The following is a 288,358-nucleotide window of genomic DNA, read 5'->3' as shown; positions in this document are numbered from 1 at the left end:
GACAGCAGTGAGTTTCAAATCATGGCCCACATCTAAGCCACAAAACAAGCAACACAATTAGCTCACCAATCTATTCAAAGGCCCCCTTACCAAGGGAACTGACATCCCAGTTATGGCTCTAAATGAAACAATGTATGACAATATTTATTTATTAATTAGCATTCTGCAATATCCTGACATCATTGTGAATAAATCTTTTTCCATTCCATGGACCAGGAGTCAGGAACCGTTCAATTTTGACTGCAAATATCATTATGACAATACACCTGCCCACATCATGATGGAATAAATCATACTGTAGGTGAGCAAGGCTATTATAATTTACCAGATTGGCATGCACCAAAAAACTGGAGCTGGTGTGTCTAATTCCTCACAGACCTAAGTACAATGTGAAACCATGACTGGAATGAATATAAGTCAATGAGAGATAAACTGCATTTGAATCACAAATGAGGCCACAGAACATCACAAAATAACAAAATACATTTTGTTCACCAACTCTTTCAAATTTACAATGTCGATGTTCAGCCATAATATCAGATAAACTAAAAGCTAAAGGAATGACAAGTGGTGTCAACTTCATATAAAGCACACACTGATTTCTTGTTATTAAATTAGAACAACTTTTGAAGTTCTTTGTGTCTCTATCAAAATGGTGTGCATATCTGTTTCAAAGACACGTGCATAGTAAATTCACCAGTCAATTATTCTAAAATATAATAGAGGGATTTGCTCAAAATTGTATACAGAAAATGAATGCATGCCCATATCACAAAATTCTGTGCTCTCATTTAATGTGGCCTTCAGTTACAGTCCACTTTGGTCTATTTGAACTGGTTCAATTCACCTGTCATCTATGCAAGAAACTGCAACTTGGATTCTAGCAGAAAAAAGTGTATAAAAAATCCTCTGGAGGGACAGTCTGAGTGATGTGTGCATGTTCGTCTTTGTCCACACCTTAGGGTTATTTATATCCTTGTCTTTTCTGCTGTAAAGTCATCTGTTATTTTTTTAATATAATAAATGTACAAATCCGGTCACAAAGAAAAAGAATCCTGGCTTTGGATTCACATACAGAGCATGTCGTCCTTCCAAGTATGCCTATTGGTACTGCATATTTGCTGCCACTAATTATCTCCACATATTGCAATTATATTTGTTCCTGGGCTCACGTGCGCATAAATAAATAATGTATACTATTTTATTATCAGTGTTATTTAAGATTATTATTCCGACAACATTAATTTTATCGAATGCATTGCTTCAGTAGTTAACTGATAGCGCTAACACACGATGATACAAAAGAAACACAAACCAAATCCAAGCCATGCAGTTAAGCAAAGCATAAGGAAAATATAAAGTAACAATATTTTAGCACTTATCCAAAGATCTTGGAGGAAGTGAGCTATAAAAAATAATAAAACGAATGGCTGAAATAAACTTATAAACTCATTAATACTTTATTCGACTGTCATAATTCAAGATACAGGGTTAGGTTCATCCATCGGAGCACCGTATTTCATGATATGTCCAACAACACGCAATACTTCACTTTTGCGTCTCGGACTTAACGCGGTTTGAAACTAAAAAGTGCATGGTTTGCTACGTAGCCGTAGGCTATTGCTAGCTTTCATTTCACGCGCGTCAAGAGAACAAAAGCGATGGTTTAATTTCATTTGTTACTAAACCTTACCTCAACAACTTGTCCACTTACTCACGTAGGAACAGAAGATTCTTCTCACAAGAAATACTGTCGCAGACAATGCAAAAAGCCAAAAGATTCCGGGCTTATATCGTTATCCACCAGAGTTCAGCTCGCTATTGTGCCTTTCGAGAGCCCCGTGTGTAGTTACCTACCCCAAGCCAAGCCAACGCAGTGCAGGATCAATTGTTCAGCTATATGCTTGTACGGTCCTTCGTCCCAGCTTGGTGTTTTTTAATTACATTACAATAAAACGAATACCCCTTGTTCCACTTCTGAAAGAACTGATAGGCAAAATGAGAATCATTCCTCTGATGCGGTTAGGTTATATAAATTGCTCTCTCCAACAGCAGACAGTTTGGAAACTGTTGTTTGTCAGCGGTAGTCGCGAGTGACTCGATCCTATAGTCAGTTCTTTCCAAATAATTATTAATGCATTTCCTCATTTTCAATGCTCGATGGCCAGGCACGGGACTCCACGAATGTCAACCTAGCTCCTATCAATTCAAATGTCTTTTCTTCTAGCGCCCAGACTCGTCCTCCAGTCTCGTTTTCGTTCTCGAGTATCACTGTCGCTTACATCGCTTACCGTTTTGGTAAAGGAACCCTTTTTGTGTTCGATATTTATGATCAAACAAGCAGATTTACAACTTGAGGGTTCTGGTCCAATTGAAAAAAGCAGGGAAGTCTGATTGTTTACTTTGTACATATGTTTACCTTTAACTGTAAACGAAGTTGAAATTGCTCGTTTTTTAATACAAATGTAAATCAGTAGCCTAGTCCACATGGTGAAAATGACACAGTATAAGCTACATCCAGAATAACAGCGCCATGTGTGTTGTAGGGTATATGCATATGAATAATTCTCACTACAAAACAGACACCGATCAGCAGTGGTAGTGTATTGGAGTCCTGCACGAAGAATTTAAACGACTTGTGTAGGCTATTGCTCAACAAAAAATGTACGGTTAAGTTAAATTTGTTTTTTAGGGGGTATCGATTTTGTATCCTTGCAGCTGCAAGTCCTCAGGTAACCTTTTGTTTTAGAAGGAATTTGGAAGTATGGATCATTTTAATTTGTGGTGGCAGTTTTTTAAATTATTTTTCTTTGGGGGGGTCAGACCAAATGAAACCAAAACAAAATTAAGGAAGTTACTACCAAAGACCTTGCATCCATACTGGGTGAATATTTGACAAATATTACTGAATTGCTGATGTTTTTAATTGATGGGGGTGTTTTGTCTTTGCCCCTGCCAGATGTACATAAAGTTTGCTACAGTAATGTGATCATCCAGGATAACCAAAGAGGTCTTGCCCAGCTGACTTGGATAACCTTAGCAGGCCCTTGGCAATCTCATTTTTCGAATCTCAGATTAAATCTGAATTTTGATACAATGACAGAAAAAAAAGTCCCATCCAGTTTAACACCTGTGTATTTAAAAATATATTTTGCTATGTAATCATGGCAGAGTTGCTGTGGAACCATCCCATAATAGCATCTGATTGACTGGTTATGTATTTTTGTTCAATATTTGTTTTGGCAATCATAGCAGCAATGGTGTTCTGTATATTGAAGTGATAGTGGTGAAGAACCTGTGTATGCTGAATGCATTTATTCAGCCTGGTACGGTTTATGTTAGCCATTTTGCTTTGTGTATGTTTCTTTGTTGCTGTTCAGCAAGTGTCTAGCTGTTCCTTTGTCAATGGATTGAGTTTCCAGTGATTAATTCCACTGGAAACTCAATTAATGACTCCAGATCAAATGTTAGGTCAACTAAATTACATAAAATTCAATCTTCTCAAAGAGGTACAATTAAAATGTCAAGTATGGAGAGTATGGATAATTGATGCCAGGCCGAGATATATATTTTAGAAGTTTAAGATAAAATCAATTTTATCATTTCATAAATTTCAGTAAAATTTACAATCTTTGTCTGTGGATAATTCAGATGCAGCTCTCATTGTAGGACTTTCTGCAGTATGAATTCTTAATGAATATCCACAGCGTGGTTTCGCATGACCTTAATATATTAATAGTTTCCAAAATTTTGTTATTGAGGTCAGATCTGAGCCTAGTTTAGCATGCCATGACTATTACCCGGGCAGTATTCACCCATCAGACCAATTACATGAGCACTGTGTGCATATGGCACACATCCTGTCAGCTGATACCATCTTACTGACAAGTGCATTGTTAAAATGAGATTAGAAGAAGCACTGCATGAGAATGTCCTCAGATGTAATGCTAAGATGCATTAAACAGATTGTGGAACTCTGTGCAACATCCATATTCAAGGAGGTACATTACAGCAATCTGCTTCTGACTGAAGGGGAAAATGAGTTGTCTGCCTTAAAGGTGATTATGTCCCTATGGCATGCGAGATGAGCATGGATCCTCACTGTAACACAGTTATTGCCATAACGGTACAAAGGGATCAATTCAGTCAATCTTGCGACGAAGATACTTTTGAGATATGTGTAAACAATCATAATTTACATACTAGCAGCTCTGAATCAAAGATGTGAAGATGTGGCCTGAATTCAGTCAACATTTATCCTTAACTCTGACGTTAGCATTAAGTTTAATTTCATTCTTCACTAAGTTGGGTGAATTAACTTGGGTAATTAATGAACTCGCCAAACTGTATCTGTGAAGAATGAAATGAACACTTGCATTCCATCATAAATCAAAGTTAATGACAAGTGTTTTGTTGTCACAACCCAAATCAACCTTTGTGCTTAACTTTGCAAACTGCAGCTGTCTTCTCTGTATTCCTGGAACATTGTGTTCCTTTTCAAAAACAATTGATGGAGACTAGTACTCTACAGCATACAAACCACGAGACAAGAGGAGGCAGTAAGCTTGAGAAAAAGGAGACAAACTAAAAGATGGCCTTTACCCTACAATTTTCTGTATGGCAATATGTATCAGGAGAATTGCATTTAAAATCCCTTATGTAATAATGGTAGGCCTAATCAGGTGACTAGAAAGATGTTCTTGCATATACAGTACCTATGTACCTTACATGCATATGAATTGTCACTGATTTCAGGCTGTGTAAAAGCCCCCAGGGATGCATTTCTCTCAGTGTGGGATTTACTGCTTAAGTAATGCTGCTCTGATTAGGAAGCAGTACCATCTGGTTGTCTCCAAGGGGAGACTACTGTCACACACACACACACACACACACACACACAAATTGGGGGGGGGGGGTACTCTTTCAAGAAGCTGTAGATGGTTCTAATCAAATCATGACACAGCTTTTCCATTTGGACCAACCAGCATTACTGGGACACAACTGCTTACAGTATGTATCCCTCTTACTTAATGTTTTCTGCACCAGTTAATTAAAACAAGAAAGAAAAATTCTGTGCTGCAGTTGAAATTTAAGTATGTCTGATGTTTTGTACCAGTCAGGTTTCAGTCTGGACACACCATCTTTTATGCATGATATGTTATAGAAAAGACCAGACTTACCTGTCAAAATAAGATTTTTAAAGTTGTTGCTTGGCAACAGTATGTGGCTTAAACAGTAGATGTTTCTTCTCGTGCACCTGGTTTCTATACTTTATCACACATTACCATCATTGACTTTATTATAAAATCACAAGTTACTGTACAACTCCATGTTATGCAACCAACATCACTTGCTTAAAAGAGAGTGTGGGTGTGATAACTCGTTTGTCACTAAATTTTTTTTAAAGCCTATATTGTTATCCCTCAGGATATAATTACCCTTTCTTTCTTAATAAATGTGCTTCCCAACTTGGGGTTGTGCACGTGGAACCACCCCCCCCCCCCCCCCCCCCCCCGCACACACATACATACACACACACACACAATTTGGAATATCAAACTGTGTGCAACCATAGCTGCGTTCATGCGCAAAGCCCACTGCCAATTCATTAAAGTGTAAACAACCGCGATACAATACATTTCTTAAGTATATCATATATTTCCCACAACAACTGTCCTCAGCCTGAAATTAGATTGAATTTTTCTGCTTCTTCATCTTCTCACATCCAAATATAGACATATAAAATGTACAAATATCTCTGCAGGAGCTGCCAACACACAGAGGACAGCCATAAAACAGAGCACACATTCATCTACAGAAAACACCACACCACATGTTTCTGAATGAGGCTTTTTTTTGTTGTTGCCATTTTTCTCCCCAATTTAGTCGTTATACCAATTCCCCGTGTGTATCACGGTCCCGGTTGATGTGCTATCCTCTGTCGGTCTGGGGAGGGTGTAGACTACCACATGCCTCCTCCGATACATGTAGAGTCGCCAGCCGCTTCTTTTCACCTGACAGCGAGGAGTTTCACTGGGAGGGAGGAGTTTCACGTGCTGTATCACGCTATATCCCCTAGATCCCCTCTCTGCTGAACAGGTGCCCCGACCAACCAGTCCATCAGGACTCATACCCTCACCAGCTTCCCACCCACAAACCCTGGCAATTGTGTTCGTAGGAACGTCTGACCAAGCCGGAAGTACCGCTGCCGGGGATTGAACCCGGGTCTCTGCGATGGTAGGCGAGTTTTATGAGTGGGTCTGGATTCTATAATATGTAAAGCGTACTGTACAGTTCATGTGCTCCCCCTGAACTCTTGGATCATTATTGATCCTTCTGGGCTCAATAAACAACACATAAATTGGAAGCAGGTGGCCCTCAAACCTTAATGAGAGAATTTATTATTGTAATTACATGTCTGATTTTCACATAAAGCAATGAAGGAGGTCTCAGTTCCATTATTAATTACAACGGCAAGGCATGATTAGATCAATGTAGGTGAGTAATGAATGTTTGAAAGTTCCATATGGGGATGGCGTGCAAGGGGTTCTCTTCATTAATGGGAGGAAGATTGTGGAGAGTCTGTCTTTCATAGATTGTCTGCAGACGTCCATCTTAAAACCTGAGTATCTGTTCATTATAACTCCATCAGAGGCACTCAGAAGAGACTACTGTATAATGGGTTTAGTTCTTAGTGTCTTAGCTGGCCAAAGTAAATTCAGTGTTAGTCAATCTCATAAACCGAGTCAGCATAAAAATGTAAGAAGCTCACAATAATAAGCTCTATCCTGACACTGAATTTATCTCAGCTGGAAATTGCCATCATTATACTAGCACAAAATATATTCCACAGTTTAATTATGAACTACAGTATTCAGTAATAATTTCTGGCAATTGTTGCATTTAACATTAGATTTGGATAAAGCAAAGATTTGGATTGGCACAATGGCAGAAAAATGGCCCAGGCCTTTGTCTCACTGGAATCAATTTCAAGGAGCAAATCCCAGAAGAAAAAAAACCTCGCTGTTTTTTAAATGCATTAATTTACAAATGCATTAATAAGGGCGACAGTGTAGTATAATGGTTTGATTCCCAGGTAGGACACTGGGTGTTGTAACCTTGAACAAGATACTTGCATTGCTTCAGTAAATATCCAGCTATATGAATGGACACTATGTTAAAATGCAAAAGCTGCGCAAATCATGCTGGATAAGAGCGTCTGTTAAATACCTGTACTGTAAATATAGTATGAGCAATGTTCGGAGACCTGGTGAACAAGACCAGCTAGTATAGATTCAATATCACTAAAGCACTAGTGCAAATTAACTATGGTAACCAAAAACTAGAACACACATGCAAACAGATTACATCCATAACAAGACCTACTGTAAGAAGAGAAATATAAACCAAAAACCATAAAATTCTATATCCCAAACGCATACTATTGCAGACCTATTGGGTGGGAATGGGAGGGGATCCAAGATGCAGTCTGAATAGGTGGGTCTTCAGTTTGTGTTGGAAGATGACCTGCAGTTCTGCTGTCCTGACCGCAGAAGTTGTGGCAAAAATTCTGCCTGGGAGAAGCGAAACAAGTTTGTGGAACAGAAAGATCTGGCTGGAATGTAGAAATTTATCGTTGACTGGTTCTATGCTGGAGCTGATCCGTGCACTGCCTTATAGATTAGTATCAAGGTTTTTAACTTTAAGGGAGCTGGCTAGTGACATATACAGGCTTGGAATGATTTTTGACAAGTCATGTCACTAAGTTTTGTATTAGGTGCAGGGGTTTAGTGGTACAAGCTGGGAGACAAGGAGGCAAGGAGGGAACTACAATAGCCCAGGCCTGAGAGTAGCAGGGCATGGACAAGGCACTGAGTAGAATATGTGTTGAAGATTCTTTGGATATTGCAATGACAGAAGCTACCTATCCAACTGCCACATACACAGAGAGACAGCTGGTCATCTAGGGTGGCCCCCAGACTCTTTTTGCAGTAGAATAACTCTGAGTGATTTCTCCTGTAACATCTACACTTATGGAGAGATCTTGCAGTGGTGAGGACTTAGAGGGAATGTACAGCACCCCAGTCTTATGTGTATTTGTGTGTGTGAGTGTGTGTGTGTGTGTGCCCGCATGTGTAGGCCCACTAGCTAAAAGCAAATAGAAAATCAAAATAAAACGGAAATGTGTCTGTACTTCACCAAAACAAAGGAAAACAGAAGTATTTGGGTTACGCTTTTGATTTTGCACAAACACAGAAATGTCAGGGGTATTTCAAGAAACGGATATGAAGTGTCAAGTTGCCTTGACAGCATTTAATAGGAACCAACATAAACACAAGGTCGCTTTGAGACTTCCTGGAGAACAGTTTGGTGTCATTAAGCACACAGTGGGGCTCTTTATCTGTGGGCTGAGAAGAGGCCTCTGAGAATAATGAGAAAAACATGTCCATATAATGTGCTAGTGGAAAGTTCTGACTTTAACCAGGCTGAGCAGTACACAACACTGCACAAGCCACACTATATCAATCCCTCTCCCTGTGCAGGCACACCTTGTATTACTTTTATTTTTCCCTTCAACAAAATACTTTGTGATGTAATGGCAGATGTGGATTGCTTCACAGCACTGATTTATAGTTTCATTTGACCAACACCATGGAGGCACTAAATGTTTTCTACAGTGGTTCTGAAGGTCAGCCTTTAAAATGTGTGTAAGCTCCCAGGTATTGGTATTAGAGTTATGTGTGCAGTCTCTCTTCCCTCCATGGACCACACCCCTGGGCCCCTAAGCAGCCCGAGCTGCAGTTGCAGAGTGAACAAGACAGACCGGGAGGCGTGCAGTGGCTTACCCACCATCATTCTCAAGGACAGGTCTCTAAAGACATGCCTTAGACCAGAAGAGATGAGTGCTCTTCAACTTCCTGACCTGGGAGGACACACAGAGATTATGATCATTACACAAAATACTGCAGCTCCCAATGTTTATACAAAATGGTGACAGCTTCTCCTTAGGGCCCTGTAGATACAGCGGAAGGCTGAGGAACTGTTCTCTTTAAATAAAGTTCTCCACGTAGCTACACGCTCACATGCTTCTTCAAACAAACAGATGCTCCAGCTTCATCAACAACTTCCTACACCTGCTGTGAGGATGGCCTTAGTGCCACAAATGAAATTATAATGAGAGGAGGAGATTACATTAGTATTCAGAGGAAACCGCATCCCAGTCCCAGGCCTGGTGACATTATGGTGACACTGTTGTCTCCAGAGAGATGTGTAACAAAGCGAAAGGGAGACCAGGGGAAATCCAGGCCAGGTTTGACATAATAGACTGAAGTGGGCATTTAACACTTCTCTAAATGAGAAGCTTGATGAATCTTTTTTGGGAGTCAATAACTAGCAAAGATTTATGCCAAAGTCAGACTGGGCTTTCTGAATCTCTTGTGTAGATTGATAGCTAGCTGATGAAATATTCCAGCAAAGTAACATAGAGAGGAAAATAAAGCTGCAGTGTTACGAGGAGAAAAACAATTTCAGTTGTCTTTGATGCAATTTCATGTTTGTTTAAAACAGTCATCAACCTTTCAAAGAGATTACCCAGAGTGAAACACGCAAGGAATTAAACATGTTTATTAAATAATAGAATGACGTTTCGACTTTGTGTTTTCCTCAGAGTCAACACATTCTGGGTAGTCCCTTTGTGCAGGCCAGGTATCGTTACATGCACTGTCTCAAACTGAGAGAACCATCTCTCTTTCATAAGATTAGACTGAAGCGTTATGCCAATTCCCCAGGTGTATCACAGTCCTGGTTGATGCGCTATCCTCTGTCGGTCTGGGGAGGGTGTAGACTACCACATGCCAGCCTCCAATACATGTGGAGTCGCCAGCTGCTTTCACCTGACAGCGAGGAGTTTCACTGGGAGAGTGTAACACGTGCGGAGGTTCACGCTATCTCCCCCAGATCCCCTCCCTGCTGAACAGGCGCCCCGACCAACCAGTAGGAGTCGCTAATGCAACAATCAGGACTCATACCCTCACCGGCTTCCTCCCGCGAACACTGCCAATTGTGTTCGTAGGAACATCTGACCAAACTGGAAGTACCGCTGCCGGGGATTGAACCTGACTCTCTGCGGTGGTAGGCGAGTGCTTATACCTCTACACTACCCAGACGGCCCCAGACTTTCCCATTTTTATGCGTTACAGATTCGACAGAGAGAAACAAAATTGAAGACTGATATGTCGAGATTCACACTTCATGTTTAGCTGTAGTTTCATTTTAAAAAGAGAATTTTAAAACATTTTTTTTAAAGCCCAATATCAATATCTAGGCCTACCTTGTGAACCAAAACGGATAAGACAAGACCAGGTCAAAACCTAGTATATGGCTGGACTGAACCGGCCGACCAATGGTGTCACTTCATCACTCAGTCACTTAGTCACAGACATGCGCGTTGTAACTGCATCACTCAGTCACTCAGTCAGTCACAGACATTCGTGTTTATAGGGCTGGCCCCACTGTTGCGGTCCAGCCAAAAAGACTTGTGAGTGCTGCAAGCTACTAAAACAGATAATACAATTGCAGGCCCATCCGCCAAACCTTCCTACCATTAACATCCACCTTTCTCCTTCTGATTGGTCCCTGAGGGCTGTCTGATCCATTAAAAGGGCCACCCTGCCATAAACACCCAGCCTTGCAGGGACCTGCATGTCCAATCTCTCACTCCCTCAGAAACCCAGGTCACTCAGTTTAAAAGTCATGGCCACTCTGGTTTACACTCTGATCTATACAAATAATGCATTCTTCTTTGGAGAAAAGATCTTTCTAGATACATCCACAGTAATGTTCATATGATTGTATTCTAAAAGCAAGGTTGAATAGAAAATGAGATTTACATTTAAGAAAAAAATGAAAAATAATCTGATGACTAAGGGGACAACACAATAGAACAAACTATTGAGAGAGAAAAACTGTGCATGTAATACTGATTCTCTATGTTGTGAAATTTGTATCCACTTTTTTGTGGAAATCTTCCTTCCCTCAAGCATTATTTAATTAACATTCTCTTTTATCTGCCACAGTCAGATATTAAACAAGACTGATATTTTACACACCAATAAATAATCCATCTCTAGCTTGTACAGTGCATGTATTTTCATCAGCATATGGGCATTGAGCCAGGATAACAGCTGAGTAAAGGAATCAGCTATAGTCAAGTTAAGGGTGGTCTTTACAGCACTGGGGCTGTGGGGTACATTAGAAAGTCAGGCAAGCTTGGTAACTCTCTCTGCCTCCACGCTCCTACTCATGAGCATAAAGTTCTGTGGGGAGGATTGGCAGACTTACTCACATTCTCTCTGTGTGGAGGTTATGAAACAGTCATACTCTTACCAGGAAGCACAGCTACCCTTCTCAGGCTGGGCTTCTCAACAACATCTGGGACTCTATCCATCACTCTTAAAGATCTGAAATATTGATGAAAGGTCCATCAGAAGTCTGTTCACATCTGCAGCTCTTTGCAGAATGTAAGCATACACGTGTAAGAACTACTGCCATTGGTCGGGAGCCAAACAATATTAAACTATCTGGCTACTGTCTGATCATTCAAGACTGCTGATAATTCATTCCCGTACCTTTTAGCTGCAACGATACCACTTATTATAGAGAATGGATACACTTAGCTGCACTTAACATACTCTCATAAAAGTCCACAAATTTGATTTCATTTGAACTCTGTGGATTCTCTATCCCGAGTTCCAGTTTCAGCCATATGTTGTTATATTTGTCATTTATATTTTTGTGTTGTTTCTGGTAGTGATAACTGTAATTTTGTGATTTAGTGAATAGTGACAGCAACCTGAATAATACAAGGTTGTGGCACACTGCATCAGTGGGTGCTCCTGAAAGGGGGGGGGGGGGGGTGTGGAGAGAGAAGGGGAGCTTTCTCTTCTAAATTGGTCAGTTTGACAGGCAGGACCCCACTGCTTGTCTTCATCTCCCCCCTCAGAGTCTGGACCAGAAAGTGAACCCAGGCTTTCAGCACAGTTCCAGGGCCTGAACCACACTGTGAGCAATGGCTATCAGCACATGCAGAATCAGGAGGAGATAGATGAGGCTGTAGGAGGAATGATGTAGTCTACATACACGCCTGGCATTTATCCCAGATCTGTTACTGAATTAGCATGGATGAGAAAATTGGGTGGTCAATAGTGGGTTTGTGTTTAAAGAGACTTTTTATTTTGTCCATAAACGAATATTTTGTGTTGTTTACAGTGTATTAGGGCTGATTGTTTTCCAATTAACAGCGGCAGCATCTGCTGAAACAAGCTATTCTTTAATTGGGTAATACGTTTTTTAATATGATACAGACAGGAACTATCCAGAAATTTGATCTGATTGATCTGATTTTGCATTCAACAAACTTGTAAACCTTAACTTTCAAAATGTGCTCCCCACACAGCCTCACTTTCCCATCTACACAAATGAAATAACAGCCCTGGGATAAATCCCAGACCTGTACATGAACTAGATGATTGAATTACTAGGCGGGCAATTCGATCCCTCAGGTGCACCAGACTGCCCATACTCCTTAGCCCAGCCTCTGATTATGGCTCGATTGCTGTCACTTCGAATCACACGAGACAACACCCCACTGTTGCTGACCTATTTCAGAATCATGCTGTGTATTTGGTAACATTGCTGGTGTGTCAGTGATTTGACCGTCTCATCCCTTGAAGCTCCTAGCAGTTGCTTTGTGTGAATCCCCGATCCAGGAATGACCTCCCCCAACCAAACAGGAAGGCAGATTTATTGGCTGCCAGGAGAGCCTGCATGACTTGCAGCCAAGCCCACAAGAGTACAGCAGCACCAAATGACTTTCACCATGACACATGAAGTAATCATTCTCATTGCCTCCTGTGCACTTTCAGAATCGTTTTTAAGATACTTTTACTGCTTTTTAAGTCGATCCATGGACTTGATTTGCAGTATTTAAATATTTTACTCAGGTATATCCATGGTAGAGAACTCAGATCATCTAACTCCATTCTTTTAGCTGTCCCTACTTCACAGATGAAACATGGTGAATATTTTTTCAGCTCACATGGTCCAAGACTCTGGAATTCCCTTCCATTGAATCTCTGGGCAACAGAATCTGAGAATTTTTGGAGCAAGGCTTAAGACTTACCTTTTTAATCTTGCTTTTGAATATGCTGTACTCAGGAATCTCATAGAGGACTCAGGAGTGGCATATTTAGAATAAAATTGAAGTTTATTCTAAAAATAATACAAAAATCACAAATATGAGCTGGCTGTGTAGAGTTGGTTATTATCTTATTAGACAATATGGCAGCCAGCTGAAAATGAACATAGCTCAAACTTATAAATGCCAGCACTACTCATGGATCATCGAGCAATACTCATTTTGCAGGCTATACAAGATGAAAAACATTAGTATGCCTATGCTATTTGATTATTTACACCTATAGTGACGACAATAAGAAATTCTAAATAACAAGTAACATAGACCATAACAGTTTCGACATAACCCGCATTTGGCTGTGACAGAGGAATAACCATATTTAAATTTAAGAAAAATGGGTCGCAGTTTGAAAATTTAAAAACACTTGCTTGATAGGGCACCACAGAGTAAAGGCCACTTGCCCAAATCCTCTTTTTACCGGCTGATTGTTAGAGTCAATCCTTGAGCATAAATACATTCTGAAAACTGGCATGCATAAATATGACTGTGGACACAATGACTTAAAAATGATTGTTCCTTCCAAAATCATTCCCTATTTATAATGCTCTTTTGCCAGTTTTAGCTGTAGCAACAATTATGAAGGGCTGGGAGAAAGTCAAAAATTTTACAGCACAAGAAAATTGAAAGCTTAAGCTGTATTGATGGCCGCTCTGCTGGTGGTGAGCAGGGAGTCATGATTAAATGGTGAATGTGAGGTATAACGCACAAACTATCTACATAATTACAACCTCACTCATGGTTCAAAGTCTGCAAGGAGCTCCCATAACCTTTGTGACAGGAACCTTAAGCGAGAGTACGTTTTACAACCCATTTTTACTGAACGTCTATTTCTGACCAAAGTAGTTCAGATCTCAGCAGTCTGTCTCCCCAAAGAGAGCCTGCGTGTTTCATTTGGATTCTAACTTATCAGCCTGAATGATGATCTAATTAAGGCTGGGGTGGCATGCCACACATTACAAAAACCTTAAGGTCATGTCTGATAACAGCAATAATGTCCCCCTACATTTCTCGTCTGTGGAAGAGTACAAGGATAGCCTTGAGAAGAACTAAATACGATGCCTGGAGCTATGATTTAATTGTATACCTTGTTTCAAAAAGCATAGCTAAGATTCCTTATTGTTCTCAAAACAATACCTTGGTACATTTAGTAATTTTATGCTTCCGTTATTACCGAGAGTGTTGCTGAAAGCTTCTTATTTGAAAACAGTCCTGATCTAGACCTCCAGTGCACAGGTTTTTTCAGGACTTTAAATAGTACTTTTCCTTCACCTGGTGAATATTACTGTAGATTTGTGAATGTCAACGGCATGAAACATCGACTCATCACACGTCTGTGAGAAAAACATACAGCACCAGCCTTTTTTATGAAGCATTTTACTTTCCACAAGCATTCTCCCTTTCACTCTCTTATTCTCCCTTTGTCAGTGTGCCACAGTGTCAAGTGGGGCTACGGCATAGAGTAGAGCTTAAGCAGGAACATGCACAAGTTCGGAATAATGCAATGACCCACCAAAGTTTAATTCTCAACAACTACAGTTGACATTCTAAAAAGGGGGGGGGGGAAATAGAACAGGAAAATAAGTCACTCTTCACTAAAGGCACAGCCTGGTATGGGGAGACAATGAGCAAATCACAAATCAGGTGTGTATGCTGCAGAATAGGACGTTGCTGCTGTCCAAGGTACTGCAGAACTCAAAACTTGGCAGGTAGAGGAATGTAAATCTCTTTGGACAGCAGACAATTTTGTCACACATTAACAAAATTTAAAAAATCATCAAAATCATACACTGCTATAAGTAAATAGCGTTATTATGCAATTATGACAGGAGGCCAATTGTGAGGAAGGCATTTGATGCCCCTGCTGTAAAACCAACTCTAAGTTAATATGCTGGGCTGTGGATCCCTGCTGGTGATTTTGAAAGCAATAAAGGGGATTCTTCTCTTGACTGCTGTTATGAGACATGCTGAATAATGTAACAAGTAATGTTGCTTTTTTATGTTTCTTTTCTCTTTTATAGGACTCTTCAAAGCTGAAGAAAATCACTGAGACACCATACTCTGCATGGTGTTAAGCTATATGAGCAGTTGAATAAACAACAGTACCGTCTTCAAAATGAAACTGAGATGCGAGATCTTCTGTAATGAGAGACGATTGTGCTTTGCTCAAGGATTATTAAAACTGAATCTTGCATCCTCCTGCAGAAAATAACAATTTTACAATGAACCTCATTAGTGTCTTGCACGACAGCATTCCCTGCTAACACCTCTTGCTTGGAGTCTATTGCAAATGCCTCACTGAATTTCTGTCTAATTATGACATGTTATGTCCCAGGTGATTATAATATGATTAGGTAGGAAGTCATGTCAGCAGCTCAATCTCCTTACCTGCCCAGTAATCCTTTTATATACACCTGTCAGAACAATAGGGCTGATAGAGCATCCTTTGTTTAAGCTCGGTGTGCTTTCTGTTAGGTCGGTGTTGTTGGGAGAGAAAGGCGAACAGCGTCAACAGAGAAACAGTCTCACATGTTGGTTGACAAGTGATGTGCAGTATGGGTTCCTGGTTCAAGGCTCTTGGCAAAAAGAACATGGCTGAGGCGTGGGAAATGACGGGGTTACTACCCCTTTGCTCACTGGATGTAGGCCTATCCCCGGGAGCTACGGAATAAAGAGCCGCTGTTTGCACATCTACCTTAATCTATGCAATATTTGCACATTTAACTTAATCTGCTTTTTTCAATGTAGTCTTTTATTTGAAATATTCATGCCAGAAAGCTGCTTCTTTTCACATAGCAGCCACGAGCCGCACACTTGCAGAGCAGGGGCAGAGAAGACGCAATCATACGCGCGTGCAGAGAGCAAGCTGCGGGCACCCGGGTGACCAAATCCCTCCCATATAACCTTTGGGTGAGGTGAAGCCACTTGTGTGCCGCTCTTGCCGGCCACAGTCAGGAGAGACATGGGTCGGATTCAATAATAATTTAAAAAACAAATAGTTCCTCATTTTCATTATGACCTACTGTATGCTATGAACTCCTAATAACTTAATAATCAACAGAATGTAAGGTTAATGTGTTTTGTTGCTTTTTGTTTGTTATTATGTTTTCTCCCGTCTTTGTTGAAGCCCCACTTTACCTGTATGCTGTTTTAGTTTGGGTACATCTACCTTAATCTGTGCAATATTTGCACATTTAACTTAATCTGCTTTTTTCAATGTAGTCTTTTATTTGGATTTATGTGGTTGCCCTGCACACTTTACCAGCCACCCCAGTTTGCAGTACCTGGTTCAATATCTGTACCAATCTGCTGCTTCAATACACACAGTAGACACCGTAGGCTAATAGTGGGGTATTGCCCTGTTGATTTCAAAGCTTTTAATTCTACTCTAATGTCTGTCTTTAAATTTAAAATTTTGTTAGTAAAGTTGCCTCCCCTTTTTGTAATACTGAATGGGCACCCTATCAATTGGGAGGGACCTGCATGGCAACTTTGTAGTGCACTTTGCTTCCATGTTACATAATCTCACGATATCACTCGATGTTAACTGCACTGCAACAGGACATTGTCCAACTGTTTCCCTTTTACCAGGGTGATGCATTTCCCCATATTTATTTTGCTACCCCCAAAGTTTATTTGCATTGTTTACCTTTTTCCGCAGGTATTCAGTGTAACTATCTCTCATTTGAGATTGTATATAATGCCAGCTTTTCAGTGAGCATTGTCCTGAATATTTTTGGGGGGTCCCCCCACCCCCACACAGCACCGGTGTTAGGGTCTATTTTTAAATGTATTCAAACAATAACAGTTACATGCTCTTGCAGTGCCCCTGGGTTGTTGTGAATATATAATTCCTCCTGCATGTATTTTGTTTCTAATGCAGACTTCTGCTATTCAGTATGGTTCCTTCTTGCTCTAATTGTTCACACCACTGGCATAGGCATGGGTGGGCCTGGGTGGGCAGCCTAAATAGGCCCAACTATACTAATATGTCTGGCTATGCTGCTGGCTCACACTGCTGCACAGTGCCTTTGATCGAACCCCCATACTGTTTTGACTTAAAAATATTTTTCTTCACCAACACGGTTTTATTTTTTCTCTTCCATCCCACTGTTTTGTTTGTCTTACAATCTCTGATACTCCCCCAAGTCCCTTGATATCAGTTCCTATTGGCAGACTCCTGCTTCCATTTCTTTCCTTCTTCTTGCACATTTCCATAACATCTCCTTTCTTTTCCCTAGTTGCACAGTGGTAGAATAAATAACCACACAACCCAAGAGGAGAATTTTCTGAATACTTACCGCATTTGAATTCAACTGGAGTTCCAGTTATCACCACTTTTTGAAAGGTTGATGCCACACTGAAAGCTTCTTCGGTGACTGTAATGACAGCAACAATTCCTCCCTGATTCCAACCTTCCTCGCTTGCATTTGATTCAAGAAATAAAAATGTAATGCTCGTTTCATGAAATATTTTAATATTTTTATTTTGGTTAAAAAAATAATAAAGAGCAGACGTCATCCTGCAGACTAAAACCTCTCTCAGAGAAACACTGAGGCCAAATGCATCAGTTCATCAGTTCCCTTCTCAACAATCTTCACTGGCGCATTTTTTTCCCCCATTCACGACATATGGGACAACATTTCACAATGCACGAAACACAAGCATCCCATCCTAACATCCCAAACATCCCAAATTTGTAATGTCAAATTTGCGATCTATGAACAAGCGTACTCGTATACGACCCCAGTTGCCTCCTCAGGACAATGAAGCCAACACGGTTCTTCTCTGAAAGATTCATGCCAGAAAGCTGCTTCTTTTCACATAGCAGCCACGAGCTGCACACTTGCAGAGCAGGGGCAGAGGAAACACAATCATACGCGCGTGCAGAGAGCAAGCTGCGGACACCCGGGTGGCCAAATCCCTCCCATGTAACCTTTGGGTGAGGTGAAGCCACTTGTGTGCCGCTCTTGCTGGCCACAGTCAGGAGTGACATAGGTCGGATTCAATAATAATTTAAAAAACAAAGTTCCTCATTTTCATTATGACCTACTGTATGCTATGAACTCCTAATAACTTAATAATCAAAAAAATGTTTTCTCCCCTCTTTGTTGAAGCCCCACTTTACCTGTATGTTTGATTTGCATAAGCTTAATTAAAGAATAAATTGAAAAGCATCCCTGGGTGTAATACATGATCAGCTATTATGCTCTTACTCATACTTCCCCAAGTTGTATTTTGTGAAGACAAGCTCCTGCAGATGAGCTGAGGGCAGTCTAGAGTGATGGGGAGTCACTACATCCCCTGCTATACCAAAAATTTGCTAGGCACTTGTTGGGGAACAGGTCAGATGCTTTAGAGCCACATGAGCCAGTGCTGGGTGTGTCATTAGCCAACAATCTGTGTCCGTAATGTTTTAACTGTAGAAACGCCATGTTTTTTACTACCTACTATTGCCACGCTAATGTCCAGAGGCATCAGACGTATCTAGCATTAAGCCGAATGACCAAATTTCATAAAGATTGCAAAACCATACATTGCAAATATATATTTTTTAAATAAAGGACACGACTGAATCAATTTCAACATTTGTATTTCTAAATTACTGTATAGCAATTTTGTTACGCAGGCTAAGGGAAAATGTATCAAGGCAAATTACAGGATCACTGATTAAAAACACTAAAATATGCATGACAAAGCACAAAATTGAAAAAGTAGATGAAATACAAAGTGCAATATTAGTAATTTCTTCAGTCATAATGAATTCAGCATATTTCTCCCTCCCTTCTCCTTGGAGTACGCTTTTATACATAGCATATGCATGGTTACTTTCCTCTCATCAATTCCACGGAGAATGCACAGCTTTGGTGGTTTGCTGGGACTGCACATACACAAATCATTTACATTTCATGCTCTTTTCATGTAGCTGATCTATTCAGTTTATCCAAAGTCTAAGTTTCAGTTTCAAAACTGAAAATCTGTCAGTGGTGTTCTCAGCCTATAATTTCTGTAACTACAGCAATTATTCGTTCCCACCCTAAATGCTTCATCAACTTCATCACACGATTGCAGTGAATAAATTTTGTGTGATTATATATGCAAAAATAATTTTGATAGCTCTTGTTTGGGAAATTAGCATCAAAGTGCCGGTCATTCAGTCACTGAATAATGTGTTGGGGTAGACAGTGATGCGTTCGCACCTGGGTAAAAGCACCTGTTGGTTATTGTCTGGTGGAGTTTTGAGGCATTTGGTTGGATCTATGCAAATGTTTCTTTAGTTAAGAATTCATATAGCTACCACATCATCAATGAAAACAAGTGAGCCAGTTCCAGTGGCAGCTAGATATGCGCCCCCCCACCCCCCCACCCCCATGTCTAGGGGGGTGCTTTGGATCATAATCAGTTCCTTTCTTTCTCCCCATTTTCCTCTTTCCATGACTTTAGTACAGGCTAATATTTGTCCAATATGTACATAAGACTTCTCCAGAACTTGACAGTTTTTGTAATGTACTTTTTAGAAAACTCAAATCTGTTTGATTGCATTTTGAGGTTAACCCTCCGAGGTTATGCTGGTGTATTTGACACATCTATGCATATATCCTGATCTGTCTGACAGTTGAAAAGGTGTTTTTCATCACAATTGAAAGTACTCTTCATTGATCATCCACTACATTGGTCTTCCATGGAATACCAGGTTCTTAGCTATTGCTGAGCTCACCAGTATGTTCTTGCTAACTATGTATCAAACTGTTGACATGCCCTGTCATGGTTCTGTGTTTTCCTGTCTGTGTTTCCCTTGTTGGGCCGCCAGATGGCGGCACTTCTGTTTTGTGTCCTGCTCCCCCCTGTTAATTGTATTATTGTTGTCTCTTTATTGTATCATTGTTCCCACCTGTGTCTTGTTATCCCCTCCTTTTCTGGGTTGATTGTTTTTTGAGTTCACCTGTGTCTTGTTACCCCCTGTCTATTTAAGTTCTTTGTTCCCTTGACTCGGGTGCTGGTTCCTTGTGTTTGTTTCCGACTTGTGTTTCAGACCGTATGTACCTGCCTGTGTTTTTGACCTGTTTGTGTTTCTGACTTTGTTTCCGCCTGTGTGTTTCTGTGCGTTTCTGCTGTTTGTTTTCTGTACTGGTGTAGTTCTGTTTTCTTGTATTTTTTTAGTTTTCGTTTTATGCCCCTCGTGGCTCTTTGTTTGTTCTGCTTTTTTTTTTTTAGTAAAGTCTTGTTTGTATCAACTTTTTTGAGTTCCGTGTTTTTTCCCACTCTGCGCCTGGGTCCCACCCCCCGTACCGTGACATGCCCAATGTTTTAGCTATGTCTCTGATCTATTTATTCTGATTTTTCAGCCTCATGATAGCCTGCTTTACTGGAGTAGATATTTATTTGGTCCTTATGTTGAAAGACAACAGCAACAGGCTTCAAATGCAAATGGAAAATTCCATATCTAAAATCAACTCCAGATCTTGTTAGCTTTCTTGTGCATCAAATAATAATGGAAAGGCACACAGCTGGCCAATAAATGGCTGAGCAGCCAATTGTCCAATTACTTTTACTCCCCTAAAATGCAATTTCTACACAGCTCACCCAATATGGATGTAAATACCCTAAAATTAACACTGATGCTATAACCTCATATTCAATGCTTTATTCCAAAAGTTTTGTCATTGTCCTGATACCTTTGCATTTAGCTGCGTATTATATATCTAAACACAATATACTGGAACATAATACATGGTTCACTAAGATTTCAACTTCCATTTTATAATTTCTGTCTTCATTGTTCCACTTTATAGTTTTGCAATTATGGGAGGCTACATTCACAGTGACAAACCTTTTCTGTTTGGACAGAATTATGCAGCTCTCTTATCTTAATTTTACACCACTGCACTGTCTGCTTTCCTTCCGTCTTTGTTCTGAGTAGCTAGCGGTAGAAAGATGGAGAGCATTTGTCTCCAGAAGAAACACAAACTATCAGCTGTCTACTGAGGCACTGCCTGTTATTTTAAGTGAAAAGAGACATTTCAAATCTTGCACAATTGAGTCGATAAAATTGGCAATAAATACTTTATTTTACCCACAAAAATATATGATCATCTTTATGTACACTCTCACAAAGTATTCACCATAGACAAACCAGTGCAAACCTCTTTAGTCATTAAATCCATTTTAAATCTGTCCTCGCTATTTCTATTTCACATTGATCAACTGATTTCAATACAAAATAGCACACAGAAAATAAATGGCGCACTGTTTGAAGAAACCAAATTTGCAAATATAGGACATTTGAAAAAGAAAAAACAGACATTTAGGTTTTAGCATTTTTCTCCATGCAAATTATTTTAAAGCACGCTTCCAATACGATCTGTGTCCTGGTAACAATGAGCATCATGTCTCATTAATCAACAGGAGTGTGCGGACTGCAGCAGAAATCAGCCTTTGTAACATTACCCAACATCTGCTTGTCTTTTACAGATCAGTCTACTAAAAGCACTAACCCACACCCCTGTTTAAGCTTTGCTTACCTTTCAACACAGCATAAAGTGCCATATGGGTGTCAGAATTCCTCTTAACACACATGGGCTACATTCCTTTATCTGAAAGATGCACAATGACAGGCTTGTGCAGCCCTTCAGTCAGACAGTGAGACACAGTTCAGAATGGAGATCCGACATGTGGCCTCTGTAGCCACAGTAAGACCAACTCAGCGCCTCGGACCCAGTTCAGAACCTTTCAGACCTGGAGGGACTCCACTCCACTCCGCTCCTTTGCTTTGGCCTGCTGGGACTTCCTGGACGCAGTTCGGAACTGTGGCACGTACAGTGGAGGGCCCTTAGCTGCTGCGTCAGTCCGGTCCAATCTGGGATCCCAACGACCAAGCAGGGGGCTGGACTCCAGAGGGAGCTCTTGAGCATCCTCTCCTGGGTACCTCGCCCCTACCTCATCCTCCTCCTCCTCCTCTTCATCCTCACCTTGCTTTTCATCTTCTTCTTCTTCACTTTGCGAGGTCATGCCCAGGTAGTAGAGTTCTTTTCCTGCACCTGTTCCATCCAAGACTTCGTCCTCCTGATCTGAAGTTTCAGAGAACTCCTCAGCAGAGTTGTAGCAGCAGGAGTGTCGGGGATCGGAGTCATTGGACGGGGGATTCTCCAGCTCCCACAAGCCCCCAGGAAAGGAGCCAGAGATATCAGAGTTGTTGGCGGAGAAGTTTCCCTCATCAGAGGAGCTGCTCAGGCTCTCCTGCTGCTTGTACAGGAGGCCAGGTGTCCCTGGGAACAGAACCATGGCGTAGCTGATTCTGGACTGGGCTGAGTCATCCGGGGAACCGGGGGAAAGGGATGTCTCCTGGACCGGGGGCTCCTCAGCGTTTCCACAGGGGGGCAGAGAGGAGGCCGTCTCCCCCTGTCCGGCTTTGCCCAGGACTTGATCCCTCTCATTGTTTTGGGCCGCAGGGCTTGTCTTTTCCACAATTACAGCCTCAGATATAGTCTCCGACTCCAGGAGCAGAGGGCAGGATATCAGTCGCTCAGGGTGTCGGAAAAGGCTTTCGATGGTCTCTGCCTTGAAACAGTAAAGAAAATACAGTCAGTCTTGTGACCAGCATACACAAATATTTGCTGCTTTTGACAGATGGAGCCCTGCAGAGCCTTCAATAACTGCACTTATTGAGTATGTGTCAGTTGAGTACACTCACAGTGAGAACTGATTGCTTCGGTAAATTCCCCTTCTAATCTTAAGAAGACCAAATAAGTCAATACTCCCACCAACTTACCCTTGTAAATATATTGTGGCACCACTATTTATTAACCATGTGTGTAATATTTTATGTGCAGATACAGAAGCTTTAATTGAGTAACATGAACAGACCTGATTGTCATACCCCAAAACATAACCCTAACAATCCCAACCCCAGCCCTAAACTGAACTCCTGAGTAAACCTTACCCCTTTATGTACAGTATGTCAAGAATGATTTGTAACAATGCAGACTTCCACAGCAGCTACACATTACTTTCTTGCTGTTACACAATCATTTCTTGTTCAACTACCGTGTCATCACATTACCGTGTCATCACATAAGCATACCGACAACTTAATTTCTTTGTATCTTCACATTAAAGGCATTCCATAATGCCAACCACATGTTTTCAGGACTTACTGTACATTTGACATCGCTGGTCTCATTCAATATTGATTCTCCTCGGAGGCCCCCTACCAAAGCTATGCCTACAACATGCCTGTACTGTCCTCATGATTTATGGAGGAGTCGCCTTCATAGATTCATAGTTTATTTATGTTATAATAGCAGAGCCTGTCAGTAATCATGATTCAGTCACTTCAGGCTTAATAGAGATCAACTAGTAAATTTATTAAGAATCATGTGAAAGTATGTCAAGCCACATCTGGCAAAAGCTTGTTCAATTATGGGGTTCACATGACACTGTCAGTATGATTTAAATGATCCCTCTATGTCTTATAACCTTTGAGATATTCCCTTGAAACCAGACATGGGTCAAATACATAACTGAATGCCATAGCTCCTTAGATGCTAGCAAATTTAAACACTCTTTCAGAGTGAAGCACTTTCAATGAGACAGGTCAGTGACAAAAATCTGCAATCTGAATGCTAGTTCAGTCATTTCTTTTAAAATTGTCAGTGCTTTGCAGCAGCTGGTGTCTAAAGGGCTTAAATGATTTCAAATAATTATTGGACCCAGGTCTGTCTACAAGTGAAATGTTTTAAAATAATGATTCAAACAGCCAAAACGTACAAGACGCAGATTGTAACCCTGACATGCCCCGAATTCTTGATTCTTGCCCCAAAGCAAAAGTCTTCTCACCTTCCTAAAATCCACCCCCTGGGCCCAGGAGCAGTTGTTGGGGTTGGGAACATCTTTCCACACCAGCTTCCTCATTCTGTGAAAAATGAAGGAAATGGTCAAACTCGGAGAAAGTCTGCTTGCAGGTAACAGATATTAACTGATCTCACGTCTGTATTCAGGACTATATGGAGTGCCTGTCCTTCAGGTCTGTAAGCTTCCTACTCACCCTTCCCCTGTTCCTTTCTCACTGGGTTACAAGACCAGGCCACTGAATAATTTAACTCGTGTGGGCTTTCTCTTTGTGTAAATGTCATCCTTCAGCAGCTTTTTAGTGACAATTAACTCAGTGAGAGGGATCAATATTTATTACCCCCCGTCAGTGGTGTAAAAAGAGTAAGTTTGCACAGCTGAATATTTCAAAGTCCAAAAAAGCGGATCATATAATTTTGGACAGCAGATATCATTTTGGTCATATTATCTTAATTTTATGATAAAATTTGGAAGAAAAAATAAGTTTAAGGTAAAACAGTGTGGGGCTCTCCAGCGTTCATGCGATCAACATTTTGTATTTAAAAATTTCAATTTTTGGGGACTGCAATGACATTTCTGCTGATATATCTAGACAAATACTATTTTTGAAGAGCTAATATGCAGATATCAATCAAGGAGTATATAATTTCAATGTTCTCAAGACCTATTTTCAAAATTCACCATCCTGTTTGTGGATAAATTATTCAGACAGGTTTCCCACAGCGCAAATAACACATTTACATGATGAAATAATATTTATGTAAGTTTCTAATGGATACCCAAACAGAAATCATCCTCTCCCTATTCGTGTAAGTTTCCCACAGTAAATCTGCGTGTACTTTATCACTGCAGATAAACTTTGCATACCTGCACTAGTCTAAAATCCTTTGCTTGCTTCCTGAAAATTTAGTTTTTTAGCATTAACTAATTAGTAGTTATCTGGACATAGTACTATACTGTGTAATTCTTCCATTTTAAGATCTCTTCTCTGTTTAAGATCACGGTGGCATATTATATTTCAATTTCAAATATTGGTGGAATAAGGGGTATACTCTCAAAAGCCAAGAAAAAGTTCGTACTGATTCTGGGAGACGGCGAGTGTCACAAACAAGACCACTGACAGGAAGGTGATAATCAGCAGGAGCATGTAGGCCGCATGGTCTCCCCTGGGGCGCCCCCTGTCTTCTGGTGGAAAAAGTCAACAGTCAGCGAGTGAAAAAATAAACCTGCTAAAGTGTTCTTTAGTCAGAAAACTAGTCTCAAACAACCAGGCTTGCCTTTGGCGTAGATGGGCTCTCCTTCGGTATTCTCAAATATTGGATACAAAATAAACTGGTATTCCTCTGAGGCAAAGAAGGTTTCTGTGGAAGATTCCAAAGAAATGTCAAATGAATCGCAGGAATACACAGACATCAATTGCACCATTCATCTTACACTCAGTATGACACCATGTCCTGAATGAAAAAGGTTTTAATATTTCTTCATCAAGCAATAAATGGACAGCAAGGTTCTGTCTCATTTTATTTTATTTTTATTTTTTTTAGCATTTTACAGGGCACACTCTTTTCCACTAGAGGGGGCTCAAAAGCTGAGAACAACATATAACGTTCCAGCTTGAGATGACTGTGGAGCGCCGACAAATGCAGCCAAGAAGCCAATAGCATCTTGCTTTCACACTGTATCTAAGCACACAGGCAGAAAGCAAGTCTCATCACTTCTGAGAGTACTGTGTCATAGAGTGTCATAAACATAGAGTGAATGGGGCATATCTCTTCACATCAGCCCTTTCTGTTTTACCACTGGTTTACCCAGATGCTTAACTGTTAATTCTATCTTCCGTAGGAAAGAAGACTTGTCATCCAATGTAACATTCCAAATAATGCCGTTTGCTCAGACAAGAGATTAAATTAAAACTCAAACTGTACTGTACTTACAGTAAGAAAGGCATATGTGCAACATTTCCCACTGACAAATGCTGTTTGCTATTTTACACTCTCAGAACTGCTAAAATATTGATTAAGGCTTTGTCATCTAACATTAACCACATCTACATCACCCTATCATCATTGCATACTATTATTATTTATAAATATGAATGGCCATTTTATTAGAATGATAACAATTTCTCATTCTCCTAGAAGCATTTGGCCCATTTTAAGGCACATACAATTAAACACAATCAAATTAGACTAAAATCTGTGGTGCCCAGGCTGGAGGTGGGAGCTTTTTAAAGAGCAAGTGAACGTACTAAAGATTGTAAATAGTTTAAAAATAGTTTATATTTGCAATAGGAAAAATATATGTAACCAAACTGTTTAAATAGCGCTTTTGGGTCTGTTCATAACTGAATAACATTGTGCCTCTCCAAATCAACAACCTTATTTGCATGGGTCCTCATAGAGGTATGCTGTTACAAAACACACTGCTGGAAGAAACTGCATTTATAAACATTTGGCAAAATTTGTAAGCAACACAAGTGAAGTTGGACATTTTTACGCATTTGTATGTAATGAAAAACAATTAAAATTAACTTCATATTTAAAAAATACATACATTTGAATACCTGGTTATCTTTAAGTTGCAACAGTCTATTTCCCACTACTTAATAAAAATTTCTGAAAAACACTTAACTGTGCATGCTTTAAAATATGCAACCCAAAAGGTGGGCATTTTATTTTCATATCAATAAGTGTCAATGTCTCCATGAAATCTAATTTCCATTCGGTACAAACCTCCTGCTTTGCCATATTGAGACAGTGTAAGCAAAGTAGCCTTTATTGAGGTAAGGCACTGGATTAATCCAGAGGCTTTCACTGAATTGTTCAGGGTCTAAGTGCATTTGACTGAATCCTGCCCATTGCTGTCTCATTTTTCATCCATATTCTTCTTTATTCCCTCAGCCTCTGTTACTCTACAGCTCTTCTAGATCTCAAGGAAATAGCCTTGAGCGCCAAGTTGGTTTGTGTGATTTGACAAAGTATCGTTCCTCATATTTTACTTATAGTGAAGAATTTGTGCTCTATGTGCACATGCTGAAATGTACACATCGGCAGATGCATTATATTTCACACTGTTATGCAAGGTGCTAAAGATGCATTTTTGTTTTGCAAGATGCTAAAGACCTTACTCCTTAGTGATAATGAATTTCAGAAAATGTTTCCACTGTGCAATATAAACTAGAGCAAGAAAACACAATTTAAATAAACTTAGGGTCATCCTATTACAATGATGTACTGAATGCTTAATTGACTTGGAGTGATTTATCTCAGTTGCAGTTAGTATTTCTAGTTTGTATTGAACTCAGTTGACTGCAATACAGTTCATATTCAACAGACGCTGAATATCTACAAGACCATGACTGATGACAGTTGACATGCGGTATACTGTAACACAGTACGAGAGCAGGCCTACCATGTAGGTGAAAGGCACGGTTGTTGGGGGGAACCCGCACCCACTTCACTCTCCCCCCCTGCTTGTCCTGCTGCCTGCTCCTGCTTTGGCCGCTCCACTGGATTACAAATGAGGACGGAGCAGAACTGTTTGGGAACAGGGTCCAGGAGAGTGCCACACAGCTGCTGTTTACCATCATTGAGCTAAACGAGTGGACGGATTGCGCTGGACACAGAGAAAAATTGAGCAAATTTATCCATGCAGATTTAATAGCAGTGACAGCACACTGAAACTGAGGAACAAGTAGAAATCTCACCCTCTGTTGGTTGAGAGGTGTCTTACACACTGTTTTATGAACTGCAGCTCCTATTGTATATTTAACCCTCCTGTTCTGTTCATTTTTTAGGTACAGCAAAAATGTTCCCGGGTCAATCCCCATACAGGGGGGGTTTGCAAATACATGAAATGAACCATTTTCATTTAAAATGTTGATTACACTAATTAAGGCCAGTAGAAGAAGTTTCATACTGAAAAAATAATTTTAAGTATTTTTCCTAGATTTTCAAACTTTAAAAAGGGTCAATTTGACCCGCAACATAACAGGAGGGTTAAGCTATATCACATGAGAATATCACCATATTGATATCATATTATGCTGATATACAGTATAATAGCACAACTTCGAGTATGACATTGCTATTATACAACAGTTCTACTAGCCTATAAATGATCAATCAGTAATGATTGAGACAACAAATAAGGATTTTTTCATTTATTTGGCTCTGCCAACAACTATAGTTCTTTCATAATTCCATTTAAAAAAAAGAATATTTCAACCATGTAAATAAAGCAGAGTGATATGTTACAGTAAAAAGTTCCAGTGCTTTTGTACTGTATATCAGCACTCATGGAATGCCTTTTCTCCAATCGAATTACTTGATCAGAACTAATTGCAATATAATGTTACACATTATTTAATTGCACGTTGAATCACACCATACAAATAACAGCATGCCATTGTGATCTGGAACAAATATGTGTCTATATGTTGAATACACTGGTAATGCTGTTTAACACTTCTTCCTACTGAGACTGTAAAGAACTGTACCACAAAACTAATTTGATACACATTTAATCGAGTTTCCTTTTGGTAAGGAAATTACTAGCAAGGAATAGTAATTTCTCAAAGTACTACAGTGGCATGTGCCAAACGTAACAGATTATGTCCTTATCTAAGGTACTGAAATAACATGAACCTGTAGGCCTTTTTGCTTGGATTTTGCTCACATTTGGTGTGTCTGGTCAGTGTCATGTTGCTGTTCTTGGTTGAAGATCCAAGGGCATTGTGGGCCAGGACAGTGACAGTGTGGACATCTTCAGTCCAGGAAAAGGAGTAGGTGGAGACACGGCCTAAATTCTCCGACCAAACAGAGCCCCTGGAGGTCTGGTGCTTAACTGTAAGTCCCTCCACGCAACAGAAGGGGCCCTCGCTCTGCGAAAGCTGGGGAAGGAGAAAAACTGTTATGTGTTTGCTCCACGTACTCTTACACAACGCAGCAGTGTGGAATTAGCTTCACATGCCGTTTTGACAGGAAGACTCAAGGGAAAGATACACCTACCGTGAAGAGAAGAGTGACATGTGTCTGATTCTGTTTGGGATATTCCTGAAGTACTCTCCAGAAATCAGGTCCCTGTTCAGGTGCTGGAATAGCAGATGTGACGTTTAGGTTCATTCATACTCTCTCAAAAAATTATCTGAAGCATACGGCACCTGCCGTAACTTCTGGCATACTATACGTCTGCTTTCAGAATCAGTCCAATGTATCATGGGAGATGCTCAAAACATGATATTTATGTCAAGTTTAAAGCCTGGCAGGATTTTATGGCAGGATTTTAAGTTGACAGATCCTTAACAGCCTCAGGGTATGATAATGGGTGATTATTACATACCACTCTCTCTTAGTGACAAAAAACTAGACTACTGTTATTAATGACATTTGTCATACACAATAGTTTTTTTTTTTAAAAGCACACTGTTACCTCACAGGCATTTAGCAGATGCTCTTATCCAGAGTAACTTACACAGCCTTTGTATTCTTACAGTTTTTCTGAATTATCTGAAAGTGCGAATACAGCCCACTTCAGGAATTTGCAAGTAGTCCTCACATGCGCAGTACCAGATAACCAGCAGGTAATTAACTTCAGTAATTAATGTAGTGATGACATCATATCCACGTCAAAGTAGGATTTTATGAATAACTACTTAGTCATGGTTTTCTGCGTAAGCTACTATTTAAGATACAATTTAATCATAAGACCATTTTATGAGGCCCCAGTTCCGTAGCCATTATATTACATTTCCACCCACATGCAAAAGTAGCTAAGGTTATCCAGATTACCTTTGATATTATTAATGGTGGTATAGTAGGGGCTGCTCCAATCACTCCAGAATCCAGGTCCAGCAAGCCGCTTGCAGCGTACCTGAATGGTGTACACCACACACGGATCCACAATCGGGACCACGGCTGACTGATTGGACACGGACCTGATTACCTGTAAAGAGGAACAAACGAGAAAGGGAAGGGCTGTTCATCACATCCATCCGCTTTAAACTACAAAAATGTCATTCACAGCCCCTCAAGCAATTCTGCTGGAAGTTAAACAGAAGAATTAATTACCCAGATAATGGATCAAAAAGTGCTGCCTCGGCGGTTTGTTATTCACTAAAATTATGAAGCCCTTTCAGTGAAAAGGCAAATTGATCGTCGGCTCCCAGCCATGCTGAAGTGCATTGATGATTTCTCTCATAAAATGTAAGCAATGTTCAGGGAAGATAGAACAGAAATACTTCAGATCACGGGCAATACTACAAATTCTAATTCTGTTCACCCCTGCAGCTGAAGGCTGAAAATCCAGAAAGAAAGCTACCTTTTGCAGCGTGTCATCTTTGTCCACTGAGTACCGGACCTCAAACTGGAGCTCATAGACAGGCAGTTCAGGCCTCTTCCACCAGATACTTAGATGAGCATCCGGCAGAAAGGTGGCTCCCAGATCAAATGGAGGATGGGGCTTCACTGGAGAGGGGGTCGAGAGGGAGCCAAAGAGAACACTCGCTAATTTTGCACGGCCTCATTGCAATACATGCTTCTTAGAATCGCTGCAGTTGCTAACAGAAATCATCAATGTCCATGGAAAGAGTAGCACACAGCAGGGTCAAGAATTCTTGGTCTGTGCACTCATTGAAAATGTAGCTGATACAGTTTGTTCACCTCCAGGTAAATATAATATACACTGCATCAAACAAGCTATTTCTATCTCGTACTATGTGCAAATTATTTTAGCCAAAAGGTGTATCAGTTTAGTACCTTTGCCCTTCACATGTACAGGAGGCAAGGTGTCTGGTAATGTTTATTCTGGCCCTGCCAACTGGCAGTGAATGCCTGCCCTTGACAACTGACCATGAATTGTATCAAATCAAGGAGTCACACCTTTGTATGTAAGTAAAAAAAAGTCAATAACAAAATAGTGGCCAGTGGCTTTTAGGTTCCGCAATGAAAAACATGCAACATGAAATTACAAGAACAACAAAAAAAGTTAATTTAAATATTTGTAAAGGGTGCAGCATTGCAGCCTTCATCAGAATGGATTATTTAACTTCCAAGATAACTAAAAAACAGGACTTGAGAAATATATTTTCTTGACACAGAAGACAAAATGTAGCCACAAGAAATGTATTGGGAAAAAGCCACTGGACTCACCCAAGTCCATGGGCAGGATATAGATAGGGTGGGACTTGACCGTGCCCTCCTGCTCCCTTCCTTCTACCCACATTATGTAGCAAGAGGTCAGGAATAGGGGCTCAAGTCTACAACTCTTTGCCCCCAACACAGGACACTCCACAGCAGGAGGCAATTCCATCTCCTCTTCACAGGGAAGCATATGCCTTCTGTACACACACACACACATCACAGCAGATTTTAGTATAAAGAGCTACTATGCTAGCTCTGCCTAATGTCAGTACAAAGAAATGTATTACAGCAAAGACATTTTTTTAAATTAAAAAATAAATGGTCCTGTTCACTTACTGATAGAGACACCTGACCTCAGCCCATTGGCTGGTATTCCAGGTGCAGGTCATGGCTGTGAGATCGCCATCGACTTCACAGGATATGGCAACGCTGATATCTGTTCAAAACAACCACGTCGGGACACCCTCTTTTAACATCCAACAGAACACAGCTATATCAACAGTTAAAACTTCTCACTTATTAATATATATATTAATGTGATTTAAATTGGTAATTAAAATATCAATTCAAAGATTGTCAAAGATATCAATTATCAAATAAATCACCAAATTTGTTGATAGGCAAAAAAAATCTTTATCAAAATATACAACTCACAACCAGAAAAAAATGACCTAGCCTAAAGCAAAGGTCAACAATTGTATTTTCCATGTAACAAAACCAAATCGCACGGTGTTGGTTTCCACTGGAACTGTTTCAAAAAATGTCATTTCAACTGTCAGGCCTCAACAAACATTAGCTATGTAGACATTAAAATCAATCAAGGATTTCAATTAAATGTTACAGATTGCATTCAAACTTCAAATCAAAGAAACATGATCCTTGCAGCATTCTCTGGCCACCCCATAATTTGGGGGTTCAGTGTTTCCTCCAGAAGGTAATAAGAAATAGAGTAAATATTTTAAAATAAAGAGTTCGGAGTGCAACCTAAAAGGGTTAGACTTCCCAAGATGGACACCAAGAAGGTATAGGAACACAGCCCAGACATAGCTTACCCTTAACGTAAATCTGGGCATAGGGGAAGCTGCACAGTGACTTCTCTCCCTCTCGTTGGCAGCAGTGGAGGATGTCATATCCTCGTTGTTTCAGTGGTTTCACGTTCAGCAAAGTGACACTGCTCACATGGTCACTGATAATGGTGTACTGGCTCTCTGGAACTTTCTGGTAGCTCAGCCACCAAACTGCATTTTTAGCACTGTGGCTTCGGTTGTTAAAAATGCAGTAAATTGTGACGTTGGACCCCGTGCTGGTGAATAATCTTTCAGGGATATAACTCACTTCTGCAATAAACATGACACAGCAAAAGAAAAGGCTGTCATTTTAAGGTTTATGATCTGGAACAATGAGGATTCTGAGAACACAGCAAGCAATGCATACGATAACAGTTCTGTAAAAAAAAAAAAAAAAAAAAAAAAACAATTCCAGTTAGATTTACGGACAGATTAAGCCCGGGGATGTTTTCAATTGGCTGCATTGGACTGTCCTTTGGGTTTGTAATTAGTTTCTATAGCAACTGGCTAAAACAAGGACCCACAGAAAGCACTTAAGGTGCCTCCTACCCCTGAGAGAAAAATAAACAATTAATTAACAGTGGCCAAGCCAACTGCATAACTTTCTCTTTCCATTTCTGAAAAGCTATATATTTGTATACAAAGAGCACATTCCGCAAAGGTCCCCGCCAACAGAATCAGTATACTGATTTTTTTTCTTTCAAAACCACAACAGACTGTAAATGGAGGCATGCATTCATGAAAAGGGCATTGTGAATGACTTCTGCCCCCACATTCACTGGTGATGACACAGGCAGCACACAGTATACATACACTGAGACCACTGACTCATGCCTGTTGTTGAGAGACAGCATACTAGTGTGATATTAAGTAGGATATAAAGAAAGTTTTAGGGTGTCATTCACTGTTAAAAAATTAAAGGCTTGCCAAATAAAATGGTTTGATCATACTTAGCACAGCTGAGCAATGCAGCGTCATGCTCAGCAGTCATTCATACAATCAATGTGATGAAATTTCATCCAATGAGTATAACTCAGCGAGAGACAGTCATCTCCACTCCCTGTCTGTATTGTGGGACAAAATGGCCATGGAGACCCTACTAGATGCACATAACATAAGCCATTAAGGGCAAAATTAGATGCAGGTCTCTTGCCGTGAGAGACCTGTTCGTTATGTGGTTGTTGTTCTTGTGAAGAAAACATCAATGAGCAGTGATAATGTTTTTGTCTTTAACTGCAATTTAGGCTCCAGGGCTAGTTGCACATACATATGGAGAACACAAATGAATGAGAAGCAGTAAAAGTCAAAAGTTTTTGGCTGATGCATCCCTTATCGATACAATATGACATAATGGAAGCTAGTCATTCACTCAGACCAACCTGATGTCAAAGAAAAGCCTGTCTGCTTCCAATGGCATTGTCAAAAGCTATTTCTAGCCCAGCGCAAACACTGAGGCATTCATAGAAAAGTCATGTAAAAGCATCAGTATATTGTCACTTGAGAGCAGTTTTTTAAGAAACCCCTTAGAAACTTAAAACCCCTTAAAAATCCAGAAGGTTTGCCTTTCACAACAAATTACAAAAATACAAAACTGGAACCAATGGTGTTGTATCAAGAGAAAAGCACTGCAACTTTATGATGGCAGTTAACATGACGCCCAATGCTAGATAAACATCATGATGGCAGACAATAACATGATGATGGGGATTCAGCCAACATCATCTAAACCTCTTTATAACTTTGGGGCCCTTGCAGTAAATAGCCCCATGAACAAATAAGTGCCCACTTTAGCACTTAAGTTATATTTGCATAAACGTATATTTCCTTGATACGGCTAATAAGCATCAGGAGCTTAATGCTCTGCCAATCATCAACAAAGCAGTATATGCTTCTGAGTCAATTCAGGTTAGGAGTCACAAAGCTGAAGTGTTAGACCTTATCCAAGTACTCTTCCCTCAACTCCATTCTGCCACAATAGCAACACCTAATATAAATTGAGACAGTAAGAAACCTCCCCCCCACCCCGCTCACCGTTTAGGTAGACATAAAGGGGGCGGCTCCAGTCACTCCACACGCCTTGGTTGCCTGGGGTCTTGCAGCGCACCTGGACAGTGTAGTTAAGCCCTACACTAAGCCCCTTAAGGGAGGCACCAGGAGCACCCTCTGCACTCATGCGCTGTGGAGACCAACACACTGCTGTCATCAGACAGTACACTTGACAGTTTTAGACCTCTCTCATTTCAGACCTGAGCAGCTCATTCCGGCTGCAAGAAAATATGGCATCTTTCGCTTGTGACTAATACTACAATACAAAGGTTGTATCAAAGGTCTACATTAACACAGTTAGCATCTTAAAATTCCAACGACCTTAACCAACATTTGTAGGGTTTACTAGTAAAGCTGTGAAATAAAGGTCAATTGTATGAAACCAAATTTTACTGCATACATGATATGTAATATTCACTTTCCCATGTCATTTTTTACACTGTATCTGCTATAGATATTGTGAGCATCAAAAAAGTGAATATGTTCTGTTGGGTCGTACCATCCAGGAGTGCAAGGAGCTGGAGGAGTAGCGGATGTCGTAGACAAAGCGTTCAGCGCTGGGTAGAGCATGGGTCCAGCTCAATCTCAGCTCCCCTTCTATAGTCATGTGATACTGCAGGTTCAATGGGGGATCTGGTTTCACTGGAGAACACAGAGTACAGCACAAACAGATACAATTGTGAGCAATGAGAGAAACATAGACCAGGCTGAGGAGTTACTGATAATTGATTTTCCAGAATAGAAACATTGCCAATTTTAATAAAGATCACCCATTAAGTGCTGATTCCTCTGATTGTCCCTAATATGGTAGATAACCTTTGTGCACTGAACGTTAAATGCTTTTAGTTACAGATGAGAGAGATGTGTACACTGAATAGCGACTGTATACTACATTAGATCTAAGTTTATTTTTAGAATCCATTTTTGAAAGTGCAGAACAGCGGAGTGACCACACAAGTTACTAAAAAACAGGTAGGTAATTTAAAAAATCAGCCACAAATTACTGTTCTGAGAATTATTGAAATAAGCATGCTTGTTAATTCTGCAAAGCCATAAAAAATAGGGTCAGGACAATGACTAATATCACACCTCCAAATTTCACTTGATCTGTTTCCATTTGTGCAAGTACTTTAGTTCAAAAAAGTAGTGCTTTGGCCTAGAGCGTGTCTCAGTATGAACAATGTGAAGCACCATAAAACAATCAATTCCATTTGATTCTGACTGCAAGATCTGACAAAGTTAAATTCATGCATTTGTGTATGCTAATATGCACAACAAGGGATTGATCAAATGCATTGACATTAACTTCAACATAACATAGTGACACTTGAGAAACTATATCCTGCACCACAAGTCTAGCAGTCCTAGTCTAAACCAACACCACAGCCTGGGTATTACAGTAGAATATCTAAACAAAAAGATAAGAAACTGATCAGTAACTGTTCAGTCATCCACAATTGTCCTTTTAAGGCAGATCTCATTACCTCTTCAAAATGTCACTATGCTTTTCACAACAAGTTCATACATTTCGAAGTATACACATACAATGTGCATATTATGTAACTGAAACCACATTTTCAATTCACAATCCCACAATGCGATGCAACAGGATCAAGGTCTGACATGCAAGACCTGCAATGCAACAGGACATCATATACACACACACACACACACACACACATATATATATACACATATATATATATATATATATATATATATATATATATATATTTAATGCTGTAATGTACAATTTAATGCTGGTAGCATTTTCTCCATGGGTGGTAGTGCTTACAGTATGTGTTACTACTTGCTAGCCCCGGCATTAAAAACAGAGCGATGTTGCAACTCTCAAATCCACCATGTAGCTTCAGGCCACATAAGAGGTCAATTCATCGCAAACATCGCTCCTAGTTTTTAAGCATCCGGAGATCTGGAACGCATCGCCATGGTTTTGGGAGTTGTGCAAACACCTGTGCCTGCTTGTTTCTAAGTTCATAATGTCTGAGTACATTTACGAGTGGCCATGTCTCATCATCCAGAGTGAGGGATGCATTGATCTGTGTACAATAGGCGTACCCAGCTAACACTGCACTCTGCTTCAATAAGAGCATGATGCTATATGTCATTTAACCACATTCAATGTATTCTTTCTCTGTATATCACAAATGCAGTGATAAGCATTCTCTAATAGCCTACATATCATTCATTCCTAGTTCCATTTTTAATTTGATCTGCTGTAATTTTAACGAGTTACCATACCAACACAAGAAAAATTACCAAGAAATAATGAGACATGAAAACTATAAAAACTGAAGCAGAAATAACCTGAAATGAGAATGACATTGAGGAATTTTATTTATTTGTTTGTTTGTTTGTTCGTTTGCCAATACATAAAGAAATGACATAAAATTAAAGGCAAATGTGTAAGTTCTATGTTTAATTGTGAGTCAAAGCTAAGGATGTTGTGTAAATACAGATCAAAATCCAGAGCTTTTGCCAGCACTAATGTAATGCAACTGATTTTATTTCTCAAAAACAAATTTTTTATATCAAGTCATTTTTCAAATGATAAATTTCATGCCTCATCTAAATCATCAAACTCCAGCGAAATATAAATTAATCTGTCCATTTTCCATGGCGTTTACTACCATAAGGGAAAATAAAGTGCTATTGTTCTATTGTGATCCAGTGGCATTTTACATTTGTTTGCATTCCATCATAAATCCATATGTAACAACGTCTGAAGTGAAGGAAATGGGTTTGTGTAGACAGCATTCATCAAGGTCAATAAAATCATTCAACAGGATTTAATTTTCAACATTCATTGATTTGCTAGCTTTGGCAACAAGAATCTTTCAAAATGTGGTATTTCTCAGTAAGCTAAATGGTTAAAAAAATCACATTCACTTGGATTTGAAATATTTCAATAAAATACCAATAGCAATTTTTGTGAAAAAGGAATTGGAAAATAAAGATATTTGCTTTGAATTTGGACACCAGCTTTTTGGAAACAGGCAATATCTAACAACAGAAAGTCTGATCCACCAAAGAATAAAGAAATAAAATATGCACAAATACATCAATATACAGTTCAACACATTTGCGAGACAACCATCTAGATCGTAAACAGCCAAGCAGATTTGTGGGACTTACAGAAACTTAGTGGGACAATGTCCATTACTGGTGACTGCACAGAGCTGGAACCATCGGAAATGGAAATCATCAGAGACACTGTGCTGTTGACTGAATGGAGGGCAACAGAACATGTCCGGACATCTTGTCCCTCACATTTGCTGTGTGCTCCACTGTCTGTCACATTGTCTGAACCAAACTGTGACCTAGAACAGACAATGAAGAATTGGAATTTAAAAGAAATAAAAATGAAAGAATTAAAGTCTAGTATGTCAGAGCCAGGGGAGAGAGAAGAGCTGTATTTCTTTGTACTTATTAGTCAGGTCCCTGGTAATATTTGTATACCCTTTCTGTGACAAGGCTAGTAGCAACAAGTGTCAATTTGACATGCAGTACTCAGATGTGTCTTTGAAGCTCAGTTGAATGACCAGTGGGCCAATCTGTGATGATCGTATTCTTCACAACACAATAACCACAGTTCACTCCAGAGCATCAAATGTATACACATAGTAGCCCTCAACCTAATCTTTTGTGCTGCAGAGATGAAAAGAAAGAAAATCACTGCCCATTAATAGCGGGGCTACGGTATATGTGTCCTCTGAACCAGTATTATACTGGTCATTGAGGCAGACGTATAACAATCCCGATAAAAAAGAAATGCTAATCATCCAGGCGGGTAACTTGGTACTCACGGCAAACGCTGCAAGCTAATTGCAATGGGCCTGCTGGTGTCTGACAGTCCGACGTAAAGCTTTAGATTACAAATGACATTTTCCAGGTTCCCATCAACCCAGCACAGGATGTTCAAACAGACAACTGGAAAGAGATTCAATTAACACGTAAGCTCCAACACCATCTCCAGCCAAATGCAATTAAGACTGTCTACAGTAATGGGGCTGATTGGGAGACTGTTGATGCAGATTCATAAGGTCAAAAACAACGCTAAACCTCCTTCACCGCTATTCTGACCTCCTTCACTGCTTATACAGATACACTCACACAGTACACCAAATGCACAGAGAAATATCACACAGTACACCAAATACACAGAGAAAATATGAAAAAAAGGTGTTAACTTAGTGAACGGTTTTTATTTTAACACCAGCTTAGCTGACATCTGCATTTTAATTATAATAATTTGACTTATTCTGTGTGTAAAATCATGTCTAGCAAGTTATAAGTAGCAAATGACATGCATAATAATGTCTTTTCATGTATATAATGAAAAGAGTTTTGCCACAACCTTTCGCCGTGAACTGCCATACATTTGCCATAGTGACATACTCTGCAAAACAAGCTTTTAAAGCACAAGACTCCCCTCAATTATATAAAGATATTTCATTTTCAAATTCAAGAGTTCAGCTAGAGCAGCTAAAAGGTCTCATACTGTTGTGGATAGTGATGTTTATTTTTAACGGGTGAATGATGGACTTTCAGTGTGGGTACATCAGAATCGTGCATCAACAAATCATCGGTCTGTGCACTACCTCCTCTGCTGGGAAGATGATTGAGAGATGCCAGAGAGCTGCTGTGGGGGCTTATGTGGCAGCGGGGCGAGCGTGCCTGTTCCGCCAGGTCACAGCACAGCGCTGCTGCCCACGGAGTGCCCAGGAGCCTGCCATCTGAAAGCGTCACGCCCACCACGCCTCGAGGACAAGATCAGGAGAGGAACAGGTCAGTATTCTTCACTAAACTGCAAACACATGCACTCTCCTTCAAATGCCTTGTATATCAAAAGGCTTATTGTCACAACTGCCCTTCATCCAGTCAAAAATAAAAAGATAATCCGCATTATTCATTTTCTTGTTCGCGTACAGTGAGGAAATTCCTTGTCTCAAATTGCATATATTATTGGAATCAGCAATGAATAGCAGCTGTAGCTAATCAAGAAATGTCTGGGTTTAACTGAAACCCCTTCACTATTCAAGGGCACTGGCATCACATTGTTAACTGAAAAACTAAAATAATCATTTTGTTCCAAAGCAATATCCACTTATTCAGTCAGACTAGATCTGAATCATTTGCAATGTTTACAAAATAGCAAACCGGCTATAAAGCAGAAACTGAATATGTTGCTGGTGATTCACATAATATACTAGAGATGGGCACGGGTATTCATTCAAGAGTTCCAGTACGCAGCATTCAAAATAAATGAGCAAATCCCATTAAAATCCCAATTAAAATCCCAGTGAAATCACAGTTTTATCTGCATCATTTGCTTTTAAATAACAGATTAGCAGTTTGTTTTTTTGTGGGTAAAAGTGTTGACTTCTAGAATCCTTGCTCTGCAGTCTCCATTTCAGCAGCAGTAAATCCAAAGGGCAATAGAGTTCTCAACAACGTTGGTGTTGTCAAGGATACAGGCAATGACGCTCAAGTCCCATTCGATTCTAGGGTGCTGTTTGTTAGAATTTGAATCAACATGGCAGCGTGAACAGGATCTATAATGAAATAATGGATATAAAGCAGCATTTCAAACTCAATTTAAATTGAGTATTTTTAAATGGTCATAAATGGTAATTCAAAGATGTGGCTCGGCAAAGACATAGGTTTCATTTCAACTTTGAGGGGGACGCACAACTGGACCACCTACAGTAAATCTAGCATAATAAAAACATCAAGTCTCACAAGCACACTAGCCAGAACCCAAGAATTATAGGTTGGAAGAGCAGGCATTGACCCTCCACACCAGAGCATTAGCATTAGCACAGTTACAAATACCAAGTTCGCTAATATTTTGCTCAAGGTTCACTAAAAAACTTGGTTCAAAAGTTGAGAGGTTGTAAGAGGTTCATTTGAGAGGTTGCTATTACTGAGTTGTCTTTGCTGTAGTTGTACAATTTTGAAACTGTTCTTGTGTGTATTCTCACATTAATTTACAGATCTGTGAATCCATTCTATAGATTTGTGAAACCATGAATAGATTTGTGACACAAGCCCCTTCTGTAGTTATATTATAAAAATGAGTGTTTGTGCATGGCCATACTCCAGGCGGTAAGCGCTGCTCGGGATAATTGCCATAAACAATAAAATTTGACTCAAGGTGAGAACTTGATATTGCTTGATGATTCACATGCAAACAACATAAAACGGAAAATAGTCTTGCTTGATATAACCTTTTCAATGCCTGAGTCGCCCCAGCATCAGAGGGCAGGGAGGTCGAGAGTGCTGAGTAGGAGCAGGAGACAGAGGAAGAGAATATGTACCAAGGCAATAACTCCTGCCTGCCTGGGCGGGACTTGTTGTAGGCTGGCCTGGCGACGGGTCCCCGGCAATTATCTGGATTTAGCACCTTTCAACCTGGTGCTTTCCACTTTTGAAGAAAGGCCCTGCACAAACACTCATTCAAAAAATATATATAGATAGGGCTAGTGTCATTATAGAGCTGAAGGCAAAGATAGCTAGGTAGTTTGAACCACAGCTTGACACACACTAACATTAGCTTGCTAGCTACTGCTGGCTAAATAACTACGTCAGCAAGATGTCATTTGCTGTATTTCACTGTGGGAAAAACTCAATACGTGTGAAAATTAGCAAGCTAACTAGTTAACTTAAATATAAAAAGTTTTAACAAGCAAACTGCAGACTGTTATTCAGGATGAAATTCATATATTTCACATCTTTCACATCTATGTTCACCATCTGATTGGCTGGACTAGACTAGTGGATGTATTTTCAAATCATTGCTGCGAGAACCGTCTAAAAAGTCCACAAATAAATGCAAGCGATTCCAGATTTGTTTGGAAGTGCAAAAAAATATTTGTGATATATCATTTTTATTTGTGAACAGGCTACATTTATTTGTCAATCAGCTGCAATTATTTGTGGATCGGCAACATTTACTTGTCGATCAGTTACATTTATTTGTGAACCAAATAAATATTTTTATGAAATACAAAAAATATTTGTGAATCATGTTTTGTTTGTGGAATGTTCATGCTATTTTATATATATTTGAGACAATAACAAAATACCAAATAATTCACTTAAATGCTATTGTGAGGCCACTTTAGCCTTACCTTTTCTGAAGAATGATTCAAATTCATGAAAGTTCATGATATTTTTTTCAACTGCGTATCAATCATAGCCTAATCACAAAAACTTGAGTAGGAAATTAAGGTCAGATTTTTAGGCCTACATACAAGTGAAAACTGTATGTTTCACGCAACCCCGTGAAAATCTCTCAGATTTTCAAATTGTAATTGTCTAGCTCCGTTTGACCCTGACAGCCCATCTGTGCTCTTTTTTTCCCTGAAGTTGACGAATGATATTCGGAAGATATTGAGATCAGCGTAAAAGCGAGCGTTAAACGCAAATTGAAACACTGGCCATTAGTTGCGCACAATAAAACAGTCTAAATGCATTTCTCAACACTGCACATCAAATGCGTCAACAGATAAGCTCCCCGATCGACAGTTCATCGTCAGCACCCCGCAGATACAGAGCATTGTGTTTACAGAATCCCTACCAACATTCCGTTACCAACAAACCAACCTACCAACAAACATTATCGAGCCTTAGAGTAGGCTAGCCTATCTAACGTAATTCTGGTGTAGTGCAGCAATAAAATCATCAAAATGCCCCTCCTTATAAAATACCAATCTCTGGTGACTATAATAATTTTAGAATTGTATCTCTCATCTTTTGCTCTTTTGTTTTAGCTATGTCTTAAATGATCACTCATTAAAAATCACTCTGAGACTGCGTGGCATTTAGTGCTTCCTGTTTTCGTGTTTTTATCCATTATCAGTGGGCAGAAGAACAGTCTGCCATTTGAATTCTCAGGTGTGTGAACAGCCGAACAGGAGTAGGTGGCTTTTGGTGGTAAATCAGATGACTGGACACTGTCGGCAGTAGTTTCCCTATCTTCCCTCTGAGGAGGCAGACCTCCGCAGCCTCCTACAGAGTGTGATTCACCCTCACAGTGCTCTCAGCATGCAGGATTAGAGTTGGATCACAGAGGAGATACCACAAACCCTGTTTGCGCTGCCATGATACTAAAATACACACCCTTCTTCAGTGAGTTCGTCACGGTTGAGCAGAGATAATATCCTCTCTGTGCGTCAAGCTCAATATGTAAACTCCGCCGAGAGCAGAGTTTGTGAGGCATTATGAGAATTCACTGCTCGTGCAGTACTTTGGGGTGCAGGATTACAGCCTTGAGTACCTGGCAGGTCAGATACTGAAAGTAGGTAACCCCCCAAAGACAACCTGGGTTCATTTTCTACCACATGCCACATATAACAATTTGTTCTTCCATTTTAGACCCAAGTGGGTAGAACTTTAGCAGTAGCTACGGCAGATACACACCTGCCACAGACTCAGAAAAGGAGCTGGAGATGCATAGGAACAGTGGTTTAATGTTAGACACTGATGAAATAGGAACACATACTGTGTAAAGCCAGGATAAGACACAGGAGAAACATCCCCATTGTAGAGAAAGACCTGCAGAAGAGCCACAGCATGTTAGACTATTGAAGGCATATTTGCTTTGCAGAAGAACACAAGACCATTCAACATTAAGTAAGCACTGTTGGGTATTCAGTCATTTGCCATGCAAGATACTTTTTAAAACCAGCTTAATCTTCATTTTAGCATCCATTTGACACAGTTTGTCAAGTGTTATCTAACATGAAAAAGGTCTCTACCATTGTATAAGCTTGTCAGCTTTCGTAGCACTACAAATGTATAATTTTCATCAGAATTATAACTTGATCGAAATGCGAGAATTACAACCAGATTGTTTTTTTACATACTGTACACCCAGTTATCTAACTCAGGATAAGAAAATGCAATTGTATAACACATTAAATGTAATGCATCAAAAATCAATGAAGAAGATGTAGTACTTACATCTCATATGTAATTCAGCATGGCCCTCAGCTGGATAGTAGATTTCACTGATTAAAAAGCAAAGTGAAATATGTTAGACGAAGTACAGTGGAAAATTATTGCATGAAATGATCGGACTGTTCTTGCAACATTTGCATCAGTTCTACACAGGGAGGAAACCATGATACAGCGACCTTGTTTTTCATTAAAAGTAACAACCCATAAAACCACTTTAAAGCTTGAATGATTTCTCCAACATATATAACAATACAATTACATTTGCTCACACTGGGTAAATTTGCTCTTATTTCTGTTTTAAATTATCAAGGATTTAATTCAAACAGACCTTTTAATTTTAATTTTGAAAAGTAGATTAAATTTCAAATCTGTAAATGTACTCTTTTCTGTCACAGTATCAAAGTTGTCACTCTTACCCATAAACCCTGCAAAAACATAAATAAGGAAAAATGTATCACTCTGTTATCATAATCAGATTACTGATTCATTATATCAGGAAGGGGTCCCCAAAATATGGCCCAGGGAGGGAACCCTTAGGTCTGAGGCTACGGTTACACTAGTCTTTTCATGTGATTTCTGGAATCGAAATTTGAACATCCGATCACACCAGGCCACATTTGAGTTGTGGCCACATTTGACAGTTCAATGCAAGCTCTTGTGATCAGATCTCAGTTCGGATTTCATTATCCCGCACAATATGTAAAAAAAAACCAGAAAAGACATTCCAATGGCTTTCGGTATTCGTGAGATCATGTTCTTTTTAATTATATTTAAACAATCGAGTAGTCGAAGTAGGGCCCGCACCAGGCGTGCACTGATCAGGAGGCAGCAGCGGGGGCGTGCTGTTAGTGCGAGTATTATGCTACTGTTTGCATCCACTGTGTAGGTCGAGAGGAGGGTACGCGGACATAGCCAGCACTGGTGGAACCACATTGTCCACAACTTCACAGATTCCGCCTGGGTTGTCAATTTCCGTATGCGAAAGCACACATTCGACCATATTTGTCATCAGCTGCAGCCTCGTCTCCACCGTCAGCACACTCATCTCCGTGCCCCCGTGTCTGTGTGCTAACGAGTGGCTATTGCGCTCTGGTGGCTTGCCACAGGGCATTGCTACCATGCCATCGCTCATTTGTTTGGTATGTGCAAAACATCAGTTGGACATATAGGGCATGATTTCATGACGTTTTTCCGGTGAAAGCCTTTTGAGATGCCTGATTATGTCCAGACTACAAGCAATCCCGATCACAATGTGTGCTAGACCACCATGCCAAGTGGTTTGTCAGATCCGAACCCAATGCGAGCGATATCCGATTTGTGCGCATCCACACCTGTCACTTAATGCAGCCTCGCCTGATCGGATATTAAAAAACGCATAGAAATCGGATTTAAAAAAGTAATGTAACCGCAGCCTAAGCCTCTTCATTTGTTTATTTGTTCCCTTGATATCCTGACATATCAACCCGTCTGGTGCATCACTGCACTGTGCAAACTTTGGTTCATTCTAGTAATAAACCTTAGAGCATATAAACTTGCTGTGCTGTTTGGAAGCTTGCCTCCTGGCTTTTAGTGTGCATTGATGTTCTGGCTACTCTGCGAGTTTCTGATTATTGAAATGAGGGGACTTTTAGACCATAACATTGGTCCAGCATTTAAAATATGGTGCTTTATTTGTGTTATCATTATTTATTAGCCGGCTGGATAAACTATCCATCAATGTGCACCCAAGCTAATCGAAATTCTTTCTAAGAAACTGGCCAGTCAACTGAATTCTCATTTACCAAATATTCAGCTGGACTTAGGAGCCCAGAGCACAAGCACTTGGATTTATGATTTGTCCACCCCTGAGCATTCATCTTGTACTTCAAAGAACTCTGATACAAGAAACAGTAATTTTGTTCTTTATTTGTTAGTTACTTTTATAGTGCCATGAAAAAGTATTTTCCCCCCTTCCTGATTTCTTCTATTATTGCATATTTGTCACATGGAATGGTTTCAGATCTTTAGACAAAATGTAATATTAGATAAAGGGAAACTGAGTGAACAGAAAAAACATTTTTCAAGTATTAGTTATTTAAATAAAAGGCTTATCAAACATCCATATCACCCATGTGGAAAATGTAATTGCCCCCTTAGTTAATCAATCAACCAATGAATCACATTTAATTTATAATAAGGTCCAGCAGACTGAACACAGCCAGTCTTGATTGCAGCAAGCCCTGTTGAATCTAAACCTCACTAATATTGAACCTTGCCATCAGAGTGAATAAGTTACCTCTAAGTTTCTACGAACAGACTATTTCAAATCAAAGTAAATTCCACAAGAGATGAGAAAAAAAGTTGTTGAAATCTATCAGTCTGGAAAGGGTTTCAAAGGTGTTTCAAGGCTCTTTCTAAGGCTCTGGGGCACCACCAAACCACAGGGAGGTGTCCAAATGGAGAATAATTGGAACAGAAGTGTATCTTCCCAGGTGTGGCTGGTCTGCCAAAATTTTGGCAACAACTCATCCAGAAAGTCACAAAAGATCCCAGAAGAACATCCAAAGAACTGCAGGCCTCTTTAGCCTCAGCTAAGATCTGTGCGCATGACTCCACAATAAGAAAGAGACTGGGAAAAAATGGGATTTTGATGGCACACGTCCCATACGTCTGGTGTAAAGCAAATACAGCATTTCACAGCAAGAACGTCATACCAACAGTCAAACATTTTGGTGATAGTGTGATGGTGTGGGGACGCTTTGCTGGGACCTGGACAACTTGCCAATATTGAAGGAACCATGAATTCTGATCTGTACCAGAAAAATCTTAAGGAGAATGTCTGGTCATCTGTCCATGAGCTGAAGCTGCAGCTTAATTTGGTCATGCAGCAAGACAATAATCCAGGCAAGACGTGAAACGAGCAGTTAAAAACCTACCAATTTGTCTAAATTAAAGCAGTTCCACAAAGAAGGGTGGGCTATAATTCCTTCGCAGCAATGTTACTGTTTCGTATCGTTTTGTCTGTTTGTTTGATTTTATGTCTCACTATATAATCTTGTATGTATTATATGTATTTTATGTTCAGACCCCAGGAAGATTAGCTGCACACTGTGTATCGCTAATGGAGATCGTAAATAAATAAATAAATAAATAAATAAATGTGAAAGACAAATATCAAATCATAGGAAGTGTTTGGTTGCAGTTCTTGCAGCTAAAGGGGCTATTAATTTTTAACATGGGTGATATAGGTGCTTGGTAACTGTTTTCATTAAATAAATAAAACAATAATTTAAAAATGTGTTTTGTGTTTACTCAGGTTCTCTTTGTCTAATATCACATTTTTCTAAAGATCTGAAACATTGACAAATATGCAATAATAGGGGAAATCTAGGAAGGGGGCAAATCATTTTCATGACACTGTACATCATATTCAATGACTGACAAATGAATGATTCAGTTTGAAAGACAAAAAAAAGTTGTTCATGTACTTGGATCACCTTTAATCAGAACTACTAATCCCAGCATGCAATTTGGTGCCATGTACCATCTGGAGCCACTGTTCATCAAAATAAAATGCTTCATGCAGACTTGTATAAAATAGTGATCAAAATAATGACTAGGCAAGAGTGCCAGGCAAGTGGCTATTCACACCAGTTGAGTATTTTCCAGGAAGGCCCTTACCAACACACAAAAACATTTCATATTGAAGTCAAATTGCGTGTCAAATATCAAAACAAGTCCAATTGTACTCTCGCTGTGACAAAAACAAAGTGCCTGATTGTTATCTAATGACTAAATTAATAGCAATGTCATGAATGTGAATCAAACAAATGTCCAGTTGAATAAACTGGTAAGTCATGTGTGGATTTGCTCATCGATGCACTCCACACGTTTAACTGCAAAACACTGGGCAGGTTTACCCTTAATGTATTACGCAGTTATTTGCAAAATATCATGGTTATTTTGCGATGTTTAATTTGGAAATAAGAACATACATAACTATTTTCAAATCCAGAGCAATGCATTTTACTGAGCTCCTGAAGCTGATACTGAATCATTATACCTCTTGAATATTCACCCACATCCACACTAAAAGCCTTAATCTTAACATTAAGAGGCATCACAGAAATGAACTTTTTGTTTTCACAAAGGCTGAATGCATCCCTTATGGATAAATGTATTTGGTGCTTGAGTGTATGGAGAGTGAAGGAAAACAAAAATTCAATGACCAGATAGAGAAAAAAATCCCTTTTCCCTCCAGCAAAACTCAGCATAATAATTAAAAACCTATTTTTGAGAAATAGTGTGTTCTGCTAGTAAGACCAGGCCAAACAACACATTTAAACCATTTGATGACTCTTTAAATGGATGCCATCATAATTACATATGAACCCTTCACAAAGCACAATTTAATAATAAAATGCAGACCATAAAAAATCGGAGAATGCATTACAAAACAGATCAGTTCCCTTCAAATATTGTAAAATAAAAACGAAGTTAATTAGAATATCCATACATACGCCAAGAAAGTGAGAGTGAAATAAACCACAACGATAAAAAGTGCGGAAAAGCAAAAACTAATGAGAAGACCGCCGTAAGTTATTTTCATATTCTTCCTAGTTTTTCAGAAAGCGATTTATGCGTGCGTGTTATGCGAAGCATTTATAAGGGAAAAACACATCGTTCCTTAACTCATGCATTAACCCCTATATTTTCCGGATGATTATTCCCATTTCTGGATTCATTTATAAAATGAACTTACAGTAAGCGAAATCCCATACCAAATATGTTTTCCTTACCTTGATAGTTATCTTTTCTTCCTTTCGTCGCGTGTTTGCCCGACTAGAATCAAAGACAACTATTCCTCTGTAAAGAGCTAAATGGAAAAGACGCGTGTCAGAGGGAAGGACTAAATGATCACAGTGAGCTAACATCGTCACAGTTTCATTATCGATTCATGAGCGGGGAAAAAATCCGCCTCCCCGTCTCAAGTAGAATATGCGAGTTCATTAACGATTGCGTCTAATTTACTCAGTGTTTCGGAGTGGTGTGGAAATGCTACAAATATACTGTGGTTTAACACTTGCTGCATCTATTAAACTGCACTACCGTTTGTTTCTCATTAAAATAAATTCTGAATATTACATTTCAAAACAGGACACAGACTATTCTATTTTATTTTGCCGGAGCTCCCTTTAAATGTTACGTCAGCCGAATGTACAGTTAAATGGTATATGCCCCCCCCCCCCCCCCCCCCCCCCCCCCCCAATCCTTATCCAAACTAGGAAAAGCTACTCCATGAAGAATGCACAGTATATTTGACAGTAAAATCAAATTCCTTAAAGCCACCATGCATGGTGACCAATTTTATCTGACTGTTGTTCTCGGTACAAGCGAATGTGATTTTACTGTCAAAATTCATGCTGTGCATTTTTCAAGGAACACATTAATCCACATAGCAAATGGCTCTGGGGGCAGATCCGGTTTCAGACCAGGAGATCTGCATAGCAGTCATACCAGTTTGCACCTCCACACCAGTTTCAGTCAGGCGGTACAAAACAAATATGAACACTGCCCCAGGTAAAACAAATTTGCTGGACATAAGACTAGATTGGATCTGATCTAACTCCACCCCAGCATTGGCCCTGTGTGCAAAAGTGTCTGGGTCACACCTGTTACAGGTCTGGCCCCGATGCTGAGATATGCTACAGCCATATCTGGACCAGGCCACTATTGTTATCCATGATGCCAGCAGATAGTAATCGAGAGGGTTACAGATACAGTCGAGATCAGAGTACAGAGCACCATGGAGGGCAATCGGGACCCTGCCGCAAGGGGGTATTCGTATATGGATTGAGGGTCAGCTGCCCGAACCATGCCACATGGTCTCCCTCTGTGCTTTCGAATGGTAAATGACTTTATATGAAAATAAAAAACAAGATTGTGCATACATACAAGATATTTACAGTGAATATTGAAAATAATTTTCTTTCCAAGGGCATTGTTCAGCATCTTGTGCTCCAGCGAACGAGCTGTACTGCGTCATCACAATAAAGTAATTTCATGACCAAACAACACAGGGGTTGAAGGCAACAAGAAGGATTATTATTGTGACTAAAATAGCATGTGTGGAGCACATCTCACTCTGAGGCACAGCACCACAGAAAATAACATATTTAGACTTTTTTAGTGGATAGCGGGGTCCCTGAGTTGAGTTGGAATTAACCCAATGTTGCCCATAGCTTGTTCATGGGGGCCCAGTGCCTGATGTCAAAATGCCTGTAAAGTGATTTAAGACACTGGTCCTTTGTGAAAAGCACTGCACAGCGAAAACTGAATTGAATTATGGAAGCAAGCAACAATGGTTTAAAGATGAATTGCTTTGATTGCGGTTATCATTGATATTGTGTGCTTGCAGGAGAGACTATTGTTGGTGAATGACTTCGACATCCAACAGTCTGCCCTGTGCATCTGTTTTGCCTTTCCCTGACTGCATGCCTGTGTCACTCAATAAAAGGCATGAACACAGAAATGTCAGCTCATGTTTGTTGTAAACAGCAGCAATGGAGGAAGATTGACATCCAGAGGCTTTCCTCCTACTTTCTCTGGAGTCCCCTGCAACAAGTTTGCAACTGCTTGTGCAGGCAGTCAGGGTAAGTCACCAAAAATGAATGACTTTCTATGGAGCCAGTGATTAAAATTAACTTAATAATTAATCCACCAAGACAAATACCCTCTCTCCTTCATGTGCAATTAAGATACCAGTTTGCGGCATTGTATGGTGTCTGAGAAACCTTGAAATCTAGTTCGTTTGCTCGCAACATTCAAAGTACTACAAACAGTGCCCTGTTCCACTGAAGGTGTTAGCTATAGATTGTATAGATAACCCTTTGGCTTTACTGCCATTGACCAGGGTTTGTAGCGCACAGGTGAGTACTCAAGCCTCCCCCAATCATACATTTTGCACATGCAAAACAAGCAGATTGTGTTTTGACTCTGGTAATATGACATTAAAATATATCTTATCTTTGGAATTGCTTAGTTTTCCATTGCAAACCCCCTCCCCAGCCTTGTTAGCAACAGTCAGAGTGCATTTAGAACAGTAAAATGTGAAGGCATAAAGGAAACAGAAGGGCAATACTGTCAGTATGAACGTGAGCCAAAATGAACAGGAGAACATCCATGAGCCAACAAAGTCAAACTAAGGATGACATCGTTATCAGACCTGGCAGAATGACTCAATTCACAAGGCATGTCACTATCTCAGGAGCTCCGTCACACGGTTTTTGGCCCTAGATATTCATGGATTTCCTTGTGACTAAATCACATCACTGGCACATTTATAACAAGAAGGGCAATAATCTACATCACTAATAAAAAGGCACTGGCCATGAATATGCTAATTGGGCCATGTTGATTTATCTGTCTGTCTGGTGGCTCTGTCTCTCTCCTCCCTAGTCAGCAAACAGAGACCACTGTTGGAACAAGTATAAGGCCACTTCTCTTTATTGTGGCCAAGATGTAAAATGGGGCTGTTTGCACAGTATGGAGGACAAAAGGAGATTTATTCGCTTTGATGGCTGCAAGTGTTCCCAAGAATACGGGAGTTAGAGCACATGCACTGATAAATCTAAAAATTGTAGCTGTTTTTCTATCTGAATTGAAAGATCTAATCAGGATGTGCAGGAGATTTACTGCACTGCTGATCAGTAATGTCATCCAGGAGTGGAAGCACAGGATTTCTCATTTCACCCACAGAGGTCTCATACCAAACTGTTCCTCTCCTGGAGTTGAGCACCAAGCACAGCCAAAAAAAAACTTACTTGTAAACGAATCTCCCCCCTCTTGCACTTCAAATCTGCGAAAAGGTCAAATAACAGATTTAGTTCTTTAATTTTAGAAATTAAATGGTATCCCATTGATTACTCACGAACAGCCTTTGGCCTGGTTCAGACACATCTCCAATTAGCCCCACAGGTCCATTAGCATAAAGAAAATTAATTGGTCATCATTGAGCTTTTTAATATGTCAACTCTGGTGTATAAATACAAAGAGCTGTTTAAATGTAAGCCTTGAGACAAAATAATTCTAAGCATTAAAGGTATTATGTCAAGGTATGTTTGTTTATAAAATAAAGGGCCAGTAATTCTCAAGTTCTTGTTCTTGGGGTAGTGGGAAGTGCTTTTTTAATGGCTGTTCTCAGTCATATGCCTGTGTTCAGGCTCTGCTTTTTTCTTCGTATTCTTTAGCCATGTGTGTGCTCCTCCAGTCATAAATAAACATTTGTTCTCTACCATCTGCAAAGTATACAGCATGTCAATAATGAATATTCATCAAAGCAAAAAAATTAAGCAAAATAAATACATTATTCAAAAATGCTCCTGTGCTGTTTGGGGAAAACAAAAGGACTGTAATATGAGCTCCAACCAAACTTACTTGTGTATATTTTTATTGTACATTTATTGTAAATTTCTTCTTCTGTCTTTATTAAACTAATTCAGTGACTCATGGAATATGAATTGGGTGTATTATATAGTTGCATAATGATATAATAATTTTCAGCAGTATAGCGGAGTACACATATAAACTGTATAAATATACAAGACTAACATGAATTAGGTATATTAATTTAGGTAATGTGCATTGGGTGCCTTACAGTGGGGTTATGTACGTTTGGTTCCTTGCAGCTTGGTGATGTGCATTGGGTGTATTTAAATGGATAGTGTGCATTGGAACATTATAGCAGGGTAATATGCATTGGGCACATTATGGTGGGGTAATATGCATTGGGCACATTATGAACAGCCTCCACTCTCCTCGGAAGGTTTTCCAGCAGATTTTGATACATGTCTACAGGGATTCACTTCCATTCAGCCATAACAGCATTGATGAGGTATGGCACAGATGTTGGGCATAAGGCCTGGCTAGCATTCTAACAGAAAAGTAAATGCTACTGCTACTGCCAATGCTTGTCAATGGAGATAGCTGTGGTATCAGAACTCCATGGCTAACCAAGCGCACTACCTCAATGAAGAATGGATAGGGGTGAAATGGCATTCACCAAGAGAGCCAGGTGGGTGTTTGCTGCATAGAGATTACTGTGCTGGGATTACTCACAGGTCTACCTCACCTAAGTGTAGTCTCTGGAACCTCACTGTTAATGTGCTGACTGGAGAGATCGCAATCTGAGCTTGTCTCAGTTCTCTTTCTCTCATCCTGTGCTCCCAGCCTAAATCTGTCCTGGGAGCTCCAGGGATGAAAAATGTAATGTCATCCCAGGAGCTCACTCTGCTGGCAGGATGCCATCACAACCCCCCCCCCCCCCCCCCCCCCCCCCCCCCAGAGAAGTCAGGGTGGGTGTTACGGCTTCAGTGAATTTGCGTCATTCAATTTTATTGTTTTTTCAGTTAGCCATCCTGAAACAGCACGAATGTAATTACAGGACGTCCCTCATTTGGCAAGGACAATGCAGCATCTTTTATTTTATTATTTTATTTATTGCTCACATAATTTTTCATTCCAATGTTAAGACCCAATGAGAAGTTAAATATCAGTAATTCAAAAAAGTCTAAGCTGTGTTTCTTTCAGACTTTTTCAATACTGGTGACTGACATGGTCACTAATTTATAATGAAAAACAATAGTCAACTTCAGGAGCACAGAAACACAGTGTTGACCAAATTGTGGAAAACTACAACATTAGTGAGGCTATCATGTTTATATAACATTTTCATTGAATCCATTTTGCAGAGGCTCTTAATCAGAGTGACGCAGTCACTCAGTCAGTCACATTAGTCTAATAGGTCACGGTATCTTTGCTGAATTGGCGCACACCAGTTCAGAGTGCACTCCAGAGAAACAAGGCAAATTGTAACTGACTTAATTATACTTTCCTATGTTAAATGGCTGGGATTCAAAGTATGGACAATCAATATTTGTCGTTAGCGGTGACTAACAATCAAAAGCAAAAATTATGTTTTTCCGTTTTTTTTAATTATGTTCGGCAAGTTCAGTAATCACGAAAAAACTACCTCGCCAAAGTGAGTTTGAGAATATAGACTGCAATGCTTGCATTAGCATTTAGGTAAAAGTTAAGAATTGAATAGGTCAATGTTTTTGCTGGACCCTGAGAGCCAGCTGATAACAGTGAATATTGCTTACTGAGGGGCTGGTCGCTGACTCCTTATTGTTGAACTGAACGTGAGTGTCACGTGCAGTTCGTGGCAGTATTAATCATAAACGACTAGTGAAAGCAGATGAGTACAATCATTTTGAAGGACAGAAAAAACAGCACAACTGTGGATGTGAAATGGTGTTCCCGTTGTAAGTAGCTAGCTAGTACAAGGAGCTAACATTTGCTGATGTGCTGAAAGCTTACATATATGGGGCCCCTGTGTGCCACCTTCTCAAACAGTAAAATCTACATTCACACAATTAAATGTCCACAAATAAATATAGTTTAAATATTTATATATATTTTCTCTGTACTTAAAGTATTTGTTATATTTAATATTTTGCTCACAAATAAGATTTATTATTTTATTTTTTATATTTATTTAATTTCACCACTTTTTAAATTTTCCATTTACATCCTTTGTGTTGATTTATTCATTACGTCAAATATGTTTATTCATTGTATTTCTATTTAGTATTTTCCTTCTTCTATTTCCTATTTTTTGCTCCAATATTATATTTGAGAATGTGGCACATTCGGGCCACGATATTATAGTGATACTATAACTATACTTAGTTAACATCCATTTAATAGCAACGCTAGCTTAGATGGCTACCAATAGCCAGAGACCTTGGCAAGGTATGGCACTCAGCAAACCTTGGACTCAAAAAATGATTTTAAATAATTTTTTATTTATTAAAATATCTGAATAAAAAGTTGTATAATTTTGACTTTAAATAAAGAGAAAGTATCATCTGGGACCTATGTGCAAAGAGTAGCCTACTGTTTATGGACAAAAATTCATGGGTCAAAGGTTCCATTTCCTGAGAGACAATGTTCCCCACAGGCTGTATCCAGGGTCCGGCTTAACTAGGCTTGCCGAGTCTTGTTAGAATGGAAACATGGCACATGCTTATGCCTAGTAAGGTATGAAATGTGATATTCACTCGAGAGGACCAAAACCAACAAAAATCCTTTTTTTTTTTAAGTCAGTTAACTTGCTCTGAAGGGTACATGAAACAAAAATAAATATTGAGAGAACTAAGCAAGCTAACCTGAAAAGAAAATTCAGCGCAGAGTACATAATACCAGTGCATAACAACATGAGCATTGGGCATGTGCCATAGGCTTCCATAAAACTACATAGTAAATGTTCAATGTTAAATCAACTCTTACAGAGTACATATGGTCCCTGTTGGACTCTTACTGTATGTACTCCTGTTAAAGTGAAATTAACACCTGACATTTTACTGTGTAGCTTCCATTCATAGCATGCAGTCCTGTCACTGTCCTGCACAAAAGACAGGCTTTGCAGCAATTGACTAACAAAAAAATATTCCAGTGAACTGATTGACAACAAGAAGCAGTAAAAGATCACAAACTTAAAGTAAACGTTTTCCACCACCAATGATGCAGTTGTTGCATGGACTATAATGTTTACGTGGATACATGTATTTATATGATGGAAGTCAAGGAGCATGAACAAACAAACAAACTGCAGGAGACCCATCTATAGTCCTTCCCCCGATTTCTTTGGGCGGGGGACAAAAATCCATCCAAATTCCCTGACAGTGACGAGAACCATACAGAGACATGATACTGGTGGTATTGCTTATATTGTCTCTTTGCTGATACATTTTTTCCAGACTGTTTGTGCTTATGACAGTACAATCCTACTTATTGATTAGCAGCAATTCTTTCATACAGACAACAAAACAGAGACTGCCCACTGTCAGAAATGTAATTAATTTAGAACATTTTACTTAATGTACATGTAACAGGTCAAAAGCACACGTCCGAGGTGAGACTTGAACCCTGGCCTTTTGCTCCAAAGACAAACGTACTACCAGTCCTACAAAAACACTCCTAGCTATGGGCGATGTTGTTATTTTGCACCATCATTATTTTAACCATTTCCATTAATATTTATTACCGCTTGGCCTTTCCAGGCCTGTATCACGTTCAGTTAATCAGGATGTTGCAAACGCGCACAGTGCCCAGGACATGAATTAAGGTTTTTTAATGAGTCACTATGGTCATAGGAAGGGTCATAAGGCATCAGCTCATTTCTTTGCATTAGCCATTACATTGATTTAACATCCTTTCAGCATGATTCAGAATTCTACATTAAGTGCTAGGCCTATATCACAGGGCTTACAGAAATTAGCTCAACAAAACACTCATTCAAATTCTTGATTCTTGAATAAACCCAAAACTCCAATCAGTGCACCATTATCTGAATAAATTGAGGACACGGTCCTATAAAAAATGTATTGGCATCTTTATATTGCAGTAGCTTACTTTGGTTCTGAACTGATGTACATATGAAATCTCCAAAAGTATGACCAAAATCACCAAAAGTATCTGGACACCCCTTGGTCTAGGGGTGTTTTTCATGGTTTGGGCTGGGCCCCTTGATTCCAGTGAAGGCAGATCGTAATGCTACAGCATACAATCACATTCTAGATGATTCTGAGCTTCCTTAATAGTTTGAGGAAGGCCCTTTCCTGTTTCAGCATGACAATGCCCACAGGCACACAGCATGATCCATATATAAATGGTTTTATCGAGAACGGTGTAGAAGAACTTGAACTGGCCTGCACACAACCCTGACCTCAACCCCATCCTACAACTTTGGGATCAATTGGAAAGCCAACTGCGAGCCAGGCCTAATCGCCCAATCAGTCAGTATGTTTACATGCACAGTTGAAATCGAGCTATATTAATAGCTCGATTTGGCCAAAGATGAGATTTAATTGGATTATTGTCGTTGTCCCAATATACATGACTCGGAAAGAATCAAATTATTGACCGAGATGCGTCTGACTAAGGCTTCTTATAAATCCGGCTTCCTCCAATTTTGTCGCAACTTTTTTTCATAGTTCGTCATTCCGTGTTTTTCTTCCATCCATGTATTTTAGGATATTTAACTCCTTTAGTTGTGATAGCATGAAGTTGGTCTCCTTGTCCATCCAGAAATGTATTTCGTTCGCTATGATACTAGGGAGGGCAAAACGCAGCTTTAGAATGTCGCCAGCAGTGTATGCGCGTGAGCTCGACAATGCATTTCTCACAGAAGGTCATTTGTCGCCTATTTATTTAGTTCATTACAGTGGTGATAGAAGCAACAAAAATTAAGTGGTACTGTGCTGTTAGCCTTTATTGCTTGCTGTACAAGGTTAATGTGAAGTACAATCGGACAGCGCTAACCCATAAAAATGTACTTTGAATGGCAGGCTACTTGCTCAATCGAACGGTAAATGTGAAAAACATTCGATTATAGTCAGCGGCACCAAAATTTTCAGTCACACCCTCAATAAACGGCAAAAGTCACAGTAGAAGATTGAATTAAATCTTTTAAAGTTAAATATTTTCTGAAACATTATCGATTCCGCTTGGCCACTGTGAGCGTAAAGTTGCTATGTAAATTACAAAACATGCGCAGAAGACCTAGGCCAATTGTAGTCTGATTGAAGCGTATACATGCTGTAGTAAATCGACCCCGAACCGCATTAACTAGGTATGTTAGTCCGACTTTGAAAAATTTGACTGTGCGATTTCAGTCGGACTACGATGTTTACGTGATTTTTAAAAGTCCAGTTTTAGCCGGACTAATACAATAAATCGACTTTTTCAAACATCAAGTAAACCCACTGAATGCCCAACCGCACTGATGCTCTTCTGGCTGAATGGAAGCAAATCTCTGCAGCAATGCTCCAACACCTGGCATAAAGCCTTCCCAGAAGAGTGGAGGTTGTTATAGCAGACAAGGGTGGACTAACTCCATATTAAGGCCCATAATCTTGGATGAGATGTTGGATATCAGGTGTCCTCATACTTTTGGCTACAGTGTATGTAATGTCAATGTGCACATTAAAGAAGCAGCTGCCCCATTATTATAAATGTGCTAATACACTGCCCCCCCAACCCCCTCTGCCACCTATAGACACAAAGACATGCACTCAAGTCAAAAAATAACAAACCTGGTTAAATGTTGAACTACTAATTGACCATTAGAATAAATCAGCATACATTTTCCTGGAATTGTCATACAATCATGGCACAAAGCAGAGGGCCAACAACAACAACAACGTTCCTCATTGCCCTGTTGTCATTAGTGTGGGAGATGAGAGCTCTGCCCACAGATGGTTTGACCCTTTCTCATTCAGCTCTTTGCAAGCTGCACTGGACCAACCACCACATGCCCTTTGAAACCTCAGAGTCCGCACTGATGGCAGAAAGAACTGGTGCTGTTAAAGAAGAACTCAGAACATTCTGTGCCCTGAATTTCACTTTGCTGCCATGGGCTACAGAACTGGAGCACCAATCCCAGGCTGATGACTAGCTCTCTCATTAAGACACAGACGACAAAAAAGCCGGCCCTGTGACCAGGTGGGATAACAGCAACGTTCACCGTAAATAACCCTCATGTCCTGAGTTCCATTAGATCTACTGAACCTCATGTTTTTTCAACAGAGAAATGATACAGGTGCATGGTCTCTAAAACCCACAAGGCACACATACTATCAGCACAGCACACCAGTGATTAAACCCATGTGACCTGAAACAATTATGTCCACAAATTTGCATTCTTCAGAAAAGTGGAATAAAACTAAAATGCTGTTGAAATGAACAAAAACATGTCCTTCACAGTCTGAGTATTCAGCAGACTTGCTCTCCCACATAAGTGAAATCCAAATGGGGGCTCTGATAATTCCTGCCATTTGTCCAAAACCAGTCCACCAGATTTCAAACACACCTATTGGCAATCAGAGATTTCTGAATAAAGAGATTTAGAATCTAGGCAGATACAGATGGCTCTTTGAATAACAACCAAAACACTAGACAAACCCCCAATTTCTACAAATTGTACAATTAAACATACTCATATACACAACCACGTGTGAGTATGCACAAACACATTGCAGACATGCAGTGGTTCAAAGTTGAAGTACTGCAGGAAACTTTCTCTTCGGTAAAATATAGGACATACAATATAGCAAAATTCTGCTAATTAAAGAGTGCTTTGCTGCTTCTGTTTTATTTTCTATTTGAAATAGAAATCTATCAGCGTCTACTACTTTAACCACAGGAGACTGATAACGTTCCATCTTCAGATGACTCAGATTAAACATTCATACCACAAAATGCTGAATCTTACTTCTGTGTCATAAATATGTACTTCTCAGAAGAATGAGGAAAAATTATTCCCATTTAGAAATATTCAAGTGGGAAAAATTGGTTTGAGTAAGATACATTTTAGGGTACTGACTAATAGCAGAGCAGGAGACTCACCAAAAGCTGAATATGATGTCCTTGTGAGCAGGTCAGTCAAAAGCAATCAAAGCGGTATTTGCATTGAAGGCAACTGAGCTGTGGTGTTCTGGCCTTATCAACTTGCATTTTAGCTGCTGCCCGTGGTCTCTGGGCAAACATGTTGCTATTCTGAGAGCCCTCCAGGAATACACACCAATCATCTGAACTGTGTCCGGAGCAGAGAAAACACGGATGTGTGTGCCTACTGCGCTCAGTATGGAAGGCCTGAGGAGAGGGGCTGTGGTGCTAAGCAACCAGCAAACTTTCCCCGTGTCACGGAGGATTGGCGCGGAATGCTGAATGAAAAAAGAGCTGGGCTAGCCTCTCCACATGGCAATTTACCAAGACCTTCCGACTTATAAACACCAGCCACAGGCCAGGGTCCTGCTGCCTGCTGCTCCAGCTCTTTTGTGGGTGACTGTTGCCAGTCTGATCCCAGCCAAACGTCTGCACTAAAATAAAGAAAATGGACCTTCCTCGTGTGTACTGAAACACCAGTTTTATTGATATACGCCAGACCCTGCACTAAGCTAAAGAACACGATAGATTACTTTTTGTATGTGCGAATGGACCCAGGCTCGACGACCGAATAAAGGGAAATCTGAAGGAATCTTGAAATCTTTATCTCATGCGCTTTATTATGACATTTAAAAAACTGCAGGTCTGTGCGTCACGCCGTTTTTGTTGGGGTGTTTGTTCGTTCTTTCATATAGTAACCTACTAATTTAGTTCAGCTGCTAGTTTATCTTTAGTCCTATTCGCACATGTTTTTTACGCGAGGAGGTCCTGCAATGTCGTGTTTATCATGTGGCTACTGTCAGCAAAAAAGACTTGCTTTTTCACAGCCTTGTCCCGGATGTGAATGGCAAAGGTTGACAGCAATACTTTCATGCACATTGTCATTAGCCAGTAGCCACCTCGTTTCTTAGCATCAACATAAGAACCCGGACTCATTGCAGTCGCTTATTTTTTTATATTGTAATTAGAGTATACAAATGTGCAGACATACAGGGCCATGGTATCGTCCGTACGTAAACAACCAAGCATATTACAATGAATGCACGCAGCTCACAAATAGCAGAGAATACAAAGATTCTCTTCCAAGCACATTACAATTAATGCACGCAGTTCACAGATAGCTCAGGATACAAAGATAACAGTAAAGTAAAAATGAAAGTAAAATAAATACAGAAAAAATGAGAACACAGTAAACTACGTCACAGGTAGGGAACAAGAATGTTGTTCTTAGCCAGCTGGAGGCTTTTTGCATATTTTCATAGGCTATTCTAGAGCTGTAAAATAATAATAATAATCATTTAAAAATAAATAATTGAGCAGTTTCTTTTGAAAATTTTAAACGTTTAAACGAAGTCTTTAAGCATCTTGCTTTGTGGTTAAAATTGTATGTGGATAAAATTGTGAAATTGTATGGCCATTCCTAAACAATGGGCATCCATATATATGGAGTTGGTTCCACCTTTGCTGCTATTACAGCCTCCACTCTTCTGGGAATCTGTTCCAATAGATTTTGGAATGTGGCTGCTGGAATTCACTTCCATTCAGCCACAAAAGCGTTAGTGAGGTCAGGCACTGATGTGTGGCAATAAGATCTAGCTTGCAGATGGTGTTCCAGTTCATCTCAAAGGTGTTTGATGGGGTAGAGGCCAGGGCTCAATGCAGGCCAGTTAAGTTGCTGAAACAGGAAAGGGCCTTCCCCAAACTGTTGCCACAAAGTTGGAAGCCCACAGTAGAAGGTCATTGTATGTTGAAGATTTCCCTTCATTCTGTATAATAAGGAATGGATCGCAATCCTACCATACCTGTCTGAGCCAGAATCGGATCCCGAAGTTGAAGGCATGGAGCAGACACTGGAACCTGTTCAACAACCAAGAGCCTTGCAGGAAGTGTCAGAATGGTAACATTTTTATATCTAACCACAAACTATTGGCTACCTATTGCACATTGAGAGCTTATGTCCAAGCTTTTAAAGGTGTACCTGATTTTAATTGTAGCAGTCCTTCAAAGTGATTATCCTCTAAATCAAAAGTGCATGTCACAATTATGTGACAAAATTGATTTGTCTGTGAATCTCAGCAGGTGGAACTGAGGCAATTGTTCAAGAATGACCATTGAACCCCAGAATATTGCAGAGAGTGTTTATGCAAAGCCATAACTATCAGATCTGGAGCCAGATCTAACTTGCTTTTTTGTGCAGTAATCATTAAAGCACTCAAATGTAGAGTTGAATACAGGAGCTGGAGGTGAGTGAGTGAACAGAGATTTATTTGGACAAAAACAGCAAACAGGAGAAACCACAAGAGAGTGACCAAGAACTGAACTAGACAAGCAATAACTGGCAGCTGGTAGAACCTGCAAACACTAAGACCAAGTGACAACTAAATAAAAACAAGTGACTTAAATACACTAAAGAACTGAACGCACTAATGAAATATGGGTGCAAACAATAATCAAACCAATAATATACCATAATGGCGCAAAAAATCTAAATGGAGACCGCACCAAGAAAAAAACTACGGTCAGGGAACTAGTAGCCTCTGGTGGTCAGAAATGGGAACTGTGACTTTTTTTCTGGGAGCAAATGTGGCAAAATGTCATGTTTTACAGATTTCATATTCTACCAGCTTAATTGGGACATGTTAGACAACACAAACAATCATGCATTTAATTTAATTTGAAACAAATAAGCAGGGGCCTGCTACTTAATTTATGTGATAAATGGAGCGGGAGCGGGGAGAGGGGCTCAACTCAAAAGGTAAACTTTATTCATGTACATGTCCAGTAAAGATGCACAGTTTAAGAGACTTTATGAATCCCAGTAGGTCAATAAGTTGCCTTGTGGAGGACAGGTGTGGCTCCATAGCTCAATAGAAAAAGCAGGGCTTCTAAATATGAGCTTACATAGGACAGTCAAACACCCAGAAAATTGTACTGATTGTTCCTCAAAAACATTGAATTAATTTATTTCCACTTTTTATTTTTACAGGGACAGTGTACATTTATAAACATCACTGGAAATGTGGCAGCGGTACCCAAAAGGCTACATTTCATCTGTTGTCCCTGGTTGCTGTTTGGTACAATAATCACACCACAGAGGAACTTGATTAATCAAACAAATTATAACCTGCTAGCAGAGGGATAGCCTGGTACCTGCTCATGTACTTTAGGAGCACGCTTTACCACAAAGCACTCTGCCCTGATGGGTGTTGCCTCCCAAAGTGACACTCATTGTTTACCTGTCATCTGAGTTATGATGTGGCAGTTGTCTGTTTTCCTTGGGTGTGTTCTTTTTAAACAATAAAAGAGAGTGCAAGAGAAGGTAGGGCTCCATAGCTCAGTGGTTAGAGCACTGGTCTTGTAAACCAGGGGTCGCGAGTTCGATCCTCGCTGGGGCCTGAAGGTCAAGGGCATGCTTTTGGACAAATTGGTAGCATGTCATCTCACGAATGGCAGCAGTCCTGATCCCGGGCTCTCTATATAAACAGTTCATGGAACCTTTATCAAATAACTGTCAATTAAAAAGTTTCTGGATTAGTTCTACAGTGTCCTTTATGTCCGATTCAGTCTGTACCATCATGAAGGTCATGTTGAAGAGGGCAACTCTGATATGCCGCTCTGTTTGATTTGTGAGCAGCTGCGACAAACTAGTGAAGAGAGATGAGCTCATCCAAGAAATAATTATTTATTAAAAAAAGATTAAGTCGTTATCCATTTGAAAAGTAATTTCACAAGTGTTTTTAAAAACACAAAAGAGTATAGTTTTGAACTGCATGCTGCCACAAGGACGAGAACACACAAGACAAAGGTTTGTAATCACGCCTCCATGGATTTCACACAAGCATTAATGATCAAGTTATTAACAAGATAAAGCATTTAAATTACAAACACAAAAATCAATATAAAATGTGAGGAAATGACAGTTTGTGGACTATAGGTACAACTGAATATGTTCCACAATGAAATAAAGTCAAAAGAATTACTCATGGAAATGAGTGACCTTGCATGGAACTGCATCATTTTGGGCTTTGAAGTACTGCAGTTTCTTTCATAAAGACAAAAAACAAAAGTTTGTTTTTTGTAAATATTAATAAGAACATATTGGTTTTATATTTACTGTCAACATCATATTACGTAAAACATATGCAAATAAAAAAGGTTGATGATCATTACAGAAGGAGCAGTTTACATCATTGTGAAATGTTACAGAAAGTTCTTGTCTTTTTAGCATCCACTGACATCACAGCTGACCTGAATCAGGGACTTGGGATCACTGCTCTTGCTGCAAGCAGAGTTTTGATTAGTGTTCCTGTTTTCTCTTTAGTCTCACAAATATACCAAGTGCTTAGGCCGTACTTGCTTGCAATATAAAACTGCATGCTAATGAATTGTATTATCCTGGCTGCAAGGCCATAAATACAACATCACTTCCGGGTTTGTAGTTTTTGAATGGTGCACGATTAATGACTTTACAAAATCAAGTCCAGTTGTCATTGTAAGCGTCAATTTTCTAAATGTCTGTCATCCAATCGCTACACAATTTTCCCGCACATTATTTCACGTGGGATGATAAGTTAGAAGTTGCACAATAGATATATTATCTGGATGTGTGAGACGTGATGTGACTTTGTAGGCTCATTTATCATTTATTTTGTGTACTTGCTCTGTTTACTTTCTTATTTAGCAGTAGTAAGAAACAATGTTGATGTCTTAGCGAAGTCGAGTGAGCATAATTGATATGACCATGTCAGAGATTTGTTCCAACAAATATTGGAACAACCAGGAATGTTACTAGGTTTAGATCACTAAAAAAATAAGTAAATTACACAGTTCTGTGGTTTTGAGCTGCAAATTGCAGTTGCATCTTTTCCAAAAGATGAATTTAGTTCTCATTCACACATGATCTGCAAACAGTGTTGCCAGGTCTGAGGTCACCTTCTTCACAGTCCGGCACCTACTTCTTACTTCCAAGGTGCTTAGTAAAACAACGCAACTACTGCTAACTGAGAGCAGCCGCTGAGGGGAATGATGAAATAAATCAGCTGAAAACAAAGGATTTTGAATATGAAAGCATGCATCCATTACATTACAATAATTTAGCAGATGCTCTTACCTAGAGCGGAAAACAGTAATGGAGGGCATACATTTTCCCGGCCCCTGTGAAAGGAAGAAATGCATGACACACTGGCCACCATTTTCCTAGTTTGCACAGCAACAATGCATATACAGTTACACATCAATTTCCCAGAGAGCTTTGTTGTATTTCCAGAGCAGCAGCTGTACAACTCTGATCCTGCGCAAGGATTCCCACAAGTCCCGAGCAGACCATGCCATCTATATTTAAGCTTCCTGTATGGTGGGTAATAGGTATTTCTGCCCTGGATCAATGTTACAGCTATAATAGTACAATCTAGCAAATGGAAAACAAACAGGTGAAATATTTACTGGTAATTTGACAAGTTGTTGTAACAAAAAAGGTGAAAATTACACCTACAATTACAGCTTCCATCCATATCAACAAAGCCAGATTGTATCTGATATCTGATTTTTAATATAAAAAGAAAGGGAAGCAAATAACTGCAAGAAAGTATGAACTCAGTATATTATATTACTGTATGCACAAGTGAGATGAGGCTGTCCACAAAAAACACCATGCTTGCAATGTCAGACTGACAGCCAGAAAATAACCATGCGTTCATTAGCCTTGTCTGTCAGGCCAGCGCTGACAGAGTCCAATCTGCACCAAAGAGGCCCTTCTCGGATATTATTTTGTGCACCAATGATGTCAAAACAGAGAGACAAAAGATGGCTCTCGGGATCAGAAACAGGAACTGAATTGCCATCATTTCTGAACAAGAAGTGATTGGTTAGTGGCGGATGAAACAAAACACAATTACTAGGGCCACACACTATAATAGGTCAGTGGTCAAAAAATAAAAACACAGTTTATTGTTTATTAAATAGTATGGAAAGACTGACTCTCAAATTACTTGATGAATTTGATTGGGGCAGTGGACTGCAAAAAGCTCCATTCCTATCTCAAACTATCAGCTCTCTCATAGAAAACAACTTAATCAAATTTACCTTATTCTCAGAGAAAATTATTCCTCGAATATCAAAAGTGCACATATACGCAACAGGCTGAAATGGAAAAAAGGCTAAAAGGGCAAATTAAATATATGAATGGTAAAATACCCACTTTGTTATAATCAAATATTACTTGAGGTGGTTTACAATGGGAAAACAAACAGAGAAGGAATAGATTATGCATTCCAAACATGCAAAAAAGTTCCATTACTTCCAGAAAAATACGTCATTGTTGAAATGAGCTTTTGTAAGTCCAAAGAGAGTAAATAAACATAACACAAAAAATGTAATTCTGTTGTCTAAAAACATAGTCTGCACTGTGCATTTCTAAAAATTAATTTAAATGTGTCCATAAAGTCCCAATGTATACAAATCAACAGTTCTAACCATTTACCATATAATATTGATGTTATTGTCATCAGGGTAAAATAATATGTCAGAGTAAAAATCGTAGAGAATCCAAAAGTGAGAAAACAGACACAAAAACAGGTCACACCTTTTCAACATTTTCATTTATTTGTGCATTGCACATGTTATATGTACAGGATGGAATGGCCAACAGAAACAACATCACAGAAACATAATTAACATGTCAGTAATACTTTTACAGCAGACAAGCAAACACATAATTGTATCCAAAAGTCACCACTTTCTCATGACGGTTTAAGGGGTGCATGTACACTGTATGAAGGTTAGCTTCAACATTGTTTTAGAGTCCAGATCTCTTCACTTTTCAGGCTTTTCAGGGGGAGTTTCCTTTCAGATGTCACCTCAAGCCAGATTTTCATGATTCAGTGAGTCACAGTTTGAGGATGTGTACTGCTAAAACACCCGGGTAGTCCATACAGTATGCCTGGGAAGCTGGATGATGGGTGAAGATGGATATTTTTGAACTGCCATACTCTATTTTGTGTAAAATTGAAGAGGACTGGAGATGCCTCTGAGTAAACTTACACAGCAGATATGCCATCCTTTTCTCTCATATACTGTAAGGCAATGAGTGCTATTCTCCAATGGCTGAAAAACACCCCAGAGGTAACTGCAATGGAACACTGCTAATGTAGCCATTTGCAGGTTATGGTTTTAAATGTCAAGTTTGTATAACTTAACACATAACCAGTGACTGCACTAAGACAGGTATCAGAATGGTTTTAAGTATAAAGCATTCTTTCGTATTCCCATGGCTGTGTTAGCATAAAAAAGATCATGATAGCCATATATGCTTTAATCTGTATTACACTGACAATGGAACCATGCACACAGAACATGTGCAAGATAAATTTGGAAAATGGTAGCCTCTCTTGGATCAACAATTATGCATGTTCTGGACATTCATTAAGACTTACACATACCAACTGTTATTACATAATGTGATTAAAATTCTGGGAATATGAGGCCTACGTACAGATTTATATTGAAATGTGTAGGTAAAAGGAAGAAGGAAATGTGGGAGGAGGTATAACGTGTTACAAAGTTTGTATTATGATATTTGTCAGTCCAGTTGTCAAAATACATATCACTAACAAATTGACAATAACTTTCCTGCAATGAAAACAGGCACTGCACTTTCAGCACATGAACACCCACCCAGTTTCTGTCAGCAGTTGTGAATGCTTTCAAGTTTGGTTTTAAAAAATCAATATTTATTTAACGTAAATACTACAAAGAATTATTTTTTAAATAAAATATATATTTTTTAGATAAAATTATTATTAGGATTTTAAAATAAATTATACAATATGTCCTTGGTGAACATTGTATGCTAAAACAAACATAAATCAACACACATCAGCTAATGTCACTGCGGAGCATTAAGAGAAACATTTAAAAAATATGACTTCCCTTTCACAGGAAAGGTTTGACCAGGTTGCACTGACACTCCCAAGGATGCTTCAGTTACTGGCGTGGGGTGATTCCTGTCAGTAAATGTATTAGTCACACATTGCCAGAGAACAGCAGTGCAGAGAAAACACAAACAATAGTTGTTTTACTTACATACCAGAGCTGCGACTACTGTTCATTATGTGATTGTGCAGTCAATGAAAGTAAAGGGGAAAAAAACCTGTAGCACACTGAACCACTTCTCCATAGTGGGCAGCACTGTGTCTCCATATAACATTGTATCCCAGAATGGTATTGTGCTGTATTTTCCTCAATGCAAAACTTTTATGAATAACCATGGGTTTTAAAATAGGGGTACCGGAGCCATTTTTAAATAGCACCCAGTTAACAGACAATATCCATCCATGCCGTTTTCTACACTGCTTATTCCTCGTAACGGTAAGGGGGTCGGGGGTAGGGGGGCTGGAGCCTATCCCAGCAGCATGCAGTGGGCAAGAGGCAGGAATGCACCCTGGACAGGTCACCCATCCATCACTGGGCCCACTCATAAATCACTTACACACATTTAGAGCCTCCAATTAGCCTACTCCACGTTTGTGGACTGTAGGAGGGTACTGGAGTACCCGTCAGTAATAATGGATAATATTTCCACGGGAATTAAGGAAACCCATGCACAAATATGACACACAACAGGTAAAAAATAATAAAACAGAGAAATGATCAACATTTTAAAATTAACATTACAACAAACCCTATCGGATGCAGGCGCTAATTTTACCTGCACTTCTCCAATATACATCAAAGTATTGAAATTGTACTTTCATTAGCCTGATATTGAGAATGCACATTAGATTTTGTAATATTATATGTAATGTTACTAAGTGTAACACTGTATTCAGAATGAATTTTAAACCTATAAATTAAACAAGATTTTTCTGCAGCCTTCCATTAATACATCACATACACAGAAGCTAAACGTAAAAAGAACACTTCGCTTTTCAATAATGATAAGCCCCATTGTGACCGTTAAAAGCAAATATGGAAGTTGGCACAAAAATGCCACAATGTTCTGGAGAACACAGTATGAGAGTTGTTTCCAAACTGAGGATTGGTATTGTGGAGAAAGAAATAAGAGCAAGACAAGGCAAATTTGAGTCTTTCTGAGATTAATCTCTGCACCCTGCCAAATCTCATACCACTTTTGTAGTGTTTTTTGGAAAGCCGTGGGAAGAGCTCTCTCTTCATCTAGTTTCTGTACACATTGACTTGTTTAGCAGTGGCGAGAGAAACGGGCTGTAGGGAACACAGAGTCTCCGCTGTACAGTACACAATGTACCGAGTGAGCTGAGTCCTGTGTCACCTGCAAAGTCCTCATTCACTTGTGATAGGAATGGTGGAAACAGACTCTACAGGGGGCTAACTGCTGTAATTACCATGGATACCTCAGATACAAGGAACTCCACTAGGTATACAATCACACATTTGACAGGGCAAATCTGTAAACCGAACAGAAGACACATACAGTACAGGAAACAAGACGGCCATCTCATGGGGGGCAATCCTTGTCAAATCAAATGCATGATATACAACACTTTGTCAGATTCAAGTTACCACAGGTCTCTATTCCTGACCAGAAATTAACTTCACAAACTGCCATGGCGATTTGCTCAATATCTAACAGTACCCAGTCAACCTGGAAACCCTGTAGTATCACGACTATTCATCAAATGCTGTTTGCAACCTTTCCCTGATGTAAAATTTACAGTAGGACCCTAGAGCTATAAACAACTTAGGAACATTGAGAAGTGGTTATGAAAAATTTGCAACATACTGTAAGTACAGTAAATTATTATTATTTATTGTTAGTGTACTATTCGTAAGTACTTTCTGAGCTATTTCAAAAGCTCAAAAAGTGGTTGATTACCAAAAGGAGAGGGGTATCAACTTATCAAAAGGCAAATGATCTGGATGTGGGTGAAAGATTCAGTTGCAGCTAGAAACATATCCTTGTGTGGGGATTATGTGAATGCAGCACAGATGTGAAAGTCAGTTCTAACCTTCATCAAATTCCAGCTGATTTGCCCTTAAAATAAGGACCTACTGCAAATCCAACCCTTCTGTAGTTTATTTTAGTTCTGAATAATTATACTACCCTTAGAAGGTGCTTGCTAAAATGGTGGGTGGACCTCAAGAGATCATCTGCACCATTCTTCTTTGCTTGCCAGTGTTGAAAAGATTGCTGAACATGTAACACAATTTCTGCATCTCTCAGTGGACAGTATGTGTACCAGGTATATATGCAAGACTTATGCTTACACACCTACACAAGTTAATTTGTAAATTAAAACCTCTATGGGAGAGAGTCCTTGCAGTGGTGACAGTAGGAGAAGGAACGGTGGACCACAGTTCAGATTGATTGGGAAGTCAAAATGGGGGCGGGGGGGGTGCAGTAGTAAATTTTTCATGTTTCAGTACAACGGTTTTTGTCCTTGACTTTCAAATTCTGACCAGGCATCATTCAGTTCCATAAAAATCATCTTGGCGTATTGTTCATAGGGTTCCCCGGTGGCCTTGAAAAAAGCAACAAGAGAAAGTTTGTTGGATGTTTTTAAAACTGAATTTACAAAGACAATTCAAAGAGAAGATCTTTTCCATGTTTGTTAAATATTAAGGTCTACATTTTCATTTACAAAGACAATTCAAAGAAAGGACACTTAAAGCTGTCATTTTGCCAGGTATAATGTATTGTACCATTATATCTTTAATGCCAGTCAGAAGGCCAGACGTAATTGTTATTATGTTTCCAACGTGCTGCAGTAACACCTGTTCAACAGCACTATATAATCTGTTGTCTCATATCACCATTTCCAATGCTGTTTTTAGAGTAAGCTTGTATTCTTCTTCTAACCAAGATTTCTTGTTCTTATTTTTTTTACCTTGCTGGGCATCTACTGTAACATGAAGTTACGCAAATCACTTCATAATTTATGCACAAGAACTTCTCAGGAATAAGATTATCAGTGCTTATGCAACAGAGAGACTTATGTGTAACACAGGCAATGAACAGAAACAGTCAATGAACAGAAACAGGTAATCAATAGCAAGAATTTCAAATACTTCTTTTTACAAAAAACTGCCGTGCTATATTCATTCTGATGTGACTGATCGGACCCCTCAGTAAGAACACGATTCATATTCCTTGCTGCATGCATGTATGCAGTATATAGGCATACAGCATAAGCCCTACACCAGGTGTTGTACAGCACAAGACTCACTTTGTCAGGGTGGACCACCAGCACGGCCTTGCGGTACACCCTCTTGACCTGGTCCGGGGTGACCAGGTCGGCCATGCCCACGGGCTTCCACCGGCTCTCCCCCTCCCATAGGACCGTGTGCATGGTGGACAGCAGGGCGCGGATGTTCCTCTCCTTCCCCTCGATCCAGTCCAGGATCTGACAGGAAGAGAGCAGAGTCAGGCCTCCGCTCTCCTCTCCTTCCTATTCCCCCGTGTTCACACACATTCTGACCCACCTTAATTTTCTCAGGGTCCAGCTCCTTGGCCATCTCCTCCTTTCTCATCTCCGCTATTGTCTTTGGCCCTCTCTTGTCCTTACCGCCAGCGAAGCCTTGTCCAGACAGCAGGTCATCAAAGTTAGCGTCTGCTACTTTGGGCTTGGTCCCTGCACAAAACGAAAGATCAGAAGGAACCATGTTTTAGTTATCAGTGCGGTCTCACAATGTGCCGAAGAGTATTACTTAACCTCAGAAATGATGGTCTCTGAAGACCATCTGATAAGTACATTTAATGCACTTTGTCAGAAGAGACAGTTCAGAGAGAAACTCGCAGTGCAGAAAACTATGTGTTAGCTGCGCTGTTCGCTGTTTTCTTCCCTGAATTTGAAATGCGCAGTTGTATTCGTAAGCCGAGGTCACGGCTGTAACACCACCTGCATCTGGAAATGCAGTCAGTTTGCCCTGCTCTGTGAGACTTACCAAAAGACTGCGGCAGCTTCCCAGAGGCATTGGGGGCAGCCCCTCCCATGCCAGAAAAGCTGACGTTGTAATTGGGGCGGTTCTGCGGGGATGCGTGGGGCATGGGCGGGGGGCCCGTTTTGGCCTGCTGTTGCTGGGGCTGCCACTGTGTGCCCCCGCCCTGCTGCCACGGGGTAAAGCCCGTACTGGGCTGCCAGCCCCCGCCCGCCATGTGCTGGGGAGAGGGCCGCTGCGGAGACCCCATCGGGGGGAACGCTCCCCCTGAGCCGGTGGGGGTGCTTGGCTTGCTGGAGAAACCTGATCCACCTGGAGGAATGCCAGGAGCACAATATTCCTTTTTGTGTTTCGTATTTTGTTTCAATTGTATCACAGAGAATAACTGTAAAATACAATCTGCTAAATCAGTGCTTCTCAAACTCGGTCCTGAGGACACCTGTGCATGCTGGTTTTCGTTACAACCACAACTGCAATCCTAGAATTTTATTATGCTCTTAATGTTTTCCACGTTTTAATTTTTCTTAATTAGGCTTGTACAGTAGAGGGACTGTACAGTAGAAATTGCTTTCATGCCACGAAGAATAAAATATCTATGCTAACTGATGAAGCTGACACAATAAAACAATTTAAATAAATAAGCATTTCATCGACTGTAACTGATTTTCTAAAGGAGGGAAACAAACAGACACTATAATGACTGTGCAGTTTCTACAGGGAGAGAAACAGGAGGTGGACTGCCCCTCACCTCCCAGATTTGTCCCCAGAGCACCAAGGTCAGCGAAGGGGTCCAGCGTGTTGGGCTTAGGCTGATGTGTGGGAGTGCTGTGGATGGAGCCAGTGGGGCTGGTGCTGGCTGATCTGCTGCCCATTCCAAAGCCTCCTATGAGAAAAACCCACAATGCGGTTCGATCGCTGCCATGTAATGCCTGTGGCTACAGCTCTCTGGAGAAAGGGCCCAGAAATAAGCACCGCTACACTGAAGATATGCAACACAAACTATGACATCATGTATTTCACAGTCATTGCAGAGGCAAAGACAAAAGTAGACCCAAATATTTTTGAGGTACTCACCAATGGAGTACAGCAAAAAAAAAAAAAATATATAAACTATCCAAAAAGGTTTTTTTCCTTTTAGCCAATCATTTCAACATTAAACCCATGCCACTTTCATATTTAACAGCACTCAGTCTGCTATTTATGTGCCATTTCCTGTTTGAGGCCTGCACCACAAGAGGTCACTGTTGAGCTGAATCCCGATGAACAGTGATGTCACAGCAGCCCCTTCATGTAATCTGTTAGTTCTGATGCAAAATCAGGATAAACAGGCAGGATATCATGCATTACCGGAAGCTGCAGGTTTGTTCCACTCCCATCCCCCCTTTGTGTTCTGCTGCTGAATATTGACAGAAGGGGTGGTGGGATGAACTGGGGAATTACGTCCTGGATGGAGGAGAACATAATTTAGTGGCAGGTTTAACCCAGACAGGTGAAAGGCAAATCTCATGCACTCATAGCTTACTGGATGCACTGCTGGGGCTGTAATGTGGTTCTCAAACCACACGTGAAAGAGCAAGCGGCGCATGCACACACATCCTCCCTGCATACATCACAAACCAGAACTGCGACAATGCACACACTGTAGGAAGCCACATTCACGCATGATGCATGTTGGTTAGCAGCAAGCTCCACAGCTGCATGCCTTACCCATGCCTGTATTCTGCACAGTGGGTGATGGTGACCGTGCCACATGCAGGAAAGGGTCCGACTGCCTCACATTACCTGGCCCTAAAAACGAGCCCATAAACTCCTGCGGTTTGGGGCTGGATCCCGACCCGAAAGGATCGAAACCTGCAGAAATAAATGAGAGGAGGTCCCGCTTGTGTCTGAGCGCATCCCAGAAGCACCCGTCTCCCACGGCCACGGAGAAAAGCGGCGGACTTACTGTCTGCAGAGCGGGGCGAGGGGCAGGGCGAAGAGGAGGAGGGCGCCGTTCTTCGCGGGGTGGACTGGGCAGAGGCAGGACCGCTGTCTGGGTGGGGGCGGGCTCCAAACAGGTCGCCGAGCAGGTCGGTGTTGGTGGGGGGTTGGGGGGAGGAGCAAGCCAGGCCCCCCGCGTCCCCGTCCAACTCCAGCAGGTCCACGTCCTCGGCGGGGGGCGGGGCTGGGGGGGACTGGACCTCGGGCTTCGCGGCGCCTTTGGGCGTGGCCTGTGCGCCGCCGGGCTTCTCGCTGCTGGTGTTGCTCTGCTGGCTGGACAGGGACAGCATTTCGTCGTCGGAGGGCTCGCTCTCCTGGGTGGTCTGCCCGGGGCGGCCGTCCCTGCCGGGGTCTGTGGAGCGCCAGGAGTCACATCTCAGCATATCGGACACAAGACCAGCACGGAACCTCTGGAGAATGACGCCCCCGCTTCTAAGCATTGCTTCCTGTCGTCTTTGTGTCAGCACATGAACGCCATTTTCAACCAAAACATGTTTGATTTGCCAGAAAAGCAAGATCGCACAGTAGACGGCTGTTTATACAGAGAGGTGTCAACTATTTCAAACAGACCAGAAGCCAGAGGCAGCACTGGAACATGACATTTCACTTTGTGGATGGCTGTTTCAGTTCCTCATGACTGCAACTGGAAGGTTTCAGCTGTACTTCCTTGTGGTTGGCAGCATTATATAATACAACAATCTGTATTTTATGGAATTTAACTGTCATAAATTATTCAACTGGCATTTGCAAAAACCCAGCTACGGCCCCCTTACTCTTACGGTTACTAAGTCTGACAAGCTTTACTCAAGGACAGGCTCTACTACAGATAAAATCACAGACTAAAATATATTATTGGTTTATAATATAATCTGTGGTACTAATCCATGATTCCTCTAAACACATTCCTGCATGAACTGAGTGGCAACCCGACTGCCAAAACTGGCTCCAATATCAAAATCAAGAAGCTTGTCTGTTTGTTAAATACGATTGCCAGGCATGAATTGATTAGTGAATCACTATGTCGATCAAGATGTCAAACTTCAAATTTCAAACAGGCAATTGTGTCTGTCCAATTGGGATTCTGGGATTCAAAATCTTATTGCACGTGACTGATTCACCTCTTTGATGAAAAGCAGCCATCATCTGTGCCAGATGACTAGCTGGACAATCTCTACAGTACACAATCCTAGCAAATCTGCCACAAAAAAACTGCACATTTAATGGGGCTATGCTATGGGTCTTCAGGGGTCATTTCTATGCTACACCTTACCTTCCAGATCCAGTCCCTCCATTTGTTCTTTATGGGAGAGAACGAAACTGCATTATGCTGAGTTAATTACAGCAATGATCCTGATACCTATTCAGTAAAATATTTTCTGGGGAAATATATTTTCATACTTGATTTGAATAAAGTCTTGAGTCCCAATGGCAACTATATAGCAATCATGAAAAAATATTTAAATCATAATTCCTAGGTAAAGAAAGTGCTTAAAGCAAAGGTACAGTACAAATGGTGAAGTTATAACTTGAGCTTGCGTGGTAAAAGCTGCTGTAAATCTGCCTGCTGTGTACAGATAATGTGCAGGAGCAGCTGTAAATCTGCCTGCTGTGTACAGATAATGTGCAGTAGCAGCTGTAAATCTGCCTGCTGTGTACAGATAATGTGCAGGAGCAGCTGTAAATCTGCCTGCTGTGTACAGATAATGTGCAGTAGCAGCTGTAAATCTGCCTGCTGTGTACAGATAATGTGCAGTAGCAGCTGTAACCCCACCACCAAAATGAATATTATGAGACCGCTCCCCACAGCTGGGTGTCAGTGTTCTCTACCTGCAATGGCCAGAGCATCCTGGTGCTCCTGCTGGCAGGAGAAGAGGACATTTGGAATCAGGTCCTTGTTGGGGAACTGCTCCCAGGGTGGGGTCAAGTCCTTCTGCTTGTCCGCACTCTCCACCTCAATCTCCAGCACCACGTGGAAGAGCTGGGGGTACTTCTCCGGTGAGTCACAGGCATCCAGCTCGGGCCTACACGTACATGCATACACACGCATGCACGCACGCACATACACACACGCACACACACACACACACACACACATACACGCGCACAATAAATAAACACATACACATACCCACATGCATATAAAAAACAAACATACAGATATATACAGCACATGTGGACAGACACACATACCGTGTGTGTGTGTGTGTGTGTGTGTGTTAACCAGGTGATATAAGGCCACAGGAAGGAGTTGGGACTTACTTTGTAAACTTTAATATTGTGGTGCCTGGAGCAATGAACCCAGTGTGGAATTGTATTTGGAATATTTGTGTGTTTGTCACCTGCAAAACAAAATGAAACGAGCAGTCTGATAAAGCTGTGATATGCTTGTGTGCAATCAAAAAAATCATTTAGTTTGTTAGCAACTATGAATTCTGAATGAAAGTTATGGTTTACTCTCACTTCTGTGCCCAATGGCAACTGAGGACGCGAAAGCACGCTCTGCTTCTCCATACCTTGGCTTGTAGCCGGCCTCCAATGGTAGATCTCATGTGAAAGACGGAGACCACCACGTCTCCATGAACACTCACACCCAGAGGAAACACAACCTTTCCTTCCTGCACCTTGTGCTCTCTGGAGGAAGAGATGCCAGACAAAGACACCAAATATTAATAATCAGGTTGATAATCAGGTTTAGTTTCCATGCAGTTTACCTACTAACTAGTTTACCTGCATTGCTCTGTGCCTTCCATGGCACATTTTAAAACCACAAACGGTTCTGTAATTACAGAGTGATATTTAAGTAAAGTTCAGTTGTTATTAAAGTTATTTATTAGTATATATATTTTACTGGATTACTTTGTGACAAACTCCAGTAAGTTTCCCCTGTGAATAACAAAGGATTACACATAGTCATTAGTCATCTGTTTGTCTCCACTTTTATTATCCTCTGAACAAAAGCTGATTTTACGACAATCAGTTAAAGGAGATTTACTGCACCCACCAAAAATGTCTGTGTGTGTGCGTAGGTGTGTGTGTGTGTGTGTGTGTGTGCGTGAGGGTGTGTGTCTGTCTCTCTGTCTGTTGTCAGAGAAACAAAGTGCTATTCTACCTCATTCTCTCATAGTCCTGTGCTGTTGAAAAGATCTTAGTTTCACCGATAAGGATGTCGCAGAAGGGCCGGCAGCCACTGCGCTGTTTGTTGAAGCAGGGGACAGGGCTCATAGTGGCCGCTTTGATGACCAGAGGCTTGGAGTGCGGTAGCGTTGGCTTCTCAGACACCATGCTGCAGACATAGCCAATATACCTGGGCACAGGAAACAAAAACTCAGACAAATAACCTGCAGTGAGCGCATACAGTACTTCACAAAAGGAGCTTTCGTACATCCCATGTGTTATCATTTAATAGTCAAATTAACTTTCTTGTCCAACAGGTTTCTTTTACATCCATATTTGTCCCTTGTTTTTCTGTAGACCCATTCCACTGCTGCAAAATCCCCAGACAAGACATGAGCCGAGCTTTTTGGCTGAGCGGGGACCAGCTCGTACCCCCGCTGCAGCTACGAGCCACCACTTCTGTCCATCCTGCAATGCGCCAGCTGAGCTGTGCAGCCTTGCACCAGAGAGCTGCATCTGACTGACCACCACCTGCTCCTGTGCCATGAGGCAGAGGGGAAACCCTCCCTCCCCGCACTTAGGCCAATCATGCATCACCCCAAGGGATTCCCGTCCAGTTGGAATAATTATGGTTTGATTCTGGACCAAGGGATGAGTCACTGAACCAAGGGCTAGCACTTTATCTGTACAAACCAGGGATATATTACCACAAGTGCAAAGCTCATTTACACAATTAGCACAATGTTCTCTTGTGTGTCTACATTGTAATCTAAATTTAACAAACAGAAAAGCTTGTCATTTCTTTTGTTTTTCCACTTGTAATGCATTCCTGCTGCTGATTCATTTGTATAAAAAAAAAAAACTTTCAACAAGCTTAAATTTTTCCTTTTTATATAATCGGTCATGTGTGTAAACAAATATGGCTACAACCTTTTACAGAGAGGCTGAACAATATGGTACATCTGATCCATTGTCATACTGTAGACATTTCTTTTGAAATTCCAGACTTGTTTGCACAAAACATATCAGATTGAGTCACAATCACAGATTCTGAATATTTCCTTTTCTTTACCAGTTCATTAATGAATGGAATTTTCTGCTGGCCAAAATGTGACACAAGTTTACAAGCTGGCAATCATTTTTAAGGCTTTTATACAGCCTATGTTTGGTTTTGTTCATGAAACTCAATAGTTCTCCCTCAAAACTCTGTTTGCCAAAAAAGACCTATAACATTGTCAGCAGTCGCTTTGTGTTCTAATTGCAGTCCACACACTCAATGCAGGTACCAAGTCACCACTCTGCATTCTGTAAGAGAAACACTGGCAACATGCATTAAACCCAGCCCGGCACTTCCTGATAAACCACTGACTCACTCTCCGTGTACAGTAATTTTATTCCCAGAGCATGACGCACAATTGGTTGCAATGTTGACTAGGGAGGGAAGGTTTCAGTAGGCACAGTAACCCTTGTCTGACTGCGTAAGGTACACTACTCTGGTAGTTCTGGGACTTGCAGTCTGCCTGCGCAAGCTGCACATGAAGAGTACTCCACTGAACAGTGAGAAGAAGCAGTGAGATGACTGGCAGGACACAAGCGCTTGTCAGTCCTCTCCAGAACTGAATGGATGACATCACAATGATGGGCCTGCAAATACACCTGGGCATTCCACATGAGGAAAAAAGGATAAAAATGAAGGACATGTGAGTGATAACTTCCTACCTTACTTGCACTTAAGGGGGGAGGAGGGTATTTATGCCGAATAGCTTAGAATCTCAAGACAATAAGCCATTGTTTTGAGATGTCCTGCATCTAGAATTCCCATATCATAATATTCTTTTGTGGTGCATGTTTGTTTCAACAAATTCCTGGAAAAGTTATTTCATGTGTTCAGGCATTGCATAGAAAAAAGACACAAGAAAGATCTCCCATGTGGGTAACTCATATTGTAGCCAAATGAGTGAAGTGGGTCTGAGACAGTGGTAATGGAGGGCAGCCATTTGGCTCACCAGTACAGCACAGAGTGTGGCCCTACCTCCTGTGCGAGGGCCAGAGGCCGGATCCGGGTCTCTTGGCGCTGAGCAGCTGCATGGCAGGGACCGGGTTGTAGAAGAGGTGACAGAAGCAGAACATGGCGCACACCAGAACTCCTGAGGGGGCTCGGCCATCCTTATACAACAGGGCACAGGAGACAGCAAATTAAAGATAGATTAACCAGCTTCATTTCTTAAAATAAAACTAAGAAATTGTGAATTCAAAGTGCATGGGAATAAACAAGAGATGATACATTATGCACTGCAATTAACTGAAAACAAACTACTTGATTGAAGCCCATCATATTCCCCATTCACAGTTAAATTATTATGTACACACAGCTAGACCCGCCTAGTTTTGAGATAATGCCAACTTCTGCAATTTTGTTGTACACTTACATCTGCAGAATTAAAATGTGAAATTGGACCAGGCAGAATTTCCATCAATGGATCCTTTGAGCAGTTTTTGTAGAATAAATATTTCCACAGTTATACACAGCCCATTTGAAGGTTATATGAGGATATAGTCTACATGGGATTTCCTTCCATTGCAGCATTGCTGTGTTACTGAAGAAAGCTTGTTTATAACAGCTTTGGGGGCAAAATTCTAACTACAGGAGAACTACAGGCACTTCATGCCCCTTAATTATGACCTTGGTTTAGCCAGAAATGTACATAATGGCGTCAAGAGTTAAAAAAGGCAGTTTGACAAAAAAAAAATCCACAATGCTCTATTTTGACTGGAATTGAGTGCAGCATGTGTTTTTACTTACCCCTTGATTTGCCAGTAAAATAATGGTCCGAAAAGTGAAGTCTAACCTCAAGAAATGGAAAACAGGCATGCAGCAAACTATGCTTTGCTTGGAACACATCATATTCTACAAATCGTTCATGCAGTGAAAGATTTCACATACAGGGTAGGAGACAGAGAGTGAGAGCAGAGAGACATGCCTCGCCTTCCTCTCCTCTTACCGTGCAGGTGATCACACAGACATTCTTGGGGTTCTGTCGGAGCCAGTTGTGCATATTTTTGCAGACAGCAAACAGGTTATGGAGGCTGGGGGCCTGACGGGCAGGCCAGTTACATTCTGACACCTGGCGAGAAGAGAGTGGGCACGGGTCACATGACACTGGCACATCAAACAGCTTCACTCTCCTGTGGGCAGACTGAGGTGCCATGATGGGTACAGCAGAGAACATTATAAGCTCCTTCATAAAAGAAAAAACACTAGTCAACAAAGGCTTTAAACATTGTGCTTGAGAGAAACAATAAGAGCAGACTCCATGATGATGCGTGCTTCTTGTTACTGGTGCTGTCTGAATGGGGATCAAGAGCAACTAACAAAGCTCTTACCCAAATGTGTGACATACAGTAACTTGTCGTAGCAGACTCGCACACACACAATGTTATTCACAACTCTCCTTGTCCAAACGTCTGCAGTAAGCTCAGCCAACAAATGTGCATCAAATTACACTGGCTTAATCCTGGAAGTGGAGTAACACCAGTGGATAGACTAAGGATCAAATGCATGAGCTCTGTAACCACATGGTAGAGCTCTCTAATGGTTTACAGCAGCTCACTGCACCAAACACTCAGGTTTCTTAAAAGGGTATCTAATAAAGCTTCAATCGTGGCTCTGGCTCTAGACACATACACGCTGCACTGGGATACACAAGCACAGACATGCAGAACAGCAAAATACAACAGCAGCACTGTCAGGGACAATAGTCAGGGAGGAAAACCTGACTACACTTGAAGGATAGAACCCATTAGTGTTTTGGAATAATTCATCATCCTTAGAGGCATACCATTAGACAGAACAGCTGCAGGCTAAAGCAGTGATGCAATGTGTGAGTGTGTGTATGTGTGTGTGTTTGTGGGTGTGTGGGTGTGTGTGTGTGTGTGAGTGTGTGTGCATAGATTTCGAAATAAATACAGCATATATGTAGATAAGCACACATATATACATGTGCTATATTCACGTGAACGCACATACACACACAAACACACACACACACACAGACGCACACACATACACACACACTTTTAATTCCCTATTTTACTTTTTCTCCCAAATCTGGAATGTCTAAATTAAAACTGGAGGCATGTCTCTTCAGTGCAACATCGTCCATCAATTCAGGAGGGTGCACATTAAGACATGCATCCTCCAAAAGATGCACAGCCCAGCACCATCTTTATTCACTCTGCAATCCATCCGTTGAGCTGCGCACTTGTGCTGGAGGACACAGCACCCCCAGAAGAGTACCAGCTGCACAACAACTCAGGTAATACCCTGCTCAGACCAAGCCAGCAGACCCATAATAATGACCCAAATTTGTAAAAAAGAAACAAAAAAGAAAGGGTCACTCAGAAAATGCTGAGACAATGAAGATATTGATGTACATGGTGTAGATGAGCAGATGCCCGTTGAGACAGAATGACACATTCCCAGTGCACAACCAGAAAGATATGGCCCCTCCCAGGAGCAAAGCACTCAGAGTATCAGACTCACCATGGTAAGTCACTTAATTACAGAGTGGAGCAGAGCGCAACATACAAAACAAAAGAGAACCAAACATAGTGCACTGGTTGCTGGTGCTTAATTGACCCAGCCGGAGGAAATTTATAAGCACAGACGAAAATAGAAACACCTGAGGATGGGAAAACTTTTAAACAGGTCAGAGAAACTTTCATTTTCTTACTTTAGTAATTGTACACAATCAAGGCCCCTGTATCCTATAACAATAATTTGGAGGAACAAGCCAATAACCTACAGTACTTCATTTCATAAGGTTTTTAAATTGAAGCCATATTCTTTTTTTATTGGTGTCTTCCATAGGCCCAGGACTAACTCTCACCCACGACCATCCATATCCAGGTTAGCCAACACGTCCCGATAGGCTGCTCTCACCCTGTTGGAGAATTTTGCGCCACGGTAGTTTCTCTGGGATAGGTTGAAGACTGTATAGTGGTCCATGTGCCGGGAGTCCAGGAAGGAGCGAACATCCTCGATCTCCACAGCGTCGGCTGGGTATGACATCACTGTCAGGGAAAAGAGAGGATCTTTGTCACCACAGCAGTAAATGATCCCAGCCTCTGATGACGATGGAGTCAGTGGAGCACGGCTACTGCATTGTGTAAAATTTCTACGCACAGGAGCTCACTGTTTGTGCCTCCACAATATTCATATCAATAGGATGAAAGAAGTAGTATTACAGTAAAATAATAGACAAGGGCCTCCTTTGTGAACCCTTAACCGTGATCCCTGGCTTGTCTGACAACATAAAGGTGCAAGTTCAGGATATGAAGAGAATGATGAGAGAAATCAGGCTCATGTGAGTAGGAGGAGGAGCCAACATCCCATAAGACCCCGAATGTGCCACCGCGGAAGGGTACTTTGATAACCATGTACTGGTAAATGGAGGTAAAGAAGGCTGTATAGATCAAACTTTGATGATGTAAGTCACTGGTGCGTCACATTACAGCCGCAGCTCCCAGAATGCCACAGGACTACAGTGGCTACCCTACAGACCTCTGCACAGCCAGGTGTGGCAGGGGATTCCAGCCCCAGTTAAACTGCCTCCTCCTGAGTAGTGTGCTTATTCCAAATAAAGACACTTAGAGCACACCCAGATCGGAAGGTACCAGACTAAAAACAGGGGGAAAGATTGACGCTAAGCACAGAATTGTTAAAAACTGATTTGCATATTGAGGCAAGCTAGTCAATTCTAACTGACTAAGCGACAAGCTCATTCCATAAACCAACGCCTTCTTTATCAATGGAAAACAACAATTACCACAAGGACCATTTCTCTACGCTCAGAAGCTGGGCCAGTGATCAATTCGGACAACTTACCCAAGCAAGAGAGCAGCCAAGCAGTAAATCGAAAGCATTATCAAATATCCAACACTTTACTGCAAACCTCAGGAGAGCCTAAGGGATCAAGCCTATACTTACCGATGATTCGAGAGGTGATATAGGCAATGTCCAGCTCTCCTTTTGTATAACTGTAATGAAAGCAGTTGTACATCCTGTTTAGTAAATGGCAGACATTTGTACTCTTCAGTCATATCATACTAGATATGCTTGGTGTCATAAAATAATAACGTGTGAGAGACCATCAACAAGCCAGTCCTACATTCTGCTCATGAATTGTTTAGTTCAAACAGAATACTTTGTTTTGACAATGGATTTCTCCAGTCACTAAAGTGAGGACGATGTAACTTGTAAGATGTTGCGATTTTGGAAGAAGTATAAGGTGAGTTATGTGTCTGTGTGTTTCTCAGTCTGCTGTAAAGGCAGTGAGCCTTGAATCTCTAAGGCGATCTTATGTTTCATTATGCAACAGATAAATCAGCTTGGTTAAGCTGTTAAGGATTGGTAAGACAGCAACAGTAAGCAATCTTCAGAAGGTGATCACTGGAAAACAGTGTTCTATTTTAAGGATTGATCACGGATGCTTTTTACAATGGAAAGGTGTCACATTTTAATGCCAGCAAATTTCAAATGCAGTATTAGCACAAGTTCCTGACCTTCAATCATAGCCCTTTGCTGGCTGCCTTCATTCACATGACACTAATAGACTTGGTGCTAAGAGGCTTGATGTACTGGTTTGCATAGGTCTGCCTCCACGGCATGGTTGGGATGCACTACAATAAAATCAAGACTCTCCCTCCCTGATACAGTATCCTTTGAGCGTATCTACAAAGCTTTGAGCATTCACTTAGGCAGCCACATGGCAGACAGTGGATATGCGTTTTACATGCACGTGGGCATTACGGGATCCCTTCAAAGCCGCCTTTTCATTGGGCCGGTCTGCTATTTTTAATCCCTCTCAGTGTCAGTAAGCTACCCCAGGTTGACCGAAATAACCCACACGCTCCACTCTGCTGGACTGAGCAGAGGCACAATCCACCACAAATCCAGTCAGTGTTTAGCTCCTCTGACTCCTCCCACTTCCTGTGTGTAATATCTGTCATGACACGAATCCCTGAGGCATGAGGTGAAAGGTGTGACACAATACACATGCCTCCTTCACACATACACACACGGATAAATCCAGGTGGAATAATACATTATGGATGGACGTCTGACGTAAAACATTTGTAATAATAGGCTTGACAGTACTTTCTATTGAGAAATTTTAAGCTAGAGTGTAAAAGTGAAACGCAAGTTATGACAAAATAACATAGCTCCTAAAAAAACCTTTGTATCCTCAAAAAATGTTGACACTTCACACCTCATATGAACTCCTTACACCTCTTTAATTAAAATGCAAATGTATGCATGTATGTACACGTATGATGCATATCTCTTTCTCTTTACACACACACACACACACACCCTCATGCCCACCCACACAGGAATAACAGGAATATGAGCAGGAAGTGAGTGTATATTGTAGCTACAAGAAAACCCATTTATTATGAGTTCTGACTAATTACAGTCAGAACTAACAGACAGTACCAAGTACATTTTCTAAGCTATCCACCCACTGTGTATGAGACAAGGGAATATTATGAATATGTAAAGTTACTGTAGGAGACTTAATTTGCTACAGCATGCACTTGCTGGCAAGTGATGGGAGCGTGCATACTAATGCATAACTTCTTGTCACATTTTTAAGCGGAAGTGTGTCACTGATATTTCTGGCTGCAAGTCTGAACACCTCACCATAGTTTCACTTTTTTAAATACTGTCTAACAGCAGGTGCAAGAGACTTTGCAGCAGGGTGGCAGAATTAACTGAACATAAACACAGGGACACGGTGCTGTCGGTTACACTTCCCGCACAGTGTTAAAACAAATTCCCTTATATCATGCGGGAGATATTTGCCATGAGATGTCATCATAAATGCATGCATGGGAACGCGGTGCCTCTCAGTGAAGTGACACGCTGGGACTCTGTTGCTGGGTTCTTGCCCTGACGGCTAGCTGTTCTGATGGACGTTGAGGGACAGGAGAGACTTCTGGAGGCCTGCTTGCTGTCAGGCCCACACAGACGCTTCTTTGCATGGCCAGAGACGACAGCGAAGAACAGCCCTCCGCAACCAGGAATTAGTTAGACCTTCTGTCGTCTCTCCCCCCTGGCTTTCTATAAAGTCTCTGCCTTTCATCATTAGTCTTTTTATTAAGTCTATAAATCTTTAATGCATGGATATTTTGAAACAGGTCACATCTTCAACCATAAGTGCACATTTATAAATCTGATTTATAAATCTCAGTTTCACTTATAAATCCTCTTTGATCTGTCCTGTGAAGCCTGGATAAATATAAAATATTAATATAAACACTGATATCATGGCATAGTAATGATGGCTCTCAACTAGTTTGGTTCCTACCTCGACTATCTCACTAACCAGGTTGCATACGTCGATGCAGTTTTGAGACCTCAGGAATGCTTAGCAGTTATCCCTCAGGGCTCAGTCCTTGGCCCTCACCTTTTTCTCTCTATGCCAAGTCTCCTGGCTCTGTCGTCTCCTCCCACGGCCTGGCTTATCATTCCTATGCTGACGACACATGACTCTTTCCCTCTCCTCTCGAATACACTGGTCTCGGCATGCACAACAGCTTGCTGAAAAGACATCTCAAGTTGGATTTTAAACCTTGAGATGAATGTGGCAGGGCTTGGTTTGGGACATTTTGGTGCCGAAACCCGGGAATATTCCGGTCTTTATTAAGCAAATTAAGAGAGAGAGAGAGAATGCACTCACTAAAAACAAACAAAACAGCTTCGCCCTTCACCCTCATGGGATCTGGGTAAAAACAATAAAGCAACAGAACAAACTAAAATAACAAAGACAAAATAACAAAAACTACAAAACACTTTCCAGCCTGTTTCGTGCTGGCACGTACCACTCTCTCTCTCTCTCTCTCTCGGTTTGTGTCTTCCTCGGTCACAGCCGCCTACTGGGAAGAAAGAACACTTTAAATACCTGGATTAATTACTGATGCACTCCAGGTGTGTGTGCCTACTTAACCAGTAGGCGTGGTCCTCAGACTGCCCTGAACCTCTCCCACAAACCGAGCCCTGCCACAATGAGATTTCCACTGCAGTCAGAACAACAGAAGCCCTGTCATATTCCAACGCAGACTGAAGACTAACCTCTTCAGATTGCACCCTAGCTCCTCTGATCACCTTAACCTGCCTCTTAGTAACTTAACTGGGCAAAGATATGTCAGTGTAGTGTTACTTTCGTAGTAAGTAACAATACTAATTTTTGTTTGTTAGGTAAACATTACACCTATTGATTATGTAAGGTGCAATTTACACGGTTGGGGCCACAAACAACAGTGACTATGAAGTTAGGAGGACAAACAATGCAACCATCAGGACCCAGAACAGTCTTGCAAACTTTTTATGGGAACAAGATGACCCCTACCAACACCACTCAGACTGGACAAGCCAGAACCCAGGATATTTCATTGGGAAAACAGATGGCCAGTACAAGGTCAGTTCACATTTTGTTAAAAACCCCCACCACAGGCACCCTTGGGTCAGGTAGTAATCGGACTGAAACAAATATTTGGACTGAAGAAAGGCATCATATGTGCATGTAAATAGCTGGGGAAACAGCAGGAACTTACGTTGACACTTGGTGCATGACTTTGGTGGAGGTGTCTTTTAGGGTATCTTTGATGTTGTCCTTAAAGTTGCTGAAAAACTTGCCGGCTCCCCCCTTCACCATGTCCAACAGGCCCCCGCCATAGTTGGCGTCCATATCTGGAGATGAAGCACCTTCAAGTGATCAGATTTCAGTCTTATAAAATACACAAAACATGGACAACCGCAAACACACTAACACAGAACATGCGCATTCTGATTCTAATTCTACAGACAGTCAAGCATTTATCACTGCAATACATTCATTCTTCATGTCGGAAAACCAAATATGTTCCTTGAAAACAGTGCCTACATGGGACATAGTCCCAGCCCTGATCAGGGCTTCTCCACGCTACACTAATGCTGAACACACAAAGATAAGTTCCTCTCATTGTCTGAGGGCTAACAGTCTGAGTGAATGGAACAGTGTTCCAGAAGGAGCTGACACAACATAGAACCACGCAGCTGGATTCTCATGTGATAAGAGATGCCTGCAGCCTGACCATCTCTGCCCTAGTAGTGCTGCAGCAGTACATTAAGAGAGTATGCTACAAAGTATCTGACAGACTCAGTTGAGGCTCCTGCATCAGCAGGTTTTCCTTCTTGAGTCCCTCCCTATGTGAAGTGTCATCCTTCAGAGGAACGGCCCACTAAAACCCCACTGAAGAGAAACTTCTCATTATCATGCGTCTTCCCTGTCAACAAGCGTCACAAATCAAAGTGATGGCCACACAAGGAGGTTGAAGCCAGCCCATTAGGCTCATTGCACTCTGTGTTTGGGTTGTGGTGTGCTGGGAGGTGGGAAAGTGAACCAGGGGAATAAAATCTTTGAGATAAAGTGTGTGCTGTATTGTAGTGTTTGAGAAATGGTTAAGCCTATGTCTGTACAGGTAGACAACTGGATGCATGTACTGGGTGCATCCAGTGGTCACAAACCACGACATGATTCACTGACACTTGTGGCTGCAGTTTAAGCAATGACAGCACATCAGGGGTTATGCTACACTGATTCCTGTTGTTTGAAGCTGCCAGCTGAACAAAGCAAGGTCATCAGATTAGGATGCCAGTCACAGTCAAACCATCGCTACTGTTGTTCTTCCGCATGGTTCAGCCAGGACATCTCAATCACAATGTTATTCTGTCAATCAACAGTTGATAGGGAAGGGAAGACACACACCAAAAAAGCATCAAGGTGTAAAGGAGGGAGAGCAATCATGGGCAAGCAATCACGAAACAAAAATAATTTCCCTATAAAATAATTTCCCAATGTTTATTTACTGTTGATTGACAAAAAAATAAAAGGAAAAAGACAGTCACACACTCTCTTATGCTCCCAAGAAATTTATTATAAAAAAACCTGAAATGCCTCTCTACATTTTTTGTCATAAATTACTTGGGAGCTTAACAGTGTGCAACTATGCATTTCCTTTTATTTTTTGTTTATCAACATTAAATAAACTAGAAATTTAATATATTAAATGTTAGAAATTCACCCAAGATACATGATTGGATACCACCCTGCAAGTAGAACGCAGTAGGGTGGTATCCAATCATTTGTTATTTGAAATGACTATATAGCTAATCAGAGCTTGAGGTTATATTTGAACATTTTTTTTCAAGTCAATTGCATCAAAATGTCAAGCCAACAATTAATTAAAACAAATTCCACTAAAAGTGTTTATTTGGACTTATCAAGTATATCGCCTGAAAGTATACCAACAAATGTTTGGTGCAGTACATTCAAAAATGAACGTTTCCTGGATTTTACTGCGTAACAGAAGAGCACAAGGTATTTTTCAAGAGCTCTGGCACCCTTTAAATAGTGCCTGGGTGAGAATTAAAAGCAACAGCAACAGCAACAGCCATGGAAATAAATAGTGTGGCCTTCTTTTGGATCCGGCATTGGTAAACTTCAAAGCCCCCAGTGTTAAAATTCTCATGGTTACTGCTCTGAACTTACCAAACCCTTTTCATCCTCACAGCAGAGACATCTCTGATGCCTTTGTGAAGCCAAGAGCCCTGCTCCCTGCCAGACCCTGCCAGCTGACTTCAATAAGCCATCAGAATACAAATGACATAAAAGTTCCAAGAATAAACATTGCGGCTGGCCTGCTCTCTTACTTCCGATTGTAGAATTTTCTTGCTTAGAGATGCATGAAAAGCCATGAAACCACAGCATGCTGATTGACAATCTTCAAATGAGATTAACTCTGAAATTAACTATTCATAATTTGAAAAATAGTATTAATGCTTCAAGAAAACGATATTCAGGATATTGAAAACATTTTCACATGGTTTTGGGTATTCTTGTTTAAGGGAACACAAGCATACACAAAGGATCAATTTCTGTCCATTCAGCATGGAAACGCTATTTTTGATCAGATTGTTTCTGACAGCCAAAACTATTATCCAGCCATTTAACCCCTGAGGACAACAGCTTGACCCAGACTCAGAAATACCTTATTTCCTTCTGGGAAGCAGTCCTACAATTTTGTCTCATGTACCGGAACAATTTACATCCACAATCATACAGTCATTTTTTCTGTGTATTTTGGGTTGGTGCATTAAGCCGAAATAACATCTGTGGAATCAAAAAACTTTTCTAGAAAACACTTAAATTAAAATACAACCTGTCCTAAGCATTGCTTTTACAGTGATGAGGATTGTTTCTAAAGTCATATGATAGTGATGAAGAGAACGTGCTTCACATTATGCAGGTCTCAGAAGAGTATGATGAGACTGAGGTGCAGCTGCATTTCTTTTGCTCAGACTGCCTGCTAGTGTTGCAGAGTCTAGACTGTCAGCAGATCTCTGGGCACTCAGCACTGAACTGTGAACGCCCTGGCCCCACTGCTGTAGGGTTACAATAAAGAGCCCAGGCAGATTTAAAATATTTGCAGCAGTGTTCAAAGGGACAGAAGATATCAAATGAACCCTTTACATTTCCCAAAACATCTCCCTCCACCTCCCACCTCCATTTCTTGCAGTGCCGGAGGTTTTCTCACTTTTCAGTGCAACACAGTGAGAACAGCTCACATCATCACCCTATCAAGCTTTGGTAGTAAACTGTCCTCCACCTGCACCAGTCCCAAAGGCCGAGCCAACCACTCTATAACATCTTCAACACGGAACCAGCACAGGCGTTCAACTATCACCTATGAATTGTACAGCAATTCAAGAAATGCTAGTAGGCCACTAGCCATGACTAATACTTAAATGAACAGAAAAAGTGTAGTTGTATAATTATTTTAAGTATACTAATATATCATTGTATTATACCGATATAGAGTGGAAAACTGTACGCTGCATTTGCTGTTGTTTTACAACATCAGACAGCGTCTTAACATGCTTTTCACATTACATTTAGAACTTGTAAACAATACGTGCTGACGCATAGTCTACTCAGCGTAATTCGTACGATTAAAATAAAATAAATGAACGTCAAAAACGTTGAAGCATTTATCCAAGAAGGACTGGTCGCTAATGTAGCAACAGCACATCGAGGCCACTGATGCATGAAGCACCCCCATGCAGCGATACACCCTGATAGTGAGACAATGCTTCTTCTTATGTTCGAAGACTTACCTGAGCTGTCCATGGTGCTGTAGTCGTCCGGTGTCACTGGGCCTGCCCTAGCTGCTAGGTTTGCTGGTATCGAGCTGCCGCTTCTCTCTCGGTTATTGAAGTCACCGCTGCTATCGACCAACTGCAAAGATTCGTATCCATCGTAATTGGTCTTTTTCTTATAGCCACCCAACAGGCTCATGAGACCGGCGCCAACGTTTGTCAATCACTTACAAAAAATAACATCAACAATACATATCCTTTCCGACCGATTTAAAAAAATAATCCTCTCAACTCTGGCTGCTATGTTTCACCGTTTCCTTCTACCAATGAAAGGAGCCGTCATTAGAACCGCATTCACAACCCAGCACAGGGAAGGCAGGCAGTCTCTGTGCGGAGTTAATGGGTCCTTTCAGGCTTTCTCCTGGCTCCAGGCCAATCCGGACAATACTATGTCGGCAATAGGTGACTAAAGATTGCCTGTTTCTGTAGTTTCCCGTTATTTTTATGTCCTTTAACAATCGTTTATTATGCGATAAAATAATTATTTTATTCAACAGAGAAATATATTTCACGATGTTTCCCACATATTTCTTTGTAAACTCATTACATTGGATATTACACTTGCTTATCATAGACAATCAGGTACATAACTGCACTGTGATTACTCTAGATAGAATACATTGGCTATAATGTTACCTCTAATGACTAAACAGAGTCGCAGTTACAATGTATTTTTAATTATGCAGATTAAGGAATGCTTCATTCCCTTTGCTCTTCCCAGCTGGAATATTTTGTGAACAGTAATAAACAAATGCTCAGTCAGGCTGTCTGCAATACAAATGGAATAAACTGTGAAATAGTGAAAACACAACAAAGCAGATTCACACTTATTCTTGGTGGTAATAATGAAAATAGAAAATAGTCTGAAATACATACACAAATGTATTAAGTCCAGTCTAATCTATACTATACAGTGACTGTCATAATTTTTGGGACAAAGACTTTTTTTTCTTCTTCTAGATTTGGCTGTGTAGGCTTACTCCATGGCTCTGTGACCCATAGACATCACCAATTGCCAAGTATCTTCTCTTGTGATATTCTGCTTGGCCTGTACTGCAGTCATCTTCAGCTCACACCTGTTTTGGGGGCTAGTTGCCTTATGATCTCTCTTCAGCTTATGAAACGTGTTCAATTGGATTCAGATCCAGTGAAGTGACTAGGCCAGTCAAGAATTTTCCCATTTTTGGCTTTGAAAAACTTTTTTTGCTTTAGCAGTATGTTTGGGATCATTGTCTTGCTGTTGGATGAAGTAGTGTCCAATGAGTTCGGAGGAATTTTGTAGAACTGGAGCAGATTAGATACTTCTACACACTTCTGAATTTATTTTGCTGCTGCTCTCAGCAGTTACCTCATCATCATCTACACAAAAATAAGAATAGGAGTAAGCGATAAGAATAAAAATGACCGTATGGATAAACGTGCTATTGTGGGACTATTATTATAAAATAAAGTCAAATAAAATCATTTGGAATTAAGCAGTTTTATGCACTATATTGACCCAGAAGACATTTGTAGTTGGATTGAGCTGAGTGGGAATAAGTAAGCATGGACCCTACAGCACAGTACAGAACATGCAAACAACAGCATCCTCACAAGTTTCACAACATTCATCTCCGTAGCAAAGAATACAGCAGTGATGGGCTGGACACAGCTCCATGGAAACCATGGCAGTTGACTCCAGCATCCAGCACAGGATTTCTGGATGTCAGGGATGCCTCTCCTTTCTATTTTTTAAATAAGCACTCCAAAACTATTACTAATGCGGACTAGAATCGTAGGCTACTTAACACATGTTCATGCTCAGAGTAGAAATAATTTAGCCGACTATGTCATTTTTAAACATTGCTGACACAGTGGTTTCTGGACAATATACTAGTCTGAACGGCGTACAAAATCAGAAATGACCCAACCATATGGCAAACAACAACTTTAGTTTTTGGGCTAATAACTCAGAGGCATTGCAAGAGGATTTCAAATAACCAAAAATAACACCCATCTAACAAAATATTGCTAAACTCATGTTTAAATCATGAAATGTTTAAATCAAACTTAGGTTCCGTAAACAGAAATCATAAAGGCTAACCTATGAAAAACAAATGGCAGCAGATGTATGTTATGTAATATTAAACCAGAGGGAAAGGCGTAGCAGTGTTTTTTTTGGACAATGTCATGCAGTAGCGTTTGTATGGAGAAACATCTATTGTTGCACATGTAAGGGTTTTTCGTTCCATACCCTGGGCACATTCCAATCATTTATTTTTACCTCCTTGCATCCTTTCCTCAAGTTCGTTCCTCACTCCTTAGCTGCACCCATCAAAGGATGCAAACAAAGGAAGCGAGGAAAGGACGTGAGGACAGAGGAATTGAGGAAATGTGTATTAGGCAAATGGAACGTCCTTGTTCAGTCAAGCACTGGTCTGAAGCCACGTTAATTACATATGTGGTCGATGGGGAGAGGTAGATCCACAGGTTGATTATTTAAATGTCAGGCGTTCTGAAAAAAGTGTTTCCTTGCTCAAGCATCCTTTGTCAGTCTCATAAATCCTTCAACACAGTGAAATGTCCAGTGGTATTTCAACTCTAACTATGTTAATTTCATTAACATTCTAGAGTGGGACGAAATCGGTTAAGAGTAGAAATAACACTGTGAGAGTTGAAATAATACTGGACGTTTCACTGTGAAGGAGAATTTAACGATTTGGAATTGCCTTGAAGATGACAGACTAATTTTTTGGGGGGGTCAGGTGAGAACCAAGGAACAAGGACAGATAAAATAAGCGATTGGAATGATTGCACTCCTTCATTTGCCTCACTTGTGCGCTGTCTTCTGATTTCAGAAATGGTTGTCTGATTTCAGAAATGCTCACCTTTGATTCGTCATCAAAGGTCAGAGATTTGCAAAATGCCTGCACAAAGTTTTTGGTAAATGGCACAGTATTGTACAGTATTTTGGGCAGTATGATGCTGTGAAATCATTTTACTGCTTATTATTGTGAATGGCAATTCATTATGGGCAACCATTTTGTATGCATGGCATGGGATAGAGTACTATTGATTGTACTGTGAAAACAAGAAATGTTTAGACTGCAAAAAACTGACCAATAATTTATTTAAATTAATAAAAAGACTTTACATGTTCCTCAGAGTATTACACATGCTTTGGTGAAAAGCTATGGAAATGGCAGTGTAGCATAATGAGTAAGGAACTGGTCTTTTAACCTAAAAAAGGTCACAGGTTCTATTCTAGGGGAGGATGCTGCCGTTGTACCATTGAGCAAGGTACCTAACCTGCATTGCTTCAGTATATATCCAGCTGTATAAATGGATGCAATGTAAATGCTGTGTAAAAGCTGTGTATGTCGCTCTGGATAAGAGCATCTGCTAAATGCCTGTAATGTAACACAGTCTGCACACCATGGATGTTTAATGTTTGTTTTTGAAACACAGCTTTTCAAAATTCAGAATTTTTGAGAATGCTTAAAAACAAACATAAAGCTTTCAGTTCTCTTGTGAATAATGTTCAGCATTTACTTCTATAAGGTACACTATGTAGGATTTTGTATTTGAAAATATGATAAAATAACTATGCTAGGGCATATCTACGATGCAATGGCAATCTATGCCTTTACACACTTTAGCCAAATTCCTGCACCTTTCACCTCTTTTTTTAGTCTATTCCAGATTTGGGTAGGGTTTCGAGTTTTACTCAGTGCAGTTATCCTGCTAACTCAGTAACCCTGCTTTGTAAAACAGGGCCCAGAAATAGCTGCACTACGGAGTAGCTACCATACGATGTTCCTGCGGACTAAGGGGTGCACTCAGTGTAAAGATATAACACTGCCTAATTACTGTTACCACCTATATGGAATCATTCATGTTGCTAAAAATTCTCTTTTCAATATCTCATCTTACCTCTTTGCTTGATATTCTGGTTGCAGCGCTAGAAGGTGTGTCCGAAACAGAGGTGTGGGTGGGGTTGAGGATGAAGGAGGTGTGAGTGGGGTTTTAAATCTTTATTTACCCAGGGTAGGTTCGCTGAGCACAGATGCTCTTTTGCTACAACACCCTGCTTCACACTCATCTGAAAGACGGCATCTCCTACAGCACAGTGTCCCCGTCACTGCACTGGGGCATTGGGGTTTATTTGTCCAGAGGGAAGATTGCCCCCTGCTGGCCCACCAACACCACTTCCAGCAGCAACTCAGTATTGCCTGGTGGTCTCCCATCCAAGTACTAACCGAGCCCACACTTGCTTAGCTTCCGCCAGTCGGCAGGAGCAGAGTGCGTGGTGGTATGGCTGCTGGCTTTACAAACACAGTGTCTATAAGGGCCACAAAATCCTACATAGTATACCTTTAATACTATAATACTATGGCGTTTGGTGGTGTTGAAATTCCAGTGATAGGTCTATATAGGCAAATGGCCGGTGGGGCAGCGGAGAAAGGGGAGGAGAGGGCATCATGAATTTTGAAACAGCCCCCCCCTGGGCCATGTAATGTTTCTGACCACACATATGTACAAACATGGTATGAAAATATTCAGAGCCCAATAATTTGAGAAAATAATTTTATTTATTTTTTGGAATGCAGTAGGATGGCAAAATAATTTCATAAGAAAACTTGAAAACAAATGATTATAGCATTGCACATGATAGAGGCCTATGGAAACTATTCATAAAAATGCTAACTATTCGTCTATGAGGATGTAATATCTTTTCCTCCTATCACCTAAGTGCTGAATGAACACAAAACATTTTTATAACCTGCACAGGAGAGACATTTGTGTACTACATTCCACTATATATAATAGCTTTCCAGTTGTGTCAGAGATAATAGTCCACACAACTCTCAACAAAACTGCACTTGGGAAATGAACAGCTGTCATAAGGAATACAGAAACCAACAAATAAGCTTTTGCTCTCTTCTCTAATATGTATTTAATTACCCAATTTAGTGTGCAAATAAATTCAACACTACTTTTTTATACTATACGTTCATACATACAATTTCCTAAAACCAGCATTCCATTTGTAATGTTCATCTTCAGCTTTAATCTTAATAATTTTTTAAAATATCAATAATATGCCATTGCTCTCATTTCAATTATCAAATGTGTCTGATTACTTAATTTACAATAGGGAACCTACACAAATATTTTAAAATGTACACAACAAAAGAGCATTCTTAGTATTCCATATTACCATACTGTCAGCACAAAAAACTTTCAAATGTTCTACACATATGTAAGGTCCAGGAAACTGAAATCTGTGAATTCTTTGCTGATGTGTTTCAATATTTTTCTGCATTCACAAATGGCCAAGAAATACTTTTTATGATTCTTGCAACAAAAAACAAAACAAAAAACAAAAAAACACAGTAAAGCCTGTGCGAAATTGGCTTGCCTCCCCCCTTAACTAAACGCCTGGGGGTTTCAGTGGGCGGCGGTTAGCTGGGTACAATGTATAACACTAAAATGCTAAGACCGGTGAAATTCTTTCTACTTCTAAATTGTAATATGTGAACGATCCTTTTGCCACACTTTTTACCACAAGCCAATTTGGAAATGCAACGATTCTTAGACTCTTCTTTTTTCTGGTTCAAAAATGAAGAGACCCATAAGAAATGGGTTTCATTTCTGGAGGCCCACAGGTACTGCAATATTGCAACAACCCCAACAGTTAATATTTGTAGTGTCCATTTTCACAAGAATTTCACCAACTATTTACAAAACAATATGGCTTTGTTACAAAGCTACTTCTGTCCCTTCACCTCCATCCGAATAGTTGCTGCTAGTGATACTTCTGGTTGTCGCAGAACAAAAGTGTGATGGATCGGTAAGTAGGCCTACCTTTAGCTAGTGATAATTAAATTGCTTTCAAGTGTAGATATGTGAAATCAAAGCCTTGCTTTATCTAGGTATAATGCTCAGAGTTTGAGACTGTTGTCAACTGGGTACAGTAGCTATGGGTTATTACATACTGAATGATCTGCAGGTTTAACTATAAGATAGCTAATGTTGAATTTGAATCAGTTTCCTGGACCTTTAAGGCTCTCGTCCAACCCTGTTTACTATGTCTTATAACTCTACAAATAATTAAGTTGGAGTTGAAAACCCAAATGCTATGTCATAATGTTATATTAGTAAACATGACAACTTTTTTGATGTTCCTTATAATTCAATGTTTTGTAGTTTTGTTTTGACAATGACAACATGTTCAGTGTTTTTTTCATAAAACATATCACACATAAATGCCTCTCCCACAAAATAATGTTATCTTCCTTGTCCAGAATATAATCTTTGGTCAGCATTTGCAACATTTTCCAAAGAATTCTCTGAACTCAATTCTCTGAACTTTTCAATATCCTGCTTAAAATTAAAGCACAAAAGAACAATATTTGAAAGACCACAGACATCCATTCTCCACAATCAGACTCGAAGTGCACTCTTGCCAAACATTTATAGTTTAACCTTTTCAGCACAAATGGCCCCACTACCAATTTTATTGTAGGCTATATAGCAGACAAAGTTGTGCATTTTGAAATGTCCTCTCTAAAATTCATAATGAAAGGAATTACTATTTACATGGTTGAAAAGGTGGCATGTATGTGTTTGTGTGTGTGTGAGAGAGAGAGAAACAGAGGGAGGAAGAAGGGGGAAATCTGCTAACTTTTTGAACATTAACTTGTTCTTACTCTGTGTAAGGATTTAAAATACTATGATACTTGACTGGATAGTACCCTTAGAGACTTAAAATGCATGGTTCCAAATTAACTGAACACTACAATCCATAAAGTGTATGCTTCTAGATTCTGAATACATGTAAAGCTGTCAGAGGATGATGGCTTTGAATTGAACTGAGCGGACAGTCCTCTCCATGCTTCCACATAGCGAGCCTCCTTCATGGAACACATCCTTGCAGAATACCTTCAGCCCTGGTGGGTGTGCAGTGGCTTGGTCTGTGCACTGGCCTGGACCGCAGGGACCTTAGTACTGACCAGAGAGCTGATGTAGGGCCATATCTTATCAGTCTCTGTCCCCGAGAAAGAGTGTAAAATGCCTTTCTTCCTGTTAACAAAAATAAGTGGCTGATATCAGGATTCAATACAAGTGAGCCACATAAACTGACTTCCATACCAAATACGAATGAGGCCTCCAGATGAGTTTTTAAACCAACAAACGGCTTGACCTTATGCTGAAAGTTGTTTTGAACAAGTGCCCCATCCACAAAACCCACTAACCTTCTCCTGTCAAACAGGCAAGGCTAAGCTGGACGAGTCTTGATTAATACTTACTGTACATGGATCGACAGCTTAAATTATTTCTGACAGTAGTGAATCCTCTATTTGTTGACAAGGTAAATAGTGACTGGTTGTGACAAATGCCTACACTGTTTATTTCTATTTGTTTATGCTTTATTCAAACCAGCAATAAAATCCCACTGAGATCAATTTAAAGGGGCAGCCTTACAAAACACATTTGTAACGTCAAGAATCAATTCGAGAATAACACACATTGTGTTGTAGGATGTACAATCTTTTGCATAATACTCTAAATCTGACATCCTGTCTCACTGTCATCATCAAGAGATCCAATCACAATTATCACAATGAGGTGCCATTTATTTTAGTCTTAGGTTTCTGTAAAAACGCCTAATTGCACTCTCAATCTCAGCCTCAATATAAGGCAGGAAAACACAGCTGTATCTACAGCTACAATGACTATTAGGTCCCCTATGTACAAAAAGGGCTGTAATTCCAACATGGACCATCCTATGCGGATTTAAATACCCTTAAATGACCCCATATTCACTGTTTCATGTCAAACGCAATGTGCTGGAGGACAGAGCCAAAACAATAAAAATTGTGTCACTGTCCAAATACTTACAGACTGCACTGCATGTTAATTTTTTTGTTTTGTTTGTATTTGTTTAATATGAATTAAAGACAAATGTCTATTTTTATTTTTTGCTTTTGCACCAATAACAACAACATATGAGGATGCAAATATTGCATCCAAAGGAAACCAACTACATTCATCTCAGGGTGGTACATACATATGAATAAAGAGAACACAATGCGTTCAGCACTTCACAAATCCTGTTTCAACAAGCACAGAAATTGTTCTTCTGTACTTGCACACACAAGGCACTCAAAATATAGCTTGACTATAGCTTGAGCTTGAACTAAAATTTATGCACACACACACACACACAAACGTATGATCAATTTTTTAAAATATCTACCTATAAAGGCATTTGTTCAGAGTGTGAACTACTAGCAACTACAAGTAACGCATAGTGTAAGCTAATGACCTTTACTCTCACTAGTTCAAATAACAAAGCAAGAGAAATCTGATAAATGTCAGACTGGAAAGGACCATATAAATCTTTGATGTCAGCAAGTGACCACAGGGCGTAACTTCAAAGTTTATACCTAAAATGCCAAAATAGACCTGCTGTTTTATAAAGGGGTGACAACCAGTGGGGGGCAAAAAACAAGTGTTAAGGGCCATTTGATATACATACATGGCTTGAAGCAGTACTTTTATATTACATGCAGTAGATTTTCTTACTCACATCCCAGACATACTGCAGGTTTTCACATCACACGCAGGCACACACACATGCACAGACACAGCTACAGAGTTACACTGGGACAAAACCTACACAACATTTGTTATTAAATAACCAAATCAAAGCAGTGAGAATAAGGTACAAGGTCTCCTGACAGTTGACATGCCTTTAGTTCTGTATTATTTTCACTCTTTTGATATATTTTAGGTGGAGCCTGCATTGTATTGGCTATAAGTTTAAACTGATCATTAAACAATGAAAATAGGCTGGGACTGTTCTTTCAGAAGCCTGAGAATCATATAAATTTGTGCAGCAGCCAAAATATTAACATTCACGCACATTCAATGACAGAATATGCAAATCATGAGCTAAAGCAAATTGTGGCACAGACCAAAAAAATTAAATAAAGACAGAAGCATGGAGTCAGAGTGAAATATAGAAAATTTTGTGTAAATAAAACAGCATCAGTTACCAACATTTCCAAGGAACACAGCAGATCAAAATAAGTGCCAAAACTGAAAACAAGGCCATGCCCAAGTTTATGCGATTATAGTACACGCAAACACAAACACCCAAAGCAGATATTGTATACCTGATTATGAAATTAGAATTCAAACAGATCTTCAGGCATCCTTGAGATAATGTGGTAGTAAAGTACACTATGATATATAGATGTGTGGACATGAACTTGTGGTTGTCTCGTGAAAAGCAGTTCTGTAAATCGCTTTGGCCAAAAGCGCTTGCTAAACAACTAAATTGTAAATTGTGAATAAATATAACATATAAATATAAGTGTCTAGTCTTATGTTAGAGAGAACAGTTTAGTATAAATGCTGTACAAATATGTGTTGAAAAACCAGCATAATATCCATGCATGCATTCATGTGACATTTTGGTGTTAACTTGTGTTTCGCTTTTAAATCTGCATTAAGAATAATAAGAAGAGTTCTGTTAGTAATCTATAAAGGTATATTCAATCAGTTTCAGGAGTTCAATAAGCTTCCTTGAAAAACTAGTACATCAAACACAGTTATAACAAAGCACTTGTCACTTCCAGACGTAAAACTTTCCCAAGCACGAAGGACTCATCTTGTAATGAACTTTGCTGAAATAATATGTTAGCAGGACTAAAAAGTGTTCCATCTCCTGTAGCAAGTCAAAAAGCTTAATTTTTAAGCTTTGTGCGTACTTAGTAAGTTGAGCCAGACTGGGCTTTGGACTTATGACCAGAATTGAAGGCCTTAAAGAAACATTGTGCTGAACCTTATATCACCCTTTGTTAAAATAAATCAACCCAGAACAAGTTCAAGACGTAAAATGTGAAAGATATACTTACACAGATAGACTCATCTACTAAGGAGGTTGTATTGAGAAGCCTGGATATACAGCAGCCTTAAAACTCACTTGTAAAAGTCTATAACGGGCTTGGCGATGTCTTTGTAGCGTCGCAGTTTGCTCAGCACTGCCTCTGGCTTGTCGCCATCACTTTGGACCAGGGGCTCCCCAGTGATGTCATCCACACCCTGATAAGACATGAGACAAATTTAGCAAAAACTCAACATCGTTCCAATTTTACATCCACAAGACATGAACAAGCAAGTCATTTACTATGAGGGAGTGAGGTGCATTAGCAAAAGTACCCCAGGACATAAATGTTCAGTGTTGGCAGTTATGAGGAACCATTTGGGTAGCACTTTTGGTATTTGTTTATGAATTATCATCTACACTTTGCTTTATTTCAATTACAGATGTAATCACATGACATTCCGGCAGCTTCCTCTGCAGTCCACACAGCAGTCACTGGCAGATGACAGTGTCTGATCAATCAGAACAGTCACTAATGCTAACTAAAACCAGCCCTGACTCCTAACACAATGGCAAATTACACATCATCTGGCAGAAAAGTCAGCACTAATGTTTTTGGTGTTTTTCTGAACGCACAAAGGAAGGAAGAAGCTCACCTGGACACGAGGTGGGTTGAACCCCATGTTGTACACTCTCCCGCTGGCTGGATGAACCCACCGTTCGCTTAGTCTCTCCTTCAGTGTCTCAAAGGGAATATTCAGACTGATAGCTATGTCCAACTCACACACACTCTCCAGGGCAGTGGCTTGCGCTAGTGTTCGCGGAAACCCTGGATGGGCACAGCAGGAACAGACATGTACCATTTAAAATATCTTAATTACAGACAATTACATGGGGTGTTTCATTACATTACAGGCATTTAGCAGATGCTCTTATCCACAGCGGCTTACACAACTTTTTATATTGCAGCTGGATATATACTGAAGCAATGCGGGTTAAGTACCTTGCTCAAGGGTACAACGGCAGTGTCCTACCAGGGAATTGAACCTGTGACCTTCAGGTTATAAGACCAGCTCCTTACCCATATACTACACTGCTACCCAGTAAAATTTCAGCCCTGCTTTGGAGATGCGGACTGCCTTGTTATTTCTTTTGTTATCTCTAGTGGTTTTAACAATTGAAACGTTTTTTTTTTTTATATAAAAGTGCGAAGAGTCTAAGGTTTAAAAAGGTATACGCGTTATAACACTGCACCTTGAATGACCGATAAAAGAAATAATTTCAGACAATGTCCTTTTAGATGCTGGCATCTAATTTCATAGCCATTGGGTTATAAGGGGTTTAATATACAATGGATACTGACTGAGTATTTAAACATGCATTTCTGACATCTTTTAAAAATAAAAATGCTAATGCAATGTGCCCTAAAGCAGTATTTCTCAATACCAGTTCACAGGGCCCACTGTGTGCTGCTGGTTTTTGTTCTAACAATAATAACCAGCTTTGGATTGTAATGCGCTGCTACTTGTTTTAAATTAGGCGCTTTTACGGTATATTGAATGGAGTTTACTGACAGCAAATGGCAGCAAGCCAAACCTACAATGTGTTAAGACAAGTTTAACCAATCCACACTATTGCGGAAGAAAAACATGTGTTCAGCAGCCTTAATTCATCAAGAGATTAGATATTGATAGCCACTGCCCTAAAGTTATTTCATAACTGCTCTCAGGTTCACAACTTAAGAACTTAAGTTGTGAACCCATGCTTGTTTTAATCTGTTCTTAAGGCCCAGGGAGTAGTTTCCCCAACAATGTTTCATCAGATCATGCTTGGTTTTACGTAATAACTACATTTACGAGGCATGCCTTTCCGGTTAGCATTTTTAGGAAGTTAGAGCTAACAGATGTTGTGGAAAACAATTATCCATTTTAAGGAAGAAATGTGCACATGTGAAACTACACCAGTACCAAAACGGAAGTGTACATATTTTACCTAAGCAAAGATGAAAAAAGATCTATCACTCTGATTGCATTGTAAGCTAAAATTAATGCAATCAGAGTGACAGTTATTTTTTCATCTTTGCTTAGCTAAAATAGCCTATTCCTATTCCAGTTCCATTTTGGTTCCATAAATCTTTTAAGCCCAAACCCAGCTTGTACCTGAGGTCTTGAGACCTGACCCGACTAAGCCAAACTGGTACAGCCAAATTTAAAAACCGAACCTAACCCAAAACCAAAAAATCGCTCACAAACAGATTTGCTCAGCTGCTATATGCTTGAGTTATAGCAATAATTATCATACTACAACTGGCTATGTTTTATTTCCATATGTGATAGTAAACAGCAGCTACATTGCTCCGCAAGGCACGGTGACCCATCAGCAGAGCAGTGTGATAGGCTAATGAACTGCCGGTTAGTAGTGATCAAGCACTGTACAGTACACATCCAGTTTTTGTCAGCTGATTTACCACACCAGTTTCCTTTAGCCAACATATATCACAAGTGCCTTCGCTGCCAGTAAATTTTCTGCTATTTCTTGGACGATATCTCTAAATTCAGTGAGGTCAGACTTGCCATCATAGGTCAAAACAGCATTGCAATCCCTACACTGCACGTGACTAGTGAGTAGCTTATCTGTTGTCACAAAGAGCTCATAATATTTACACAACAAAGTCGTTCCCGACTCATTTTAAGAAGTTGAAGTTCTCTCTTCGCAAATTTTCATTTAGCCTAATTTCATCCACTGCAAAGTTGACATGTACTAGAAAGAGAGTGCGCGTGTGCCAAACATCCATCCATCCATAATCTATACCTGCTTATCCTGAGCACGGTCGTGGGGGGTGCTGGACCCTATCCCAGAGTGCATTGGGCGAGACGCAGGAATACACCCTGGACAGGCCACCAATCTATCACAGGGCACACACACCATTCACTCACACACTCATACCTATGGGCAATTTAGGGTCTCCAATCGGCCTACCTGCATGTCTTTGGATTATGGGAGGAAGCCAGAGTACCCAGAGGAAACCCACACAGACACAAGGAGAACATGCAAACTCCACACAGAAAGGCCCCAAGTCGAGATTCGAACACACAACCTTCTTGCTGTGAGGCGACAGTGCTACCCACTGCCCCACTGTGCTGCCCATGTGCAAAACAAATTTTATTTTATCAAATACAAATGCATTTAAAATGTATAATAATAATGAATTTTCACTTAATAGAAAACAAAACCGAACCTGAATGAAGCCCGAAGTTGTATGTGAAAAAAACGACCCAAACCTCGGCCTGAAACCAGACAGACAGAGTGTTGGATCCCGTTGGGTTCGGGTCAGGTTGCAGACCTCTAATATGGGGCTATTTTAAAATGAAGGAGTGTGTGCATCTGAGAAAATTTCTCACACATAAACTTGCCCTGGGGTAAAGTATTTCTCCTCCCATGTACAGTACATAGTATGAATAATAATAATAAGAAGAAGAACTTTGTGGGGAATAAATTTCAATCATGAGATTTTCCCCCCTTTAATCCCTGGGAGTCGTAGCGAGAAATGTTGATGCACATTCACAATTAGGTGTGTGGAGAAGCAGGAGAGTGGGTGTGTGTCTCTGGACAGAGCCAACAGGTGTTGTGATTTTCAAGATGCTTTCTCAACATTGCTACCGTTGAGAAAGTTCCCTACAGCAAACTTCTTAATATTATTTTCGTTCCGCCTTAATTTTCTGCACAGTACAACTCCCACAGCTTTTAAACTAGACATGCCATTTTAGCTTTATAATATTCACCTTGGCTCAGAGTAGATTGCTTGTATAAAGCTTTATTTTGAGTGGCCTGCCATTTCATAAGGTTATGCTAAAGTTTTAAGATGCTAAGCTCTCTTACTTTTTTATCTAGGTAACTGTGGCATGGAAACTAAATCTTTGTGTTAATTTAAAAGAAATCAACAGAACTGAGGCAAAATATATGCATCGTTTGAATGCAGTTACACTATTTTTTTAAATGCTGAGACACTTCTGTAAGTCTGTCTTGTGCAATGCTGTGCATAGAGGATGACTTGTCATTGACTTACCATCCAGAAGCCAGCTGTGTCCGATCATCTGCTCCAGCCGCGGTAGCACGACATGTGTCATGACGTGATCAGGAACCAAAAGGCCCTTCTCAATGCATGCCTTCGCCATAACACCAGCCTCTATAGGCAGGGGGAGAAAGACATCATATATACACATGTGTGTGTGGATAAGTAAACACACACAAATAGTGAGAGACAGGGAGGGTAGCAGGATGAGAATGGATGGCACAGAGGGGGGAGCTACTCAACAGTGAAATACAGTGCAGTACAGTATCCATGGTCACCAGCTGAGAACCGTCAAGCATTCCCCTGCTTTCTCTAAATGGGTCAGCTTTAACTAATCTTCACACAATCCAAAACCAAGTGATCAATAATTACCTTATTCATGTCACAGAATACAAGAACATGTGCTCTTCTAGGAATGGTAGAAACGGCATGCATGTTAAACAACTGAACACACAAAGAAAAGTGCATTTGTTATAGCTATATACATTCTATAATGTTCACTATTTTACATATAAATTTACAGGGTGTCACAGAATACTAATAAACCTTAACCTGTTTTTGCAATAATAAGCACCAAGCAGGACTTTAGATACACTGAATCATGGTTTCAGTCAATGACTGTTCCCTGAAATCGGAGGAGCGCAGTCCCTATTTAATATTGTAAACATTGCCATGTGTTTTTGCTTATCGCTCGAAGAGAAGTTACCAAGAATAAATTAATCACAGTCTAACATACAAATGATAGCCATGCCTTTGTTTACGTGTAAAACTGAACACGTTTTAAGGCATCGTTCTTTCACACGGCAGACAAGTCGAAGCGAGAAAAAACGTTTATACGAGTTTATATTCTTAAAAGGTAAATTTGCAAACTAACACTGCGTAACATTGTGGCTCACTAGCACATTAAAAAACATCCCTTGTATATCACACAATTCGCAGTAAGCGTGATCGCTACCCCATCTGAACCCTCGGATAGTTATTGGCCATTTTTTTTAAATGCCTGCTTGCAACTCATTGAGCTACACTTTTCAGATTTCGCCCAGGACCTGTTACCCGGATGGCTAGATAACATCAAACCAGGATGGGCGTCCATTAAATCTTAAAGAAATGTTCAGTTCAGCTAGCTCATTTTTAAATTTTATTTATTTATTTTGCATTTCACAGCTACATAACTCAAATGCAAAGCCTACGGTATTCACGCGCTTTTGTCCTTTGGCCAGTTAGGCGAATTGCAAGCTATTAATTACATGGAAGAGCCTAAGTAGCTGGATTGATTGGGAAATAGTTTAACCAGCACATCAAAGAAAAAAATGTAAGCTTTATATTGTGACGTTACATTAAAGCCGCGTGCAGAAATGGATTTTATGAACGGATGAAAAGCACCGACTGAAGCAGCCAATTGAGAACAGACATACCGGTGTTTGCAGCAATGCTATCCCGTAGGAAGTCGCCACTGGACAGATGTTTGAGGCCAAAACTCTGCGCAATTCTCTCCGAGATAGTTCCTTTTCCTGAGCCTGGAGGACCCATTATGACGGCTCGCAATAATCGGTTTGCCATTTCCTTTTGAATCAGCCTGAGAATATTATTTAAACATTTTCGAAAACAGACAAGAACAAACAGCGTATTAGGCTAGCTGGCTAAAACTTTGACATAATTTGTTTCACTAACTTGCATGGCATTCATTTAACTTGGCAAGTTAGCTACCCATTTAAAGCCACAGCACGTAACTACGTATTTTGCCAGCCTGCTGGAATTTTATTCTCTTAGTATTAAAAAGACGAACAAATACAAAGCTAAGACATATTATATAATTTTACCTAGAGATAGATAATTATGTCCGACACTGGCTAGATTGTAGAACCACTAAAATTAAAATTAGTCGGCTAGCAACTGTTAACTTTTAGATCTTACATACGTTATCTAACTAGATAAAGCTCTTAAGTATTTTTTAAGGTCTTGCTAACCTGCAAGGGAAGAACAAGACCAAACCTGAGCTCACCTCCGTTCTGGTTTGTTCGACAAAATGGTGTTTAATTTCACATAGGCTACGGACCAAGTTAGCAAAAGATTACTCTCCGCCCACGGAATTACTGTCTCACTGTATCTTTAAGAAAGTATTTTGTTTGCAAAATGAATGGGGGACCAGTCCCAACGCCCAACATACACCCCCTTACACATCATCAGGCAAGAATGCGGAGTGTGGTGCGCATGCATGTATTCTGAAATAACGCTCAGAATTGTGGTAGATGGTGTTTTTTTCTCTCGTGTCCCTTGTTTATGCTGTAAATAAAATTACTCCCAAGAGATAATGCTTCCACGTTGAGCAGTCTGAAGTTACAAACTACAAAACTAGAGGGATGGAACAGTCTTGAGTATTGAACCTGAGACATTGGACATCAGGAGTTACGAAGACATTTTGCAAGTTTCCACAAGATTTGACTTTTCATCACGTCGTAGTCTGCTTGTAAGAATCGACACGTAAACATGAAACATCTCATTCTAAAATGCTTAATTAGTTAGTTCATCATTTGTATTCCTGTTCGAAGCAATGGCCTATTGGTGCTTCCTAAAATATAAACTGTATGAGACACGCTGTGTCCTCTTGCTTTGCACATTTGCTCATGAGATTAGAAAAGGCGATTCAGAAAGTAGGCTACAATTATAGCCGTTTTCATTTCACAATTGACAAACAAATCTAGAAATTAAGATTCACATTTTAATAATCATTGGTCTTGCTTTTGTCCCCTTAATAAATATGTTCTTCGCTATCGCCTTATTTTAAACCATACACTTCTGGGAGTTGAAGGCCTATAGTTGTATTGGACCATTTCAATCAGCACTGATTAGAACAATCCCGCATACGCACATCCCCCAGAAACATTCCGTCAAAGGAATGGACAAACATGGGCCTATACACAGAGTAGGCTACTAACGCCAATCCAAAACTAATCATAATCAACACAAAAACAACAGCAATAATAATAATAGGCTACATGGAAACAACGTTTTTATCGAAATAGGTTTCTCGTTTTATTCTCCTCTTCAACATTTGAGCTCTATTCTGTCTAATCAAGCGCTTTCACACTTGTTGGCAGCAACGACCGTGCAGCATATAACTGTCAAAATAACAGCGCATCTACTCTCCAAGCAGTGGATCTTCCAGCGTACTAGCGCTAGTTTACTGAAGCCACAAGCTGTCTCGGCTCGGCTGTTTTGCGGTCCTAATGTTTGAGTAGAATATGGGAGCATGTCGGTGTCGGATTGTTACAGAGCATGGTGCACACGTTTAATTATATATGCGTTCTGAAAATGCTATTTTAAAGAAAGACCTCTAAGAAAAAAAATGTAGGTAGTAGATTTTTTTACATAGCTATAACTAGTGCTGTACCCGGAAGCTTGGTTTTTTATTTTGTCACATGGCTAAGGGATTTCAATAACAACAAAAAATGGCGACAATCACGTTGTTCAATGTGGTCTTGCTGCGTCATTAAAAACATTCATGTAAACAGGGAGAAGAAACAGAAAATCTGCGGGTAAGGTGTGCTTATACGTGTCGCATATATGTGCTTGTTAGCTAATAAAGAAAGCGCGTTTAAAGAATCTTCCTGCGGGTCTAGACATGTTTGTTTTAGCCTTGAAAGGGGTGTGTGTCGTGCTGGGCGTTAGCTTTTGGGTTCTTGAAAACAAGACTTGCAAATGCATTGCTACGGACTGAAAGCTGACTGTTTCGAAATGCAGTACCGCACGAAATTGACCATATTCTATGGCAGGTTTAAGGCATTTGCAAATAGCCTAAACAGTTATTTTATATATTACGGTCTGTTATTTTTTTGAGATTGTAACTCGCGTTTGTTAACACTGATAAGTCTCCCAACTACATTAGGCTACTATCTAACATTATTTCCAAACATTTAAGGTAGGCAGAAATAACACTTTATTTATGTAGCTGGTTGGCTATCGCGTTAGTATGTGGTTTGTTAAGGAACGTAGCATACATCCAAGGCATTGGAATTCTTTAAAATAAGTCTTTGCGCATTATTTGCACACAAATGATAAATGCGGTTTAATGCAACAAAGTGTTACATTTGGTGTCATTCTGTCAGTTTACGAACGTTGCGCAGACGTTATTTTTTATTAAATTTGGCATCAGTCCCCACAGATAGCAAATAGAACTAATCAAGTTGTTTACATGAAGCAGTCAGAACGGAGGGCGGGGCGGTGATGGGAGGAGCTTACTTTAGCTGGCTACGCGACTGGATTGCTGGACAAGAATCAGCGTTGAGGGTGGAGTCACGAGAATCGCAAGTCTGACGTGTGTATTTGGTGGATTGTAAATGATGCATCCTTTCCATTTTCGTATAACAAATAGCGTGTTCATATGTAAGATAACGTAAAAATAGATGGCACTGAATTGAAAAACAATTGGTTAACGGTTGGAGAAATATTAACCAGTGGGACTTATTGAGAACAATAACCACGTAGTAAATCAGTGGAAGTTTTGTGGAAATTGGATGAATGATGGTGAATGAGTTATGACCATTAACATGATAGGACATAATGAATTTCAGATTGGGTGTCTCATTGTCCAATATAGCTGGTTTATACGTAGTTATAAGTATGCTTAGGTAGGTTACACTAATACTATGTGCCACATTTCGTGCAAATCGGTCAAGAAACAAAAAAGCCTTAGCAAAAAGCAATTTCACATATTATACTAATTAGCAAAAAAAATCCAATATGGCATACTTTCATGATCTTTGGCATTAATGCACAAGTGCCTCCAGGGAATACTCACACCACGAATGGAGTGATTTGGACAAAGCATCTGGGAGTTATGACCTTTAAAAGGGGTATAATTTAGAACTTTAATTATAGCACCCCATGTGGCCGACTGTAGTGATATTCCAGGTTGTCTTGATTTCACACATTTGTGATGAGTGCCAAGTTTCAAGTCTTCAAGATTAATACCCATCTTACGGAAAATTGCGCAAATGCACGGAGAAAAAATAAATATTAAATCATAGGAAAACAAATAGGGGTTTAGCACTACAGGCTTAAAATAATAATAATAATAATGGCATTATTATATTGTTTTGGGAAAGTAGTATATATTTGAGAAATCAGTGAAAAAGATGGGGGAACAACATTAAAACCTACAAGCATGCAATTAGTAAAACCCTCATGGAAAGTGGAAGCCAGTATCATATTTTTACAATATAAGCATGGTTGTTCTGTAGTTTACCGAAGCAGCTATTATTGTATCATATGTCATTTGCTATATCTGTATGAAATACAGTCCCTGATATTTAAGGTAGACCATACAATCATTTGCTCTCTCAGTCATGACCAGTCTAATGAAACCTTCTTGTTAAAAATAAAATAATGTAAACTGGTATGTTGCATAATATCCTGTTTAATTATACAGATTTTAATATAGATTTTAAAATCATGCCAGAATCATGCCAGAAATGGCATTGGCATTTTCAGTAAATGAATAAATGACACTTGTTAACTTCCATGTACTTGTTTAGTGAAAGTAACACCAACTACTTTTCTAACTTGCCAGGTTGTTCACAGTATTAATGTCTTGGATCGTGTTTCTCATAGGTCTGCTGACCTGTCATGAAGATGGATGGTACGAGAAGCTGGTGTTGAGTTGCCAAATTGCAGAGGAGCTGAAGCACTGCTTGATGTGACAGGCTGCCCTGGTTCAGTTATCACAGTGCTGATGCTGTCCATCTTAAAGGTACAGTACTGTGATAACTGAAGGATGGCAGCCATCTTGACAGCACAGGTGCTTGTATCCTAGACCTCTCTGGTAAAATGTCAAAATATGGGAAAGGTTCTTTTTTTCAACTTCTACAGTGATAGGTGTGTAAGGTCCCTACAGGCATATCTGCAAAAGCACAAAACCATTCTGTCATAACTGTCAAATACATCTTAGTGTTTTGTTACTTCTGTTTTTTATTACATTTATTTCAGTTTAAAATAAAAAGTTGCAATGTAATATGTGCTCAAACTTGTCATTGAAATGTATGGCCAGTACATTTTATTATATGACTGTGTGATTCCACTGTTGTAAAATGTCTGCCTATTAAAAGCCGCTATACTGAAAAATATCCTTCCTGTATTCTCTCATCATGTGACAATTATAAATGCATAAAAAAGCAGAGGGCAGGTAATTCTGTATTTTTTATGAATAAAACTCATTTCTTATAAAATACTTTTATTAGACAATGAAATACAAGACAAAATATTCTAGAGACTCCACCAGAGGGGAAAAATATTATGTGGGACTTGGTTAAAATAAATGAATGGGGTCCATTTTAATTGTGATTCACTGCCAAATCCTGAGACAGGCATTTTATTGCAGTTACCTGAGAACAGTTGTTTGCACAAGCATTTTGAGTGTCTTGTCACTTATGCTTCCGTCTTACTATGTTGGTTATGGGATCCTCTTGTATAAACCAAATGATGTGTAGAGCATTCAATTCTCTGGCTCAGATTTGCAAATTGCAATGTTTTTCTGATTTCCAACAGAGCTACCTCTTCATTCTCAATTGTTTTAGAAGAAAAACAGAATATTTATCTACAGAAAAAATAAAATGATATTGTATACTCTCCTGTAGTTTTTTTTTAAACTAGTTTTTAAGTGGTCCATTTTTTAAAAAGTACTTTTCAATTAAGCAAAAATAAAAAGCAGAGGGTAAAAAGTCATACTGTTTTGTACGACTGGGAACTAAGCATTTGTTCTAAGTGAACAGTTCTGCTTCCCTTTTTAAAAATAGGAGACCAATCCCCTTTATTATGTCCTGTTAGATCTCTTTTGACTGAAGCCACATAGTTATTCAAACACACAAGAACCGTTTATTCGATAAAGCGGAAGTTTAGTGCACCACTTTCCCTTCTGTTTTTTTCCCTGTTTTTTTATACTTGTAACAGAACCAGCAACATAGCACCTGTGCAGCAGCATCTATTTTCATTAGGAATTGACTTTGTTTGCATTGCTATCACTTAGAAAAGGACTGCTATATTTAAACCACTCTCTCCTTGTGCCAACTGGACTCATTAGCCAGTAATAACAGTAATTAAACAGATTAAATTTATAATCATTCTAATACTCATTCTCAGCTTTTTATAATAGTGCCAAACATCACAGTAGCAGAAAAAACGAATTATGTTAATGTTTGTTATTAGCATAAGAAAATACATTTATTTAGGTTGTATCTTAATATCAAGCACCAGAGGGAGCTATTTATCTTCACAGTGTACACCAATGACAAATGCAGATTTTTACTGTATTACTATGCCATAACATGAAGTGCAAGTGGGAGCTGTATGTTGTACACTGATAGTTTGCAAGAGAGTCATTTTGCTATAAGGCAATAATAGACATTTTTAGACAAATTTACTGTAGAAATTTCAGGCCACTGTTTCTGGCAGTGTAATGTTACTGACTCATTGGTTTCAGGTGAAGGGAAGTCCCTCCAGGAAGGTAAAATAATCGTGCAGTATGTGGTGGCATAATGGACAAAAGAAACTGACGTGTTGACATTTTGATCAGTAGTTCAGCTGTTTTTTTCATTTCTGTATGTACTAGAACAGGCACATCTGCTTCATCAGAACACTCATCCAAAGAGCTTCCTGTCTTATACTGTTATGCATAATATTATTGAGAACTTGTTCACTAAATCAATCAAGACTGACATTTTAATTACAAAAGACTGTTATAACATGAAAACAGTATAATGATAAACAGTCAGTTCTAAATCGAGGTGCGTACATTTGGAACCAGCCAAAATTTTTACAAATTCCATATGCATATGTACCTCATTAACTGAAGTTTGCATTCCTTGTCTACCTTGCAAGGAATGCAAGGTAGCATTTGCCATTTCTTGTCTACCTTGTTGTCAGGTTTATTTATATACTGTATTTGCATTCTGTTATCTGATGGCTATGTTGGCTTTAAGGGCAGAGAGGCATGTGGCTTCTGCCAATCAGGTATCCTTGAACACTTAGATGTGTACTGAATAAAAATAATTATTTGAAATAAAATCCAACAAACATAAATGTGTGATAACATTTTTAAAAGTTGATCCTAAACTTAAGGATATATGGCTTCCTGTTTCACTGGGGAAAACACTTATACTTATAAAATCCACATCATCCACCACCATCAGGCAAAGAACTCTCAGAAGAAACATGAAAAAAGGGTTAGTGATTTTAGTGAACCAAGAGTTGGTTGCAAACAAACAAAAATTCCTACATTACAGTAGGTTTTTTAGAGGGGTTTCCAGAAAAAAAACTTCTATTGGGAGCAATCAAAAAAAATAAATAACCTGAAGTATGCTAAATGGCACGGGAACCTTGTTCTCTCTGCCAGGAAACTCAAACTTGGCCAGAAATGCAGCAAGACAATGTTCACAAGCATACCTCAAAATCAAATAAGAAATGGTTATCTGACTACCAATTACTGTTTTGCAATGACTGTCTCCAGACATGACCCCAACTGAAAAATTTGTGGTTTGAATTGAAGAGGGGGGTCCACAAGTGGAGACCAAATGATCTGAAGGAGCTTGAAAGGTCCCGAATGAGGAACGGTCAAAGATTCCCTTCAATATGTTCACCAATCCATAGAACACTATAGAACATTACTCACTTGTGTTATCCTCACAAAAGAAGGGGGCACAAAGTACTAAACACAGGGATGTGAATATTATTTTTTTTTGGGGGGGGGGGGGGGGGGGGGGGGAATAAATATATTATAATTTGTTATTAAAGTGGTATTTTGATTAATTCCATTCAGTCATTGTTAAAGTATAACATTTTATAGTTCTTTTTTTTTTATTTTTTTTTTTTAAATCAAGGCTGGATCATTTTAGAGGGCACTGTGTTACTGCTATTTGTGAAATGAACAGATTCCAGGTGAGGTATGTGTTGAAGGCAAGCCTAAATAATGAATCAAAGTTCACACAAATCACACTTTTCTGGTAATCATTTAAAATGCCCATTGACATGTGCCATGAGTGCTACTTGAAGGTATAAGTTAAATATAAAACTTGACTAAGTTCGTACAAATTTAGAACTGAGAACATCTTCAAAAGGGTTGGAAGGCTCTTTTTATATCTGATATAATAATCAACTAAAGAAGCAATATATCTTCAAATATATCAAATTATGTATATATAAAATAAATAAACAAGTGCACTTGTTGAAGCAAATTAGTATTTTCTGGATGTATTCAGAATATGATACATTTATTGTATCTTTCTCATTGATATCAACAATGTTGCTTCAGATCACTCTGGCATATAATGTGTGCCATTCTGCACCAGGGAGTTCAACAGAGTTCAAAAAGTGTAAGATTTAGACATTACATAACATTGATATTGACATTGCATTAATCATTCCCCCATGGAAGAGAAGTAGCTCAAAATATCAAAGTTTTTGTTCACCTCCAACACATGGCCCTAATATTAGTTATTTTTAAAGTCACTGAATAACTTGAAAATTATAAAATGAAAACGGGATCTTTTTTGTTTGTGTTTACAGTTAAATCTGAAGCCTATTCCCAATCTTAACAAATAAATCTCATATACATGGAGGGAGATGCCACTTTGTATCTGTATCTGTATTTGTTCAACCAACAAAATTATTTATTTTATTTGGACAAAAACCAGAAGTGGGTGAAGCATAAACTAGAAGTGGGGGGAGTTTAACACAGAAGCTGTATTAAATGCCAAAAATCCCAGATTTTTACCATTATAATCACTGGCACTGCTACTGTTGAGAGACTAAAGCATTAAAGTCATGCTTTTACAATGACATCAATAATAATCCAGTTTAACAACAGGTTATTTGCTCTTAAAAGAAGTATTCAACAAACAAAGACCAATATGTTATATAGCCATGATAGGCTTTTGTAACACTGAGGTACAGTCAAATCACGTTTCAAGCATAAGCAAAAAGTTTTTATAAATCAAAACATAGTTGCTTATTCTTACTCTGAAATGCACAGCATCAACTGCATGAACCCTACCACCACACCTACCTGAAGGACACTGAAGTCAATTATGAACTGAAAAAATGCTTTCATAATTAAAAAAGTACTACCTAATCTTCATTAATGAATGAACTATATGCAATTGAACCCCTAATTAAATAAGAAAATACAGAATGTGAGGCTAAAATGTTCTGTTGTTTTTTTTGTTTGTTAATACTTTTTCTTTCCTCTTTGTTGAAGTCCCACTTTACTAGTATGTTTGATTTGCATAAGCGTAGGTAAATTAAAGAAAAATTTGGAAATCTTCCCTGGGTGGAATACAACTTTGGCTATTATGCTTTACTCAAACTTCCCCAAGTTGTATTTTGTAAAGACAAGCTCCTGCACATAAGCTAGGAGCAGTTTGCAATGGGGAGACTCAACATCCCTTGCTATAGTGAAAAGTTGCTTGGAGGAAACACTGATTAGGGGGAAAGGTCAGATATAAGAGTCACATGAGCCACTGCTGGGTGTCATTAGCCACTGCTGGGTGTGTCATTAGCCAACAAGGCTGTGTCTTAATCTTTCAACTCTAGAAAGCCCGCAGTTTGTAGAAAGGCCGCAGCCAGCCGTGTCAGACATATCCAGCATTACAGCATCAATTTCTGTACCAGCAGCGACCTAATGTCAGAAGATAACAAAACCATATATAGCAAAACTATTTTCACACACTATATGACCAAACGTATCTGGACACCACTTGGTCTGTGGCTGTTTTTCATGGTTTAGGCTAGGCCCCTTAGTTCCAGTGAAAGCACATCTGAATACAACAGCATCCTAGATGATTCTGTGTTTCCCCAACAGTTTGGGAAGGCCCTTTCCTATTGCCAATGCCCCCGGGCACACAGCAAGGTCCATGTAGAAATGGTTTTGTTGAGAAGAGTGTGGAAGAACTTGAATGGCCTGCACAGAGCCCTGATCTCAACCCCATTCAACACCTTAATTAATTGGAAAGCCAATTGTGAGTGCACAACCGCACTAATAGTCTTCTGGCTGAATGGAAATAAATCTCAGCAGCAATGCTCCAACATCTAGTATAAATTAACTTTTGAGTGAATCAATAGGTTGGATTTTACATTTAAATCAATACTGGATCAAAGTCACAAAGCCACAATAAACATTTCTGCACAACTGTGAGAATTGTACAGTTATTTCTAGTAGTGTTAAACAAAAGTAAGAACCATGAAACACATACATAACACATACACAACAAAACCAAGTATTTGTATGACCATGCAAGAATCCTGTTCACGTCTCCCAGCCCTGCATGTTTCATTCCATTGCAGCTGATTTCGCCATTCCCTGGCTACATCTGTGTATAACTTGATATGCATCAGAAAGTTTTTAATGGAGAGTCGATTAGTCGAACTACTAAATGAATGTAATTAATGAAAACATTACAACGCAATTGCCTGAAAGTAGAGGACTAACAGCGAGAAGCTCGCGGTTCAAGGGTTAACAAAGCAAACAAACCCTGAAGGGTTAAAACGATTGGTACGGTTAGACTGAAGGCTAAAAGAACCAATCATAAACGTTGTCAAAGACAAAGCCATGTTCTCTTCTTTCGGGAATAGAAGCTTGCTTTTGACAGAGAACACACGCTGTGAGAAAATCCGAACAGCTTTAGCTTTTAGGTATATATTACTAACTGTCAGGTGCCCGGTGGATCTACAGCCTATGGGTGGATCTGAATACTGAAATATTCATAATTTCTGTCCAACGAATCATTATTAGAATCGCGAACGGTTCCTTGGGATATGGTAGTTGTCGATGAACAACTACGGAAGTAGTTAGCTAGCTGGCTTGCTAACTTGCTTGGTAAGTTGCTTTTATATGTTCTTGATAGCGATTGATCTGTGGTAACCAACGTTACAGCTATCAACACACTCTTAACGGCGACGGCTAATGTGGTCCAGGCAGCCTGCTGTGTTACTTATGGAATCTATACTGTGTTAGCCAGGCCTTGGAGCTGACAGAAGCGAGTTAGCCAGCATTGCTACTAGTCATTTACGTAAAGCTAGCTAGTAACATTCATAGAAAACTTCAGTTTTCTAACTAGGAATATATACAGCGAGTTTAACCAATCAGTGCCCTGCCTACTGTCCAAATAGTCCCATTTGCTGTGGTGAATAGTCGGAAAGGCTTTTATTAGCCCAAGTATGAATGCCACGTTTGTTTTGGTGTCATGCCATGTATAAAAGGTAATGTGTTTGTGCAACGGGAGTGTTTCAGGTATTTGCTACTTTTTTCATCCACAATAAACACGTTTTTAAATGCCCAACATAAATTTGATAAGTGGTCAAATACAAGACCTTAGCTGAATCAATTCCATTTTGAAGCTGGTCTCTGTATGTTGGGGTGCTGTGCTCATCTGTTGTTTTATTTTCCTTCTGGGGATTTTCTCTATGTGATGAAGACTTTGACATGAAAGCAAATCACCTGACTCAAAGCTTTGATCAAATCAAAGGCATCCTTTGTGTGTTTGAGGGAGATATATTGTGTGTACTGAAATAGTAAATGGGAAGTGGCTGAACTAACATGCAACCCCCCCCAACTTATTTTAATGCAATGTTAGTTTGGCTTGTGGCCACTTGCTTATGTCTTCAATATATAGGACCCTGCATGATTTCAACTGTCAGTATAGTGTCATAAGGTGGGTTGGACCTAGTAGGATATAAGTAGCTCTGGATTTCCCACCTGTCAAAAGCAGAACCCAATCACACAATTCAGCATCACAACGTCGAGAGTGGACAGTTCTGCATACTTGAGCCTGTGTTGATAGAGAAATCACATTTTCATGCATGCATGCATGTGAGTACTGCTCTCAACTCCTGCAGAATGGGACAAACTCTTTATATTGCCTGAAAATTTAATTCTTTGAGCTAGTGGAATTTGTGCTGAAGAAATGTTATTGTTTAACATTTTGGGTGTCTAGAAGCATTAATGTTTTGTAATTAAGCCTGTTAATAACACTCAAAAATATAGATGATATTTCAGTTTCGCTGAGAGACAAACTTCTTAGCTGTATGAATGTATAGTGTTACTGTGGATTTCTAGGGAATGTTTAATCTCTTCCATTATCTCTAGAATTGCATGGGAGCCATAGATTTTACTAGTTTGGCTCTTTGTTTCCAGAAATGTGGAGGAGTATTGTTTAACTGGATGACACTGTAAAAATAATAGCTGAATTTCCTTACGCAATAATAATCATCATATCAGATTTGCTTAATCTTTTCTTCTTAACTGATCATACCTCATACAGGGTGCCAAATGTAACTTAAAATTTTGTGCATAAAATGCATTTCACGCCCCAAACTGAATAAACAACATACTGTATTTCATGCATGAAAAGTAAAACATGCTTTGTATTTCGTGTACAAAATGTATAATAGATTTTGCATTTCCTAGACAAAATTCTCAGTTTTCATTAGCTGCAACCACAGCTCTATAGCTCTGTCTGTCTGTCGGTCGGTCGGTCGGTCGGTTCACAAAAGTGTCCCACCCTGTAGCAGCCACAATTTTCGCCCCAGGAGGCTGAAATTTGGCATGGACATTGACGTTGGTCATGACTGGAAGGTACAGCTGAGTAACTTTCAGGCCGATTGACCAAGAGGGGGCGTGGCGATGGGTGTGGCCCATCACAAAAAGGCGCATAACTTCCGAATGGATTCACTGATTTGCACAAGATTTTGTGGAAAGGTTGGCCATGAGCCAAAGAAGAGGTCACATGTTTGTGTGAGGGTATGCATGTGGATGCATGCACACATGGATGCATGCGCTTGTGCGGTCGTAGCTATTGTGGATTCGCGCTTGTTTATGGCAATTCTGCTTTGCATTTTGTGCAAGCAGTGCAAAATATATTTTGAATGATTATGGCAGAAATATAATTAGCACATTAGACTAATTACAACTACAAGCATTTCATGGCCTCAAAATGTTGGCCTACTATTGTGACACTTGGCAAATATTTCATAGTATGAAATGCATTTTGTGGCCACAGAATGCACTTGTGAGACACTTGGCCAGCATTTTATGGCCGCAAAATTTCCGGTTTCGGTGTCATTGTGCTGTATCGACCCCTTATTGGAGACAACGCGATCACATGATTGTGCGCTTTGAAACTTGTGCACTTGTGTGTTTATTAATGTAATTTATTGCTGGCTAAAGAAGGTATGTTAGCACATAAGATTTTAGCATGTGTTTTTTTCTGCTGGGTGCTGAAATAAAAATTAGGTCACTAGATAACAAGCTAACTAATAGCTTGCCTTCTAGCTTTTGGAATTTACTGAGAAACTGTTAGGTTATGTGTGTCCACCTAGCTAGTTAAAGTTATTTATCCATTTCACAATTGCTAGCTAGCTAGTTAAGTAGTCTTCTTAGCTACTAGCTCACAGGCTTGCTCGGTAACATACTTTAACTAACATTAGCCATCTAGTGTAATTCACAAAATTTATTTAGCATTATTATCCATATTTGCAAAATTTGAGCAGAATTTGCTAAATTTAGAAAATACAGCTCCAAGACAACTATAATTAAAGTTAATTACTTTAGAGTTAATTAAGATAATAGAAATATTTCTGCCCTGGTACTTCTAGACCTTAGTGCTGCATTTGACATTGTGGACCATGAAGTCATTATTTTCAGGTTGAGTGAGTTTTAACTTGATTCAGATGGCATCTACTGGGTCGTGATCTATTATGTCTCCCTTGATGATTTTTCCTCAAAGAGATTTGGCATTACATGTGGTGTCCCCAGGGCTCAATCCTAGGTGTAGTTTATAAATGCTCTCGTTAGGGACTATTTATCTGCAAACAGCATACATTTCCACAGATTATTTTTACAATTTTTTGCCATGTACCATGTTTGCTGTCATAATTACAGTGCGACCAGAAGTCTCCTATGAATGAATGAATGAATTCTTTAATTAATGTCCTGCCAACATTCCTTACAGAATTATAACACCTACTAGGCTAAGATGAAACGTGTAGCTTCAATTCAATCTGTTGCTTGGGAATGGGACGACATTACTATTATGATCATTCCAATTGAAATTGTTACCGTTATCTAGCACATAGTCAGCATACTGTAAATTCGAGTGTGTATTTCCCATGCCATTTCTACGGTGGCTCTGAAGTGCAAAATACAAAAACAAAAAGAAAACGCAAAAACAAAAACTTTCGGCCCTAAGGTGCAGATGCAACCTACAAAAACAAAAAGGAGTGGTCCTGAGGTGCAGATGCAACATACAAAAACAAAAAGGAACAGCCCCGAGGTGCAAATGTTTTGCACCTCAAGACCACTCCTTGTTTTTGTATGTTGCATCTGCACCTCAGGACCACTCCTTTTTGTTTTTGTATGTTGCATCTGCACCTTAGGGCCGAAAGTTTTTGCGTTTTCTTTTTGTTTTTGTGTTTTGCACTTCAGAGCCACCGTACATTTCCATTCCAGTAGCCTCCAATACAAATGTGCTGAGCATAATTAGTAAAGGCTAACAGATGTAGCTTACGACCAATGCAAATATGGCAATATCAAAAATATGACAATGTAAATAATTTAAATGTTACAAACCGTAATATGTATATGTTTGTATATATCCTAGCTAGACTTCATGATTCCTGTTTTTCTGACTCACTCCCCAAAGAGTTTGCATGAGCCTTACTGATGAGTTGGCAAAATGAATAAAATCTTCCAAAAATCGAAGGAAAGAAACAATTACGCCGCGACGATTGCTTGTATATTACTGCGTAATGTTAAGGTTGAAAGCACAAAGGCATGTTGAAAAAAATTCAGATGGATACACGGAGCTCTCACGCTTTGTAATAAAATTCAAATGAAACATTCCATATACCATTAGAAAGCTTGTACTGTCCTCTGCAATCAGATCATAACGAACTGATAGGAGTTTCAGCCGCATGGATTTTATGACAGCACAATTATTGATTTTCTGAAAGTGACCGATGATTTCTGCATATTGAGAAATGGAGTCTGTTATCCACATTAATGGTCATTATTCAGTAACATTTACCATAGAATGTCTGAAGTGACCGATTAAAATCGAGTATTCAACAAAGCCATATAATAAAAATAATGAACTGTTGCTCAGTTATTCAGAATTTCTCTCTTCTTTTCAAATACCTATTTTATACCGATGTTATAAATGCTCCTTAAAGAAATTTAAAAGGAAACCTATTGATTTTTTTAAAGAGTTCATTCAGAGACAGTTTTAGTAATCAAACAATCACTGGTTCAGTCTAGCTGAAACTCCAATGGTCGCATATGCGTCCCATCTACAAAGAATTAAAAAAGAAAATCACAAGAGATATATACGTCCATTATTTCAGAAAGATATTGTTAGTATTCCGTGTACTGTTGCTTATTTGTCCAACTATGTGGAAAAATGCTTGCAATTTACCTTTCCAATTAAATATCTGATACCTGATAGAAATTTGTTACAAAATCATCCATAGATATTACCCTGTTAACCACTTCCTTGTAAAATTTAAGGAAGATATTAACATTAATTGGTCCCTTTGTGTGATGCTCATGCAGAAACTCTCCTTCACTTATTCTGTGATTGTATTCATGCCAGACTATGAAATTTTGGAAAGATTTTTGCTAATTTATTTTAGACAATATAAACTCTGATTCCTCTCTTTGTTTGGAAAATGTATTGTTTGCTATCATTAACTATAAGAAATTGAAAGAAAATGATATTACTCACTTAATGTTAATTATCCAAAAGTCACATTCACGAGATTAAATTGAACAAATCCAAACCCTTATGCGTAAATTTTTAAAATGACTCCATGCACTACCTAAATTTTATACTTACCTCAACAAACAAGATAGCGATAAAGACTGAGAATATGCAGAAAAAACTGAATTTGTCAGTCACCCATGTACACATCATTTACATAGCCTAACTAAAAGCAAGTGACAACTTTTAAGTTGCCATGTTTATTCATTCCGAATTTGATAGGAGACCTACTTCATAGATAGTACCACTTGCAGACCTGTTAGCTTTCTTTTGCGGTAAAGTTATTAGCAATAGGTAGCGATTAGCCTAGCTGACTAACTAGACTAGTTATTATCCGCATTCTGTCTTTGTGCCGAACGGGAGTGAATTTGACGGGGGAACGCCTGTTCCGGTTCAATTTTTTCCCGTAAACCTCTTTAAATTAAAAAATACTCACAGCGCAGCACTGTTGCGAAGTCACAACGCTTAAGTCTCAAGCTGTGGTCATAAACGTAAACTCACGTGGTTTTGAATGCACAAGCCGCAGCAGCCAATGATTAGTATTTCATTGATTAGTTGGCAAATTCAAGTCATTTGCTAATTGAATGCACACCTGCCGACTCAGCCAATGATTAGTATTTGAGTGATTAGTCGGCAAATTCAAATCATTCGCTAATTCAGTTATAAGTCTTACATTATTATCTAAATTAGACAGCGGAACAAACAAGTTTCTTTCACTTGCGAAATGTTAGGCAAGTCATTCTGGTACAAGATTGTGCCATTTCATTTTGGCTTATGGTCTATTTCTTGGTGAAGTGGCCAGCCGCTTTGAGCTCTGGCGGCTGCGCCAGCAGCGCCACTGCAGTCGCCTGCCGTGTTTTGCTCACAGTGGCATTATCGATTGGATGTCGAGATCTAAATCTTAATATGTATAGGCCTCATACTTTCGAAGAGCAAAATGCGTTGTTCGCATCCTAATGTGCAATTAAATAATACTTTAATGTCATAAAGTCTCCTTTTCCTTCTTTTTGAGTGTGCTGTTCAGGTTGTTTATCTTTCTGGAACAGCACCTCGTAAGGACATGCTGTGAACACGCTGTTTCTCCTTTTTTCATTCATATTTATTTATTTATTTTAAATCGGCTCTAGGCGTAGAGTTCGTCGATCCCTCATGACGATCGCCGATCACTCGATGTATAGTTGATGGGCGCAACCTTAGCCACAATACACAGCGGTGCGTCATGCTTACTCTGACACCTAAGAAAGGAACCACTCTGTACTCAGCGAATAGAGCTGGTTCTTCTTGCTCAACAACATGGAGCTACAGTGTGTGGTAATATGCATTACCTTCAACCAGAGGACATTAAAATGGTAAATTATTGAGGAAGAGCATGCATTATCTTCTGCAGCCTCTTCCTTTCATGACTGTCTTTGTGAAAAAAAGGAAGTAGCACCAGAGATGTCTTCTTCTTTGTGGTTTTTAAAAGAAAAAACCACAGAGACACACTGTGTACCTTTCTCAGTCTTTAAAGGCCATGTTATTTTACTTGGGGAAAGCCCATCTTAAAGGCTTGCAGTAGCTAATTTGCTGATCTCGCAGCCAGAACATATATTAACCGTGAATAAAAAGCTGTATTTACCTAATGCCTAATGGAAATGACTATACTTGAATATGAATAAAACTGCCCTATCCACATTTATTAAGAGTATAAGGCTAATTCCACCTGTACTGCACACTACAGTCTTGTGTATCTGGGAGTGAGGGGGATTTTAAGATCACTGATGAATTGCCAGGAGTGGGAAAACCTTTTTATTGTGAAACTATGAGTCACACGAGTGCATTTGAATGATAAAATTGTTTTAGGTGGGACACGTTTCCCTTTCCCTTTTGCTTTCCTGTTTAACGTTTACATACAGACAAACGAAAGCTAGCATTTAAAGTGAATAACTACTAAATAGCCTACGTTACGTTCGATGACTACAATATGGATGAGCCGAAGAACGTGGGATTTAGGCTATTACTAATACAAAAATATAACTTTTAGGCAGTCTGTCTAGAAATCTGCAAGCCTATTTAACATAAAACATAAAAGTTTAACATTAGAAGACAAAATGGTCTCTACTGTTTTGTGAGATTATTCTCGTGTGGATGATTATTTGTTCGGTTTGGCTGGATGTAGTTCCTGTGTGGGTGATGACAGAACATTTAGCCATGCACATTTATTCAGTGTGATTTGGCTCTCTGTGTGCTCTTCTACCATCATCATATCGGTGTGCTGGTGGTGTTGATGGCCCTATGCATTGGCATTTTATTTACTGACTGCAGTGAAGCGTCAGAATATCCCCTCTTCAGAAGCTCTCATTCCGACATCTGAAATGGATGATTTAGGTTCACGTACTGCGTCATACTATAACCCGGCGGCCAACCTCTTGATTACTTACGCGCAGTGTAGCCACCGGCATATTGCAATTGCACTTAGATGATTGTTTCTGTCAGTGCCGCTGTGAAAGATCATTGCAAGATGAAATTGCTGCGTCTGAATTTAAGAGGTATTGCACCGTTACCTTGCAGTGGTGCTACATCATGTACATATGAAATAGGGGCCGACTTCTGTTTAGCTCATCCTCTAATCACAGCCATAAACGAGTGTATGTATATATATATATATATACTATTAAGAATACCAATTCTTCAGGCGTTAAGTGCTGCACAAAAAATATGTCCAGCAGAAAGATCTGTCGTAAAGACCAAATTGGGTGTACCGTAGCGACACACGTTGGCTAGAGGACGACTTTGTGCTGGCTCATTCTAAAAAAGAATCTTTCTCTTTTCCTCTCTTTCTCTCCCTCTCCAGCGTCCGGATGTCTGGACAAACTGGGATGAAACTTGGCAGGCAACTGTGTCAAAAAATGAGGTTGAGCAACAAGAACGATCCCGCCGTCCCGACCATGGCGAGGGGACTGGAGATCCACTTCTACCTGTCCGGCATGCAGCAGCTGGAGTACCTGAAGGACAGCCACTCTGCGGAGGACCTGTGCATACAGGCGGCGCAGAAGTGCAGTGAGTCGCAGCATCGCAGCGTCTGTCCAAAACCGTCGCCTGAGCAACGGCCTGGCCTGAGCCCGGACAGGAAAACACCCTAGCGCTCGCTCTCCGGGGATCTGGGGAATTTAGGCTTTTTTAGGAATTAAATGGGTCAGCAGGGTTCACACTGTTGCGTCACTGTTGAAATACCCTGGAAATGCTGCCGTATTTCTGTAGAAGAGAGGGTCACAATGTACCAGTACAGTGAGCACTCATCCTGAAACTGAGAGAAGAGAGGAAGAGAGGAAGAGAGGACGTATAGACAGATAGGACATGGCCACAGTGAGGACGTATAGACAGATAGGACATGGCCACAGTGAGGACGTATAGACAGATAGGACATGGCCACAGTGAGGACGTATAGACAGATAGGACATGGCCACAGTGAGGACATATAGACAGACAGGACATGGCCACAGTGAGAACGTATAGACAGATAGGACATGGCCACAGTGAGGACGTATAGACAGATAGGACATGGCCACAGTGAGGACGTATAGACAGATAGGACATGGCCACAGTGAGGACGTATAGACAGATAGGACATGGCCACAGTGAGGACATATAGACAGACAGGACATGGCCACAGTGAGAACGTATAGACAGATAGGACATGGCCACAGTGAGGACGTATAGACAGATAGGACATGGCCACAGTGAGGACATATAGACAGACAGGACATGGCCACAGTGAGAACGTATAGACAGACAGGACATGGCCACAGTGGTCATGCTTGCCAAGGGAATGCTGTGTCTTTGGAACACATTTCAAAATCTGCGTTTTGTACTAATTTGCACTAACTTGCATTCTGATAAAAAATGTTTTTGCCATAATATCCCAACTCAAAATAACAACACATTAAATGTATGTTGACAGAATTGTATTATGACACTTGTGTAGCAGAAGTGGGGTGAGATAGTGGGATTAGCAGGATTAAATAAGATACAAATAATGATTTGGAGTTATGATCAAAACAAACACAGGCCCATAATATTTAAAAAACCCAATGAGTGATTTTGATTTTTCATTCAAAAAGTGCTTTCTCTTTGGAACTTGCAATGTTATCAACAGCTATGAAAATATGATCAATAAACAACACAAATGTCAGACATTGAAAGAGGATTGGCTCAACTAAACAGGAGTAATTATTTTGTTGTGGTCAAGTCTGTGGTCAAAAATGAAGGGATTTGTTTGTGGTACAACAGTAACACATTTAAATGCACCAGTTTGTAGAGTGCTTTACTGTACATTGTCTGGCAAGAGCTGTGTTTCTGCTGGCCTCTGTACAGCACATCTGAATGCTGGCAGAGCAGGACTGGACAGAGAGCACTGTGCATTCTTCAGGGATCTGGGAAACGTCAGATTACCGAAAAAAAAGCAAGTTATCAGATGCAACTCATTTACCCTGCTTTTTCTCATAATAAGGCCATAAAATATTAACAGGGAGCTTCCTTTACTGCATGCAGTGTGTATTTGTGGACTGCTCCGATTCCTCTTTCCAGAGCCTGTAGTAAAGGAGCCCGGGTGTGTTTGGCCTGTGCTTGGCTGGCCACACTGACGGTCATAAAAGGAAAGCGAGCAGGCCTGCGGAACACTCGTAGGCAGTTTAAGAACTGGCAGCCATGTTGAGCTCTCTCCAAATAAGCGCAATGTCAGTGAGGATAGTTTCAGGAGTGCTCCTCGCGGCCATCAGGACTAAGGGCAGTCTGGTGAAGCTCTCAGATCTTATCTGACCTACACGAGAAACATTAAAAATCACATAAACTATTTCAGCAACATTGGCTGAAATATGGCTGTGCAGTGCTGGAACGTATTTGAATGTTTCATGCAAAAATTCTGTTTGATCTGAGAGAAAGGAAAGGGGAGTGTGGGGCCTTTGTAATAGTTGAATATTTGTTGGATAGTATTGATTGGAAAAACTGAGCTTCTCACAGGATACTAAATAAAGTAGGTAATAAAGTAGTTCTTCATTGTCTGTGTGTTTCACATGCGGTTTTCTCCTCCAGGCATTTCTCCTCTTTGCCACAACCTGTTTGCACTATATGATGAGAGCGAAGATATCTGGTACCCACCCAATCACGTGTTCAAAGTGGACGACTACATGTCCACAAAGCTGCATTACCGCATGAGGTAAGTCTGACTGGGAGCCATTGTGGAGTCTCACAAACAGAGACATGAAAAGACAACCCATCAGTTCTGTTTGCATAAAAGGTGCATACCTCTCCACGGCCTCTTCATCATAACATGTTCAACCATGCATGAGTTGATAAACAGGAGGGATGAGCTAGAGCACAATTATGTGGCATCTCCCTGGAACCGAGAGAGTGGCGACTACATCAAAACATCGGCAGTTTCGGAATGGCTAAACTCTTGCGCAAGGTATTGAATATTTTGAATATACGGCGGGCGTTAAACAGCGTTCAGAGTCTGGTGAGTGTCTGCAGGACGAGCTCATTCAAATGACGTGCTCACGATAGGCGATTGAGGTGCGCCGCCAGGTTGAGTTGTCCCTAGGCCAGGCGGCTCAGACGGCACGCACTCAGCGCCGGGCGGGGCAGCGTGATCAGACAACCATCGCGCCTTATCTCCAACATCAGCTCCCAGCTGCCAGCTGCGGCCGTCTCTGTTGTGTACAGTGTTTAAAACGTCAGCAAGATGCTACCTGCGGACCTTGTTGTATTTGTTTGTCTTGTTCGTTCAGTTGACAGCCTTTGTATGTACAGACTTAGTTGTTTATTCTGTGTGCGTGCGTGTGTGTGGGGGGGGGGGGGAGAAGATGGAATAGCATATGTCTACTCCGTAATTACAGACTTTCATGTGGTGCTGATTGAATGTGAATAGACAGACTGGCTGTTGAAAGCATATGATTGGCATGATTTTATGTTTAATTCAGTATATAGAATATGCAGCAGAAGAGGGGCTTAGGGGCATTTCTCTCATTGTTCATATTGCATTCCCCTCCCCAGAAGTTACACATCCAGCAGATTCACTGCATCTGTGCTTCATTAACATATGCTTACAAATATTTGTTTATGAATGTGAGTATGAACTTATTAATGCTTCCCTGCTCTTAAATATTGAAGCATCACCGTAAGCATGAATTCTCCAAATCCATGAGTTTCTATCAGTGTTGGACAATGGTCATGTTTTGGTGGCATTGCCTAAGAATACAATGTGGAGAAAATGAGCAATGGGCCTCATTCACCAACCGTTCTTAAGAAGAATTTTCTTATTAAAACCCACTTACGCAGTTTTCACGAAGATTCTGACATTCACCAATGTTTTCTTATTTGGGATTTGTTCTTAGGTAAGAACAGAATCTACGCACATTCAAGAGCACATTTGAGTGCTGACATGTTTGTGCAAAATAATTGGTTATTGCATTTTCTTCAATTCTGCAGTTGTATAATATTATAGGATTTAAATTACAATAATATTTTTATCATTTATAATATTTTTGTTATAATTATTTTCATTATTTTACAAAGCATTAAGGTGCCAGGTTCCGCCTCAGAGGGTAGTTGCCTCAGCGGGAGTTCATCTGTAAATAAATGATAAAAAACAAACCATTGTAGTGACCTTTTATTTTTGGGGGTTTCAATTATGCAATGTTTGGTCTATACTACAAAACCAAATGTTTAAATTTTGAATACAAACTAAGCACTTAGGTAACACTTTTTAAACACATGGACACGTTGAAAAAAGAGAACACTTATTCAGAGGCGTCACTAGGGGGGTGACACCAAAATGACTGGCAATACATTTTTTGTGCAGTGTTTTGTGCAGCAACGGGTTTATCCCGATGCCGTTTACTGCCGGTTGATTTAATTTGCGGTATTAATGTGACGAAAAGCGCTTTGTCGTTTGAATGCATAACACGCAATTCCTTATTTTTACAAACCATCTTATTTTTACTTCATCAGTTGTGCGCCCTTCTCCGGATAAAGCGTTCACTGAACGAGTAATAGCATCCCATGCATCTTTTTTTGTGTTATTTTATATCCACAACTGACGCTACTAAATATTACAGGTCGTTTGCTGTTCACTTCCCGCAGCAATACCTCCACTTCAGAACTACTTAAGTTTTTCTTACGTTTGGAGTCCGGTGCTCCATCCTCTTTAGATTTTCGTTTGGGCATTGACTTTGTTCGCCCTCAATTTTTCTTTTCGATTTGTGTGTGTGCACACGGCCCTGCTGTCTCATGCCATTTTATGGGGATTGGCGGGGCGTGTACCTATGCTAATTAGGAACAACTGGCACGCGCTTTACATTTACGAGGACGATGGGATTCATCATTTTAAGAACACGTGCGAACAATTCTGCGGTTTAAGAACACCTCGTCAATCTGACGTAGATTTTTCTTAGGACCTTTCTTAAGAACAAATTTAAGAAAAAACTTATTGGTGAATGAGGCCCAATGTTTCCTATAAAGAGCCAGAAGATCAGTTAACCAAATGCAGTGCTAGTGGTTTACTGAAACTGATGTTATTCATTGATATTAATAAATAATACTAATAACATTAAAATAAGATGTAATTATTAAAATAAGTATATAAAACAAAATGAGAACCGATTATTTAAAAATAAAGCTTACACAGTGCAACATTTCTAATGCAATTAAGAATTCAAGTAAAAATGGTGCATTTTTATTTCGCGTTCAAGTGTACTAACATTTTAGGATTTTGAACAACAAGTGTTTTTTTTATCTCTTGGGTTCTACTGTGCGTGTGTGTGTGACTGTGTGCATGCATTATTCATTGGCATCCTAGTTTCATAATATTGCATCTGTTGTGTCAACAAAAACATTCTAGTTATCCTTCCTGAATACATGCTCTATTTTGGTAAAGGAAACATATATAGGTGATGAAGAACTTCCTGTTTACGACTGGCTGCAGTAACAGCAATGAGGTGGTGTGGTGTGGTGTCAACTACACACAACAATGTCAACTACACACAACTGCTCAGACCGTCTCAATTAGTCTCACCTAAACCTCAACTCCAGACCATCTTCCGAAAGTGGTGCTGACACAAGAAACATTTCAGTTTCTTACGTTTTTAAAGTTGAGCGTCAATTTCACTCTTCTTTGTGGCAGGCTATAAGAGTGGTTAATCCGTCTTCAGTCTCTCCTCTGTTCTGACATGCACATTGAACAGAGGGCACATGCACGTAAACGCACACACACACACACACACACACGCACACACACACACGGGCTCCTTGTGTGTGCAAACTGTGAGTGATGGGCCCTGATTGGTTTTCCGTTCTCAGGTTCTACTTCACCAACTGGCACGGCACAAACGACAGCGAGTCGCCTGTTTGGAGGCACTCCATCAACAAGCAGAGAAACGGGGTGAGCCCAGAGAGGGCCCTGGAGGGAACCCCGCTGCTGGACGCCCCCTCCCTGGAGTACCTGTTTGCACAGGTGATGAATACCACGCAGGATTACTAGGCAAACCATATCACAGTAGCTTTACAGCAGTTATTTAGGAAATGCACAGAGAATTACAGTACAATTGTCAGAATTAAAGAGGTGAGATTTTATTTTTATGTGCCATCAGGAGATGGCTCTTGATGTTCAGAACATTTCAGTTTGTACACAAGAGAATGCTGATGACACCAGACAGAGTAATACATTTAAACACAAGTTATGCCAAAAGATATGTTTTTGTCTATGAACGACGTGCATTTAGATAGCGATAGCATTCTTTCTACTCCAAGGGAGGTTAAAAACAACCGGTATGTTTTTAACCAGTATGTTTTTATACAATCTATGGCAGCAATGCACTACCTGTGCCTAGTCTGCCGGAAATTAAAAGAAGAAGAAGAAGAAGTGTGCAAAGACCTTGGTGTGCGGCTAAAATTAAAAAAAACAGACTGGGTCTATTCCTTGGCGTGTTCCAGGCAAACCAAGTCGCTCAATATGTTTGACGCACTCGTAATATGTCTCTGTGCGCTTTTTGAACCAAAATGATACAGTTATACCTGCTTCTGTTTTGCTCCAGAAAACGATGTTAGATAGGTCTATCAGCAAACATATGGCTTAGCTATGCCCAGAAGTCCTCAATAATAATAGTATTTTCCAAGAAATTATGAAAAATCGTTGACAACGTTTCTTTAGGTGCAGCGTCTTTTACTGCTACCACAGAGTGAATGTGTCAGTGAATGCGATGATAAGAATATTTTTGGTTATGTTGACCTATAAAACGCTATTCCAAAAGCAGAATTAGACATGTTATACATTGTTAGAAAGCTTATACTCTCACCTACTGAATAAATGAATTGTCAATCAAGCCAGACTGTACTAAAAAGGGCGACAACACCATAAACAACACGTGGTATTACGCACAGCTATTTTGGAAGGTACCCAGGCATCACAAATGTGCGTATATTTCACAAACGGATTGTCCAAGACAATATATGACCGCTCAGTCTCAAAAGGGACATCTCTACGCGTAAAACCAATGGTAAGGTTGTATATTTATTCAATATTTAGTCCCAGATATTGACTGTAGAATGACATGGTATCATTTTTTAAACTTCGTCTCATTTATTTCGTTATTCAGTGTGGCTTCTTCTTGTTGTTTTGCACTTTAATATGACGCCATTGGCGCGCGAATGAGTACGTACTTCCGCTTAGGCAGAGGATGTCAGTTGAGAGGCGGTCCTTCAATGTGGCCCAGGACGCATTCGTGTACACACTGCTAAAAGAATATGGCCATATGCGACGCAGACCACCTCCGAATGTGCTCTGAGTGATCGGATCTCAATGCGTCCTGGGTGCATTCACACCTGTAGTTAGAGCTGTCCACTTGTGATTGGATCGCCCAAGACGCATTTTAATGCCAGGTCTGAACAGAGCCCAAGACTCTAAATAATAAAATAATATGACTATGGCCATTTTAGACTGTTTCCCTATCTCTGTCTAAAACCTGGAAACAGCAAAATGTAACAGTGCCAGTGAGTGTAGACTTCCAGCTCCAAGTTGATCTTTATCACCTCTTCAAGCAAGCTGGTTTGCTTCTCTGTGAATGTGTTTTGTGTGTGTGTGTGCGCTTGCTGCAGGGCCAGCATGACTTTCTGAAGGGCTGGGCACCTGTGCGGAGCGCGCAGACCGAGGCGGAGGCCCACGAGATTGAGAACGAGTGTCTGGGAATGGCCGTGCTGGCCATCTCGCACTACACCATCAGCGGGCAGCTGCCCCTGGCAGGGACCACGGGGGAGATCAGGTACCTGCCTACGCTGCATTGTCAGCACCGTCTCCCCAAAGCTGCTGCCTGGCAGACAAAGCGCATGGTTAATAACAGAACTGCAAGGCCTGACAAATGGCGCTCTTATGATTTCTGGCCTTTAAACGTGCCCTGTGCTGACTTGTTTGACTGGTGAGCGTTCGGCCTATTTTAATCAGATCGAGCCCAAATGGCCGTGTAGGAACCATCCATTTGTCAAACTCCTGCCCTGCGCGCTTTTGTAGATGAAAAGCGATTAACCCGCTCCGTTTGTCGACTCGCTCAGCTATAAGAAGCACATTCCGGAAAGCCTGAACAAAGCCATCAAGAAGCGCAGCATCCTGACCCGAATCCGCATCAACAACGTCTTCAAGAACTTCCTCAACGAGTTCAAGAGCAAGACCATCCAAGACAGCCATGACAGTGTGACGGCGCACGACCTGAAGGTGAAGTACCTGGCCACGCTGGAGACCCTGACCACGAGCTTCGGCTGCGAGGTCTACGAGCCCGACGACCTGCAGGTCTCCTACGAGACCGAGACGTCGCAGAAGTCCCTCAAGTCTGACAGAACGGAGGACCCTCAGTCCTACCAGGTGCTGGTGTCCGGGAATGCTGGGATCGCCTATCGGAAGAAGCCAGTCAATGTGAGATTCGTTCAGCGGCGGTACAGCTCAATTGTGCAGATTTGCAGATCTCAGCTAGTAATATTATGCACATGTTTATTTGTTAGCAACAAATTACAATGCAGACCTAAATAATGGCTTTCTTGTATTTTTATAATGAGATTAGTGTCCATGTTTCAATAGGAAATTGATGCTGGTTCAAAGGAGCAAAGGGCATTAATTTTGATCATTTATTAGATCTAATTAGAACTGGACAGACTGAATCCAGTATTTTTTAGTGTTTACTATGCTATATCATTACACTGCACAGCCTTTCTCAGACCTGATCACTGTCTCTTGATGTATTTTGCATTCATCACCATTTGACTACACCATCTTCTCTATGCGCCCAGAACACCGTGGTGATCAAAGAGAATAACAAGTCCAAGAAAAACAAGATGGAGGCAAACAAACGGAAGGATGCCAGCGATGGCCGGGCACCGTTCTGCGACTTCCACGAGATCACACATATCGTCATCAAGGAGTCTACAGTTACCATCTCCAAACAAGACAATAAAAAATTGGTATGAGCCTTTTCACTCTCACTGCTTTTAAATGTAGAACCCAAATCATTAACATGCTAAAATGTAGGAAAATTTGGAGATGTTATTTTATAATCAAAGACGCTTTGTTTCTCAAAATCTTGTTTTGCTTTTCAAAGAGATGATAAACTTTGTTGAGTGTACCTTACGAACTGTAGTATTTAAATTCAGATGGAGTAAAAAGGGAGTGCAGGCAGTCTGTATTTGCATAAGGAGAGCACGTTTGCATACGCACACTGTGAGAGCTGATGTAGACTGGACACAGCTGGAGACTCCTGCCTGCGCTACAAAAGAGCCATCCCTGGGTCTGAGTGGAGGCAGTTGATAACACACAGAGTAGCCATTGTGTTGTGTGCCAGACGCCTGACTCCCTGTGAACGGACTGCAGATGCGGTAATGGTGAGATTCAAAGCGCGACTGGACGCAGGGCAGTTTTGCTGACTGTTTGTGATGTAACGCCCCACGACCCCGCCCCCGTCTGCTCTCGCAGGAAGTGAAGCTGCCGTCCCGGGGCAAGGCGCTGTCCTTCGCCGCCCTGGTGGACGGCTACTTTCGGCTGACGGTGGACGCCCACCACTACCTGTGCACCGAGGTGGCGCCCTCCTCTGTGGTGCAGAACCTGCAGAACAGCTGCCATGGCCCCATCTGGTCAGTCCTGACCCCTCCTTGACCTCCTCTTTCCATAACGCGACACCGCGCTCACCTGCAGTAACATTCTCACACCCTGCATTACATTACATTTCATTACAGCCAATTAGCAGACGCTCCTATCCAGGGTGACTTACAGTTTTTCCACACAGCATTTACATTTGCATCCATTTATATATATGCCGAAGCAATGCAGGTTAAGTACCTTGTTCAAGGGAACAACGGCAGTGTTCTAACTGGGAATCCAACCTGTGACCTTTAAGTTACAAGACCAGGTCCTTAGCCATTATACGGCACCACCACACCGAGATAGCAACAGCCAGTGTATAGAGAGCAGTGAAGGCGACTCCGCCTGCCCGGTGCCGTGACTGCACCGCACCCCATTTCCCGCATGGAGGTTACAGTGTGACGCGCTGCAGGCTGCAGCCAGGTTGCTGAGCAGTCACTTTGTGTGGGCCCATGTCTGACTGAGGCACTGCCGTCTCTTCACTCTTCACTGAATTCTCCCCCCAGCACGGACTACGCCATCCAGAAGCTCCGGCAGGAGGGCAACGAGGAGGGCATGTATGTGCTGCGCTGGAGTTGCACAGACTACAGCCACATCCTCATGACCGTCACCTGCAACGAGGTACCTGCACTCGGCCTGTGTGTGTCCCAGTGGAGGGGATTGGGGCCCATATGGTCATACGTACTGGGTGACTTTTCTCTTGGCTATTTGGGCTTGTAGTTCTATGCTAAAGCTTAAAACAAATAACACAATTTTTTTTAGCCAGTAGCCCTAATTAAAACACTACATGTGTTCTATGTGGACAGACAAGCCATGTTCAAATACTGACTAAATAATGTGGAGGAACTTCTTTCTCTAATACTCTTGTTAAATAAACAAAGGCTACCAGTTTGTACAGTTAATGGACAAAAGGCTTCCTTATTAAACACCCTTTTTAAATAACGTTAAGATTAGATAAATAGAGCCTGTACTGTAAACAAGCTCAGTAAATTTAAGCTGCCCACGTACGGTATTATCTCAATACACTGAATTGGAATTGGAAGGCAACTCAAAGTGTGGAATAACCAGCTGATAAGAACAGCCTTTGCAAGTTTTGTAACGCTCTAAAAGTCAACAGTCTCACGCCTAAGTGAAAAACTTTAATATTATTTGTTGTTGCCAATATTTACAGTACTTTAAAAACATACCTAATTCAGATTCAGATATGAGTAACTTGCCATAATTTTACTAGTACGGAACTATTACTTGCAGACCTGCCAACCTGCACGCATTTTGTGTACCAACCACGCAATTCTTGGTCAAAATACGCAGGTACGAAATGCCAGCTGAAACTACGCAAAAAAATAAAATAAAATAAATATATATATTATTGTAATTTAATTACGGAAAACAACCAATTAATACAAAACAATACCGTACATTTATTCGGTATTTAATCTACATCCCTCGGATTGAACCAGATGCTACGACCTTGTGCTTGTGGTTCTGTAACCCCTCCCCGACCCACTCAACATCCACTGATACGCAGCGGTACTTTATTATCCATCGAGGCGTAACGCTGCATTGCTGAGGTAAAATGGGAAGTGGGGAGTAATAATCAAGCACAAAAATGTGACCGTAATGTTAACATATAAAACGGTGAAACATGTTCGGTAACTTTACAAGATGATGCATTTCAAGGGGTATAATGAGATAAATTTGTGTATATAGTTAGCCGTAGTAGTAGCTCGCATGCTATTTAGCCTCGTTACGAGACGTGTGAATAACTGATGGAGTAATTTAGCTGCAGTAACTCAAACGCTAGAGACTTCCTGTACAAACTTTGAATCGCGCACGCTCTGTTGGAGCAAAGTGACCATTGCAAAGGTGTTTGACTATTGACTGCTAACGTAGCAAATAATTAATTATAATGAAATATTAATCATGAAAAAATTGTTTTAAACAGGTGTACTCAAACTTTTGACTTGAAAGTATATCATAATATAGCCCAGTGCAGTGCAAGTGATATTTTAGAATCAGGTCAAATTATACAATTTTGCCTGATCACTTTAACAGTCAAAACTAGAATTATGAAGAAAGGCTTGTGTGTGCGTGCAAAGCGAAGTGGTGTGAAAGCATGCGAACTAAGCGTTACACTGACTATTGTGGTACTCAAAATATTTTCCTAAGGTTGGCAGGTCTGTACTTGTAAGACTCAGAGGCAGTGAGAATTTTGGATAAGAGCAAACGACGGTCATATTGAATCTGGCCCCTCTCATATGATTAGGACTTTGCCTGGCTGTAATTTTCAGGAAGCTGCACTTTAATTAGTGACCGTTCTCTCTCTCCCCTCTCCTGCCCTCTGTCAGGCGAATGGGGGCCAGCCCAGGCAGAACTGGCAGTATAAGAACTTCCAGATCGAGGTGGGGGCGCTGGGCTACCGGCTGTGCGGGACGGAGACCCACTGGCCCTCGCTGAAGGACCTGATGGGACACCTGGCAGGGCAGGTCCTGCGCACCGACCACGTCAGCTTCCACCTGAGGAGGTGCTGCCCGCCCCAACCCCGAGGTACGCCCCGCAGGCGCTCGGTGTCACACTGGTCGCCCTCAATCTCCGCCCCTCCCCGCCCCGCCCCGCCCCGCCCCAGCGACCTCTGAAAAACGCCTTAATGTAGACTATTGCATGAGGATGTGTGATAATTTCTTGAACTTGAACTCCATACAACAGTGTGCCAGTTTCTGTGCTAGACTTGAATTTATGAGATGACATGCACACCTGGATCTGTTAAGGCAGATGTTATTGCCTCCATAACTTGATTTGTTTTGGTTATGGTGGATGTTGGATGGTAAACAGTCGTATAAGCCAGACCATCACGCATAGAAACGCCATTTCAGTGTCAATTCTCAGGCGGAGAAAGCTTTGTTTAAGAGAATCGCTTCCACAGCTGGTGATGTTATTCAATTCTTATAAACAGAAAGCTGAAGCATTTGGAAACAGCCATGTCAGGGAGAAATGAGTTGAGTGTGTAGGTTTCACAGACATTTTAGTTATTGCCTAACTGACTATTTGAACTTACTGTAAGGACCTATTGCTCACACATTTTGGTTGATTCAGGGCACGTATTCTGGTAAAATAAACTTCTGTTGTACTTCTGTTGTTTAATGGAGCTAGTTCTGCTTTTGGGTTTTGAGTATCTCTTAATGTCTCATTGAATTTTCAAGACAATACAGATTTATCCAACAGACAGCAGTTAGTGTTTCTGTTGGACTCAACATCGGTTCTAAATCGCCATTGAAATACTAATCCGGATATTTATTTACTCTAGAGTTAAGTGAAACAGAGGCAGTGCCTTAGCGCACGAGCGTATCGCGCGCGAGCGTTTCTCCAGGGATCAGTGCGTGCGGAGGGGGTGCTGAGCGGCGCACACAGCGGGTTGAGGAGTGTGGGGGAATAGCCGCTCCGAGCGGGCTCTGACCTTTGCGATGCGTACGTGAGACCAGCTGGAACGCAGCTTGTTTGTTTGTCTTTTTCCAGCCCGGCTCAGTTTGGCATCCCCGGGAGGACGGGGCGATTCAAAGCACTGCCCTCCAAATACGGCGCCAGCGCCTCCGGCCTGGGCGCACGGGCTCAGATAGAAGCAGCTGGCTCTCTCGGGCAGGAAGCGCATGTAGTAAATGTGGTTTTCCGGTGACAGGCGTTTCATGTCTGTTTACTTCACAGGTAGTGTTGTGAAATAGTCCACTTCGAGATAAGTCGGCAAGTAGCTTTGAGTTACTGTTTTGTACTTATTTATTTGTTTATTTTGAAGTGCCTCTGATCGAACGCTGCAGTTCCACCGCACAAAGTTGAAATATTTCCTGCGCTGGGAAAGAATGTGGGGGGGAGGGAGGGGGTTGAGCGAGGCCGTGGCGCTCATGGCGGTTCATGGCGTATGCGTGCTCTCACGGTGTCCAAGCTGCGCAGTGACACATTTTGAAAACCACAGTATCCTCCCGTGCTACACTTCCTCATCCCCTAGCGTGCACGCAACACTGTTCTAAAACCCTGCATATGCGTGCGCACGCAAAGCTGCTGCAGCTGCCATACAGGAACAAAGGCAGTTCTGCTCTTAAGCTGCTTGACCTGCGTTAAGGTACATTATAAGGTGTACACATAAGGTGTTTTCAGGGACTTGATATTTACCCTGCATTGTTTCCTGTCCCATTCGGTTCCCTCAGGACATAGTTTTTCAGAAATTATTTTTCAAACACCCTCTGGATTCATTTTTTACCTTGTATCTTTCTCTTGTATCCCCTCATACCTTCTTGCAATAAAATCTGCTGATTCGGCCATAACTTTCCTCTAGGCCTGCCCTCCGCCATTTTTTCAAACGAATAAGGAGGGAGGAGGGAGCGGCAAAGGAGTGAGCATAGCGCCTACGTCACTTAGCCAGCTGTCCAGTGTGGTGCTGGCACACTCCATGCCAACTAACCCCATCCACACTCAAATTTAGGCGTCAGTACCTGAATTTTTCAGGGTGCGAGTTCCTTTGTAGGATACAGTCGTCGCTCCCCTTCATAACCGAACTGTGAACGTGACAAGATTAAGCGCTCCAATGACGAGTCGCAAATGTGTTTATCTGCCTGCGTTGTGTGTGTGTGTATGTGTGTGTGTGTGTGGCCTGTATGCATTGAGCTGTGAATACTGGGCTCTGCCTCATCTTTACAGAATAGGAATTCCTCATATTGCTGTGGAGCACTACGGTGTGGCTGACTATCGCTGTGAAGAACATAAAGATAAAGGCATGCGGTGGAAGTGGCTAGCATTAAATATAAAAATAGTTGTTTTTGGGTAAACTTACAGTTAAAGGAATTTAATGAGTTTTTTAAGTACTTTTCAGCCCTATACCTGACACAGCTGTAAATGCAATCACCAATAATTAAAATATTACTATGGCCCGTACCCCAGACTCATCCAGTCTCAAACATCAGACCCTGAGCAGTGCACACAGCCAGGCCTGATAACCGCAGGCAGATTTGCATCGCTTGCATTGTGCCATAAATGCAATTTTACCTGAAACTACCTGACTGTGGATGTATTGGCTGACATGCAAGCAGTGCACAGTTCCTCACCCGATTGTACCACAAATTTACCATATAATTTAGAATACAATTTCTGTTTGTTGTTTTGCTGGTGAGTTCCATTTTTGTTCGGACATGTTGAGGATCTCGGCCAATCACAAGCCTCCTCTGTTTCAGAGATCTCCAACCTCTTAGTGGTGACGAAGAACAGAGTTCCTGACACACAGACTCCCCTGCAAGTCAGTCAGCTCAGCTTTCACAGGATTCTCAAAGAGGAAATACAGCAGGTAGAGTGTCTGTGTCTGTGTGTGTCTGTATCTGTGTCTGTGGTGTGTGTGCGTGTGCACGTATGTGTCTCTGTCTGTGGTGTGTGCATGTGTCTGTGTGTATGCGTGTGTGCGGTGTTTGTGTGTGTCTCTGTGCATGTGTGCAGTGTGTGCGGTGTGTACGTGTGTGTGGTGTGTATATGTGCGGTGTGTGTGTGTGTGGTGTGTATATGTGCGGAGTGCGTGTGTGTGTGTGTGTGCTCTGGCTCATGACTCGCCGTTGTCTTCCCTGGTCTCAGGGGGAGCACCTCGGTAAAGGCACCAGAACCAACATCTACGCGGGCGTGCTCAAGATGAGCAGCGAGGACGACAAGGACGAGGGCGACGCCTCGCAGGAGGTGAAGGTGGTCCTGAAGGTGCTGGGGTCCGGCCACAGAGACATCTCCCTGGTGAGAGCCCAGACCACGGTGCCTTTCGGCCCTGCCCGAACGCCCCGGGCCCCTCTGAACCCCTCTCCCTCTCCCCACAGGCCTTCTTTGAGACGGCCAGCATGATGCGGCAGGTCTCCCACAAGCACATCTCCCTGCTCTACGGCATCTGTGTCCGCGACCTGGAGTGTGAGTTTGGCCTGACCCTACATGCCCCTTCTCTAACACCTCATATTTATCGGTCTCTATCCCACTCCAGCATTACACATTTATCTGTCTTTATTGTAGAACTATATTTTTCTGACTCAGCGCTAGGCTAACACTATTTATCCGGCTTTGCTATAGCGCTACGTATTGATTTGTCCCTACCCTACTGTAACCCTCCATATTTTTATGTCTTTACTGTCTTTTCTCCACTCTAACCCTTCCATCTTTTCTCTGCTCCAGCACATTACATTTATTGATCTTTTCTGGATCCTTCCATAATTCTCTGCCTTTATTATAACTCTTCATGTCTGTGTGATTACCCCGCCACTGATAACATCCGTATCTGTGCCTTTTTATTAACCCAATTCAGCAGACACTTATGTTACCTTAAAACCTTGTCATAATGAGAGACAAATTGAATTTCTAAAAGGGATTAACAAAGTGAACGAAAATAATTTTCACATTTGCATGTTGTCAGGAAAACAGAGAAGGTTATGTGGAGATTACAGTAGTTAACTGTAAATTCGGCACTTATATCATTGATCTCTTCAGAGCGATCATGAAGTAAGCATTAAAAATGTCTAAGGAGGGGAGATTTACCCTCTTAAAGCCACATTATGTTAAAGTCATTTTCTGTGATTTGCTGTGGGAAACAATTTTTCAAAGAGCTTACATTTATAATTGATGATGTTCAATTTATGGACGTAGAGCTGAAATCAGTCCTAAATGCTAAAAGTCTGGACACCTGATTGCTGGAACCAATCCATTTGTAAAAAAATAAGTTCAAAGACGTAGCAATTGATATAAACCCGTGCTGTGTTAAAATCTGTTTAAACACAAAGTTATGGAATGACTCAAATGTGTTTTCAGTAACCTTAGTCGATCTACATTGGCTGGAATGAAAATCAGCAGACAGGGGCCCTCAGGACCAGGTTTGGGAACCCCCCGCTCTCCTAGATAGGTTGAGTGGCCTATTCTTGTCATCATGTAGTCTTATCTTCTTATTTTTTGACATGGGGACAACTTGTTGACCTTAGCTGATGTAACGGTTCAGATAGTTGGAGTGTCAGAGAACGTTGTTGTACCCTCCTGGCTTTGTAATAATTGAGGCACAGATTTGAGTGTGAATATTTACCTCCCTCCTCCTTCATCACTTTCAACTTCCACTGGTTACCTTCCATATCCTACTGACCAAACTTTTTCATTATTTCGCATGGTCCTAAACCACTATTTGCTAACCATACTACCATCTGCATAATATCTGTCTGACACTATAGTTACCTTCCATCTCTACATGACTGATCCTGTATGGCTATTACCTTTCATCTATATTAAGCCTGTCCAACAGTACAGTGACCTTCCGCCTATATCAGACATGTCCTACATGACCATTACCTTCAATCCATATCATACATGCCTCTCTTGCTGTAGTTAGCTTCCATCCATATCAGTCCTGTCTGACACAACAGTGACTTTCCCTCTGTAGCATACTAATCCTCCACCGCTGCACTGACCCCACCCAGCTGTACCAGACTGATGTTCTTGCGTTGTGCTCCTGCTCAGACATCATTGTGGAGGAGCTTGTGCAGCTGGGCCCCCTTGACCTCTTCCTGCAGAGGAACCGCACGCACCTCACCACGCCCTGGAAGTTCCAGGTGGCCAAACAGCTGGCTGGGGCCCTCAGCTACCTGGTAAGACAAAGATACGGGTTAATGACACTGATGCGACGATAGTTGTTCACTGGTTGCCATGCTGTAACATCATGAGATTCCCTGTGAAATAGTCTCGTCCTATTTTATCTTCAGTATAAGCACTACAGTGTGAAACTTGAGATGAGAAGCAGCATTGGGACTCTGTTTGCCTCTGGTGCAGAATCAGACACAGCAGAGACAAGTAGTTTGAGTATTTATGCGGTTTGCTTTCAGTTTGGCGAGTGATCACTGGAAAGGGGCGCCCTGTCCTAAAATAAATGCCTGCAGCTATATCAGGTCCGTGTCAGGTGTGCTTCTCACTCATAGCTGATGGCTGTGGTTCCCCTCCTAGGAGGATAAGAAGCTGGTCCACGGGTACGTTTGCGCCAAGAACATCCTGTTGGCGAGGGACGGGTGTGACAACGAGGGCGGCCCGTTTATCAAACTGAGCGACCCGGGCATCCCAGTGACCGTACTCACCAGAGAGGGTAAGGGGCTACACACCATACAATGACTGAGCTCACAGAGAGGGTAAGGGGCTACACACCATACAATGACTGAGCTCCCAGAGAGGGTAAGGGGCTACACACCATACAATGACTGAGCTCACAGAGAGGGTAAGGGGCTACACACCATACAATGACTGAGCTCACAGAGAGGGTAAGGGGCTACACACCATACAATGACTGAGCTCACAGAGAGGGTAAGGGGCTACACACCATACAATGACTGAGCTCACAGAGAGGGTAAGCGGCTACACACCATACAATGACTGAGCTCCCAGAGAGGGTAAGGGGCTACACTCCATACAATGACTGAGCTCACAGAGAGGGTAAGGGGCTACACACCATACAATGACTGAGCTCCCAGAGACGGTAAGGGGCTACACACCATACAATGACTGAGCTCCCAGAGAGGGTAAGGGGCTACACACCATACAATGACTGAGCTCCCAGAGAGGGTAAGGGGCTACACACCATACAATGACTGAGCTCCCAGAGAGGGTAAGGGGCTACACTCCATACAATGACTGAGCTCCCAGAGAGGGTAAGGGGCTACACTCCATACAATGACTGAGCTCACAGAGAGGGTAAGGGGCTACACTCCATACAATGACTGAGCTCACAGAGAGGGTAAGGGGCTACACACCATACAATGACTGAGCTCACAGAGAGGGTAAAGGGCTACACTCCATACAATGACTGAGCTCACAGAGAGGGTAAGGGGCTACACACCATACAATGACTGAGCTCACAGAGAGGGTAAAGGGCTACACACCATACAATGACTGAGCTCCCAGAGAGGGTAAGGGGCTACACTCCATACAATGACTGAGCTCACAGAGAGGGTAAGGGGCTACACTCCATACAATGACTGAGCTCACAGAGAGGGTAAGGGGCTACACACCATACAATGACTGAGCTCCCAGAGAGGGTAAGGGGCTACACACCATACAATGACTGAGCTCCCAGAGAGGGTAAGGGGCTACACACCATACAATGACTGAGCTCCCAGAGAGGGTAAGGGGCTACACACCATACAATGACTGAGCTCACAGAGAGGGTAAGGGGGTACACACCATACAATGACTGAGCTCACAGAGAGGGTAAGGGGCTACACACCATACAATGACTGAGCTCACAGAGAGGGTAAGGGGCTACACACCATACAATGACTGAGCTCACAGAGAGGGTAAGGGGCTACACACCATACAATGACTGAGCTCACAGAGAGGGTAAGGGGCTACACACCATACAATGACTGAGCTCACAGAGAGGGTAAGGGGCTACACACCATACAATGACTGAGCTCACAGAGAGGGTAAGGGGTCTGTGTGTTCTGTGTGTGCACAGGATCTTCTGTAACTGACAGCTGTGTGTTTCCTCAGAGTGTGTGGACCGAATCCCTTGGATCGCCCCAGAATGTGTGAAGACCACCAAGGCCCTGAGCGTTGCGGCCGACAAGTGGAGTTTTGGCACCGCCCTGTGGGAAATCTACTATGACGGAGAGGTGCCCCTCAAAGACAAGACGCTCACTGAGGTAACCGCTCTTACACCTGCAACGCTAAGGGCTCAACTTCCTCTCTGAAACGACCTGTTTCCAGAACATTCTGTCCTCTCTCATTTAAATATCTCAGTAGAAAACATTGTTTACAATTTGAATTCAGTGTTATTTTCAGACTCAAGTCGACTGCTTTCTCTGCTAACTGCCAACTGCCTCTTCTCTAAGTTTCAGTTTGACAAGACAAGTAGAAATGGTTGGAATAGGTTTTTGGTTTATTAAGTTGGCCAAAAGGGGCGATAACGCTTTTAGTCGAAGGAATGGCTGTTGCAGATTTTTTGTTTAAGAAATCAGCAGAAGCGGCTGCTGCAGGCTTTCTTTGAGCCTGAGACAGACTGCTCTTGGCCTCTTGGTGTGACTGTGACTCAAGCGGAGTTGGTCTGGTCTCTGTGAGCAGAAAGAGCGCTTCTACATGCGGGAGTGCATGCTGCCCACGCCAGACTGCAAGGAGCTGGCGGACCTTATGACCGACTGCATGAGCTACGACCCCCACAAGAGGCCCTTCTTCAGAGCCATCGTGAGGGACATCGACATGCTGGAGGAGCAGAGTAAGCCTGCTTCCCCACACTCTCCTCCCCAATCAGGAGCACAACACCTTTTTCAAGTATTTCTATCACTTATAAATGGAGATTTGGTATGTTGTTGGTTACACCCCTGAAATCTCCCCGTTTTTTTCTGTTTTTGTTTTGCTTCCTTTCTTCTAATTCTGCCACCTTGTGGATTGGAAAAATACTGCAGTTCTACCAATGCTCAATTTTTGTGCCATTTTTATACATAGAAAGAACAGGTTCCCATTAATAACCCTTCACCTGACTGGGCCTGGGTGCCTTTGTAACCTGCCCTTATGATGCTGGGCTCAGTAAATGGGCTGTACTCCGCCCGCTTGTAGAGTAACACTGTCATGCTCTCACACAGACCCCTCCATCAAACCCATGCCCACTCAGGAGGTGGACCCCACCGTGTTTGAAAAGAGATTCCTCAAGAAGATTCGAGATCTAGGGGAGGTAATGTATGATGATACTGTGTATCTAGTGTGCATGCTGAGTGATGGCGTTTTGTGAGTTTGATTGTGGTATTGTGAAGATGGCTGTACGGAGTAAGGATGCTGATTGAGTGTGTGTGTGTGTTAGGCCTGTGTGTGGACAGTGCTGAGAAGGTGTGTGTGTTAGCCCTGTGTGTGGACAGTGCTGAGAGAGTGTGTGTTAGCCCTGTGTGTGGACAGTGCTGAGAGGGTGTGTGTGTTAGCCCTGCGTGTGGACAGTGCTGAGAGAGTGTGTGTGTTAGCCCTGTGTGTGGACAGTGCTGAGAGAGTGTGTGTGTTAGCCCTGTGTGTGGACAGTGCTGAGAGAGTGTGTGTGTTAGGCCTGCGTGTATACAGTGCTGAGAGAGTGTGTGTGTTAGCCCTGCGTGTATACAGTGCTGAGAGTGTGTGTGTGTTAGCCCTGCGTGTATACAGTGCTGAGAGAGTGTGTGTGTTAGCCCTGCGTGTATACAGCGCTGAGAGGGTGTGTGTGTTAGCCCTGCGTGTATACAGTGCTGAGAGTGTGTGTGTGTTAGCCCTGCGTGTATACAGTGCTGAGAGAGTGTGTGTGTTAGCCCTGCGTGTATACAGTGCTGAGAGTGTGTGTGTGTTAGCCCTGCGTGTGGACAGTGCTGAGAGGGTGTGTGTGTTAGCCCTGCGTGTATACAGTGCTGAGAGAGTGTGTGTGTTAGCCCTGCGTGTATACAGTGCTGAGAGAGTGTGTGTTAGCCCTGTGTGTGGACAGTGCTGAGAGGGTGTGTGTGTTAGCCCTGCGTGTGGACAGTGCTGAGAGTGTGTGTGTTAGCCCTGCGTGTATACAGTGCTGAGAGAGTGTGTGTGTTAGCCCTGCGTGTATACAGTGCTGAGAGGGTGTGTGTGTTAGCCCTGCGTGTATACAGTGCTGAGAGAGTGTGTGTGTTAGCCCTGCGTGTGGACAGTGCTGAGAGAGTGTGTGTGTTAGCCCTGCGTGTATACAGTGCTGAGAGAGTGTGTGTGTTAGCCCTGTGTGTGGACAGTGCTGAGAGAGTGTGTATGTTAGCCCTGCATGTGGACAGTTCTGAGAGGGTGTGTGTGTTAGCCCTGCGTGTGGACAGTGCTGAGAGGGTGTGTGTGTTAGCCCTGTTTGTATACAGTGCTGAGAGTGTGTGTGTGTTAGCCCTGCGTGTGGACAGTGCTGAGAGGGTGTGTGTGTTAGCCCTGTTTGTATACAGTGCTGAGAGTGTGTGTGTGTTAGCCCTGCGTGTGGGCAGTGCTGAGAGTGTGTATGTTAGCCCTGTGTGTGGACAGTGCTGAGAGAGTGTGTGTGTTAGCCCTGTGTGTGGACAGTGCTGAGAGAGTGTGTGTGTTAACCCTGCGTGTATACAGTGCTGAGAGGGTGTGTGTGTTAGCCCTGCGTGTATACAGTGCTGAGAGAGTGTGTGTGTTAGCCCTGCGTGTATACAGTGCTGAGAGAGTGTGTGTGTTAGCCCTGCGTGTATACAGTGCTGAGAGAGTGTGTGTGTTAGCCCTGCGTGTGGACAGTGCTGAGAGGGTGTGTGTGTGTTAGCCCTGCGTGTATACAGTGCTGAGAGTGTGTGTGTTAGCCCTGCGTGTGGACAGTGCTGAGAGGGTGTGTGTGTTAGCCCTGCGTGTATACAGTGCTGAGAGAGTGTGTGTGTTAGCCCTGCGTGTATACAGTGCTGAGAGAGTGTGTGTGTTAGCCCTGCGTGTGGACAGTGCTGAGAGGGTGTGTGTGTGTTAGCCCTGCGTGGCGCTGAGAGGGTGTGTGTGTTAGCCCTGCGTGTATACAGTGCTGAGAGAGTGTGTGTGTTAGCCCTGCGTGTATACAGTGCTGAGAGAGTGTGTGTGTTAGCCCTGCGTGTATACAGTGCTGAGAGAGTGTGTGTGTTAGCCCTGCGTGTGGACAGTGCTGAGAGGGTGTGTGTGTGTTAGCCCTGCGTGTATACAGCGCTGAGAGGGTGTGTGTGTTAGCCCTGCGTGTATACAGTGCTGAGAGAGTGTGTGTGTTAGCCCTGCGTGTATACAGTGCTGAGAGAGTGTGTGTGTTAGCCCTGCGTGTATACAGTGCTGAGAGGGTGTGTGTGTTAGCCCTGCGTGTGGACAGTGCTGAGAGTGTGTGTGTTAGCCCTGTGTGTGGACAGTGCTGAGTGTGTGTGTTAGCCCTGCGTGTGGACAGTGCTGAGAGTGTGTGTGTGTGTGTGTTAGCCCTGCGTGTGGACAGTGCTGAGAGTGTGTGTGTTAGCCCTGCGTGTATACAGTGCTGAGAGGGTGTGTGTGTTAGCCCTGCGTGTATACAGTGCTGAGAGTGTGTGTGTGTTAGCCCTGCGTGTATACAGTGCTGAGAGAGTGTGTGTGTTAGCCCTGCGTGTATACAGTGCTGAGAGTGTGTGTGTGTTAGCCCTGCGTGTATACAGTGCTGAGAGAGTGTGTGTGTTAGCCCTGCGTGTGGACAGTGCTGAGAGGGTGTGTGTGTTAGCCCTGCGTGTATACAGTGCTGAGAGTGTGTGTGTGTTAGCCCTGCGTGTATACAGTGCTGAGAGTGTGTGTGTGTTAGCCCTGCGTGTATACAGTGCTGAGAGTGTGTGTGTGTTAGCCCTGCGTGTGGACAGTGCTGAGAGGGTGTGTGTTAGTCCTGTGTATGGACATGCTGAGAGAGTGTGTGTGTTAGCCCTGCGTGTATACAGCACTGAGAGAGTGTGTGTGTTAGCCCTGCGTGTATACAGTGCGTTAGCGGCTGGTGGTGGCGTACGTACGTGGGTGAAGGGGGCGAGCCTGACGGGCTTGCGGCTGCCCCGCGCAGGGTCACTTCGGGAAGGTGGAGCTGTGCCGCTACGACCCCCGGGAGGACCGCACGGGCGAGCTGGTGGCGGTCAAGTCCCTGAAGCCGGAGAACAGGGAGGTGCAGAGCGGCAACCTGTGGTGCGAGATCGACATCCTGCGGAAGCTGTACCACGAGAACATCGTCCGGTACAAGGGCATCTGCCGAGAGGAGGGTGAGGAGAACCGCTCGCGCCTGCGCCATTTCAGAGCGACACATACCCCCCCCACTTACGGTGCTGTCGCCGTCTTCCTTCACTGGGTCTGGTTGGAGCGCTGTGCATTAAAATAACGGATTTAAGAATCGGCGTCACTCCGTGTCACTGCGATTGCCCGGCCGGTCGTCATAGTAACGGCGCTCTGCAACTCGACGCTGAGCCTCGCTCGTCCCTGAACCCGTTTGCGGCGGCTCTCTCTCTTGCGTGCGGCCCAGACCCGCTCCGGTCTGACGTGCCCCGCCCCCCTGTTCTCCTTCAGGAGGAAGAGCCATCAAGCTGATCATGGAGTACCTGCCTGCCGGGAGCCTGAAAGAGTACCTGCCCCGCAACAAGGCCAACATCGACCTGAGGATGCTGCTCAGATACGCCGTTCAGATATGCGAGGTATGCCCGCCGCCCCCTGCTGGCCGCACCGCGCAGCAGCAGCCCCGAGGACGTGCTGCAGGGGCGGGAGTGTTGGCTCTGCTAGTTTGCTGGTAGTGTAACAGATTGAAACGGAGTACACATTCCGCCACAATATCACACTCACACGATCGCCCTCTCTGTCACTGTACCTGCAGCGTTCTGTGTCCGAGCACTCGGTTCAGGCCCGTTTCTGTTTTTAAAAAGATGTTTACGTGACATGTTGGTGCCGTTGAATGCACCCCAGGGCTGATGTAGTATGAGTCCTGTGTTAGGAGAACTCCGTGTGCAATGCTATGTGAGGACAGAGGCGGAAATGGTGGGCGTGCACAAGCCTACACATTTGACCGTTTTTGAGAACAAATGTATGTTTTTCAGAATAGGAGGGAAATCGTAGCATCTTCTACATGAACGCCTGTGCTTTTTCCATCCAGGGAATGGACTACCTGGGATCCCAGAACTACATCCACCGGGACCTGGCCGCTCGGAACGTCTTGGTGGAGAACGAGAACACGGTCAAGATCGGAGACTTTGGTCTGACCAAGAGCATCAAAGACAACGAGGGCTACTACACGGTGAAGGACGACCTGGACAGCCCGGTGTTCTGGTGAGGGACTGGAGCACAGGACGGGTCTGGAGCTGCCTCTAGTACAGGCCGGTGGCTGCAGCTGCCTCTGGTACAGGGCCGGTGGCTGCAGCTGCCTCTGGTACAGGGCCGGTGGCTGCAGCTGCCTCTGGTACAGGGCCGGTGGCTGCAGCTGCCTCTGGTACAGGCCGGTGGCTACAGCTGCTTCTAGTACCGGCCGGTAGCTGCAGCTGCCTCTGGTACAGGGCCGGTGGCTGCAGCTGCCTCTGGTACAGGGCCGGTGGCTGCAGCTGCCTCTGGTACAGGGCCGGTGGCTGCAGCTGCCTCTGGTACAGGGCCGGTGGCTGCAGCTGCCTCTGGTACAGGGCCGGTGGCTGCAGCTGACCTTGAGAAGCACTCGCAGGCAGATACAGGAACAGGAGTGTGTTGAGCGTAATCGTGACCGATCTTCTCCATTAATTTGCCCACCGGCTCTCCTTACCCAAGGTGACCTCTATAGATTACATCTGCCATGTCTCCGTGCAGTAGATCTTTCCTATTGGACCAGTTGCCGTAAAACGTCTTAAACACCCTCTGCAGTATCTCACTGCAGACGTCACGCTTTATACGTAGTGCAACTCTGCGGTTTCTCCTTGCCTGAACGAGCACACACAATGAGGTTTCAAAGACGGGGTTTCAAAGAGTTGCACGCACTGAGACGGATCGGACTCAGTCTGAAAGCGCTTGCGAGGAATGATTTCACTTACTGGGGTCGTCTGCCCTTGTTGCGTGTGCGCCACTCTGCGGTAGCCTAAAACGCTAAAGCAGAACGGCGTTTGTGTGCGCGAGCAGGATGGGGCCCCTTCTCTTCGGAGCGAGAGCCTGACCACGTGTCCGTTCCCCCAGGTACGCCCCCGAGTGCCTGGTCCACTGCAAGTTCTACCGGGCGTCGGACGTGTGGTCCTTCGGCGTGACCATGTACGAGCTGCTGACGTACTGCGAGACCGGCTGCAGCCCCATGGCGGTGAGTTCCCGACCCGCGCGCTCGGGCTCAGAACAGGCACAGAACGCGGCCTCCGTCGCCTGGCAGATGGCACCCGAACGTGCCCATGGTGACAGATGACTCACCCGGAGCCCCGCCCCCTGCCCTCTCCCTTATTGGACTGAAAACTGCAGCAATATGGCCTCCTACATCAGCATTCCAGTAATTTAGCCTGCTGGCGTGGAGCTCCCCTGGTTTAGCCTTTTGAGACAGCGTGGGTGATGTGCGTTATGTACGCGTACGCGGCGTTCTCTCGCCGTGTTTGACCGCTCCTCTGCACCGCTCAGGAGTTCCTGCGGATGATCGGGCCGAGCCACGGCCAGATGACGGTGACCAAGCTGGTGAAAGCCCTGGTGGAGGGCAGGCGGCTGCCCTGTCCGGCTCACTGCCCACAGACGGTAGGCCCTGCCGCGTGCGGATGCACTGCTGCCCTGTCAGCACACACACAGTTCACACGCATCTCACACAGGGGCCTCTCAAATGCGTCTTTCTGAGGCAAACGCAGTCGTAGGTTTCGGTTCTCTTCCTGTTAGCATGTTATGGTTTTTGTACCCCCCCCCCGCTGCAGGTGTACGCCCAGATGAAGAAGTGCTGGGAGAGCGCTCCAGAGGAGAGGATCGACTTTAAAGGGCTGATCACCGTGTTCCAGCACATGCTGGCAGAGAACGTGTGACCAGAGGAACCTGCTTTAAAGACCTAAAGACTTTGCAATCAATCACAGCGGGAGGAATTAAAAGAAGAGAAAAAAAAAAAACATTCTTCAAGTCTGCCGCAGAAGGTGACTTTTCCCGGATTTCTCGTACGATCCCTTTCATTATTTGCACTGGCAGGACGTTATTTTAAGGCATCATGTGGCTTCAGTGATTCTGAATGTGAGCTTGTGTCGGCAGCCAAATTAGTCTTGGTCTTGGATCGCAGCTTAATTGTACATAGACCCACGCAAATGTTACTTTTACGCCAAGTCCTCAGCGCAGTCACCGGTGGCATTAATTTTCCATTTTGTTTCGCTTAAACTGTAAACTCATATTTTTGTTAAATAAATGAACAATATTTGTATGATTGTTATTGTGGAAAATAAAATGAAGAGATTGGGGGGGGGGGGGGCAGGGGAGGCACTCAAATGTGTGAAATGATCTGGGCACCCTGTGGAGAGGTGGCTCAGTGCTGCTGAGGCATATAGGCAGACACAGCTCGTGCATTTCAGACACATCTGAGTCATGTTCTTATACATATTAAACTGTAGGCCAGGAAGGGGGTGTATGCATGCGTGAAGCAGGCAGTCACATAACAGTGCTCCGTGTCAGTGTCGGTGTGGCGTGGCCGTTTCTGCTGTCATCTACAGGTAAACCCAGGGCTGGAAGCCCTGTCCAGTTAAAGGGGAGGTACTCACATTGCCTTGCTGCAGACAAAACCGCTTTCCCGCGTTTTTCAGCCAGAACCTGGTTGGCTTCCTCCAGTACACGGCTAGCAGAAAGCAAAATGCATCACAAACCATGAGTGGCTGGTGAAGTCATTTAAAAGCCTGCCAGACATGAGAGCTACAAGCTTGTGAAAAGATGGTGGGAAAACCAAGGTGGACACTAGAGGGCACTGTAGCCTATGATTTGGAGTGCTGTAAAACTTGCTCTGCTCAGATATCAAAATAGCTCTGGCCTTATATTTCAAAGGACAAATACATGCTTGTATGGGAATAAATATGTTCATGTATTATATTACAAAAACAGAATGGTCAGGTCGAACGATGCACAGGACATCAGCGCCTAGATTATCAGAACAATATTTACGAGAGGTCAGTGACGTCAGTGATGAAGCCTGAATGCAGCTGCCCTGGAAGAGAGCGTTACACACTCAGCCATCAGGGTACAAAGTCACACAGCGTCACAGGACACGGGAAAGAAAGGACAACAGGAATAAATGTGCTTGGGGATATCAGTCAATGTTTATTCTGGAATGTAAAAGCGACAATTCCTTCATTTCAAAAAAAAGAAGAAAAAAAAGATTTTTCGTAGGAATCAGACAAGGAAGAGGATGACTGAGGGGAAAATGTACATAAATAAACATTGAATCAAAATAAATAAAATCAAACGTTTTGTGTCAAAATCAAAAGCGTCATACTCAATATCAACTATTGAAAACATTCTTAGAACTTATATATTACACCTGTAAGTATGCATGCTAAAATCCAATTGTTCCTAAAAATTGCCTGTTCACAGTAAAACAATATCAACTTATTTAAAATATAAAATATTGCAAAAACTAATTTTAGGTCAGAAAATCTAGACAAATACTTTCAAATGAAAGCTTGCAAAAATGTTTTTTATTTTTTTTTAAGTACATGTACAAAAGAAAGAAGCTTATATATTCTGATCTATTCTACAGACACTAGAACTTTCTTCGCGGTCATCAAAAATTGCTTGAATATTGAAAAGCACATAAAGGAGAGAGATCAGCCTTTTCAGTTTGTATTGGGGGCTCTGGAGCTCCAGGCCACATTAACCCTGCAGTGAGTCAGCACTGTCAGTCACCTGACCAGTGACATAAACCCTTTCCGTGATGACGCTTGTAAAGTTCAGGGGAAAGCCGCCTTGTGTTAATCAGTATGAAGGATATGCCTGGTTGGCAACATGCAGAATTAGGCACAACAGCAACAGTTGGGAACCCCCCCCTTCCTGTTACCCCAGCTGGGGGGAGGGGGGGTGGGGTGGGGTCACTACGCAACACCAAAGAGACGAGGGTCTTGCGAAGCCACCTTTCATTTCCACACACTTTACGACGTCCTCACCACCGAAGACAAATTAAGGGCAAAGGGGAGCTACCAGCTCTTCAACACCAACTGGGCTAAAAAGGTGTACCCATGAAAAACCGCTGAGCTACAAGGATTCAGGTAAATCCCCGCACAGCCTTACTAAAGCTCACACACTGGAACACGTCTTGCCTTAAACAAAGGGTTCCCCACGGAGAGAAACATGGATGCGTACAGCTAGCAGCACTGGAAAAACAGCGAGAGGAAACAGCACATCGATACAGCATTTCGTAATCAAGCTGGGATGACGACGCCGCCGAATAAAACTAGTCAGGGTAACAGCTGGCTGCTGCTCGTTTGTCTTCATTCACCCCCATGAAAGTGCTGGTTCAGTGTGGGCTTCGAAAGCCCAAATTCCCCAGTAGCCGACACCGCAGCCCTATCCGGGCGTGGAGGCTAACGCTAATGGAACGCACGACTCTGAGTGCAGTGCAGGAACATGCGCTAATGGCTATGACCTGGGAAAGGGTAGGGAGAGAAGATATTACAATCACCTGAACGGCATTAAAACAGCCTTCTTGAAATTCCTGAATAAATGCAAAACAACAGTCTGCATTTAAAAATAAAAAGGAAAAAAAAACAAGCAAAAAAAAAAATTTTTTTTCACTATTACAGAGATCAAAGTTTCACTCTAAAGTATTGCCTTTGTAAGGCTTGGAGTAAAGCGATCAGCCATTAAATTAAATATCCAGCTGAACACAGTACACCCTGAAATAAAGAAAAAGGACTGGCTTCCGGCCAGTCTAACTTAATGCTAGAAAAACGTCAGTAAGTCACGATTGTACAGGAACATTGATTAAACATTCTGTGCTAGTAAAAGCATGGCTTTAGAGTCCGTCAGTCGCCTGACTGGAACAGTGAGTGGACTGTGACTTTGAACCCTCCTGCTGGAAACTGCAGGAGGTCATCAGCCATTTCACCACTGACTACAGAGAAGAGCGGGAGGAGGAGGAGGACGAGGAGGAGGAGGAGGAGGAGGTTCGACGCAGCACAGCTGAGCGCTAATACTAGCGCACTGGCGTCGTGTGGTGATTAATATTGCCTGGGTGTGAAAATAGCGAGGTCCGAGCTATCAGCCAAGACTCAAAGCAGTCTCCCCCCCCCCCCCCCCCCCCCCCCCCCCCCCCCCCCGCATTGTCGTTTTCCAGGCGAGAAAACGTCAAAAAATATTTACAGGAGAGACGTCCGACAGCCTGACGTCGCTCTCCAAAAGAAATCCGTTTTCCTGAAATGGCAGTAGGAAAAACGTCCCTATTCAAGGTCCTTACAATCAAGCCCTAGTAGTTTTGAACAACCTGAAAGTCCACTTCACTTAAAAACAGGCAGCAAAAGCTTCTATTCCGACAGTATTGTTTACAGAGTCGAGTCAAGCACTACTGTGCCTTATTGCAGTTACTATGAAACGAGGCCTTGCGCCTAAAGGGAAGGCCGCCATCCTTGCGGATGAAGAGCTTTGTGTAGGACCTGGGTCCCTGTCTCCACACGCCCCAGCAGCGTCAGAGTCTCCTGCTAACAGCTGGACACTCCGACACTTACGAAACGAGAGCACAAATATACAGAGCCAAAATGTCACCTTGAGGTTTCCTTAACGAGAGAGAACCGAGATGCGACACGAAAAAACCCTCAGAACAAAAGAAATAATCACTTCTCCGAGACTAGAAAGTGTTACCTTCTTCCAAGGGACACCGTTTGTCCCTATAACGAGGGGGAAAAGGTTTCTACAGAAATAATGGTTACCGGACGACGACACACGTCCCACAGGAAGGCCTGTGTTACTGCAAATACAAAATCATACATTATAAAAAATGTACAGGAAACCTTTTAACACCGACTGAGTAGAGTTCAAAGTTAAGGCATGGACAACATCGGCGACAGAGGGGCGGGGGGGTACCGAGAGCACGGAGGACAGGACTGCAGGGGCTGGGGCGGGGCTGGGGGCGCCGGAGGGGGGCGCCTAGATCCTCTTCTTTTTGTAGTAGTCTGCGTACTGGCCGCCCAGGCCCTGGGAATGCTGGCCCACGTAGGCCCCGTCGGGCCCGGCGTCCTGCAGGGGCAGCTGGGAGTACTCGCGCTTCTGCCCCCTCGCCTGGTTCTGCAGAGAGAGAGAGAGAGAGAGAGAGGGAGAGAGAGAGAGAAAGGGAGGGAGAGAGAGAGACAGAGGGAGAGAGAGAGAGAGGAGAGAGAAAGGGAGAGAGAGAGAGAGACAGAGGGAGAGAGAGAGAGAGAGAGAGGGAGAGAGAGGGAGAGAGAGAGAGAAAGGGAGAGAGAGACAGAGAGGGAGAGAGAGAGAGAGAGAGAGAGAAAGGGAGAGAGAGACAGACAGAGAGCGAGAGAGAAAGGGAGAGAGAGAGCGAGAGACAGAGAGAGAAAGAGAGAGAGAGCCCGTGAACGATGCCGCTTGCGTCCGAGACGTTCACAGCAGGCTAAGCTCACGGTTCTCCCGCCCCCTCCCTCCCGCCGCCCGGGGGGGTCACTCACGTAGTAATACTGGTTCCACTCGGCGGCGGCGGCGGCGGCGGCGGCGGCCTGCCCGCTCTGGGGGTGCGGCGCGGGGCCGGGCGGGGCCTGCTGCACCCCTATGTACCCCGGGAGAACGGGCACGGGGCCGTAGCCGGGCACCAGGCTGTGGGCGCTGCCGTTGCTGGCCGGGTGGAGGGCGCCCGCCGGGGGGGCCTTGGTCGCCTCGGGCTCCTGCGCGGGACAACAGCCAAACGGAGAGTGAGTCGCCCGCCGCGCCCAGGACGGAACACGCCCCCGACCGAAAGCGCTCCTGCAGGCGACGGCCAATCAGCTCTCGGCGGGCTACGCCACACGGACGCTCTGAGCGGGCGCGGGTGCGAGAGAAGCGCTGTCGTGCAGGGGCGTGGCCGGGGGGGAGGGGTAAGGAGGGAGGGGGGGAGAGGGGGTGGAGAGAGAGGCCGGAGGGGGCGCGGTACCTTGCTCGCGTCTCTGTGCTGATAGGCCTGAGCAGCTGCCTGGGACATCTGCGTCTGAGAGTAGTACTGATTGACAGCCTGCATGTAGGTGCTGTAGTCCCCGTAGGACGTGGTGCCGGCTCCCTGTGAACACGGCGTTCAGTTACACAGAGCCATGAGCACCGCACACAGCATCAACTGCACTGAGCACCTAGAAGTGTGAGTGTGACATACGTGTAAAGGATTCACACACGTTTGACATACATCGGATATACATGCACACAAAAACTTACACACACACAATACAGTGTTATTGAATGAGGAACAAAAGCAGAAGGGCAGAAAATGCTGGAATGTGGAAATGAAGAATGGCGCATGTTTCTGGGGGTTGGTGTGCTCACCTGGGTGAAACACATCTTAGAGGAGCTGGGCTGAGTGAAGACAGATATCTTCAACAGAGGAGAGGCAGTGTTAGAGAAGACACTCGACGCGGACTGCACGTGTGTGTGTGTGTGTGTGCGTGTGCGTGTGTGCGTGCGTGCGTGTGTGCATGCGTGCATACCCACCTGGGCCTGCTCTTTCCCATACTCAGCTCCTGTGGTCTCTGGAGGGGCGGTGCTGTAGCTCTGTGCCTGGTAGTGCTGGTACCACTGCTGCATGGCTTCCTACAGAACGTCAAGAGTCAGAGAGAGGTTCTGTGTGCCCCACTGTCTGTCTGTCCACTGCATTTCTACTCACTCACACACACACACACACACGCACACGCACACGCACACACACACAGACACAGACACAGACACAGACACACACACACACACACAGACACATACACACGTACACACACACACACACACACACGTACACGTACACACACACACACACACACACAAACAAACACATAGACACAAAGCCATCTCACTCACTGCTCATCATCTGTAGTTTCACACGGACTCATCCACCCACACCCTGCTCACCCAATCAATGGCTCTCTATTCACACACACACATGCACACGCGCACACGCTCAATCACCCATACACACACACATGCGCACACACATACTTTATCTCTCTCCTAACAAACCTACTCACACACCCACACTATGCTCACCCAATCCATGGATGTCTATTCACACAAACACACACACACACACACACTTATTCCATTCACTCACACACATAGTCACTCACACATACATGCACACACACACACACACACACTTACTCATTCACTCACACGCATACTCTCAGAAATACATACACACATTATCTCTGTACTCACAAACTCACTCACCCACCCACACTGCAGTGCCTAAATCACACTCACTCTACCCAGCACTTCATCTTTTGTTTATTAACTCAATCAGTTCTCTGCTCCTTCACTCTTTCCCTTCTTCTGATCCTTAATCACTCACTCCCCTCACTCCTCCTCTCTCTCTCCACCTCCCCCCTCTCAGCTCCATCACTCACTGTGGAGTGTTGCTCTAGTCTGTTATTCTCTCCTCACTCCCCCCCTCGCTCGCTCTCTCTCCTTCTGTCTCCCCCCCCTCCCTCTCTCCCCCTCCCCGGGCTGTGCGCGGACACTCTCAGCTGCAGCGGCCGAGCGCTTGGCGGGAACGAGCCGTGCATCAGACCCCTGGAGGTGGTGGAGTGCGGGGGAGTGGGGGACCAGATGGGACGGAACACCCGGAGCCAAGCGCGCTCGCTCGGCCCAGCCTCAGCGAGAGATACTCCACACAGAGCACCTCCACCAGAGAGGCTCACACTGTGACAAAGCCCAGCCTCAGCGAGAGATACTCCACACAGAGCACCTCCACCAGAGAGGCTCACACTGTGACAAAGCCCAGCCTCAGCGAGAGATACTCCACACAGAGCACCTCCACCAGAGAGGCTCACACTGTGACAAAGCCCAGCCTCAGCGAGAGATACTCCACACAGAGCACCTCCACCAGAGAGGCTCGCACTGTGACAAAGCCCAGCCTCAGCGAGAGATACTCCACACAGAGCACCTCCACCAGAGAGGCTCACACTGTGACAAAGCCCAGCCTCAGCGAGAGATACTCCACACAGAGCACCTCCACCAGAGAGGCTCACACTGTGACAAAGCCCAGCCTCAGCGAGAGATACTCCACACAGAGCACCTCCACCAGAGAGGCTCGCACTGTGACAAAGCCCAGCCACAGCGAGAGATACTCCACACAGGGCACCTCCACCAGAGAGGCTCGCACTGTGACAAAGCCCAGCCTCAGCGAGAGATACTCCACACAGAGCACCTCCACCAGAGAGGCTCGCACTGTGACAAAGCCCAGCCACAGCGAGAGATACTCCACACAGGGCACCTCCACCAGAGAGGCTCGCACTGTGACAAAGCCCAGCCTCAGCGAGAGATACTCCACACAGAGCACCTCCACCAGAGAGGCTCACACTGTGACAAAGCCCAGCCTCAGCGGCTACATTAGGAGAGATACTCCACACAGAGCACCTCCACCAGAGAGGCTCGCACTGTGACAAAGCCCAGCCTCAGCGGCTACATTAGGAGAGATACTCCACACAGGGCACCTCCACCAGAGAGACTCACACTGTGACAAAGCCCAGCCTCAGCGAGAGATACTCCACACAGAGCACCTCCACCAGAGAGGCTCGCACTGTGACAAAGCCCAGCCTCAGCGAGAGATACTCCACACAGGGCACCTCCACCAGAGAGGCTCGCACTGTGACAAAGCCCAGCCTCAGCGAGAGATACTCCACACAGGGCACCTCCACCAGAGAGGCTCGCACTGTGACAAAGCCCAGCCTCAGCGAGAGATACTCCACACAGAGCACCTCCACCAGAGAGGCTCGCACTGTGACAAAGCCCAGCCTCAGCGGCTACATTAGGAGAGATACTCCACACAGAGCACCTCCACCAGAGAGGCTCGCACTGTGACAAAGCCCAGCCTCAGCGAGAGATACTCCACACAGGGCACCTCCACCAGAGAGGCTCGCACTGTGACAAAGCCCAGCCTCAGCGAGAGATACTCCACACAGAGCACCTCCACCAGAGAGGCACGCACTGTGACAAAGCCCAGCCTCAGCGAGAGATACTCCACACAGAGCACCTCCACCAGAGAGGCTCGCACTGTGACAAAGCCCAGCCTCAGCGACTACATTAGGAGAGATTCTCCACACAGAGCACCTCCACCAGAGAGGCTCACACTGTGACAAAGCCCAGCCTCAGCGGCTACATTAGGAGAGATACTCCACACAGAGCACCTCCACCAGAGAGACTCACACTGTGACAAAGCCCAGCCTCAGCGGCTACATTAGGAGAGATACTCCACACAGAGCACCTCCACCAGAGAGGCTCACACTGTGACAAAGCCCAGCCTCAGCGAGAGATACTCCACACAGAGCACCTCCACCAGAGAGGCTCACACTGTGACAAAGCCCAGCCTCAGCGGCTACATTAGGAGAGATACTCCACACAGAGCACCTCCACCAGAGAGACTCACACTGTGACAAAGCCCAGCCTCAGCGAGAGATACTCCACACAGAGCACCTCCACCAGAGAGGCTCACACTGTGACAAAGCCCAGCCTCAGCGAGAGATACTCCACACAGAGCACCTCCACCAGAGAGGCTCACACTGTGACAAAGCCCAGCCTCAGCGGCTACATTAGGAGAGATACTCCACACAGAGCACCTCCACCAGAGAGGCTCGCACTGTGACAAAGCCCAGCCACAGCGAGAGATACTCCACACAGAGCACCTCCACCAGAGAGGCTCACACTGTGACAAAGCCCAGCCTCAGCGAGAGATACTCCACACAGAGCACCTCCACCAGAGAGGCTCGCACTGTGACAAAGCCCAGCCTCAGCGGCTACATTAGGAGAGATACTCCACACAGGGCACCTCCACCAGAGAGACTCACACTGTGACAAAGCCCAGCCACCTTTGTTCCACTGAGCAAGACGTGGGGAATGCTGCTGGGAGGGGGGCATGCCGTTCTTACCCTTAGTAAACTACTCTCACACACACTTAATCAAAACAACCTTTTCCTTTCAGACCTTATTTACACATTTCATTCAGTGAGCAGTTCTTTCCATTTCAGCTAAGATCATCCAAGACTAATGGAGACTGCTGTCCAGAGTAGAGCTGAGGAATCACAAATACACCCTAATGAGGGAGGACTGAAGTAACTGTTTACCTGTGTGACGGTATGTTTAGCAGCGTAGGTGTCGTTTACCTGTGAGTACTGCTGGCTGTACTGCTGTGTGTAGTCTGTGGAGGTATCAGAGCCGTACTGGGCAGCAGCCTGTGTGGGGGGCTGTGAGGCAGGAGCCAGCACGCTGCTGTACACCGCACTGTGTGGAGCCACACTCTGCGCTTTACTGCAGGCAGGAGCTGGGGACACAGACACAGCAGCGTTACTCAGCACATACAGCCTCACCTGACGTTACCGTTTCCTGTCTCAGTTCATGTCCCGTATTAGCATTGACAGTCGGGGGAGTGTCAGGACCAGAACACCCCATTTAAATACGCTAGAAATGTACAGATTGAAGCGTAAATATGTTTCTTCCAGGAGCTGACTAACAATAGTCGGACTACTGCCCTTTTCATTTGGGAACTTGCGGACATCGCCATTCTAGCACAGAAAAGAGCCAGTGGTCTGCACAGAAAGCGAGCATTTAACGCTTTCCTATGACACACAACGGAATGTTTAGTCCATTTTAAAAACAGCATGTTCCAAAGAAATAGCATAATGGGAAAAAAATGACGGTCGTTTCTTGCGCTCCATAAAGCAGGCTTTAACGCATTTAGATACGCGTTGGCAGACGCGTTTGCGAACAGGGCTGGAAGCCGCCTCAGTGTCCGTGGTCCACTGGTCCCCTCTGTCTGTCCCCTCGATGTCACCCTTGCTTTTAACGGGACGGCAGAACCCATCCATCGCACGCTCGGCACTTGCAGTCACGGTTCACCCCACACGTCCTTAAAGCGTTTTGTTTTTTTGGCTAATAGCTTTCAGTTCCTTGGTAATCGACATATATAGGCTACATTCGCGATGGCATTAGTTTAGCCAACCGTTGGCAATGTTTTCATTTTTGAGAATTCGGGAAGGGTAGCATTTTTTTTTGGTAGCAGGTTGCAATTGACAGGTTATTATGCTGCATTTTTCTAAAACCGACAAAGAAAAAAAAAATGCTCTCAAGAGAACCTGCTTCCAGCTTGTTTGATCATTAGTTATTAACTTATAAAACAATTCAGGGCTAAAATGAAAGCTTTTTCAAAAACGTAAGGCTAGTGTAATGCAAGACACCTTTCCAATAAATGATTCAAATTTATTAGAATGGTTCTACCACTAGCGCTACTCAGATGAAACATATTGTAAAATATAGCTGTTTATGGCAGCTAATCATAAAGAACATCATAAAGAAAGTGTTGTCTGTAAAATACAGCTTTAAAAGAAATGAGCTGTTATATTTAATGATTAATGATACGTAAGCATTACATCACAAGCTTGTCGCTTTGAATACAAAACAATTTTAATGCCAATTTTCATCAGGTTATAAAACTGCCATTTTCTCTTGTTTATACAATCTCTGGTATTAGCCATGCCCATGTCCAGTTTTCTATGCAAAAACAGACATGGATCAGACAGTCACCGATAGTGTCATCTCTATACCCCCCTATTTGCAGCGTTCAAAAGCTTTTCATGCACAGTCACCTCTGACATTGATTGCAGTAGAACTTCTGAGATGTTAGTGCATTGGGAATGGAGGTCAGTCAGTGTTAATGAGCTTGAAAGGTGCAACTGCATATGCTACTTGTTTTTATATACTTGGTTTTATTTTGTATTCGGCTGACTGGTCAGTGCATAACTCTGTATGGTCTACATGCATAGTGCCAGTGTAAGAGTATGCTTACAGCGTATATGTTTACAGCGTTTTTGTGTGTCTGTGCATTTGTGCTTGTTTCAGTAAATGTGAGATGTGTATGTGTTGTGAGGCAGGTGTTTGTAGTGTGTGGCGTGAGGCAGGCATGTGCAGTTGCCTGTGTGGGATGACGTAGATGTGTGTGGTGTCTGTTGTGTGAGGTAAGTGTATAAAGTATACATGCTGCGTGTGTAGTGTGTTTTGTGTGAGGTAAGTGTATAAAGTATGCATTGTGTGTGTAGTGTGTGTTGTGTGAGGTAAGTGTATAAAGTATCCATGTTGTGTGTAGTGTGTGTTGTGTGAGGTAAGTGTATAAAGTATCCATGTCGTGTGCAGTGTGTTGTGTGAGGTAAGTGTATAAAGTATCCATGTTGTGTGTAGTGTGTGAGGTAAGTGTATAAAGTATCCATGTAGTGTGTGTTGTGTGAGGTAAGTGTATAATGTATCCATGTCGTGTGTAGTGTGTGTTGTGTGAGGTAAGTGTATAAATTATCCATGCTGTGTGTGTAGTGTGTGCTGTGTGAGGTAAGTGTAGTGCCCGTTTGCTCTGAGCCAGGCGTGTGCGGTGTCTCCGGCACGTGCGGTACCTTGCAGGACCATGCCCGGCAGCACGCTGGCCAGGTTCAGGTAGGGGTTCGACGGCAGCTTCAGCTCCTTGGGTGGCTCTCCCAGCAGTGAGGTCTGAGGGCTGCCCTGAGCCTGCAGTCAGGACAGACACGACAGTCAGCGCCGCTACACACACCCCCCTCCCTGTGTGATGGAGACCAGCATCGAGCACCCATAGGATTCCATTCTCCATTAATTAAACGACCCTGCTGGGAGTTGAGAATTGCCATTATTACCTGTATGTTCCCCAAAGAGTCACTCCAGTGCTCAATTATGGCACTCGAATTTTTAATGAAACTCATTATATTGGGAAGGGAACAATGAAGATGACTAAACTATGCGGCTGACTAAACCTCTTTGTCTCTGAACAATGGAAATATATATATACGTTGAAAGCTATTCCTTACTAAGCGATCTGAAATCAAAGGCGGCCAGAGAAAAGCCTCTTTAGCGAATCCGACTGCAGCAGAGCCGGGGGCCACTGGAACATCGCCTCTCTGCCATTGGGCGCGAGTTCAGGCTCAGCGAGCGATCAAGCCTTTCTACACTTCAGAGCTAATTCAGGCTGGAGCCCCAAGGTCTACAGGGCACATTTCAAAAACCAATCAAAGTCAAAACAACATCTAAATTCAGCACACTGTGGGGCGTTCTCTCAGACAGAGAGAGGGGGGGAGAGAGAGGGAAAGTGAGCTTTATAAGATGTGAAAGAGGAAGGGGGGAACAAGAGAGGGAGGACAGTAAGGAGGACAGAGCGAGAAGTGAAGAGAGTGAGAAGACGAAGAAATACGAAGGGTACGGGAGATAAGAGAGACAGCATTAGAGAGGAGATGGAGAGAGGGAGAGGGAAAGTTAAGTTTATAAGAGAAGGGAGGACAGTAAGGAGGACAGAGTGAGAAGTGAGTGAGGAGAGGACGAAATACGGAGGGTAAGAGGGTGAGAATGGGAGAGCTGGCATTAGAGAGAGGAGGGAGTCTGAGGGTGGAGATGGAGAGGGAGATGGAGTGTGAGATGGAGAGGGACGTGGCGTGACGGGCTCGCTGAGAGTACCATGCCCGCGGCGGCGGCGCTGTCCCCGGCGCACTGCAGGCCCTGTTGTGCTTTGGGGGCCGCCCCGGGGGGCAGCAGGGCGCCCATGACGGGGCCGCCCATGCCCTGCAGGAAGCTCTGCGCCAGGGGCCCCGAGGCGGCCGAGGTAGCGGGCGGCGGCGGCGGCGGCGGCTGCTTGTCGCTGGCGGAGGCCCCGTTCTGCTCGCCGCCGCCCGGGGCGCCCAGGTGCTGCCGGCCCGGCATGTAGGGCATCATCCCGCCGGCCGCGCCCGGGCCCTGAGCCGGGGCCGTCTGCAGAGGGTCCTGGGATACTTCTGTGGGGGACGCACAGGGCCGGCCGTTAGGGACCCTCCTACAGCCTGCAGATTCACTTCAGGCTTAATGACTCAATACATAAACTACATACAGTCTTACCCAGGGCCACTCGCACAAACACATAAAAAAGACTGGAAGCAACAATAAGCTACCGCCAAGTCATCAGGGTAACAAAGGAGTAGCTGCCATTAATACATCATTTACTCTGAAGTAGCAAATGCGTAGCACTATAACAAAGTTATATACTGCAACTGGCGCAAGAGGGCAAAAATGTAGTGTTTTCAATAGCATAGGATAGATGATAGACAGAGCGACTATATCCATGAAAACTGTTCAGATTACAGCATTAGGTGAGCTCAGATCAGAGGAGGGCAAGGAGGGCGATGTCTCTTTCTGGTTTTCATTTTCTCCCAACTTCTGCCCTAAATGACTTAGCCCTAACATTCACGCTATCCGACATTTCAGCTACATTTCTTTAAAAGGACATGAATGACAGCTAAAGACTCTTTCTCTTGTCCCTGAATGAAACGCTTTACTGTGATCGAATCTACGAGAGAACCAGTGCTGGTGTTTGTACACAGCCAATTATCTCCTTCAGCCAGGGGTAATTGGTGGAAACAAAAACCTGCACACACACCGGCCCTCCAGGACCAGAATAAGGCAGCCCCTGGTTTAGATGCGTTCCACCTATTTCCACCACAAGGAGGCCAGAGTACAGAGAAGGGAAGGGAAGGTAAGGTAAGGCAAACAGACGACGCAAAGCAGACCGGACTACAGGCTAGGGGCTACAGATTTAAGGTCTCCTGAGCTCCACCGCTGGCAGCCAGAGGAAGGAGACGAGGAGAGGACCGGCAGATTACAGGAGGAGACGAGAGCAGCGCTCTGAAGGAGCAGGAGCGGCCGGAGGGCACACGGTCCTACAAGTGGAGAGCTGCAGAGGTCCAGCTGGGACAGCATAAGGGCCTGGGCCATCAACTGGGGAGCACACGGTGTAAGGAAAGGAGGGTTCTGAGTACTTCGCAGAGGAAAAAACAACTCCAGCTCCGAAGCGGTTTCTACAATACTCTCAGTGAAAAACATCTTATTATCCAGGACTACACGAAGGCTCTTGGCAGTCTGGGATGCAGACGCCGTTGAGTCGTTAAGGGTGATGGACAGATTCTCGCAGGGGAGGGAAGATGTAGCTACTAGGTAGAGCACTTCCGTTTTGGCAAGACTGAGTCTGAGATGGCAACTGATCATCCAGCCCAAAATGTCCTTGAGACGAGCTTTGATGCGTGAAGCAATATATTCCTCCGGGGGTGGGAAGGAAAGAAACAGCTGTGCTCTTCGTCAGCATAGCAACGGTAGGAGAAGCAATGGGAGAATATCACTGAGCCAAGAGTTCGACTGTATTAAGAAAGCTGAAGGGGGCCAAAAACCGAATCCTGAGTGAATACTGTGTACCATGCTAAGGCTATGGCCTTTGGGCCACGGCAGGTAAGCTGACAGGAGTGGGAAAGGTACAACATAACCATGTGTGTGTGTGTGTGTGAGAGAGAGAGAGAGAGAGAGAGAGAGAGAGAGAGAGAGAGAGAGAGTGTGAGAGTGAGAGAGAGAGTGAGAGAGAGAGCGAGAAAGAGAGAGTGAGAGAGTGAGTGAGTGAGAGAGAGAGAGTGAGAGAAAGAGAGTGTGAGAGAGTGAGTAAGAGAGAGAGCGAGAAAGAGAGAGAGTGAGTGAGTGAGTGAGAGAGAGAGAGAGAGCATTCACTTGCTATGAATGCGTCCTAGAAAAAGATTTAGACGCTTCAGAAGCGAATGTGTTTCCACACTACGAGCCACATCAATTTACTCCCAGAGATCGCCACCGCTTTTGCCACCTCGTACCCCCTGGGATGTCAGTTATTATGAATTCCATTATTCAACTGATGAATGTTCTTCTATTTAGAGCCAAGGAGAGCCATTCCGTTTCAGCGGTCTCAAAACGGGCAAGGTAAACTGAGGGACAAAAGTAATCAAACACCAGACACAAACTGGAAGGTGATGAGTGCGCATGAGGTGTGGAAATTCGAGGTTGATCTGCATTGTAATGACATTTCCTGGAACAGCGCTGGCAGCCTGCAGGCAGTGTATGGACGTGGGAGCGACTGTGCTCACCGTTAGGGGAGTCCCCTAGCAGGCCCTTGCCTAGGGGCATGGGGGCTGTGGTCCTGAGGCCCATGGCCTTCTGCAGCAGCAGTCTGGAAGGATCGCCCAGCAGGCTGGGAACCTGCAGGGAGGAAGCGCACGGTCACAACACGGTCACACGACGGCCTACAGCACTTACACAAGAGACACAGCACAGTCACAGCACTTACACAAGAGACACAGCACAGTCACAGCACTTACACAAGAGACACAGCACAGTCACAGCACAGCTACAGCACTTACACAAGAGACACAGCACAGTCACAGCACTCACACAAGAGGCACAGCACAGCTACAGCACTTACACAAGAGACACAGCACAGTCACAGCACTTACACAAGAGGCATAGCACAGTCACAGCACAGCTACAGCACTTACACAAGAGACACAGCACAGTCACAGCACTCACACAAGAGGCACAGCACAGCTACAGCACTTACACAAGAGACACAGCACAGTCACAGCACTTACACAAGAGGCATAGCACAGTCACAGCACAGCTACAGCACTTACACAAGAGACACAGCACAGTCACAGCACTTACACAAGAGGCATAGCATAGTCACAGCACAGTCAGATCACTTACACAAGAGGCATAGCACAGTCACAGCACTTACACAAGAGGCATAGCACAGTCACAGCACTCACACAAGAGGCATAGCACAGAAAAAGCACAACCACAGATACAGCATGGAAACAGCACAGGCACATGGCACAGCCACAGTACAGACAGAACGGTCACAGCACAGACACATCAGACACAGCACAGAAACACAGCACAGCCACAGCGCAGACAAAGCACAGCCGCAGAACGGTCACACCATAGTCACACAGCACAGACAAAACAGTCACAGCACAGGCAAAGCGCAGACACAGATACAGCATGGAAACAGCACAGGCACACAGCACAGACATGACACATATATAGACTGTCATAGCATGGTCACAGCAGAGTACAGAGGCAGTACAGACATAGCACAGTCACAGCACAGGTGCACGGCACAAACACAGATACAGCACAGGCACATAGCACAACCGAAGCACAGACACAGCAGAATCACAGCAGAGCACAGACGCAGCATGAATACAGCACAGGCACACAGCACAGACACAGGTAACTGTCCCACTGCCAGAGATATTTATGAGCACTGTGCCGGGGACGATTGATGAGGCTAATACACAATTTGGCAGCGCTGTTCCTTATTAAAGAAATTTGTCTTCCCTTCTGAGCGAAATGAAAAATCGGATTAGTTTCTGTTGGCATTATGTATATATATAACAGGGGGTGGGGACGGGGGGGGGGGGGGCGTGCGACAATTCTCTACAGCAAATTGGCTTTTTCAAAACCGCATCATACGCAAATGGAAAATAAACAAAATGACTGATGATTATTAAAAGTAAAGCTATGTTTTTTTCATAATTTTCCAATAAGTAAGGCAAAATAAGCAGTTCCACAATGAGAGACTTAATTCCTCTGGACTCCAGTTTATAATATTAAAAAAAGCTTCCGGCTTGAAAAACGGTGTAGAAAAGGCCTTCGGAAGGTCCTCGTTTCAGACCAGCCCTCCACCTAAAGCGCCGAAATGGCCACAGGCTGGAGGAGCGTCCCCCGCCCTCGTGTCTTTAACACTGCGAGCTCTTTGCTCTCTCACACTCCTGCTCCGCTCTCTGCACAGTGACGGATTAAAGCCTGAGGCCTCCCAAGTCCATATACGGCTCTGATGAAGACCAACGCTGCCCTGGACTCCGTGAGGAGTCCTTAAAATGGATCCATACCAAGGCTGAGGACGCGTTACGCAAGAGACGCGATAAAATCCAAGGCTGGCATTCTCGCGTTAGCTTCATACACCCCAGCAGCAGGGCTGTTTTGGAAGGCACGTAGGCACCGGAGAGAACAGACGCGAGGATCTGAAAGAAGATGTCTAAAATCACAGAGACGCGCACACACACACACACACACACACACTTGCGCACACGCGTGCATACGCACACGCTCACTCTCACACACACACACACCCACCCACCGACACACACACACACACACACACACACACACACACTCGCACACACGCACACGCTCACGCTCACGCACACACACACACACACTCGTGCTCATGCACACACACACGCTCACGCTCACGCACACACACACACACACACACACACACGCACACGCACACGCTCACGCACACGCACACGCACACGCTCACACTCACGCACACACTCACGCACACACACAATGCTCACATTGCTTATGTGTTTGTCCTTGATTTGGAGGAGCTGTTGCTGGGCCAGCTGCATCTGCAGGAGGTTCTGTAGCACCAAGCCGTTCCCAAGCAGGGCATTCTGGAACAGACAGACACCTTCTCTTACTCACCACCAACACCACAGCCGTCTCAACACTCATACTGCACACCCCTACAACTACACCCGTCTCAACACTCATACTGCACACCCCTATAACTACACCCGTCTCAACACTTACACTGCACACCCCTACAACTACACCCGTCTCAACACTCATACTGCACACCCCTACAACTACACCCCTCTAACACTTATACAGCACACCCCTACAACTACACCCCTCTAACACTTACACTGCACACCCCTACAACGACACCCCTCTAACACTTATACTGCACACCCCTACAACTACACCCGTCTCAACACTTACACTGCACACCCCTACAACGACACCCCTCTAACACTTATACTGCACACCCCTACAACTACACCCGTCTCAACACTCATACTGCACACCCCTACAACTACACCCGTCTCAACACTTATACTGCACACCCCTACAACTACACCCGTCTCAACACTCATACTGCACACCCCTACAACTACACCCGTCTCAACACTTATACTGCACACCCCTACAACTACACCCGTCTCAACACTCATACTGCACATCCCTACAACTACACCCGTCTCAACACTTACACTGCACACCCCTACAACTACACCCCTCTAACACTTACACTGCACACCCCTACAACTACACCCATCTCAACACTTATACTGCACATCCCTACAACTACACCCGTCTCAACACTCATACTGCACACCCCTACAACTACACCCGTCTCAACACTCATACTGCACACCCCTACAACTACACCCGTCTCAACACTTATACTGCACACTCCCATAACGACACCCCTCTAACACTTATACTGCACACTCCCACAACTACACCCATCTCAACACTTATACTGCACACTCCCATAACGACACCCCTCTAACACTTATACTGCACACTCCCATAACGACACCCCTCTAACACTTATACTGCATACTCCCACAACACCTGTCTCAACACTTATACTGCACACTCCCACAACACCTGTCTCAACACTTATACTGCACACTCCCACAACGACACCCCTCTAACACTTACAGTATACAGCACACTCCTACAACTACACCCGTCTCAACACTTATACTGCACACTCCTACAATTACACCCGTCTCAACACTCATACTGCACACCCCAACAACTACACCCCTCTAACACTTACAGTATACAGCACACTCCTACAACTACACCCCTCTCAACACTTATACTGCACACCCCTACAACTACACCCCTCTAACACTTATACTGCACACTCCCATAACGACGCCCCTCTAACACTTATACTGCACTCTCCTACAACTACACCCCTCTCACCACTTATACTCCACTCTCCTATAAGTACACACATCTCAACATGTATACTCCTCTCCAACAACTACACCCATCTCAATACTTCTACTCCACTCTCCTACAACTGCACCCATCTCTCACCACTGCACTCTCCTACGACTACACCCCTCACAACACATATATTCCACTCTCCAACAACATCTGCAACAACAACAGACACTGAGGGAACGAGCCATCATTTACAATGGTGCTGAGATTACAAAATACAATTAAACAAACAGTAATCAAAAAAAAATTAATTAATTTAAAAAAAATAAATAAATAATAATAATAATAATAAAATAATAAAATAAAAATATATACATATATATAACAGTAATAATACATACATATAAAATAAATACCATAAATAGTAAAAGTTCACAAAGACAAACATTAAAACAAAATTCTAAAAACCTAATTACACACCATTGTAACGAAGGTTGAGGACAAAGACTTAAAATGACCAAGTGTTAAAACAGTGTCAAGTTTCAGTTCCTTGTGCAATACATTCACGGTTTGTGGGGCATGACATTTAAAAGCACTTTTACCCAAATTAGAACAAATCTGAGGAACTTAAAACACTATCTTGGAAATGTGTCTGATAAGGCATGTCTTTCGAGACTAAAAGTGAAGTGAGGTAAAAGGGCTTTATAAATAAACAGATACAAATGGTGATCTCATCTTACTGAGAGAGAGGGCCACCCAACTTTTTCATACAGGACACAGTGATGAGTATCATAATTCACCCCAGTAATAATTCTAAGCGCAGAATGATGAACAGCATGTGAATAAATTACATCCCTGAAATCAAGGACAGAAAGAAAAGTGGATGCAATTAACTTCTTTCTGGTAAACACAGGGAAGAAAGTTCTGTTCCTATATACAGTAAGAAGCCAAGTCACCCACAGCTTTCTTACCAGATTGTTTATGTGAAACTTTAAAGTGAATCTATCATCAATCCAGCTGCCCAAGTATTTATAATGGGGGACTCTTTCAATAGCAGTGCCATCTTGGGTTCATATCTGGAGATTGTCATTGTCTATCATGATCACCAGTGTAGGGCTCTCCTGCTCCATGCCTGCTGTGATGCTTAATGAGGCTCTTACCTGCTGCACCTTCCCCAGCTGGAGCAGGGCTGCAGTGAGAGGGGGGCGCAGGAAGGGCAAGCCCTGTGGCCGCCCAAATTTCCCTGGGGGGGGCAAAGCAAAGAGTCAGAGTTCCAACACGCTCACTCACCCACAGGCTCTACATAATTCATGCTTGCACCTGCAATTAACAGAAATTTGCAGGAGGACAGGCGGAAAAGTTGAGCGTTTCATAACGCACTCATTTTAGCTTCTGCTTGTGTGTCCCCTTAGAAAGAGCCTGGCCCAGTGGCATTCCTGAGCTCATTTGTCCTCTGTGTATGCAGAGTTCATTTGAATATAGGATTAGGCATTCATCAAAAAGCATTGACAACTCCTCATAATAAAAAATAAAAAAACAGGAGTTTTTGTCAATGGGCACACACTTACAGCTGAATGTAATGAGGACAGATGTTGATATGTTGGATTATGCTGTAGTGATGGTTCTCCCACTGCACCTTTAATGGCTGTGATGATCATATCCATATTTTTGGCTCTCAAATTCAATTCCTGCAGTTAAGCATCGATCAACTTAAACACTAACAAATATTTGTGATAAATAAATCTATGATTGATGCAGCTGAATTAATTTTGGCAGTATGTACCAGACCTGGGTCAAATATGTATTTGTTTCGGATTCAAATATTTTTCTGTGCTCTACTGATCTTGCCTGGCGTAATTGAACCTGCCAATATGACCAGAAGGTGGGGTTTGCACTTTTTGAGAGTATTTCATTTGTTCCAATACGCCAGACAAGATCAGTAAAGCGTAGAAAAGTATTTGAATCCAAAACAAATACGTATTTGACCCAGGTCTGGCATGTACTAATATGTTTGCATTTATGTGTGTTTTGTATGTGTTCATGTGTACATGTTATGCATGTGTGTGAGTGTGTGTTTATGTGTATGTTTTGTATGTGTGTGTTTATGCATGTGTTTATGTGTGTGTTTTGTATGTGTGTGTTTATGTGTATGTGTTTTGTATGTGTGTGTTTATGTGTATGTGTTTTTTGTGCATGTAAGTGTTGACTTGTTTGTGTTTATGTGTTTGTGTGTGTTTATGTGTATGTGTTTTGTGTGCGTGTTTGTGTGTGTTTATGTTTATGTGTGTGCTTATGTGTGTGTGTTTGTGTTTATGTGTGTGTGTGTGTGTGTTTATGTGAGAGTCTTTATGTGTGTGTGTGTGTGTTTATGTTTATGTGTGTGCTTATGTGTGTGTGTGTGTGTGTATGTGTTTATGTGAGAGTCTTTATGTGTGTGTGTGTGTGTGTGTGTTTATGTTTGTGTGTGTAGGCGGGCGCTCACCTCCTCGTTTGCCTCCGGCCGCCTGGTACGGCCTCATCAGCACCTGCAGGGCTGCAGGATTACTCATGCTGCTCAGCAGCTGGGCCAGGCTGGGCTCCGGCAGCAGGCCCTTCTTGTTACTCGACATCTGCCAGGGCGACACGAATCTTATAGTACAAATGTGTATAGATATTTACACACACACACACACACACAGGCACACACACATCCCTACACTGCAGACTCACTCAACCCAAAACAGGATGGGTGTATTAGACACAAACTAACTAACACAACATAACAAGCTTTTATTCAGCATGGACAGATCCAAATGCAATTTCACCCTCAAATGGCACTGGACTTTAACAGACATCTTGCCCGTGTGACTCAAACTAGATTGTCGTTCTGATTGGTCAAAGGCAATTATATGAAAGCAGCCCCTTTTGGAAGCCCAGATCCCCTCATTAGGGCGTTCCTGATGTCCCTCCAAGACAAGCTGCTTGTTTACAGCCAAATGGAGGGGAGCGATCCACCAGAGCCGGGGGGAGGAATTCTCCCCGTGCCCCACATACCGCGGCCGCGGGGCACGGACGCAGGGAGGGTCACTGAAAACAGGCCACCAGCTCCCAAGATCCTCTTCTGTCCTGATCCTGCCTGACAGCCACAACTGACAGAGCGAACCTTCGCCCCACTTCAGCGTGCCAACGCTAGCAGGTGTCAGTCAGGCAAGGATGCCGCAGATTAAGACAGTGGCGACAGCTGAAACGGCTAGGAACAAAAAAAAAAAACACAAAGGAAAAAAACAACGAAATATGGGAGGGACCGGAGCGCCCGTGCCCACAAACCGGGCCGCCGTGTTAGCGGGCTAGCGCGGAGTACGCCGGGGGGTAGTAGCGAGAACTCTCGCCGTCGGCTTCGTTCTGTTGGCTCGGCTGCTGGTTCCCCCCAGCTACCAGCGCTACAGAGCGGGGAGGGAGCAGGGAGAGGGGTCCATCTGCTCCTCCGCTCAGGCTCGCTCCGAATGAAGAGGGCACTTCACGGGCCAATGGGAAAGGCCCTCCGCAGGTTCTGCAGCTGCCGCCGCCGAAGCTAACGGCGCTGGGGGTTCATGCGCTAACGCGCTAATCCAATCTAATGACTTTCGATTGTGTAAATCTGTCAGAATTGTACTGGCTTTAACCAACGGCCAACGCTGTGCATTCCTTTGTGGGGAAACGGCACGTGCAGACACCCCTCCCCAGGGAGCTGGGACCTGATGTTAAAGGTTGGGATGCACAGTAACATCAGGGTTCTAGCAGTATCAGCAGACAGGAGCTCAAAAGCAAACATATGGCTATCGGTACGAGTACTGCCAACACGCTCACATAGGGCGATATGATGATGCAGCAGACACGCGCCAGAGAGGCCATGCATTCGATGCGCAGCGGATGCTGTAAATTTAAAAAGTAGATCAAAGCCATCTGAACCTCTTATTTATTTTTCATTGATCACGTTTACGAGGCAAACTCACAAGCAAAGCTACGCAGAGACTCAGCAGAACAGAAGCTCAGACTCATTCTCAGTGTTTAATAATAAAGGTCAAATATTTAGTTACACAAATCAAATTTGTTTCATTTTTATTCATAAATTGATCTCTTTGCTCATCTGCTTCTTCCACATAAATGCGGAGCCCTGGTTGCAGACAGAGCCTGTGCTACACTGTAAAACAGGGAGGTATTAGCCATTAGCTGATATAGCCACTCAAATAATGATACTTAACAGAATTTCCACATTGTGCACCCCTAGTCAAATGATATTATTTCAAATAATTACTGATCACGCAATTGCTACTGCATAGCTCGTACAGAGCCAGACCTGTTGCTAAGAGACTAGCTCAAAATGCAGAAAGAGACATGAAAGGGTGAAAGTGGCAGAGAAGATATTGTAGCCTGTGTTTTCAATCTGGAGATATGACACAACTTAGTAAAGCTTGAAGTGAGAAAAATATTAAAGAACAACAGAATCTGCCTGGGGATTCCCATCTGTCAGGGATGCGAGCTCAAATCTTATAAGAGCACCTGAACACTGCACACAAAACAGGAACATTGCTCAGGATTCATCTCGGACAACAGAGCTGAAGCAAATGCAAACGCAATTTAGCTGGTAAGAACCAAGCCGAGTCAAAATTACTTGAGGGAAAAAGTACAGTGGATAAACTCTTTATTTTATGAATTCCTATCTGATCTCAAGAAGAACTGGTTCCTTTTTGTTCACTCCAAAACGACTGCTTTCTTGACGAACGTTTTAAGAAAACTTTGATCCGTCACACTGGTGTAACCCAGCTGGCCGTGATTATGCTAATTCATTAGCCAATACTTAAAGCTGCGACTCAAGGGAATCTCAACAGAAATCTAGCACAGAGCTTCACCTTCTATTAACAGTTGAAGCTTACTAGGATAGTTGCCAACTGGAAACATTGCCAACAGAAAGAAATATGGTAGTGTGCATTACATAACATCAATCCCTGTTAATACATTAAATTAAGTTCAAAATGTCTGCTGCACTGGAAACGTCCATGCATGAAACATACAACTGGGCACATACACAATATCTACTGAGCACTGAACTGCATGAAATAAAATGCACTGAAATACTGTTCTTTTGAAACACTGAGTGGAATATGTGTATGTACACTGATTTTGTGACCACCACAACTGCATGTCAATAAATAGGAATACCCTCAAGATATTTCTTTTATGTTGAGTAATATGTATGGATATCATATACAAATTTCTGTGTATTTTGAAGTAGAGTGCACATATAGATAGAATTTAATCGAACAATAGCCACAAAGCTGAATGCTGTAACCTTGCTTTCACTAATGCCAAGGCACTCCTGAGTAATACCATACTATACGCTGTACCACTATTCTGGACTCACCAAGCCATTGTTAAAGTAAACATCCAATCTGATCATTTTCTGGTGCTGGGGAGCTCTAACTGATATCCCCTTGCCATATATAATTTCTGCACCAACAGGCAAAAATAACAGCATCCCTGAGGGGGAAATATTTCAAACGCTGTAGGACTTATTTTTATCTGGGGAACCACACAAGTGGGCTCAGTCTGAGGCAGCGCAGTCTTGTGAATACTGTAATTAATCTGCCAGTGTTCAGGCTCATTCTGCGCGTGTGTGTGTGTGTGTGAGCGTGTGTGTGTGTGTGATTGTGTGTGTGTGTGAGCGTGTGTGTATGTGCGTGTGATTGTGTGTGTGTATGTGTGTGTTTGTGTGTGTGTGTGAGCGTATGGACACTCACCACCCCCTGAGCAGCGATCAGGGCGGCCAGCGTGCTCCTCCCTGAGGTCCCGGGGGAGCAGAGGGACACGCGTATCTCCTGGCCCCCGATCAGCTGCCTGTCCATCTCCGTCAGCATGGCCTCCGCCTGCTCCGCCGTCTCGTACTCCACCACGGCGAAGCCGCGCACGTGGCTGTCCTCGTCCTGGGCCAGCTGGGGGGGGTCACACAACACACACAATTAGGATTTACTCCCAACACAATGTTCCATCACACTTCAGCAGTCACTGTATAACACATCCCTCTGGAAATGACCGCTTCGCATTTCCTCCATGCTCTACGTCAGCGGACGCACTTCTGGGGAATTCACGCTTCTGTGACCGCGAAAGGCAAAGTGCGGTGGTGGAGGAGCCTAATTTAGCTGCTCATTTTCTGCTTTTATTAAACAACACTTAAGACGGCGAGCGCGAGCTCCCTGTCCCCCCGCGCACCTGCACACGGCCCCCGGCGCTCCTGCACGCCCGCTCGCAGGAAGCCATTACACACCAACGCACGCAGGCCGCAATTACCCCGCCATCTTTCTCTGCGGTCTGACATCAGTCAGAGCGGGCCCGATGCTGCTGATACTGTTCATCCCTGCAACTGATTCTGATTACGCACCAAATGAGCAGGAAGGGCCTCAGCTAGCTGGCTCTGTAATCTAATCTACTCTAACCCTAACCCTACCTGGCTCTGTAATCTAATCTAACTCTAACCCTACCTGGCTCTGTAATCTAATCTAACCCTAACCCTAACCCCACCTGGCTCTGTAATCTAATCTCACCCTAACCCTACCTGGCTCTGTAATCTAATCTAATCTAACCCTAACCCTACCTGGCTCTGTAATCTAATCTAATCTAACCCTAACCCTACCTGGCTCTGTAATCTAATCTAATCTAACCCTAACCCTACCTGGCTCTGTAATCTAATCTAATCTAACCCTAACCCTACCTGGCTCTGTAATCTAATCTAATATAACCCTAACCCTACCTGGCTCTGTAATCTAATCTAATCTAACCCTAACCCCACCTGGCTCTGTAATCTAATCTAATCTAACCCTAACCCTACCTGGCTCTGTAATCTAATCTAACCCTAACCCTACCTGGCTCTGTAATCTAATCTAACCCTAACCCCACCTGGCTCTGTAATCTAATCGAATCTAACCCTAACCCTACCTGGCTCTGTAATCTAATCTAATCTAACCCTAACCCCACCTGGCTCTGTAATCTAATCTAATCTAACCCTAACCCTACCTGGCTCTGTAATCTAATCTAACCCTAACCCTACCTGGCTCTGTAATCTAATCTAACCCTAACCCTACCTGACTCTGTAATGTAATCTAACCCTAACCCTACCTGGCTCTGTAATCTAATCTAACCCTAACCCCACCTGGCTCTGTAATCTAATCTAACCCTAACCCTACCTGGCTCTGTAATCTAATCTAACCCTAACCCTACCTGGCTCTGTAATCTAATCTAACCCTAACCCTACCTGGCTCTGTAATCTAATCTAACCCTAACCCTACCTGACTCTCTAATCTAATCTCACCCTAACCCTACCTGGCTCTGTAATCTAATCTAACCCTAACCCTACCTGGCTCTGTAATCTAATCTAACCCTAACCCTACCTGGCTCTGTAATCTAATCTAACCCTAACCCTACCTGGCTCTGTAATCTAATCTAACCCTAACCCTACCTGGCTCTGTAATCTAATCTAACCCTAACCCTACCTGACTCTCTAATCTAATCTCACCCTAACCCTACCTGGCTCTGTAATCTAATCTAACCCTAACCCTACCTGGCTCTGTAATCTAATCTAACCCTAACCCTACCTGGCTCTGTAATCTAATCTAACCCTAACCCTACTTGGCTCTGTCAGCAGGCCGGCTGACTGGCAGCTGTCTGATCTGATGCAGTCCTTCCTTCTGCCTCTGGAACAGCCTTGAAGGCTGGAATGGAAATGGGCTAGCAGGACCGAATGCCAACTGCGTGTCACTACAGATACCTCGAACGTAGCAGAATCAGGCCAATTTTTTGATATACCTATGATATAGGCTATATATATGTCTTTATAACCTGACCCCTTCCTTCTTGTGCTTCTAAACGTGCGTAAAAGTGAGGTTGCCTGCGTAAAAGTGGTCTTCAGCATTTCATCCACAGAATCGAATGCAAATAAGACGCATGTTTCTCGGATCAGTCCCTTTCTTTGTCTCAGTCACGAAGCGCTTTTTCTCTCTTTTAGTCACAGATGAAATCACTGGCAGTGTTCGCACGCTGGCAGCCTCGCTCTCTCTCTCTCTCTCTCCCACCCACAGCAGCCCCAGCCTTGGGCCGAGCGGTGGGGGTCCGCTGGCCACCAGCAGGAGAAAATCGCATGTAAACCCCCCCACCCCCCCATCCCACCCCACCCCACCCTTCAGAGGAAACACTCTCCGGAGGCTGCTGAAGCGGGTGGGAACGCACAGACCGTCTCTGCATGCTAATGCAATCAGAATATCGACACACCATCCACAGAAGCAGGGCTAGCGCAGAGCCTGGGGAGGGAAGGTCAGATAATGCTGTTTTTATGGCGAGGAGGTCGTGCGCCCAGCTAACCATCTCTTCCCAGAAAGGCTCTTATAAAACCAGATTGCTTCTGCTTTGCCTCAGACAGGTCGCGCCGCTGAAGGCAGCCGCTCAGGGCCGAAGGCAGGCATTTCATTTCCGCACCAAACACAATGCAACTTCAGTCCACAAATGCCTCTACGATGTTTAATACCTTTTCATATATATATATATATATATATATATATATATATCATGGAAAAGGTATTAAACTGCGTGCTGAGAGGTATAGCGGGAACTCGTGCAGCCGGACCCTGAGAAGAAGGCGGGTCGCAGCCTAACGGGGTGTACACAGTAGTCCTTAAGTTTCTTACGCAGTAGCACGCACTCCCACACACGCACGCGCGCGGAGGTGAGCGGGACAGGTTATCCCAAACAAGTTCAGAACCACAGGCCAACGGAGGCTGCTCACGCAAGGCATAACGAGCGGAGCACCGCTGTCATCCAACCGTTAAGGTGTAGTGTGTGTGCGCGGGGACGCCCGGGCAGGCTGGACGGTCGCTCATCCCCCGCTGAGCGGGCGTCGGCCCAGGACAGGCATTATGGCACCAAAGGACACGCTTCTCCTCCTCCGTCTCCATTTCACCCACACAGTGCAATGTTCTTCAGGCAGAGCGTTCGCATGCGTGCGTGTGCATCTGTGTGTTTGCATGTGTGTGTGTGTGTGAGTGTGTGTGTGTGTGTGTGCGTGTGCATCTGCGTGCTTTTCTGTGTATATGCCTGCGGTAGCGCCTGTGTGCTTGCATGTGTATGTGTGCGTGTGTGGGTGTGAGTGTGAGTGTGAGTGTGTGTGTGTGTGTGTGTGTGTGTGTGCATCTGCGTGCTTTTCTGTGTATATGCTTGCGGTAGCGCCTGTGTGCTTGCATGTGTGTGTGCGTGCCTGTGTGCGTTGCATGCGAATGTGCGTGTGCGTTTGCATTCACATTTGCATGTGTGGGCGTGTGTATAGGCCTGTGTGTGCAGCTGTGTTTGCATGTATGTGTGTGTGTTTGCATGTATATGCAGTGTTTCCCATTCATTGTTACCCCTGCTCAAAAAGATGTTTTGTATTTAGTTATTTCTGTAAGAAACTCCACTAATCGCAGGCCCCCACGTCAACAGTTTCTAATTTACTGCAATGCAAATGCGGTCCAAAACAAAAACGCATGTGTACAACAAAGGTTCACTTTACCATAGCATTTTCCTCTGAAGACTGTTTTACATTCCAGTCAATTTAAAGGCTAATTCAGACCAAAAGGTTTCCATGCAACAAGCTGCATCTGGCGACCTTGGAACACCTGTGGTTTGCATCATTCTAAAACTGACCCATTCCGTTCACATCAAAGCAACGAGATGAGGCATCGCTTGCGGATACCGCAGCAACGATACTATCCTCTTCCTTGTTTATAGTTAGTTCATTTACGGTTGAAATGCTCGTCTGGCAAATATCTATTGGTCAATGTAGCGAAAATGGACGAAAGCAACAGCAATAGTGAGATGGTTGCTGTAGCAGCAGTACTGCTAATAAAAGCAAGGCTTAGTAAAAGCCGAACATCCAGTACTTGGAGGCGGCCGTGTGTGCCTCGGCACCTGGTACGCAGAGCGTACGAGCAGCTGCGCAAAGATCCAGATTTACCGTCGTTTCCTAAATTCACCAGTCATTTGCCTGAGCAGTATGATCACCGAAGAGCTGGAGTCACCATTGACTTGGGACGAGGCTACTTAATCTGGATAATTTAAGTAGCTAATCTGGGTGCTCCTTACTCAATTAGCACAGTGAATTTGAAAAAAAATGTACGTTCTCACTAGTGCAAGCACCACTACTCCCCACGTGCATCTCTCACCAATTCCCCCCCTCCCCCCCCTTTGCATCGACACCACCGCCCACTAATAAAAATTTTCTGTGGGAAACAATGTTTATGTGCATGTGGGTTCGCATGTGTGCGTTTGCATGCGTGTGCTCACATGAGTATGTGCATTTGTGTGTGCGTGTGTCTTTGCATGTGTGTGCGTGTGTGTGTATGTGTGGACGCCTGTGTTTGTGTATGTTTGCATGTGTGTGTGCACTCATGTGTTTGCATGTGCATGTGTGTATTTGTATGTGTCTTTGCATGTGTGTGTGTGTGTTTGCATGTGTGTTTGTATATGCATGTGTATGTGCATGCTTGAAGGTGCATGCGTATGTGTGTGTGCATGTGTTTGCATGTGTACGGGCGTGTTTTTATGTGCATGCGTTTGTGTGTGTGTTTGTATGCGTGTGCGCGTGTGTGTATGTGTGTGTGCATGTGCATGTTTTTGTGTATTTGTTCTTCAGGCACTTAGGAAGTGCACAATTGGACCGCCTCCCTCAGGCTGGCAGACCTCCGTGTGTGATGGATGGATCTGCATGCAGAAGACAGACAGACAGACAGACAGGCAGATAGACAGGCAGGCAGGCAGGCAGGCAGCTCGGCGCGGTTCTGTGTGGGAGTATGAAGAGCCCTTAAAAGCAGTGGAGAGCATGACTAACAGCACCGCGCTCATCAGAGACGGGGCCTGAAGCTGCCTCGCACCGACATGTTAACTCCAAAGCGATCAATACCGCTACCGCATCTCACCATGAACCGCCCAGCTGTCCTCCTACGGTAAGCCCGCACCAGAAAGCTCTCTACAGCGACTGACTGATAAACATTCTCATCCTGTCTTCTTCCAGCCAGAGAGATTTCAGCCCCTTTCGGCCAATGGGGAAGCGCAGACAAGCGCGGAGTTCTCTGGAGGAGAGAGAGAACAGAAAGCGAACCGGCTCCAGGCCAGCCCCACTGCCTCCAGCACACGCTGACTCAGGAACGATGTCGCCGGTGTTTACGGCGCTCACGCTCGGCGGAGGCTCGCCCGCGCAGACGGACGGTCAGGCACCGTCGGGCGGACGCATCGCAGGGAAAGACACCGGCCCCCTGCACATGAGCCCGTCATGCAGCACAGTGGTAGAATGATGGAACCCAATTCATTAAGTCCTGCTTATGGCCCTCTGCAGCAGCAAGCAGCATCATTAGACACTCCTGAGCGATCACAGTGGAAGCTGCCATTAGATTATTTTCTACTCAGTTGTTCTGCCTGTTATCTTCCCGTTTGTCCCGATCCCCCCCCAACTCCCCAGTGCTCTGAGGAGTCTTTGTAAGTGACAGGCAGTGACAGTTCCCATCACCTCAGACGCAGAGAGATGCCAAGCCACAGGACGCCCTTTGACCTCAGAGAGCGGGAAGGGCCCCTCTGTTTGAGACACACGCCCCTTTGGGACACGACTGTGGCAGACGACCGCGTCATCAGAACAGGCCGTCCAGCGCAGCAGATTTAGGGCAGCGTGCCGAAACCTGGCAGGGGGGGTTGGGGGGGGGGGGGGTGGGTTGGTGGTGAGGGCAGGGGGGCGGAGCGGCCATCCTGCCAGAAGGGCAGTGTCAGGAGGCCCGGACGACACCCTGCTACTCACAACCACTTCTGTTCTGCATCTCGCGCATGTAACGTTCTTAAAATATTTTAGCGGTGCAAAAAAAAAACATGAATTCCTTCCAACACCCTAAAAAGCATACCACCCGCAGATAAAAATACTACAATGTAAAAAAATATCACAATAAATAAACACATCACCGAACTGCTATAAGCTTAGACATGTACTTAGGTATGTAAATAATGATTCAATATAGAAACAATTAAGGATTTGCATAATTGAAACACAAACTGGTTAATTACCATTAAAAGTGGACTTGAGGCTCTGTTTCCATAGGGTCTAGCTTTAATGCCTTGATGCAGTTTACAGCACCAATGAACATCTTTATATATGGTCTCTTGGAATATTTTTTAAATTTTAAATGTGGAAAGAAAATCATTTTTTGTTTTAATTAATTAACTTCTATCGAAGAGAAACAGAATCTGAAAACAGCCGCAGGTGCTGTCCGGTCTATTACTAATGGTGTCCATTAAGAGCCCAGGTGTCAAACTGCAGTCCCAGAGGGCAGCAGTGCCTGCGGGTTTTCTGGATGTTCTCGCCACCAGTGATTCATTTAAGTCACTGACTGGCTAAATAATTCACACACCTTGTTCCCAGCGCCTTAATTGGCAGCAGATTGAAAGGAAACCAAAAAAACCCGCAGACACTGCGGCCCCCTGAGACTGCAGTTTGACACCGCCGATTTAGAGTATGACACCAGCACGTGTTTATCTGTAGTTCCGGCCTTTAGAACACTGTTGTCAGGTAAATTGGAAATTATTCATGCATTAGACAATCCAAGTCGCAATTCAGCGCAGAAACGTTACTGAAATTTTACGTTAGGTGTCAATAATGACAGGCTGCTCAGTTCTCTTCGTAAACAGTCTTTTTTGTGGAGCGGGGGTGTAATGCTATACACGGTCCAAGAAAGATATTGCCATAAGCAAACAGCTCAAGCTCAAAGTAAGATCGACCACTTTCATCAATAATACTTATCACAGTTCTGTGCATTTCTTAGACTAAAACCAGAATATAAAATTTAAAAGGTTCCAAAATTGCCTTTAATTTTAATTCTAGAATTTTCTGATGAGCAGGGACTTGTGGGTCTCACGCTGCACAGAGAGGTCCTGCACTGACGCACAGCCCGCTGAACATTAAATTGATGCTATGCAGTACCCTACAAGCCTAATTTCACTATTTAAAGGACAACAGAGGGGGAAAAATGCATGTTTCACTGCACTCCTTTCACCCAAACATGGAAATGGCAACATAGTAATGGAAAACGTAGTGTAGCTAGATAACTATCCGCATCAGTAAGGCAATGGCAACCAAGTGCACTTTTTTATTAAATGTGTTGAGTGCTGATCCATAGAGAGCCAAACACCTCACCATTAATTACAATGATAGTCCTGTTTCAAATTGTTTTTTCATAATTGCCATGCTTTCCAATTTAAGTCCAATCAATTAGCAACAGATCCATTCAATTCTGAATGCATCATTTACTTGATCATTAATCCGTAGTGTTAAAAGAAGAGCAGTCAAGGAACTAAGTTAGAGCCTCTGCTTTAGAACAAATTGAAAACAGTAATGGAATGACTCCTGCTTTCCATCAGCCAGCTGACATTAAACCGTTCTGTCACTATGACAGCTGTTGTCACAGTAACGCAGTGTTTTCACTGACCAGACTTGTTTATCTGTCCAAAGCCATGACCGCTCAGAGCCATTAAAATTTTCCGAAAAGGCCGTTTACATTTGATGTAGCCTATTTACATACGTACATTGAACTAGAATACGAGGTCAAGCGGCCGTCGGGCTGCTGGCATATCCCAGATGGTAATACTGCACGCGAAAACCGCGACGACATTTTCGAGATGTGTATTTGTGCGCGAGCGAAAAACATATGGACACTGAAGGAGGTCGTAATTGTTATGCTGCTAGTCTAGACAATTTTGCGTGTACACCTGTCTGCTGTTTTCGCTTTATTGGTTAGTGCTGTCAAGCTGAAATTTCGCTAAATGAAACGCAATTCGTGTGCCAGCGTAGTTAAGTGTCTATTGTTCAATTTAGCGTCCCAGGCTGCGCGAGTGTCGAGTCCCTCTCACCGGTCTCCAGCTTCAGAGTTTCAGCAGCGTGCGCACACAGAACAGCCGATTCAATCTGCCCTACACATACAGCATGTGAACGACACTACTTATTATGGGTGTACTCGCAAAGTTGAGGAAGCACTTACGATACGATTTATGAGGCCGTATGACAATTATACAACAGCTTACCTGGACATTTTTGGCTGTACTGCAACAGCGGGGCCAGCCCTATAAACGCGAATGTCTGTGACTGAGTGATGAAGTTACAACATTGGTCGGCCGAGTTTTCGCACACCCATACACGGTCCAGCCATATGCTAGATTTGACCTGGTCTTGTTAATTGACAGTCAGGCAGAGTCACAAAATACGCAGATATCCCTGTGCCCCACGTTAGCTCACAGGAAGCGCTTGCTTTTGAATATGAAGCAAAAACCTACGAGTGTTCCATTCCATGTCATGACATACAATAACTTCCAGTTCAAACAACAGTTAGCGCGGTTGACCTGGAAACCGCCCCCGGCCCAGGTATCCATGGACATAATGTAAAATGGGCAAATAAAACAAAAAACAACCAAAAAAAAACATTTACCCTCAAGATTAGCTATAACAAGGCTAACGTAAACAAAACATAAGTCAAAGTCTGTTAAGCATGGAATTTGTAACTGTGTTTTGAGTAACCATTTAAAACTTTGAGCTCGCTTGTTTTTAGGTGACCTTACATGCATTTGCCCATAAACCATGCTTAACGTGTGCATATTAAAACCATTAGAACACCTTTCAACTAATCATGATTCATTATTTATCCAAAGTCTGTTAAAGGTTGTTACGACCTTGACAAAATGCTACATCAAACATACAAATTCAGTCAAGTGGAGGCTGACTTTGCTTATCTAACAATATAAGTATACCAGCTGCCAATCACAGCAGCTTATCTGTCTGCCAACAATTCTGCCTCTCAGCAAAAGGGAAGTGGACCACAACCAGGAGTTCAAACGAAATTAGGAGATTATGATACTCAGCACGACAGTCAAACATTCTAATGGTAGCTTTAACTTTCTAGAGGCAGCACCTCCCCTTTACACCGTAAGAGCAGAAATTCTGCCAAAGCTAAGAAAACTTCAAAACAAAGAAAATGCAGGAGAGTCACTGAGGTGGTACAGTTTGACACGGAGCGAAGCGTGCGTCAGTGCGTATGATGCGTAGAGCCTTAAAGCGCCCAAGGCCCTGGGGCTTGTCTGATGGAGTGCAGTCTCAGAGGCACTAGGGGGAGAGGTCAGGCTCGCCAGAGCGCGGAAACACAAGACATGCTGACGGCGGGGGGGGGGGCTGTGTGACACAAAAAAAACCCTGGCTTATGCAACGCAGACGCCCGCTGTGGAGAATCCAGACTGAACGCAGCGAGCGAGCGCACCGGAACCATGAGAGGGGAAAAACATGTTGATTTAGTGGCCTTCACACTCCACAATTCAGTGGCAATGATTCTGCTCGGTTGCCATTGGTTACTCAACTTCTCAAACTCCAGACTTTCCCCCCCCCCCACAAAGGACGTGCTTCAAACACTCGCAGGTGACTCATTCAGCGTGTTAAACGTTTCTGAAACCCACTGCGTCGGCAGCCTCTTTGCACAAAACAAGGGGCATTCCCTGTTGCATTTCTGAGAGGGTAATCGAGGACTAACCTTGCGAACCCTTTCTCCGTCTCCTTGCCACTTACACGCTCGTAAGACTTTCAGGGGTCCCCGATTATGGAGAATTGCTCACTGATAGGAATGACTCAACGCTGGCGTTCCGTAGCCATGGGAACAGGAAAAGGGGACTCGGACGTTTTGACAGGTACTTGAACTGGGCGCTCGGTGCTGAAGAGAGCAGTCTCAGACACGAAACACCGCCGCGCCGACTGCACAAACTTTCCCCACAGGAATTCACAGCCTGGGGGTCAGAGTCGGCAATCTGTTCCAACCGAGCCCGCTTCCCTCTCCCGCAAAGCATCATGGGAGGTTTTATCGATCCCTGTCCTCTCTGCCGGCAAACGCGCTGGAAATAATGCGCGGAGGAAAGACGAGAGGCTGGGAGCGCCGGCTCCGGGCTGGCGGCGCCGCGACCGACCCGTGCGCCTCGCATTTACCGCCAGCGGAGGGATCGGCCGATACCCGCCCCGCGCCGCGAACGCCGCTTGACCCTGGCGCCCCCCCCTACTGGGGGCCCGGGAACTGAAGGGGAAGCACGTTTTCTCATGTGGTGGGAAAACCGCTCAAAACTGAGCACCCCCCCCCACCCCCCCACCCCCCCCCGACTGGCTGCGGGGCTCTGGGACTCACCTGGCAGAAGACAGGCTTGTACCTGCTGGAGAAAATGTGTGCAAGTTGGTCGGTGTCGCAGAAGTCCAGGGGAAGCTTGTCGACACAAAGGCACTTGGAGTGGAGGTGTTCGGCGGTCAGCTGGTTGACGTCGGTCCACTGCACCATGAGGGCGCGGTCGCCCTGCGGCTTGCCCAGCAGTTCCGTGCGGGCCCGGGAGGCCGAGTCCTTCTTCATGTACTCCACGAAGCCGTAGCCCTTGGAGTGGCCCGTCAGCTCGCTGTACACCAGGAAGCAGCGCTCGATGTTGCCGTAGGCGCGCACCAGCTCCTCGAACTGGGCCCCGGTGAAGGTGTGGGCCAGGTTGGTGACGCACAGCAGCGAGTCGGTGGGCTGCAGCTGCACCGTGATCTCCCGGCCGCGGATGGAGGTCTGGTGGAAGGAGCGGATGGCGTCCTGGGCCTGGTCTCCATTCAGCAGCGTCACGAAGGCTGCAAGAGAGGGACATTACCTCACCAACGCCGCAGTCAACGTGCTAACGCTAATGCTAACGCCGACAAAACCATGCTGTCCCTTTCACTTAAAAAAAAAAAATGCTCAAAGAAACCCAAACAACCATAATGCTTTTTCCTCATTTAATAAATGAAGGGACATGGTAGATGCTTGCCCTACGCTTCAAGTGTGAAATGATACAGAGGTTAATAGGTGTTCTCCATTACACAAATAATCACACAACCAACAGCAGGCCAGGCTAATAGCTCCACATTACCTGACAGAAAACTCCTCCTTTCAGCTCATAATGACGCTCCTTCAGTTCTGCTTTCAGTGCACATTTTTAACAACACACCATATATTTGAGGACTAAACTCAGATACAATTTTACAAACTCATTCTCTTTTATTAGCAGTCCCTCTAAAGGCTGGGCTTTTTGTCCTGAAACATTTCCTGTGTTGAGAACTTGCATCCTAAATCAAAACAGGATTAAAGTGGGTATGTCATAAATACTTGGGGGGGTGGGAGGTTCAAGAAATGATTTATACTAAGAAATGAAAGCCCTTTTGAAGCAATCACATTTAGCCATTATGTCATTGGTCTCTGCTGCTGACTTGGGCAAGACATTAATGCAGAAATATCAAAATCTTTCAACATTATTATAGCCAAGACTTTCAATACTTCCCAATTTCATAGCTGATACTACGGCTGATACTAGCTTCGATACTTCATACCCCATAAGTACGCTCCACAGAAAAAACAATTAAGCAGTAGTCAGTATACAAGCAGTAATGTATTCGGTCACTGATAATCTGTTCAGGCAGAAACAAAGAGAAAAGTATTAGCCTTGTGTACGTTCTGCCTCTTTAATGAAGATTCTCTGCCCCCGTTTCTCTGCCCAACACACTGCACCACAGACAGTTCTTCCACACTCTCTAATGCTTTCTGAAGATTAAATTAATTACACTTTCTTTTGTCAAAGACAAAAAGGCTCTTAGAAAGCTTACACAATAATCTTATAATTCAAAGCTGCTAGACCGGTGACAGGTTGAAGAATATGTATATTTCAATACATGGATGTCCTTTAATTACAGACGTTGCCACAGGATGTGTTGTTCAGTTTTACAGAAGAGTATGCGGAGAGGAAAGAAACAATTCTGTGGAGAACTTCCAAAAGCCTACAATTCTCCTGTCATGTTACTTCTGAAAGAGATAATTAAAAAGAGAGGATAACAGCAACTAATGGAGAGGCTTATGAAATCACAGGAACAAACAGGCCGTTTACAACCTCTGACATTCAGGGATACTTCAGAGTACACAATGTCGAGTGCTCCACTAATACCATCTTCATTCAAGTATTTTCACAGATATTTCTCTGATTCCCAGCACTGTGGATGCTGGTTAGCAGTGAGGCGGCTAAGGCTCCAGAGGCACTGAAAAGCCTAGGCTGCACTCCGCAACCTCAAACCACACAAACGAGTCCCTACCCGCTGACTTACAGCATGTCGCTCAGCACAACAAACACACAGGCTGGAGCTCTCCGCCTGCAGCCAGCGAGGCCTCTCTCCCCACCGCCGCCTGGGGAAAACTGCTCAGACATAATGAACAGGGTGGACCGCTCCCCCGGGGGCCACACACACACGCACACACACACACACACACACATGCGCGCGCACACACACACACACACACACACACACACGTACACGCACACACGCACACACGCACACACACACACACACACGCGCACACACACGCGCACACACACATGTACACACACACACACACACACACACACACACACGTACACACACACACACACACACACACGCACACGCACACGCACACACACATGTACACACACACACACACACACACACATGCGCACGCACACACACACACACACACACATGTACACACACACATGTACACACACACATGTACACACACACACACACACACACACACACATGCGCACGCACACACACACACACAGGTGTACCGCAGGCAGGTTTCCCGTCAGAGCCGCCCATAACGGAGCGGCTCCAGGGCTCTCCAGCCGGCTCGGCCGCGCCCTTTGTCTCCGAGCGCGCGCTCTCAGCCCCCTCTGCGTTTCAGCCTCCCACGCTCGCCATCACATCAATTAGTGATGATCTTCTGCTGCTCTTCAGCGTCAGTCATCCAGCGTAAGTGGCAGACGCGGAGCGGCCGGCTCCCACGCAGCGCTGGAAAGAGCGCCGCTGCTGCGTCGAGTGGACGACCAGGACCCGGGAACGCTAATGCACACCCCCCCCAAACACACACAGCCGCCCACCTCCCCAGCACCGTCAGCGATCAGATCAGCGCAGAAACACAAGCTCCCTGCTTCCATGCCCCTCTCACGACAGCTGCGTCCAAACGGTGGAAACCCAACCCCGCTGGACACCGATGCCCCCTCGGCTTAAAATATACAGCAGCGGCCCATCGGGGGGGGAGGGGGGGCACAGGGGTTTTGCCACCTTTTTTTTCCTTTGCGTGTTCAGCTTTATTCAGACAGGTGGAAAGCCGAACGGGTAACAGACAGAGCAGGGATCAGAGCTGAGAAGGTGGCATGGCCTGGGATCAAACCCCCCACCCGTAGGGGGGCTCAGGAGTCGGCTGCCCTACGCCTCGCCGCTCAATTGCCGTTTTAAACCTCCTCCTCCGAGCTTCGCATCAGGGCTGACACCGGTGAGGAGGGCGGCTGGTGATATGGCGGTATTGCGGTATGGCAGCCAAGCGGTCCGCGGCTTAGTGGGGTGTGACGGCCACGCCGTGCCGCACCGTATGCGGCGTCTGATAAGGGAGGCGGGGTGTGGCCACACCGCACATGAGCAGAAGCCATGACGGAGAGCTCCTTCCAAACGCAACCCTCCCTCAGAGCTTCATGGCCATTCCAACTCTCGCCATCAAAGCTGAACAAAAGCCGAAGCCATCCAACCAGTGGTGGCTGTATTAATGATTAATTACTTAAACAGAACTAATGCTAATTAACAGTTTCACAACTTAAAAGACCTCCAACAATGCAGATATTTTTGTGTAAAGAAAACTGTGAGGACAACACACAACTTTGTCTAACCCTGAGTAAGGCAGTGATGCTGGCACTGACAGCATTATTAAATACAGACAGGAACTGTTAATAAGCAGGCCAGTGACCGTGCACGGGAACTAAAACACTGGCGTGAAATAACAGCAGGGACCATGTAAAACGGTTTGATGCTTTACCAAAGAACGCATTCGCTTAGTGTGAGACGGAGCAAAAACGTTCAGGCCGAGGATGAATCCCGCCGACGCACCGTGTCCGCGTGACAGGCAGTGGGGGGGGAGTGCAGGCAGTGGGGGGGGTGAACCAATCACCAGCCTGGTCCGTATCCCGCGGTTACGAGCTGCGGGGTTAAGGTCCTCCGCCCTCACAGCCCGGGCTGATCTGAGCCAGCAGGGTGCCGGCGGATCTCAGGAGCAATTAGGAGCCGAGCCGTGACGGGAGCTCTTCAGTTCGACCGGGCTAACCTGGTCCCGGCCCTCGTGCTCCGTTTGGGGCTGGGCTACGAAGCGGGGCAAAGTGGACCCCACGACCACCCCCCCCCCCCAGTTCGGCCGGGCGGGGCCCCGGTGTCGTCGTTACTGGACGCAGCGCTTCAAACAAGCCCCCTATTGTCCGCGGGCGTTCCCATGCCGGCCTCTCCCATTGTCACGTCCCGCCGGGTCCGGGGCGCCGCGCATACCTTTCCGAATTCCATTCGGGGGTCCACAGTGGGAACCGGGCCAGGGGCCGGGGCGGGGGCAGGGGCAGGGGCAGGGGCAGGGGCTCTCCCCCTCCCCTCCCCCCCGGGCGTGAAACCCACGCGGCGGAAAACCGCGAACGAGGACCGGGGAACGAGCGTACCCGTGCCGGACCGCCCGCCCCCCGAGCGCCGGTGTGCTGAGCGCAGCGCTGTCGGAGGGTAAACTCTGCACAGGGGACGGAGGATGAATACTCCTCATTACCCGCGGAGACAGGGCTGGGAGCCGGCTCCGCTCTTATTAATTGGAGGAAAGGCAGACCAGAGCAGGAGAGGCCCCCAGAGCTGTGGGCTTCAATTCAGCCGAGGTGCATAAACCAGCGTTAGCCAGCAATGAGTAAAGCCTTTCTGGCGTTTAATGGCCCCCCTCCATATCAACGCTTTGCTTTATTGCGTTCTTTAAAGCACGACTGCAGGCCATCCCCAAGGTGCCTTTAGAGCCGTGCCGCTGCCCGCTGGTCACAACGCCACCTCAGCTGTTCCTGTGGAAACAGACCTCTCCAGCTGCCCCATCTTCTGCACATCATCCTGCCCTGGATGTACTGCTAGTGCAGCGGTTACCAGCCCTGTTCCTGGAGACCTAGCGTCCCGTAGGGTTCCACTCCAACCCAAACAAAGCACACCTTATTCAGCAGCTAGAGATCTTGTTGTGCCACACTAGGGTTGAAATGAAAACCTTCACGATGGTAGGTCTCCTCTCCGACGACCCCCCATTTCACACTAATCAGACGGCCATGCGTTTGACGTGGGAGAGACCCCCCACCTCGGCTCTAACACGCAGACAGATAAAACGCTCGGAATTCAATTTACAGGGAGCGGAGCGCTGCGTGTGCGTCGGCCAGTTCAGACAGCGCGACGGATTCACACGCGTAACGGCAGATTCGTTCCCCTTTTCAGCTGCAGGCTTAGAGGCTTTAGCACAACGGGCCGTCAGCTTAGCCTGTGGCTAATGCAGCGACCCCGCCATGTCCGAGGCCAGACCCTGCGAGCGAGTGGAAACATCTCCGAACCCCCATCCCCCCACCCCGGCCCCCTCCAGCCCGCAGCCCCCCCGCCCCCCCCCCCCGAACAGAGGAGAGCCTCAGACGCTACACAGACCAGAGGAATTCACCGGGCCGAGTATCAATAACGTCCCGTTGGTGGCGTGCCCGTTGCCGGACAGACTCCGAGGTTCCTGCCCGAAATGGCTCGCTGGCGTGCGGCGGTGGGGAAGGGTTCCCGGCACTCGCGGGCCGCTCGCCCCCCCCGCACCGCGACACCGGAGCCCCCCCCGGTCAGAAGGCGACAAGCCGGGAGGGTTAGGCCGTGAGCTCACGGGCTGGCATTCGACACCGCGCGCGACTAATGACAGCCGGGAGGAATCCCCGCCGCGCCGCGGCAGCCCGGGCTCCGGAGCAGCGTAAAGACGGGCACCGCCAACCTAACCAGGGTTAGCGTCGCCGCGCGCGCGCTCCAAAGCTCGCCCAAACGCGCCGTCCGATAGGTAGCCCGGCTCCCCGCTCGCCGGCGAGGGAGCCGACAGAGGGGTGAAGAACAGCGGATACTTCCGAAAACGGAGGGAAGGTGAGAAACAGACGACCGCGCTGAAACACGTCTTTCAGACCCGGAGCGAGAATCCCACGTCTAACTATCTCACAGTGCAAAGCAATTTCGTGGATTACCGAATCCGAACCCAAAATTGCACATCCCAGTAAGTAGAGTTCAGCCACCAATCCCTCTGCTGGATAAATGACAATGTCTAACAATTTAGATATGAAAGGCTTCCCAGACTCAGCACATCCTGCTCTGAGTACCTTTGAAGTTACTCCGTTTAAATTACACTTGACACAAATGGTTCGGTACCTCATTTCAGAAGACAAAAATTACTTCGGTGACATTAAGTTGGCAACTACCTTCTCACAATTTTACAAGTCTAAGGGAAATTGATACATAATGAAAAAGTAGAATATAGCTTCGAGCTTGGTTTGATGTGAGAAAGTCGGCGAGGGTTCCTGAGTGCTAAGAGCAGAAGAATTTCAAGCGCTGCCAAAGTTCACAACTACATTCATCATCCCAACATAACTACAAAGACGTTCTCAAGCTTACTCAACATAATGTAGCTTGGTACTCTGCTCTAGAAAACAGAGTTCCCACTCAACACATCTTCCATGAAGATCCCGTTTTCTATTGAAAACAATTAACCTTGGTGGTGCCCCTGGCATCAAGGGCTCTAATAATTAAAACTGTTTTGCTGACAGATCTTTTAAAAACTGCTGCATTCCAGGAGTTTAACTAAAGCCAAATGTATTCAAAGGCTAAGCCCCTATCACAGAGACGCCATTTTTAGCTCGCTACTCTACATGCCGCATAAATTATTGAAGAGGTTATTACCTGTTCCTTTGTTTCTGTCCACATAACAGTACTTCAGTTCATATTCTCTCAAGATGTCATGGACCTCCTGTCAGAGAAAGAGAAGAAAGGTGTACAGTTAAGTGCATATCTTTTTCTCTGTTTGACACAAAGGGAGTGAAAATTTGTCCTGGAAATATCTTCAAATAAGAAAAGGGAGTAATGAACAAAGCAGTTTTATTTGGTTCTTACAGTAATCTAGCCTTTAATAAAGTTCGTAATGGTGTCCCATTTCAACACCTGGCTGATAAGAATCCTGAGTAGCATGTGAAGGGATTGATGGGCAGGCTATGCAATCCCAGGGGTGAGGGAAGGAAAAAAGGTTTCATGTTAAAATCAATTACATTTCCTGTCTAAAGCACCTTTCACGTAAGGAGACTCACAGACCTTTCCAGTAAAGCACCTCGTCCCATAACAACAGCATGAGAGCAGCTCAAAAAAACATGGAAAAGTTAAATGAGGTAAAAAGCAGAAAGAAAAAAGTACAGTAAAAAAAACAGTATCTTGGGGGGAAAATGATAAAGTTAGGTTTTAAGATGTTGTGTCAAACGACATGGCCATTTTGCATTTCAATGCGCATTTCGCGGATTCTTGACATCCAAGACAATAATCTCAGAAATTCAACCTGGCCGTGGACTTGCCCCGTTGTGAAAAAGCACATCTCGCATCGTGAGGGTCCTTGTGAAAAGTGGGTGAACCTTTATCTTGCGTGTGATACTGACAGCACACGGGCTCTGTGAACCAAGCCTGGCCCCGAATCAGGCCGGACAGAGAAGCTGCCCTTCACAGGGGCACGGTGCACCAGAGGAGGAGCAGGGTGAAGATGCGCATCGACCTCCGGGGCACTTTCACGGGCACTCGGAAACACACAGGGGAGGCGGGGAGAGAGAGAGGGCTGCTAGGAGAGAGAGAGGACTGCTGGGAGAGAGAAGGGGGGCTTCTGGGAGAGAGAGAGGGCTGCTGGGAGAACAACAGGGCTGCTGGGACAGAGAGAGAGGGCTGCTGGGAGAGGCACAGCGTATTCATCGCTCTGATCCGAGTTCGCCTTCCTCCAGCACACAGCCACATCCAGAGGAGCCGTCTACTTCTAACCAAGCACAAACTCCCGCTCTCCTGACCCTGCTCCCGCCCCAAAAGGTCGGCCCAGAATCATGTTTACTCAGAGTCAGAACAAAGCGCAGTCCTACAGAAAACAACAGCAAACCAAATCCCTTCTGGCCGTTCCACCGCTCTCCGGATCTCTTCTAGCCCAGGATTTTTTCAGCGTTCTCGTTTGCGCCTGCTGGAGAGCGGAACGCAGCGCGCGGCGTCTGCTCGCTTCTGAGAGCCCAGCCGAGGCGGAGCCCAGCACCGCGTCCAGCCAAAAAGCGAAAGCCGCCCGCGTACGCTTGCTCTTCTGTGCGCGCGTCGTGCAAACGCACAGGCCTCATTCTGAACTGCACGGGTGAGCACACACGCATACCCTCACACGCACACACGCACACGCGCACGCACACACGCACACGCACACCCTCACACGCACACACGCGCACGCGCACACACACACACCCGTAAACACACAAAACACCGAGCGGCCGCATAATCTAATGTGCAGTCGCCGCTCGATCCAGGAAGTGGCGATATTTGAGCAAAGTGACACGATCTCAGTGCAGCACTTAGTGCAACAGCTCAAACTGCTGTAGCACACCCCCGCCAAAAAGCACCCAACCAAGAGGACAGGCTACAGTGTCATCTGCTGCAACTGGCATCACAGCGGGCCTCTGTTCCTTTAAGAGAATCCGCAACCTTTCCCCATTTGATTACTCAAACAATGCAGGGAGGAGAGCTGTCTGTCTCAATCTGTGATAAAGGGGAGATATTCAATAGAGAGCATTTTCAATGCTGCCCTAATGCAGTTTCTCCCGGGGAGAATAATGGCTCTCAAATTAGCAGGAAACCCCGACCTAGGCGCTCTGACACTGGCGTAAGGTCGAAGACATCAGGGCTCGTTCGTCTTTTTTTTCCTGTTGATTTACACACAAACGTCGTAAAACTTTAAATCGGCCCAGAAATGACTATGGCGGTGAACATCTGGGGAAATGTGGATTCCGTGTCTTTGCAGATGCATCCGCTCCATTCGTCTATTAGGCCTCTATTTGAGAAGCCCTCGGTCATCCCAGCCTAATTGCACGTTTGCAGAAGGCAGCATGACAGAGTTTCGATTTGACCTGCAGTGCAAGCCAGCCCCGGAAAGTCACACGGCGCCCGGCGGAGTCTCACCCAGCGGGCGCGGTGGCAGCGCTCACAGTGCCCTCGGCGGCCCCGGCGGCCTGTCCCCGGCTCACCCCGCACAGGTAATGGCCTAGGAGGGGGGCTCGCCGGAGTATGACAGGGAACACGACGAGGAGCAATGTCGTTCGGCACGGGGTGACCCGTGGCGCCCACGTAACAAAAGGGGGCCGGGAGACGCCGCTGTCCCGACCTCGCCGGGCGCGGGCAGAGCTGAGTTAGCGCCCGTCTCGTTATTCCCCCGGCCTGCTGGAACGCGGATGCAGGGGTACGGCTAAGCGGGCGCAGACAGAGAGGTTCCTCCTGCAGCAGCGCGCTTCCGCAGCGGAAGCAGAGCTTTCACATTCATACAGGAACAGGGCTGGGGGAAACGGACTCTCTGAACAGAAAGGATAGCGGTAGCTCGTTTAAGCGACTGCGTTCTGATTCTCTCCACGCTAGCTCAGGCACAGGACCCTCGGCCTTGCTCAATCTTCGCCAAAGTAAAATATCTCAAAACATCACCGCGCCAGAAAACTCCCTCACAAACAGCCTCGGGTAATGCGCTCCTGCTACTGCTGACCATCTGACAGTATGCATACAGGATGCATCCATAGAGTACCATACCACCCCCAGTAATTGTTCCACTGCAGCAGCAAGATCAGGCTAATGCATATTTATGTGCCATCTTGCCATGTTTACGGGCGATGGGGTTTAGAAACTATGGGCTGGTTCCCTCGAGCAAGTACTTGGGAAACTAAGAAAAACTAAAATAAAGACACGCAGAAAGGAAGGCACGGAATACAATGCAAAAAAGAAAAACACGCTCTTGGATGTTTTCTTGATGGTAACCAGCCCTGCCAGTTTGATTCCTGCAGGCTACGCCCCGGTTTTTCCATCTACATCAGACCTGGGGGTAATTTGCACATAAAAATAACAATAAAAAAGGCATCGATAAAAGGAGCAGGGTTTGAGTGCGGGGCACCAGACGGGGCCGAGCTGTTGGGGGAGAGAGACAGATTCAAGAACATCTGCTGTTGACACACGGCGATGACTGCGTCCTGGGAACGGGGGGGGGGGGGGGGGGGGGGGGGGGCGCGCGTTTCGACTCCCGCCAGGCGGTCAGCGCGAATGAAGCCGCGGCCGCTCACCCGCGAACACGCGCGCACCTCCGCGTTGCGTCCCACCTGCAGCTCGGAACACCTGCTGCCGAACGGGCTGAGTAATTCAGAGGCTCTTCGGCAGGAAGCTCCGCCCGGCCGTCCTCCGACAGAGCATCCATCACCCATCTTATTACCGCCCGGCCGCTCGAACGGTCGCCCTCGTCCTGAAGCGAGGCACAGCGAGAGCGGCACGTTCGGAATGAAGCGCTAAGCGGCTGTGGTACGAGAACTGTCAGGTGCGGAAACACAGGGTGAAATTTCAGTTTGGACATCGGAGGGGTTGAAATGCATAGACCCTGAGAATTGCAACCTGTAGGGGGGGGGGTCTGGGGAATTCTAAGGGGGAAATACTTCAGACTACTGATCAGGATATCACAATCACAATGTGAAATCCCCATCTTTATTAGCCTATATACATTCATTTTTGTCATCATCATGCTATATAATGGGGGGGGGGGGTCACTTAACCGATTTAGTAATATAGGCGGGGTATGGAGGTTGTGTACCCCCATCCCCCCATAAATATTGCCCTTGACGGAAACACAGGGGCAAATAGAGTATGCAGGTCAGCAGGGTCCACAACTACCACCTCTTTAGGGATTTATTAGAAAAGTCACAGTGCAGTAAAAATGTGAGATGCTGTTCGTCGTATGCAAACCCACATGCACCAAATTCTCTTCTGTGAATCAGCAAGAAAAATACAAACCAAGATGCAGTGCGCAGTAACAGTTTCTTTTCTTTTTTTCATGTTAGATAAAGACAGAAAGGGTGTTAAAATTCTGTTCTGTAAAATTCTGTGGGGTCAAACCACACACCATCCTCCCTTTTAGACAAAAAGCACTGTGAATATAGCAGACATCTTACAGATAGCAAAATCACGTATTTGCAGAATGGCAGTGCGCCACATAAAAACCACATATATCCACCATTAAAAAACCTTATTTTTTGTTCCACAATATCCATTCTGGAAACTGCTGTGAAATTATGGCAGACACACACATTCACCTCATATTCACCTGACTAAATGGCAATTTGTAATACAGCCTTCAGCTACATACACATGCTCCACTAGCAAATGCCTTTGCCTAAGAAACATTATAGCCTGGAGCAACCTCACAATAGAGGTTAGGTCCTGGAGGTGAAACGCAATTATTCATGCACCAAAAACTAGGTGACATTTCAAGTCTACGTAATGACATTTGAACACGGACATCTTGAAACGAATGACTTTTAAAAATTAACCAGTCTAATAGAGCAGAGTTAATAAAAGCCTAGCAAACTAGCATCCTCTCATGCACGGAAAGTAATCAGCTTCAAGAGTCTCAAAACGACATTTAACACAAGCTGCGTATACCTACCAATTTAAATTAATTATAATGTACGTTATGCTCCGGAAAGCCTTCCGATTCACTAAGCGGCTCGTTCAACACAGCACGCGCTAACATGTGTTTGTAGGCTACTTGTATTTAACTACCTGTCTGTCTATCTAGCTAACTACATTCTAAGTTCGACACATGCAGCTTAAATATTAAAACGTACGTTGGTAACATTTCCTCTAGCAAGTGTCGAATAGCGTTTCACCCAGTAGTTCGAGAAGGCTGCATCATATACAATGTCACTTGTACTCATCGCCGACACCCTGTTGTGTCACTAAATTAATGGAGGTCATTCAAGTTTCCATGGCAAAGAAGTGAGTGAGACACAGTGCGAACATAAGTTTGGGATACTAAAGAAGATGAGGTAGGCTAATCCACACACCATGATAAAAGTACTGGCCGTACAAATTCCATAAACAATGAGCCATTGTACGGGTTACCTCGCTCTTAGTTAATATTTCGGACATATTGATTAGATTAGGTTAGTTACGTTGTGGGAATTATTAACTACGCCCCAAGGCCAGCTAACGATACAATTCGCTACAGCGGTTGAGATACTTTTTTAAAATCAGATGATCATATTGTAACAGAAACAGTTCCTTTAACCGTGCGGAATGGCCCGTGGGAGTGGGAATAATTCGTTATCTTTCCAGGAATTGTGTGCGCCCTCCTACATTGAGGTTGCTTTCTTTTCTGCGCATTCCCCTGATGCTCGCAATAGCTTCGCTTGCTTGCAAACAATTGTAGCACGGCTTTCAACCACCAAAAAGTACCAGGGTCTTCCATATGATTCTGTAACACTCTCACTCGGTACCTGTATTTTCGCGTGACGGCAAACTGCAAAAAAGTGTGTCAAAGTAGGCTAATGCTAAACATACGCGTATCCATCTTTTGCAATAAAAATATAATTACTAAATATTTGGGGGGGAAAGTTTAACAACACTACCAAATGGAACGATGCTACGTTGCACTTCATCAGAAAATGAACAAATCACGTTACCTGGTTGGTTATATCTTGTGGCAGGTTCTTAATGAGGATTTTCCTCCTGTTGCTCAGCTCCCTACGAGTTTTTTCCAGCCTCCTTTCGATTTCCTCCGGCTCCAAATCAGACAAGACTCGAAGACAAGGCCCATCGGATGTTGTGTCCTCATCCTGTCGGCTCTCGGGGCTGTCAGAATCCTGGAAAGGTGTATTTTCCTGGTTTAGAGCGTGTACGCTCGGCGGCTGGATGGAGGAAGCTGCCGCCATTTTGATAAGCTCTGTAGCGAGTGAATGGAAGCAGTAGGTGGGCGTCTGTATTGCCGTTGCTCCATCGACACTAGAGCAGACGAAAAGGTAACTACCACCAACCACATACCGTACTCTTGGCGACCCCCACCGTTTGGTATACGAACAGTAGCCTAAGAAGTGGAAACAATGTTAAAAAAATAAAATAAAATTAACGCCAGCCCGTGGACGTTAGACATTTAGACTTTTGTGACTGATTTTTCGAAAAGTACATTCACATACATATTCAGCTTAAAAGTAAAATGATGAAAAATGTACAACTTATCCTATGCTATGTACTTAACACTTCAATACAAAACAGTGCTGCCTGCAAGGATAGCTACGGATATTGACATTATGTAGGCCTATTGTGAAGATGCTGAAATATTTCCACAAAACTGAGGACCAATTGAAACTGAAAATACGATTTGGATAGGCCTACATATGAATTTGTAATATAGCCAAAAATGCAGGAAAGGAATGAATGACAGGTTTATCAAAAGTCAGTAAGGCCGTCTCCCGTGGGTGTACAGCGAGCGATTCGAGCTAAACAGTAGCTGAATGAGAGCTTCTGGTAACCCAAACCCAAAACCAAACCCAAAACCAAACCCCAAACCAAAACCCTACATATCCAAGCCCAGGCCTACACGTTGGATTTCTGCACGCTGCAACCGACCTGCAATACTATGATTGTGGTAGCCTACAGTCGGGAGAAAAAAACTTGAAATAGGCTTACAATCAAACAGGTAGCTGCGGTGGCACGTTGTTAAAATGGTTAGGAATTTAGTATTAAGGTAGGTCGTCAACGCATTCAGAGCAGAAAATGGGAAACACTAGGCCTATTAACAGTATACAGACACCTTATTTGGATATTAGAATTCCTTTATTTGGGCTAATCATGAAAAGGTAGTTATTCAGTTATGATCAGTTTTTTTAAACGGCATTCACAATATGACAGCATTGCATCTGCCTGCCCCCCTACCCATATACCAAAAATGAAAAAAAGCAATGAAATTCAACAATGGAATTCTGCAGTAAAAATAAAATGGCCTTGGGTGCTGCTGAAACTGTTTTGATGTGTCTGTCCAGACAGCCTATAAATATGCTGTAGTCAATATCATCATGTGCTTCTACAAATAAATTGGGTTCTACATAAGAAACAACCAAGTGAGCCTAAATGGAATAGGACAAAAAGAGAGACTACGACATGGCTGATAATAAAAACCTTTAGAAAAGTGTAATAGAAATGAGCACTCTCAGCCAAAAGAATGCCACCAATAAATGCATGATTCAGAAAACTACTGAGTGGGAGTCGGAGAAAAAAAGAGGAAATTTCAATACACAAAACTACCGTGTGGGTGTTGGTGAGTGGCAGAGCAGGCTAATTGAACACCTGGGATGTATATGTTTATGTAAGGAAGCTGTGGGAACCTTGAACCCTTGCCTGCGAGGTAACGTAAGTGGGCGTGTGGGAGGCTGGAGGGGGGCCTCTCGTGGAATCCGTGGATCACAAACGAGTATGATTTATTCATTTATTCCTTCATTTGGCAATTATATCATTTCACACTCTGCGTTTTTACCGATTATCCGGTACCCGCGTCAGACCGTAAACACGGAAGGAGGAGAATATGACAGAGCGGGGTTTCAGGATACGTGCGCGTTTGCTCACAGCGAAAGTCTCCGCTTTCCCTCGGACGAGCAGGCCTCACAGTGCGCACGGTACGCCCCGAGGAAACTTGGACACCGAACGTGTTCCGATTCTGAGCAGCTCTTTGGCAGGGGCGAGGATTTCGAGATCACATTTCCCTGATGACTGCCTGCTTCAGAATAGCTGCTCCACTTCTTGCCAGCATGCCAGCATTCATCACAGAAAGTTTTCCTATTGCCTGCCTCTTAGATCTCTAGGATAACGCGTAAGACATATGCAAAGACTGCTGTCCATAAATAATAGCAGGTTTGACTACCTGACAGTGATTAAGGCTTCTAAGAACATAAATCATGTATGGCTATTTCCAGCATTTAGTTGCGAAACATGCTTTTAAGGAAATGTATATAAAAGCAAATAAAAGTTCCTTGTCTTTGATATACGATTACAATACTGTCCATACTTTTTGTTTCTTTTCTTTCTGAATTGTATGTTTCATTGTATGTATGTACCATTTATTGTAAAGCGTCTTTGAGACCATGACAAGCGCTATATAAAATAAATGTATTATTATTATTGTTATTCATACTACCCTTTTAAACTGTTATGTAATCCTCTGTTGGTGTACCTCATCCAGAATTCTCTAGGTTGAGATGCACACGTTTCCATGAAAAACTCCAGTGCACATGCTCACTCTTTATAAAATGTAATCCAGTACACAACTCTTTGAAAGCAGAATTCACAATATTTCCATTAGTCTTCCAAACCAGCAGTGCACCTATGGCAGCCTACTTGTGGGAATATGCCCTGCCTGGACCATGTCTGCTCCTCCTTCCTACTCTTGCCTCCATCCTGTGATACAGTATTAGTATTGTTTTCACTATTCCCATTTCCCCTGACTCAATTAACCTTTACACCCCAGACCATAACAGCTAATGGCTGCGTTATGCATTACATTAAAACACTACAGTTGTAAATTACTTGTCATGTAAAACCACTGCCACCAGAGAAAGATCAACAATTCTTCATATCATTTCAATCCTCCTGAATATAAAACGTTTTTGGTTCCAGCTGGATTTGCAACAGGAGACTGTTTTACAGCCATTTGCAGATTATCCCATGCTGTTTTCTCACACACATTCAGCATCTGTGAACCAACAGAGGCAATTTTAATTAAGGACCATTTAGCATGCAAGCGATACTAAAACTCAAATATTTATTCCCCGTGAAATACCTCCAAAGAGAAATACATTTCCTATGTACTGTAGTACCAAGGTTTTTCTTCTGTAATTATTATTTATTTGGATACATCCGCATGCCCCTGGTGCTTATTGGGAAGACAATATGCCCTAATTAAAAGAGCAGTACAGTACTCTTGTGTGCTACAACTAGCAGCGTTACTTCATTAATAAGGATGGTACTCCATGACAGCACAACAGCTTGTGCCTGTCGTTTGACAGTAAGACAATTTAAAGGCATACATTAATTTGTTATATATTAAGGATATAAGTACAGCTGGGACAAAGTGAAGAAAACTCACCCATAAACCAATCTTCTGTAACCTCTCTTAACTTACACCTGAAAACAGCCATTTTGTGGCACAATGTTAACTCATTTCTCAGTTGAAGTTGTGATGTCCATCTGCAGGAAGTACTGGACGTACTGTAATTTATTAGAAATATAGGTATACATGACATCTGCCAAGTATATAAAAAATTCCACACAAAAAGGCCAGGTTATATGCAGTACAGTAGATTTTAACATATTCCCATGGAAATCCCATTTTATGGCCTCTAGTGCAACCCTTGACATTAGAACCTTTTTCACAGCAGGCCAATGGTCAGCCACAGAGTTAAAGGGGGACTCCATCTAGAGGAAGGATACTTAAGTCCCACCGATGCACATTTTAGAAAATACAGCAGGAAGCCTGAAAGAGGCCCGAGGACACATTCAAAGACAAGGATCTAGTAAAGTATGGAAGTGGACCTTTTATTACATTCATGTTGCAATAAATCTCCATTATTTTCTTTATATATTACATAGGGAAAAGAGGAATGATATACAGAAATTGAAGCTCCTTCAGTACATTAATGAAATTCATAGTGTTCAGTATACACAAGATTACACTTGTTTACAACAGTAAATACTGTTAATGTTCTCCATCAACATGGCAGTACTCTCAAAGATGGTAATACCAGAGGCGAGTAACAGGATGCTACAAGACTGAAATAATAGTGAAATTCTTCTCTGTTCACCTATAACAGAAATATTCAATTTACAAGAGGGATTTTATAAAAACACATTTATAATGTCATGAATTCCAGGAATCTGGATAAAATTGTCTTCCTGGACTAAAACCGTGATATTAGAGGACACATTTTTCCAACAGTCAAATATTTTATTAACTGTTTATAACCTTATTGAGGGGAAAATGAGATCACCAAAGTCAATCTATCATAAATTCCAATATGGACATAAAGTATCAGTAAGCTAGTCTTGTCCAATACCATGAACAGTACAATTTTTTTAAAGTTCAAAACAACCCAGAGTAAACTGAAGATTATCAAGAACACACAACCTATACACTTTACACAGGAAAAAAACAAGGTTTTTTCTAATGGAGTGTAAAACACATGTATAGCTATTTGTTATTTAAAAAACATTCATAGACATTATATTGTTGGGATCAGACAACTCGGAGAACACCAGATTAGTCCACTTCTAAACTAAATGAATACAATTGTTTTCTCTGATTTTGCCGAAGTAACCAATCAAAACATAAAACGTTCATCTGGGGAAGAGGGACTGTTCTGACAGTCCCTTCTCGTCAACAGTGCACTGGGCCGATGTTTAAACACAAAAGCAATTCATATCGAGAATCACACTTAAAAACGAAACCAATGAAGTGGTGCCTTCACCGGAGACAGAGTGCGTCTGTGCGTCCCTTTTAATTCACCTGGATCCGGCTCGCTCACAGAACACATCCCGAGGCGTGTGCTGAACGCAGGGGTTCAGTGGCACAAGCCCGGAAGCTTTAAGTCAGCTTCCAAACAAACTGAGCCCACTCAACACTGATGTTTTCCGCCAGGAGACACACAGTCACAGACGCGAGAAAGGCGGCGGCGTTCCTGATGGAGGAGTCAGCCTGGGCCTGAGAGGGGATGACATTCGCTCTGAGCCTGACACGGCCCCTGGCTCTGAAGACCGCAAATTTGGCCCGGCGCAGAGATGCGCCCTCCGGGTCTAAGGCTTTGACATCCTTTTGCGTTAAAAAAAAAAAAAAATCTTTAAAAGAAAGTTGTGATTCTTGCAGTCTTGGAGTAACCAGTTTCAAGCATTTTTAGCTTAACAATTTCGATTGCATCATCTTCGGTTCATGTTCGTCGCTCTCGTATGTTATGTAAAACCGTTTAAAATGGAGTCATTCCCCCCCCCAATACAAATAAAGGTGCCGCATGTCCATTTCCCACCTGCTGCAGTCACAATTTAAAGGGCGTGTTCAAACAGGAGGAGTCAATAGGACATGAGCCCTCAGCTCAGATTCACCTACTGAATTTGTTCATTTCAGTTCCAGTTAAATAAATAGTAGAAAAATAATCCTTTTGTTAAAAACAAATCTGAGATGCACTGTTTACATTTCGTAAGGAATCCACCCCCCAACCACCAAACAGGCGCTGTTTCTCTCACTCTTCCTGCTGCACAGTTCACACTTCCCATTTCCGCCAGCGTTGTCCTGTAAAGGTCACGTGAGTCCCTCAGAGGAAATCTCCAGCGGGGCTGAATAGCTGGGGTCCGCTTTGTTCCTCCTCGCCCAGTCCATCCCTTCCTCTCACCTCCAGCAGGTTGAGTGGGATCAAACGTCTCTTCTGGGATGGGATTTGAGTGCAGCTCACGCAGCAGCTGTTTGCGGGGGTGCGGTGGGGGGCTGGTAGCGGAAGGGGGGGGAGGGGCGGAAGGGATGTGCCAATCAGCACTCCGCATCAACGCTGTGCACGGTGACGGCGGCCTGCAGGTGGTGGGCGTGGTGCAGCGGGTGGTGGTGCGGGTGTCGGTACGGGTGGAACTTGTGGCTGAGCAGGGCGGCGGTCTGAGGGGGCGTGTCCAGATCCATGTCCTCGTCGTGGTTACCCACGTCCACGCCTGCCGACAGGGGATCGTTGTTGCAGGGCGGGTTCTCACTGTCCTCCTGGGGACTCATGGTGCTGTAACCTGAACATGGACACAAACACAGACACAGTCATGTAGGACTCACTACAATTCTAAAACATACCGTAAGCTAGAAAATACGCACACACAGAAATGAATTTGAACCATTTCAAATATCATCATCTCAGAATTATTTTTTCCCTGCACTTTCAAGCAAGAAGTAGTGAATCATCCTTTCTTCAAAACTGAAATGTCTGGTGGTTTAGAAGTGCATGGGAAACTGAGATGGGAGAGAGCCATGAGAAGGTTTCCGTTCCTTGGGCACAATGAGGAGGAGTAGGCCAGGGATACTCAAATCCGCCCCCCAGGGTCAGTACTGCTGGCTTTCATTCCTCCCCTTTATCAGGGTCAGCGACCGATTTAAACCTGATGCATCGGGTGAGTGTAATCTCTGGCTAATCAGTGACATTATTGGACTATCAGGCAGCAGTACTACTGACCTTCAGGGCCAGATTTTAGAATTGGCAGAGTAGACTATGGGCATTTTCTGTTCCTTTGAAACCTTTACTCTCAAAGTGCAAGTCTGGAATCCTCAACTTTAAATGAAAAAATCAGTTTTGTAATTTATATTCAAAAGCTCAACATTCAGTATGCCACGACATTTATTCTATAAGATAAAAAGATGTATAAAAATCACTTTTTAATGAACAAGAGGAAATCAAAGTGAACCTGAAGATACTCAAACCCTGGTTCTGCGGAGCTCCTAAGGGCGACGTCTGTCTGAGGTACCGTGGTGCTCCCACAGTGAACAGAAGTCTTCAGAAGACTTCATGAAAATGGAATCTACAAATCGCAGTCCTTGTTCAGAAAAGACCCAGGGAGGACTAATCTCCCACCCCTGTGACACATTCAAGCTCTCCTTATTGTTTCCAAGAGAGCCATATTATGCCCGCCATTGTCATAAACCGCTTTAGAAAATGAAATGGCCGCCCTCGACAGCCTCGCAGCGGAGCCCGCTCCGGTACAGCACGGCGGGGTGTCAGAGGAAGCCTGGCACTTCGGTCCAAATTCCATTACCGGGTTTATCTGACTAGAGCGCTGCCAAGTGGGGGAAAAAAAACACCCAGGCGAAATCAAAGCCAAGCGCAGCTATCTGCTACGCGGGCAGCCAAGTGGCCTAGCGCGTTGGTGAAAGTCGCGTTGGGGGTGGCTGGGATGATTCAGAGAACACATTAAAGGCTGAAAGCCCCCGTTCCGCGCTCGGGCTGAATCGATTTCTGCTGTTTATGACCCCCCCAGCTGTATGAGTCGGCCTGCAGTGGGAGGACACCTTTGACAGCAGAACTTTCGCTGCCTCTCAGAGTCGGTCTTCTCCTCACGGCGATCCATGTGAGCGCAGCTGTTTTTTTTTTCCTTCTCCTGGGTTACACAATGCTTTCCAGAGAGGGCGGGTGGGGAGGGGTGGGGGGGGGGTTTGATGAGGGCGGGGGGGGAGGGCTGGGGGGGTTCGATGATGGCGGGTCTCCACCCAACTCATCTACAGTGGCTTTGAAGGCCATGCTTCTGATGTACTAAGCAGCAACAAGGGAGCTTCCTGGATTTCATGAGGAGAACTTGGGAGCCATGGGATCAATAGCACAGTCTTGGTCATGGAATGGATAAAAATAATATTTTTTGCTGTGATCACTGATAAAATGTGTTGAGTGACGACCATAACAACACATTTAAAGGATTACACATCTTCATTTCTTCAGTGACAAGCTGACAAGGTATGTAAGACATGGGAAAAAATTAACAAGAAAAATACACAATACAATTATTTACTGAGAGCAAATCTGCCAGAAATGCGGGTCAGTATTGTTTGTTGGCGGTGTTGTATTTCCAGGAGAGCAGTAGGCTGTTCCCTTTCGTCCTTCGCAGTGCGAACAGAACAGAGTGAGATCTGCACCCACACAAACTGTGCAAACCTTACCTGACAGCGGCAAATAAAAAGATCTTACCATGGTCACTTTCTGTGCCAGACCTTCCCCAGTACCTCCTCCTACGCTCAGGGCTGTGCGTGTGTCTCTCGATCACCGCGGCGATGAAGCGCGTGTTGCTGACTGCACATGGGAGACACACGGCGAGATTAACCTTGAGCCAGAGCCAAGACTCTCCACAAAAGCACGACAGAAACTCTGATACACAGCTGACCTTTCATATAAAAATATATACACATCACTCAAAATTATATCAAATTACAGACTTAAACCGGGGCTGCCATTGAAGTGGCAGTATTGTGAAGTGTAAACAACATTTCGGTTCTAAAATATGCGGTTGAAAATGGAAATGTATTCATAAGCTCATAATACGAAACGGCAGCTTTCGAAATGTAACAACATCCACAGATTGTCCAAGTCTTCACTCATTCAAATGACTCCGATAGGCAGAAAGAAGTCCAGAGTTTGGCTGTTACATCCTTTGCTATTCGCCGACTCTTCACCCAACAGAGGAACAGACAATTCCAAAATCCCTCAGCTGCAAAGAGTTGCCTTACTTATCCCCCTGTCCTCGTGGCTGTCCTCGTCCCTCTCGTCCCGCTCGTTGTCCAGGTTGGACATCCTGACGGACATCTCTGAGGACAGCAGGCGAGACACATCAGACACCAGTACCCTGCACTGGGAGTACTGGCATCAAACACCCCTCAATCACAAGCTCATCAGGGGCATTCAGAGCGTTCTGTCAAATCAGCTAGGCTAAATTTCACAGGGCCCGGTGCTGATTTTGGTCACTGCTCTCCGATTGGTGAAAAAGGAGTAAGCTGCAAGCCGCCGGTCAAAGATCAGGGTGTGGAACAGATTTCATTTGTGCTTTGCATTGTGTGTCTGGAGGTAATGCGTGCGGCTAACCCGCTAAGCCTGAGGACCTGGAAAACGCTGTAGGAGGATTACCAGGCAGTCGCACTAATTTATCTCTTTACTCAGAGCTAATCATCTTTTGTTTATCATCTCATTAAGGGAGAAGCTCCAGACCTGGTTTGGAAAGGCCGGGCAGCAGTCTGGAGCTTTATTTACTGGAAAATCCCCCCCCGCCCCCCTCGCTGTGCAGAAGCGGAGGCTGGACACGGTCGGTCGCCCGGGAGACTCTCTCACCTTGGGCCGCCAGCGGGGACATGTGCTGGTGGCTGCGGCGGTGGATCTGGTGCCGGTACGCGTACACGGCCAGCACGAGGACCATTATGCATCCCATGATGCCTCCGGCCACAGGTCCCACCGGCGCGCTCTTGATCATGTTGAGAGGAGTCACCTCGTCATCTGCAGAGGGCGACAGCCGTGGTTTATACAGAAAGTTCTGCATAAGGTAACAGCCCAATGCACGCTATCCTCTGTGTACAGCCCATTTCTGACTAACTGGACACCATGTAGGACAGCCTATTTCTCTCCATTACGCTACACCAAATACAGACTAGTTCCCACTGTTCTTCTGCACCAAGTACAGTCCAATTCTCACAGTTCCTGTGTGAAAAATGCAGTCTAATTTTCACTGTTAATCTGTGCCAAATCTACACCAAATACAGACTAATTCTCACGGATTCTCTAGGGCACAGCGAGCTGCTGGAAAATACAGCTCTGGAAAAAGACCACCCCATATTTTTGAAGAATCTGGGTCACTCGGTATTGATTGTTGAACCCTTCGTAAGCAAAGACATTGTTTTTCGTATTTATATGTGGGTATAAACTTTTTTTAGTTTATTAAACGTACTGTATAACAGCACCGTATTTAAAATGCGTTCATTAGTTCATAAAAAATAGCAAGTTTCATTTTACAGAAAAACATCCATAAACTGTGAAACTGGAAATTTGATGCGGGGCCTCTATTCTTCCCAGGAGCTAGTTAGGAAACAGTGTAAGTATAAGTAGTATGTTAATGTGTATACACATGGCCTTACTCTTAAAATATTCGTTGTGATTATTTATCATCCTGTCGACAGTGGGAGATTTGCAGGCACGTTGCAAATGAATGCCTATTGTCACAACTATTTATGCATGTGGTTATCTGTTATTTTTTCCCTGTGTTTTTCATGTTGAAAGACCCAACAATAAGTCTACGGTAGATGGCATTTGGCCCCCGGGCTGCCAGTTGAATAGCCCCGCTCCACACCATGAGCAGACACTCTCACTCTGGGCTGACAGTGCGTATCTCAAGCCTGTGCAACTGTAACACAAGAGGGTTGATTAAAAATTGAACGTTTTCCAAGACCGCACTAGGAAACTAAAACAACTGCTGAACCACATGAGGAGAGGCAGCCCCTCTGAGGTGGCAGGGATTAGAGCAACCAGCGTGAAAAAGGATTTTATATGCAGAGTGCCACAAGGACAATATTTACTAAATCAAGAGATGGGTTTCTATTTTAGTCGAGAGGACTGCTCAGAGGATGCCAGATTTCCATAGACCGTCTGAGTTGTTCATCTCCTGTGTTCAAGCCTTGGTGTGAAAACAGATTGAGTGTGTGAGCCATGAATCACTGTCACACTGACCACTGAAACCACGAGCTGAACTGTCCTGGGGGGCATTTCACCATGCAGGGTTATTGAGTTTTTTGGATAATTGTGCCGAGTAAAACCCGGGACAGCTCTTTTTGTTGTGTTTTTTTGCTTCAGCCCATGTTCAAGATTTGGGAGGGTTCAGAGTTTTACTTGGTGCAGTTATCCTGCTAACTCAGTAACCCTGCTTTGTAAAACAGGGCCCTGGGACATCGAAAAAAAAGCAACAATAAAGAAGGGAAACTAGCTGCTGTTCAGTCAGTCAGATCAGAGACTCACCCAGGTGTCCCATTGCATCCATGTAAGGACTCTTGGCTCCCACAATCCCTCCGAAGCACTCCTTCTGTAGGGCGCAGTAGGGCTTGTCCAGGTGAGTCTTCCCATCGCTGTCCACCATGCACCACTCACAGTCCAGCACCCCGAAGCAGTCACTGTGAGCACAGAGTCGGCTCGTTACTGAACGCTAACTCGAGTCAGCGCAGAGGAACGTGGATCTCCCCACATCATCACACACAGAAATATCATTCTCTCTCCTGTACAGGTGGGAGAAGCAGCAGCCTCACATTAATCCCAGGTTTTTCTGACATTACTGTACCTCACCACCCATCCAGTGTGCAATATCAACTCTGCACCATATCCTTTTCCACAGATTAAAGTTGTATGCCAGGACAACACAATCAGTAAGAATGGCTGTCGACTGGGCCAAAAAATGTAATTTAAATATTATATTCAAAGACCATAACAGAGAACCAATATATTCAAATATTTATTGCCAAATTTGCATAATTGTGGCATTGCCATACAATGTATGGGATACTTTTAGGCTGTTATGCCTGTTAAGACCACAAGGGGGCACAAAGGAAGGCAATGTTCCACTTAAAGATTTTACCTAACCTGTTGCCAGATAATGACAAAATATAAAGCAAGATTAGTTAACCCTTATTTACTTTTTTGGTGAATATGACTGCCAATATTATCATTTGTAACAATGCACAAACATATTTTAACCTAACAATGAAACCCTTATTTCATACTGACCACAGTATTCTCACACTGTAAGAGCAATCTTGAGGATAAAACCAGGCTACAATGATAAAAAAAACATTGGCGGCCTGGTGTAGCACTGCGCTTTTATAGAATATCTGCCAAAAACAGGCAAGACAATCCACTTGCTTAGAGGCGAGTACTGCGTGTTTCTTTTTTATAATTTAAAATGTTCCCTGCAGAGGAAAAACAATCTCTGCTAGAACAGCAGAGCCTGGACTGTTCAGGTGTTCCTGCACTAGCTGTGCAGTGGTTTTCTACCACACCAGAGGGCTCTGGACTGGTGGTGGTGCTTCCTCTCCAAACCCCTATCATCACCTGCTGCCGAACATCAATCAGCAGTGATCTTTTTTAAACTCAAAACCTGATTGGCTGTGCAGCAGTGAAAATCAGATCATTCAGCAGCAGTGTTTTTAAACATGCAACATGCTAGATTGCTACATCACCGGTGCACAAAAATATTAAAACAATTACATAATCAAATGATGTTCATTTTAGTTATTTTTTCAATTGAAGGAAAGGTCTAATTTCGAATATAAATCTGACAGCCCTAAGTAGTGATCAAGCAATGACAGGGTTAGGCAGTTCAGCAGCATAATGAGGAAAGACTACAAAAATACATACAATTAAGTCATTATACTATATTTACATTGTCATTCATTCAAAAGTGGACTAGAAGTATTACATTCCTTCTGTGCTGAACATGTACCTCTGTAATGAACTTGACTGAACCCAATTAAGGTACAACAATACAGAAAATATTGACTGAATCAGACTGATTAATACTATAGTATGTATACACACTCATATTACACAGACATATCAGTACGCAGCCAGGAGAACTGTAAGAGTGTAATTTAGCTCATCATGATATCCCCTGATATTTCTTTTAACCTAAATCCCCATCCATTACAACAGTGCATCTGAGATGCTCACTGCCACACGCCGTCCCAGCTGCACACAGGGGGCGGGGTCAGGGGGGAGGGTGGAGCACAGCTGAGCGGGTGTGTGTGGGTTTAGAGGGGCGGGGTCAGGGGGGGAGGGCGGAGCACAGCTGAGCAGGTGTGTGGGCATGCAGGGGGCGGAGTCAGGGGGGAAGGCGGAGCACAGCTGAGTGGGTGTGTGCACGCACAGGGGGCGGGGTCAGGGGGGAGGGCGGAGCACAGCTGAGTGGGTGTGTGCGCATGCAGGGAGCGGGGTCAGGGGGGAGGGCGGAGTACAGCTGAGTGGGTGTGTGTGCGTGCAGGGGGCGGGGTCAGGGGGGAGGGCGGAGCTGGTTACCTGCTGGTGAAGCGCTGGCTGCAGCGGGTGTTGATGCACTGGGGCAGCGTGTCCTGCAGGCTGGAGTCTATGACCGTCAGAGAGAGGGGCTCCTGGTGCACCTCGCAGCTCGGGTTCCTGCAACAGCCAAAACCATCAGACCACCGTCCTCCAAACTCACCGCAAACTGAAGAAACCTCACAGAGGAAGTGGCCTCATAAGAACACCAGCACTTCACTGCTATTACTCACCGTGTCGAGAAGGACAGGCTTCAGAATGTATTATTAAGCGCGAAAATGAATTGTCAATTACAGACACGACGGCTTGGCATCCAATTTCCATGACAAACTGCGCTCGATGAAATGACAAGCAACTGCACTCATTAGAAAACAAAACAGCATGACTAACTGCGAATTACTCACGACGGACGCCTAAGCACCCGAACACGCCTTGTAACAGGCTCGCTTTTCCAACTCAATCCGAACAGTCTCTTTTGATTATGAAAACCATCAGTACGGCTTACCTGTTCTCCGCGTTGGTGAGGTTTCCAGTACACTCGTTCACCTCTAGAGGGCACTCACACGGACACTCGCATTCATTCTGCTCCATCCTGTGGAGAACACATGGCAGGATGTTCTCATACTTCATAGATTTTCAACATGTGCTAGCAATATGTGAATACCTTAAGTGCTAACAACAAATTAATTTCTAATAATTTCTGAAATTTTCACAACCAAGTGATAGTTTAAGGATAAAACAAAAGCATACAATATGTAAAGACACAAATTAAGCAAAAATATGTCAGTAAGAGGGGATACAAATGCAATCAAAGCCAAATGAAATATTCATTTTCACACAGCAGCTGTTAAGCGTAAACCCAAATCGTTCCATTGCATTGAGAGCATTATTTCAACAGGAAACATTGGCACAGGACATTGAGAATACACAGAAGTGCGTGGTACTGACGAAGCTCACGGGGTGGAGGCTATGTCAGGGGAATGACCCGGCACACACACACACTCACACACCCGGCTGACCTGTGGCCACTCACACACACACACACACCAGGCTGACCTGTGGCCACTCACACACACCCGGCTGACCTGTGGCCACACACACACACACACACACACCCGGCAGACCTGTGGCCACTCACACACACACACACACACACACCCGGCTGACCTGTGGCCACTCACACACACACACACACACTCACACACCCGGCTGACCTGTGGCCACTCACACACACACACACACCAGGCTGACCTGTGGCCACTCACACACACCCGGCTGACCTGTGGCCACACACACACACACACACACACACCCGGCAGACCTGTGGCCACTCACACACACACACACACACACACCCGGCTGACCTGTGGCCACTCTCTCACACACACACACACACACACACGGCTAACCTGTGGCCACTCACACACACTCACACACACACACACCCGGCTGACCTGTGGCCACTCACATTCACACACACACACACACACACACCCGGCTGACCTGTGGCAGTTGAGACACAGCCGGTCCACCGTGCTGCAGGCGCAGAAGGCCAGCGAGTCGCACGTCTCGTTCACGATGCCGGCGAAGGCGTTGGTGCCGGGGATCCGCGTCAGGCGGTACTTGGAGCAGTGACTCCCGTGGACCAGGTTCGTCAGGTCACCCTGGAGAGGACAGAGGCGTTGCAGGTATACGACAATAAGGACAATGAGAATTCCACCACCTGACACTCATTAAACCTTTTGTTTTCTCTACTGTTTTACCCATGTAATAAATTATTATTATTTTAATATCAAATATACTGGATTAGAACATCAGAGCTACACATGTATGTTTTAACAAAGTAATTACAGTCAATATACAGTTACAAAGAAATGAGGCTGCAGTTCCACATCACACCACTGGGTGGGGTTGTGACACAAAAGAAGAAATCAGAAGCACAGTCTGCGAAGCTTCTTCTCTTCATCGTGGATGTGAGACTCAGGCAGTGCTGTCTCTGCAGAGCCAGATAGACAGACTGCCTTTCCCCCCGTGCTCACCACGATGCTGGTGTTGAACTTGTAGAAGCGCTGCACTGTGCGGTCGCTGAAGCTGTTGCACAGGTTCTTCTTCACGAAGTTGGGGTGGTTGAGAATGTCGTTGGCGACCAGCGGCTCCTGCGGGGCGAGAACACAGGGATGGTCAGCGGCCGCGGTGCGTCTCTGCGCACTTGGCGAAGGATACGCATGGGGGGGGGGGGGTGTAAGAGGCAGGCGCTGAGGCGGGGCAGGGGGCGGGACTCAGGAGAGAGGAGGGCGCGGTCAGGGCGGCTGATTGGCGGGCGGTCCCTCGGCCCCTACCTTGTGCGTGATGTGCTGCTGCTCAGCCGGGGCGTGTCCTTTAGGGTCGATCAGCGTGGGATGAGCTACAAGGTACCCCCTGTCCTCCATGATGAAACAACTGCAACAGGTCAGGAGGGAAAAGAACTGTTCTCAACCAGAGGCAAAATGGACACCTTCTAAGGTCATCAGCATCATTTATTTATACTTATGTTTTGTGGGGGCTACTTGGCATTGGCCAATACAACTGCATGACATTGCTCACTAAACACTCAAATGAAATATGAATTGGTTTAAGGTGGAGTACAAAAAAGTGTAATCAATGTGTTGATTTTGGTATAGGGTCAGTAAAAATGCAATCACATTTTCGAAGAGCTCTTCACTAAGGGAATTTTCCGGAGGGAATATAAAATGCATCTATATTTGGTTGATGAGAAGATAGACAAGTAACATTAGTCTGCCAGTCACACAGGAAGCAGTATGTCTCATCGTAAAAGTACAGCAAATCAAGGTCACTTGCAGAGGGGAATGCAAAAAAAAAAAAAAAATTTTTAAATTCTACAACAGAAAACGGAGCATTCCAGAACAAACGGCACACACTTCCATGAGCCGCTTGATGAAGTCAGAGCTCTCCCCAGCCCAGGCCCTGGAGCTGCAGAAAGGTAAGCCTGTTTAAGCCCCTCACTGACAGGAGGAGGAGCCTGCAGCAGCGCATCCTAACAGGACGTCTCTGGAATGCAATTAGATTCAGCTTATCTCCTTTTGTCTCTCTCTCTTTCTCCCACTCCCCCTTTATGGAGCGGCCCAGCGTCTGCTCCTGCCACTTTCAAGCACAGCGGTGCCATTCCTCGCGGCCCTCTCAGCGAGCAGAGGTATTATGGGACGGCGGAGGACTATCAGCGCATACCGTTTTAAATGAGCGAATCAGATTAGTTACATTTAAGGAGTTTTAAATACCCTCAGTGGGGCATCCTTTAGCGAGCCGTTCGAGCGTGAGCGCGGAGTCCCCTCCTTGTGTTTCCAAAGCCGTCCGAGACTCACCGAATTTTGTTGCCTTTGTCCTGGTTGCAGATGGGTAGCAGGTCGAGCAGCACTTTGTAGAAGTAGCGCAGGGTGAAGTCAATACCCATCACTGCCACCGCATAGCCAGAGGCCATCTGAGAGCTGGGGAGGAGGCGGTGGGGGGAGGGAGGGGGAAACAGAAAGATGACAGAAAGCGTCAGAGTGAGAGAGAGAGAGAGAGAGAGAATGTAACCGGCAGAATGGGGGAACCGCTGGTGGTCGTGGACAGGCCGGCCCGTGGTCCAGGCCTCGAACCGCAGGAGCGGCCATTGAGCGGCGCGTCTAAAGTGCGGCAAAAGCAGCTAATCCCTCCCCGTGGAGCGAGCGGGACGTCCCGGGACTACAGAGCGCCGCTGCCCCCCCCTCAGAACTCCCTCCCCAGACCCTCTCCAAGCAGCCCGGCCTTCGCTTCCCATCAGAGCTTTATTTAAGATCACGAACGCCACGGGTTACGCTCGCCAGCGCAGATCCTGCACAAATACAAAGAGAGGCGGCCTTATCAGCAGTGGAGATACACTCCATATTGCGGTGTCATGCTCCATTTATGCAGTATGGCAAGACTCAAGATCTGTTTATGCCGATTTACAACTCTTTTGTTCTCCTTCTGGGCTAGAAACCAAATCAAAATAACCCATCTGGTCCGCTGCCAATTTCCTCCCATTGCAACACTTGGTTAAGGCAACACTACACCCTGCTGCTAATAAATACAAGCTGAGGAGGGAGATAAGGAACACGCATGTTTTCAATGCATGCTTTTTTACGCTATAAAAACATTTCCAAGTACAAAGTCAGACCTGATCTTAACAATTAGCTTGGCAAGTACAGTAGAACTTCAGAAATACAAACTGAACAGTCAACTGAATGGATATTAAGGATTCAGATCCCTGTAACTGTATTTTTGCTTTTTTGTTCCTTTTTTTCCTCCAATGTGGAATACCCAACTGTATACATGTATCAGTGCTGCAACCTTCACTATCAACAAACACTTCTGTGAAGCATTGCAATGACAAGCACTGCTTCTAATCACACCAAAGTTCGCGAGGCTCACACAGACACGAGTCAGAGGAAGACGCTAATTATGAAGCTTAACTAGAGGGCAGGGGCGTCGTAGTGGGGGGAAAGTGAGACTGACTACCCAGGGCCTGAATGGGGGGAGGGCCCTCAAAAAGCCTGGAATGATGCCTGAGAGACATGGATCAAGAGAGGAAGGGGGCCCACAGAGACTGCTTATGTATAGGGCCCAGAATTTTGTGCTACGCCCCTGCTAGAGGGCGCCCGATCTACCAGCTGGGGATGCTGGTGTGTGACTGGGTGCAGTCATCCCCGTCGACTAAAACCCTCCAATCCCTGAGTGACACTAGTGCAGAGTGTATCACCCTGCAGGGCTAGGCAGATTCAACACCAGACCGCAAGGCCTACCCATGCACTATAACAGTGCCTTAACAGGGTGAGCCACCCAGCAGCCCACTTTAAGCGCAGTTACAAACACGGTTCCAAACAATCGGCCCTGTTCATGTATTTGCATCTCACTGTCCACTGAAAAGCATGGAACACGGATCAAAGCAGAGAATTTCTGCACTTTCTTGATTCCTTCTCACCGTGTCATTACCACGTGCCACTTCCCCCCTCTCATGCATGAGTGATCTGTAATTTCATTTTCTTCTCATCTCCACAAGCATTTACAACTTGCAGCTATAAACTAGCTGTCCTTAAACATTTAGCCACTGATTTTAGTGAAATGTTGCCATTTAGCAAAAAAAAAATTTAACATTGTACTCCATCTCACTTAAACTTGAGCCTCTTTGTTCCCACAAAATACTGACCCCGACTCCATCCCTTTCTTCTGCTAGCACGAACCAAGCATAATGCTAAATAAGTTTTAAACCAGTTTTATAATATGAACAATAGAAAGCAGAACAATTAAGGGTGAAAATGTTAAGGCTTTATGTCACACCTACAGCAGTTCATCAGAAAAGCATTCACTGTACATGAAGCCAGACCCCATGCATTATAATGCATATATTTACGCCCCTGTTCCCAGGCCAAACAAAGTAATTCCAGCACAAAGCTCTGTTTCTTTAACTGATGCTTCAAGGGGCCTTGAGAAAGGTTACACAAATCGAAACATCGACATTTCTCACAACAAACTTTTTAAATAAGTAGAGTGTGCATGGGAGTATACTTGATTTATTGCCATCTTGCATGCTTGAAGCTTTTCTTAAAGTACTGAGCTCAGAGATAAGACAGAATGTTTCAACAGTTCTTCAATGGCGTTTAACCCTTGATAGCCCACCTGGAGGCGTGAATAGTGTGGCTAATGGTGACCACGTAGCCGGCCCCGCCCACATCCAGGTACGGGCCAGTGAAGGTGATGAGACCGGGGTTGGCCACAGCATGCAGGTACCTGCAGGTAAAGAACAGAGCACCACTGTCAGAAATTAGGCCTACTATGCCTTCATAACACCTGCAGCATATTCACTGCTAACATTACAAGTAATATAATGAGATGTAATGTATACTATTTTTACTCCTTAACAAAAAATAATTATAAATGATGTGCATGTTTTAACTCTGTATGAAGAATATTTTTTGGATACAACAGTTGCATCTTAAAAACCCAAATAATTTTTAATCAGGAGGTGTATAAAAATCACCAGCATTTTTCTTCACTGCAGAAGGAATTGTGAGGCTATAGCTGATAGCTGCATCTATTTAAAAAAGGATTGCCAGACCACAGTGCTGCTCCAGAATCTGTTCACTGTGGCACACTGGGAGTCTGGAATCATTTCAAAGTGCGCCCCGAACTTACCATTGTCTCCTGGTGGGGTCGAAGGCTTTATCCATGAGAGAGCCTGGGTAAATCCGCAGCACCCCATTGGGCGTTGCTATGTAACGACGCACAATGTAACTGTTCAGGCTACTCATTTCCATTTGTGTCATCCATTCATCGGTTACGTGACTGGTAGCCATTACTTCATTTCTGACAGACGACTGGAAGACAATGAGAGCACATAGCAGGGTTCCTTTAAGACTTGCCTGAGAAGACCCTAAGCTGAAGCCCCACTTTTCTTAAGGAGGAGGCTGAGAATGCGTTCGGCTGCCAAAAACACAAAACAGAAACAGTCCGAAAAGTCCTGGGGTTTAAAGACACAAACACCACTTGAGCTGCTCAGGTCATTTGTGTTTTGATTTGAATGTCCCCTGTACCGACTTTCAGATAAAATGTGTGCTTGTGTGTTTGTTGTGTGTGTGTGTGTGTGTGTTTATGTGTGTGTGTGTGCATGTATGTGTTTGTTGTGTGTGTGTGTGTGTGTATGCGTGAGTGTGTGTGCGTGCTTGTGTGTTTGTTGTGTGTGTGTGTGTGCGTGCATGTGTGTGTGTGTGTGTGTGTGCGTGTGAGTCTGCTTGTGTGTTTGTTGTGTGTGTGTATGCATGAGTGTGTGTGCGCGTGAGTGCATGCGTGCTTGTGTGTTTGTTGTGTGTGTGTGCATGTGTGTGTGTGTATGTATGCGTGAGTGTGTGTGCGTGTGAATGCATGCATGCTTGTGTGTTTGTTGTGTGTGTGTGTGTGTGTGTGTATGTGTATGTGTGCATGCACATTCACAAACGCACGCTCGAATAGGTTTGTGTTCTGGCTCCATGTGAAGCATGTTTGTCTGTGTGCACATTTGCGGTCACAGACTTGCACGCGAGTATGTTTGCTTTCGTCTGCAAGCGTGCGCGCGAGTGTGTGTGTGTGTGTGTGTGTGTGTGTGTGTGTGTGTGTGCACAGGCTACGCGCGACGCGGCGCAGCGCCTACCTTCAGTCCCGGGTTGGCGATGAGGCGGGTGTTGTCGCTGAGGTAGGCGGTGTAGTGCTCCACCATGCGCTTGGTCTCGGGCTGACTCAGGTGCTCGTAGGGGGAGGAGAAGCTTCCGGCAGACAGCATCACCGTGGGGCTCTCTGCGGGGCGGAGCCCAGAGAAGAGAGCGCTCATATCCCAGGCCCCTCTGCTCGCCGCGCCTCGGCACGGCCGACCGAACGGACGTCCGGCGACCCGACACTACGCTCTGTCTGACTTCGCTTTTAAATATTACATTGAAGCGACCTTCGGAGTCGTAGGGCGTCTGTTAGAGGGGAGGCCCTTAACGCCGGTGTTTATGTTAGGAGGGAAGGAGGATTAAAGAAGGGAACGCGCGCGTGTTCGGCTGCACCGCACTCAATCACGACCAGACGGGCCTTCGGATCAGCGGCCAAAACCGCAGACAGACTCCAGCTGAACACAGCCCCACAGGCCCAGAGCGGTCTTCTCCCGCTCTTCTGCACCACACTGATTCTAGCTATGGCGCACTGTGAACGGGCGCACTGCGGCACTGGATCCTAGCTATGGCGCACTGTGAACGGGCGCACTGCGGCACTGGATCCTAGCTATGGCGCACTGCGGCACTGGACCGGCTCTTACCCACGGTGGCGAGCTGCTTGAAGTGCAGGCAGGAGCTGGGCTGGCCCAGGAGGTCCAGGCGGTGGTACAGCAGCTTGCTGCTGGGGACGGTGTTGAGGTTCTTCAGGTGCTTGACCGGGATCTCGGGCTGGACGTAGACGATGCACAGGATGAAGGAGGTGTCCTGGACCTGGAGAGGGAGGCGGGAGGGATTTAGGACCGACAGGGCAGAGGACAACCAAGGACAGAGGCCTCCTGCTCCTCCAGCCGATTGGGAGAAGAGACGCAGCAGAGATGGACAGCATGTGTGCTCTGGCCCGTAGAGTTACAGCACTCAGCTTCCCTGATTGGATAATCCCAGAATGTACTCTGGCACTGGAAAGCATGCAAGCGTCTTTCTGTTGTTTTCTGAAATTGTAATTGGAGGTTTTTTTAATGGTCGTAAACGCAACAACAGAAAAGCATGGGAAAATTCCAAACTCTTCAGCTGTGACGACCGCAAAACTCGTTTACGCCACATATAAACTTTAGGTTCAGCAGATGGGCCTCACACAAACCTCGGGAGTAGATGGTACCAGAAAAGAGAAGAAACGGTGCAAAAAAAAAAAAAATAATGGTCCTTACAGAAAAAGCCAGAGCAAATGAAGAACACGTTAAGCTCTGCACAAACACTTGTTTTTTGTTGGCCTGCCCGTTGAATGCTGGAAACAGACTGGACAGAAAGATCAGAAGGACGACTGAAAAGGAAGTACCAGCTTCCAGGCGTAGCTGACGTTGTAGGCCTCTCGGCTGGGGTCTCGCAGGCGGTTCATGTGCCAGGAGAGGGAGGAGTTCACAGGCACGGTGATGACCTGGCTGCCCAGAGGCAGGCTGGGATAACGACACACAGAGAACAGACAGGTCACTCATCTGCCAGACACCAACAAACACGTCATCATTCCAAAACACTAACAGTAACATACAAGTCATGTTAAAAAAACAAGACAGCACAATATCACAGTTCTGCTTTGCAAGCTCGGCACACAAACAGATACAAAAGCCTATCGCAGTTTTATATCCATCAGACAGTAATTCAGTAATACCAGGCATGCATATGCCGATTTATCCACGCAGGCCCCTCCCACATGCCAGCGTGTGAGTGGAGCAGAAGATGGGACTCTCATGGGACGCTCACCTGAGGATGTTCTGCCTGACCAGCTGGAATCCTGGGATATTCTCATAGTGGATGATGTCAGTGTGCAGGGGGGCTTCGGTCATCAGGTAGGGCCGGGTGAGTGACGGGTGCATGAGGGTGTAGCCTGGAAAGCACACAGGGTAAACACCACCGCTCTTCAGACGGCTGGATATTCGCTGAAACAATTCAGGTTAAGCACCTAGCTCAAGGGTCCGACACCAGTGTTGATTTAACATAAAAAAAAAACGATTCTGGAATTGATTTACAACGTTGGAGCACCACAGACCCGCAGTACATTCATTAGCTTCTGCGGCTATGAGTGCTTGGCCGCCATAATTGCTGCTTGCAGCTATATAAAGTCCACTTCCCTACTGTGAGCGAAACTAATATTCACTGCAAACTCATTAATCATACGTCTGGATCGCACTGTTATTCCAGTGACACAAATAATCACGCTCCCCTGGCTAATATACTCCCGTTTATGATATATAGTGACAAGGATACGTAGAAAATTCCAAACTTTCCTCGTAAACATGCGCCCAGTGAGCAAAGCTGGGTCTCCAGGAACACATTACGACTCCCATCACACCTGACAGGAAAACGCGACTCATTCCCCCCCCGAGGCGGAGCGGGCAGAAATATGAAGAGCTTCACTGTTTCCCCGTTACGGTCAGCTGTGCTGATGTCACCTGTGGACGCCTGAGCCCAGCGACGCGGGACGGGATATTTCCCAACGAGCCGTAAATCAGCCGAACGACTTTCACTCCTGCACCTCGGCTAAGTCAGTCTCTCCAACGCGCCCGCCCCCTCCGGCCGTTCCCACGGCGCCTCCAGTGAGGACGCAGCTGGGGGGGGGGGGGGGGAGCCTACCCAGGCCCGTACCTTTGTTGTCGATGAGGAAGGTGTAGGACGCCAGGGAATCCTGGTAGTAGGTCACGTCCTCCAGGATGTAGGCCAGGTTCACGTCGACGCCCACGACCCCGAGCAGCAGGTTGCCGAAATAGCAGGGCCGGCTCACCGTCATGATGAAGCCTTGGACAGAAACGGGCGGCAGGGACAAGTCAGGTCATTCTGAACACAGATGGCTAATGCAATCACCCTGAGCACAGCAATGATTACACCAAACAGCTTCATTTGTTATAAACCAGATGGGCACTGCAATCACAGGCACACAATTACGATCATAGCAAACGGCTTCAGTTAGTCACGCATAATTGTTCCATTATGGGTCGGGTACACAAATGTTCCAACCCCTTTACAAGAAAGTCATCTGTGTGCCTTGCTGTATAGGCACACCCAATATTAATTACACTTAAATGCAGGCAATGGACTCAGGCAGATGCTGTTGATTGTAGATCAGGTAATAGATGGACAAGAAAGTAACGAGTGACACCCCAGATGTGAAGTGAGAGGGTGAGATAGACAGATCGCCATACAGAGGGATGAAATCCGTACTCTAGGAGAACAGGAGAGGACATCATAGGCTGGTGGTAATGAAACAGCGGGGCCCTTCCATGGTCTGGACCCCCGGGCCCCGGAGCACTCACCGTCCCCCATGGGGTCAGTGTAGGGCAGGCTGAAGCCGGCCATGTCGATCATGCGGTTGGGCAGGTTGATGTAGAAGCGGCCCACGCTGGTCTCCAGGTTGCTCAGCTGGTTGAGCACCATCATGCTGCCCTTGACCACGGGCAGGGCGGAGCGGTCCGGCATGCCGTACTTCAGCGAGTTCTGCTCCGCCAGGTCCCTCAGGAAAGCCAGCTCCTTCAGACCAGTCACCCCCTCTGCACGGGCCAGGAAAACACTCATCCGCTCAGTATCTCAGCTACGGTGCTCCACAGTGATTACAGGCATCACCATTCCTTCCAATAAAGGTAAGGATTAAGGCCTGACAAGAATCTGTCCATAGCAAGAAATGGAGGGGCAAAGCACTTTCTGCCATAACATACAGACTGTTTGAAAAAGGACTGTGAATAAAAACATGACAACAAGACAAACAGAAGGGTTAACTGGTTGCGACTTTGGAAAACCGTACATATGGAGGGCGTGAAATTCATATGTGTAATGAAATTAGAGATCAATGGCGCCTTTATCGTGTTTGATTGGATCTAGCCTTGATCTTCACATGACGACGGTCACGTGACCATAATTCCTTGCCGGGAACTTTACGGCCGTTTATGACACGGTGTATCTGCATTTTGCAGAATATTCCGCAGCACTGCGCAGACGGACTCAAACGGTCTAAACCTGACCGCACATCTGGATTAGCTAATGTTCACAATCTCGACCAGCGAGATGATAAAAAGGATCAGGATCATTTCCCTCAGAACAACTGGAAGCGGTGCTGATTTCACTCTCGTTTACTTCAGGCCGTAAGAAGGAAGTCTGGGGCTAAATCAGCAGCGCGGTTCCTCAGCTCTCCCTCCGAACGTCTCGCATCCAGAGACGCGACGCGCAGTCCGTCTGCAGCGCGCGCAGCCGGTCGTTCAGCGGATAACAATGGCCCGCGCGCTGCGAGCACTCCACGCGGCCCGCTAATGAATCTGAATCCCTCCTCCGTTGGTCCTTTCATCACCGTCCCCTTTAACAATACCACTGCTTTTACATAATGAACTGCCCTTTGATGTGTTTGGACTCATGTTTTCCCCTCGTTTACAATGGGCCTCATTTAAATTTCATCATAAAATATAATTTGTGCTAATGAAAGGCAAATGCATGCGCGCAGCTTTCCCTGGATTCAATAATGAGGAAACATAAAAAGGTTCCCATGGAGAAGACTGTCCAACAAAATATCTCCAAAAAAATAAACAAACAAAAAAACAAAAAAAAAAACGTCTGACCACCTGACTGCCGGTGAATACAGTGACCACACTGAGGCACAGAGATTTGGTCTGTAAAATGGATACAACTTTCTGTTTATTTGTCTGCATTTCAGTGGACATACAAGAATCAGTGTCTAGAATCTTTTTTTTAAGTGGGGGGGGGGAGCAATGTGAGAGAGGAACGGACAATAATGAGGGTCGATGGGGTGCGGGATTCCCTGCCAACCGAAAACATGCCTCCCTGGGCATTCCCAATTTAGCTTGGCCCCTCGGGGTTCCTGGGCACAGTCACCACCAGCACGGCGCAGAGTCAATGTGAGCTGTAGGGTACGTCACTGTGCCGGGGTACAAAAGCAGAGCCTGACTACGCGGCCTTAACAAAGGGCTCAGCTTACGGGGGGGGGGGCTGCCTCATGAAAGGAACTCCTCTGTGCCCCTATGAGTTAACAGGGAAACAACGCCGTAGCCTAGCAGCGGCGGCCAACGCGGGAGGCGTCCAGAACACCTGAATTACCGACAGACATCCAACACCGCCGCGGTCGGGCCCACAGACATCCCGGCATTCAGAAGCGAATGGGCGAGGCCTACGACAGCGCGGACCAGTCGCCGCCGGCACGCAGGGCGTGTGGCGCTTTACCGTTCATGAGCGCGTAGGTGAGGATCATGACCGAGTTGTTGAGGTGACGGTTCTCCTCCTTCACCACGCCCAGCGTCTCTCTCTTCTCGCCGTCGGAGGAGTCTGCGGAGGTGACGCCCGAAGAGAGGTAGATGATCACCATGTCGGTGTCTGTGGGGGGAGACAGAGACAGGCCTTCCGTTAACTTCCCTGAGCTTGTCGGTCAGATCGCTCAATTTGTGTTACTCTCATGTTCTGTGAAGTACTTTGTGATGCATCCCATGTAAAAAAAAAAATAAATAAAAAAAAAAAAGTGCAACGTTATTATTTATTTAGTCATTTGAGTAGAGGATGAGGCCATGTTCTTACTGGTCTGCGGCCTGGTGACATTGCTGGTGTTCCTGAGGAGCTGAAAGGCCTTCTGGAAGCCCAGGGAATGCTGGGTGGGGCTGTCGGAGGCCTTGACGTTATTGATGAAGGAGCCCATCTTCCTCTTCGTCTCGCTGGTGGCCGGGGACAGGAAGGTCTTGTAGCACTGGTCCAAGGAGCAGGAACGTACAGTATCAGCCACCGTCAGCACTGAGATCTGAGGGGGAGAGAAAGAGGGAAAAGCACACAGGCTTCAATGACTTGGGCCTGACCAATCAGCACGGCGCTCTTAGTGTGTCACGGAACCGAGAGCGGAGCGCAGACCTTGTCGTGCTCGTCGATGGAGTTGAGGATGACCAGGGCGGCGTCCCGGGCGATCTGGAGCTGGGTGTCGGTGACCGAGGCGCCGTGGTCGATGATCACCACTATGTGCTTGGACTGGGGCCGCACCGCCGATACGTACACGGGCCTGCAGGACCAAAAAGCACAAGCTTTACTCAAGCACAAGACAAACTACACATCTAAACATCCAACATTACTAAACATCTCCACTTATCTGGGCTGACTGTTTACCTAATGCCCCCATGACTGTATGAGGGAAGCCCCTCCCCCTGAGAGAAAAGCTATTACGGAATGCTTTGTTAGAGCTCCCGCTCTCCTCCCACCTCTGTTTGCAGTAGTGATCTGATTCTCAGTGCTATTGCTTTTAGGCTACAAAAAGCCATCATTTCGCCTGGAGCATTACTGTTTAGAGCACGCTTGTTGCTAGGCTCGAGGTACGGACTCAAACAGATTTGCCGCATTTTTTGTGATATCCTGCAAGGATTAAGCTGTCTTGCTCGATTATTAACGCAAAACTTCATGGGCCCCACAGATAAGCATCGACAAAGTCAAGTTACACTGCAACACACCGTCCGAAGCGTGTTTGTAGTTTAAGACCCTAACTACAGATCAGTGCCTGTCGGTTGCGCCAGGTTTCCTGTTGAGTCTCAAGAATGAATGGAGCAACTTTCAACAGGGGGGACCACAGAAACCACAATACAAGATCCCATCAGGATTTATTGGGCCTTGTCTGCATTCCAGTAAGGTCTTGTGGTCATTGTGTTTCTGCTGCACAAACTAACACATTGTCTGGAATGTGCCACACAAGAACAATCTGGGGGGGGGGGGGGCTGATAGGGGTTCCTTGGGTAAAACCTGACAGCCCCATTCTTTTATTTTTCACTCCCATCTGGAATTGAGACTTGTACTATGCTCACACATTACAGCAATTTCACCTAAACCCACACAGAGAGCACTCCAGCCCAACTGTTAGCACTGCTTGGAAGCTCTTCCACAAACCAGTGGTTCATTTTCAATGCAGCAAGCTACACAGCATACTGCAGGAAATCTGAAACCGGATCGAGGAGAGGCACATCTCTTACCAATTAACCACTGATAGCCTGCAGGTGAATGGCAAGGAACTGGGGATCTCATGCAGAAGAACCCAAAGAACCATGACCAACTTAAACCTGCTCAACTCAAAACAGAGCCAAATGCCCCCCACCACAGTGGGCCCCAGGCCAGAGTGACTTAATATGGCCTCTTTAAATCCAACACTAGAACAAGTGACATGCAAGCAACAGACTTCAGGCTGTGTTCTTGGGAAGTATCCTGACTTGCTAAGCCACCTGGGAGTCTATACTGATTTTTCTAAAGGTATAAGATTAGAATCTTGGCCAAGACTTCATAAAATTATGGGCCACCCGTAGCAGATAGATGCACATTAAAAAGAACAAGGGTTTATGAGCCAGGACATCATTAGAATCCTATGGAATTTGACAGGTAGTAATACAGTGGACATTAGTAAGGGGTAGATCTAGATTGTGGGCACCAAACCTCAATGGGAAAAGTGACGGAGGAGCACGTGGCTAACTCTACCTGCTCCGATGCTCATAGGTCCCTTTGCAGTGGAACTTGTGGGCTGGGAACACAGTGAATATCCCCTCCTCCGAGCTGAAATACTGCCACTTGATCCCAGGGTTGGACTTCAGGTTGTCGGCAAGCACTGAAGGGAGAAAGAGAGTGCCCACGGCAGGTAAAGTTAAAAAGTGGTAAACACAGACAACGTAAGTTTGATGACGTTCGTAACTGAGCTACATTATGAACTATGAAACGGATTTCATACCGTCCCAGTAACATGTTCTGCTGAATCCAAAGAGAACACCCGCATTGATACGTTCAAAATGAACTCACCTCAGCCAAGCACTGAGGGAACCAGAATTAAACAAATCGACTCTTCACCACATCTATGCTCAACAGTTGTTGGCAGCGCGTTGCGGTTGTAATTAATGCACCTCACTCTGTGCTAATTTGGCCCCGGAGGCCCGGTGCGTTCGGGGATCTGCTCGGCCCCCTAACGCCGCGGCTTGGCGCAGACTGAGACAGACAAGATGATCCCTCATAAACGCAGGAGAACGAGGACAATCAGAGAGCGGCTTCCAGCTCAAGTGCTTGTTTAATCCCGGGAAAGAGCCGGAGCAGCTGGACTCTGTTACACGGAGAGAACCTGGAACAGCTGGGGGGGGGGGGGGGGGCTGTGCGAGCTGCTCCACGCTCTAGAGAAACTTAGACTGGCCTGAGGCTGGGTGAAAAAGCCAGGCTTGCACACACTGAGCAGACTGCTCCTCTGCCAAAGCCATCCCTCAATGCCACAGCAGCTTATTGGCTCTCCCTAGAAACGTAAAAGGGCTCGGGCTGATTAAAAAGGCCTTTTGGGAGGAATTCATTCTGGCTCACCTTTTGAGCGCGTTAAAAAAAACGATGGGTTGTGCCGTGTGTGGTATCATAAATATAGCCAACAAGTAGATGTTACATTAAAATTAATTGCGAGAGCCTGACAAAATACACTACTTCCAGGGTCATTCACCCGTGTGTAATTTGCTCAGCGGAACAGAACGCTTGCTATAGACTTGCTTGTAAACATAGTCAATGACCACAAAACCAACCAAACAACCATATTCATTTTTTGTCTGTTTTATTTGATCAAAGTGAAGCTTCATAAAGGTGCTATCACCATTCCAAGAACTTCCTGCCACTGGCTGAATAGCCATTCTGAAGAATACAATAGAGGACATAAATAAAACCAGAACTGGAATCTCTCTTTTTTCCAAATTGTGTTACCATAGGCTGAATCTTACTGAAACAGAGCTCATGAGAAAACATCAAACGCGGTGCCACAATGAAGATGTTCGGGAGGTTCACTCCTGGCAAATGAAGCTTTTGCTCTCTGCGGTTAACCCAGTCAACAGAGCAAGCGTGAGACAGAAATAAACCATGACTAACGCTCCTCCGTGTGCAACAGGAGGCAACAACCTGCAACAAACTGCACCCCGAATCAGTCTGCTTCAACTCATCAGTCTCCAGAGCGCGTGTAAACAGGAACTTCGCAGAAACGTGGACAGTGAAGGGTCATGTATACATCTGCTCTCCCACAGTGCTTAAGGCCCTCCCCCCCCCTCCGGCCCCCGCTCGGAAACAGCCAGAGAGACTCGAGAAACTGGCAGCCTTTCAGGACTGGCCGCGGCGGCCCTCTTACCTCCCTACGGCAGCGCGACCCAACTCGCGAGGGTTTATTGTGGCAATCGGGCTGACACGTTAAACCACACAATGGCCAAGTGGCTGGAGCGGCGCGGATGTTGGGGAAATAAACAGCCTGAGAAGGCCGGGAGCGTGCGTGGCCTACATTAAGCGAATGAGGAGGCCAGACAGGAGAAGAGCCCAGCTCCCTGACGGGCCCCCCGATTGCAATAAAAACAGAGCCGAACCAAGCTAAACACCTTCACACATTAATTACCTCGAGAGGCGTATCTCACTGTTTAGACTAATGCAAGACAAATCTGCCCGATGAATGCTTTCAGGGACTGGAGGTCAAGAAAGTATGAAAAATAGAGGAGGGGTGGTAACATGAACTTTTGATGACTGGCTTCAAAAAAAAAAAAAAAAGAGGGAGGCCACATGTGAAGATGAATTGGCCCACTTCTGCGCTCTGAGCAAGTGGAACTTGTTGAAGTTTGCACCCTGGACAGCAATAACGTAAGGCAGAAATTAAGAGCTGGAGGTTTTATAGGCAGTAAGAAACCGATGAAAAGAATACCGAAGGAAACACAATACAGAATAAAACTAAAAAACTACAATGACCACACTTCCTTCAGTGCTCTTCACATTTCAGGAATGGTAACACTCTGCATACATTGCCTGCACATATGGCATACAAGCATGCTTACTCTACACATTCTCTCATGACTTCTAAAAATAAATTTAATAAGGAAAATGTTATTTTATGTCTGTAATTCAGAGGAAAAAAATCTCTTAAAGATTAAAATTAATGATATGCGTACGTTTACACAATTCAAGATAGTCTAATAATAAGAAAGCAAGAAACAGAGTGTATGAAAAACAGCCAAGAATAATCAAATATGATTAGACCGTTCATGTAATAAATTAAAATAGTACTTGGACCAAAAGAAAACCACAATTTAACTTTTCCAAATATAAATTAAGGTTTAAAAATCAGAGAAAGTACAAGAATATTCTCATAATGCATTTAACAGGCTTAGTAGTCACGTCTTCCCAAAATCAAAACCTTTCCATTAAAAATGTAATGACTTATAAGGGAATATTTGGTTCTTAAGACTCCAGTTGCCATGGCAACACCTCGCACATGGTAACGGTGGAGCTCCAAAGTGGAGAAGAGACAGCAGGGAGAGCGGAGTTTGGGGGGGAGGGGAGGGGTAACTGGGTAACCCACCTGAATTGAGGTCCCGGCCTGGGTTAAACGCTCGGCTGTTGACAGTGGGGGACAGGCGGTCACAGCAGATGGTTTTGGAGACATTCGTGTTGAAATTGCCATCAAAGCTAAAGAGAAAAGACATACAAACAAACCCAGAGTCGATTATGGGCACTAATCAAACACGTTTTACCACGGCACAAACGAACGCCATGTCAGGAGAGAGATTAGCATTTGTTTCTCAGTACACTGTCTGCACCACTCAAACTGGAAAGAAGTGTGGGGGTGTGGGAACAAAAAGCAAAACAAAAAAAAAAAAACACCCTGTGCTCTACAGAGGGATTATCAAGATCAAGGTGGAAGGAAGTGACAGCAGGAAGACTGCTGAACTACAGAGGAAAAATGTTCAAAAAACTATTCCGCAAAAAAAGCCTGGCTTTATTTCTGGGTCACGGCGTCAACAATATCCGCTCTTACAGATCATGATCTCATTTCAGCTAAACAACTTCCAGCGCTAAACTTTCCCTCTCACAACGCAAGAGCCATTTGTGAGAGGCAAGACCCTGAAATACAGGGGGAGAGAATGGGGGGGGGGGGGGGGGTGAGGGAGGGGGGCCTCAGCATACGGAAGCAATAATCCGAATTAACAGAGTGGGGGAAAACCCTAGCACCGACCATTACCAAGAAGGAAAAAGAAATCCACTTAGAGAGGCCCCCAAAAACCCTAAAACCCGCATTCTGCCCAAAGACCGGGTCCCCCCCCCCCCCCCCCCGGCAGCCCCCGACCTTGATGGCAGACCTGGCGGGGATCGGGTTGCTGTGGGGCTGCGTGGAGCTCTGAGCCGCAGATCAAATGGCTGGCGCGGGCCCGGCTCTGCCAGAGAAGTCACATCACAGCATTGTTTCCAGGCCGCCTCAGCTCCCTTTAATGAATAGCTGATCGAAAGTGCGTCTCAGGGGAGCAGCGAGCACCACGTCTCCCGGCTTTGATCCCCCCTTCCTCACCGGAGACTCGCCCCCCCCCGCTTCGCCTGCACCACCGCCCGCCCCCCGCACCCCGCTCCCATCAGCCTCAGCTTGCGAGGAGCTCGCCTGATTGACGGCTGCTCTGATGTAAAAACTGCTTTGAACTTCAGACATTTAATTCCCATCAGGCTGCAGTCATTATTATTCCCCTTCAACACACTTTACATGTGGGGGCTAAGCAAATGTGGAAGATAAAAAATACATTTGCAAGCTCTTTGAATTTTACATCAAAAAAAGGAGGGAGCGAGGAGAAAGAGAGAAAAAAAGCTTCAAGCATTTTATTTTTTTTTTCCTGTGCCGATTTGGATCCACCATGTAAATGAAGGTCTTGGAAAAACATTCTGGTTTGGAGGGTGGATGGAAAAAACAGGAAATAAATAAATAAACAAATAAATAAATAAAAGGCAGGCCCCGAAGCTGGCATAATTATGCAGGTTTCGAGGAGGATCACCTTCAACAGCATCATCTGTGTTTTATTCCTTTCTCCTTTGTAAACGCGGGAGCTGGCAGCCTCCATCAGATGGGTGCGTATTCATGTCAGGGACAGAATTTTAAATAAAACATTTTTTGCCTCTTATTCGCATGCAAGGGACATCTTTAATCGACTTTAGCGCCGGCGTGGCTCGAGTAAGCCGTTTTACTCACGGACATCAAGTCGACACTTGTTTATTATCTACGGTTCTGCCTCGTTAATCTCATTAGAGATAAGATCGGTAGCGTTAGAAACTGCGCTCCGGCTCTGAAGACGTGCTTCCATCTCGGCTCTGTCGCACGGCGCGATCTGGCTCTTAATCCGCCGGCACACGGGCGCGGCGCTTCATTAGCGCAGCCGTCGGGGAGAGACCGGGAGAGCGGCTCAGTCGGGATTTGGGAGGGCAGCGCGCGTACAGGAGGAGGCGCGCTCTCCCAAACGAGCCCTTATCAGCGGCGCGATTAAACTCTTTAAGGTCACTCGAGCCCCCTCAGCCGCCTGCTCAAACAGCGGCTTCGTTAGCTCGCCCGCACGGCGAGCGAGACCGCGCTGCTCCACCGGGCTCAGTTCTCACAGGATTTACCGGGAACAACAGGGGAGAGCAGGAGAATGGAAACGCAGGACGATCTAAAAGTGCAGTTAAAACAAATCCGGCTTTTCACCTGACTCATGATATTTGTTTCATGGGGGAGAAACCTGCCTCTGCAGTCAATACCTCGTGAAAAGGAAAGAAATCAAATCCGAGGAGCCGCAAGAGCAAGGCGGTTTTTTTGCAGTGGTGGCAGTCGATGCTATTTACCAGAGGAGTCAGAAAATCGCCAGTGTTTTCTGTTGGTAAATAACACTATTCTGTATCTCCCGTCTCCCATGCCAACTTCATTCTACAACAATCTCACAAAAACAAACAACTAGAGGAAGATGAAGAAAACGAAACAACATATTTCTTTCACAATCTACAATGTAGTTATGAAGCTTTAAAAATGCAAACATTTTCTGTTTGAATGATGTGTCGTTCACAATGTGCATTCACAAAACACATTCAGGATTTGTACATACTTTACTGAATATACCGCATGCACAGCAAATTACTTTGTCTTCATGTGAACCATTATTTCTATAAGGATTATCTGTGTTTCGAAAGCCCTCCCGGAAGGACAAACCCTTCCTACAGCTTCGAGGCAACATTCGCAGCACTTCACATATTTTACGCCAGGTCCCTCATTTCCATTTCAGGTGTGAGCCATCAGATATGGAACTTGCTAGAAAACTGGTAAAACAAATTCTTAGTTCCTGCACCTACCAGCTGTCACACTGAAACATTCAAATGAGTCAGCTACAACTTCCTTCCATTTCTTAGCACATAAATCAGAATTTGAACAACTGATTTATTGATTTATTTATGTGTCATTTATTAGATAGGTCATGAATAATTATAACCGATTACAAAAATTGTCAACATCCAGTTTCAGTTGTCACATTTCCACTCGTTTTCTTGGTCCACCCCCACCAATACTGACTTTTGAATTTGCAAGATGAATCAACATTTGGCAATCACTACTGAGCTCATTTGAAATTCACAATGGATTTTGCCCTGTGCTAACCCACAGGACCCAGTTATGATACGTACTGTAGCCAGTTATGTTCTTGTTAAATATTGAAGAACAGTCAATTGATACAACCCCCATAAATCTTTCCAAATACAATGGCAATGAACAACCATGTCACATGCAGACAAATATTTGTTTAATGAACACAATTTTCAGCATTTGTAGTCGACAGGTCAAGTCAAAGGGCAGATGAGATTCTGGGTGTATGACGCCGATCTGACACGGATAGTGTGTGAAATACTCTTCAAAGTCCAGCGTGGGTCAGGGCTGGGCCAGGCAACAGCTGCACTGAGCAACACTGACGAGGGTTATGAAGGTCGCCCGTCCACTGGCGATGACAGGAATCACAATACTGAGCCCTCGCTCTGACAACAAGACACAGCTCATTCCACCTGTGGTGATGCTCTCTTCCTTCAGCCATTGTAAATAATAAATAGATAAATAAATAAATAAAAAAGTCCTTTTTTCACGAGCTAAAAAAAACCCATCACGCTCCAAAACGAGCTTCTGAAAATGAGCCCCTAGTCTGTTTTTTTTTGGGAAGACTTTGAAGTTCTGGGTGTGGGGAAGCGTCAGACGGAGCATCTCCACGATTCTGCGCCCCACTACCTTGCCAGAGCCCCGTCTTATATAATCTCTGCTTTGACTCTTCCTCACTTTCCCCATCGCGCTGCTGGAGAACAGCGGCGCCTGCTGCGGGGGGGAGGGAAAGCCCGGCCCGGATTTCGCTCTCCGCGGCGGAGCCACGCTGCAGATGGGCGGTAAAGATTCCCCTCGGCGAGGAACGCGACCCAAAACCCCATTAATTCACAGCGAGCCTTCGGCGAGAGATAACACCATCAAAACAGCGGTGAGGCCCAAGTCAAACACCTCAAGCTGCTTCTGTGGAGATTAGGTTGAAAGCGGGGCCTCGCTGAACCTGGACTCTGCGCTGGCTCTTTTGAGGCGCGTTTCAGACTGGATTTCGAGATTGCCTGAACGTCACGGCCAATGAAAGTTTCAGCTTGGCCCGCTGCCCGCCGCACAGACAGTTCTGCAGACATTATTATTAGCATCCGTTAGGTTGCACACGTCTCCACAAATGAAAATCAAGCCAGTTGAGCGCATCCTTTCATTCAAACTGGTGAAAAGTGTCCTTACAAAGAGAGGTGACCAAGGTGTCACTAGAAAAACAAATACTCTAATGTAACATGAGTGAAGAGCTTGGTAATGAAGAGTGAGAGCTGGGGAACAGTGTGAGAGATGGAGGCATTTTGGGGAGATGCTGATGTGGAACCATGTGAGAGACCCTGGTAGGATGTGGTAGGAGATGGTCATTTGGAGCTACTGTATGTATGAGACCCTGGGTGGACGTAGAGGGAGATGCTGATTTGTACACACGAGTGTGAGATGCTCGTTGGTTGTAGTGTGAGACGCTAGTTGGATGCAGAGTGAGGCGGTGGTTTGCAGTGTGAGGAGGTGGTTAGGTGCTGAGTGAGGTATGGTTGGGTGCAGTGTGAGGTACGGTTGGGTGCACTGTTGCTTAGAGCACGCAGAGCTACTCACTCCATCATAGAGGGAGGAATGGTGCAGCAGTCCTGGATGGCAGTGAGCGGGGAGGTCAGGTGGGCAGTGTAAGATGCCTCCACCACCTGCTTGTTTCTGTTCACAACATCCAGGTAGCGGTTGAACTTCTCACGTATCTTTTTCGCCAGCTGAAACACACACATTACACACACAGCATTCATGAGAACAGTTTTCCCCTGAACTCTGAGGTCAAATGTCTTTCACATGCTCATGAAAGGAAGAGTTCTGCTATGTGGAATATGCAGGAGTATTACTGGCAGGACTACTTTCTTCAGTGTTGCACTGGATTACTTTTTTTTCTGCTTTCTAGGTAGAAGTAAAAACACTCGGACACCATTAACGAAAATAATAAAACAACACATTCATAAATTATGACATGTAATTGGCTAACGATAAAATCAGAAATAAATAACGGTCGGTCACACAACACTGATAACAGCCTGGCTGGGCACGCCGTCAGCTCATGATTTCCGTAACAACAGCAGAAAAGCCCTCTGCCGCCAGGGCCAATCAGAACATCACATTAAAGGGAGACGGCCACATTAGAGAACTCGGGGGCCAATCAATCAATATTATACCTGCACCCAGCGTCTAGAAAGGCATGAAAGGATGACACCTGGCCCCTTTGCATTTCTGGTTAGTCCCGAGTCGCAGCATAATAGCGACAGCGACATGAAAGCTAATTGGGTTTCCCAGCGCGGGGCGCAGAGTGAGCTGGTTAGAGCCGGCTCGCCTGGGCGCTGGACGCGCGCTTCAATTACGGCTCTCACAGGGGAGCCGGGCCTGAATGGCCGGGCCCGTGCGCGCCAGCCTTTCATTCAGCGCGCTCCTCCTGGCGGGCTCATTAGCGCCCGGCGCGCCAGCGCTTGGCCCGGGTGTGGGAGCGGGATCCATGCGCTCGTCTCCGGGCGGGGCCAGGAGAACCGCGGCTCTTTACGGCACCGGCTTCGTGAGAGACGGGAGCCTGGGGGGAGAAACGCGCTCGGGGAGGGGGGGGAACGGAGCTACGGCGATAGCTCTCTCCTCCGAACGCCACAGTTACCTTCAGCGCGTTACCCAACAACGCTGAACCAAAGAGCGGGGAACGTACAACATCTGGCTGATTAATAAGCCAGCAGGTACACCTATTATTTCCAAACTTGGCCAGCGGCTCGGCCCAGCTGTTGCACATTTACAGGAAAGAAGGCGCGTTCTAGCCAAAGCGAGAGTGTATGAGGTATTTCTATTGCTCTGTTAAATGGGACCTGGTTCAACAGCTTAAGTGGTAACAGAGCGAAGTCGTACAAATTGGGAAGTAGAGGAAAGTGTTTACATTCAATATCATAGCATCGAGCGCAAGTCATTTTACTAGACAAAGGCCCTGTGTGTGTGTGTGTGTGTGAAGAGCACGGTCACGCAGCACTCTCACACTTCCTGTCCGCGGTTTCCTCTGGACCCTCCTCCGCAGAGGCCCCTTCCCGCCAACCGAACGCAGGGATTACCTCTCGGCTTCAGGGAGCTTCACATCCCCCTTGACAGAGCAGAGACCCCTGGGGTCACCCTCTGAGGCTCCACGGAAATGTCAGCAGCGTTTGGAAGACAGCAATCTCCTCTTTCCTTAAAGGCCCCTGATGCACGGCCGTCACGTCAGCCTCGCTCGTATAGGGGATTGCCCATACAGGGGTTTGCCCATACAGGGGTTTGTGCTCATATGGAGGTTTGCTCATACAGGGGTTTGCTCATACAAGGGTTTGTGCTCATATGGAGGTTTGCTCATACAGGGGTTTGCTCATACAGGGGTTTGTGCTCATACAGGGGTTTGCTCATACAGGGGTTTGTGCTCATATGGAGGTTTGCTCATACAGGGGTTTGTGCTCATACAGGGGTTTGCTCATACAGGGGTTTGTGCTCATATGGAGGTTTGCTCATACAGGGGTTTGTGCTCATACAGGGGTTTGCTCATACAGGGGTTTGTGCTCATATGGAGGTTTGCTCATACAGGGGTTTGTGCTCATATGGAGGTTTGTGCTCACATGGAGGTTTGCTCATACAGAGGTTTGTGCTCACATGGAGGTTTGCTCATACAGAGGTTTGGTTCATACAGGGGTTTGCTCATACAGAGGTTTGTGCTCATACAGGGGTTTGCTCATACAGGGGTTTGTGCTCATATGGAGGTTTGCTCATACAGGGGTTTGTGCTCATACAGGGGTTTGCTCATACAGGGGTTTGTGCTCATATGGAGGTTTGCTCATACAGGGGTTTGTGCTCATACAGGGGTTTGCTCATACAGGGGTTTGTGCTCATATGGAGGTTTGCTCATACAGGGGTTTGTGCTCATATGGAGGTTTGTGCTCACATGGAGGTTTGCTCATACAGAGGTTTGTGCTCACATGGAGGTTTGCTCATACAGAGGTTTGGTTCATACAGGGGTTTGCTCATACAGAGGTTTGCTCGTACAGGGGTTTGCTTGTACAGGGGATTGCCCATACAGGGGTTTGCTTGTACAGGGGATTGCTCACATGGGTTAACTTGTACAGGGGTTTGCTGGAGTCCGTCAGCAGTATGGTGTAATTAAGTGATCCAGTCAAGCTTCTCACCACCGTTTTCAGCTCATCCTGCTTGTCACAGACATTTTTCCTCATGCTGATTTATTAGCAAGATTAGAAAATGTGGTTTTGAAGATTTTGCCTTACTCTGCAAGTCAAATCCCCCCTCACGACATTACACACCAATAATCTCTCAGGATGGACCAAACTCACATCACTCATGAGAATTGACAAGTCTATCTTCAGGGCCTATAATGCAAGGAGTAGACCTTCCTGTAGCCTACTGCATCTACCTTAAAGCAAAGTAAACATGTAAATTACCCTTTAGAAATCTAGTCTCAATGTGAGGCTGTTCAAATCAGTAAAACAAGATTTTCTGTTGCCTATATTGCATTAACTACATGTACAAATAAACCAGATTTCAATAAATGTTTTTATAACTAATGCATTAGTTCATTAATGGCTCTGATCGATATAGCCTATTAAGTGTGTGCATCTGTGTACGTTCTCCTGTCCTTCTAAGATCTAAATCCCGAAGCTCTCTCGGGTGAATATGAAAAACACATTTCCACTACACTTCTTTCCTGGTGGACAGAGAAAGACACCATTTTGTAAATTGCGACAGGAGAGATATTTCATTCCGGAAAGGAACTCTTCAAATTCTTCAAAGAGCTACCAGGGAATCAGTTACACAGAGGCTTGCACTCAAAGTGCTGCCTCCATATTTCACAGCACACACACAAACATAAACAGACTCAAAAGGCCGGACACAAAAGCTGATTGAAGTATGCTAAACAACATCAGCCATCCTCACAGGTGTGTCTAGCTAGAAGAACATTACTACAAACATTGAAACTGCTTTACAAAAAAAAAAAAACACCTCCTTTACATTTCAGTCTTCAGAGTGCAGCTGTGTGTCCCTCCCAGCACTGTTCAGGGATGGAGGGCTGCCATGATGACGACACCGCCATTAAAGAAAGCATTACGCTTAGTATTCATTTCAATTGTGCTGCTAAATGGCACCCCGTATTCAGCCAAGAAAACCAAACAAGGAGAAATGTGAACAAAATCAACAAACGTAATAATTAATGATTCATACCACCTTTGACAAAGTTCTTAAGAAAAAACCAAGGAGGATTCAGAGGCTTCAAAAAAAACCTACACCTTTGTTGATTCTGTTGCCATGGTTTCTCTGGGCAGCCAAAAGCAACACGCACACATTTAAGAGACCTGACAAAGACAACAACTTTGCACACGTAGCAGTGCCTAGGACCATCACAGTGATGATCAACAGGGACTTGCACTGGCACAGAGTCAGGCAGGAGAGGACTGAGGGGGGTCACATGGCTTCATCCACACGGCCAGTGTTAAAAAAGTGGGCCTCGTTTGCCAAACTCTGGCAGATGACAGAGCTGAAAGGAGTCCAATGGAAAGTACTCACCTAGCCTACACCCTTCCACACGCACTGAGAAAACAGCCCAACGCAGCAGAGAAACGAGCTGGCTGGCCTGCCAGGTACACGGACCTTGTTTTCAACAGCGCTGCTCAAACATACCAGCCCGAAACATCTGGAGCCAGACAAAAGCGGCCTCTTGTGCATAACGTTCGGAATCTGTTTTTCACAAAACCTGAAAGCCAGATCTTTTCAGTTTTAATCAATGTGTCAAAAAGAGTCGTTGCCAACGAGCCACTTAAGTTCTTACACACACTCGTGGGGAGCAAACAGCTACAGGTTAGACTAATTCATGCAGGGCTTTTCTCTGAGGCTGGAAAAACAAATAACTTCTTGCCCGTTCTTGCTTTGCGCTTTGTGATCCGCGGAGAGGGTTCTGGAGCGCGCCTGAGCTGCTGTCAGGCTGCTGTCACTTCCCCCAGATTTATTTGGGGGACGGGAGCCATGACGACGTTAATGCCATGCGAAAGGAGCAGGAGATACGGAGCGCTCCAGACTGAGGCCCAGGGGCGAGTTCCTGTCAGAGCTCCCCGCCGGGCCCCCAGAGCTCTTTAATCACCGGCAGGGTTTGGGACGGAGCCCCTGTTTATTTTACCCAGTACCTGATAAGGCTCCCGCCATATGTTCCTGGATCCCCACGGCGCAACGAGGCAGAGCGCCAATACTCCCCCGACAAACAAACGCCTCCGCGGCGCGCTACACGTTCGACGGGTTGGCGGTTCCAGAAGTTTCCGAACGATGAATCTGAATGGCAGGCAAATGGGCGAAGCACCGCCGCGTACGCACGCGCTCAAATGTGCTTCGTGTCACGGACGCGGAGCGAGAAGGCTCCGGACTGGATATGCTGGCTTCGCGTCCGCTCTACAAACGCCCTGCGCTGTTCAGGAGCTCACGGCGAGAGGGAATGCCTCAGAGAGGAGCAGGTACGGGGGAAGGAATATTTCAGCGTCAGGAGAACAGCAGCAGCACAATGTGAATGGAGCGTTCTCTCTCCTCAGGCTCAAGCCATGGCAGGAACACAGCGTGGAACACAGCGTGGAACACCGTGTGGAGCACAGTGTGGAACACAGCGTGGAGCACAGTGTGGAACACAGTGTGGAACACAGCGTGGAGCACAGTGTGGAAGGTCACTCAGAAACCCTGCGCTCAACACGGCCTCTCTGGGGACTTACCTGCTGCACTTCGGTCTCGCCGTTTGAAGTCTTTTCAGTGTACACGAAGGAGTTGAAGATTCTCTGAAAAAGAGAAGAAATACGGTCAATATAATATAAAATTACAGTTCAATAACACCAAAATTGGATCATCTGAAAGAAAAATCTTCTGAAAAGGCTTTTCTGGTAAAGCTGAGCGACACGCTCGGTTCCACCTGTGGGCAAGTTCAATCATTCAGTGGGATTTCTTCTGGGTACAATCTGGTGGTCTACATGCTATTTCGTCCTAAGCGTTCCATCAGATTTTTACACTTAGGCCTACTCTAGAAAGGAAAGTACAAGTCGGCTTCTAAAGTACAAGCCCTTTATCTTGCTTTTTCACGGCTAATGATCCGTTTCCTGAAATTATGCCATTTCTACTAATTGTTGTAAATTGCAATAATTTTGTTTTGCTTACAAAAATCAGACTTTCCCAGGAGAGATAATTGTTAACAGGCAATGCTGCTATGATTCTGGCATGTGGCTGTAAGGAACGGCCATATCATGGAGGGGTGGTCTCTCAGAGTGAACTCTGGGTCGACGTGACGATACTATGGATACTGTCTCCACAGAAATGTCATGCTTCCAGTTCTGGAATGAAGACACAGTGCAGGATCAGTCCTGGTCCTCTAGCACACTCATGGAGCCATGTGGGCCCAGGAAAGGTAAGAGCTGAAACTGTAAAAAAACCACCCTGTACCTTAAATGTTCACCCTCAAACACTCACAACCCCAAAATTCTGGCACAGCATCATTTTAACCCGCTTCTTGAGCCAACCGCTGGTCAGCAAACACAGAGCTGCAAGTACCTGACTGGTACCCTTCAACGGAAACTTAAAAAGAGTGAATATTCCAAAAATAAACCATCCCTCACACTGTAAGAAAACTCTAATTTATTCTTCATAAATGACCACAAACATGCATTTTCACTTCTATGAAGAAAAATGTATATGGATGAATTCTTACTTCATGCAAGATTCTTGTACTCACTTTCATGAATACTGATGGGAAATCATTAAACTTTATTTTTTTTACTCAGCAAAAAGTATTAGATGTAGGCTACTTATTCAAGTAATCAATAAGGAATCCCATGGTTGAATATTCAAAAGATCAAACACGTGCCAGTCTTACTATGCCAGACACTCAACATCACACGTAGTGGAGATCTTTGTGGTCTAAATCCGCATGACGTAGCTACAGTACACAACCGGCAGCCTCCAATACCCCTCCTCCCAAATACACACTTACACAAAACCGCATTGCAGCTGATCTCCTGAGTGCCACAAACCTCCCCACAGCTGAAGCAACACTCGCTAACAGCTACAACCACCGAGAGGCACGAAATATAGCTAAATAAATACTCCCCTTAAACGGGCAGCAGGTGTTTCACTCTGAGCGGCTACGCTACGCGCGCGGCTAAATCTGCTTTCACGGGGATTATTCTATCCACTTCTTTCCCTTTCGCTCGTCTTCACCGACTGTCAGACAAATGCCAGCAGGCGCGAAATTACCCAGAATTCCTCCGCTCCGCAGAAACCTGAAATTCATACTGCCCTCGCTGCACCAACAACGGTGAGGTACCCTAATCCTCCCGCAGACCTCATTACAATTCAGCATTGCGGTGGGACGAGGTCTGGGGGAAGGCCACAGAAGCAGGCACGTTTCCTGCTCCGCTTTTTCCCCCAAGAACCCGTCAAACCCCTCATCGACGGATTAGCGCTGGAAAGTTCCGCAAGTCTCCGCGAATCGCAGAGGAGCCTGTCACTGGAAACTGCGACGGGGGTTTAATGAAGAAAAGGAGAGCGCTTATTGGGTTTTGTCTTATGGGCTGGGGGCCGCTAACTGGCAGGAGGGGAGGGCTTGGGATGCGGCTGAAATGCGCTAGCAGACCTGCGGATGCCTGCCGTCACCTGACGCCTCCCCCGAATTCCACACAGCGCTGCGAAACACACATCACTCACACGGGCGTACACACACACACGCACGCACAGGACGGGCTGGGAGCCGTCATCGGTTCCCCTTTGCCTAAAAGCGCTCAGCGGGCGCGCCCCCGCTCTTAGGAGACGGTGCTTTGGACGCTAAACCCACAAATAAAGACGCGGTGGGCCGCGTGCAGACGCACACGCGCGCAGACGCACACGCGCGCAGACGCACACGGGCGCAGACGCACACAGGGGGCCGCGCGTCCCCCCCCGGCGCGGAGCGTTTGTTTTTCGAGCCGCTCTGATGACTTTCGCAGCTATGCCTCGGGGCCGGGAGGAATGTTGCAGCTTGGAACCCGAGCCGCTGCAATGTCACCCCGGCGACCGCGGCGGGGCGGCTCCCCCGAGGGGGGCGGGGAGGGGTCACCGCCTCGGGAGCTTTCGGGGGGGGGGGGGGGGGAGGAGTGCAGGGGTAGAGAGCACTGCGTAATTACGAGCGTGGCCCAGGCCTGGACTGGGCTTCCTGGACTCGCTGAGGCTGGTGTTACGCTGGAGCAGCCCCCGCCGCACGCCTGTTTCCACTACGCCTCGGCGGGGAGGTCAGACGCGCGTCTCTCGCTACGCTGCGTATCGCCAGGGCGGCTAGGCTAGCTGCGCCAAGGCCGCGCGTGACCGGCAGAGATGACACGGGAGGCGGCGAAATGAAGCGGGGCCCTCCCCCTCCCCCGCCCCGCTCTCTTCGGCATGCGTTAAATGGGACCGGCCCTTTGGAGTGTCCCTCGCATCTCCGCAGATCCGCTCCCCTAAGCGCCGTCTCCAGAGAGAACAGACTCCTCAGACCGGCGCGCCGGAGAGGCTCTGAGGGGTCTGGGGCATTTCCATTAAAACGGCGCAGCTGAGGGATAAACCCGTTAGCCATTCAGCCGCCTTCAAAGGCCGGCCCCCGAGCGGTAATCCACATTCATTTGGGATTGCGGCGGGCCGGCGGAAGGGCGCGATGGCATGAAACGGTTTGCAGATAAGTTTCCTAATCCTCTCTTTAGGCTGCGCGGCAATAGTCTTCAGGTGGACCCGGTTGGGCCTGGGCTGCCCAACCTGCAGTCGCACCCCAGGGGCGCGCAGGGGGGCCCTCCGAGCCTGCGGGGCCCATCGCCGGCCCGGTTCGGCGGGTCACCCCCGGGCGGGCGTGCCGGCCTGAGTAAAGGGCACCTGCACTGGAGCGGGTCTGGAGCAGCTGGGGAGGCCGGGGTTCACCCAGGCCAGCGGCACCGGCTTATAAACCCCGCAGATGAAAGGCCAGACAAAAGCAGCGAGGAGCCGGGGAAGACGCGGCCTGCTTCCTGCGGCAGGTAGCGCACCAGCCCCCCCCCGGTCCCCCCCTCCCCGTCCCCCCCACAACCAATATACTCTTTGCACTACAAAGGGCCAGAGCCAAAATGAAGAGTCTTTGCTTTCCCTCTGATGTGCTTTTTCCACCCCCACCTCCCCCGACTCGGCTTCTAAAGACAGGATGCCTGCAAAGCAGGCCTGAGCCAGACGAACCCTGCACCTGTGAACACTGTGCGCACGCACCCCTACCTTTCAGCAGCCTGCAGATGCACACTCACACCCGCAGCCCACCGAAACACAACGGCCTGCACCCTCTTCATACTGTAATAAACCGCTGTCGCGAAAAGATATGAAAAGCAGAGATTTGACGTATAAAATCATAGATTACTCGAGGATTAAACGTACGCAAATCGTTTCATATATGGATTAAAAATTAATCGGTGTCCTTGCCCGACAAAGCATTTGAACAAAGGGAAGCAAAACCAGTGTCATTTGCCTGCGTTCTGATTCACGGCAGAGCAGATTGCCTAATTAAATGCCCAACTGTCGCTGCTTGCCAAAAGCCTGGTTCACTCTAGTGGCAGTGAATGAAGTAGACCACATTCGTCACATCTTCCAAACTCATTTTTACGCTGTGGAATCCCCAAAGCTGCTTCTCCGGCCAATGAGAGACACGCCTTTGAAGACGGAGAAAAGCGCAAAACAGATTTTTTATTTTTTTTGCTCCTCTGTTTGAAAAAAGAACTGGTGAAATGGCTGATGGGTATTGTGTGGGGCAGAAACGCGGGCAAATTAGTTCCACATGTAAGGAAGGAAAACATTTCTCTCTCCTTTTTTTTTATTCTTTCACATCAATGTGTGACTGAGTTGTCATGGCACGGAGATTTCCATACAAAATGGATCTTGGTGACGGACTGTTTATTTAATAAAACATTTCTACAACTTCATTTATTTGATTTTTTGAAAGTGAGGAAACGTGGCGGTTTAAGGCACACAAACTGGCGAGCCCGTTAGGAAAATGACTTCTGTGCGTATCCGTGGGTACCGTTTGAGTAACACTAACAACCTACAGCACGGCGGAGAAAGAACGAACCGCCACCTCAGGGACGTGGCCGTTATCGAAGCTCGGGACTACAAAGTAGGAACGGCATTAAGCGGCAGCTTCACCAGCTAGCCTTCATGCTAAGCAGAGACAAGCGAGAGCCTCGCTCGCGAGCGTGAACGCATGCCCGCGTCTCAGCACACAGGAAACAAAATGGCTGACTGGAGAGCGAGCGCGTGAATGAAAGGAGCTGACGTATCTGGGTTGTGAGCCGCGGCTCAGCCCCACGCGGAGAGGAGACGGCCGACGCAGACCGAGGCCCCGCAGTAACGAACCCCTTTGTGAAAACAGCGCAGGGCCCGCTGAGGGAGCGGGTCACGGAGCCCAGCCCCTCACACATCTCACATCCACAGCGCCACTGTTTTCTTTTGCTGGGGCAGACAGGATATAATGGTTTCCACATGTAAGGGGGTGGGGGTGTGGGGGGCCCTAAATAACAATGATAACGGTTGAGATGCAGCGTGTTCAGTCTGGCCCTCTCTCTCCCTCTCAGAAAGCCAATGCCCGGGACTGTTCCAGTTTGGAAATCTGGACGCGCACTATATCCGTCAGCGTTAGGAAAACAATGTCTGTGACAATTGTTGAAGAGCAAGAAATTTAAACACCCATAGGGCTTATAAAAAAAGGAGCAAAACTGGCCAATCTATTTTCAGTCCTTTCCACTCATAGCTGCAAATCAAATATATGAGAAGCAATTATTCTGGCGGAGTGGAGTGCTAAGCTGAAATATGACAGAAATATCACAGAATTTCAGAAGAAAAAAAAATGTTCCCCCAAAATAAATAACTACTCTGCGACAGACTAGTCCTCAAGTTTACAAAAGGCTTCCACCAAGCAAAACTGTAATCTTTATCTTACAAACCACCAAATAGCTTAGCCAACAGCCAATGCAAAAGACATGAGCCACACTGGGTATAATCTAAAGGACTGGACTTCTTAAAACAGCACGCCGTCATGTAATGATGAGTAAAAACAACCTATTAGTGCACCGGCAGAAAATGTTCAGTCCTCTCCAAATTGAACACACAAGTATTAAACCTGAAGTCCTGAAATATCTCTGGACATGGAAGCTTTCACTCCATAAAATCTGTCATGGACATAAATAATTAGAAGCTGGCAAGTTCAGCAACAACTGAAATTAAAGAGCTGCACTGTTCTTCTGAAGAAAAATGTTAGAACTTCTCCTTTTTGTTGTCAAAGTTAAGGACAAATGTTGACTGAATCCAAGCCAAATGATTGAGCCAACAAGTCCTGGGGCAGATTAAGACAGAAAATAGCAGGCGGCACTAAAAAGGAAAGGTGCTCAAAGGTAAAGAAAAAAGGAGCAGCCCTAGCTATTCAAAACAGTGATTAAATCAATCTTAACTTCTGATTAAATAAAAAAAACTTTTCACCCGGCAGAATGAGATATTTAAAGAAACCCGAGTACAAACAGGCAGCTATATAAAGAGGCAGGCTCTCCAGGAGAGGACACTGAAAGGCAGAAGCCCGCCCGCCCGCCTGCCCGCCCGCCCGCCCGCCCGCCCGCCCGCAAGCGCGAGGCTAAGCCGCCACACAAAGCCCTCCTCTGAGCGAAATGGAGCTCGCGCCTCCGCCTGACATTCCCCAAACTCATCCATCTCCCCGGACCCGGGGAGCAGCTCTCCCGCTTCCTGCCCCCGGGATTATCCCCGCTCATCACGCCACGTCCGCCGTGCGAGGGGGGGGGGTCTGACCGCCGCGCTAAATCAGCCTCGGACGGGCCGAGGGACAGGAAGCGAGGCACTCGACAAAGGAGCGACGGCGGCGACTGGGGAGGCGAGGCAGAGCGTCTCCCTGTGACCGATGCCACGGGGGGGGGGGGGGGGGAGACTGTAACACGTTTTCTAGTGGGACCGCTACATCACGGCCAGTCACGGCAGGCCAAACGCTCAGGACTTGAGCACAGTCCAAGTTCGGAGAAGGTTGACTTCGCTATCGTTGGCGGTGTTAAACAGCTCAGACTAGCCTCAAGCAAGTCAAACAAGAGCACCCCCATCCCCCAGCAACGTTCCTACATTTTCTAAATATGACCGCAGTCCAATCTGGTAAAGATTTTCAAAATCAGAGACAGCAGAAAATCAAGCAGTGCCAAAACAACAACGTTCTGCACAAACTGGGGAAACTGTTCCTGCGTGCTGTAACACTCTGAACCCAGGTAGACTCAAAGAGACCTGGCAGGCTCTCCAAACCTGAGCTGCGTTGGCCTGGGGAAGACACACGTCCATCTCTACGGTCAATGTGCGGATTGCTCCATTTTTAATTAGGGTGTCGCTGGCTACTCAGATCTACAAAAAAGCATGGCGGGCTGTACCTGTGGCTGGAAACTTTCGGGTGCCCAGAGAAGCGCCTGTGGTGCTGTAATGGTGAACGATCCAGGCAGAGGCGCGATGAGAAACATCTGCCACGGGTCAGCGCTCGGGTTGACGGTAAAGACGCTGGAGGATTCCTTACAGCAGCGAGAGCGCCGGCCACCTGAACCGCACTTTTACGGCTAGCGCGTAAATCACCCAGCTCCCTTTGACTCTGATCCTCTTCTCAGAGCCGTCAGAATGAAGGATGCTCCCCTGAACATAGCACACAGATGCAATTACACCGTCTCTTCTGAACCTCCCCGCTCTCCTCAGCACTGTGTCTAACACATAACTTGGAGAACTGGACTGACTTCAGCTTAAAAGAAAAACAGACTGGGAAATAATAGCCCGTTGTAGTTTCTCCACCCTCAGATTCAGTTTCTCAAAGAGACGCTCCACAACACCTTTTTTTTTCATGAGCACGTGTGCACCAGTTTGACTAACAGACAGGCATTTGGAAGAACCAAAGAAAAGGAGCACTGGCTTTGTTTGGAGGCAAACACACCTGAATGTGCTAAAAATACTCAGAACCAGCAGGCTGGAGAGGAACAAGGGCCTTCCAGTTTCATTCACATCAGCATGGCCTGTGATGACAGGCAGACATTAGGATGTGGGTGCAGCTCTCCCACCGCGCTCTGAGCTGGTGTGGGAATCGCGTTAAAGCCCAGCTCTCTGCCTGCCTCCGGCCCCTCTGGGCCCTGCCGGTGGTTAGCAGGAACAGCCCGCAGCACCCGCAGACAGCAGGCCATCGCCGCGGACGTGCCCGCTGCCAAAACATCTCACCAAAACCCCCAGGAGCCGGCCGGGCCCCAGAGACTCCGGCGGCACTCGCGCCACCGCCAAACCCACACGGGGCAGGTCCGCTCCCGCGGCCGCCTGACCAACATGCCGGCCGGAGCAGGGATTTGGCACGCCACACCGAGGGCCAGGGAGCGTGCCAAACAGTCAATTTCACCAAAATAAATAAGGACGGCTAAGGACCTGATTTTCCAGAAATGAAGGGAAATGGAGATGAAAGGTCCCAGAAGGGCCGTTTAAAAATAAGGTAAGGAGGCCATCAAGCGGCGTCTACAGGCTTGTTAATGGCAGCGCTCTCGATCGGTCGCGCCAAGCTAAACGGACCTCACCTAACCCACCGCTGCTCCCAATCTGCGTTTCACTTCAGGACCAGTCATCTGAGGAATAGCGTAATATCCTCTGCTGCAGCTGAGCCATAGCCTTTGGCAAGAGAAAAGTTATCAGAAGTTTTTTTCGGAGATGTAGAGAGAGAGAGAGAGAGAGAGAGAGAGAGAGAAGGAAAGCAGGAGTGGCTCAGAGGTGGTCCTTCTGGAGTGCAAAATCATGTGAGATCCAGTGGAAGCACTCGAAGAGGCCCTGGCGACACCCTTCAAAGAGCAAGGCAGCTCCTTTCATGTCACTTTCAGGCCTTCTACTCGGAATTTGGTGAAGGAGCCGTAATGGCGCCAGCAGGAGGCGTAGGCTGCTGCCTTGAGTGTCAGGGCCACGATCGCTTCCTACCCATAAGGCCCGGCTTTAGCCTGGCCTGCCTCCATTAGCCTCTGCCACGTTTCTAGGCTAGCATATTGCAGTGTTTAGGACCTCTCCCGGAGGGACCACTATGAAAAGGGAAGCCAAATGTCAGCGCTGTCCAGGCAAACAAAGGAAACAACAACACCAACAACAGAAAAACCCTGCAGACAACCTGCGCTGGTCACACATTCACAGGATGACATATTACAAGCTGTACTCCCAGCCTGGCCTTTGATTCTTCCTTACATCCTCACGAAAGAAGGTGTCTCAGCAGTGGAACTTTAAAAAAATATATATATTGTTTTGAAGCCAAACAAGGCTGCATATATCCAATTCCCACCATAATTTGAAATGTTCAATTATCTGCAACTGCTCATGCTAACACGAGAGTTCTCCTCCATAACACATGATGCAACTACTACTACTGGTCACACCACAGAGTAAACTGGCATAGAGTGGAGTCGGAGGAAGACCATTCATATGTAGCTTTGACATGCAGTCTATGGGTGCCCCGATCGACCAGTGAGGTCACTAGAGAGCAATGAAACGTGGACCTCTAACCTACTTTGAACCCTTCCATGCTGTAATCAGGAATTGTAGGTTTCCCCAGTGGAGTTAGCGGCCACAGTCAACACCGGCACGTCCAGGATTCGATCCGAGGCGATGAGTCTCATCCACGCACCACAGCGTGGTGCTTCAACCGAATGAGCCGTCCAGCAGCTCACAGCTGTGGAACGTTTTATTAGCGCTGACCCCCGTCTACTGCAGGAAGCCGCCATGCCAAAGAACACACATAAAACGGGAACGTCTTCCAGTGTGCGCAGCGGAGCGGGGCAGGAAAGGCTTTACTTTATCAGCGGTGCAGAAACACTGGGGGGAAAAGGAAACCTTCTGTCAGGCCAGGCGCTTTGATGCCCGGCCACTCCATTCCAACACTTCCACTTCAGAGGAATGTCGGGCCGCAAAGTCGATAGTGTATGGGGGGGCGGGGGGGCGGGGGGGCAGGGAGGTTGGGGACAAAGAAGCCCACCCGGAATCTTGGCGACCCTCAGCCACCCTGAAGGCAACGGCTCCGGCGATGACGCGAGCGCTGAGGCTACGGCGGTGTCTGGCGGGGAGCCGTCCGCGTAGGCCCGTCACCCCGCCACCCGCGGCCACTGGCCGTTTCCCACGGTGGCTGCAGTCTGTGTGAAGGACACACCCACCCGCACGGCTGCGTATTCCATCAAGGAGCAGGCGGGTCGGGAGCATGCGGCTCGGGCCGGGAAAATGGCAGATAAGAAAGCGCAGGGGAGGCCGAAGGCCGAAGCGAACGCGGCGTGCGACAAGACCTCGGCGGGGGCGCTGTGTGAGAATCGTTACATTTCTGCCGTCTGGCAAAGCCCCTAGCGCGCGTTCCGCTGGGCCAGAGAGGGATCCCACCGTGCGCTTTAGCCCCGGGGGCACAGGCCGCTCCGCCCTGACCACCGGCGGTCCGGCAGGCCCGGGCTCCAGCGGCGCTGGCCACACGGTCCGTTAGGCACGGGCTGCACTCCGGGTCTGCTCCCGCGGCCAGGTCCCGGGGTGAGGGGTCCCGGAGGCCCGGGGGGGGGGGGGTCCCGTCCGACTCGATTAGTCTCTGATGGAGGGGCCCCACGGCCCCCTTCCAGCCTCTGCACAGCAGCTCTCGGCCGGGCGGCCATCTTCTCTTCCTCCCACACGGGCACAGCAACCTTTAATGAGAGCCTGGCTCACAGAGGAGGCCTCCCGTCTCAGACAGGAAGTGTGTTCAAGCAGAGTTCACACACAAAAGAGAATTAGAGAAAACACTGTTCAAAGACTCTTTCGCCACTGCATTGTGGGTCAGTGAAATATGCTGCAGTACAGATCTGCATAGCCGCATGCTAAAGCTCTGCAGATCTGCATAGCCGCATGCTAAAGCTCTGCTCCAGTACAGATCCGCATAACCGCAAGGTAAAGCTCTCCTGTAGTACAGAGCCACATAACCACATGCTAACACTCTGCTGCAGTACAGATTTGCATAACCGCATGCTTAAGCCCTGCAGCGGTACAGATCCGCATAACCGCATGCTAAAACTGCTGCAGAACTCCCGCGCTAACACAGCCCTCCACATTCTCCCAACTTGCCTTATCTCCAGCCCGCTCAACTCAGACATCTGTGTGTCACTCACATTGCAGACTCAACGCTCACGACGTGTGATGTGACTGACACAGAAACAGACAGCGGAGCAGGGGAGGGTCGGCAGGGCTGGGGAGCAGAGATAACTGTGACAGGAATACGCTCCGAATACCGCAGACGGCCAGATACCGTCCCCAATGGCGTGGCTGAGGAGGAGCGCGCTAATTACCTCCTCAAAGCCATCGTCGTCCTCATACAACAGACCTCCAGCTGGGCAGTAAAAGACCTGACGGTTTGGATAAGGAAATCCACCACAAAAGGATCCCTTTAGGGGAAAGCCAGAGAGTATTTACAGAGCCGATACCCTACAAAGAGTTATTTCAGCACCTGCAACCTGCTCGCGTGCTCTCGTCTCCCAATTCCTACGTGCCAAAACCATGCCAAAAACCACAGCTATAACTCCAAAGGAAAAGCAAATAAAAAAATCCACTGGGGACCAATTAAAAATAAATCAATTTGTACGAAAATATAAATTATTTTCCAAGGTTAAAGGCATACCATGCAGGATGAAAATATCAGAAGACAACATGCTCAGTCATCACTGTGATGCACTGGCAATCTGTCAATGTGCACTTCTGCCCAGTCCTTGCTTGTCTGCCTGTATTTGATATTATTATGGATGCAATGGTATTGCACTTGGATTTATGTCATTGTTGTTATTGTGTTGCAAAAACATAACTTGGCAATTGAAACATTTCATTTTTGTCATGGATAATGCGGTTACAAAAAGAAACTTATTTCAAATGTGGTTTTCATTTTCATTTAAATTATGACAGGGTTGTGTCACAGAGGGAAAGAAAAACTGAATATGGAATGGACTTTGCATTTTAAAACAAAAGTTTTTCTTTTTCACATTTTCATCTGAATAAATATGTCATGATTAATGCGCGCATCGAATGAAACCAAAACATAGGCATAATTGCCAATTTCAAGTTTCATTTGAATTCTGGTGCGGATATGCTTCCATTCCTTGGTGGCTAATCTAATGCTATCCAAGTGGCCGGTCAGCACTCAGGTTAGGTAGCTGGCATTATTAGCTAACTAAATTCAGTTATGTTTGCCTACGTTAGCTGGCTGGCCATGATGGCATGAGAATATGCTGTGGGTAACAAAGTAAAGGAAAAACAAGGCTGGTGGATAAGATTCCAATCCACTTCTCTCGGCTCATATGGGCTAACTAGCAATCGTTAACTAGGAAATACGGGAGTCCACAAGTTGAAAAATCCTACTACCCCGATAGGAATTTGTTTCCGAAAACATTCTGCTACTGCAGACCAATATCCTTAGACGGAGAGAAACAAAATGCATTTTGCACTAAATTCATATCTTAGGGGAATGTGCGGCTGTGTGCCTTTGTTGCCACGGGTGTTGGCTGGTAGGCCGCGACGTGGGGGTCTTCTAGGCTACTTCCCCGATCTGCTGAAGGGGGAAGGCAGCCTCCTAACGAGCTATGCAGCGGGAGAGGCCTACAACTTCCCGGCAATACATACACAAAGCTATACTATGTAAACATGCAAAAATAAACAAAGATAAAAGCAACAATGAATTGACGTATTTGTGCACATGCGTGCTTGCTTTACAGACTTTTGCAGTGCTTCCAGGCAGGCTAGAGCAGACTGAAACCCATTGGTGCTGTGCTAGCAGTGGCTAGTGTGGGTCCAATTCCATCACCACTAAGCTGAATGGGGGAGATGTTTTTGATTGTAAACATCTCAGGCAAGGAAATCCTGCATAGTATGTTTTTAAGGCGGTCATGCAAATATTAAATTGGAAAAATAAATTCTCTGCTACATTCTAAAAATTCTGAGATTGATGAATGCAGACTTTTGTCACGTTGTAGAACTTACCGAAAATATCAGTCTTATTCATAAAAAAAAGCCTTGATCTTTTCCACGCTCTCCCACTGTACACGCTCACAGATCTTTTTTAGGCACAGCATAAAGGCTGATCTTCATGACACTGAATAGAGCACATCCTGTAAGTTTGAAAGCTGCAAATAATAAATGAACGGACACTTTAATGAACTGTGTGCTTAAGATTTGCTCAGATACATCAGTCAGGATAATAAAATTAATGTAATAAATATGAATTATCATAAAATAAAGTCAAACAAATCTGTTCGAGAGTTCACATTTGCAGAGCAACTATAATAAAACAAACAGGCTGAGCTAGCTTCTGTTCCCTCAGTTCCCTCCATCCCCTAACTTCCCCTAAAAAAACCTTCTAGCAGTGAATTCTGCCTCTAATCCTCTGCATAAAACTCTTGTGTGTGCAGGTAGGGAGGCTGCTGATAACTGCAATAATTTAATTAAGAATCATTTCCAATCATTTTCAAATTACTATCATTATTCGATAATTTTGCGATGTTGTGTATGCAGAATAACTTAAGCATCATATACATAACAAAACACATTTATAACACAATATGTAATACTGGCACAATGCTGCATAAGTTAAAAATACAATCGATTTAATTCCTTTTTAAAATAAACTGACAGAGAATTAGCCTAATGCAAATGCAAAAGGAGATACATTGACAGTACTGACTTGAAAATTTAGAAATATTAGGAAACAAAAATGTGCAAGCAAATAGGGGAAAGCATTCTTTTGCCTGGTTTTGATTTCAACATTTGCAGATAAAATGTGGCAGAAAATAGAAGTAAACATAAGAAAATGCTCAGTGCACGATAGTGGTAAAGCTGCAAATAGGAAAATGGTGGGAAACCAAGTTTCTGCGAGCCGTGCTCAGCATCGACTCGTTACGACTGGGTAACACAACAGAACAGTGGAGGCAGCCATGCAGCACTGAAATGAGGCACCCGTTTAACAGAGCGAGAGTTTCCCCCCCACGGGCCCCCCCCCTACACCCTGGGGTGCAGACTGACCATAAGGTTACACGTGTGCAGCCCTGCACCAGCAACCAGGCGCAGTGGCCCATGGCCAAGGCACTGGCTGATTAGAAGCAAAATCCTCTGCATGCGGTTGAGATTCCTGTGGCTCCATAAAGAAAACGAGCTCCCCCAACCCCCCCCCCCCCCGTCCCATGTCCCCCCATCCCCCCATCGCTCTGGGACAGAGGGGAAAAGGTGGGGGGAAAGGATGCCAGGGCCACTTTCAAAAATAGATTGAGTATGATAACAGAAGCCTGCGGCGACCATGGAAACGAGGCCCGTGGATCGCAGTCACGAACGGTGCAAGGGAAACCACCGACGGCCTGGAATTACAGTCTACATGTGCAACAATGTGCACAAACTATTATAAACATATGGCTCATTAGCAGAATTCAACAGCAGGTGTGTACTTTCAAAGTTTGTACTGTCTGATAAATATTCTGTCCAGATGTTTGTTTTACAAAGCGTGAAGCCACATCTCACTAAAACGTGTTATTTATCTTTCTGTTTGTGTAACATTGAAGAGACCACACTTGCGTCCTCAAATTTAGCTGAACCATTTCACATTTTATATTTAACGGCAAAATATTTTCAAAGTGCAAGGTTTCGTCTGTCCAAGAAAACAGCCTTAAGAGTGCGGCCACGGAGTGCCTTTTCTGAGGAAGTGAGGAAGCAACATGTCCTCAGACAGATATATCTGTTATTTATTTAACTTCTCATTAAAAATAAACAGGCTGATTTCTAGCTGCCAAGAGCGAGACGCTGCTGTTGGATCTAGATGTGTTTTTAACACTTGCCAAGGCACCGGCAAAGCAACAAACAAACTCACACCAAATCCTTTGTTAAATTGCAAAACAAAGGTTGAAACCATGATGAAAGGGTTTGGCAAATCCTACTTCATATACAGAGACCACACCAGACTCAACTGCCTGGGACAAGTGTTGAAAAAAATTAAACACACAAAATGAAATGGAACAAATGCAAGCACGCACACACACACCCCTTCAGGTACTCCAAATACCAGGACCTTTTAAAATATTAACACATAGGCTAATCAATACAGGAGTGCTAGGAGTATAGAAAATACAGTTGCTTGATGACAGGGATGAGTGATTTGGCCAAAAAAAATCATATCATGAATTTACATGGCCAGATGATTCACGACACACATTGAAGTATTTTATCTTAACATGGATAATAAACAGAGATTTGTGCTCGTTTGTTTCCTTTTTACTCTAACAATCTAACAATTTACTCTAATAATATCTAAATATAGGCTAGGGCTGGTGATAAGGCTTAAATTACTGAAGTTAATGTATCTCTTCATAGCCCGGGCAGGAAACATTGGAATGCATTGAGATAAAGGAATAGGCTAAGTCTAGAGAACACATATTCAGCATTCATTGCAAAAAGAATGCAAACCGACTATCATTTTGACACACACTCTGTCTCCATCAGTCAAACCTTTGGACACATTTTTCAAAGGTGACACGATAGTATATGCATGATAATATCGAATCATTATATTAATTATTCGCAGTGTATTTATGTTACTCATTAATGTTGTGAAACTGGTTACGGCGGAATGGTTCAGAATGGTCGTTCCACCATAAGCCAATACCGTGACATAGAGAACGGTGACCATAGGCGACAAAAAAAAAGAAACTGCGTTCCACTTCAACAGAATGACAAAATCTGTCACCTTTTGTTGAAATATCATTACTGCTTAGGAAAGGCTTTTCCAAACAAGTGACACCGATTAGCATGTTAGCTGGTTAGCAAACACTCGGAGTAGCTTTTCAGAAAAGTTTGAAGGACGCCCTCCACATTTGCATGAGAAGGTGCATCATGGCTGGAACTGTACTAGTGGCAACACAAAGCTCAAGGACTCCTGACACTGAGCAGCAGCTATAAATATTTTAACGATATCATAAATATTTATGTTCATGTTTTAAAGTTTATTTACATACTCAGTGGCACTAATAAGGGCTGATTCCGCATGCTCCAGATTTCACTCTGTTGTTTCTTAACTGGAAAAAAGTAGCCAAAAATAAATGGCACAGAATGGTGCCTAACCAGCTAACGACATGCATGTGGCATCGTTTCAATACCACTTCTAGCTATACTAGTAGATATAATATAAATTTCCTCACAAATACAATGCTACTTGACTGGCTGCCCTTGCTTTAAATGTGAATATATAACTAGTAGGCTAGTAGTCACTTAAAGCTCGTCATCATAACAATGGCTAATGTTAGCAAGACAATTTACAGAATGCTGAGAGCAGCACATTCTTGTTAGTGCATCAGTAATGTGAGGTAACAGCTTAACCTAGCCTACATTTTGGACAGTTTGCCAAGTTGTAAGTTGGTTATTCCGATAAGTCATCTTCCATCAATGAGGTAGCCAGCTAAGGCTTACACAGGCTCTGCCAGCATCAGATCACAAAATCACCTTCTCCCTGGCGCTCTCGAAATGTTCATCTGTCATACGATCGGCCGGAGCTTATTCTGTTTGCATTCCCATAATCAAACCCGAAAATCATGCAACTTGAAATCAGCTTGGCAATCAACATTGCTGCTAGCATTATGAGCGTCTAGACAAACTAGAAGTTTAGGCTATATTTAGGATAAATTCATGTGGAGCCAAATGAACCATCCATCTCCCAGCAGATTGTACACCTAGAATATTATAAAAAATCTGTGGAGGTTTTCCAAATCAATATAGACACTTAGACAACTACAAACTGATTTGAATGTCACGGTAATGGGTGTGCATTTTCAGAACACAGCACACATGTAATTTCTGCAATTTTCATTTTTTCTCTGTGAAAATGCAAAATCCTGCTTTAACGAGACATCAAACACAGAGTCAATACAGCGGAAAATGAATGAAAATAGGACTGAATTAGGCTGAATTAAATAAAATATTTGTCTTACAAATTTCCTAAGTTCCTACCATGACATTTTATCAAATAAACCCCCATTCATAATAATCCAGTGGCAGGTGTAGCCTACATTGTACAGCCTGATGTGTATGACATTACTGCATTGTGCCATCCTCAGAAAATGTGCATGAAGAATAAACACAGTCCCACTGGTGGCACTTTTCCAGTGAATCCAGATTCAATATCCAGAAACATATAACCATTCTAATAATATCGCATCAGCGCATATGGCTTTGAAATGGAGCACACTTAAACCCTCATAAAAAATCATTGGCGCACACACACACACACACACACACACACACACACACAAACACGCACAAGCATACACACACGTACGCGGATACGCACGCATGCAGTCCAAGTACGGTTCAAGCCCAGCACACAGCCACGGACCACCTGCATTCCCACAGTGTTCCATTGCACTCTTTCCTCAGACATTCATTCCACATGATCTCCTTTCAGCGGCAGCCAGGGAGCTAACGAGCTGTCCTCAAGGCTGTTAGAGACGGCCTGGCACAGGCCCAGCCAGCCATCACTGCAGCTGCAGCAGTCTGCACCAGCACTACCGCGGGAGACAGGGTGCCTTCACTCACCATAACACTCAAACACCACACCAAGCAGCCACAGAACCTTCCACAAACACCCAAAGTACTACCCCAAAATCACACAGAACTGCCTACTAACATCTAGAGAATGCTCCCAAAACAACTAATTTCGTCCACACAAGTAGCAAACATCCTACACCTCCTAGAGAACTTTCCCCACAGCAACCAGAAATCCCTTCCAAAGACACGTCCAACAGAATTCCCAGAACCTCTCATACAGCAAACACGCCCCAAACAACCAGAACATAGCCTACTCAAAACATCCAAAAAAAAAAGTCATTGTGAAACAAGCACCTTCAAAAATGCTACTTCTGGCAAGAAATCTTTCTATTCTACATGAACCTGTGGATCTTTCCTCACCACACAGCCTACACCTCAGCTGAACAAACAGACCTGGAGCCAGGCAACATTGTCTCTAAGTACACATATTTTTTCAGCCCATGTTTTCAAGTTTGCATGTGCTAACATTTGTTCAACATAAAACAAATCTTGCTCCTGCACAAGAAACAAGATACAGCGAGTGAACAACAATCAAATCCAATGTACTTAGTACAGCACCCTTTGAGATGCTGCCAAAGATGACCACAGTGTACCAGAGAGAACTGCCAGCCCACTGCAGAAAAGCAGGCTACAACTAGGGCCACCAGTCTCTCTCCACCATGTGACACATATAAACAGGGGCATAAATTACTTTATCATCTTAGATTATTGGGGAGGTGCAAATAGGATATTTGTTTGGGAAGAGGCTATTGTGACCTCTGGACTGAACTACCATGAGAGAAAACAAGGGGCGATAAACTGGTGGCCCTAGCTATAACACAGGAACGTGATTATTCTCATATCACAATTCAGGCCATTTCTATGCTATGAATGAATGAAATTAGGCATGACACACCTATCTCTCAAGGGATGTCAATAAAACATTGACCACGGGAATCTGATTGAAAGCACGCCTACCATATGCTCATTTATTGACCGTTTCGATAATTTTTCCCCCATGCTTTTTCATCGTTTCACACGCTGGTCTTTATGTTTGCTATCTTTAGTGAGGGATTTGCAGCAGGGAATGAAACGGTCTACCTGCCTGAATGGTTCATTTAGCTCTGCTCAATCTCCCGGATATGTTCTCAAATGGCCTTGTCACTTTTTCTTCATTACAATGCAACTTCAAATTTGCTAGAAAGCACTATTTGAAATCAGAACTTATTTCAGCCCCTGAGATATTTGCTAAATGATTAATCTCATGCTGATTGAAATATGATATAGGAAGAGCATTTCATCTCTTGTTAACATCTGCAAATCCTCTTTGACTCTTAGTCAAAATGTACAGTTTCTTAACCTTCGCTTTTTTTCATACACACGTGTGTAAAATAGAAAGCTGAGGAGTCAGAAATATATGTAAAAACGGTGATAACAGGCACGTCTGTGAAAACTGTGACGTCAATGCATTGTTTTGTCTTAAATTCCAATCCTAATGAGCACTCACTAAGGCTTGAGCCAGATAAACCTCATTACTACTTATCGTGGTGTACGGAATTTGAACGTTTCCTTCCAAATAAAGACTGTATTTGTTTTATTGTCAATAAAATTCAAGAGCCCGTAAAGCACAAGCACCTGCAGCTTTCGGGCCGTGTGTGCCTCAAGACCCAGCGAAGGCCCCGGTTTAAATGGCTGCATCTCAAACTCACATTTCACAACCATTATGACTGGTTTGTCGAGCAGGGTCCACTCTCCACACTGGAGCTCCGGTCCTCATTAAACCACCAGTGAGCTGTATTTCTGCATAGTGCTTCCAGGACAAAGAAGAGCTGCTGTACTGAACCCTCTCCTATGTGACAAAAATGGGCTGAATCTGCGTTTTCCTCAGTGACAACCTCTGCACCTCACGCCTAGCGCCTAGCACGTAGCGCCTAGCGCGTAGCAGCTGTTGTGCCACCGCGGCATGCAGAGGCAGCCCGGCTTGCGGCTCGTCTGTCTACATCAGTTCGCGTCTCCTGCACTCTTTCTCTCCAGAGGGTTTTCCAACGGGCTACATTTGTAGCACAGTTGTGTTTTGCTTCAGTCACAAGACATAATTTGTGCGCATAAATTCTGTAATAAGTTTTTGCCATCGACATTGCTTATCCTATTTCTATAACAAATAAGATGCAAGACAACTATGTTTAAATGTCCTTATAGAATGGTATTGTGGATCTTCCATCTCCTTGCATTTCTTCCCCCGGCATTTTATACTCCTGCAGTTTGACTCATCAGAGCTGCACCTCTCTCTTCCCTCTCCAAGGCAGGCCTACTTTAGCCCTTACGTTCTTTGAGAATCAACAACCCCCTCCATGCCTTGCAAGTTTTTCCATTTGTGCATTTGCGTGTTCAAATGGCCATCCCCCAGACTCATTACTGCTTCAGAAAACGCATTGCTTCCTTAAACATTATGTGAAAAATTAGCGTAAAATTGGTCAGTCTTTCAGCCATTACGTGTACTCAATAAAATGCACCAACATGGAGAAAGATGGATTTCATTTGTGGTTTGGGGACTGTTGGTATACGTCACCTACTAAGCTCTTCCGAAATAATACGACATAGGAAAACATTGGAAATTCATGTTTGTCTCACTCAGGAGCATTCTGGGTACTTGTGTCAAGTAATTTAAATAATTATACTGGTTCTGTAAAAAAAATTTAACAATCAAAAACCTTTTAGCTTGTAGGGATAAATTTCTCCAGCAGAATTCTATGTTTAGAACGCCTAGTGCATTAAAGTTCAGTGAATGAGCCTTCAGAAGGTGAAGTTCCCTTGTAACTGAAACTCCCATGTCTTAACTCTCATCTTTCAATAAGAAAAATCTGGCTTTTTAAAAAAGCTCAAATAAAAAAATCATGTAGGCTGCATGTGCATGTGTGGTTGTCATGTCCTAAAAGCCTACAGCAGGGCTCCATGCCAGCATTTTTTCCAAGGAGCACATATGCTCCGAAGTTGAATTAAATTAAATTATTTTTCCAGTTAGTACACAAAAGCTACAGTGCCCCTAAAATGGGGGCACTGTAGAGCCACGTACAACCCAACCCTTTAATCATCAACTCTGGTTGGTAATCAAAGTCAGTCATAATACAAGCCAGAGATATCCATTTCAAATGCTTCATGATGGAAATCATGAAGTAAATCACATTTTTTGACCGGCGATTTCATTTAAAGTACATACACCAAGGGAGTAACTGTACACAAAAATCTTGCTTCAGTATGTAGCTGTTTTGACTTGACGGTCTGGTACATTTCTGGAACAGAATGAAAAGGAAATGGAATACAGACTGAAACTGATTTTCATCTAAACGGTCTTGAAAATCATGACAGTGTACATGAAAAATGCAAACTATCTAACTGGCCATAATTTCTTGCTGAACAAAAAAAGGCACATTAACGCAACGTCACTGGGGGGAACTTGCAGTTTTGAATTTAAGTTCTGCTCAAAAATAAGTTCCGCATGTGCACTACAGAAAGTCTGTAATTGTTTGGGTTGCAGTCGGTACGAACACATGTACCATTACACCCCTAACATACACGCAATGCAAATACAAATGCACAGACATAGGCCTACATCTACAAATAGAAGCATGCAAACAGGCCCACATGCAGACACACATACTCAAGCCCCTGCACAAATTCACGCACAAACACACACACACACACACACACACAATTACACCCAAGGCAGGGACTCAATGTTTATGTCCCAAACATTCTGTATTATACCTTACAGAACATAAACATTTACACATCAGCACAATGAAATATTTAGTCTTGCCTCTACATCGATTTGTTTTCCAGCCAAGGAAGAACGGCATAAAAAATGAGTGTCCTTGGCAACAAGTATCCTGAACTTTAATCAGCAATAGCTAGACACAGCTGTGGCATATCTCATGTGCCATTTTCCCCTCCTTCCTATATTTAATGCCTCACACTTGCAATTAATGCTGCCTTGCAATTAGCAACGTTTTTTTTTCCAAAGGAATCACACAACGTTTCATCTGCCAAACAACCCTGTGCGTGTGAGAGGGGGCAGGGGTCAAACGTCATGTGAGGTCACTTCCCGTTTCATCTCCAGAGACAGTGAACCAACTGAGAAATGCCCAGCGCAGGGTGAGATTTCAACACCAAGTGCAATTAGAAAGGAATGCGGAGTCTGCACCAGACACACCAGCACACACGCATCGAAAGACATTTGAGTTTCCTCTGGTTGAAGTACTACAGTAGGGAACGTTTAACACAAGGAAATGATCTGAACTCACTTTTAAAGTGTTTAAGGAGATGTACATGAATAAGCAAAAAACAAAAACCTGTTTCAAGAGTTAGGCCTTATTAATGCCGAGTTGAATATGATATTAATACATTAGAATCAGTGGTACTATTTTTATTTAGTTTTAAATGTATGCAGCAAATAATCCCCGCTTGGGTACACCATCAACGAGTAGCTACTAACAGCAGTACCCTACCACCCAGGACTCAAAATACTGTTCCTGCCTGTACTGATAAGTTCAAAACATAGCTGCATCGAGAAAATTTGCACTTTAAAAATCTTACATTTTACCTACTTAAAAATCAGTCATTTATTCAGATTAAAATAAATTATTTTCTCATGCCTCAAAAATAAGACTTTTTATTTTCGAAATTGGTCAAACGAAACGTGCATTTCCCGTTAAGCTGTCCATACCACCGAACAACCGTGGGTTGCTAAGATGGAAAAAATAAGGCTGCATAATTTATTGTGCCTGTATTGCACTGCCCAGATTACAAGATGTATTCACATTTGAAAGCTGAAGCAGTGAAAGCCGTGCACTAATTAGGCCCATGTTCCGGCACGGTGGAGCTATCACACGTCTAGCATGACACGATGTGTGAAGATTTAGGTAAGAGTAGTAGCATCACAATATCCATCGATGTGTTTGGAAGGACAACGATTTTTTTAGAATAATTAGCTTTGTGTCAACTGCTGTTGTAAAAAATCTGATGCTCTCCTCACACCTATTACTGAACTGTCAATGTCAGAACTTCTGAAGGCACTGTGACAGAGGAAACTGCTGGCAAAACCCAAAATGTATTTCCTCTTTTTTTCATCCAGCTATGTTTTTTACGGGCAACCAATCTGACAGTTAGGCAACACTTTTTTTTCTCTCTCTCGCAGCCTCAACTATCTTCAATATGACGGGATTCAATTCTGTATCACCTGACCCACCACTGAACCATGTAGGCTATCTTTTTACAAAAGCAAAACAGCTGGACCGTTTGGACAAATGTTCTGTACTGACCATAACATAACTGAATTTGGGGAGAAGAATATAAACAAAATGTTACAACTGATTTCCCAAATTTCATGTAGACATATCATAAGACATCACTTAGATCCATTCACACTCTGTTTCTTTCACTGGGGTGATCTCCTTTGAAAAATGAGTTTTGCAGAATAGCAGGCATAGCGGACCAAAGGCATTTCATATACACACTATGAATAATAAACATCTTATGCTTAATCCAGAAAAGCAATTAAACTGTGCAGAAAACTGCTGTTTGCTAGAACAGGCATGGGAAGGTCTGGAAATGAAGTGACCAAGTGCCACAAGTTTTACGCATGCAGCGTAGAATCTGAATGTTCGTAAAAGTTAGCCTATTGCAAATGGAGGTCACACTGGGTGTATTAAACAAACTGCGTGCACATCTGTGGACCATAACTAACGATTGTGCCAAATTTAGATGAAATTTAATTTTCCCCCAAAGGAACAGTTACGGCACTTGGCACACATACAAAAGAAAAAGACAACAATGCCCAAAACAACCTACATAAATAAGACAATGAAGAGGACATGCAAATTGCATTCAGTACTGCTGGAGAAATATCCGCTCTCCATTTAAGAGGTTATTTAATGAGGTCGTTAAAAAACATATAGAAGACGGCACAAAACTGGTCAGGGTTGTCCGTTTTAAAAGGTGGGAATCAGTCTACACCCTGATGGGAACATTTCATAGTACCCCTTAAGTGGGGGGTTAGGGTAAGATGTGATAACCCCTCCCATTCAGCAGGTCCAAACTTGCACATCATAGTGAAATCAGGTAATAATGCAACAAACACAAGGAAGATGAAAGGAAAAAATAATAAATGAAAACAACGGAAACAAGGGATATGGAGAGAAAAAACAGGGACGAGGATAAAGGAGCATATGGATGATAAGCTAATTACGAGCTAAACCCAAATCGTCTTTCCCTCAGCCATTTTCTCCCTCCTCAAAGCACCCACAGGGCACGTGCGGTGGCTATGCTTCCTTTCAGCCACATCGGGTTTTGGAGCAAAGCTTTGAAGTACCATCTGATGCCCAAAAAGCAGAGAATTGCATGAAATTACCCCTCAGAGAACGACGGCTCCCTTCCTATTCTCTCAACACACACTGGCCCTCTACCAACACCATTTCAAAACATTCAGAAACTCTAAACCTTCTACTTGTTTTAGACAGAAAAAATGAAAATTCAATGAGTCAAATTGTCCCGTACATTTGTGCACTCAAAAACGAAAACAGGCCACACGTCGTTGCTATTTGAATACCGTGCAATATAGCGAGAACAAAATCAAACGGTCAAAATCACAGCACTTTGCTAAAATTAATTCCGGGTTTGCAATTAACCTGCTACAAAAACATAAAGCAATGAAACAACAATGGATTTTACAGCTTAACAATCAAGTCTCGCAAGGAAATCTTCTGCTAGACATGTTGATGCGCAAGAAGAACACTTCTTCAAATAGCCTAATTCTCAGCTAGTCGCTATATCGTAGTCTTACAGCACATAAACAACTCACTCTATTTTTTTTCTTTATACAATGAAGGTATGGTCCACAACCCCAGTAAAATAAGGGTTGCAGTAAGAAGAGCAAAAAAGCAAGTAGAGAATTGCTGGCAGACGCCATGGACAAAAAAATGAAGGCAAGATTTCATGGCAGACATCCAAGGAAGAAAAAACTGTTAGCCCATAGCTACCAAAACACAACACTCAAACTTGTAAATCTTATCCTCATAACACGGAAACCGCTGTGTAAAACTAGCCAGAATGCTGTAGCCATTTCACCAGTGTGTTGTTTGGGCCCAGCCAGTCAGGACTGGCCAACAAAAATGTACAAAAAAAAAAACCCAGACGGGTTCAAGAGTGGAACAGGGGCATCAGATACGCCCACCATGTAAAACTGCCAATGAGGAACCAGCACAATCTGTGCTCCAGTAACACGAACTATCTCCCACAATGCCCCAGTGCAGACGCTTCCCGGAGGTCCATGATCCCCAAAACAGATAACAGGACACTTCGGCTTGTAGAACAGCCAGCATGCAGAACACAAAGAAGATGGAGAGATAAATGGGCGCACAATTCACTGCATGAAGGGCCATCTCTGCGTACTTTAACTCCACCGTCCTTCAGTCTGACAGAGATTATCTAAAGAATGCCGACATCTGTCATTGTATTTTTAATTAAGTTTAGTCTCGTTTCATCGACAACAACTATCGGCACTGCCGTCAACAGCCCCCTTTCCTATTCAAAACTGGGAGCAACCTCCTCTGGGAACACCCTTGTGCTTTCAACCCGCACACATTCTCTGCTTAACAATACTCAACATTACTTCAGGCTTGAAAGGCTACATAATTCATTATGAATGTACGATAATTGCTATGATGCATCTGAAAAATGATGCAACTGAAATGCCTGTAATTATGAATATAGGAGTGACACACGCATACATCTGAAAGACGTTAAAGATGAGACTCGGGCGACTCAGGACCTCTCTGGGTGACGTGCTGGATTTAAGTGAATGGAGCCCCGTTACAATAACAGAGATCACCTCTGTGACCCCGGCAAAGAGGGGCCTCTGAAAGACGATTCAGGATTAATGAAGTGGAGTTATTTATTTATTCATGACAATAAAAGAACGCTGCTGCCTGGACAGTGACCTCCCTGTGTAGCTCGGTATTGTGGGGGCTTTTCATCCCATTGGCCCGTCTACCCCTGACAGCCCCGAAGCCTGACTGCCACACAACAATTCCCACACACACACGGACACACACACACACACAGATACATACACATAGGCCTACATATACACACACCCAAACGTACACAAACACACGCGCATGCATAAACACACACACGTACGCACGTGACACATTAACACAAACATAAACAAACACACGCATACACACACATTCGCAAACATGCTACAGGAACTCTCCATTACGGTAGGCATAACTGATCATTAACACAGAGGAATGATAAAATAACATTCCTCTGTCAAAAAAAAAAAAAAAAGAAAAAAAAAACTGACATCAATGCCTAAACCTGCATTCCTCCACAGCAGCTTAGACGGAGATGGAGGAAGCCCTTCCGCTTGCTCGGATCCAAAGCGTACCACATAACACCAGCGAGAGCTTTTTAGGCTCCCGACCGAGCGGGCCTGCTTCTCAAGCGGATCAGTATCCTCCTTTCCGTTACCCACAACACTCCTAATCCACGCCCCATAAACAGCGTCTGTCCGACGTGCCAAAAAAGTAACAAAAAGTGCATGGTGAGAGAGAAAAATCAAACGGCCAGCGAGGAGGATGGCTGTTGAGCTAAAGAGAAAGGAGAGGGAGAAAGAAATGGAGAAAGCAGTCCATCCTGCAGCGGTGGGGGCCCTTGTCCCAGCTCATTGGGAATGCAAAGCCTCTGCTTTGGGGGGGGGGGGGGGGGGGGGGGGAGGGCTCACTGGGCTAAGAAACACAGATACTGCAGAGGCAGTACCACTGATCCCCCTACTCCTTCCAACACTGCACTTCTTTTACCCCTCCCCCCCTCCCTTTTCTGGAGAGTTCATATCAGCCCTCATTGTGTTCAACTGAAGGCTGAAGTGATAAGGTCCTTTCCCCTGCCATTCTGTGTCAGCCCTGCAGGAACTAACTGAAGGATCTCTGGCCACACAATAGCTGGCTCCCATAAAGCGCTTCTTTCTAGAGGAACTCTGCATGTGTGAGCGCGAGTGAGAGAGTGCGAATTGATTAAATAAGGCCAGTTAATTACACATCCCGTTCAGAAAAGGCCGAAATAAACAAAGCGCGTCTCCAAACATACGTGGCTGGTGACTGCGGCCATCTTATTCCCCTTAAAATCGGTTCTTCGGTAGAAGTTAAAATTCTGAGAGCCAAAAAGAAGATTTCAAAGTTCAGTCTTTACAAAGTTATTCAGCTCTTGCATGTAGCTGTTGGCTTTGCTCTTGGTAGACTATTTTGGGGGGAAAGAAAGCGTCCATAATTGCGAATCAGACTTTTATTTATGACTGTCTTTTTTTGCCATTTTGAAGACTATTAAAAAACTTTAATAACTTTCTTCAACAAAAATTATTTTTTTAAGAGAGAAAGGCGGCAAGCTTGTTTTCAGCTTAATGGAGCTGTCAAATCAAGCAAATCCAACCGTATTTTCGAGAGACAATGTCCTGGAACATTCATTTACCGATTGTTAACTCTGGCACGGCACGTTTGGGGCATGTTTGTACAGCAGGATACTGGAAAACCGTAAGAGAAATAAACCGAACCTTTTCAAAGATACCGAAGGGCACGCAAGATGCACATAATTTATATGAGACTATGGAAACCGTCAGAGAAATACGCCAGCTGTAATAAATCATGCATTATCACCTGGTTTTGAGCAAATGGCCAAAGGACAGCTGCGGTGTGATAAGACTGGCTGTAACTCACAGGCTCCTGACACGGCGCTTCCCCGTTCTGGGGGAACAATGCTGGCCATCGTTTTAATTCTCCTTACAGCAGGGAAACAAGGGGGGGGGGGACAGGGGGCCGGGGTACCTCGCTGCCTGGAGACCTGCCAAAACCCACATACTACACCTCAGGAACATGCCCCTCTCCCTCGCTGTGACTGAATGATTTCCCTGGCTGGGGCATTTCATTTCCAACAGTCTGTTATTTCACTCTTTTCAATAGGCCTGGGCCTACATGCAGAGTATTTTGCCTAAAACGAATTGTTTTCGAAATTCAGATTAGTTACGTGCCTGAAAACTGACACCCAAGACATGTCTATTAACTCCATGCATTCTAACCTGGGTATTAATGTTTTTCTATTTAAATTTAGCAGGCACATCAAATACCACTCCCAGTGGAATGCAGACTCATCCTTGATGCTTAGAATTTATTTAAAATCTCTTTTACACCAATAGGCAATGCAATATACAATTACACTTTAAAAAACAGCAAAACTATAAAAATACATAGCCTAATTACTTTCAGGTGTGATTAAAAGCAATAGCCTATGTGTTACCGAATTACGTATCCTGCGTATTACAGAAACATTGAGATCTGGTTTCCCTTTAAGGAAGTGACAGGCTTGACAAAGAGTTCCAAAATACAACTTAAAAGCATTTTTTTTCCTCCTTTGCTGTACACACCTTAACATTCCCAGTTAGAGGTTGTCAGAAGCCTCACAGACTTCCAAAGCGGTTTAAGGTACATTCATGCAGGAGAAACAGGACAATGTGGAGTCAAAATTCACTTCTGAGCCTTTCTCCAAGGCCTGTACAATCATTATAATCGTGAGGGTTATAAAATCAAACACTCACATTGATGTGCCTGAGATTATCAGAGCAGACACCCAGGAAACACGGCCACAAAAGAATGTGATCCACAAAAAGACAGAAACTTTCATTAATTAAGGAAAGAAAATTCATTTTGAAAAAGCACAGACTAGAAGCCTTGACTTTATATAGGCCACTACCTAGAGAACCTAATTGTAAAGGAGGCATCCGGAAATTAGAGGTTAACAGTGGTGATGGTCGGACGACTTTCAAAGTTGCAAAGTACCACCACTGCAATGGCAGATGCCTACAGTTGTTGAAGGAACTCCCAACTCCCCAGGTCTCACTCCTGGGGGGGAGGGGGGGGGGGGACGCAGAATGCGGAGAGGTGAGTTCGTGAGGAGTTCACTGTTCCACACAAAGGAGCAGAGGACCTGCAGAAACGCCAATGGTGAAGAGGGAGATTTCAGGACAGGGGAGGTGATATCCAAGGAGACCCTCCACGGAGAAAGGAGCCCCAGAGCAACTCCCACTGCCACAGCGTGATGGATGAATCGTTAATTTGATGGCTCATTAGCATAGACCTTGTGAATGGCTCATTCAGTAAAGAAAGCATCCCACCCAAGAACTATGACATGAGCAAACAAAGACTAAATTCTACAAATATGATGAAATTACATTCACCACTCTCCTGTACTTTTACCAGATTCGTCCATTCCTTTTTAACTAACAAATAAGCTCATTTTCTAGCACTGAAATAATTAGTAATAATAGTCATTTGGCTCATAAGAATCAAAGGAACACAACATGCCATTTCCACATATTTTTTCTGAGAAAAAGCAGCATTTACCCTACTATGTTACAGCAATGACAAGTGGCTGTACAACCTTCCAACACAACCATGGATTGTGCTGCTCATTCATTATTTGAATTTGAATTAAATAGCCTAGGTGTTTTGAATGTTATCGCCGTTACCAACAAACACACTTTCAGTTCCCTTTTGCATGTATGAAATGGGCAGTGACTGCGAATGATAAAAAGCCTCACGTCAGTGATGCTGCCCACATGTACGATAGTCAGAGTGTGATTAGGAATTCCGATTCTTTTTTGTCTTTTTTCTATCGAGTACCAGCCCCTCCTCCCTGCTCTGACGCAGGGAAGTCTGAGGAATGAAAGAGGTGTGGGCCAGGCTCTTCCAAGCTCGGTGCAACAAAAATAATTCCGCAGTGAAAGGATTTAGCCCAGACAGCCTCGTAAAAGGCTGCTGTCCTTGGAAGAAAACCGACCCCAAATCTTTCGCAGAACAAAAACTGCTGCCCCCCATTTCCCCCTCCCCAAAATGATCCCGCCGGCACCCCCCACAGGTTCCCCGTCCATTATAATCATTTTCATATTAGGAGGCCTCAGCAGACAAACCCAAAAGCAACCTGCAAACCCCGCCCTTTCATCACTAGGACCAATTTTCACAAGACATAAATTGCTACCTGGGAAAATCTGGCACCAAATAGACCTACTGACATTACCCCTCATACATTTATTACCAGGAAGAAAACAAAATGAAACTAAATTATACCACTGCCGTCCACATCTTTAAGTGACTGTATCCCCCCCATTTTCAACGCTGAATTCTTTAATGCATTTTTACAAAATATTCACAGATCCTAATAACTGACTTCCCTAGAAAATACTGTAAATCCACAAGTTATAAAACATAAACATACAGAAAGACACTTTGACTTCAAACAGATGTATAAACAATGCAGCACTGAGGAGAAATAAAAATATAACATATGGCATTAAACCACAAAAATAGATATTCTATTCTGAAATGCAACCGCTTCCATTATCTGATGAAATATTGGTTACCCTAATATTAGCCTAAATGTGTTTTAATAGCAACTGGTTTTCAATCAAAATAGCCTAATTTGAGGACACAAAATGGAAAGAACAGTGAAGTACACATCAATTTAATTGACTTGATAAATTAAAATATATCAAATTGATTCCACTGACTAACAAGCTACAACCATACACACAGTATGTTATTTATGTGAGAGACCGATAAAAAGAGCTATGCCATTCTATTGAATTTCCTTTTTACAGATATGAAAGGGCATTAAAAATATAGACACTACATATAAAAAAAATGCCTGGTGTATGAAGGATGAATTAATAAAAATGTATTAAATGCACTGGTTTCACCATCACTGCTAACTGAAAAAAGTGAATCCTAAATTATTTCAGTATACCTAGTTTATAATGCTTGATAAACCTTGCCAACAATCTCCCCAAAATCTGGATGGGCATCCATTAGCCTATACCAAATGGTAATTTTCTGAATGTTCACACGAAGGAAAATGAAGTGCCTCTAATGAACAGTTTTTCCCCCTATACAAGTAAGGTTTACAAATGATTTGAAACATAAAACATATTAGAGCTGGTCCTAAAAAAAAAAAAAAGAATTTGCCAATGGAAAATTGATCAATAACACCTGAATTTTATAAAACTCTCCTCATAGCAATGGCGTCTGTGTACTGAACCATCGTCATTGTCTGTTTGAGAAGGAGCTCCAGAGCTTACTGTGAACTAATGGAGCTTACTGAACCACTCAGTCGCAGCCCGTATCTACAAACAAAAGCCCTATCAATGTATAATTTAACTAGAATTTACACAAAAATTAATGTGCAAACATACCTGCAAATGTAATCTTCCAACATCACAAAAAAGTGTTACGGATTTCAAATGCATGGCCATCAAAAAGCTATTTCAGCTGGCAGAAGAATTAAGAATCAAGTAAATAAGATTTATGCCAATAATTTAAACAGCACAAAATCACTTAATAAAGGTTTTCTTAATGCAATGATACGGTACCTAGCCCACCAGGTAGCAGAATAATAATATAGCAAAAATGTATTATTTCCATTTTGGTCACACGTGCATCTTTATACACACATTCTAAAAGGTGTAATTAAAAAGTCTTACTAACCACTGAAAACAAAAAACAATTAATTATGCTAAAATATTCAGATTCCTTAGGTACATTTCATGTGAGATCTAACAAAATAGTAACACAATTCTACATACAAACATATACTTGAGGGGGTAATCTACAGTCAGAGTAAATGACATAAGTGCATAAGAGAGGGAGAAGGAGCAGAGAAAAAGAGAATTAACATTTGAGTGTGACAAAGGAGCAGCTCTGGGTAAAGAGTAGGCCTCGAAATGGGTCACAGCGGTGGGACAGACCCTTTACAGAGATGAAACACCATTTGGGCCTGCCCCCCTACTGACCACCTCTATGCACATTTTCTGTGAAGTGTGAGGATGTCCACCACACATCACACCATAATAACCGTTTGCCATTTGTTGGCTGTGCCTCAAAACTAAATTAGCATCAGCATCAAACATCCCCACATCAGAAATGAGGAAAAAAATATAACACTTCAATTGCAATTTAATAAAAATATGGTTAACTATAAAATGTACTCTGTATATCGTAAATATATATATATATATACGTTCACACTACCGCTGACCCAGTGCGGAAAATGTATTGAAAGAGTATTTGTTAGTAGCCTAATTATAACAAAATGAAGACCCGGCCATTTTCAACAAAAAAAAAATAACTACAGACATTTATTTTCTTTTTTTCTTTCTTTTTTGTAAGACTAATTTTACACCGTTAACTTTCCTGAAAGGGCAAGAACTACACCTAAGCTTGAGATAAACAATGCTACAGGACACAATCAAGGTGTCGCAAATTTCGCCATCTACACTTTTGGGGTAGCCTCAACGTGTTAAAAAGCAAACGAATGGTTTGGTAAATGGTTAAGCTACTTTGTGCGCTTTGTTGGGCGCTATCAAAATCAAACTTAAGACAAAGTTTAAAGTAATTCGACTGACAAGAAATAAATAAAAATCATAACCGAAAAAACATAGGCTACAATTTTCTTCGTGAAATCAAATCGTGGCAATGATGCCTCAATTGGATTGTACCTAAAACAACCGCATGAGCAAGCGCAACAAAAAAAACCTGGCTCCTACGAATCATTACCAACCAAAAGACTTATATCGACTGGTTTATCAGATTTTAAATGTCTATCTCTTCTCAATAAAATATGTCGGATTGCTAACAGTAACAGGCAGCGACATAAGTCCACAAATCGACCAAGGTATCCCCTAGAGTACTGCAAAAGGTGTCAGAGTACTCTTGCAGGTAAAACGGTATTTATTTAAATACGATACTAGACTGGGACTGCTTTTCGACGAAGCACAATTTGATTATGTATTTTATACTTTCCAAGTTATTCACTTAAGTGCTCTGGCACACAAAATAGCCTATGTTACATGTTTCGGTTATTATGCACCAACTTTTGATACGTTATACGGCTAGTTAGCATACACACCAAAACTGGAATCAATGCTATACGTTAGCAGGCTACAAACAAACTTGAAAACATTCCCGCAAGGAAAATGGTCGCCCTCCACAGTAACAGACAAAACCTCAGTGAAAGGCAGCATTAAATTTCAGTTAACTTACCTGCATAGCGAAAACTCCCAGCTCCTGCGAAGACAGCTTTTTCATTTGAACTGCTAAAACTTGTGCTTCTTCCAAGATTGAAAACTCACTGTCTGCACCACAAAATCCACAGCATATAAGCGAACAGAACGTAATGAAGCTCCAGGTAATAAGTTTGTCTTTATTCCAATGAAGTTGAGAGTTCTTATGCCAAACCGAGGAAGTGATACAGGTTAAAATCACAGATCCTTTCATTGCCCGCCTCGCCATGATGGCTGGCTTAGCTAAATAGTAAACTGGGAATTCGCTCTGCAGCCTTGGGAAAACTTGAAGGGAACTAGCAAGCTACAGCTAGCTACTCAACTTCGTTACTAAAACGTGTCCTGAAATCAAAACGACCTCCGTCGATGTTGGACCATCAATGCATCCTCGTGGTGTCCGTTTACAGGAGAAAAATCATTCAATCTAATTCAAATAAAGCACAAAACGACCAGTCTTCCCCTGTGTGCTTCCATACACTCGGACAAACTCAGAGTAAAGTGAGAGTCTGAGTATCACAATGGAAGTGAAAACATCAGGCGCTGAAGCAAAACACCGTGGTGGAGTTTTCGGAAGGAACGGATTCAGATTTGTATGAAAGGAAATCTCCCACACAATATATTTTCTAAACAAAGCATTGCTTAAATAATATCTCCGAATAGCCAATACATGTTTTAGAAAATATACGTTTTAATGTATAGAATATATGCAATTCAAACGGCACGTAATTAAGGCTGATTGATTAATTCCCCAAGACTTAAGGACTACCAAACTTGCAACCCTTTACTATAAATGATACCGGTTACCGCGTTAATCTTACCGCTTCAGCTAAATCAAACATTTTTTTCCATGCGTGATGATATAATTCCCTTTATATTTTACATCTAGGCTAACTATGAGTCCTGCAGTATCTCGCTGCACTTTTAGGCTTTGGGTTGTTTTTGTTGTTGATGAGTAACTCTCTTCTGTTCTAAGTTACTGTTAATGAGCTTCTTATTTATTTGTTAAATTGTTAGAAATTATTGTTAGAAATAGTTCCTGAATAACACACGCACGCGCACACACACACGCACTTGGCTATGATTGATGTGAAGCCATGAAGATGGGAGACATGCCTCCTACTGTAAGCTGATGTTTTTGGCAAATCTCCACATCGAGTCTGTGTCTGAATGGGCTGTTACTTAATTGCATGAGTGCATTGAGAGTGTGGCGTTGAGTGAGTGTTTAAAGAGAAGTGGTGTTAAGATGGGCGTCTGCAGTGGACTGATGTACACTTTACATGCTAGAAGTCCATAGTTTGGAAGTCCAAGCCACCAGTCATGATCAAAGCTGAGTTCGGTTTAAAAGATGCCAACCTTGAGTTGGCCCAAGTCTGAGCAATTCATTTGGTATAAATGTTAACACGTAGTGTGAGGCTGTGTTTATTCAGGCAACATATTCTGCCCTTTTTCAGCAACTTGACAGGGTCAGATCCTGACTGTGGTTAGTCTGTGGCTGGGCACTAATTCATTGAGCACATCTTCATGCAATAAACGTGGGTGCCAGGTCCACATCCCATTCATTCTGACTGTAATAAGTTCAGAATTCCCTCTGCCTGTGTCATATAAAGTTTGTAGCTCATTTATCAAACTGTGGGTTAAGGGACAAACTAAAATAATTGCATCAATAAATTTCATGTGGCTTTCCCCAAACACACATATTGATCTAAGCATGCAATTGAAATACAACAGAATGAATAGATTGTGTACACTGTAAAATATTTGTTGTTAATTTATCTCTGGGGACATATATATGGACATACTGTATATATTCTCTCTCAGAATAAAATATACTCCATCAGTGATTATTTTACAACTCAACTTTTTATGTAGTTTATTTATATATCTATTTATTTATTTGTTTGTTTATTGCATTTTGGTTATATTAACATTGATGAACTATTATCTACTCAGTTACATTAAAAAACTTTAAAAATATTGCATGGGGTCATATCGGGCTGTTGAAGCCCCATTTAATGTACTCACTGTTTACGTTAATGTTTAAAATATACTCACAATGTACGTGAAATTAATGGCTTGACTGGATCTTTAAATTTTCTGTGCAGGAAGTCATCAGAAAAATTTGATGTTTACATATTATTACCTAGATATAAATGTGTGTGGTTAACTGTAAATAAATGCTTTGAGATGTTATTACCTACAGTGCCACAGTTGGCATATTGCCAACTGCTATCAGAAATAAATCAACAAGTTAAACAGGGAGCACATTCAAATGTAATTTTTTTTTACTATCCATTCATATAATGGCAATGTTTTGGAGTTCTGTTTTTTGAGAAAGACTGCTGAATTATGGAGCTGTATGCTGACATTATATGAATGACTAATTAAAAAATAATTTTAATTATATTTTTGCATGTATTCCCTCTTTATTTAGTTGATTGTCTTACTCATCTTTGATGAAACATGTATGATTATTAGCGCTGCAGATATAAATTGTTTATTAAATCTGAGCTTGTTGTGAGATTTTCTTTTGTTTTTCATGTTAAATCATTTTTAAAACGAAACAATTATTATTAAAGGACTTGATGGTGCTTATTTTGCGATTCATGTATTGATGTGTCCTGTATCTACAAATAATAGCCTTCTGTATATCAGGAGTCCTTTAACCAGAGCTATAATTCCCTTAAGAATCATTCCCTGCTGAAATGGGACCTGGCTGCCAGTGTGTTCTGCTGACCAGCCACCAGCAGCACCAGGTTCTCAGACTCCATGTACTGCTCCAATTCCTGATTGGAAAATAATCCACTTGAGTCTGGACCTGGCCTCAGTCTTGGCTGTCACCCAATCATCACTGTTTCTGCAACCTTTTGATTTGTTTCCCAGCAATACAGTTAGCCATTGCTTTTTAGTTCCTTGGGACTTTCAAGCCAAATTAAACTGAAGAAGTTTATTTGCTCATTCAAGCGCCAATACAGCTGTCCGCTGAAAAAGGTGGTGTGCATGACTAATGTAGCAAATTTTTATGAGTTTTTTTTTCTTTTGTAGTGCTTGGTTGTATAACTGAAAAAAAAAACTACTGAATGGAAATCTCAAACAGACCCCTACAGCAGAGGAAAATATAATGCACATGGATTATTGTAATTTAGCTAATGGTTACAGTTTTGAAAAATAAAGAGACTATACGACCTGTCCAGATAAAAGAAACAAATCTTCAGACTGGAGCAAGTTTTGTGAGGAGTAATATTTGCTTTCTATCCTGTGCAAACTGAGTCTCCACTTACACACTATGAAAAAATTAATTTAAATCTAATTTCTGAAACAGACCTAGTTTCTCTGCTTTTATGTGCAATGGAGTACAATGTAGTGTTATTCTACATTTCATCAACTTTGTAAAGAAATTAAAAACCTTGTATCCTAATTCTTGAATTTGAAACATAAATAGAACGCTTTAATCGACAGTTTTCTACTATTAATATGTGATGGCTCTGTGACTAAGTGAGTGCAGAACATTTTTTGAATATTTAAGTTTTTATACATTATATTGCATGTGAATTGAAAATGTCTTTTGGTTTATTTGGCATGTTTACTTCAGATGCTTGCAGTATGTATATATAGTGGACCACCGCTGTGCTTTATGTTTGTGAAAGTGGAGTATGTGTGGATTCTTGGTTAGCTGAGTAATCAGAGGAAGCTGGGAGAAAATTCCCATTCTTTCAATTGTAATAATTTTTTTTTCTTCATGCCTCCTTAGTGTTTCAGTGTGACTGATTTCAAAACACAATAAAGGCTAGCAAAAAATACTCCATTCAGAAAATGCCTCACTATGGTGCATTCTCATGAGCATTTCAGCTATGCAGAGACAAATGGATCCTCAACTTGAGAACATGCACTAATTGTTGACCAAAAGGTATGTCAGGGTAACTATATGACAGGAATGCCCAAATTCTACACAACCACATGATTTCAAGAAAACATATACTACTGTAGAAGATACATTTAAGGGATGTTAATTGCATGCTGATAGTGTTTATTTCGAGTAAATTCATTGTACAACTGTTGCTCGGTCAAAACAAATGAAACCACGTTAGCAGCGATTACTTAAAAAGTAAGATTTGTCCTTCACAAATTTTGAGTTCTTTATTTACTAGTGGACTGACCTCACCACCAAGCAAGCAAAGAGAATCAGGGCTGTCTTTGGGAGTAGAGGATGCCTGCTCTTTACTACTCAGAACTCACTATATATGTGCTGCTTTACATACTCCTCTGTTCTTCAGATCAGTGTTAAGATAAATGGGCTCAACACCTGTAAGCGAAAAAGTAGAAAACGTGTGACTGTAACAGTGCCTACCCTGCCCCAGTGCAAAGTGTTGTAACACAGTTTGTTGGTTTGCTTGTGTGTGTTCTTAATGCTGGTGAAGTCTACAGCAGGCATTCAGAACATAGGCAACACATTGAGTCAGCTGGCTGGCTTAACCCTTCCCTCCCAGCACCAGCACTCAGGCATCTCACAGGGCGAAAAAACAAAAGGGTCAGGTGACCTGCAGCAAGTGTGTGTGCGCTCTGTGATTTTTTGAGCAACAGCACATCACTCGGCGTTTCAGCTGATGGAGCCGCAGACATAGAAAACTGCACTGGAGAGCTCAGCTGGGGAAACTCATTTCCTGTGCAGAGATAGGACAAAAGCTGGCCAAGTGCTTCGCTGCCGCAGCATTGATCTTGGAGGAGAATTAAAGGAGGCTGAGCTGCATTGTGGAACCCCTCTGAACCCACAGGATGATCTCCTGTTGTTTGGCTCCTGTTCCAGTGCAGCTGGCCTGGCCAGGGCGTGAAAGGCTTGCTGCCACATGGCACAATCTGGGCGTGCGGATGGGCCCACCCTACTGACCACATCCACATCAGCAGATGGCAGTCATGGAAGAAGTCAGGTTATGAATCAAATTCTGTTTTTTTAGAAGTGAACACTGGCAATGTTATATGAATGACAAGCTCGCTGAGGACAAATCGGCCCCAAGTTGAACCTGAATGTTATGTGCCAAGAGATGTTGGTATTTCCTGGAGTATTTGGAGTATTTCAGGGTAGAGGATGTCTTAATACAGACACAGACATATTGCTGTATTTAATTAAGTACCATATTTTGCAGTGTTGGTGAGTGGTCATCTAAATACAGGTCTCCTCTATAAAAGATAAAAGGAGTATGCCTTTATTGCGTTTAATTGCCTCATGACTTGGAGGACTCTTGCATTAGCCGGTGCTGCTGTTATGAATGAGATTAGAAGTCTCCGCAGAAGCGCATTGCAGGAAAGGATCCGTGAGTGCCACTGACAGACTCCAGCTGCACAGCCCCTCTCTCCCGCTGGCTCTCGCACTCACCGACGCCCCCACATCAGGGCTGCAGCGGGCTCTCTCCGGGAGCGATCAGAACGGGCAGAGAGCGGGACAGGACAGCATTGCAGGCAGAGGCATTGTGGGATGTCTGGGGCTCCCGCGGCACACGCTGCTTGATCCGCAGCCAGAGGACATGAAAGGAGCTTCTCTGCTGCCTCCAGCCCCCGCTGCGCCGCAGATCTGAGTGGCTGTCACTGCCTGGCCAGGGACAGACCCAGAGCCTCGCAGCATCCTGGGGCTCCTCATGTCCACCTTTATCACAGATTGATTAGCCGAGGTTCAATATTTTGGAGAACTACAATGTTGTGTGGCAATGTTGTGATCGTTACAGTGAAGCGTTAAGCTCGTGTTTTGAGCTTTCATTTTCTTGATGCAAAACGTAGATTGGCTGTTTTGCTTCTTAGTGGCTGCGAGATGTCAAATGCTGTTGCATTCATTGTCTATTTTTAATCCAGGGCTTCTTTGAAGCCTCCGCACAACCCAAACCAATTCGGCTATTTTGTGGGTGGTCAGGCAAAGGCTTTTGCCTTCTCTGTCTGTTTGAGCCTCATTAAAACTGCCTGGATTTTAAATCCCCTGCTCCAATTAGCAGACAGAATCATCCACGGCTGAGGCACATCAAACAGAACACTGAAGTTGTGCTGTCGCATGCGGGGTCCAGTCTGTCTGATTCCTCTGGAGTGGGCTCCCCCCACGCGGGCCAGCAAACAGACACCCACCCCCACCCCCACCTCAAAAAACCCAGAGCAGACCAGAGAGCAGAATGTGCAGCTAATATTGCTCGGATCTCAACTGAACTATGACTCATTAACAAATAGCTACATTGCTGTACTGCACACTTCCTGGATTCATTTACCTCATTTTCATATTTACACGACATCCATTATATTTTTCTTGCTCATTCAATGTTTAGATGGATACCAGACCATTGATTCACTGTTAATTTAACAAAAATACATAACTATTCCCCTGTCAATTAACAGCTTTATGGATATGCTTTTTGTTTGTGGAAATATGTAATATGTAATTACTCATGAACGAGAGAGTGTGCTGCTCAGCAAGCTAAGGCTTTTTTACTGGATTATTTCATTAGCATAATTTTAATTAAACTGTGGATCCACAAAGCCACCTGGTTTGGGGAGATAAATGAGTTGAAAAAGCAGCCTGATTAGACAGAGTCCTGCATTGTGGATACATTTACCAAAGATCTGAGCAACAGGAGATGAAGATGGACTTCTGCTCTAATTGTCATTTCATTCAAATCCTAATAAAGGTTTAAAAAGGCAGAAATACAAAACAGAAAGCCATGGCTACATTGTTGACAACAGCGTCTACACAAAAGAAGCCAACTACACCTTGGAAGTATCCCATAATTCCCCTGTCCTGTCCGTAATGGCAAACATATGGGTCAGCTTTCATCTTCACTGCTGCCATTACAATTACTGAGCTGCCTTTGAGTTCCATAAGAGTATTATTATAACATCAAAAACATAGCGCACAAGTAGACATGAACAGCTCCATGGGAGATAGTAGTGATAATAGATAAAAGCACTTTTTCCTCATCTTTGAGTATGGATTTGAGCAAGCGTTGTTTTCCTTCTCTGAAGATAAAAATCATTAGTTCTGCGGAGGCTGGAAATACTCGAAATTCATGTGCAAAAATAAAAAAACAAACAAATCAATGCTTTAATTATTGATCAAAATTTAGGATGAAGTACATTTTGTCCGAATTATATCTGAGCCTATACTGCAATAAAAAGCAAAAAATGAAAGCTTTTGTATTTAAAAAAAAGTGCCATGCAAAGGGCATGGATGAAATCTCGTGTTGTCAAATAATATGTTCAAATAAAATGGTTCCTTGCCAGTGCAGTCTATGCTGTAGCTGTCACCATGTTCTGCATATTCGGCTCACTCACGTAGGCTCCACCATTGCACATCAGCGCCAGGCAGGAATACGCTCCGAGGACACCATCCCGTAACAGATGACAGGCCTCTCTTCTGGCAATAAGCCTGTACCAGAAAAAAGGCATCAGTTTTCTGAACTCTTTTACCCCTCATTATTTTTTCTTTTCTGCTGAAGATGATACTGTTGTAATGACTGGGCGAGCAGTGAGCGTCTGTGAGTGACCCTGAGGAAACGCAAGGCCGCTGACCTGCCTTTGGGCCTCATTCCTGACACTGTCTTTCTTGGGTTTCCTGTCACATGACCCAACCGGTTGACACAGAAACAGGTGAGGTGGGCCTATACCCCAATGTAGGCTGCTACACACCAGACCCCTGAGTCTGAGACTCCAATGATCACAGATTATCGTGTGGTTCGCTTGACTGGGAAGAGATCTCTAGCCTTTTACGCATGGTAACCCACCATTACATGTAGCACCAGCTTTATAATTTGTGGCTGGAAGGCTGGTCCAAGACATGATTTAACCCAGACCCAAGTGAGGAAATAAGCACTGTGATAATAAAAAAAATATACATATATTTGACAGTACTCCTCTACAGCTAACTCTGTAGAAAGAGCTGCAGCCTTCACCTCAATCAGAAAACATTTGGAGCCTCTTTATCAGTTTTTAATTTGACTTTGCCACAAAGCTTTCCATAACTAATGAGCAGATGTATACAACTCCAATAAGCACCAAGAAAATAGATCCAGTGAAGAAATTTGTAAAAAGACAAAAAGGGAGATGCATGTGAAGCTGATGTTCCATTGCTGTCTGTGTATTTGGGGAAAAGTTTAGAGCATGCTTAGTTTCCATGACAACATGATTTCTGGGTATTTTCTCGCTGAATATTGCCAAATCCTCTTTCCCCTTTTTCCCTACATCAAAATTTAGCGGTTCTGCAAGCTTTGAAGGCTAAGCCGATTCTCTATTGAAACTATTGCTATTTCCAGCAGTATATAAGACTGTAGCTCAATGTGTTCAGACATCTGGACTCAGAAATGTGTGGAACTACAAATAACAGCCAGATTAGCACTGCGCCTGCCTTGACTTCTGGTATTGACTGATAATGGCCATTGCGCATTCTGGAGCAGTTTTCCCTTCCTCATCTCTGGAAAAAGAGCTTCCCTTTTAACAAATCAAAGAAGTATAATGAGGGGGACAACATGAAAGAATTCTGATGCATTTTAGAGCCAGACTAATGTCCACAATACGTTATACTCTCAGCTCTAGTCCTGTGAAAACAGGTAACATTTAATATTAATTCATGCATCTCCAGCCTATTTAAATAGGCGTGCAGGTATGGCGAGGCTCTCTGCTCCATATTCAGTATTTCCCTCCCTGCTCTCAGAATGTGAATTATGCAAGCAGGCCTGCTTGCTTCACACTTAACTACCGGCAAATGAAGCAGTAATCGCCAAAGATAAAAAGGACAGACCGAGAACCATGCTTAATTTACCCATGGAGGGGAAGCCTACAGAAACACCAGGGAAAACCCACAGGCCTTAATAAACCCCGCCCACAATACTATGAATTTTCCTTTTTTTAACCACAGAGGAACAACTTTCATACATGGGGTCAATTTATTCTAAAACAGGGCAGTCTGATAGTATCCAAAAAGAGCCCATGTTGGTACAGGTTTTTGTTTTAACCAAGCACTATGACACTTGATTGCACTAATTAACTAATCATGGTCTTCAATCAAGACCTTAATAAGTAGAATCAGTGGTCTTTGTGCTGGGATGTGTTTTGGATAAGATTGGACACCCCTTTCTTGGACAACAACATGCTGTGTACAGTCTAATTATTCTTTTAAATCAAAAAATCTTTTTAATGTTCATTTATCAAAAATGATTTAATCTGCAGCACTGCATTATAATCAGAATCATATTTAAGAAATATGATTGCTGAGAGATCACTACCATTCAACAATGTCTTTGACCAGCAGGACACATGTGGGCAGATCTTGGAACAAACATTTTATCACGTATATGATTAAATGTTAATTCCTAATTTATTTGTCTAAGAGTGAGACAGAGATATAATCAGTAAATGGTTTAAGTCTATTAAACCTGACAGTATATCCATCATTTAAATGACTGTTACACATAACTCCCATGTAAAACCCTGGATGCAGAATTTCCCTCCTCTAACCATTCTAGGGACTAGTATTCCAGTAGTATTATCACTGCATTCACATTTTCCGTGCTGGGAAAAAATTCAGCCTGGTTTATTTTCATCTTGGCTGCTGGAACTGTGTGTAATTAAGCTATGTGTTATTCACATTATCTGAAATGTAAAAGGCTCAATCTTTCTAAACATAGTAGTTGCGTGATGCATTATAAATACATTGTTTTGGGGGAGTTTTGAAAGAGTTTGTACACATGGAATTATTGTCTCTGCAGTGACCCAAGCCTGAACCTTTAAGCCTGCAAAACTTTAAAAAACATTTTTTTGCAGAACTATCCATAGTGGACATGCACAGTGTCTGCTCAGTGAATGCACAGTGACTCTGGCCAGTTAATTACATAATTTCCAGAAGTGGGGAGCCTCTGATTCACATGTTATTTATGGTAACCTGGGGAACCAGAAGAGAACAAAGCTCCCAAAGAGAACATATCATGAAATGTGACACTGTCCAACAGTCCTTCATTTCAACTGATTATGGTGTTGTAGTTTAAGTGCAGCAGGTCAGCTATTCCACAGATATAATCATGCACAATACTACGATGTTCCAGGCGGTGGAGGCTGTTCCACCTTCAGCCCGAGGACAGCGGCCCCCAGTATGGGGAGGTTTTCATGTGCTGAGTGGAAACAGACTCGGGCTGCAAGACAAATAGCTCGGCTTCTCTCTTGAAGATCAATCCCACATGTAAAGCATTAGGTTGCTATTCCTGAGTGGGAGATGGATTAGCCACAAAGCCGAACTCTGATACTGCATCAGCTAGAAGTAGACAGAGCCGGGTCTACTGAGATGAAACTAGCCATATATGGCACCTTACTGGGGTGTCACAGTCGCAGCAAAGGCTGTGCTACCACTGTGAGCAGTTCATTGTGCATGCAGACACCAGCCATTACCCATATTTTCACTCCACCACTTAATATATCTGTTCTGCTTCTGTGATGGCTGCCAATTCACAGGAATTATTGCCACGTTCTGTAAAGGTTCTCCCATAAAGGCCATAAGTGAAATGTGTTTATAAACCGAGCTGGAGACAATCCTGTTAAAAGCTGGAGTAGACATGTGCCTGCAATATGTACAGCGGCTCCTGACTGTAATTTAGCCCACTTCAAGCTTTAGGGTATGGTTACCCCAGTTACCCTTTTGTCTTGTTTCTGAATACATTTGGAATTCCAAAAGGAGTGTGTCTTGAAACTCACCTGGTGCTCTATTGAATCTGCAAATTGTTATCATCTGGGGAATTCTTGCCAGTTTGCAATCTTTTGTCATTGGAGTTTTCTTTAGGTTGTGGGCAGGTCTGTACAGGATAGCTTCGAATCTGTTTGAAAATGTTCAAAGTGTTAGCTTAGAATTCTGTCTTTAATTGTATGAGAAAATTAAACTGAAAAACTGCTGATCATATTCAATGGAAAAACAAACAGAAGTTCAAATAAGCCCAGCCACAGTCTACATCATAACAACCAAGAGTGAAGAAAATCATTAAGCAGGAAACTCATATATTTGTATGCTTGAAGCAAATCAAGTCTCAGTAAGGTCATATGTTTTCTCAGATGACTTCATGAAAATATTTTTATAAAAATAAAGCGTTTTGCACCTTAAAGTTAGGTTATACGTGGTCTGCTGCACTGACCCATAATGCATTGTAACCACATATGGAGAAAAAATACAGTAGCTACTCCATGTCTCTGAAAAGGAAAGGACAGTGCTTTCAAGTTTATACACCAGAACAAACTGAATTATACAGCCCTCTATTGCGAATGTATCTCAAGCATTTTCTGATTCATCAGTAGGTCGGCGTAACGATTGGGCCAACTTTGTATTTAAAAATATGCAGCGATTGCATTCTCAAAGAATTTTCTAACTTGAAATTATCCACAGACATACAAAGATTTCTCAGTCTTGCTTTTTATTCTGGCCATCGCTGGCCATGCTTTGATGTGCTCTTCAAAACAGATCCTCCTGACAAGACTGAAAGGAAAAAAACATATGCGCTAATTACACCTTGTTAAACGATTCCCCAAGCCACAGAAGCAATTTATAATAAGTCAAACTATGAAATTAGACTGTAAAAAGGAATCTGTTTTGCCTGTGTATTCAAAGTGATTCCTTCAAAATAATAAGAATCCAATTACACACTTCAAAATGAATCCTTTAACTTTTAAATGGTTTTCCAGATTGAATGCCGTGATAACACTCTTGAGCCATCAGTCCTTGAGCTGCAACATGCTTCAGTCTGCCCCGGGTCTAATGAGCTGCAAGCAGTGCCTACACTAATTTGGCCTGTGACATCACAAGGTAAATGCTCAAAGCTCAATTGACCTGTGCAGAATGAATGGGGATTCAAATGTGGATTTAATTGCTCAGTTGACTGATGACATTATTTATTCATTCATTTATCATTTCATGTGCACATGCCTATTGTTAGCATGAAAGTTCTCATTTCTCATGAAAATTTTATTACAAAGAACAAGCAAAAGTTTTGAATGGCGGAGAGATGAACAAAGGGAGAAAAGACGAGCAGTATTTGTCTTGAGAGAGCATGTGACATGTTTATAGCTCCCTGAGAAGACGCAAACAGGTCAGCTGTCAGCATACACCTCACCCGAGAGGCAGCACATGTAACCACGGAAACAATCAATCTACAGAGCCCCAGTGGCCATGGAACAAGATTGGGCACTTGAGTGCATTCAAGGGCCTTCTGTTCATGTTATCCACTGAGGTCAGATGCTGTAGGCCGGACAGTTCTGTCCTTTAACTGAAGGTCAACTGGCTGTCATTCCCTGAAGAATAACATTGGGTGTTCCTGGACAATAGGCTCTTGTTGAATCATCGCAGGCATCAGAGAAGAGCAAGGGCTCATGAAGCTGCCCCGAAACTTTATACTGTTTCCCTGCATTCTCCTCTCGGCCTATCCAGCCTTTCATCTGCTGGCAATGATACGTGAGCTGTCACACACTTCAGTCTTCCTTTAATCTGCCCACCTTTGACTCACCTGTCTCAACAGTCTTTCCATTCTCCAAACATCTCAAACATTAGCTGAAATTACAAAAGTGACTGGAATGCAAATGAATGATTAATTCATTACAAGACGTCTTCTTGTGTTTTGTCCTGGCACACCTCATAGGTCTTCTGCCTTTTATATTCCTGAAGCAAACATGTAATGGGATTCTTGAGGTTTCTACAAAGGTTTTGTTTTCAGCTGGTTCTGTATATTGATCAGGGAATGTTCAGTCTGGCTCTGAAAACTGAATTTTCTTTGAGCAGGGAACTGCCAAAACAAAGTAAACAGCAACCATAGTATCCCTTTCTGTGAAGTTCTTGATGGGTCTTGATAAAACTGCCAGCTCATGCCCACGATTGACATTTGTGGTCAACTGATTCAGCATTGCACATGCTTGCATTGCTGTTTTTTCCCTATATATTGAACAAAAGCAATGGACGTCAGAGTCAAGGAGTTTACGCTTTCAACCACAGCTTCCCCTAGCTGATGACAGCTTTTCCTCTGACTTCTATGCCAGCATCACCTTAGCCATTGTTTGTTGTGGAACATTAGCAAGGTCAACAGTTTTAATCTCTGAAGCTGCTTCCAAAAGTGCCCCAAACACAGAGGTGGCTGGTCCATAGAGGCAAAGGAGGATGCTCCACCTCTGTTGAGAGGCAAGAGGGAGATCAAAATATGAAAAAAGTAAACGGTTGACATTAATAAACCATTACAAAATCTCAGTGTCATATAAAATCATTTTTCTCTCTTTGGAAAAAATCCACTGTTGAAATTCTGATTAAAAAGCTTCAACAGCCATACCCGTAAACAAAAGAGGAAAGGGCAGTCAAGTCACTGTCCTCAATTTATGATGGGCCTTCTTATATCTGAAGAAAGACATGTTTTCAACATACGAAGATGGCAAGTTACTCAGACATACAAAGCACTGTTGATAAGTCATGAATTCAACTTGCAAAATCTAGGCCTACCATTAAAAGTTCTGATATCAAAATTAGGCCAAGTTACAAGAAACACTGTTGGCTATCTTAGCTCACTCAAATGAAACAACCAGTGTTCCAAAGCAGTGCTACCCAATGTTTCCTAAATTATTTCAAGTAACTTGGCCTGGTGTTTTTAATCTTACATCTGAAGAGAATGTGGTCTCTAATATAATCAGCTGCAGAGCTCAGCTCACAAGCACAAAATGGCATCTTTATGGTTTTATCTGTGTCCTATTGGCGGAAGCCTCAACAGTCTCCATTTAATGATTTTTATTTTTAATTCTCCATTCATTATCTATGGGAATTTTTTCCCCAGAAACTTTAAATTTTTCAAAAATGAATTGGAATTTCAAAAAGATTTGGAAGGGCATGTTGCCATGCATGTGTTCTGAAATCCCAACAGCCAGCTACTGTTTATTTTAATTATTTTTTTTGCCTGAGGACTTCACATCTTGCACAGTTAGTGCAGGCACCTGATCCAGCCAAAGGAGTTTGAATTGTGCAATGATGATTGGAATGGCTTGCTGACCCATGGGACACTTGGCCACAGTCAGTACTGGGACAGCCAGGATTCCACCATTAAGATCAGCTTAATGTTGCTCTCAATTACACTGAAAAGGATCTGGGGAAGAGAAAAGGGGTGAGATGGGTAGCCCATTAGGCTACATCCCCCTACAAGATGAAAGGATTTTCTGCTGTCCCACAACCTGGCCCTCCCCATGACCGAACATACTCCAGCTGGAGACAACAACTCAAGTATAAATCTTAAGGAGAAATGGCAGCAGACACATTTATAGCACTTTCTCCTTAGCACATTCACTTTCAAAGCCAGCTGACTGCAGGTTATTAGGGTATTTTCTAGCTGAAGGCATTCCCCCTGATTCCCACTCTGATCTGATTACAATGCAATGAACCTGATTCTCCTTCATTCTAATCTCCATTCATTCCTCATCTTCACAATCTCCACACCCAGAAAATCAATCTATCCTTATTCTTCTTTTATGAGAGCGAGTAGCCCCACATGACAGAGTGCAGATATTACACAACATAGCCAACTGCATTTATAAAATATAATTCAACAAATATCATCTGCTTCTCTTCCTGCTAATGAGTTCTCCCTGAGAAGGTTCAGCCTTCCATATATGGTGAATTTAATATTATTTTTCAGTGAAATTCACCCCAGTGAAGAATGTAGACACTATATCAATCTCAGTCACCTTCCCTCTCCAAAACTGGACTCAAAGTGAGGGCACTGGGAGTGCATACAAACCGACAGTTTACGGTCCAACCGCAGTAAAAATTTCAAGTCTTCATAAATATTTCATTTTTGGTCAGACTCATCCAGCACCACCTGCTGAATCCTGGCTGGACCGTCTACAGTATTTCAGGAGCTTTACGCCATCTCCCAGGGCAAGGGTCCAGAGTACAACTGGCAGCATGAGAGAAAGGGATTGTCCATCATAGATATGCACACTATCCACAGCATATCCACTGAAGAAAAGCCAAGAATGCATCAATGATGGGCATTACTGAATTGCAATGATGTCAGAGCTAATGGCACTCAAACAGGCTGCAAATCTCAGCTTCTCTCGTGCTCTTCAGGTAAAACTAAGGTCAGGATTACAGAAATATGAGTAAGGCTCCTGATGCATATGTAATATATACAGTATAATACCTACATATGTGATGAATCTATTAAAACATTTAAAATAAAAAATCACTTAGATTGTAGCAATATAGAAACAGTTGAAATATAGCATAATACAACTGAAATGCTCATGAGAGCATTTCACTATTTGAGCTAAAATAATGAATTCCTTACTGAAATAAAACCAACATACATTCATATAAATGGCTTTGCTTATCTGAAACAACCACTTATGGAAATCGAAGGACTTTGGATGAGGTAATATTTATATACAGCGCTGTGAAAAAGTATTAGCCCACTTCCTGATTTCCTCTATTACTGCATATTTGTCACACTGAATGGCTTCAGATCATTAGAGAAAATGTAATATTGGCCTGCCTTATTGAAGGAACCATTAATTCTGCTCTGTACCAGCAAATTATTAAGGAGAATGTCCAGTTATCCGTTGGTGAGCTGAAGCTGAAGTGTAATTGGATTATGCAGCCAGTTATACAGCCACAACCAATAGCACAAAAGCAAGTCCATTTGAATGACTGAAACAATTTTTTTTGTCCCATTAAAGCAGTTCTGCAAAGAAGAGTGGGCTAAAATTCCTCCAGAGTGACATGAAAAACTGATATCAAATTATAGGAAACATTTGGTTGCAGCTAAAGGTGGTGCAACCAGTTATTAAGTTTAAGGGGACAATTACTTTTTCACATGGGTGATATGGTTTGATAACTTTTTTTCATTAAATAAATAGCATTTCATAAATTAAATAAAAATGCATTTGTGTACTCAGGTTCCATTTGTCTAACATTACATTTGTCAAAAGATCTGAAGTCATAGAGAGAAATAGAGAAAATCAAATACTTTTTCATGGCACTGTAAAGAGCTACAAATACATTCCTATCAGGATCATTGTGGTGCTGCTATGGACTGACTGACTTGTCTGTCTTATATTCCAGATGCAGAGCACACAGAACTATGGGCACTTTCCAGAAGAGAACATTGGCAATGAAATGCAGAACTGATCAAAAACATTCCAAACATCAAAACCGTTCTCTAATGTAATTCACTGAGCAGAGTGTATATAAACTCCAGGACCATGCGCCAAAAATACCTGCAGTAATCTCTCCATATGTGCACAATCCCTCCACCCTTTCTTGACTGTATTTGTGTTTTTTAATAGGAAAAAAAGATGTTTACTGAGACCCCCACAGTTAAAAAAAAAGTTGCTCCAGGTGCATTGCAGCTTGAAATATGAACCACCATAAGGAAAAAAGAATACAACGAAACCCACATTATCACCACAAACACCGGCAATACTGAGTGAGCAAGACAGTGTAAGAAACAGTGCGCCTATTATTTAAACCATGGTTTGATTAAATTCTGTAATCTCTCCTTTCCTTTTGAAAATGCTCAATCTACAATACCCATAGAAAACGAGGATGATACTGTACTGCCCTCTTCTGGTGAAATCATGTCAGGTCATACTGCCAACAAATTTTGCTCTCTGTAGGTGCAAGACTCGTTCTTCTGTCACCTGATTTCACATCGAAGAAATTGGATAATTTCAAAAGGAAAACAAAACACCATAAAATGCATACGTATCATATGTACATACAATGAACTCCATAATGTTTAGGACAAAACATACTTTTTTTTGTCTCTGTACTTCACAATTTTAGATTTCTAATCAAACAATTAATTTGGTTAAAGTGCAGACAGATTCTGAGCTTTTATTAAATGAATATAAATATGAATTCTGAAGTGTACAGAAGCATCTTATCTGCTTAAGTTCAACCAAATGCCTTCAAACTAATTGGAAGACAATGATTCCAAACATACTGCTAAAGAAGCAACAAAAGAGTTTTTCAAAGCTAATAACCGAAGAATTCTTGACTGGTCTAGTCTTTCATCTGATTGGAATCTAACTGAACATGCGTTTTATATGCTGAAGAAAAAACTCAAGGCAACTAGCCCGCAAAACAAACAGGAGCTGAAGATGGCTGTAGTACAGGCCTGGCAGAGCATCACTAGAGAAGATAGTCAGCACCTGGTGATGTCTAACTTCAAGCAGTTATTGCATGAAAAGGACATGCAACAAAGATGACTATTTTCACTTGCATAACATTAATATGTCCCAAACATTATGTTTCCCTGAAATGAGGGATTATGTATAAAAAGTGCTGTATGTAGTGAAACTAAAGTGTATAAAAATATCCTCAAACAAAAGTTGAGAATATGTACTTTTACCCCATGTGAATTGTTTGATTAAAATAAAAAATTATGGAGGACAAAGACAAGTCACGAAAAAAATGTTTATTGTCCCAAACATGTATTGAAAGATTTCAGCAAATTTCAGCAAGGTTAATATAATAGGCTTTTACCTATATTATCTCTCATCTATATGTTGCGTCTATATCCTGTGATTTTACATTGTTATGTTGTGAGTGTGATCAACTGTTAAATTTTAGGTTTTCACAGAATTCACTTATTTCCATTCATGATTTCCTTCCAGTGTTCCTTATGGGTAATGTGTTGCATGCTCAGTTTAACTGATACATTTCTGAATGGTGTGCAAACTGGCGTTTTTTTTTAGGTTCAACATTCGCTAATGAAGGGTCAGGGAGTAAAGGGAAAAATCATCAACAGAGGTATTAATACTTAATTTACATTACATTTAATTAGCAGCTGTTCATCCAAATGAGCACTACAGTGTCACCTGGTGGACAAACAGCAGAATGGGTCTCCAGACACAATTAAAAACACAGATGGGGCCAATGGCACTACTTGGTCGAAAAGGTGAAATGTGTTCCGTTGTCCTTTGGATCTACCAATATAACCACTGTTATCATACACTTCAAAGGTGCCTGGTACTCAGAGTGGATGAACAGGATTGTCCAATGAGGCGGTGAGCTCCTGAGCAAGCAGCGCCTTAAGAGATACAGCATACACAGTCTGACGTAGATTAACTTGCACTGGGGGTTATAAGCCAAAAACGATGAGGGTGGACTTGGAACAAAACCCCATTAATCAGTGAAGTAATTAAATGGTTGCAGGATGGAGTGCAGTTAGTTGCCGAGGGCGGCAAGAGGGTGCTTAAGGACGAGAGTGTCTTAGCTGGCTGTGGGTAGAGCCAGGGGAACAGCCTGGATAGATAAAGCGCAGGAATTCACAGATGGCAAAGATTACAGAGGAGAGGAATGATGGAAGATTGTCTTTAGAGGAGGAGGAGGGGAGATGGGGGGGAGGAGTCAGTGCAAGCTGACTCAATTTTGGAGTGATTATACATTTTTAGCAGAGGATAGAGAACAGCAAGGCGAATTAGGGAATGTGGGACAGGAGAGTGAGTCAGAAGTTAATGAGGGAAAAGTTGCGTGGAAAGTAAAGTGTATGTGATGATAAAGGATCTTGGGGCTCAAGCACACAATCTCTGAATGTGGAATATTGCTCTACACCATCTCTAATTGCTTGAGACCACAGTTTAAAACATAACAATAAAAGACTCAAAATCTGTCCTAGGGATGTCTATAATCTTGTAATCATTCAGCGTCAATGTCCATAAACAGCATAATTTTGAAGACTTCAGAACTGATTAATCAGTTTACACAGGTACTCTGTAAACCGCGATTCAGTTCTCCAGGTTCACAAGCTGCTCATGATGGCTGAAATACAGCAGTACACAAATGATGTTTTGTTCTATTTTTGGAGAGGCCTACAAATTGCATTCCACCCACAACTAGTGTATGTACGTGCTCCGTTTCCCAAAAATACAAATTCATAATTGGCACTCAAAAACAGTTGCCCTCTTGGTGAGGTTTCCCTTGCAAAAAAACTTCACAACTCAGTGGGATTTCCTGATTAAATGAAGATTAAATAAAAACTCCAAAAAGCAAAAGAACAAAATTTTCAGTACCTAGACTGATACTGCACACACAGCTCACTACTCTTGTTGTGAATATGGAATTGAGGTTTGCATTAGAGTAGTAATGAGCTGTGAGCTTGTTCATACCAAAAGGAAACTAACTGGTAAATGGGAAAAGAAAACACTACAGACAGCCTTTACCTGTCAATGGCATGTGCAAATAATACAAATTATAGAAAGTAAATTTGGAAAATAAAAAATGTTAAATGTGAATGCTCCATTTACAGCGTGTCTCATCTTGACTGTATTATTACTGCAGTATATGCAAGTACATTTCAGGAAAAGGAAGAATAAGTTTAAATCTGTGTTACATAATGTGAAATATAATAAATGGAATGTTGTTCTGGACATTGGCATGTTGGTTCAATAAATTCACATTTTGTTCAGCATTTTTTTCATGGTACAAGAAATAGATCTCTAGATGCCTCGCATAAAATTAAATGTAAAAGTGATTGAATTGATGACAGAAGATACACAAAGCCTGCAAATCCAGAAGGATAAAAAGGAAAATGGTGGTAGCTGGAGTGTAGTGTAAAAACAGCTAGAGAGCACCACCTTGTGGAAATAAATCATACTGCCACATTTAATTAGCTTTAAAAAAAAAAAAAAAAAAAAAATCTTTTACCTTAAACTTCTCCACATTTTTGAAAGTTCAATTGGGGGATGGTGGGTAAAGCAGCAACAAGGGTATGATAGCGTTGAAATTTTTAAAGTTTTCAGAAGTGATGTGACATTCACTCAAAACAGTGGGCAATTTTTGGAGAAAAAAAACTTCAGAGGTAGTAGCCTCTGAAAATAAACCTGCAAAAGCTAAATTCAAAATCATGCAAAGTATTCAGCTAGTTTGTTATGTAGCTAAATATTTAGCCAGTAAGGAAAACAAGTTGGCCAGCTAGCTAGCTACACACTTTATCTTTGATTAAAATGAATGTTACTTGAAAATGACATAACTGGTCCAAATATATAAAAGACAGCAATCATACTGTCCACCATTTCGGCAATTAAATCTGATGACTAGTTGCCCAGACGGGCAAACATTTTAAAATAAGTGCTTTATGCTATGACTGAGATTTAGAAGTGGTTTGGACATAGAAATTTGCATTTAGGGGGAACCAAAGATAGAGTTCTGCCTGGGGCCAGAAAATGACTAAACATGCCCAATCTTAAAACAGAATAAAAAAAAAATGCA

At 43.8% G+C, this 288,358-nt stretch overlaps 7 protein-coding genes, 1 long non-coding RNA gene and 1 other non-coding gene across 20 annotated transcripts in view; 3 read left to right on the top strand and 6 right to left on the bottom strand.

The window, feature by feature from the left end:
• Positions 1–2,261, bottom strand: part of pde4ba (phosphodiesterase 4B, cAMP-specific a) — a 140,229-nt gene extending 137,968 nt beyond the window's left edge. The window contains exon 1 of one of the 2 annotated variants that reach the window (XM_035413290.1): positions 1,694–2,261. The gene's annotated coding sequence lies outside the window, so the exon portion shown is untranslated. The remainder of the gene's footprint in view (positions 1–1,693) is intronic. The other variant, XM_035413291.1, reaches the window with a different exon arrangement.
• Positions 2,262–21,283: 19,022 nt separating this feature from the next.
• Positions 21,284–59,521, bottom strand: lepr (leptin receptor). Of its 4 annotated transcripts, none has more exons than XM_035412191.1 (22): positions 58,785–59,521; positions 51,140–51,174; positions 48,116–48,192; positions 43,341–43,387; positions 42,880–42,932; positions 38,975–39,133; positions 38,180–38,303; positions 37,509–37,693; positions 34,852–34,994; positions 34,338–34,482; positions 32,292–32,576; positions 31,576–31,675; positions 31,249–31,436; positions 30,419–30,564; positions 29,890–30,043; positions 29,110–29,192; positions 28,778–28,991; positions 27,512–27,715; positions 25,378–25,461; positions 25,180–25,285; positions 24,089–24,164; positions 21,284–22,810 (listed from the first exon to the last, which is right to left on the bottom strand). In XM_035412191.1, coding segments are annotated over exons 4-22 (3,279 nt in total). In that variant the 5' UTR covers positions 43,343–43,387; positions 48,116–48,192; positions 51,140–51,174; positions 58,785–59,521; the 3' UTR covers positions 21,284–21,982. The 4 variants fall into 4 exon arrangements, with proteins under 4 accessions (XP_035268082.1, XP_035268085.1, XP_035268083.1 ...); XM_035412194.1 differs by having other exon boundaries at positions 25,180–25,282; XM_035412192.1 differs by lacking the exon at positions 48,116–48,192.
• A 2,625-nt stretch (positions 59,522–62,146) lies between these two features.
• On the top strand, positions 62,147–62,219 carry trnat-ugu. The gene has a single exon. It is a non-coding gene; the product is annotated as a tRNA-Thr (tRNA).
• A 3,181-nt stretch (positions 62,220–65,400) lies between these two features.
• Positions 65,401–89,461, bottom strand: dnajc6 (DnaJ (Hsp40) homolog, subfamily C, member 6). Of its 4 annotated transcripts, none has more exons than XM_035416339.1 (18): positions 89,050–89,461; positions 85,449–85,599; positions 81,820–81,869; positions 80,773–80,903; positions 78,833–78,955; positions 77,863–77,996; positions 75,826–76,020; positions 75,230–75,347; positions 74,976–75,055; positions 74,544–74,737; positions 72,682–73,068; positions 72,444–72,587; positions 72,084–72,179; positions 71,485–71,619; positions 70,743–71,048; positions 70,281–70,429; positions 70,025–70,201; positions 65,401–69,319 (listed from the first exon to the last, which is right to left on the bottom strand). In XM_035416339.1, the coding sequence occupies exons 1-18, from the start codon at positions 89,228–89,230 to the stop codon at positions 69,218–69,220; spliced, it is 2,853 nt and encodes a 950-aa protein (XP_035272230.1). In that variant the 5' UTR covers positions 89,231–89,461; the 3' UTR covers positions 65,401–69,217. The 4 variants fall into 4 exon arrangements, with proteins under 4 accessions (XP_035272230.1, XP_035272232.1, XP_035272231.1 ...); XM_035416341.1 differs by having other exon boundaries at positions 72,519–72,587; XM_035416340.1 differs by having other exon boundaries at positions 85,449–85,584; positions 89,050–89,460.
• A 4,257-nt stretch (positions 89,462–93,718) lies between these two features.
• On the bottom strand, positions 93,719–120,345 carry ak4 (adenylate kinase 4). Of its 3 annotated transcripts, none has more exons than XM_035414508.1 (6): positions 105,008–105,212; positions 104,456–104,616; positions 103,035–103,154; positions 99,625–99,797; positions 99,068–99,186; positions 93,719–96,156 (listed from the first exon to the last, which is right to left on the bottom strand). In XM_035414508.1, exons 2-6 carry the CDS (start codon positions 104,598–104,600, stop codon positions 96,018–96,020), a joined length of 696 nt encoding a protein of 231 aa, XP_035270399.1. In that variant the 5' UTR covers positions 104,601–104,616; positions 105,008–105,212; the 3' UTR covers positions 93,719–96,017. The 3 variants fall into 3 exon arrangements, with proteins under 3 accessions (XP_035270399.1, XP_035270400.1, XP_035270401.1); XM_035414509.1 differs by having other exon boundaries at positions 105,043–105,212; XM_035414510.1 differs by lacking the exons at positions 104,456–104,616; positions 105,008–105,212 and adding an exon at positions 120,279–120,345.
• Positions 105,886–109,162, top strand: LOC118225688. Its single transcript, XR_004764877.1, has 2 exons — positions 105,886–106,576; positions 108,651–109,162. It is a non-coding gene; the product is annotated as an uncharacterized LOC118225688 (long non-coding RNA).
• On the top strand, positions 114,627–148,809 carry jak1 (Janus kinase 1). Of its 2 annotated transcripts, none has more exons than XM_035414505.1 (24): positions 114,627–114,903; positions 122,676–122,881; positions 124,913–125,036; positions 128,177–128,330; positions 129,971–130,134; positions 130,421–130,778; positions 131,150–131,320; positions 131,829–131,986; positions 132,500–132,614; positions 134,342–134,540; positions 137,210–137,319; positions 137,598–137,747; positions 137,828–137,915; positions 139,497–139,624; positions 139,977–140,112; positions 141,513–141,664; positions 142,083–142,233; positions 142,601–142,689; positions 145,507–145,699; positions 146,001–146,125; positions 146,578–146,750; positions 147,615–147,732; positions 148,038–148,148; positions 148,319–148,809. In XM_035414505.1, exons 2-24 carry the CDS (start codon positions 122,683–122,685, stop codon positions 148,421–148,423), a joined length of 3,471 nt encoding a protein of 1,156 aa, XP_035270396.1. In that variant the 5' UTR covers positions 114,627–114,903; positions 122,676–122,682; the 3' UTR covers positions 148,424–148,809. The 2 variants fall into 2 exon arrangements, with proteins under 2 accessions (XP_035270396.1, XP_035270395.1); XM_035414504.1 differs by lacking the exon at positions 114,627–114,903 and adding an exon at positions 115,793–115,896.
• An 856-nt stretch (positions 148,810–149,665) lies between these two features.
• raver2 (ribonucleoprotein, PTB-binding 2) lies at positions 149,666–196,296 on the bottom strand. 2 transcript variants are annotated; one of them, XM_035414506.1, is made up of 16 exons: positions 195,819–196,199; positions 190,015–190,081; positions 183,374–183,843; positions 172,910–173,101; positions 169,636–169,762; positions 168,314–168,396; positions 165,758–165,856; positions 163,481–163,592; positions 161,031–161,344; positions 159,965–160,076; positions 157,691–157,848; positions 154,035–154,133; positions 153,870–153,917; positions 153,490–153,612; positions 153,032–153,244; positions 149,666–152,645 (listed from the first exon to the last, which is right to left on the bottom strand). In XM_035414506.1, the coding sequence occupies exons 1-16, from the start codon at positions 196,065–196,067 to the stop codon at positions 152,508–152,510; spliced, it is 2,604 nt and encodes an 867-aa protein (XP_035270397.1). In that variant the 5' UTR covers positions 196,068–196,199; the 3' UTR covers positions 149,666–152,507. The 2 variants fall into 2 exon arrangements, with proteins under 2 accessions (XP_035270397.1, XP_035270398.1); XM_035414507.1 differs by lacking the exon at positions 153,870–153,917 and having other exon boundaries at positions 195,819–196,296.
• A 3,402-nt stretch (positions 196,297–199,698) lies between these two features.
• On the bottom strand, positions 199,699–268,354 carry cachd1 (cache domain containing 1). Its single transcript, XM_035415892.1, has 27 exons — positions 268,106–268,354; positions 236,090–236,152; positions 230,919–231,067; positions 226,290–226,396; positions 223,421–223,547; positions 221,825–221,969; positions 221,501–221,717; positions 221,153–221,302; positions 219,244–219,477; positions 218,579–218,728; positions 217,697–217,820; positions 217,275–217,392; positions 216,544–216,712; positions 215,902–216,044; positions 214,911–215,092; positions 214,395–214,505; positions 212,081–212,203; positions 211,061–211,160; positions 210,761–210,877; positions 210,225–210,385; positions 209,227–209,313; positions 208,725–208,841; positions 206,679–206,830; positions 205,008–205,169; positions 204,413–204,490; positions 203,877–203,978; positions 199,699–201,939 (listed from the first exon to the last, which is right to left on the bottom strand). The coding sequence occupies exons 1-27, from the start codon at positions 268,352–268,354 to the stop codon at positions 201,698–201,700; spliced, it is 3,879 nt and encodes a 1,292-aa protein (XP_035271783.1). The 3' UTR covers positions 199,699–201,697.
• Positions 268,355–288,358: the final 20,004 nt, after the last annotated feature.

Source organism: Anguilla anguilla, chromosome 4, assembly GCF_013347855.1.
Source record: "Anguilla anguilla isolate fAngAng1 chromosome 4, fAngAng1.pri, whole genome shotgun sequence".
NCBI lineage: Eukaryota > Metazoa > Chordata > Actinopteri > Anguilliformes > Anguillidae > Anguilla > Anguilla anguilla.
Note: the sequence above shows the minus strand (reverse complement) of the source record. Positions and strands in the feature narration are given on the sequence as shown.

Coding starts and splice junctions, on each gene's coding strand:
- lepr (XM_035412191.1), bottom strand. Junction 38,304..38,974: donor TCATCTTCCCAGCAGAGGAG/GTAGTGCACAGA, acceptor ATCTCTTTCCAG/TTGTCTGTTTGAACATCCTG. Junction 30,044..30,418: donor AAGATGACACGCTGCAAAAG/GTAGCTTTCTTT, acceptor TCCTCTTTACAG/GTAATCAGGTCCGTGTCCAA.
- dnajc6 (XM_035416339.1), bottom strand. CDS start 89,230: ATGAGCCTGTTGGGTGGCTATAAGAAAAAGACCAATTACGATGGATAC. Junction 80,904..81,819: donor TATCACCTCTCGAATCATCG/GTAAGTATAGGC, acceptor TTTCCCTGACAG/TGATGTCATACCCAGCCGAC. Junction 76,021..77,862: donor CTCTGGCCCTCGCACAGGAG/GTAGGGCCACAC, acceptor TCCTGTGCCCAG/GTATATTGGCTATGTCTGCA.
- ak4 (XM_035414508.1), bottom strand. CDS start 104,600: ATGGCAAACCGATTATTGCGAGCCGTCATAATGGGTCCTCCAGGCTCA. Junction 103,155..104,455: donor TAGCATTGCTGCAAACACCG/GTATGTCTGTTC, acceptor CCCTGCCTATAG/AGGCTGGTGTTATGGCGAAG. Junction 99,798..103,034: donor ACACAGCTGGCTTCTGGATG/GTAAGTCAATGA, acceptor GTGCCCATCCAG/GGTTTCCGCGAACACTAGCG.
- jak1 (XM_035414504.1), top strand. Junction 122,882..124,912: donor ACAGGCGGCGCAGAAGTGCA/GTGAGTCGCAGC, acceptor TTTCTCCTCCAG/GCATTTCTCCTCTTTGCCAC. Junction 134,541..137,209: donor CTGCCCGCCCCAACCCCGAG/GTACGCCCCGCA, acceptor CCTCTGTTTCAG/AGATCTCCAACCTCTTAGTG.
- raver2 (XM_035414506.1), bottom strand. CDS start 196,067: ATGGCGGCAGCTTCCTCCATCCAGCCGCCGAGCGTACACGCTCTAAAC. Junction 169,763..172,909: donor TGATCGCTGCTCAGGGGGTG/GTGAGTGTCCAT, acceptor TCGCCCTGGCAG/ATGTCGAGTAACAAGAAGGG. Junction 160,077..161,030: donor GCGCCGCCGCCGCGGGCATG/GTACTCTCAGCG, acceptor TCCTGACTGCAG/GCTCAGGGCAGCCCTCAGAC.
- cachd1 (XM_035415892.1), bottom strand. CDS start 268,354: ATGGCGAGGCGGGCAATGAAAGGATCTGTGATTTTAACCTGTATCACT. Junction 226,397..230,918: donor ATTCCTCCCTCTATGATGGA/GTGAGTAGCTCT, acceptor TTTTCTCTTTAG/CTTTGATGGCAATTTCAACA. Junction 217,393..217,696: donor GTCAGGCAGAACATCCTCAG/GTGAGCGTCCCA, acceptor TCGTTATCCCAG/CCTGCCTCTGGGCAGCCAGG.